This window comes from Polyergus mexicanus, unplaced genomic scaffold, assembly GCF_030449975.1.
Source record: "Polyergus mexicanus isolate NDT 795.1 unplaced genomic scaffold, iyPolMexi1.0 SCAF_11, whole genome shotgun sequence".
Classification (NCBI taxonomy): Eukaryota; Metazoa; Arthropoda; class Insecta; order Hymenoptera; family Formicidae; genus Polyergus; species Polyergus mexicanus.
Window position 1 is genome coordinate 1,177,018 of NW_027223331.1, and position 288,358 is coordinate 1,465,375.

The 288,358-nt window shown below is 34.3% G+C and overlaps 22 protein-coding genes, 4 long non-coding RNA genes and 1 other non-coding gene across 57 annotated transcripts; 16 read left to right on the top strand and 11 right to left on the bottom strand.

The window, feature by feature from the left end:
* Window positions 1-54,431: 54,431 nt before the first annotated feature.
* LOC138937746 (ras-related and estrogen-regulated growth inhibitor) lies at window positions 54,432-96,189 on the bottom strand. 3 transcript variants are annotated; one of them, XM_070304302.1, is made up of 7 exons: window positions 96,033-96,189; window positions 95,679-95,829; window positions 91,572-91,792; window positions 85,054-85,110; window positions 80,311-80,387; window positions 63,974-64,155; window positions 54,432-57,096 (listed from the first exon to the last, which is right to left on the bottom strand). In XM_070304302.1, the coding sequence occupies exons 3-7, from the start codon at window positions 91,630-91,632 to the stop codon at window positions 56,838-56,840; spliced, it is 636 nt and encodes a 211-aa protein (XP_070160403.1). In that variant the 5' UTR covers window positions 91,633-91,792; window positions 95,679-95,829; window positions 96,033-96,189; the 3' UTR covers window positions 54,432-56,837. The 3 variants fall into 3 exon arrangements, 2 of the variants coding, with proteins under 2 accessions (XP_070160403.1, XP_070160401.1); XR_011447568.1 differs by having other exon boundaries at window positions 54,433-54,637; window positions 56,243-57,096; window positions 95,679-96,189; XM_070304300.1 differs by having other exon boundaries at window positions 95,679-96,189.
* A 1,045-nt stretch (window positions 96,190-97,234) lies between these two features.
* Spag1 (Spag1 axonemal dynein assembly factor) lies at window positions 97,235-102,748 on the top strand. The gene is made up of 10 exons (XM_070304140.1): window positions 97,235-97,503; window positions 98,482-98,758; window positions 99,343-99,550; window positions 99,703-99,864; window positions 100,230-100,357; window positions 100,564-100,667; window positions 100,796-101,723; window positions 101,833-101,956; window positions 102,335-102,505; window positions 102,662-102,748. Exons 1-10 carry the CDS (start codon window positions 97,346-97,348, stop codon window positions 102,739-102,741), a joined length of 2,340 nt encoding a protein of 779 aa, XP_070160241.1. The 5' UTR covers window positions 97,235-97,345; the 3' UTR covers window positions 102,742-102,748.
* A 2,307-nt stretch (window positions 102,749-105,055) lies between these two features.
* Trnaa-cgc (transfer RNA alanine (anticodon CGC)) lies at window positions 105,056-105,127 on the bottom strand. Its single transcript has one exon. It is a non-coding gene; the product is annotated as a tRNA-Ala (tRNA).
* Window positions 105,128-105,594: 467 nt separating this feature from the next.
* Window positions 105,595-116,320, top strand: Med (Smad/Smad4 homolog Medea). 5 transcript variants are annotated; one of them, XM_070303999.1, is made up of 13 exons: window positions 105,595-105,967; window positions 106,064-106,116; window positions 106,341-106,543; window positions 106,868-107,016; window positions 107,215-107,494; window positions 107,793-108,062; window positions 108,554-108,691; window positions 109,264-109,458; window positions 109,639-109,812; window positions 109,898-110,152; window positions 110,226-110,507; window positions 110,638-110,768; window positions 111,128-116,320. In XM_070303999.1, exons 3-13 carry the CDS (start codon window positions 106,477-106,479, stop codon window positions 111,206-111,208), a joined length of 2,022 nt encoding a protein of 673 aa, XP_070160100.1. In that variant the 5' UTR covers window positions 105,595-105,967; window positions 106,064-106,116; window positions 106,341-106,476; the 3' UTR covers window positions 111,209-116,320. The 5 variants fall into 5 exon arrangements, with proteins under 5 accessions (XP_070160100.1, XP_070160098.1, XP_070160101.1 ...); XM_070303997.1 differs by lacking the exon at window positions 106,064-106,116; XM_070304000.1 differs by lacking the exon at window positions 106,064-106,116 and having other exon boundaries at window positions 109,267-109,458.
* Window positions 116,321-116,535: 215 nt separating this feature from the next.
* Mrps26 (mitochondrial ribosomal protein S26) lies at window positions 116,536-118,036 on the top strand. 2 transcript variants are annotated; one of them, XM_070303987.1, is made up of 3 exons: window positions 116,536-116,678; window positions 116,973-117,242; window positions 117,416-118,036. In XM_070303987.1, exons 2-3 carry the CDS (start codon window positions 116,998-117,000, stop codon window positions 117,855-117,857), a joined length of 687 nt encoding a protein of 228 aa, XP_070160088.1. In that variant the 5' UTR covers window positions 116,536-116,678; window positions 116,973-116,997; the 3' UTR covers window positions 117,858-118,036. The 2 variants fall into 2 exon arrangements, with proteins under 2 accessions (XP_070160088.1, XP_070160087.1); XM_070303986.1 differs by having other exon boundaries at window positions 116,990-117,242.
* A 517-nt stretch (window positions 118,037-118,553) lies between these two features.
* Window positions 118,554-132,656, top strand: LOC138937702 (A-type potassium channel modulatory protein KCNIP2). Of its 3 annotated transcripts, XM_070304221.1 has the most exons (6): window positions 118,554-118,711; window positions 118,996-119,201; window positions 129,291-129,515; window positions 129,966-130,036; window positions 130,193-130,411; window positions 130,777-132,656. In XM_070304221.1, the coding sequence occupies exons 2-6, from the start codon at window positions 119,039-119,041 to the stop codon at window positions 130,885-130,887; spliced, it is 789 nt and encodes a 262-aa protein (XP_070160322.1). In that variant the 5' UTR covers window positions 118,554-118,711; window positions 118,996-119,038; the 3' UTR covers window positions 130,888-132,656. The 3 variants fall into 3 exon arrangements, with proteins under 3 accessions (XP_070160322.1, XP_070160323.1, XP_070160324.1); XM_070304222.1 differs by lacking the exons at window positions 118,554-118,711; window positions 118,996-119,201 and adding an exon at window positions 125,752-126,266; XM_070304223.1 differs by lacking the exons at window positions 118,554-118,711; window positions 118,996-119,201 and adding an exon at window positions 126,524-126,744.
* Window positions 120,198-123,814, bottom strand: LOC138937527 (uncharacterized). 3 transcript variants are annotated; one of them, XM_070303888.1, is made up of 4 exons: window positions 123,564-123,814; window positions 122,544-122,777; window positions 121,179-122,322; window positions 120,198-120,802 (listed from the first exon to the last, which is right to left on the bottom strand). In XM_070303888.1, the coding sequence occupies exons 1-4, from the start codon at window positions 123,648-123,650 to the stop codon at window positions 120,297-120,299; spliced, it is 1,971 nt and encodes a 656-aa protein (XP_070159989.1). In that variant the 5' UTR covers window positions 123,651-123,814; the 3' UTR covers window positions 120,198-120,296. The 3 variants fall into 3 exon arrangements, with proteins under 3 accessions (XP_070159989.1, XP_070159991.1, XP_070159990.1); XM_070303890.1 differs by having other exon boundaries at window positions 121,179-122,340; window positions 123,564-123,688; XM_070303889.1 differs by lacking the exon at window positions 123,564-123,814 and adding an exon at window positions 123,412-123,483 and having other exon boundaries at window positions 121,179-122,340.
* A 946-nt stretch (window positions 132,657-133,602) lies between the features above and the next one.
* LOC138937701 (DNA-directed RNA polymerase III subunit RPC1-like) lies at window positions 133,603-140,305 on the top strand. Of its 2 annotated transcripts, XM_070304220.1 has the most exons (22): window positions 133,603-133,860; window positions 133,967-134,024; window positions 134,180-134,315; window positions 134,397-134,546; window positions 134,628-134,975; window positions 135,065-135,391; window positions 135,470-135,607; window positions 135,689-135,886; window positions 135,968-136,204; window positions 136,272-136,341; window positions 136,414-136,602; window positions 136,677-136,926; window positions 137,003-137,232; window positions 137,316-137,666; window positions 137,743-137,911; window positions 138,005-138,344; window positions 138,434-138,621; window positions 138,740-138,887; window positions 139,161-139,313; window positions 139,393-139,593; window positions 139,750-139,883; window positions 140,000-140,305. In XM_070304220.1, exons 2-22 carry the CDS (start codon window positions 133,981-133,983, stop codon window positions 140,121-140,123), a joined length of 4,125 nt encoding a protein of 1,374 aa, XP_070160321.1. In that variant the 5' UTR covers window positions 133,603-133,860; window positions 133,967-133,980; the 3' UTR covers window positions 140,124-140,305. The 2 variants fall into 2 exon arrangements, with proteins under 2 accessions (XP_070160321.1, XP_070160320.1); XM_070304219.1 differs by having other exon boundaries at window positions 136,272-136,602.
* Window positions 140,306-141,100: 795 nt separating this feature from the next.
* Window positions 141,101-150,649, bottom strand: Rpii215 (RNA polymerase II subunit RpII215). Its single transcript, XM_070303820.1, has 7 exons — window positions 150,476-150,649; window positions 149,439-149,708; window positions 145,608-149,138; window positions 145,089-145,477; window positions 144,859-144,977; window positions 144,404-144,595; window positions 141,101-143,967 (listed from the first exon to the last, which is right to left on the bottom strand). The coding sequence occupies exons 1-7, from the start codon at window positions 150,551-150,553 to the stop codon at window positions 142,826-142,828; spliced, it is 5,721 nt and encodes a 1,906-aa protein (XP_070159921.1). The 5' UTR covers window positions 150,554-150,649; the 3' UTR covers window positions 141,101-142,825.
* A 497-nt stretch (window positions 150,650-151,146) lies between these two features.
* Window positions 151,147-155,545, top strand: LOC138937962 (palmitoyltransferase ZDHHC16A). Of its 5 annotated transcripts, none has more exons than XR_011447612.1 (7): window positions 151,152-151,547; window positions 151,783-151,930; window positions 152,188-152,497; window positions 152,649-152,839; window positions 152,918-153,228; window positions 153,592-154,215; window positions 154,288-155,542. XR_011447612.1 is itself a non-coding variant. In XM_070304688.1 (6 exons), exons 1-6 carry the CDS (start codon window positions 151,501-151,503, stop codon window positions 153,680-153,682), a joined length of 1,065 nt encoding a protein of 354 aa, XP_070160789.1. In that variant the 5' UTR covers window positions 151,147-151,500; the 3' UTR covers window positions 153,683-155,545. The 5 variants fall into 5 exon arrangements, 3 of the variants coding, with proteins under 3 accessions (XP_070160789.1, XP_070160788.1, XP_070160790.1); XR_011447613.1 differs by having other exon boundaries at window positions 153,592-154,468; window positions 155,175-155,534; XM_070304688.1 differs by having other exon boundaries at window positions 151,147-151,547; window positions 152,649-152,806; window positions 153,592-155,545.
* On the bottom strand, window positions 153,326-155,341 carry LOC138937965 (serine protease snake). Of its 2 annotated transcripts, XM_070304693.1 has the most exons (3): window positions 155,014-155,341; window positions 154,685-154,922; window positions 153,326-154,485 (listed from the first exon to the last, which is right to left on the bottom strand). In XM_070304693.1, exons 2-3 carry the CDS (start codon window positions 154,854-154,856, stop codon window positions 154,154-154,156), a joined length of 504 nt encoding a protein of 167 aa, XP_070160794.1. In that variant the 5' UTR covers window positions 154,857-154,922; window positions 155,014-155,341; the 3' UTR covers window positions 153,326-154,153. The 2 variants fall into 2 exon arrangements, with proteins under 2 accessions (XP_070160794.1, XP_070160793.1); XM_070304692.1 differs by having other exon boundaries at window positions 154,685-155,034.
* Window positions 155,530-164,169, bottom strand: LOC138937961 (uncharacterized). 3 transcript variants are annotated; one of them, XM_070304685.1, is made up of 13 exons: window positions 163,994-164,169; window positions 163,319-163,483; window positions 162,883-163,147; window positions 160,006-160,219; window positions 159,441-159,683; window positions 159,210-159,341; window positions 158,889-159,085; window positions 158,684-158,807; window positions 158,354-158,460; window positions 157,352-157,527; window positions 156,719-157,170; window positions 155,913-156,650; window positions 155,530-155,707 (listed from the first exon to the last, which is right to left on the bottom strand). In XM_070304685.1, coding segments are annotated over exons 1-13 (2,943 nt in total). In that variant the 5' UTR covers window positions 163,995-164,169; the 3' UTR covers window positions 155,530-155,578. The 3 variants fall into 3 exon arrangements, with proteins under 3 accessions (XP_070160786.1, XP_070160787.1, XP_070160785.1); XM_070304686.1 differs by having other exon boundaries at window positions 163,319-163,550; XM_070304684.1 differs by having other exon boundaries at window positions 164,081-164,131.
* LOC138937964 (uncharacterized) lies at window positions 160,547-162,807 on the top strand. The gene is made up of 8 exons (XM_070304690.1): window positions 160,547-160,659; window positions 160,739-160,837; window positions 160,974-161,217; window positions 161,324-161,519; window positions 161,656-161,789; window positions 161,893-162,078; window positions 162,214-162,383; window positions 162,537-162,807. Exons 2-8 carry the CDS (start codon window positions 160,824-160,826, stop codon window positions 162,661-162,663), a joined length of 1,071 nt encoding a protein of 356 aa, XP_070160791.1. The 5' UTR covers window positions 160,547-160,659; window positions 160,739-160,823; the 3' UTR covers window positions 162,664-162,807.
* Window positions 164,170-164,398: 229 nt separating the features above from the next.
* Window positions 164,399-172,845, top strand: LOC138937831 (uncharacterized). The gene is made up of 13 exons (XM_070304470.1): window positions 164,399-164,451; window positions 165,724-166,124; window positions 166,370-166,440; window positions 166,684-166,912; window positions 167,035-167,160; window positions 167,260-167,568; window positions 167,683-167,865; window positions 168,097-168,538; window positions 168,909-170,828; window positions 170,980-171,859; window positions 172,011-172,137; window positions 172,225-172,367; window positions 172,636-172,845. Exons 1-13 carry the CDS (start codon window positions 164,399-164,401, stop codon window positions 172,843-172,845), a joined length of 5,094 nt encoding a protein of 1,697 aa, XP_070160571.1.
* A 432-nt stretch (window positions 172,846-173,277) lies between these two features.
* Window positions 173,278-176,166, top strand: Tfb4 (transcription factor B4). 3 transcript variants are annotated; one of them, XM_070304089.1, is made up of 6 exons: window positions 173,278-173,434; window positions 173,522-174,018; window positions 174,094-174,216; window positions 174,289-174,424; window positions 174,597-174,633; window positions 175,901-176,166. In XM_070304089.1, the coding sequence occupies exons 1-6, from the start codon at window positions 173,425-173,427 to the stop codon at window positions 175,989-175,991; spliced, it is 894 nt and encodes a 297-aa protein (XP_070160190.1). In that variant the 5' UTR covers window positions 173,278-173,424; the 3' UTR covers window positions 175,992-176,166. The 3 variants fall into 3 exon arrangements, with proteins under 3 accessions (XP_070160190.1, XP_070160192.1, XP_070160191.1); XM_070304091.1 differs by having other exon boundaries at window positions 173,279-173,452; window positions 175,901-176,165; XM_070304090.1 differs by having other exon boundaries at window positions 173,279-173,434; window positions 175,593-175,982.
* Window positions 176,167-176,460: 294 nt separating this feature from the next.
* On the top strand, window positions 176,461-180,376 carry Ing3 (inhibitor of growth family, member 3). Of its 2 annotated transcripts, none has more exons than XM_070304087.1 (6): window positions 176,461-176,838; window positions 177,523-177,594; window positions 177,684-178,043; window positions 178,292-178,715; window positions 179,029-179,224; window positions 179,297-180,375. In XM_070304087.1, the coding sequence occupies exons 1-6, from the start codon at window positions 176,811-176,813 to the stop codon at window positions 179,411-179,413; spliced, it is 1,197 nt and encodes a 398-aa protein (XP_070160188.1). In that variant the 5' UTR covers window positions 176,461-176,810; the 3' UTR covers window positions 179,414-180,375. The 2 variants fall into 2 exon arrangements, with proteins under 2 accessions (XP_070160188.1, XP_070160189.1); XM_070304088.1 differs by lacking the exon at window positions 176,461-176,838 and adding an exon at window positions 176,883-177,063 and having other exon boundaries at window positions 179,297-180,376.
* A 2,181-nt stretch (window positions 180,377-182,557) lies between these two features.
* Window positions 182,558-184,746, top strand: LOC138937958 (sideroflexin-2-like). The gene is made up of 6 exons (XM_070304677.1): window positions 182,558-182,765; window positions 182,948-183,118; window positions 183,206-183,407; window positions 183,697-183,995; window positions 184,258-184,305; window positions 184,494-184,746. Exons 1-6 carry the CDS (start codon window positions 182,581-182,583, stop codon window positions 184,603-184,605), a joined length of 1,017 nt encoding a protein of 338 aa, XP_070160778.1. The 5' UTR covers window positions 182,558-182,580; the 3' UTR covers window positions 184,606-184,746.
* Window positions 184,747-185,006: 260 nt separating this feature from the next.
* On the bottom strand, window positions 185,007-190,211 carry LOC138937959 (sideroflexin-2-like). 5 transcript variants are annotated; one of them, XM_070304678.1, is made up of 11 exons: window positions 190,107-190,211; window positions 189,716-190,016; window positions 189,532-189,604; window positions 187,584-187,774; window positions 187,100-187,270; window positions 186,597-186,795; window positions 186,236-186,361; window positions 186,058-186,124; window positions 185,826-185,925; window positions 185,656-185,703; window positions 185,007-185,579 (listed from the first exon to the last, which is right to left on the bottom strand). In XM_070304678.1, exons 4-11 carry the CDS (start codon window positions 187,736-187,738, stop codon window positions 185,465-185,467), a joined length of 981 nt encoding a protein of 326 aa, XP_070160779.1. In that variant the 5' UTR covers window positions 187,739-187,774; window positions 189,532-189,604; window positions 189,716-190,016; window positions 190,107-190,211; the 3' UTR covers window positions 185,007-185,464. The 5 variants fall into 5 exon arrangements, with proteins under 5 accessions (XP_070160779.1, XP_070160783.1, XP_070160781.1 ...); XM_070304682.1 differs by having other exon boundaries at window positions 189,399-189,604; XM_070304680.1 differs by lacking the exon at window positions 190,107-190,211 and having other exon boundaries at window positions 189,716-190,028.
* LOC138937957 (PWWP domain-containing protein 2B) lies at window positions 188,934-203,100 on the top strand. Its single transcript, XM_070304676.1, has 8 exons — window positions 188,934-189,054; window positions 189,267-190,727; window positions 196,067-196,388; window positions 196,720-196,957; window positions 197,340-198,030; window positions 198,248-198,803; window positions 199,001-199,135; window positions 199,329-203,100. Exons 2-8 carry the CDS (start codon window positions 190,567-190,569, stop codon window positions 199,473-199,475), a joined length of 2,250 nt encoding a protein of 749 aa, XP_070160777.1. The 5' UTR covers window positions 188,934-189,054; window positions 189,267-190,566; the 3' UTR covers window positions 199,476-203,100.
* Window positions 192,345-194,314, bottom strand: LOC138937960 (uncharacterized). The gene is made up of 4 exons (XR_011447611.1): window positions 194,174-194,314; window positions 193,704-193,842; window positions 192,807-192,987; window positions 192,345-192,647 (listed from the first exon to the last, which is right to left on the bottom strand). It is a non-coding gene; the product is annotated as an uncharacterized lncRNA (long non-coding RNA).
* A 418-nt stretch (window positions 203,101-203,518) lies between the features above and the next one.
* Window positions 203,519-211,340, top strand: LOC138937700 (uncharacterized). Of its 2 annotated transcripts, XM_070304217.1 has the most exons (7): window positions 203,519-203,632; window positions 205,357-205,460; window positions 205,924-206,096; window positions 206,638-206,855; window positions 207,201-207,275; window positions 207,498-207,732; window positions 208,535-211,340. In XM_070304217.1, the coding sequence occupies exons 3-7, from the start codon at window positions 205,937-205,939 to the stop codon at window positions 208,648-208,650; spliced, it is 804 nt and encodes a 267-aa protein (XP_070160318.1). In that variant the 5' UTR covers window positions 203,519-203,632; window positions 205,357-205,460; window positions 205,924-205,936; the 3' UTR covers window positions 208,651-211,340. The 2 variants fall into 2 exon arrangements, with proteins under 2 accessions (XP_070160318.1, XP_070160319.1); XM_070304218.1 differs by lacking the exon at window positions 205,357-205,460.
* A 3,212-nt stretch (window positions 211,341-214,552) lies between these two features.
* Window positions 214,553-216,047, top strand: LOC138937781 (uncharacterized). The gene is made up of 3 exons (XR_011447571.1): window positions 214,553-215,296; window positions 215,660-215,734; window positions 215,993-216,047. It is a non-coding gene; the product is annotated as an uncharacterized lncRNA (long non-coding RNA).
* A 3,162-nt stretch (window positions 216,048-219,209) lies between these two features.
* LOC138937491 (neuropeptides capa receptor) lies at window positions 219,210-240,078 on the bottom strand. Its single transcript, XM_070303819.1, has 6 exons — window positions 239,414-240,078; window positions 228,985-229,075; window positions 227,914-228,113; window positions 224,406-224,648; window positions 220,226-220,568; window positions 219,210-219,937 (listed from the first exon to the last, which is right to left on the bottom strand). Exons 1-6 carry the CDS (start codon window positions 239,685-239,687, stop codon window positions 219,691-219,693), a joined length of 1,398 nt encoding a protein of 465 aa, XP_070159920.1. The 5' UTR covers window positions 239,688-240,078; the 3' UTR covers window positions 219,210-219,690.
* An 8,362-nt stretch (window positions 240,079-248,440) lies between these two features.
* On the top strand, window positions 248,441-249,930 carry LOC138937943 (uncharacterized). Its single transcript, XR_011447605.1, has 3 exons — window positions 248,441-249,291; window positions 249,516-249,598; window positions 249,878-249,930. It is a non-coding gene; the product is annotated as an uncharacterized lncRNA (long non-coding RNA).
* A 6,725-nt stretch (window positions 249,931-256,655) lies between these two features.
* Window positions 256,656-263,348, bottom strand: LOC138937508 (neuropeptides capa receptor). The gene is made up of 6 exons (XM_070303857.1): window positions 262,751-263,348; window positions 258,785-258,875; window positions 258,507-258,706; window positions 257,906-258,154; window positions 257,361-257,685; window positions 256,656-257,111 (listed from the first exon to the last, which is right to left on the bottom strand). The coding sequence occupies exons 1-6, from the start codon at window positions 263,034-263,036 to the stop codon at window positions 256,862-256,864; spliced, it is 1,401 nt and encodes a 466-aa protein (XP_070159958.1). The 5' UTR covers window positions 263,037-263,348; the 3' UTR covers window positions 256,656-256,861.
* Window positions 263,349-267,317: 3,969 nt separating this feature from the next.
* LOC138937940 (tubulin beta-1 chain) lies at window positions 267,318-275,693 on the bottom strand. Its single transcript, XM_070304655.1, has 2 exons — window positions 275,490-275,693; window positions 267,318-268,949 (listed from the first exon to the last, which is right to left on the bottom strand). The coding sequence occupies exons 1-2, from the start codon at window positions 275,544-275,546 to the stop codon at window positions 267,663-267,665; spliced, it is 1,344 nt and encodes a 447-aa protein (XP_070160756.1). The 5' UTR covers window positions 275,547-275,693; the 3' UTR covers window positions 267,318-267,662.
* A 56-nt stretch (window positions 275,694-275,749) lies between these two features.
* On the top strand, window positions 275,750-284,844 carry LOC138937942 (uncharacterized). Of its 4 annotated transcripts, none has more exons than XR_011447603.1 (4): window positions 275,750-276,088; window positions 282,033-282,183; window positions 282,675-282,994; window positions 283,437-284,844. It is a non-coding gene; the product is annotated as an uncharacterized lncRNA (long non-coding RNA). The 4 variants fall into 4 exon arrangements; XR_011447604.1 differs by having other exon boundaries at window positions 275,750-275,974; XR_011447602.1 differs by lacking the exon at window positions 275,750-276,088 and adding an exon at window positions 280,188-281,719.
* Window positions 284,845-288,358: the final 3,514 nt, after the last annotated feature.

Below are 288,358 nucleotides of genomic sequence, written 5' to 3' on the forward strand. Positions count from 1 at the left end.
CAGAAAGTTTATTCGGTGCCAATCAACTCAAGAGAACAACTGACAATGAGAGATTAAATTTTTGCGATTTTCTCTAAAATGGAGCAAAAACGAGCAAACCTCTAAAGGACTTCTCGTCTTAATTTCTCGGTCCCCTACGCGCTCCCAAATTTTTGCCATTTAAATTGGGAACACTCTGTATATATATGTACGGAATTATACAATCTTTAATTTCCGTAATTTTTGAAATATCGGGCTAAATTTTTAAAAAATAAATAAAGCAAGTTTCTAATTTTCATAATTTTCTTTTAATATAATATACCATATGTATGTTACATTAATACGTATAAATATGACATAATATAAATTTCGATATACTGAGAGATAAATCGAAATAAAGCGAGCATTTATTTTTCGCAGATCGTTCCGTATTTATTTAATTCCCAACCTTATTAAATTCGCGCCCGCGCTCGCGTGAACTGGGACGAGGGTAGATTTACGGTCTCGATCAATTAAAGATTAAAGGAACGAGAAGCGTACCGGGAGGAGAATTTTATGGCGCACGAAAGCAGAAATGCAATTTCGAAGTGCGAGCAAGTGTCGGCGCCGCGCGGTTTACGGTTCATTAAATTATATTTCCTGTCGCGCGTGCACCACCGATATTTATTGTCTCTCGAAAAGGCCAACGGGAGTTTCACGCGCCATTTTCACCGTTCATCTCATAAGTCTAATTTTCATTCTACAATTTAAAACAACGGGAGCGCAATTTCGTCATAAAGAAAGAGAGATTATACATATACATTCGATACGGAATTATATATTTAACGGCGAAAGTATAGAGCGGAGGATTATAAATTGCAACCTTCCTACAAACGGGAAAAAGGAAAAGGATATTATTTCTCGCACATTGTGCCCATTGAGATACATACGGACTTCTCTCCTTCCGGCTCCGAGAGGCTCGACTTTCGGAAGCAAGCGGCGATTTAATCAAGCGGAAGTGATCGATGATCGCCAAATCGATTGAAGGGAAAAGCGGCGCTACTCGAGTTTCGAATTTTTTACATCCTATGGTGCTGTAATCCAAGCAACAAAAAAAAAAAACAGTCGCGAATTTAAGAAGCCCACGGAGATCGATGGTCCTCAACTTTCTAATCGGAATATCGCTGTGCATGTACAATATGTACAGCATATACATTATGATAACCGTTGTAATATTGTTCATAAATTCAAGCGATTAAAATCGCATCTCATCGTAAGAACGTCGCTTTTCATTGAAATGCCAAGACACTCGCTATTTCAATAGCGAGTGGCTCCGGGTCAGCCTTATCGCCGCGCGTTCCGGCATTCAACGTGTGCGGGTAATTGTTAATTGCGCAACGCGTCATCTATCATCGGCTAATGATACAATCCGGTGGCGCACGGTGAATCGATATTACATTTCGGATGGCCTAATCGCTAATAAGGATTTATGGGTATCGTGCGCGCCGTTGGCAGAATGTGAAAGTCTCTCGAGTGCCCTGCCGTAACGAGGGTGTACTGTATGCATCTCTCTTTCTCCTACTCTTTCTTTTTCCTCTCTCTCCTTCATGAAGTAACGGCCCGCCGATGCAATTATTAATGAATCCGCAACGTTGCGATACTCGCGCTATGTGTGACCTTTCTTCTTCCTCTGCGGAATCCACATTCAAAATAAGACGCTCGATTATGCTCGTCTCTCGCAATCGCTATCCGATATATCCTAATGGAAATCGCGCAAAAGCACGCGGCTTTTCCTAGTCACGAAATTGCCGAGTACGCTGGAATTTAGTATAATTCTATCTGCAGATGTATATCGGATGTCGTAAGGATGATCGTCAAAAATAAAAAAAAAAATGACATTGGTTCCTTTAAGCGAGCAGACATTCGATGCCACGAAGAACCGTTAGAAAGTATCGATATCTAAGAGATATCGTTAGATATCGTCGCGATTCTTCCGCTAGACTAGACGTGGGACGTGAAAGAAGAGAGGCAATGTAACTTGACGCTTATCCAGATCTACATACATTTACACATCAATTTACAAGTTTCTCATTTGTGAGAATTTTCGATTTTAGAAATCTTCGAATTACTATTGCGACGACGATATTAAAATGCATCGATACGCTCGTACGGAAGTTTCCCGCTTGCGTGACGCAATAGTCACGTCATTATTCTAACCACCAGCTGCTTCCCTGACCCAGAATACGACGGCGAATAATCGACTTTCGTCTACCGATGAAATTCCAACCGCAGGACTCGGGATTAACCGCTAATCCTCTCTTCCGGTTCGTCATTACCGTGAAAGTGCGAATTTACGGCTGAGCCGAGATGTCAGTTGCTTTAAAACAAATCGTGATATATGTATATTGTACACAATACCTTGGAGACTTCTCTTCTCATTAATCTGTATATATTTATAATTTCCTACAATGTGCTCTAAAGTTTTTCCCCTTAGCAAATAAACAACAAGCGAGGAAAATAAACTATCTCTCTTTCCTTCACACATAAATTATATTAAATTTTTTTTTAAATATAAAAAAAATACAAAATTATGGTCTCCCACCTTTTTCTCTCTCACGAGAGAGATAAATAATTGAGCCATTTCAAAAGGAATATATTCAAATCTAAAGATTGACACATAATTAAATCGATACTTTTTTAATCGAAAAAATTATAATCGAAGATGTATGAAAAATCCAAGTTAAATGTCACCACATGTTCAAAATTTTAAAAAATGTATAATTTCCCACAATGCTCAAAAGTTTCTTCTCTTAGCAAATAAACAACACAAGCGAGGAAAATAAATTATCTCTCTTTCCTTTACATATAAATTATATTAAATTAAAAAAGTATAAAACCGTGGCCCCCCATTTTTTTTCTCTCCCGAGAGAGATAAATAATTGAGCCATTTCAAAAGGAATATATTCAAATCTAAAGATTGACACATAATTAAATCGATAAAGATTTCAGCATACTTTTTTAATCAAAAAAGTTATTCGCTCAAAGATTATATAAAAAATAAATAAATTAAATGTCACCGCATTTTTTTCATCGAAATCTTAAAAAAATCTAGCCTGCGTCGAACGACTGGTTCTTTAGATATCTATCATCGTGATCCAGCGATGGATAAGTCGCGATTCGAAGCGTTTAAGAGCGATCCGATCGGCGGCGGCGCCTGCGACGCGGGGTCTCACCGGATAATTCCTAATTCCTTAGCGCTATAAGGCGCTCCTCAATTAACGTCACGGCGCTAACTTTCACCGCGAGGCAAAGCCGCTTCGGTTACGCCCCATTACCTTATTGCTCGCTTTGCACGCGTGCCTGGCTGCGTCAGTCCGTGAAAAGGCGCCCCCCGGCGCCACGCCGCTCGCTTTATACGCGTGCATGCGTGCGATACACGCTTGGCCGATCGGCCCGACCGGGCAGGACGTAGGCGGAAGCGGATGCGATAGGGCCGAAGGTGAAAAGGCGTACGAAAATGTACGAGCGGAGGAAAAGATCGAGCAGCGAGAGCGGAGGAGTAGTTACGTTCGCGAATGGTTACTCTGGTCAAACAGCTGTGCTTATAATCCGTCCCGTTTCCGTTATCATTTCGTTGAAAATTTATTGTATTTTTTTTATCAAGATATTTTTTTAATCAATATATTTTGCATTGTAAAAATACTAAAATGGTCAAAAACTGGACAGAAGAGACTACACATATATTTTTTCTTCGTCATATATATATTGTATTTTCATATATATTATTATATTATATTATTAATCCATATTGATGATTATTATTACTTTGTAAAAACGTCATATATTTATCTCTTAATTTATTGTATAACACTCTCTCTCTCTCTATTGGTGCTATTATAATACATATTAGATATCGTACTTTATCTTTTAAAAGAGATTTATTATATAAAATTAATAGACATCTCGAATCAATTCGATTCAATTAAAAAGGATAATGTTTATTTTAATGACACGATTGAAAGCAAAATAAAATAAAAAGAGCTATTAAATCAGGATCTCGCGGATACACGATGATAATAATTTTTGTAACGATCCGCTGTTAGAAAGATTGCGCGCTAATGGTAGCTGTTGCGCCGAGTAAAGGCGTGTCCCATTAGACGTCCGTGAGGTAATACGAAGCCTCCGGTTCCTCGATTAGCAGGTCATCTTACACGGTTAATCTTTCGGTATAGTCGAAGCGCATCGCACCACTTTCACCCGCGATTCCTCTTTCCGATCCTGTCTTTCCGCGACGCTCGTGGCACGAGCCACTTCGCGAAACGCGCGCTTGCTATGCGAAATTTACAGGAAAATGTGAAATTTAAATTCGCGAGAAATATTTAAAGAAAGAATTAAATTTTTCATTTTGTATTAAATTCGACAATTTAATCGAAATTAATTAAACTTAGGGAATTCAGAGTGTTAAAAATATTTATATAAAGATTTCTCACAAGTTTCTTTAACATATCTACGACCATACATTGAGTATTTTTGTAACGCGCAATATTATTCGAATCCGATAAAAAATTCTTAATTGTACAATACTTTAAGACGTGTGTGTGTGTGCTGTCCTTATCTCATTTCTCGTATCTAAACCTTATATTTTCGAAATATTATTCCTACATCGCAGCATTACATTGTTATCTGTTGCAAGAGAAACCGTATAGCGAGTCTACATGCCGCTAGATTGCTCTTCAGCCGGTATTTCTTTCCGACAAGATTGGTTAATACTAACTTGTTGTTGCTCCGATTCTCGTGTTATACCGGCTTGGGAATCTTGATGAAGTTCAAAGGTCGATGGTGCGATGAGGAAAAAGTACCGCATCATTGCGTTCGACGATTGATCGATCACGCGAGATCATTGACGCATTTAAAGAAACAACTGAGCCGTTCTCCAGGCTGTCTATCCATCGTTTTTAGTCGACGACGCTTTTCACAGGTCAATTACAATACATCGCAAAAATTCTTTCTCGCATGCGCATCGAATCGGACGAGCTTTGCGAGTTGGCGGTCGAGATATATATACAGGGTGAGGTATTTACATTGAGACACCTAAATATCTAAAAAATTAAGCAAGATAAAAAGAAATGTTTCAGACAAAAGTTGTTCGGTTCTAAGGGGGTTGTAAGACGGTGCCATTAGTTTTACCTTGAGTGGAGGCGCTTCGGAGATTTCAATGTCAATCTTGTTTTCTTTCAATGGAAACACCCCAATCTTTTTTACAAAAATCGATTCCATGCAATATTCTGTATAAAAAGTTATAGGGGTATGATGGTAAAAAGTTTAATAATTTACGAGATATTTTATACTTTATTTTATTACTTTACTTCGACATAATTCTACATAAACTATGAAATATCTCATAAAATTATTTATTTTGCAATAATGTTACCTTAATATTTTAAGCTCAAAAAATGAGAGACATCAATTGGTGTAAAGAAAATAAAACAAGATTGACGTTGAAATCTCCGAAGCGCCTCCACCCAAGATCAAACTAATGGCACCATCTTACGACCCCCTTAGAATCGAACAACTTTCGTCTGAAACATTTCTTTCTATCTTACTTTATTTTTTAGATATTTAAGTGTGTCGATATAAATGCCTCACCCTGTATATAATAAAACTTATCTTCAAACCAGGGTTGAATAAGTTTTTTTTTAACTAAGTAAGTTTAAAGTTAATGGCCCAAAAATTAACTAAGTTTAAAAGTTACTTAAATAAAAATTAACTCAGTTAAAGTTAAGTTAAAAAATTATTAATTTATAAAAAAGTTAATTATGCAAAACTATATGTTTTTTATTAATTAATTTTTTAATTGTATATTAAACTTTTTAAATTTACGTAATATAATAAAAAGGTAGTTTTTATAAGAGAAATTTTATAACGCGTTTAAAATTGTAAGTTAAGTTAAAAAATTAACTTTAAAATTTTTAACTAATTATTACCCAACCCCGCTTCAAACTCGGATCTTCCTTTAATCGCGATAGTCGCGCGCACGAGAGTGGCGTTTAAAAGTAATTAAAGGCAACGATCGAAGCAGCTTTTCAATCGATGCCTCTAATTAAATGCCGCGACGAAAAAGTTTGATATCGATTCGCGATTAAGGTGAAATCAATGAGCGGAGAACACCGTTAAACTTTTTAACGATCTGATTTTTCAAGAGCTTAAATTGTGAGATTACCAACATATTGCGTGCGTCTCGTTTTTCTCGAAAACTATCCTCGATTACTAATAAATTAGAATTACTTTTATTCGCGTGGAAAAAGATCAGACGCGTGTAATTGCAATAATTCCAAACAACATTATCTCCACAGGGGTCGAGAATTTCCATGAGGCCCTTGACGGGAACGGCTCTACAAATTTACATACAAAATAAACTAATCAAAATGACGAGAATACGCGCGGGAACGTTAATAAAGTCTGCGAATTTGCGGGGGCGTCGCGCGTCACGTGTTGCCGATGTATCACTGTAATTGGAGATGTACATAATATCTATCTGGTGTGTCCGAATTAGGAAAACAATTAACGCTGCGGGCGACAAGGAGCGAGGACGAAGAAGGAAGGAGAAAGATAGATAGATAGAGAGAGAGAGAGAGAGAGAGAGAGAAAGAGAGAGAGAGAGCGATAGAGAACAACTCCTCGATGATGTTCCGGCGAGTTGCCCGCTGGGACTGCATCAATCTTGTTCCGGACCATTCAATTGATACTATCTCGCGCGAGATTCGCAGCAATAAACAATGACACGTTGCCGCAACGAAGGCGCGAGAGCGCCGGCATCGGCTGTCCCTTTTTGGTCCAGCTCTTGCACTCCGTCTCCCGCCGGTTTTGCCCCGGGACCTTTTTTTTCAGATTAACGCGGGAGGCGCCCGCGTGATTTATCCTCTTGCATTTTTCTTTATCGGGATAAGCGCGCGCGCTCTCTCTCTCTCTCTCTCTCTTTCTCTTCTCCTTCATTTTTCGCGAGGAACGAAGGACAGAGCGTCACAAAGATCATTATGACTCGAACAATCGAGAGATAACTAAAATAATTTTCTAAACTATGCTATTGCAATAAATTTAAAAATCAAATCTTACTTTAGTAATCAATTTTTTTTTTTTAATTAATACATAAAATAATCGTATAAAAAAATATATAAAAGTGATAAAATGAATCTTCTTTCGTGAAAAAGGCTTTTACGCTAAAGGAGCAAATCGAACAAGTTTAGAAAATGTATATACGTATATAAAAAAGTATCGAATTATATATCAAATATCAAACTATGCTATTGCGATAAATTTAAAAATCAAATCTTATTTTCGTAATCAAATTTTTTTTTTTTTTTTTTTTATTAGTACACAAAGTAATCGTATAAAAAAATATATAAGTGTACGAATCTTCTTTCGCGAAAGAAAACCTTTTACGCCAAAGGAAAAAAAAAGGAAAAAAAAACCAAGTTTAGAAAATGTATATATGTATTATATATAAAAAAATCGAGATATATTATATAGAGTTATATAATATAAAAATAATTCGGGATATCTGTAGCGAGAGAGAAGAGACGTTCGCCTGTCGACTTTCTCGTCGAAAGACGAGTAGGTAAAATGTAGGTTATACGTAAAACGCGCGACGCGAGGGTTGCCTAAGATGAGAGGGGCCCGTGTAGAGTGTCGTCTCACTCTCTCTCTCCCTTCCTCCCATCATCCTCTTCCTCTTCGCGGGTATGGAAAACGGCCTATGGTAAGGTCAGCCGTAGAGACACGCGGTGGATGATTTCACCTCGGCCATATTTATTATCCTAATCTCGATACGGTGCGCACGTTTGTGGCCTACATTCACCGCAAATTGCCCGACCGCCCCCGTTTTTCTTCGCATGCAGATCGAGCGAGCGCGATCTTCGGACCGGCATCTTCGCGTATGTATCTTCTCCCATAACCACACGACTGTAGAGTGTGTCTTCCCTTCGCCCTCTCTCTCCCCCCCCCCTTCCCTCCTGCTCCCCCTTTCTTCCGCTTCCCGAGCCGAATACGATACCGCAGTTGGCGGTCTAATAACAATAATAAGTACGCTAACGTGGCGGCGCATCGGCGCGTGATGGTATGTAACCCGGTCGGGTTACTTGGACGAGGGGAATGCGATGACGTTTAAAAAACTGCATCCCGAGAACGAGCAATTTGCTTAACCTTCGATCTCGAGGCGCGAGAGAAACCGTTCTGGTTCGTAATAAAGTATCGAGCGATGTGGAATTTTCGCGAGCTTCGTAACGATTTTACGACGGTCGGAGAAAATAGGAATACGCGTCAAGCTAAAAAAGTGTCTCGCGCGAGAATTCGTGCTTCGTGATCTCTCGTCGCTCTCGTACAACGGGATTTTCGATTATTCGCCGAAACCTACGCGCGCGAGTGTCTCAATGTTCCTCGAGACATTGGTAGATCTCCGGCGGCGGGGACGATCGGAACGGATATCGTTTAAAGAGTGACCGCGAGCTCGGGGCGGACTAATTAACGGACCGTAACTAACGGCCGAGCCACCGATTAACGACACGATTTTCACCCACGTGTATCGCGATATCGCGGGCGTAATTACGTCCGCGCGCCCGCGACATTAGCGTACAATGCTTCCATTGTTATCAGGGCTCGAAGAACGATCGCCTACCGTAACGTCTTTCCGCATTTTTCGCAAGCCAATGGACGGCCATTCTCGCAGAATTCATAGCCGCTGGTCTATCTCGATTATTTTTCCCGTATGTCGTGAAAAAAACTACTAACTTACTCCTCCATTTGCTCATTCTCGTCTTGTATCTCGGTTGAATTTACTAGTGTAACGCGAATAGTTACAATATATCAACGCCTGTTGAATATATGATACCAATTAAGAATTTAATCTTGGTACGAAATATATAAGGTTTTTTAAAATTTCATTTTTAACAATTAATTAATAAAGTAATTATACATATATACTTATATGGCCTAAAATAAATTCTTTTTCTAAGAACATGTTAAAAAGATGCATATAATGTATAATATATTATATAGCATGGATAATATGAAATGAAAAATTCTGTACATGAATATAATAATTATAAATATCTAAAAATCCATAAAAAAAGACAAGCAAAAAGTTCGAATTTTTAATAACATCTATAAAAGAAGGCTTTTGAGAAATAATAACAATCGTTACTAATCACTTTTAAAGTTTATGCTTAAATTTATGCTTATTTGAATTAATAAATCTATGATATGTAATAATAAATAAAATTAAATATAAAAATTAAATATAAAATTAAAAATAAATATAATAAAGAAAATTTATCCAAATATATGTAATGAAACATATTGTGTGTGATAAGAGATTATTCCATCTCCATATATACCTATCGAGACATCGAGACTTGTATGAGATTTAATTAAACAAAATCAAAGTATTACATTATCACCCCACAAAAAAAAAAAAAAAAAAAAAAGAAAAAACACGTGATATCCTAAAGTACAATGATGCGTGCGTATCAATCCCATTAGCTCTCTTATCGCTCCGTCCCTTTTACTTTCGCGAGGAACGAACGAGTGAACGATTCGAAAACCGCAAGCGAAGGTCGCTGAGTTATTAAAACCAGTTCCCTCCACCCCTCTTGACGGCGCGTCGCGGCGAGAAGTCATGACCGGGGTTGGCCCCCCGGGTCGGGCATCGCATCAACCCTCCTCGCGCGACGAGTTTTACAGCTCGCGGACCGAAATGGAAATGCCACTTTTGAGCCGCCGATTATCCACCAACGTCGCCGTCGCTCTGATCTACGACGAGCGCAACGACGCTGCTTTCGCCGAGAATATATATCCGAGCATCTCGGGATTTCGGAGAAGCGGCGACGGTTCGGCCTGGTCTTTTACAGCCGTCGCGCAAATTAAACCACCGCCCTCAAAGACTCGCCGAGGAGGACGATGTACGCGGTCTCTTGGATCTCGCTCGCGCCTCGCTTTTTGTAATGCAATAAGAATTCCCCTCCCCCTCCCATCCCACGACTCCTGCGGATCCTGAATCCTGCTTTCAAGGATATACCGGGCGAGCGTAAATTCTCTATATGCGCGCGAAAGGATAAAAAGTACCGTGCGTAATCCGATTGCTATAAATTCAATTTCGTACTTGTATTCTCATGCTCTTACTTTCGAGATTTTTATGAGACGCGAGAAGCTGCGCTTCTAATAAAATCCACTTAAATATTCGATATATACTTTAAGGGGGTATATACATTATTTAAGGGGCCGTTTCAATCTTCGAAAAATGAGTACATTTTATAAATTTTTTTGCAGCACAACGATTTCATAAATATATATATGTATATTTTTTACAATATTAATACAATATTATTAAGCACTTAAACAAAAATTTTCAGCTTAATTTTTTTTTTTTTTTTTTAATTATACGAATATTTGCAGAGCTCCTCCAATTTTAGATGGCTGCACGGTATACATAAAAACGTTCGTTTATTATATCCGACATAAAAAATACAAGTTTTTTTTATTAAACATATTAACAACTACTCGGTTAGCGTTTTTTCAAAATTTAAAAAAAATAAAAAATGACGGCGTGTTGAAGAAGGTTCCTTTTTTTAAATCCATCTTGTCTTTGTTTATAATAAAAAAAAAGAAAAATGGGAAATCAGATTTAAAAAAGGCTTCGTTAACAGATGCGGTATCTTATTAAAAACTCGCATGCAAAATTTCAAGTCAATCCGTCAAACGTAGCCCGAGTTTTCATGCACATCGTGCATGAAAATATAAGTCTGCAAATATTCGCATAATTTAAAAAAAAATAAAAAAATAAAAATAAAAATAAAAATAAAAAAAATTAAGCTAAGAATTTTTATTCAAGTACTTAACAATATTGTATTAATATTATAAAAAAATAAAAACTTTTGTCAAGTCGTTGTGCTGCAAAAAATCTAGAAAATATACTAATTTGTCGAGAGTTCAAACGAATATGCTTGGTTGAGATAAAAAAAAGGAGCGACGCGAAAAATTATCATATTAACTCGAAGACACAGAGATTTGACTCGAAACTTTTCTTTCCGCAGCAAATGCGAATAGCGTTACGAAGCGCGCGCGATAAGAGATATCTTAGTATATGCAGGAAGAGAGGCTGCGAGAGGAAACGGCCGGTGTACCGGGACATAATAATAAAGAAATGACGGCGGTGAGTTGCGAGACAGCATAAGTGATATGGTAATGAGATAGTACCTAAACGAGCTAAGCACACCGCAGCCCGAACTCGCTGCCGCGGCCGTAAGCGGGAAAAGCTACGGTGCTCCCGTAATAATATGGCTTATAAAATGCAGGGGAATCGAAGTATCAGTGAAAGCTGATCGATCGATCGATCGTTCGAGGGGGAGGTACGTACGATACAATAATCGGTGATCCATTTGAGCCATTGTTTCCGATGTCCGTACCCGCGTGTAATGGCGGAAGTGAAAAATCCGCCTCTGAAAGTGCGCTCGATCGAGAGCTCGCGCCGGAGGATTATCGAAAGAGGCTGGTTGATATCCCGCTGCGCTAATTTTTCGAAGCGAGCGACGCGGACTCGTACAATGGCCGATGTCGAGGAAACGCGGCAACTGTTCCGATCGAACAATCCTCGACGTTTCTACTTAAACAGTCCTATTCGCGAAAGGATCGAGAATCGACATTTTACTCACCAGTCGCGAAACAGGTTCTCGATGACTGCTTTTACCTGCTGTAGATTCTGAAACGTAAATGAGAAAAATATTTATAACTACAGTTGCTTTTTAGAATCGGAAACAAATTGAAAAATATTTTTTTTTTTTTTTTTTTTTCAAATTTCAGTCGCGATTTTTTATATCAAATTAAGTTAACTATCTAATCCATCTCGATACAGACTCCGCACAAAGAGATAAACAAATGTAGCGTCAATCATATTTGACATATCGATTCATAAAGTATGGACAATATTTTTAATTGTCAATCGGCCTAATAAGATAATTACGATTCGTAACGTAATTGTCGGCCGGTCCTGCGACCAAGCCAACTCGAGTGAATTTTCAAGTCCCTTTGACAGCCGCTAAACTGATCTTGACAGTAAGCCGTAAACTACATACAATGTTGGATTCTCTGGCACGCCCGTTGCTAAATCCATTCGTCACGGACGTGTTAAACGACAACAAGGCCGATAGCCCCGAGAGGCTCGTCCTTTCGGCCGAACAGCTGTAAAATTGATATTGAAATAGGCACAAATATGTCCCGCCAGTTCCGATTGCCATATATCATGACATATCGCGATATGGAAAGCTCAAGAGAGATCGTATCTCGCATTTAACGCTTAAATGTCACCGTATGATTTCCGACCTGTGATAATATTGCTCTTAACAAACACCGTTGTGTGTGCTCGATAAACAAAGTTAGTTTTCGAAATTTAAATTTCCACGGATATATAAATCCACTGATAATGAGCCATCAAACTTTACACCATTCCCTGTCTTATTTATAACATTAGTTACAAATTACTAGAGTTATACAAGACTCAAGACAAGACAATATTTGTAAAAATATTGTATTGGTATTGAAAAATTTCGGGAACTTATATCTTGTATTGGTCTTGAGTGAATTTTCGTAGCAAATATCTCATTTTGTCTCGATTTTATTAACAAGTTTTATCTAATATTGAACAATTGTATAAAATAATATTTGACATAATCTTTATATAAAATATATAATAATTTAAGATAATTATTACTATTTATGTCATTCGTTTATTTCTCAAAACATATATATATATATATATATATATATATAGCTAAATAATTGTGAAATATTTTTTACTGTTTATTTTGTATATTGTAATAATTATCTCTAAATTTGTTAATAAATATTTTTATTTTTTAAATAATATTTTTTTAAATTTGTATAATATAGTGATCTTTTCTCATCTAATTTACACACACATATAAATATATATATTTGAGCTTTTTTAAAAACAATAATCTTGATAATTTTGACAATATTATCGTCTTGATTATTAATTAAAAATCTTGTCTTGATTTTATCACGAATATCGAGACAAGACAATATCAAAATTAATATTGATATTTCGTGCAACCCTACAAATTGCTCTTATCGAACGGTCGATAACTTGTTTAAGAAAGATTTTATTAAATTTCTTATGAAAAAGATCTGATATCTTACTGGTTATCTTTACTCGCAAAAAAAAAAAAAAAAAAAAAAAAACGGATAAAAATTGAATATATCGGATTAAGAATCCCCGAGGTAAGAAGAGGAACGGCGGCCGGATATTCGGAAAATCCGGAGTAAATCAACGCATACGTAACGTAACGTAGACACGAGCATTTCGTGCGAGGCCGAGATCCTGATTAATGCGATTCGTGACGCGTCCGCGCACCGTAAACTCGATCCTGATTAATACTGTTTACAGCCCCGCGCGATACCGAGGGCCATTAATCAGGATCGAGTGACGACCTCTCTTAAGCTACTCCCCGTCTTCCTCTGCCAGAGAGTGCCACATTCGCATTAACGTTTGTAATCTCGTGACTTGTACTTGCACAACTTTTTCGATCTATTTTTCGTTGAATGCTAGACAAGCTGTCTCTTTGTCGGACATTTAATTTTCGAATAAATCCAAATGTAAAGTTAATTCCATTGATTAATTTATAGACTTGCAAAGATCGATTCTCGCGTATTTATCACACGTTAAGATCTACATATAAGTTATTATCAAAATCTCTTAGAAATTCATCTTGGCTTGAAAAAAATTGATAAATAAATTTTGCATTTAGTATCAAATCTTGCAAATCGGATTTGTCTCGACATAATATTTTCAAACGTAAGATTTGATGCGGATTCATCGCGTTTGATGTCAACAGTCAGAACGACGTTTGCAATTACGAAGTACGAAACCTGAATTTCAACGAATGTTTATTTCGGCTCTCGTTTAGTGCAACGGTGTCAATGCACCTGGACGGCTTGGACGCGGCGAGTCGCGGAGTGCAGTTCGCGGAGCGCAGACGCGATCTCGAAGGCCATTAATCAGGATCGAGCACGACGACCTCTCCCCGAGCTACTCCCGATGCCGGTATACATCGGTATTGACCTTGGATCTATGGCGTGAGCGCGACACCCAAGTACGGAGAGAACGACCGTAGTACCTGAGCCATTTCCCGCTTGCACCTGCTCGCGGAGCGGCCGGGTGACAAACGAGGATATCGCGTCGGCGGAAAAGCGATAAATAAATCGCCTCCTCCTTCACCCCGGACACCTCGCGGTATCAATCTCGTTCGATCGACGCGATCTTTTCCGAGAGAAACCGCGTAATTATTTACGCGAATAAATTATTATCCTGCGCACGTCGTACTACTGTGTGTGTGTTGTATGATCTAGATTTTTTTCAAGCATACATCAGCCTTTATTTATAAAAGTGTAGCGCGTTAAGAGAATATCGAGAGATTAGTGACTAGTGATGGATATCGAGATGCTTAGAATTTGTTCTAAGAGATTTTATAATTTTTAATTTTTAATTAATAATTAAAACAAATTTTAAATTAACAATTTTTTCTTAAAAAATTTGAATCAGTTCTCGAATATTATTCGAATATATACAATGTTGAAAGTTTTGATCGGTTTTGAAAATTTTTCACGAAAGGTCGAATGTTTTAATAAATTTTAGAGAAAGAGAAGAGAGAGAGAGAGAGAAAGTAGAAAAGTATCGGGGGATATTATAAATAAATATGACATATTAATATTAAATTTTGCTTAAACAAGAATTATTTATTAATTATATAAAAACAAAATTTTTATCGATCGATTTAAGAGATCGAAATGATGGATCATTCAAGACTCTCTTTCAAAATCTATAAAGACTTTCAAGATTGTATAACTTTGAAACAGAGAGCAATGACTTAATTGATTGAAAATTTGCAAGAGACTTAATTAAATGCCCATTACTAATAGGAACTCTCTAGAAATATACCTATATATATATATATTTTTTTTTTTTACATATATCGATTCTTTGCAATATTCTGCATAAAAAATTATAGGTGTATGATGGCCAGAAGTTTAATAGTTTACGAGATATTTTGTACTTTATTTTATTACTTTACTTCGACACAATTTTACATAAACTATGAAATATCTCATAAAATTATTTATTTTGCAATAATGTTACCTTAATATTTTAAGCTCAAAAAATGAGAGACATCAATTGGTGTAAAGAAAATAAAACAAGATTGACGTTGAAATCTCCGAAGTGCCTCCACCCAAGGTCAAATTAATGGCACCATCTTACGACCCCCTTAGAACCGAACAACTTTTGTCTGAAACATTTCTTTCTGTCTTGCTTTATTTTTTAGATATTTAGGTGCCTCGATATAAATGCCCCACCCTCTATAATTCTTCTTTTAAATCTCGATTTCTCGAGTCTGAAAAAAAAAAAAAAAAAAATATATATATATATATGACGGCGATAATATCGAACATTTCAACATTATAGTATAATAGTTAACGAACGCTACGTTAGGTTACAGAACGAGAGTTGAAATCGAGATGTGAAACTGAAATTCTTCCGCCGTGTCCAATCATCTCCGAGCCGTCACTCGCGGATCTATGTGAGTTGCTGTATTTTTCGCACGCGAGCGAAAGTGCAATCGGACGAAAGAATCGACCGATTGCTGCGATTGCAACGATAGGTTGACGGTCGACTTTCGGTGCTTTATTATCGCTTGGAAATGCGGCGTTACAAATTACATACGTTGTTCGCGCGAGCGATCGATCCTCGGATCCGCCGATCGCCACGAGCGTTTCGCTTGTGCGCTTCTGATTTTCGTGGATTGAAATGTAAATTAGATCTCGCGCTCGAGAGATTAGTCATACGCGAGACAGTATCATAAATTGAATCGAAGCTGTATTTGTGAAGTCACATCGGGATTTAAATATACGGATTAAATATACGAAATACGAAAATGTGATACGTGTAACACGTAGGTTTCGATAAACTTGAGAATTTCTTTTTAAAGATAATTTTTTCTTTCCCTTAAACAGATATAATTTATAGAAAATATTTTACAAAATATAATTTGATACAAACAATTACAGTCTGTAATTGACAAAAATGACATTAATAATCCTACAACAAGTAACATCAATATTAATAACACAATTACAATTTAAGTGATCTAAATAATTTAAGTAATTTTCCGAATGCTATACAATGCGCGAATGCGCACGAAATGCACTTTCTGCATAAGCGCGATTTAAATATAGTCGTCACTCAGAAATCGAGCGACGGTTCTTTTCCCCGAGGAGGAAGAGCGAGTGGGGAGGGGGAGGGAGGAGAGAGGTCTCTCCTGAAGTGCATCTAACGGAGGAGAGCAGCGCGGATCACGCGAGGCTCGAGCTAAGTCGAGAGCGAAATTAATAGCCCACTTGTCATAACAGCCAAACGATAGGAGCGAGCAGCGTGGCAGCCCGAGAGAGAACCGGACTTCGCGGTGATCTTAACGGCGGATATAACGTCCAGCCGCGAGCAATTCGCCGTGACGAATTTCCTACGTCAGCTCTCGGCTCTCAAGAAGGCTCCCTCGGTCCGAATAACGTATGCAAATCACGCGCAACGTGGCGTCGCGTCGCGTCACCCGAGAAGCCGGGGGTCTTTTTTTTTTTTTTTTTTTCTTCGTCGGATGTTTGTCCGTCATTGGGAAAAGAATTTCGGTTCTAAATTAGTCGCCGAATGCGCGACTTACAGGATGTTCGATACGCGAAATTTTCAGTCGCGAGAAGCAAGAATGACGAGAGTATATCTTAATTGAAGAGATGGGCAATTTTATAATATTTCTTTCCTTTTTTTCGCAACATCTCCATCAGTCTCGGCATACTTTCCGTTATTGATTCTACGTTATTCATCGCGACTTGAGCGCATTTAGCGACCCTATTACCTCTTTTACGCAAAGTAGCGGTAGCGAGACAAAAGTGGAAAGCGAGCCGGATTTTAAGAACCACCGCGACGGGAGAGGTGCCGGTCCCGGGTATTTTTCAGGATAAAGGCGGCGCGAAATTGTCGATAAAACGTCGTCGTAAAATACGTAATTCATCGCTGACGTAACGCGGTCGATTCCTCGGATAGGATTAAATAAAAAGGCTCTTTCAGAGACGAGTTGCTTCGCGATCGATACGTCGATTACGAGATCATTTCTCGGCCAGTAATACATCTCGTGGATAATCGTTTCGTTTGACAATCCCAGCTGTAAAGGGAACGATTTTCTAACCGCGGAAATCTACACACCACGTCTTACGTTCAATATTCATCGTTACTTAACATCGCGGAACACCGCGAATTGACGCGCGACATGTGGTAGACAGGTACCCAAAGGATTAACGCGATACCTACATACACAGGACTCGACGAGCGCCACGGGGTCCCACGGAAAATCACTTCTCCCGCCAGGAGGTTCAAACGCACAGCAACGAATATCCCGGGGCATCCCGGATACTCGGCGCTCGTAAAAATACCGGCGACGCCGTCGCACACGTGGTTCCGGGTGATATCAACAATACGCCCCCGATAAATAACGTACCGGGGCGGCTTTAAGTTGAAAGCGCGCCCGGTATATATACGACGCGTAAATATGAACGCATTCTTCGAGGCGCGCGCGATTTCAATTTCACCTTGGGTGGACACGTCCCCGTTATACGTTTCGCATCTTACGGGTCTTCGTTAAAGATAAGACCCGGACTGGCTGGCTTCTTGGCGCGGGTGAAAGTTATTAAAAACTGGGTGGCGTGAAACGACGTACGTCGCGTCGCTCGTCTAACGTCATCGTCGGATGAAAATTTCGCGACGCGACGTTTCTCTACTACTGACACGACATCGGAGCGCACTCTCGTCTTGCCTCGCGGCTGACATCTCGAAACGCACTCGCATCCCGATCGCGCTTGCATCATTCCGATATCGCATTTGCGGCAATCGATAGACGAGGGAAACTTTCTCGAGACCTCGATACGCGCTCGTATAAGACACGGGGAATGAGCGTCCGCGAGTCGAACGCGCAAAAGTGATATAAAAAATAATGAATTAAGAATCATTTATAAATAAAAATATAAAATTCTCAAGTTTTTAAATCATCGAAATTGCTCTCTCAATGTATAGACGACGGTTTAACTATATTTTAAATATTTTCGTAGAAGAGAGTGAAGATAAATTATCTCTTTATAATATTTCTACTCTGTACATTATGTTGTATTAATGATAATTTTTTATAAAACGTTTTGTAGGGACTGACATTTCAATAGTAACGATAGAATCTGAATAAATAATTAAAATTATTATAAAAAGTGACGAGGGTTGAGATGGCGCGACGAGACTGACGGAAGTACGGAAGTTTCATTGCCATTGAAACTAGCGAATATCGGCTCTTAATCTGATTTACACACTTACATATCTTTATTTTTATCTTTTAAATCCATACGATCGAAAGCTGCCATATAAGAGCGTCGATGATCGATGACTCTCGCGACTGACAGCGAGGTCTCCGGTTCTGTTACGTCAACGGTTAAAAATACACCTTACCCGTCATCATGAAATATGACGTTTTATTGACATTGCGTGAACAGGAGTTTAAATTAATTAAATTGACGAGAGTTAAATTGAATTGCTCATGTATATATAATGTAATTTAAATTAATAGTAGCTAAATAAAAATGTTATTTTACCGTGCGATTTCTCTCTCTCTCTCTCTCTCTCCCTCTTTTTGAAATATAATTTTTTAATTTATAAATAACTTTATTTTATATAATTTATACATAAATTTGCGCAAAAAAAATAAATACATTTATAATAAACTGATTTATTCGAATATTTTCTTCAGTCATTCTTTTACGTCAAACAGAGCGAATAATTAATTATAATAATTTTGTGACAAAGTGACGTGTTTTATCTGATTGCCGGATGCTGTGAAAAAGATTACGATGAACTCGGGTTTACTTTTTTGACACGATGCTCTTATTAGCTTCGTCTCGTGGATTCGAGCCGAACACAAGCGTCGCGACAGCGATCGGCCATGGCGCCACCTTATCGTAATCGACTTTCGACTTCCTGGTACAGTGATCGCGTAAGGACGAATCCGACATTCCTAGAACGTCCTGTAGGTAGATTCTTTTTCGCCGAGTATGCACATGAATAACGCCGTGTGTCCGGACTGATATCGCCATCGGCTTGCGCCGCCGTCATGTCAGTTAGAGATTGCGTAATTGGCACGTACGAGAGAGGAGTAGTGAAAAAATAAAAATAAAAAAGGGGGCAAGATTTCCCAACGATAATCTTTATTTAGTTCTCGATATTTCAAGAAAAAATTGACTTCCTGATAATTTTAATTTTCGAGAGAGGGATTTTGTTCCACAGAGATATTTACAAAGTTAAATGTTTCTCGGTAAAAAAGAAGCTGAGGAAAAACCATGATTTTCACAAATGGTCGTGCGCGTTCGCATGAACGAAAAGAGTATAGCTCTCTAATTTAAGATTACCGCCGACCAAGTACTCTCCCCGGCCGACACTTGCCTAATGTCTATAGTCATTTTCCATTCCAGCGTTTCTCTGTGGGAATAAAATTTAATTCTCCTTCTCTCTCTCTCTCTCTCTCTCTCGGTCTTAATTGACTCAACCTGGACACCTGAACGGATAAAGTTCCTCCTTTCGCAGATCCGTGATTGCGTTTTCGTAGATTAGACTTCGGCTTGAGCCTGAAATTGAGCCGCGCAAAAGGGAACCGGCCGGGATTCAAAACCACCTAGGAATCTCGCCTTTTCAATTATTTGGCCGCGCGCAAATTGTGCAACGCCTAATTACGTTTCGCGATGCCGTAGGTTAGGCGCAATTATCTTAGCGTCGGGACGTGCGGTGGCCGGATGAAAGGATTACGTGTTTCATTATTACGGACAACGGCGTGTGCATATATGCGCGCCTTCGTGGGAAGAAAAGCGCTCGCTCGAATCTTATTACGTGCAGTGAAAAAACGTGCCGGTTACAATGAAAACGTCGATTTATCGCGGATCTTTTTTAATCCTTCGCTTTCTCACAATCTCCTCTCCCCCTCTCCCTCTCGACTGTCATCTCACAAAAGTACAATAAATATACCCAAATATGATTTTTCGCGTAAAAATTTCGGCAATCCTACATCTTAATTATTTATAAACTCCGAGATAAGCGCTAATTAGCAATTCAGGCATGTCAATAATATCGTAATATTATTATCGCGCTACATCGATAAAGCCCTCGTATCGCTTCTCATGGAAACGGGCTTAAGGATTGGCCGAACGACGACGGATGCAATTTAAAGGCAATTACCTCGCCATGCGAGTTCGGCCGAGTTTACGTATCGTGGAATCGTCGACTCGTAATTTACATATTTGGCAAGCGCTAATTAAGGATACGAGATTGGCGAGTGAGCCCGCGCTTTTGAGACGTTCAGTCGCCGACTTTAGAAGACATAGCGCGACGCGATGTCACGACGGGATCGACGAAGGTGGGGAAGAGCGACACGATGATCCGCTGGTTTGCGGGCACGTGCATCATTCGCGGTAGATTTACACGGACTTGCATTATCGCGGAGGTGGCCAAGTTAAATTATGTAAATGCATTTTATTCGCGTTTTACACCGCCAATGACACGCGCGGCGCGTTTTCACTTGGAAAGTCAAACGATTTCCGCGCATAATCGACGCGAAAATAAACGCTCGCCGTCTAATGTTCATTCCCAATTTAGAAATTGGGACATCGCGTCCCACTTCCTCTCGCCGGGCCGCGTGTGATCCTCACGTCGAAAGGAAAGACAATGCGCAGTCGCGCTCTCGTCATATTTAACGTCAAACGTGTCCGGCCGATTCGCGGTTTAACGATCCAGGTGTTCGCCTCCTACGCGCGCGTAACGTTAAATGCATCTACTTAGGAATTCAATTTCACCGAGTGTCGCGTGGAATATTTCATCGGCGAGCGGATGCGCGACAGTTTATCGGGTTTTATCGCGTCGCTCTATTACTCTCCCACGAAACCTGTCCGAGTCGCGGCGGTTAATTAATTGTTCGCGACTGAGGCTCGTACGTCTCGCGTGAGGCGCGTAGGAGGAAGATCGGCGGAATTCCAACGTGCACGTTAATCATCCTATTCATCGATCCCGATGGGATCGATGGGACGACCGGGCGCCCCTTGCGCGCGTGTATACATGCATACGGGTATGTATGTAGTTTCCGCAAAGTCCCACCGCGACCTCTCGACTTTCCAATGAGGCTTGGCAGCGCGCAACAAAATCGTCGCAACTGCAATGTTGCGCGAACGTTAATCAGACGTGGCGAAACGTAGCGTTACTCCAAGTTACATCGACGTATGACCCACAATTTTAGATTTATACATTTACAATTCGTAGACTCTGATTTATTTTCTTGATTCACGACTTATTTGCAAATCTTCATTTATAAGATATGGTCGACGACAAAAATCAGATATCTACGTGTGATGTCTACATTATTATACTCTTTCCCGTACATTATATAATTACATGAGGAAAATATTATTTTATATATTTATTTCTCGTACGTAATTTTTATAGAGAAGCAAAGAGAGAGAGAGAGAGAGATGATTAATTCACGCTTTCCGACCGAGATTAAGAGAAAATGGCGCGGCGTTTCGAATGTTTAATGATCCTACGGTCCTCCAGATTCGAAGCGCGGAAGTAATCGCGCCGATGAAGCCGATTCGCGTGCGGCGAGTTCGTATCTGCCTTTCGCTACGTCCCGTTCCTTTCGCTGTTTCGGATATGCGATTCGCCTCTTAATCGATTCCTTCCGGCACGCGACGCGCTCTTCTCGGAGAAGTCGAATCGGATCGATTTCACGGTCTTTTCCGGGCAATGCGCGTAACATCGGCTTCAATTTTTGTTATTCTCTCGCCTTTAGTAACGAGATGACATTGCCGACATTTCTCCGATTGATTATTATAAAAGAGAATTTACTTTTCGTCCCTGTATCTGTTTATCAAAATATTAAGAATTTTTTGTTATTATATATATTGCGTACGTTTACGCGAGGGAATTGCAGAAAAATTAGGCTTTCTCACCACGATTAATTTTCTCTAAAGTTACCGGCGCCGCAGGATTAAAGCCGGAGGTAAGGTTGACGAGACACCGAGCGGCCGGAAAAAATGCGTAGCGCCGGATTCTTCCCCTCCCCCCCCCTCCCCCGCTCCCCACCCCACTCCTTATCATCCGACGAAGATCGTCGGTCCTAGATCGAGGCCACGTGGCCGTGCGGCCGGTTAAGTGTCATTTCGTTTCGCGACAATTAAATGCAATTGCCGAGGTCGTAGCAGCGCGAACGAAGCGCGCCGAGCATGCCTGGCTCGGACGAGCGAACAAAGAGGTCCTGCGGCTATTTTTAGCGGCTCTCTCTCGTCGTATCCGCGTGCGCCGATTCGTGAGCGTCTCGCGTGTGTCGTCCCTTAACCCGGGCTCGTTGCGGATGCGGGGCCCGGACGCTGCGTCGTCCATCGACGAGACGGGAGAATGCATCGGCCGGGGCTTTTATTCTCGCGAGAATTTTTTTATTCACGCATAACGTAACGGAAGGAGAGATCTTGAATCGGTACGAGTGTTAAATATAAAAATTTCATTTTTTTCGTTGGATGTTTTTTTTTTGTTTTTTTTTTTTTTTTTATGAATGCGCGCATATATTTATAAATAATATAAGTGCAATATATTGTTATTAATATTAATGAAAAATTTTTTTAAAATTAATACAAGATTTCTCTCCTTTTCATTAATAAGAAGATATACAATATATGCATTATAGTGTATTATATTAATTTATTAATTATTTAATATTAATAATTATGTTAAAATACTTAATATTCTCGAGAGTAACAAAATTATATATATAATTTATAATATATATATAATAATTAATAGTATTAATTGTGACACAATACTCGAGAATAGAAACGAGAATGTCCATCGTCGCGGAAATATCTCGAAGATGGATTACGCGATGTTACATACGGCGGGCCGATCATTTTATATCACGACGTCGGCGATTACTTCCGGGTTCTACCGCATGCCATGCCTCCAGATGCACGATGATTAGCGGTAGATTGGCGCTAAACCGCGAGCACGAACGTAGGTATACGTCGCGCTGAATGCCAAATGAGGGAGAATTCGTTTTTCCAGCAACCGACAACAGGAAATTTATACCATCGATCATGCACGATTCCCTCTCTTACCCCTCCCCGTACCCCACTCTCTCTCTCTCTCTTTTATGATCCTGCCTCGTCTTCTCTTCACGAGGTTACGCCAGGCGCGCACCTTTGTACCCTTATGGAAAAATGGCGGCTTTTAGCGGACTTGCGTAAAAGTGATTGCAAAATGCGCGGATTTTATTCCTTCGTCTTTTACACAACAATGCGATCCTATCCGATCCGCGAGAGAGTCACACGAGAATCACCGTGTGCCCGTTCGCACACACATTTTCAGGACCAAGTACGGCCGAGATGCTCCCCTCCTGACGAAGAGCCGGGGCTTCGTTATTCCCATTTTTTTGCTCGTTACAAAGCGATATAGCTCGGCAACGTTCGCGTATAATGAGCATTCGGTAGCGCGCGGTGAGGGCTCGCTTACTGCGAGCGTATGCGTGTAGGTAGATAATTCACGGTCTGCCTTTAGGAAGGAGCTTTTGCACCGGGGCGTTCACACACGCGGCCACCTTTGTGGGTCACACGCAGACGTAGTGAAAGCCGAGATTTGACACTGGTCTGACCACTTCTTCGCACCCTCGCGCGTATAACTCACGACGGACGCCGCCGCGCGCGTTCCTCGGAAGCGTCCGCTCGTTACTCATCGCGCCGCAAAAGAGAAAAAAGAAGAAAGCAAAGGGATAGGAAAAAAAAAAGAAGTTGAAATTTCTTCTCGCCGCTTCCAAGAAAAATGCCGCGAGACGCACGTCGCGATTATTTTTGTACCCTCGACGAGTTGCCGTATCTCGACAAGACGTGCCGCTCGGAGTTTGTGATAAAGGTTGAGCTATAGCTATAGAATATTGTGCATGAAGAATTAAGAATTATTTTTAGCTCTCCATTTTCAATACTTCTTGATAGTTTAAACGAGTAAAAAGAAACCAAGAGAATAATTTCTGTTATTTATTAGTATTTATCAATAATAATTTATAATTTTTTATCTGTGTACAAAATTTTGTTTTTTCTGTCACAATTGCGGATGGAAGAGTTGAAAAAGCCTTAGATTGGAAAAAATCCGTATTAAAATAATTATTGATATGTTTCATCTTTTTCAATTACATCATATAAAAGGTATATTGTTTCATACGAGTGGTTCATACGATATGTTTCCTTGTCTTACACGTAAAAAGCGAAGTTCGACAACCCATGGATGGAGAAATTCTCCGTCTCTCCGTTTTGTTCTTATCCTACTATAGGTAGGCGGATAAGTTAGTGCGAGGCCGATCCGGAAAGAGATGGCGGTATCTCTCTGGGTTAGCTCGGGACAGCTAAACCACGTTGAAATATATAAATCGCGATCTCAAAATTGAAAGGTAGGGATATCGATAAGCTCCGAATCGAAAGGTCCATTTGGCCACCCACGTGACATCTCCCTCAATTTTCGGTCAGCTCGTTTCGTAAGAAATGAATAATCTTTTTCGAATCTTTGAATCGTCGAACAATTAAACGAACGATTCGAGAAGGAAATAATTATTTTCGTCATTAATTTATTCCACGATGTATACGCTATCTTTTCGTCGGACATATCGTACTTTCTCTCTCAACATTTTCCATTAACATATACGTGATTGACGATTCCAAAACTTTTGACGACTCGCTAAAAAGGAAACGAGAGAGGCCGGTGAAATCGACATTAAAATCGACGGTGTTTGTATTTCTCATCAAACTGAAAAGATTTGACCGCCACTCGTGTCTCGTGCTTCCTACATAATTGATGATCAAATACATTTGGAGAATATCGATATTGTTAGGTACGAATGGATGGTCTCGGTTGCCGAAAGGACGGCGCGAAATTTCCTTTCGCGTCAAATAAAAGCCAGAGAGGAAGGAGACGCGCGCTTTCCTTCGTTTACGGACGATGCCTCCTCGAATCCGACAAGATTAACGGCCCTTCCCTTCCTCCCCGGATACCTCGTGGGACTTTCGGAAGAAAGTCTTTCGCCGTCGTGACAATTTATGAGTAGCGGCGACTTTTCCGATCGCGCGCGATATCCGCCAAGGCGCTTGTTAATCCGCGTCAAAAAAATACTCTGCGCGACAAATATAATTCCATCGTAGAAATTTATTTTTTCAAACAAGAAAGAATTGTGTAGCTTCGATTTTTATACAAATTAAGCCCTTTAATAGACTTACGTCACGCTTAATAAAGTTTCAAAATGACCGATAACGTTAAGATCGATTTTATAGCAAAACTGATTAATCCACGATGAAAAATAATCTTTTATGTTTCCATAGGAAAGGTACACTACAACTCTCTCGTAAGAAGGGACACATGTGCAAAAGAGAGAGAGAGAGAGAGAGAGAGAGAGAGAAAGAGTTGTTGGTTACAGGTGGTACGACGAACAATGCTCACGACGCGGTCGCCACAATGGAGATCATAATCAAGCCCTCGACGTGTAATGACTTATGGGCGCTCTCGCTCGTCCGCGTATAGCGAACAATAGATCGACGACGACGGTGAGGTTTATGGCGGGAAACCGTCCTGGACCGCCGATCTGTCTCTCACGTTCGTGGGACCGAGACACGCGATTAAAGTGCCACCTGCGGAAAATCGCGCCGTTTACGATCGAGAGCTACCGTTGAAAAATTTATCACGCCACAATTTTAACATTATATACACTCGAACATATCTATTTTCAATAAACAACTATTATAATATTAATAATATTAATAAATTATATTATTTATAAATGAATAAATTATATTATTATATTATTTTTATATTATATCGATATTAAAATCAAGATAGAGATAAAAGTCGAAAGACCAACGAGATCTCACCTCGAGATACCGTTTATCGAATTTCATTTTCACATCGTGTCAACGGAATAAATTCCGTTACATAGCTTCTCACCGATTATAGACCTTTAATACTTTTTAACGTGACAGCGCACGGTTTAATTTCCACCAATGTTACTCGCCCGCAAACTTACCGTCTTTGCGCGCGTCGACATCGCTGGAGATTTTAACGACGCGTTACGAGCGCGAGTAAACATAACTCTTGAACTTTCTTTTCTCTTCCGCCGTGTATAAAATACGAAATTAACGTATAGACTTTTCGGCCGGCGATCTATAACTCGAGGTCACGATAGGTGTGACGAATGCTTCGATTAAAATTGAACGGGGATGCAATTTTCTTTTTTCTTTCTCCCCCCCTTTTCCCAGAAGGACGACGACGCATCATCGCTCGCGTGATGTCGCGTTCTCCTTTTTACCGGCTACGGAATACACGCACGCACGTATTTCCACGTTCGCTGTTTCGTGCAGGGCCGTACGGCTCGTCGTGATGAAATATAACGGTGTGTGTCTCGGTCTCGCATTTACCGAACCGCGGCCGTATAGAAGAAGCCACACCGCGCGTATACGTTTGATTGGATCATTCGAAACCGAGCGGCCGCGCCGGCCGAAATCGTTTCCCTCGCCTCGACCGAGGGAGATGATGCGAACCTGCAATTTAAACTGCATTTTCGCGTGAGCCGTTATAATTGGGGACCGGCGCTCCGAGGTCATGGTGCGATCGAGATTCATGCCAAATCGATCGCCCGCGATCGACCAAACGCACTCCACGGTCACCCATCGCAGCGCATCGCGACGGCGGGTGTGCGAGGTCGAAGGGCGGCGCTGGCCCCATTCCGATTCTCGTATCCTTCGGCCTTTCTTCGATTACCATACCGTTGCAGACAATTCGACCGGCTCCGGACGTTCCTTCGCGAGTGAAAAAGGATCGAAAGCGCAGAACGGAATGAATAAAAAATTAACGCGGTAAAATATATTTCGAGACGCGGAGAATATATCGAGGACGTATGTGTCATATGTCAAAAACATTGACAAAGGCATGAAAATTTCGTAGACTCTGTTCCACTACATATCTCTTCTAAATATCTGTGCAAAACCTGAGCACAATCCTCTTAACGGCTTGAAAATTATTTAAGTTTAAAATTAGTATTAATACTTATGGAAAATCGCATATTGTAGTACTTATTGACAAGTGCGACAAGAAAAAAACATTGTCATAAAATAAAAATTTTGACATATATTAAGAAAAATGTAATAAATATTTGTGCAAAATCTGATTTAGATCTCTCTCTCTCTCTCTCTCTCTTTCTGCAAATTATTCATTTTTTTTCTGTTTCTCGCAATTAATTTCAGGGGATATTCACGATCAAAAGCTTTTGTCATAAATTAGGAAAAATATTAATTACAACTATTTTCATTTACAAGGAGGCGTTAAAAACCATATTATTTTGCGATACTTTAATTCTTTTTATAATCCGGATTTATTTATTTGATTTTCCAAACAATATAAAATATATGTATATCTTTTGAAATTTTGACAGCAGAATCGATGATTCTTAAGAATTTTTTTTTTTTTTTTTTTTTTTTAGGAATATTAAGAAATAATCTTTTTGACATTTACGTTCTTTAAACATTATTTTTACTGTAAAACATACGTGAAACGTTAAAAATATAGAGTAGAGTGGGCGAATTTATCGATCCATAATCGAATGGATTTAATAAATCGAGATAACTGATTATTGGATTCATATATCCTTAGAATCTTAGACTCCTAGATTCTCGTGCTCTCAGGTTCTTAGACGCGTGTCTTCTGGAACATTTAAATCCCTCGCGTATCAGATATCGCGTCAGGTCCTTAGGGCTTGGAACACTTGGAGAATACAGAGGAAATTGCATTCGTAATACAATTACAATTCACGTTTATTGAACGGTACGTCCATTTACGCGATCGACGATTAACGGCGTTTAAATTGAATTCGTCTGCGAATGTGAAAAAGGATCCCGACTACCTCGACGAGGATTAGCTCGACTCGAAATTGACGTTTCCGGCCGCGCCTATTTCTACCGACTTATTGCATTTTAGCGGTACCGTGAAAGTAATTCCGTTCGCCTATCAATGGTGTGTACAAATTATTTTTGTACATAACATTTTCTATTAGATGATATCGTCCCCGTATAATTTCCATTACATATTTAAAAATTAAAATTCACGATAAAGAGACCTAGCGTGAGAAACGTATATAATTGAAACGTATAAGTCTTTTGTTTCAAAAGAAATATCTGTATTTCAACTTCCTATAACTTAATCGCTGATTTTCTGTCTATAGGAATGTCCATACGAATGCCTTCATCTAAATTGTGTAAAAGTGATACACTAAAACGATAATAAAAAAGGAGGAAAAGAAAGATGGAGACAAGTAGCGAAAAGAATCAGCTGTCGCGCTGAAATTCAAGTTTACCTTATTAGCTTATTACTTCCTCAATTAAGTTAAGCACATTAGATTGGATAAAACGCGCGAAATGAGAAACGCATGAAAGCAGATAATGTTATAAGACTTTGCGGGAGACTGGTTTTGTGCAATTCTTGTCCTGTCGGTAGCCACGTATTGACACGACACGTTCGATCAACGTGTCTTGAAAATTGGAAAATTGATCCTCGTCCGTGGCGTTTTCCTTCCCGCACAAGTGAATAGAACGCGGATCTCCGCGATTTCTATCTTAATTTCATCGCTTACGAAACGCTGGGAAGCAAAGATTTTCCCAAGTAATTATAGTTTCATTCCTTTTCCCAAGAGAATGCATTTTTAAATCGTTCAATCTCTTTAGCACGCTACATTTATCATAGATTATAATATAATTGTCACATCTCCTGATTTTATATCGTGTTTTCTGTCATTATATATCATTGAATTATTACGTTCTTACTTGTTGTTATACAGGGTGTTAAAAAAAAGAACCATTCAATATTTATATGGTAGATAGGACACATCATATTGAGTAAAAATCTGCCATATAAATATTGAATGATTTTTTTTTCGAACATCCTGTATACTCCAATGACTTTGTTGCTAAATCGTAAACGATTTCATCCTCGCTCGTACACGTCCACGCGGATGATTACCTTCTTAAATTATTATAATCTCGCGTTCTTACACCCTTGAGAGCGTCTCGCTCGTTCGCGAGTATATTGTATTTCGCGGTTACGGCGAAGGACCATTACGAATTGCTCAGCGAAGTCGCGATGTTATTCCGACAAATTACAGAGAGGATACTTCTACGAATCGACGCGAGGGACCTTCGGATTCGAGAGGACGCTTTAAACGCGGTCCTGTCACCGCAAAATTCAATATTTGCGATAGGGCACAGCGCGACTTTGCATTCGTGGCGCCAAAGAGTTCGCCGTCACCGCATCGTCGGCACGATTTCCGCGATATTCCGGAATCACGTGTTCTTGAAACTAGGCGTTATCAAGGGCCAACGGCAATTTCCCCCCCAAGTCAATTCTGCGATCTTCGCGATCATTCATTTGGCACGTAAAATGTTACGAATTATATCAAATGATTATATATATATTAATCGTTCGAAATTTCTTACAATCTTTACAATCAAATATTATTTTGCAAAATTTAATTCGTTTCTCATTTAATTGTAAAATTCGTCATTCTTAATAATTAATTTTTTAATGTTACTCCGGAAGCCACTCGAGTAATCAAGAATTAAATAAAATAAATAATAATGATTAATCTTTTTGAATAGACTTTTTTTAATCATACGCTCTATTTCAACTGTAGTTAGTTTCCAACGCATTTCTTCTCCGTGTGCTCATGGAAGATTATATTTTCTGACTGTGCAATTTGTGTTCCCCTTCGCACTGATTCAATATTTGCGTACTTCGGGTTTGCCGTCGGCAGGATCGACTTGTCGTCCATCAGCAACCGAGCGACCTTGGACCAAGTTTTCATCGCGAAGCCGAGAAACACACGCGCGAGAAGCGGCGAGGACACCGAACTCGATTCATCAGTCACTATTCACATATTTGTTTCGCTAATTGAAGTGCTGTGTACCGTGATTTATATTATACTTCGTACCCTCGTTTCAATGTAATATATTAATCGACCAGAAATCATTAAATACGAAATTTGAACAAAAATTGATTTTAGCAAAAGACAAACAGTAGCAATTTGTAAGAAAGACAACCTCATTACGTAATTACATGAGAAACTCCCCATTACGTAACTCTAAGTGAGAGTAAGAGAGGTATTAAGTAAATATTAGACTGCAAATTTATCAAAAACAAGAGGAACATATATTTATTATATTATCGTAATCAATTATATTTATCTGGATGAATGGACATGAGATTGATCATGAGACCGATATACGAGAAAATTTTCACGAGCAGCGAGAAAGAGGCGTTGAAAAATGTCGGGGTATATCCTGGCGTTTTATTTCGTATATAACACCCCGGCCGAGCATGATGCGAGGATTCGTTTCGTCGACCTTATAATTCCACGGGATATAATACTCGAGCGGTAGGATAATCATGAACATTAAAGGAGAATCCTCATCGGAGAGGGGGAGGGAAGGGAGAACTCACGATGCGATCTCTTCGCGTTCAATGCACGCCGCGCTTAAATATTATTTTCGATGATCAAAAGCCGCCTCTCGCGCGACCGATAAAAATATCCTCCCGAGAGATAAGCTTCGATACGTACTGTATATAAATATATATCTGACAAAATGTACGGCATGTGCGATGAGAGATTAGAGGTCGCAAGAGTATCTTAATCTAAAATTTATTTATAAACACAAAGGATTCACAGTTCTTTTTTTTTTTCAAAAATTAAACATTTATATGTTTGAAGGGAATTTGGTAATGCGATAGTGTCTAAAAATTACTATTAAAATAAAATGTTGAAATTATAAGAATTTAATATATTTAGATTTATAAAAATTAAATCTTAAAAAACTGATTCTTTCATATCGACATTCGTAATCGTATTCAATTTGCCTAAGGTATTTCAAAGTGCGTGCAATCGCGGAATATAACGGTATCGCTCGCAAATAGTAACCGGTATCGGATTCGTGAATAATATACAATATTACTTTGCAAAATAAAATACAATCTTTGCGTATGGAGAACTTCACGTACGCGAGTTGCTGCCTATCTAACGCAGAAACTCACGTTTCTCACGGCACGATAGGATCTTTACAATTAGTCTCGCGCTGCAAATGTCAGCAGGTACTGACAACAGCTTCACGATCCGCGAGGACTTATTTCAAATTATCTTGCAAGGAGAGCAAGACGCCTTAAAGACATCAGGTAGGATACAATACGGCGTAAGGATATAATTAAATTCATACATATCCAGGAATCGTTACCTCGGGCCTAATACGAGGATATTTATAACGCGATACGGTGTAATTACGTCATTTCTCTTATTAAGAAACGTAATAATTAATGAAATAAAAATATAACAAACTTGATATATAATTATTTAAAAATATAAACAATTAAAATGATCTCTTAAATAAATGGGGAAAAAAATAATTTACATTTTTTTTTTTTTTTTACGACTGATGCAAATCTGAAGAGTCAATCTAATTTTTCATAAAAAACAATGAACAGTATGTTCAGATTATATTAATGTAATAAAATATAAAGAAAAAAATATATTCATATAATTACATTTATATATATATATATATATATTTTTTTTTTTCAGACTCGAGAAATCGAGATTTAAAAGAAGAATTATAGGGGGTGGGGCATTTATATCGAGACACCTAAATATCTAAAAAATAAAGCAAGACAGAAAGAAATGTTTCAGACAAAAGTTGTTCGGTTCTAAGGGGGTCGTAAGATGGTCCCATTAGTTTGACCTTGGGTGGAGGCGCTTCGGAGATTTTAACGTCAATCTTGTTTTATTTTCTTTACACCAATTGATGTCTCTCATTTTTTGAGCTTAAAATATTAAGGTAACATTATTGCAAAATAAATAATTTTATGAGATATTTCATAGTTTATGTAAAATTGTGTCGAAGTAAAGTAATAAAATAAAGTACAAAATATCTCGTAAACTATTAAACTTCTGGCCATCATACATCTATAATTTTTTATGCAGAATATTGCAAAGAATCGATTTATGTAAAAAAATTGGAGTGTTTCCGTTTAAAAAAACAAGATTGACATTGAAATCTCCGAAGCGCCTCCAAGCCCAAGGTCAAACTAATGGCACCATCTTACGACCCCCTTAAAATCAAACAACTTTTGTCTGAAACATTTCTTTCTATCTTGCTTTATTTTTTAGATATTTAAGTGTCTCGATATAAAAATGTCCCATCCTGTATATATAATAATAGAAGCCATTCGAAGGGACGCTTTTATATAAGCGTGACCATCCAGAAAAAAAGCGATCCCTAAGATTAATACGATGTTTGTAATGACTGTTTAAGGAGCGCGACGATTCGGAGGCAAAGGTGTATTCTTTGTGCGAGAAGAAGGGGTCGGTCTCTGTCGAGAACGCGCTCGCGCGACGAAACTTTGTGGATCGCATGAATGGACGCCGGGATTAGCCCCGTGACATTATAATGAAGATGAGAAGCAAGACTAATGGCGGCAAAGTGAGCCGACGTCGAGCATTAATCAATGTCCCTTACGTGGCACGCTCTGCCGGTCAACAAAGAACGTTTAACGTCGATACCGTGGAAAAACCTTCAGTAACGTCACTCGCATGCGCGATCACAAGAGGATCCTTGATTGCCTGAAACAATCCGCATCCGTCGATATCGCCGCGACATTAGGCTCTCTTGTACCTTTCTCAATTATTTCGTCTTTCAGATTGCTTAGACTTTTCTCAAATTCTTGCGTCAAGAGAGCTATAAGCAAATTTTCCCAAACAATTTTTTCACGTGTTTTTTTTTTTTTTTTACTTTTCACGTAAATAAAAAATATTGAGATTGTATACACGTGTGTGTTCTTTAATGTACTCGGAAGCATGTTAGACCACCCAAAAGTTTTTACGAAGAAGCAGGCCACGGGATTGGACGCGACGACGCCGTCCGCGGCTGCAATTGCAGTAGCCGATGATCGATCGGTTCAGCCGCATCATTACGAGGGAACAACGTGCCAATCAGGGTTAACGGGCAACGCGCATAATTATCAATGATACTTTCTCGAACAGAAGCCACAACGAGAATAAATGATCGACCCGAAGTCTGCAGCGATATCAAACAACAAGTTCTCTGACAAAGTTGTTTTTGTTTTTCTAGTAAATATATACTCTATATACTACGATCTATTCTTTTCATAATAAATTCTCGTAATAAATAAATTTTATGTAATTAACATAAGGCAATAATAATTTTGAAATTAATTTGGATCTAAATTTATTAATTTATTAATTTATCAATTTATTAACTTATTAATTTATTTTGTTTCTTCTCTTTTTTTTTCTTTTGTTTTAGCATCACTTTGTATTCATACATTTATATGTGAAAGAAATTTTTTTCCCATGTCTAATAAATAAATAAATGAATTTATCTTTTAATTTTCTAAATATTCGTAAAATGATTCTACCGAATCATTCTGGGATTGTGCAGGTTTTATTGGTGCTCCTACGGTATCGAGAAAATATATTCCTCTTCAAAGTCCTTTCCGCGTACTAATAAAAGCTAACGGTAAGTTCACGAAGGGCCAGGATCAAGCTTTCACCGTGCTCGGAAAAATCAGGCCGGATTACGAAGGAGCATAACATAAGCCGTGTACCGGCTAGACCGCGGCAGACAATTTTACAATGAATTCATCCGCGACCCACACCCGCCAGGCCCGGTGCAAAGTCACCGCAATAAACTTTACGACACTTAATAACAATCTCTACAGTAGATAGCCTGACCGAGAACGTAGGGCGAGAGAGTGAGCGACGCGTATCTTTATCACAGCACCACCTTCGAGTCGTCATAACTGTGCGTCTCCTCATCGTCACCGTCGTCGTCGTTGTTCCTTATTAAAATCGATGACTGGAAAGAAAATAGCGCCCACGTCCCTCCCATCAAACGTACTTAAAGCCTCTGTACAAGCCTCTGCGCGCGATTTACGATTAGATCTCTAATCTGCAAAGGAGTAATTTACACCACGTACAGTATGTCGTTTATAGCGACAATTAGTCGACCATTTTCTTTTACATTTTTCATATAATTGTATACAAATGTAATTTTTATTTCTCGCGAATCGCTTTTAAATTTAAATATCCTTCCTACTGATAGATAATAATATATTTTTTATTTAACAGATTTAACGTAAATTATTATAATTTTTATTTTTACATTAAGATATTATAATGAAACATGTAGCGTTAAATCAAGAATTTCATTTGTGCATTTTACGCGTAATTTTAGGGAAGAGTGTGCATAATCCTTTACGGTGCGGCCAACGCGGAAGTCGTGTGGTGGAAGGTTGAACCCAACATTTTCTACATCCTATTACAGAAAGCAAGGATCCTCGTGACAGCGCGCGAAAGCGAGAGTGGCCAGTAGGCAAAGCGTATGAAAAGGAGCGTATACACGTGATACGGGGCCCAATTAAAACCCGCGGCAGCAAATCATCGCCCGCATCCGCGCCACGATCGAGAAACCAGCGAGAGAAAGAGAGAGAGAGAGAGAGAGAGAGAGAGAGAGGAGGCGGCTGTTCCGAGGAAAGAAAAGAAGAAGGGATCCCATGCCATATGCGCCATAATTCATCTTCGCGAAACTTTCCACGATCGCGCGTCAGAATCCAATTATACGTGAAATTAATTGCGCCGTCCCGTCGAAAAATGCGGATTTTCAATTAACTTCCGATCGAGCGATCGGCTAACGAAGAACATTTGACGCGCGTGAGAGTCTTTTTTTTTTCTTTTTTTTTTTTTCCACGTGCCCCGTGACGTAAGACCCGAATTCGTATACGAACGAAGGAGGAAAGAGGAAACAAAGGAGTGGAGAGAAAGAACGAGAGATTGTCTCTCTGGCAGTAGTAAAGCCCGGTTCGTTATCGGACATCGGGCCTGGGTGCACCGTCCTCATCACGCCTTGGCCCTCACCCTCGGTCCTCCCGCACGTAGCCATCCCGCCGACTCTCTGCAGCTCCGGTCCATCGCGATCTCGCTCGCTCTCGCTCGCGAGAGTATCGATGCTCGGCCTCAAGTTATGCAACTATGTAGATCGCGATAGAACCAGCTCTTTCATGGCTCCGGGATGGCACCGGTGCACTTGGGATAACGTCTTCTTCTCTCTCTCTCTCTCTCCCGCGACTCGACACCTTCCACTCGTATTTCACTATTAATTAAAGTGCAAAGCGTCGATTGGTGGGAACGAACTGGCTTTAAATTGATACGCGTCTTACTATTTGAATCTCAGATGTTTCCAAAGCGAAATCCAAGTTTATAAAATATTTAAAATAAAAAAGCAAGATAGAAAAAAATGATTTAAGAAAAAATCTAATTTCGTATCAATAAATTACGGATGTATTATTTCTGACGGATAAAATAATTTTTCATAAATAACAAAGGATGTGGTCGCTCAAATTTGAGAACTTTTAACAGCGATTCACTGTCGCTGAATTTAGCGTGATCGTTTAATGCACCGACGAGTCTACGCGAGGCGTCGAAGGAGCCTTAAACCGTACGCGAAAACGTGGTTCGGTATCGAAAATATACGCAAAACTCTAATTGGCATTCTCCGCAGGCTCGTTGCAGGCGATGTACGGCGACCGACGCCGCGATCTTTTTCCAGCGCCGTATTTCAACGCTAAATTAAATCGAACGATAAAAGCGAGCGAGGGAGCGAGCGTGCGCCAGTCAGATTCATTACCGATACAACCGCGTGGGAACTATGTGCGTAACGAACCTCGAAACGCACGAGTCTTCTCCGATAAATAAAGCCCGAGACTCGCATACGATAGAGAAATATAAATCTGTAACCTGGTCTCAAAAGATCTTGAATTCTACCTACAAGATTTACGAAAACTTTTTAAAATATTATCTCTCCATTTTTGGTCCGCACAAAGTTGTATGACAATCTGTCTATTTTTAAAGATCACAAATGTATGTAAAAGAGAATTGATAAGATGTGAGATTACGATGTTCTTTTACCTCTTTAAAATGGATTTCTCTTTAACGGAAATATCGAGGCTATTTTGCAATCGCGTGATAGTTCACGTAACTTAGAGAATGGATTACGCGAACAATACGCGGAAAAGAGATAGAGATTACACGAGACATCGCGACAATCTGTTGAAATCATACTTAATAAGATACTTGATAACACTGTCTGATAATCCAGGATAACGCCGTCGTGGAGCCCGGGCTCGATTCTTGTCTCGCGAACGATTTAATATATGCAAATTGCTACGGTTCGAGATATTACTGGGATTAGATCAGCGAAATGCAGATTAGGATAATATCATGGAGGCGTGTAAATCGATCTTCCAGAATCTCAAATATTCACCCTATAGGTTGTCCAAAAATCAACGACCACAAATTCTCGTCTTCGAAGAACCTTCAAATCACGCTTGACGATAGCAAGTTTTAATTTCATGCACTTTTATATATTTCTTATTTTTAATAAATTACTTAATAATAATCGTGTCTAATTAGCCTATTTATTCTTCCATCTTTCTTTTTTTATGCAAGCCTCAAATCCTCCGATTATTAGATTTCAAAATCATTTTATAAAAATGTTTGAAAATGCAAAACGTAGTAACGTCTATTTTAAAGATGAAATATCTTTCTCTACAGTTATCATTCTTCACTGTATAATTTAACTATCTGGATCCCTTTGTCATAGCAATTATAAAAATTCTTAAACATAGATAAGAATCTAACGCCTCATCGCGAAAACAAATTCTCATTTCTTCCAGAATGATTATTCCATATATCTTCCATCTACTCGCATATCTGCTCATTTATATCGACTCCTAAATTCCAGAATTGTGTGAACGAATTCTTAAAAAGATTATGTAATCGTATTTGTCGAAAATGAAATCTTTTTTTTGGGGAATTTATTACAAAAAAAAAAAAAAAATAATTAAAATAAAAAATTGTCCTTTAACAAAATAAACTATAAAATTATAAAAAAACATTTTTTTTTAGTTGAGAGCATGTATTAAAAATGCTGCAAATGGCTGATCAAAACGAATTTTTAAATAAGTTTTGCAGCGATAACTCAAATACAGAAGCTCAAATTGACTTGAAAGAAAATGAGTACAATAATATAATTTCATGTCAGACTGAACCTTTAAAAAGTCTGTGCAAACTTAAGTTTTTGAGAAAAAAAAATCAAACAGATCTGTTTTCGAAAAACGATTTTTCTTTTTAAATCGCCATTTTAATCACATGTTTGATCTTTTTTCTCAAAAACTAAAGTTTGCACACGCTTTTTAGTTCATTCCGAAATTATATATATTTTGAACATGCTCAATTTTTTTCAAGTTGATTTGAGAGCTTCTTTATTTGAGTTACCAGTGCAAAACTTATTTAAAAATCCTTTTCGATCAGCCATCTGATCGAAAAGAGTTTTTAAATATGTTTTGCGCCATTTTTAATGCATATTCTAAGCAACAACAAAAAAAAAAAAATTTTATGGTTCATGATCCTAATAAACATTTTGTTAAAGAACAATTCTCGATTTTAATTCATTTTTTTGCAATAAATGCTAAAAAAAAAAAGACTTCATTTTCGATAAATACAATTGTCTGGTCCCTTCAATCTCTCTAAAATCCTTATTAATCGATAAGAAAAATTTAATAAAACCCATTACGGCGATCAAGCGCTTTCCCGTCTTCTTCTTTTCCGTGCAACTATTTCGCGCGCGACATTTCCCGGTGCATCCTGAATGCAGTCTGGATGGCGTAGGTTCCTGCATTACAGGGATTACGTGCTCGCCCGTCGTACCTGTCCCAGCCTCTCTCTCTCTCTTTCTCTCTCCATCCTCCTCCCTCATTCGAGCGAGCGAGCGCGACGTCTTTCCTCTCCTCTCCTCTCCGCTCCTCTCCGCTCGTCGGGCTCGCCTCGCGCGTTCTGCCTAAGGCATGTCTTCAATGGCGAACATGCTGTTAAATATAGCCGGGGCATTCATAAATCAGGCGAATACCGCCGATGTTAAAGGGGCGGTCGCCTCGCGTGGGCAGGCGAATGCGCACGAGAAACGTTAAAGCAGACAACCAAGCTGAGAGAAAAAGAAAGAGAGAGAGAGAGAGAGAGATAGTATGACTAAATTCTTCCGGTCCCGCAGTCCCTTTCTACCCCTCTCGACCCTTCATATCACTGCAATAGAGCCTCTTTCTTCGGAGCCCCTTTGCCGGAGGCGATCATTTACGTATCCGCTAATTGCTACCGTGCGACATTTTTCTGTCATTGAGAATGCTCGTGTCCGGTATTGTCGTTCGTCGAAATGGATTTTATCTCGAGATATAAAACAAAAGGGGTCATTCAAAGTCGTAAAAACGCCGTTGAAAGCTACTCTGCAATTGATAATTCCTTTTTAAAAATAAAACGTTTTACAAAGTAATGTAGAGGAGATAAATGGATCAGCAATAAAAATGTATTTAATGTTATGTAGATAAATTAATTTTTTTTTTTTTTTTTTTTTTTTTTCTCGATTGGTTAATTACGTATATCTTTACTCTCACTATCGAGGCCTTGTGAGGAAAGAGAAAAGTGCTCGAATATTGCGTAACGCACAAAGTGTCTCGAGTGATGTCATTCACAGACATGGCATAAAAAAAAAAAAAAAAAAAGGAAAACGCCGTATAAAGATCGACGATGTTCCGAGGTAAGCGCCAGCATCTCTCGGATTTTAAAGAATAATCGTCTTTAAGAAGCCGACTAAAAGGCAAATAGAGGCACGGGGGCAGAATGAATGAGAGGATGGCCCACTTCCTGACAGCGCCTTGTATGAGCATCTATTACAATGCCGGCAGCGAGGGATCCTATGGCATCCTCGCGGCGGCTGCGAGAATCGAAGGCAAAACCGGTCGCGCGAGCGCCTCTTCTTTCGTCTACTTCCTGCTTTTTAAAGTCGGAGTGAAAGTGAATGCACCGCGAAAAGAAAAATTCCTACCGCGCGCGCAGTTATTAATAAATCGGTATCAACTCGCAAATCTAGAAAACGCCCGATGATCCGGCCGAGAGATCTGCTTCGCGGATTCGTGATACGAGATTGTAGCGATGTGTCAGTGACCGATATACGAAACAGATGATTATAACAAAATACAGCGAGAGCAATGGAAAAGAATGATATGAATGAAACAATTATATATAATACAAGATGTGCATTCGATTATAAAGAAAGATTTTCATATTATAAATTTAAAGATTATAAATATTGTTGGTAAAATTGTATAAAATACATCTCCGATTTTATCGCCACTTAAATATGTTGTAGGGGAGGTTCTTCTGAGTAATTTCCCGGAAGAAATAAATGGGGGACGGCATTGGTTTAAAAGATATGATAAATTGAATAATTATCATAGAGAGTATAATTTGTTATTTTTTCATTGAAAAAACTATTTATGACATTTACGCGGGCTCCGCCCCTCCCCCGCCCACGCATTCAATAAATAATATTTTTCAAGACAAGACTCGCAAATTCGTGCAGTTACATGTTGAAAGCTGTTAACGAACTGCGAGAAATAAATGAAACATATTATTGACAAAATATCCATGACCATGGTACCTATCCCGTAATGTAAACGAACACTTTTTCCACGTCTGCTCTACAACAAATATATGTAACGTACACAAACTTTACTTTTTCTAATATTACTTTATAATATCTGAGAAAAACTGTGAAATTTTAATTTCTTATATCTCCTAAATGTTGTCCCCCACTTATTTCTTACAAGAAATTATTCAAAAGAACCCTCCTTATAATATATTTAAGGGGCGATAAAATTGGAGATGTGTTACCTTTTCCGCAGTTTTACTAAAAATATTTATAATCTTTAAATTTATAAAATAAAAATTTTTCTTTATAACAAAATACATATTTTATATACAGGGTGTCCTCAATTTAAATGGCAAAATTTTAGGAGCGTGTAGGGGACCGAAAAGCTAAGACAGAAAGTCCTTTAGAGGTTTGCTCGTTTTTGCTCCATTTTGGAGAAAATCACAAAAGAAGGAACAGCACAAGTTTTCGTTCTGTTACTTATTTATTTACATTTTATTTATGTCATCATCTATTTAATGCAGATATTGTTCAAAATGTTGCCCTCTCGCAGCGATGCAAGCGTTACATCTAGCACTGACCTCATTAATTGCAGCTAGACATTGTTCTAGTGATATTTCGTGCACCGCATCTATGATTCGGTCTCTTAATTGCTCTCTTGAATTGATTGGCACCGTAAAGGATAACATCGAGTGTTTACATATGTAAGGAACCTTGAAGCAGAAAGTTTATTCGGTGCCAATCAACTCAAGAGACCAACTGACAACGAGAGATTGAATTTTTGCGATTTTCTCTAAAATGGAGCAAAAGCGAGCAAACCTCTAAAGGACTTTTTGTCTTAGTTTTTCGGTCCCTTACGCGCTCTTGAAGTTTTGCCATTTAAATTGGGGACATCCTGTATATGTACAATTGTTTCATATGCAGTTTTACCATATATTTTTTATTTGTCTATCAGAAAATATTTCTTTTATAGACGATTAAAATTGAAGATTAAAAAGTTAAATGAAAATAAGCATCAACGGAGAGAGTGACACCCCAAATGTATATATAACATAATTCTATAGTATAATAAAAAATAAATTTAATTTTTATATGCTTGACTTTTTTGCGGAGTCAAAAATGATGATATTTTCCAGCAAGAAATTATTTTCGGAAGATTCACTAGCGTAACCGCGCTTGATATAGAACGATATTATAATCGTCGCGGATCAGCCAAATTTATCCAGTTATTTGTTTAAACGCAACGAACGTCAGCGCCCAAGAGTCATCGGTCTACAATAAGACGAAATCCTATTTCGAGCATATGATCACCGAAAATATCGCGAGTAAGCTAAAATGAGACGCAAAATAATATTATCCTTCCGCTAAAGAAAGTATCGGTTCTATTACTATATTCATAAAGGTATAAATAAAGATCTTAGAATGCAAAAATTAAAATTTAAAATAATGTATAATAATTCAAGGATGTAACATATTTTTGTATAAACGTTAAAATTTTCAAAAATTAATATAAAATTAATGTACAAAGATTGTAAAATTTAAAAATGTTGCCGCCGAACTGCGACGATATTAACAAAAATTCTTTGCGATTGCTGAAGCTATCGTACGAAGCTATACAACCGATGAATTACTCTAAGATGCTGGATGGGATAGAAACGATTGCAAAGATAACGATCGCGATAATTATCGTCACATAAATCTGTCAACACTACGTTTCTGACTCGACGGAGACTGTTTCGGGGAAGAATGGGGAAGAATGATAATTTTCGATTCAACCTACTGTCATCGATATATTTGTTTCAACTCTTAATGCCTTCATAATTGCACAACATTTGTACATTTTTATATATAGCTTTGCGTAATAAGAAATATTTTTTTCAAATCGTTAAACGATATAATTAATACGGATAAAATAGGATTTCTAGAGATCAAATCCCATCATGATATTATTGTTGTAAGCTACTAAAACCGCGAAGATTACTTGTACCAGACAATCCTTGTAAGGGACAAGTCATCCTTCACGATTTTAATTAACTCCGTTAGTCGGCGAGGGTCTCGCGTACGCAAATGCAATGGTCGGTTGTTTTACCGTTAGAGAACTGATAGGGAAAAAAGATGCGGTCTCTCTTTCTCCCTCGCGCTCGTATCCGAGGGCAGGGTGAATCCTGACAAAAATCGGCAGGGAAAAGAGGGGGCTTTAGCCAGTAAGAATCCGGCATTATCGGGGAGTCACGTATCAACGTCTCGGTGTCTTTGGAAGATTTTCCCTCCTACATTAAAAAAAAAAAAAAAAAAAAAAAAAAAAAAAAAAAGTTTATATGTCATACATATCTCTTCCAATTGTTTCAAAGTATAATAATTGCAAGAATGAAACGACAATAATCTGTGGATTTAATTATTCCTAGAGAGTGCGTTTCTCTTGCAAGCAAATTATACGCTTGTCGGGAATTCGCGCTGCGCTTCCATATTAGAGGGATAAAAAGTAGGCCGTATGATATAACGTTAATTATAGGTAACGACGTAGAGAGAACTTTAGCCGTGTTGATGATGATGATGGTGGTGACGTTCGAAGCGGGCGTCGATGATAATGGCGAGCGAGCGAGCAGCGCATCGTTCCGGATTGTCGGACGTGTAACATGAGTGGGTCGCCGCGTATCTCGATAATGTGTTTCTGGGTCACACTCACTCTGTGTTCGTGTATATATTGTATATAATACCGGCGTGTGTCTATCATCACTTTACGTGACGCGATAGTCGATAGCGTTAAGCCCTTCCGTGCGAGACGCGTCAACAAATTTTTTATTTTTATAAATATATGTCTTGCTACTCTTGTTACATAAGCCGCTTTGACAATTACGGAGATAATCGATTTTTTTTTCTCGACACACATATATATATATATATATATATATATATATATTATATACATGTCAGAGAGACGGTAGTTAATTTGAAACAATCAGCGATAATTTAAATATAAAGTAAATTTCCCGTAAAAAAAAAAAAAAAGAATTAAGAACAGATATTTCCAACGGAATTACATGCATTAAATTTACTTTAAACGAGCTCTATTAATAATAAATTCGTGATTAGTGTACGGATGATGAAAAGTGGATTGCACGCAATAATATTTAACGAAAAGAGCATTGGGGTAAGCGACACAAAGTTTCATTAACCGCTCCGAGAACTGGTTTATATCCGAAGAGGATCGGCGCTCCGTGTGTGGCGGGTTCGGCAAGAAAACCTGTATTATGAGGTTCCGCCGCGTAATCGAATCGTTATATATAATTCCGGGAAATAAAATTCGCGCAATTAGATCGACCAGGAATACGGGGATCTAAGGGAAATTAACTCGTGGAGGGAAGCGATAGTGTTTCGCCGGAACAATGGCTGACCACACGCGTCCTCGATCACTCGCGTTGAATTTTATTTTTTTCCCCGTCGACTCGATTCATTTCGTAGATCTGTTCGACATGTCTAGATTGATCTATTTAAACTGTCACGAGCACCGTTATAATCGAGTTGGAGAACGACTCTTGTCCTTTTCCTCCGTATTACATCATACTCCGGCCTATCTGGCGATGTAGTAAACGTGTCATCGTTTAGCAGAGGTAATTACCTAACGGAATGATCTGGCCATTGTAAAGGTCTTCTATGAAGAAGCGAACGTTTCTATCGAAAATTCTTATTCAAGTCCCCGCCGAGAGGGGGTTTTATTTTCACCCGAGATTATCTTTTAGATTAAAACCGAATCACATTGAGTAATATATGATTTCGTATACAAAAGAGAGAGAGAGAGAGAGAGAGAGAGAGAGAGAGAGAGAGAGAGAAAATTATTAATAATAAAAAAAAATTAATTTCTAATTTATTCCTTAATAATTTCTTAATTAAAAAAAAATAATAATTAAATGCAACATATGTATATTTAATTATATAACGAATTTTTGCTACCGATATCTCTTGGAGTTGAATTTTTATCCTCGATTCGGAAGAATGGAACAATGACTATTTAATGGATCCGATAAGGATAAACGATGCTGTACTCGCCCAGGCGAGTACAACTTGCCGCGCTTATAAGGACAATACATCTCTATTTTATCCGGCGGATATAATGGATAGTCCGCTCTCCCGAGTATATACCTACAACCGCGGTAACAATATAATCGCGATGCCTTGGCGATCTCATAAAGCGGCGCGCTTGCACCAAACGCACTGCTTTTGCAAGAACGATCGCTCTCTCTCTCTCTTTCTTTCTCTCTCAAGCGCGCAAAACAATATGCGGAAATGGTATTAAACGCGTGCGCGGCCGCGGGGTAGAAACCGCCACCGAGTGTTCGCATACGAGACAATAAGATCGACATCGGCGAAAGGGCGGCGCCGAAAACCTTTTTGCGTGTCCGCTCATGCGAGCCGTTTCATTTCCAGTCTCTCCCTCGCATTATACGCGTCCGAACATGCGTTATTAATATCATTCGCCTTTTATTTCTCTCCACGCCGCTCCTTCCGCAATTTTCTTTACACAAATATATTTTTATTAATCTTATTTTTTTCACGAACATTCAATTTAATTTTAGTTTGAATCTTAATTTCATTTGACGTTTAAATAAATATCTCACTTTTAAATTTTGAAAAATAGATTTCTTTTAGAATACATATAATTGTGGTATTTTTTCTATTATGATAAAATAAACAAAAATTGAAACTTATAGAAAGGGAAAAGTAGAATTTTAATTGATTTAATTTCAGTTTGAATCTTAATTTCATTTGACGTTTCAATAAATCTCTCACTTTTAAATTTTGAAAAATAGATCTGTTTTAAAATATACATAATTCTGGTATTTTTTCTATTATGATAAAATAAACAAAAATTAAAACTTATAGAAATGAAAAAATAGAATTTCAATTAATTTTATTTTAGTTTAAATCTTAATTTTATTTGACGTTTAGATAAATCTCTCACTTTTAAATTTTCAAGAAGAAATCTCTTTTAAAACATATATAATTCTGATATATTTTTTTCTGTTATGATAAAATATGCAAAAATAAAACTTATGGGAATGGAAAAATAGAATTTCAATTAATTTTATTTTAGTTTAAATCTTAATTTCATTTGACGTTTAGATAAATCTCTCACTTTTAAATTTTGAGGAAGACATCTCTTTTAAAACGCACATAATTCTGATATTTTTTCCATTATGATAAAATATGCAAAAATTAAAACTTATGGAAATGGAAAAATAGAATTTTAAACTATATGAATTAGATTATTTCAAATAAAATTTCTATCTCGGTACGAGAATTTTGTTATTTTAAAAATAATACGATAAAAATATCCTCATTACTATTATTACATTGTAAAAGATCCCAGTATATAGAAAACACATTTCCAAGATATATCACAAGACAATCAGCGCGATTAATCTTTCGAAAGGAAAATGTTTCCGGCGTATTCAACAGTGTGTCTGTTGCGTAACCAGGCATTTATCAATCGGGTCGAGAGGAGGAAGAATATCTTCGTCGAGAGAGCTTTGACTGTTCGCATTCTTAGACATCTCACGACCTGGCACCAGATCGAAAGAGGAAGCTTCTCTCTCGATCCGAGCCTCAAAACTGTATGATTGAGCGCGTCTATATCGCTTGTACGGTGCTTGAGACGCATCCCCGAGACTCCCGCCGTTACTATACCGTTCGTCCGAGACTATAATAAAAGCAATAACGCGTCGGTTACAATGGAAACGGTACCGTCATGTTTCTTCATCATTCCAACATCGTTCTTCTTAGGCGTGCACGCGATGCGCCATACAAGTTCATTTCTAGTTTACACGTGGGCGATATTTCCTGTCGCGCCTAAAAACACCCACCGTTCTTTTTTTTCACTAATAAATCAATTTCGATTCTATATCCACGAGAGGCGCGATTGAGAAGAAAGAAAAAAAAAAGATACGAGGAAATAAGGAAATATAATATTAGCGACGCATAATAAAATAGGAGTCACATATAGCAGCGTATCCGGCGAAATTTACATCCGTGTTTCTTGCGCATTCGCGAGCGTTTCTCCTTTTAGATAAGAAGATAATGCCGCGTTCGCGTAAAAATCTCGATATTATTAATTCATTGATACCTTGTTACATCGAGTCGGGATTTGTCATAAATACATAAGTAAGAGATCTGTTGCTTTAGAAAAGCAGGTCGCGCGAAAGGTAGAATTAAACGAACAACTTTTTCGCTAACGTTCCAATTAATGGCTTTAATCCCGAGCTATCGCGATAAGGGAATCATGTTTCTCGATTATCACAGCCCGAGTATCCTCTGCTGGATGCGTGAATCTTGCGATTAAACGATAGGACATTTCGGCTCAAGATCTATGAAATTCAAGTGTGAAAAAATAAAGAGCGAGAGAAAAATAAAATGTCAAAGAATTTAATTAATCTAATTACAAAATTTTTTTATCGGTTTATAAGAATACACACGCACATTGAAAACATTAAATTATTAAATATTTTAAATTTTTGGATATTATTATAAAAGCAAAGATTTTTTGAAATTATTGTACATTTGAATTAATATATGTATATTTGTTAATTATTAAATAACTCTGCTCTCTCTCTCTCTCTCTCTCTCTCTCTCTCTCTCTCTATTACTCGCATATCCTTAGATGTTTACGACGACTTTTACTTCATTTAAAATTAGACTGTCTCATATATCCGCCACTTAATCTTGTCCCAATTCCGAATCAGAGCACGAACAAACAGTTGGAACAGCGGCGTTTAACATAAAATATAATAGCCTGGCAAAATCAGACGTAGAAAAACCGCGCTCGCGCCGGTCTCTCTAATGATTCGAATTTATATCGCTCGTAATAAATACGGTCGGCCATAAACGCGCGCCTAATTACGACGGCGGCGACGACGATCGCTCGATCTCGCCTTCTCGCGTTTTGCCACGCGAGCGATTTGCATATTTCGCTGCGATTATTAATTCCACGGTGCCCCGGGGATACGGGAGTATTCCGAGTAATTTCCACTTTCGACGCAAACGCTTGTCAATATCGCAGCGTCTGTTTGACGTGGCGCGTTTGAATATAAAAATGTGTATCACATGGCGTCGTAAATTCGCCGTTTCCACTCGACGGCAAATTGGTGAATTGGGTTGAACGCTAGTTTTCCAAGCGATTAAACCGTTACGTCGGTAACGTTCGTTGGCTGCTTGCCCCCCCCCTCCCCCCCTCGCAAAGCGGCCTTCGTTGTAACTATATCGCGATAATTGATACGTTGAAATAGCTGGCGCCATTCGGTATTTCATTGGGTAAGTTCTCGTTTCGCTGCGCAATTATTTTACGACCAATATGGAGAAAAAGATACAGTGAATCTGTGTATTAAAATGTACAAGAGTTTTAAGTGTTTCGTGAATTTAAATTCATTAAACAGAAATCGTCCCCTCGAAATTCCTTAAAAAAAAATCTACGGTTGATATATAAATAGATTGTTAAAACATTTTACATTATGTAAATCTTGTATCAATTTTTATGAATCTATTAAATATTTAATTTTAATTTTCTCTCAAACAAAAGATATAAAAAGAAATTTTATCTTTAAAATAAAAAATAAAAAAAATTAACCATTCTCTCTTTTAATATTATATATCAGATAACGCAGAGGCGAAATGGATCACATGTTTAATTTAGCGACAGTAATTAGTTTGAATGAGAGTATAGTATTTTACACGATAAATCTGTTATCGGAGGAGTAAATCTGCAAATATCGCTTCGCCGGTTATCTGAAGAACCGTAATTTCGCAATACTCCTTTATCGCGCTTGAAAACGGTGCTCGGTATTCGACGGTGGCCGCTACTTATCGACTCCATTGTTCTTCGTAGAAAGTCCCGCGGTAGTAAGATAATCGCTACTAATTATCGCTGGCCCAGAAGCACGATCGCGATAATGGCGAGTTTTCCGTCAACGGACTCCGCGCGCTAAAAGATCCGCGTCTACTCCGAACTCGCCCACAAATGTATCGAATAAAGTATTATCATATTAATCTGCAACATTCTTCGACGAGTTCCAAGTCGATTTTATCGGAAACCATCACATTTTTTTCATTCCTTATCTTAGATTACTCCAGTGTGTGAAATTCTTCAATCTTTAAATTATTATATCCAGAGACGCGATTACATAGCCGTGATTATATCTCTCAGCCCAATTCCGTTTCGATATTATTATACCTTTCGTTCTCGATTCTTAATATTCCCTCGAGATACTCGCAAATCGAGCTCGTTCTCGTACAAATGTAGATCGATCGGCAGGAAGGCTGCGTATGCAAGCGCACGAGAACGTTTAAGACAATGAGCAGTTGGTCGCGGAGTTAGGTGAAAGCACGCCGATCATCTTCGATGAGGAATCTTAACGTACTCCCTCAGCCATGAACGAACAATGAGGCGGCCAATTACCCGACAATCAGACCCATCGTTTCATCTTTCAGATCGTTCTCTCTGCGGCAGGCATCTGATAAAGTCGCCGCCGCCACGCGCGATCGAACGGCGCGAGTCGCGCTGAACTTTGGCGAGCGAGCGAGCGAGTTTGCGGATAAACGGCGAGGTGGAGTTTAGGTGAAAGCATACGAAGCGTCGGCGGGAAGCATCGAGGAGATGTTAACGTAATCTCCGAGCCGTAAACAAACAAACCACCCAATTACCGAGTGTAATATGACGATGTACGCGGAACGCGGACGCAGCTTCCTATAGGCGAGCGTTGATCCGACGTTTAGAATTTCGAAATGGCAGCTGCGGGAATTTAAATTCTCAGGAGAAACTAGATGCCTCGAGAGATCATCGGACCGTTACATCTCTACATTATTATCTCTACGTTATTACATTCTCGAGATGTACGACATGTCCGGATCGTTGTATTGAATTCTTTAATCTTTCACAACAACTATGTTATATTCTAACAACGTTGGGGAGAGAGAAAGAGAGAGAGAAAAATATTCGAATATAATTAATATCCTTCGCTCACTTTCTCACTTCTTAACGCGAATTCTATTTCTATTCCTTGTAAATGAATTATTTCTCTGAATTATATATTATGTCGATCTAATCCGCCGAAGAAAGCGAAATGATGAAAATGTACAGTGGAAAATGTACTTTTCTTAAATTAAATTAATGAAAATTTCACTGATCGAAGTATCGATATAAAATTTTTATATACATATATATATATATATATATAAAACATATTTTAAAATATCATTGATTAAGAAACAGTGAAACTACACCACTAATCGATTCTTTCAATGAAACTTCACTGATTTGCAATATTATATTTATAACTGAAAATTAAGTAGGAAAACTGACAGATAAGAGCCAGGGCGCGTGTATTGGTGTGCGAATTTATTATTGTTAAATTTAATTAAGAAATGTTATGCATTAAAAATGTACATTTCGGACAATTTTCTAATTCACGGCTATATAAATACTTATATAAAGATTACATTGGAATTTAAAAATTTGACATATACAATATTTGTTGTTGCAGTCAAATTTCAAATTAAAATTAATAATCAGAAATTTTCATTTTAATTTTCATTTAAAATTGAATTAAAAATTGAAATTAAAATTGAAAAAAAAAAAGATATGAAGATGAAGAATAATAAATTAACATCCGTGCCTTATCTCTTATCTACCGATCTTCCCACTTAATTATTAGTACTCTAAGTCTATCGCTGTTATTATTGAACTTACAACTGAGGCTATCGGTGACGATTCGTTGCTTTGCAGTGATAATATACCGATTGCATTTAAGAGGGTACGTTATACTTACACGACGTGACATTAATTACTTATCGTGCAGCATCACACCGCGACGAGAAATTCCGGAGCGGCGGGATTAAGCGACGCGCGTTTATTGCGACATATGACTGAGAATACCTATCGCGCGTTTATCGCGATTCGCCTGCCTCTCCGACACGATGTGGTAACGTCGCGCATTAATTAGAGATATTCGTACTTCTCTTTCATTTCCGTTGGTTGATTTAACGCAACGTTTATCTCGCGCTGCTACCGTTTTATTAGCACTTTCTGCTCGCCCTCTTATCTCGGATTAGTCGAACGTTTCGCGAGAATATCACATCGTTGCCGCGCGTCTCGTGTCTGGCGAAGCGATATTTGCTAAGGAGAATATCTATTTAAATAGAGAATATTAATGACTTTATATATTTGCCGGAGAAATTAGCGGAATAATAAGATGGCGAACGTAGAAATTTTATAATGAAATTAAAATCCTTGAGATTTTGGAAACCGTACATTCTTTTTCCGTGTATAAAATACTCGAGAAAATCTCTTAAGCATAAGTTATAGATTTTGGTTGTAAGAAAGATTTATTACATGGACAATCTGTTCTGTTACCATCAGTTTCCCCGATGTTTATATATAATCGTCATTTAATATATCGCTATCGCGTACATTTAAAACGTTTTAAAGCTCCACGAGACACGCCATATCCCACGCAACGAGCGTATCTCTCGGCGCGAAGATTAACCCTTCGAGATGGATCGTCGAATCCCGACAGAGCGCAAATCTACCTCGTGGCTTCTCGCGCTTGCCCTTCTCGGTAATCCCTTCCGAGGGATAATCTACGAAGGACCGTACATGCCTAGACCGGCCCCGATGAAGAAGGCCCGGGGGAGAACGGTGAGCTATGCGCGCGATATTAAATTTCAAACTCTCGCCCGAGGCCAGACACTTCGCAGGCTGGTTCCTTCTCGCCTTCGTCCGAAGACGGAGGTGCAAGGTGCAACGCCGAGTCGACCTTACGACCTTGGCAGTCACGACGCGAGCGAGCGAGCGAGCGTAGTCGGCGAGTATAGCGTACGCTGACGCGTATCGTGTATGATACGCGCACGCGTGCACATACACGTGTACACACGTCGGCCACAAGGAATACCGTTTCCTGCAATCTCGCACGCCACAATGCGGGGCATCCGGTAATCCAAGTCCTTATCGCGGAATAGAATCTTTCCTAATATCTGACACCCGTACGCTTCGGACGAAAAGCTGCTACTTGGGATTTACTTCCAAATTCACGAAATTCACGAAATTGATGAGAAAAAAATTTCGATGAAGTTCACGCTCTTTTCGTGAACGCGATTCTTGCGCAATATTTTTGCATGGAAATTTAATCGCGAATTTTTAATCGAAGAATATATCCCTACAATATCTCTCGTACATGGAGTCTAGGAGAGATACCTTTTATAAAGACGAACTTACGTAAAGGGTTGTTAAGACTTACGTAAGGACGATATTTATCGTCAGGGAGATGCGTGGTCATCTAATTCTCGCGTTACATACGTTTTCACAATTACTCACGCTAGATTGATAGGATAGATATAATTCAAGTATGTAATCTGATGTAAGTCTCCAATTCCGTGGCTAATAGAAACGTGCTCCCAAGACCGACGTATCCATACATTTTAACCTCGATATCTTTCGGCGAAAGCAACATTATCTTCCTCCGAGATTCACCGGTATCACCGGCCCGGCGAAACAAGAGCCGGATGTATGCGCAACATCCATAGAACGGATTTATTGCCAACGACACGAGCGAGGCGAGGGCCCTCGCCTCGCGTCGCGTCGCGCGAGTAGGGAGCCTAAGCATCGTTTTCACCGAGCGGCGAATCGGATAACACCGATGGAAATCGTCGCTTTCGCCTTTTGCCGATAGTGAGCCGGGGAGCCGGGGAGCCGGGCTGCTGTCTCTCCTGTTTCTCTTTCGCGTCGCCCCCGCCTGGCCCCCTTTCTCACCGTGCGTTCCTCCCGATCAGCTCCACGTTATCGTACCCTGTCGAAAGTCGGTCTGCGGGATCGGCAGGTGGTCATTGTCGGCCTCGCGGGCGAGAGCATGCTCGGATGAATCTGAATTTCTAATTGTCGCCAATGGCGCCATTAATTAAGTGGGGGCCGAAACGAAAGCGAGCAAGCGAGCGAGCGAGCGAGCCGGCCTTGATTAAGACGATGAAAAGTCGCGCTCGCTCACGACCCGCCAATTTTTCACGCGCGAGAACCGGCAGTTCTCCCCTGGTGCGACGCGAGATAAGCCCGGGATATCGTTATCGGCGATATCGCGAGCCACGCCGGATTAAATTGCGCTCGTTAGCGAGTAACGCCACCCGCGCTTAAGTCTAGGTTGCTATACACGCGCGCGCGACAATTTAATCGGAAATTAATTTAATACTTAGCTAATATTCTGTATCTTACTAATTAATATTAACATTCTATTATTAGTTTCTACAAACTAAGTTGCGAGAGAGCGAAAGAATTTCGAGTAGAATTTTTAAATAAATATATATAATTAATTTTTATTTTCAATTAATTTTCATGTGTGTAAAAGATTTTAGTACAAACTCATTTTTCGATTTAAAAAATGTCAAAGTAAATTGTACAACTAAATTAAAAGCGAGGTGAAAGTTTTAAAAAAGTTTCAAACTGTGATTATCGGGACATTTTTCTAAAAATGGGTGATTATAAATTTCGTTTCTTGGTTAAATTCCCAATAAAAAATAAGTTATAAAAATTTTTTACAACATCCAAAGGGAGAGAAAGATAAATGGCAATTTAATATAATAAAAAGTTCTAATTTCTCGAATGCAACAGAGAATCGAATTTATTCCGGCTTATTCGCAGAGAGAATCTCATATAATAGAGCTTAGGAGGTTTCGATTACCCAGATGAAATACGCAAATTGGAATTATCCGGCCTCGGGGGGGTGGGGGGCGGGGGGGGCGAACCAATATAGTCCTCGAGCGACATAGACCCCCACGCATCGCAACGTCGTCGTGGCGATAAATCGACGACATCGGGGCATCGTTTTACCTGTACAGTCGGATCGTTTGTCTTCGGGGAAGACGCCAGCGAGGGAGGGCGGGGTTGTTCGGGGTAGGATCGGGTGTAGAGGAGATTCACGGAGGTAATACGAGAGCCTACGGGGAATTCTCTAGCGCTTAGAGACTCAAACGACTCGCGACGAACGTCGCGCGCTCGGAAATCTTAAACCCGATCAGATTTTCAACCTTATACTTGCTATCACCTCGTAATGTCACGTCGGAATACGCGAATAAGTTTCGCGTAATTTTTTCGCCCATCATACACGAGCGGTTCAAAGATCGATGTAGATTCTTACAATTAGTTCAGATATCGAGATATGAAATGAAATTGTTTTCCTGATTGTTTCCTGATATAAAAACATATACGGGATATAAAAATTTGTTTTACAGGGTGTCTATTCAAATCCTGTAAAAAATTTCCCTGAAAATTCCCTGATCTTTCAGATATTTTTATTCAAAATTTCAAGTAAAAAGAATATTTTAAATATTTTTTAATGCTATTTCCTAAAATAAATTTTTTTATTGCATGCGTTTTCTAATCTTTTTTTCATCTATACGAAGAAAAAACGCAAAGCCACTTAAGTTTCAAGTATTAGATTTACAAATATTACTGAAAATAAACTTGAATAGCTTTCGTTAAGATAGAATTTTTTAACTTGAATATAACATTTTTATTTTGTATCATGAAAAATTAAAATTAAGAATATGTATTGCATATTTAATATTTTGTTAAGACATGGGAATATATAAACAGAGATGGATATATATTTATAATATATCTTAAACACATAATTCACAACGTGGCTTATTGCCGGATTGTCTATTGCTTACAATACAAGAACACAAAATTATTAAAGAGAGAATTTTTTAAAAAATTCCCCGAGTCCCAACAAAATTCCATGAGAATTCCTTGATTTTTCCAGATATAACAAAATTCCCTGAGAATTCAGATTTTCCATATTTTTCCAGAAAGTAGATACCCTATTCTAGTATGCTTTTTCTTTTTATCTTTTCTCTCATATTAAAAAAAAAATCGTTTATGGAATTCGTTAAATATTTTTAAAGAATTAAATCCTCTCTCTCTTTCTCTCTCTCTCTCAAAATGCGCGCGATTAGTATATGTTATGTCTTGTTATTATGCTTATATATGTATATATTAGCATTGCTCCTATAGTAATCTGATATCAAAATCTTGGTGAAATTTCTATCGTCGAAAATTTAAGTCTCGCGTATCTTGCGAGACATTCGATCCCTTATTCCCGTTGGATCGCTCCTCCTCACCGCTGCCCTTTCCTTTTGCATTTTTCCGTCGAGGTGCGAGCGATCGTGCCGTCATCACGAGGGAATGCATACATCGTGGACCTGGGGGAGTCGTATTTTATTTCTGTATCGCGGCCCGAGAGAGATGGACGAACACGAGACCTGCACTTGAAACCTTGGCCCGAATCGCTAGTTATTCGGTCGACGGCAAATTTACTTAACGAAGCTCGCTAAATTCGTTCTCGCGATTCGCGATATTATCCCGGTCGATTTTTCATCAAATCAACGACCGTGACTGAGACGTTCCCGGAGACTCGCGGTTGGCGCATATAAAACAATAGTAACGAACTATTTTCAGATCTACAGTCAACATTCAAATTGCAAATACTACTTATATAAAAATTTTAAAAATGTAAAATTATTTTGTAGAATTATTTTGATTTATATATACACGCACACACATATATATATAAACAATAAATGTATAATTATTTATCAAAATAATTCTATTTCTCGAAAATGATGAAACGACTTACCCTCGATGACCATCGACGATTCACGAAGACGGGAAAGAGACGGTGGAACAGTGGGATTCGACGAGGAGACTTACTGTGTGATGAGGTGACTTGTGACGAGGTGCTTTATGACGAGGTGACTTACGACGAGGTTTAACAAAAGACGCTCCTTTATTATTATCTTCTCTCGATAACAAGTGACTAGCACTTCGAATACAGCGATCGACATCTGCCTGGAATCGAATTACGCACTCACACATTAGATGCTAATTTCAAGTGGAATGTATCGTGAAAAAGGTAGATACGCCCTCTTTTTCCTCTTTCGAGGAAGCCAACTTTGAAAACCCATTTTACGATTTTTTTTTCACGCACTGAAAGCTGACGCGCTAAAAAGGGATAGCACAGTTCACTGCTCATTAGCTTATCCGTTTTTTAAGTGTAAAATAGAAGTTTCTCTTCGTCGAAACTCTCACGTCGTTAAGCGTGTCAGCTGTTGGCAAAAAACATCGTGTAATAGGTCGAAAGGCACTGAAAGTATTTATGAATTACGTGAATCTCAAAAGTCCATCGTAAGTCTCTATGCTTGTCGTAGAAAAAAAAAAGAAGATTTATAAAATATCGCGACTGTAGAGCTTAGCAAAAAGGCGAACGACCAACATTTTCTACGATATAGAGTTGACGAGATCCGCGATGATCGATCTGTCAGTGACAAACATGACAGTCATTCAAACGATCGTCAATATTTTTTTAATCCATTAAAAGTCATTATTTTTTTTTATACCAAAAAATAAGATATAGATTGCGATAAAACAAGAAATTGGAAAAAAACTTTTAATTCTGCGTAATTCAATTAAATACGCTATTGGCCATTAAAATTGCAACACTATACATATTTATATTTATATTTATAATGTTTCAATTTTATATATTGTATTATGGCCAGCAATACATATTTTGTATACTATAATCTTTCGTCGATTTTTTTTTTTTTTTTTTTTTAAATTCTCGATTGCTAATAAATCCAATGACAAATGACTTTAATGGGCATTCAACATTCTAGCATCCGTACTCATTATTTTTCTTCTCATATGCAAATCTTAACGATTACTCAAGTCTGCGAGACTTCTCGCAGAGTATGATAAGCGAACATGCGCGCTATTTACACTTAGGCTACTTTCTTTAGGAACATTAAAAGTCATCGAATCAATCACGCCTGGCGATAAAGATATTAAAGTCGCTCTCAACGAGCCGCTTGCGAACATCTTTGAGAAATAATTAAGGCGATAGGCAGATAATCGAATCGAATCGTGATCTCTTCCACTTAGTGGAAATATCGAAATTTGAAAGACTCATGGGTTTCTTTTCGGGGGCATCGAAAGAAAAAATGTGCACCCTAAACAGTATAAAATATTTTACTCGCATACGCGTGAATGAGAGAAAGAAAGAAACAATAAATTAATTTTAAAATTGTGATTAACGGCAAAATAACCGATTGCAAAAATATGGAAGCGCAAAAATTGCCAATCAAAACAATGTGTGTCAGACATTTTTTAAAAAGTTTAGGAGATTTATAAATATTTATAACAAAAAGAAATAAATACACGAAAGTTCTATTTTATACTGTTTAGAGTTAATAACGTAATAACTTAGATACCGAGTGATGTGCAAGTATTATCCCCAATTATAAAATTTGCACTCCCGGCAATGATTTTGAGACAATTTGTAACCGAAAAATCATCTTCAGTAAATCATCTTAAGAATTATACGCCGTTCAGGAACAACTTGCCAGTCACTTGTAATCACTGCAAAACGCTATAGCATTATTTTAAAAAAAGTACCTTTATGCACACATCAAGCACGAATAATTTCTGAGTCCCGCGTTGATTCGCTTCTCTCTCGCGAGAGTCTGTAAACATCACGAAAAAGCAGAATCACACTCGTGAGCATCGCGTGAACGTCCTCTTCATGCTAAAGAATGATGTCGCCCTCCAGTAAATGGAATCTTCTCGGAACCTAGATCTTCCGGCTGTCATGTATCGAAGAGCCTTAGATATTTCTATTAAATTCATACGCTTCAGACTTCCAAGGCATCTCCTATATTGGATCCTACGCGTCGATTCCGCGCCAGAAAATCAGTCTTACATCCTCGGAGCTTTAGACCCCGAATGCTTGAGGACCTCGGGAGTTTGATTGCACTAGTGAATGCATTTTTTCATCAAAACGCTTCGTAAAAAATCACTCTCTTGTCAAAAAAAAGCTTTCAAAATTGATTTTCCGCTTTCCTTCAGAATTCAGAAAAGCACGAAGGGAGATTCTTCGTCGTTGCCGAGGACCTCGTCAGCGATTGGAGTAGACGTTGCTGCTGAGGACGACGATGTCGGTTCTTCTGCCCGGCTCGTCTCGTCCTCCGAGGAGGAGGGCGCATAGAAGGCGTCATATGCTCAACGATGGCCTCTTCTTACGGTCCTTGGTGGTGTTCTTGCCGAAGATCGTCCCGAGGACCCTCGAGACCGAGTGTACTCCGAGTTTCCGGCGAATCGGCAACGCTCGCAGGAGCTGGACCGATCTCGCTTCCCGCAGGAGAGCTTGAAAGGCCAATGCCGCCCCCGCGGGACTCTCCGCGGCGCTTACCTCGTAGAACTGACATCCATGTGCCAAGGATAACTGTTGGCCTTCATCCACGCACACTTCTCTGCAACATAAATATTCATCGATCCCCCTTTAAAATTTTCTACGATAAATGAATAATGTTATATTTACAATATTTAAAAGGAAGCCGAAATGTCAAGATAAATTTAGAAACTCTAGGATATAAATATTTCAATGTGCAAAAATATATAAATATATAAAAATATATAAATACATAAATATTGAATTTTAAAATATATTTCGCAGATTAAAAATCTCTATATATTTAAAACCATGTACACTATGCGAAATTAAAAAAATTTGGATATTTTATATATAATCTTGTAGCTTCGAAATAGTAGAAGTTTTGACATTTGTGACATATCGTATATATTCTCTCCTCTGTAACAGAGAGTGGATATTCGCAACACACTTGTCAGTTGTGTGAGGATACCTATTTCGCGCGATTTACGGGAGTGGTTTATGTCGCGGAACACTCGAATCATGTGTTGAAACATCGATCGGAAACGGCGGAAACGCAGACCGGATGCCGCGGACGTTCGCAGATTTATATCGCGGCGAACATTGCGCTTCTGCAAAGTCAATGGAATCGTTCAAGGCTCGAATTAAATCTTCGCAAAGCGGCAGAAACGTACTGGATCGACGACGGATGCTACGAGTTTGGCAAACACCAGACACTGCTTGGAGAGAGGTGATTGAACGGCGACATAAAGACCGGACGTTTACGAGAGGAAGCGGAGTCATTGGAATTTCGCCAGGATGAGATCGCCTCACGCCGCAGGATATTTATGATGTTAGGGTTAATAAGCGCCCTGTTAAAACTCTGGTATATATTTCTGTATATTTATAATTGCGCGCTAAATCATGTTTATTATAATATACACGATATTTTTTTCGTTGTTCCAAAATTGAGATCGAGCATATTTACATAATCTACAAAAGTACTAAATATTCGATAATTTTATTCACAGAATAGTTTAAATATAATTTAAATAATGTTAAAATACTTTTATTCACAGAAGATGAATTTTTAAGTATGTTCTAAAAGTTTATAACGAGTACAATTTTTAAACTATCTAATAATTTTATTCCGTGAATAAAATTTTAAGACATATTTTTAAAACCTTTAAAATTTATCTTCGAATATTTAAGAATTAATATCCCGACCACAGGATGCATTTTAATCGGCCGAAAGGCGCGGATGAAAAATTCGTGAATCTCTAAATGCGAGGGAAGGAAGAGAGGGAAGAAAGGAAGGGATTCTCCTGTGCGTTTCCAGCGTGAAGAACGCGCCTCTGCGTGAGGGAGAAATACTTCGATATTTATGGAGACAATTAAATTCGCAGAAACACATTATGATCCTCACGAGAAGGGCGTCGTGGGGAGGCATAAAGGGCACGTGGGAGGGCGCCTGATTAGACGCGATCGTGCATAAACCCGATATGCTATAATCACGGCCGTTAATCTGTTCCCTTTTATTTTATACGAGTAACGATCCGGCGTTACTTTACGAGTGGTTGGCGTTAGTTTCCGTTCATTCCCGCGTTCTTCCTTAATTCGTGAAAGACAAGCGAGATATTTACGACGTGCCCCGCGTCGAGATGTGCTCAACTGTGAATTATAGATCGTAAAAATAACACAGATATGTAGTAAAGAACAATAAAAATTTACAGAAAGAAGAAAGTTATGTGACCAAAGTTCCAAATAGTTATATAAATAAAAAAAAATTTTAAGATGCAAGATTTTAGTAATATAAATTTTTTGATTCTCATTTTGTGATAAAAGCTTCAAGAAAAAATTTAAAATATAAAAAAAATTCAAAATCGTAAGAATTAAAAGTTCTGATGAGAAATGGGGGAAAAAAAAAACATTTTAAAACAGAAGTATCTCTCCCCGAACCAGTCTATCAGCCTCGCTTGCGAGAGATTGTCGGTAATGATATTTCGAGATTTGCGTTATCGATACGTAATATTCGCGACCGAAGGACGGCTCTCGGGATGTATCTAAAGCGGCGAAAACTCGTTCTCGGGAGAGCGGTTTCACCAGCCCTGCAGCGGACTTTGCTCTAATCTTTATGAACTCCATTAAAACGACGAGCGTGGCTACCGGATAGAGGCACGATGGTTCCCTCGTCGCGACTATCGATCTTCCGAGTTCGATTTTCATACGCCTTTAAAAATCATTATTTAAGATTTCTCGTAAATTTTCTTAACATTTTTTACTATTTATTTAAAAAATAATCTGTTAGCACTTTTTGCAAGAATCCTATGCTTTAAACGTCACGTTCAAATTTTAAAATTTTGATAACTTGAATATCTTAAAATTTTATAATTTGTGAAAAAATTTTCTAATTTAATCATATATCTCTCTATCTCGTTCACTATCACAATTAAATTTATTTTTATCAAATTTTGAAAGTCTCACGTGCAGAATGATGTCACCACCCGGTGCGATTAATTTAAAGCTGATCATTTTCCTTGCATGCGACACGTAAACGAAGCCGCGTTGTAATTTATGACTCATCTTATAAAGAAAGAGAGAGAATGAGAGGGAGATATATATATATATATATATCTCGAATAATTCCGGTTTAATTAAATTTCTCAGCGATAATCGTGACAGTTACGAAGAGCGTGTATCTTTTGCATGCCATCAAAATGCCAGTTACGTAAATCGAATCGCTCTTTTCCCGCCAGCAATGTAGCCTCTGCTGTCGCCGATCGACGGCCAATCGCTTACAACATCGGCGTATTTGTGACATTTTATTTGTGTGACATTTTTGTTGTTCGCTCGTGGCTATCGAGACATCTCGCCATCTTTTCCCTTTGTTAGTTCGCCACGAAATTCCCAGCGATTCCACGACATTTTATATACTTTGATCACGCTTTTATGCGCCCCGTAAAACTTGCTCGACCTCTGCCTCGTAATCCTCGTTGTCTAAAGGTTGACTCCAAGTTAAAAAGCTGAAATGTCGAGAGTATACCCGTCAAATTCTATTGTATCTATCTCCATCTATCCGCCTATTTTTCTGCCCACGCGATATTTAGCATTTTAGAAAAAAGAGGGAGAGAGAGATGTAATTCTAAGATTACTATTAGATTCTAGAGCAACCAATCTATTTTGTAATTTGCGATATTACAATCTTCGTAATAACAATATGTCGAGCTTACTTTAACTTGAGAATTAATACCTTTTTTAGAAATGTGGAATAGATAAACATTAACAACAATACGCTCAGAGTATAAACAAACAAAAGTGCATTAAAAATGTATATTTCGGATCGTTTTTTCTTTTTGGTTTATTCTCGTTTAAATTTAAATTTAAAAATTTAGATTTAATTAAAAAATTAATTATTCTTGTCGCATTAGCCTTTTCATATCCTTTATGGTTTTATGGCTTATTTTTGTGACGTATTTTCTCTATAATAGAGAACTTGTCAAGAATTCAAAAAAATTGATCGATTGGAAAACCTAAATTTGAATTTCATTTCAAAGTTTGAATTGAATTGAAAAATCAACTAAACCTTGTTGCGTAATTACAGTTTTTCTTCTCTGTCTTAAATTAATTTTTAAAATTAATTAAGAAGAATTCTTCTTAAGTTCTTAAATTAATTTAGAAAATTTGAAGTATAGAGATGGTGCGTCTTTGAATTCCTTCGTGGATATACTCCCGACACCTTCCTTCGAGACATCCTGTTCAATAGTATCGTGTGTAATTGTAATGTTGTCGTCGTTACTAGATCATCGATGAGATTTCTCCCGGTATGCAAAACCCCTATAAAAGAGGCGAGAAGGTAGCTCGTAAGGCGAGAAAAGGAGCGTACCTTCGTTAACGACAATCCGCATTCCTGCGAGAATCGCGCGGAAAATTCCTCTTGGTTCGATGGTAGAAAAGAATACCGAATGAATCTGTTTATTTATTCCGCGAATAGAACGAGGGACACGCGATCTTCGCGATGTAATGAATGATAAAAATGATTAATTGGTAGAAAATAATAAATCAAGATAAAAATTATTTTTATTCGATTAAATGTATAAAAAAAAAAAAAAAAAAAAAAAAAAATTATATCAACAAATTATAATAGTTTATTTTTTAATAATATAAAATATAATATATATTTTATGCTAATAGAAGAGATTTTTTTCGTTAGAAAAAAAATTTAAATTAAAAGATTTAAATAAAATCAAACGTGAGATATTATATTTTAACGTCTGCTTGAAAGAAAGAAAGAAAGAAAGAAAAAAAAAAATCGGCCCTGAAATAATCGGTGCGATAAATTGACGAGATGCATCTACGAAAATTCGAAATTTATCTATTAAACGCGCATTCCGCTGTCCTATTAATGTATACTTATCCTCGGCGGACACACGAGAAGCTGCGCCAATCCGACAAGGTTAATGAGCCGTCGCCGCCAATCTTTATTCATGTTACAAATAAAAACGCGCGCGTACTAGTATTTCCTAGCTTTCTCTCGCCTGAATCACGCAACGCAATGATGCACTTTGAGCGACTTGTTGCATAAAATGCGACAAGATGTATCGATGCCTGAGAAATTTGCACGCAAGCCACACCTGTTTATATCCGCGCGTCTTTCAAGCGGCTATCTATACATTTTCCTCGTCAATCAATACATTTCGTTTTATATATCGGGACGAAAAATTATGTTCCGCCAAACGCGCAAGAAGGTATAAATTCCTTTATAAATACCGCTCGCGTCTTTCATTTTATCACAGATTGTAAGACTATTTCGGTAAATTATATAAAGTGATCGATAAAGAGATCAATATAATACCCTCCTTATAACTTTCTCCCTTATAAATTTTACATTAGATAATGTATACATTTGGAAATACTAAAATTTCCATATATTCGAATTAACTTATTTATGTTAACTTATACTTTTTAACTCAACATCTTGCGAAATTTACATAAGTCCAAGAAACACGATATAAAATCGAGATGAAGCTTACGTAACAACTTGATATACTCGCTATCCTCTTTATTCTCTTTAATCGGCGAACGTCTATTAGTATGTGTGACACCCATTTATCTATCTACATATTTATATGTCAAACCGCCGGATTCTCGACGCCGACGTGTGAAACCCGACACGTGACGTGCGCTCGCGGACCGCAGATGCCACCGATTCGAGACACACCCGGTAGTGGTCGAGCTGTTCGACGTTCATCTAGAAAAAAACCGTTCGCGCGATATTTCGCCTCGCCAGATCTGTTTACCTGTCCAAGTCGCCTGACCGACTTGGATGAGTCGCTCGCCGAAGTTGACGTACCAGTCGGCCGATTAACTTACTCCGTCATCCAACCACGTTCGGTTCATCGAACCTCGTTTTTGCAAAAACAAGTGACGCGTTAACAAAAAACTTGCACGCGTCGCGAAAAAGGCCAATCTCGAACAAGAGAACGCGATGTAAAAAAAATTCCGAAGTGACCAAAGTTCTCCGAAGTTCTCCCCGGACGAGTTTCGACAGTATCAAGAGTTCGCAAAGATGCAAAAGAAAAAAAAAGAAAGAGAGAGAGAGAGAGAAAAGACGCAATGGATAATATCAGATCGATAGCTTATAAGAAAATCGAAATATTCAGATTCCTCTCTCTGATTGCACAGAGAGAGGGGGGGGGGGGCAACAAAACTGCTAACCTAATAAAGTGTCCGTCTGGAATAACGCGAATCGCGTGGCGCACGCGAAATCTCACCTCGTCTAGGAAACGAACGAATGCTTGCGAAGATCCTGTTAACTCGCAGATGGAAAGTGAACCGCGGGGATTAATAGGCCGGATACACATATATACATATATATGTATATATTATATACGCGTGGCAAATCTCGCGCGTGAGCCATCGGCAGGGTAAGCGCGACTGTGAAATAAAAAAAAAAAAAAAAAAAAAAAAAAAAACACGGACCGAGCGAATAATCGACGATTCGCCGAGGGCGATACACGAAGTCGGCGATCGGAGATCGCGCGACGCGAAATGATATTGTAATTCTTGCGCCATTTATATAAAGCGGCCCTCATACGATCCGTATCGGGACGTCGAATGTGCTCCGCGGTAAGATTGAATCTCTATTACGAGAACGAGATTCGGCACCGTATTGATCACGTATAATTAAATAATGAGCCTTGGGAGATGGAAAATTTTTATTCTTATGATAGATTTCTAGAAAATCAATATTTTTTACGCAAGTTTCTAATATTCGATATTTCTTTTTTCCATTAAGTTCGATATTAAAATTGCGGAAATTATAATATACACGACTCTCTTAATGCATTAAACTTAAGAAGAAAAATTATCGTTGATCGACAGAATATTTCAGATACTGGATAAAAGGATACCGCGTCGTGTGAAGACCCCTTAAGACGCCAATCGGCCAAGTGTGCCAGACTTGCGAGGCCGCGGGTAAAAATGGGCCGCGTATAAGCACGACATTATTTACGAATAAAAGCCTCCTCTTTATCTCTTTTTAATTTTATTGCCACGGAAAATTTATTCCGTAATATTCATCGCGTCATGTAATCTATTATTCAGCAACAGAGATATTAAAATATATTTACAAATATACATATAATAGAATTTTATATATTCTATTTATTTCTATCAAAAAATTAGAACCTATATTAAAAGTGATTAATTAATTGCAATACAATCAAAATAATCATCAGAAAACTGTAATACGATAAACGAGACGCAAGAGAAAATAAAAAAAAAAAAAAAAAATTTTTTCACGCTGATAAAGTAATGAAGAATTATTGCCGTATGGATTTATCAATAATTATCGTCTTTCATGCCCGTTTATTTGCTCGTATATCAGGTACCGAAGATCATCATCGGACGTTATACGTAAGGTACACGCCCCCTCTTACGAAACCGTTAATCATATTTATAACAATGTGATTTATGCTCACCGAGCATGGTCCAGATCTCTCTTGTTGCCGAGGAGGAGGGCAGTGAAGTAGGATGGCAGACGTAGATCCGCGAGTTGCTTGAGGAGTCCGCGAGCTTCCTGAAAGCTGCGTTTACATGTCACGCTGTAGACAACGACGAAGGCCTCGCCCCATCGTATGTGCGAGTAGAGACAGCCGTTCTCCTGAAACAATCGATGGAACACGACGAACGATTACTATGACAGTCAAGAATCGAGAATCGGATTTAATTTGACATATCACCATTCGAATCTCGAAGATATAATTAGCACGTTTACATGTAAGACATTCTATCCTCCCATATAGATGGTATCGATAAATAGAAATCGATCTTAGATTCGAAATTCTTTCGCGCTCTAAAGTAAGATCGAAAGTTTATAGAAGATACGTTATTAAAGATCTTAAAAATAATAATAAATTTTTGTAGAATTTTATCTGTTCAAAACTTTTGCATCTCAAAATATCGTATTTTTAGCTCTCGAAGAGAGAGAGAGAGAGAGAGAGAGAGAGAGAGAGAGAGAGAGAGAGAGAGAGAGAGAGAGAGAGTCAAAGAGTAGCATTTATTTCAGGCTACATTTATTTACGTACGCGAATAAAACTGTTTTTAATGACTATGAGAAAAAAATGTGCCGGTGACGAGCAGGCTGAAAATTCGCCGCGCGTTGATTCCTCAACTTGCGCCCGTAAATCTCAGCCATCACTTAAACTGCCGCACATCCGGCGAGAGAAAGAGACTGAATTTTATAGACCGAGAATAAACATATACCTCAAGGGGGGTAAGGGATTCGCGTGTTTTTCGGGCGTTACTTACGGTTAAATCTGTCGAATTAACATTGCGTGTAACGTGCTCGTAAATAAACGCCACAAGAATTCCGACAACGGCCAATACGCACCTTGCAACGCAATGTTGTAACGTCTTAAGAATTGTTGAATATCCCGCCGTAAAAAGAGGGCATCGAAGTTGATTGCATCGTATCAAAAGTTACGTGATTATCTGTATAAAAATACTGTTGATATTTAACGAGCGTGAATCATGATTTATGCAGCCTGGAATTTATGAATCTCATTTAAGTGTTAAAATTACGCCAACGTTTAAGTTTTGTGATACGCGATGTATCGTATACAGTGTTAAAAAAAAAAAGACCATTCAATATTTATATGGTACACTGAGATTGTTAACTTGATTAAATTCGTTCAACTAATTACCATTTTGTTAATTGAAATATTTAAGTATTTAAATCAAATATATCAATTTAAAAAATAGTAATTAGTTGAACGGATTTAATAAAGTTAATATTTTTTTTTCCCAATATAGATAGGATATCGCACTGAAAAAAAAAATCTTAATAAACATAGGTCGAAAACTCAAGAGTTTTTGACATATAAATTGAGATGCAATTTTTGTATATTAGCATCATGATTGACCTACTGGCTTTTACGTGTCGCATGCGACGTGAGAAGAAGATAATCTGCCTAAATCTTTATCTCGATATTTACAGAATGTGTTCGATATATCCTCCTTCCATTTCCATATAACACGCTTGGCATCTTCTTACAGAATCGCGAACTCTCTCAAAAATTCCGCTCTGTCGTATTATTTGACAAGCACGCTGGATTCGGTCACGTAATTCTTCTGTCATTTATCGATACAATATCCTTTTCAAATATCCCCGTAAATAAAAAATATGATCACTGCGTAATCACCAAATCGCACAAAGATCCGCAATCGCCGGTTGATGACAACTGACTGATTGCCGGTGAAATCTTCTGTTATGAAAATACGTATGGAAATTGAATGAGGACATTCAAAACGCGGTTTATAAACACTGAGGTAAACATCGCACGTACGACACGTACAAGCCAGTAAGTCAATCATGATATTAACGTAAAAAAAATATTTATATCTCAGAGACAGTGGAGCTTTCGGCCTATGTTTACTAAAGTTTTTTTTTTACTCAACATGGTGTATTCTATCTACCATATAAATATTGAATGTTTTTTTTTTTAACATTCTTTATATAATTATTTAGATTTTTGAAATAAGAAAATTACCTTTGTATATTTATCATATTTTATAAAAATTTGTCTACGAAATCTTTTTATTTTTCGAAAAATAAATATAATTCTTTTAATAAATATTTGTTCAAAAAATAATTAAAACACTTCAGTACGTAATAATTACTATTTGAAATCTTAATTATCATGTATGCTCTCTGTGCTTTGCATTCGAATATACTTGCATATTATAAATTACTTGTTGTACATTATAACTCCGCTGTTGCACGACAGTGTGGAGTCATTAAATTAATTTTCATACAAATACTACGATAAATGTACTCTAAGTACTTCATAACACGAACGTTTGTGTGAAAGGACTCGTGCCTGCTTCGACTTTATTACTTCGAATTTTCTACGCGAGCAAATTGAAATTTAGCCCGTGTATCTTTTTTAAAAACTGTCATCTGAGTATTATAAACGAGTACGAAATCTGTCGCGTAACCTCGATCGGGTAGACGTCATCGACGTAAAACATCGGCAGGCGTGCGTCTGTCGCGTCGTGTGAGACATGGCTCGAACTTCGCTCATAAATATTTATTAACCGATTGTATTCGAAGCAATTGAACGCGATGCCGGAATTGCGTTCACGCATGTCACATGAGTGCATCTCAGCGGCGGGTTGCACAACGCCGCCGACATGATCCGTCCAGTTATGAAATAATGCAGAACGTCTCTTGATTAAATAACGCTTTAATACACTTCGCGTCGTGAAAATACGTCGCAATTATTCATTAACATCATGCTGTCGCGGTTAAATATGATAAATAAGCGAGCTCATATATGTAACAATCCAATTTACATTTAATTTCGCTTATAAATAGACTTTCGTATTCAATTTATAATTTTAATTGATAAGTCTTTAAAATACCTCTTATAAATAAAATTAGAGTAAATGTATATATATGCAGGGTTGGGAAGTAACGCGTTACTTGTAACGCCGTTACCGTTACAGTTACTTTTTTTCAGTAACTGTAACGGTAATGGCGTTACAAATTTTATTCGTAACGGAAAAAGTAACTTCGTTACATTTTTCGGTAACGAGTAACGAATTTAACAGTTACTTTTATCGTTACTTTTTTCAAATTTTTTAATTTATTTAAGATATTATTCTTGCTATTGTGCGTGATAAAATTTTTATCTTAACCGTAAAGCCGTAAGCAAATCGACCAATTAGCATTCTTATTATGTTGTAAAAATGCTTGAATGTGATTGATCAACTTATGGCTCTTGCAGACCAGTGCGATGACGCGACGCGCGATATCCAATGAGAGCTTTATCTTTTCGGAAAAGCAGAGCTCTCATTTACTACTAGTTCTAAGTACCTTGCAACGAAAATTAGAAAATCTCAATAAATCTGACCTTATAGATTGCCATTCAGTTGAAGCTATTCAGCAAGGTTTAAATAAAAGGTAACTTATTAATTTGATTAATACATATGTTATTTAATTTTAAATAAGGATTTAATTGAAAAATATTATTTTATTTTAAACTATTGATTCAAAAGTATTAATTTCAATAAAACAAACAATGTCGCTTAATTTACTATATTTGATTTTAGATTTCGTACAATATTTGAAACAGAAGAGTTAATAATAGCAGCATGTTTACATCCAAAATTTAAGTTAAACTGGTTAACCGGAGAAAAAAGAAAACGTGCTGAAAATTACTTGGAGGATTTATTGGGAATCCGATCAACTGAAAATTCTTCAAAAGCTGGAAAATCTCGCGATCGCGATGATTTTTTCATTTTTGAGCAAAAAACGGTGCGAAATGAATCTGAACAAGAAGAATTGCAACGGTTTTTAAAATCAAATAATTGTAATATAGAAATGTTAAACGACTATCCAAAACTTAAAAAACTTTTTATTAAATATAATACAGCTCTACCAAGCAGTGCATCTGTAGGAAGAATGTTTAGCATCGGTGGCTCTGTATTAACACCACAAAGAGGGCATTTAAATGATGATACTATGGAGCAACAAATTTTATTAAAAATTAATAAAGAATTTCGATAAAATTTAATCATTTATTTTGTAATAAACCTTGAATGAAATCTTGCTTACAATTTTTTAAAAGATTTTCTTATGCAAAATAATTTATTAGTTTGTATTGTAAAAAAGTAACGGAAATTGTAACGACTCGTTACTTTTTAGTAACTGTAACGGTAACGAGTTACTTTTTAAAATTGGTAACGAGTAACGGTAACGAGTTACTTTTTAGAAAAAATAATGGTAACGGTAACGAGTTACTTTTATAAAGTAACTTTCCCAACCCTGTATATATGTGTGTGATAAATTTCAATATACTATATGAATTGAATTAAAGACATATATAAACGATACAAATTACAATAAAATTTATTGAAATGTTTCGATAAATTATATCTACCATTTATAAATATAACTTTAAGCTCTAGGTGATAAAAAAATATGCAAAATTCAATATTAATTAAATTAACTCTATAATAAAATTGAAATTAAAGTTTCATATTTTGTAAAACATTTTGCAAAAATTGTTGAGAGTTATATAAGGCACAAATAGATAGATAAAAATACATACACTCATAGACTGTATATTTCGACTGGCGGTCTTTTAAACGACGCGACAGTTAACAGGACACCCGATAGGAACGATCGTCCTGTCCATTCGGAATCGATTCAAGTGGGCGAGAACCGCGCGCTTTAACACCTACGCGATCCCGCCGGATAAGCAACGATCGCTCCGTCGACCAAGTTATGTTCCTTCGTGTTCGTGGCGCGGATAACGATCCCAAAGGCTATTATATTCGCCTTACGAATAGCGCCAATATTATCGGCTAATAATGCTCCCCGATTAGAAGACCGCATATTCTGCATAAACGGCATTCCGAGATCAGTGGATCCCTAGGTATCGGAAACCTTGAATTCCAGCATAATGATTCACGCTTATGGTTGGTGGAAAAAATATCTGCGAAGAATATCCCGTGCCTCATTTAATCTTTAATCGTGCGAGACACGCTGTCAAATTTTTATATAAATATAAGAAAGAATATATAAAATAAAGACGTGATATAATTTGACTAATTATTACGTAGGGATATTCAATGATTTGAGCTCCAGCTCAAGTTAAGAGAATAAATGTATTAGAAAAAATTCATTATAAAATTTGATTTATTGGATAAAAAAATTAATGAATTAAATTCAATATTGATTAAGGTTATAAAATATAAAATGATAATTGAAGATAATAATGTAATTTTAAAGTAATATTCTAGAATTTTATTATCTCCTAAACAAAAATCTTTGCTTGATATAAAAGAATTAATTATATTGAGAGGGAAAAGGCTGGATTCAATTATCTTATTTGTAATATTTTTGTTAAAAAAAAAAATAAATAAATAAAATAAAAAAACCAGCATTATGATTTTTAAATTCGGTTTCATGTAGAATAATTTCAAATTATTAACGCAATTCTGATTAAACATTAAATGAAGTTCGATTTTTGTTTAATTTCATTTTTATCTCTCTTAACATGTTATTCATATATATATATTTTTTTTTTAAATTCTCGCATATATTTCCGAGTAATTTCTCCGCTTTTCTTACAGCACGTAACCGTTCCAAAACGGTAAGAATCGAGGTAGAACTCGAGGTGTAGGATCTTTTCTTCGCGCGACAATGCATGTTTCCACGAAAGCGACACCAACTAATCCGACGCCGCGGGATGTCGCGTTATTGCCCGGCCATTGACAATGAGTTACAGTGTTATTACTTGTAGTTTTACAAGGATAGAGTTCCTACCGGGTTCGCCCCTTGGCAAAGATAGAGGTAGAAGGAGAGAGAGAGAGAGAGAGAGAGAGAGAGAGCTAGCAGGAATTTATGATCGATGAAACGAGCGACGACCACCCCGAGTTGAGAAGAGTGAAAAGTAACGATATTGTAATAAACTGAATTATTGCTCTAACATTTTGAAATTGCGCACTATGAACGGGGACGTACGTGGGACAGATTATATGTGGACAAGTTGAAAGCGAGTATTTAATTATGGTATTTAGTTGTATTTTTCTTACAGATGCAAATAATCATTAATTCTGTTGTTTAAATCAACTTTTATTCGTCTCATAAACGTTTCGCGCAATAAATACTACTACTTTAAGTATCGCTCATCTCATTTCTCCTTTTATTTTCCGATACGGTAACTGTTATTCTCTCGAAGAAACAAGGAAAGCTATATACACGTATATATAGCCATCGTAGTCACTTCGAAAGATACCCGGGATACATATGTATTGACGTTTACGCGGTTCTTGTTTGCACACATGTGTACCATGGAGGAATTAAGATAAGCCGACAATGGAATTTCAATGTCGATCCGAAACTTCGTCATCGAGCTCGAAACCGAGTATCGTTTGTTGGCATAACGCGGGTGTAATAACGGCTCGTAGAATCATTTCTAGAAATTTCTGACAATCATAAAAATGACGCAAATTAATTGAAGTCAAGAAAGATAAAAATTATTAAATTAAGACGTATATACACATTCCAGAGAAGAGAATTCGATATTCTTAATTCCTTTTAATTAAGCTTGATACTTTTGAGATCAACAATATTAATTTTAATTAAAGATCAAGGCTCAATTAAATAAAAACATTTTACATACATTTTACATTTTGAAAAGTAATCTTCTCTTCACATTAATTTTCTAAAAAAAAAAAAAAAAAAATATTCTAAAAAAAATGTTCTAAAAAAAAATATCACCGGAATCAAGATTGAAATTACTCGATATTGACGAAATATATACGATTATTTGCAAGTATCTAAAATACGATTCGATTTTCATAAAAAATTGGAATAAAGTAAAGATAAGAGAGATTGAAGGTGTAGCACTTGCGGCGATATTAAGACAAGAATGCCGATCAACATCCGGTCCCAAATAGCGTCGTTACATTCGCGATCCCTTCGAGCCTCATCCTTCTCCTCCTCCTAACCCCATCCCTTCATTCCCCGGGGGCGAAGAGGGCACGCGTTTAATTATCAAATTATCTATCGGCCCTCCCACGAAAAGCAATCGCAATTACGGGCCGGTTACGAGGCCAGAGGGACCAGCCAGCTCCAGCGGATTCGTTCTGTTTCTTCCTTTCTCCCTCCCTTCGCTCCCACCCTCTCTCACTCGGAGATTTATTTCGTACATGCACGCGGATGAAGAACAATGCGAGAATTGGGGAAGTGTGTCACCAGGCTGCTGGCACTCTTCATATTCGCGAGACGGAACACACCTGGGCACCACGCGGCGCTCAGCATCCCGGAGCGGAGCGGATTGGTCTCTTCGAAAGACGAGGCGGTATGATTGATACTTTATTGCGGTTCCGCGCAACATCGAACCGTAAAGCCATATGTAGATTGTAAGAAATGAGACACGCGAAAATGACAATAAAACAAAACAAGATAAGCGAATGAGACAGAAGGAGAGAGAGAGAGAGAGAGAGAACGGAGGGTGGAAGGAAGAAGAAAAAAATTAATCTACCAAAAGTGGAACGTCCGCGCCGATCGGTACGAGGTGAAGTACGATTGATACTTTATTGCGGTCCGAGACATTGACCCATATATCGAAATTATAGACTGAATAATCGTATGTAGATTATAAAAATGCGATGTACGACCGGTTGCAATGACTAACGTCAGTTGGCGAGCACGGTCGTGGTTAATCAACTTTCCCTTCTCTATCGAGATATCGAAATGAAATTAATTGATCGGGTGGAAAAGAATACAAGGAGGGAAATATAAAACACACATATAGGTATTTTGAATCTTTTCTCTTATCATGAAATGTTACGAAAACAGTATCTGTGTAAAGCTGTCCTTTATTTATTTCTTCCGTGTGAACGGAATATCATTTCGTGTACATAATAAAAAATTAATATACGCGATAGCGACATCATTGATAACACAATTGGCAATTTTAATCGTTTAAAAAAATTTTATATATATTTAATTATTTATTATAAAGCAAATAATTGTTCAGAATCAATTATCATGCAATATTAGTTTATATTTATTGTCTCGGTTAAATTTTAATAACCGTATCAGAGATACAAATACAATTGTTCCATCTCGATTGCTAGCTTAGGCATTATTGGAAGACGGTTTACGAGACAAGGAAATAGTGAGACGATCAGCTGACGCGAGAATATTTTCGGAGCCGCGCGCTTTAGTAATGATATAAATCGATCTTATAAATAAATGGTTTCCGTGGAGCCTTATCTCGCCGGCCGGAGATTTACGTGACGAGGAACAATGCACGATGGAAGTATTAATCGTGGCGGTCGACGAGGTCGAAAGCCAACCGAGTTGAGAGCCAGTCAGCAGCCACCTACCCATTTGTTGCTCGACTTCCTACCTACGTGGCCGATTCCGCTGTAGAGCGCCTACCTGAACTCCCGTGCCCTTGTTAAGCCGGGTTATTATTATACCCGCGTAGGGAGAGAGAGAACACCTACCGCGATTCTCGTGATCGATATTCCAACTCCAAGAGAGTCTCTCTCGGAAGCCAAGCGGAAATTTGATGAAACCCGACTCGGGCTGAGAGCGATCAGCTCGGCATGCCGATTATGCAGGAAAGTGCGATTATTATTGCAACTCCGAAGTTTGATATCAAAGAACCTACAATATGTCTGACAGTCCTCAAATGTTAGAACGTTCGCGATCAGAAGAGTAACTCGAATAACTTTAATCATTAAATCGATATCTCTGAGTTTTTAGAATTTAATGGATAAAATATTTTGACTATTTTGAAGATTTTTAAAGTTCCGGATTGTTGAGAGATGACTGAAATATTTTTTGAGACCTTCAGGGTTATCAATGCGTGCTACACGAATTAGAATCAAAATTTAATCTCGCCGATTAAAATTGAAATAAATCATCTCATCAAGTGTCGCGTATCGTCCTTCGCGGATGTAAATAGGACTTAAGAGTGCATTCACGCCACTTATCTTGGCGGCCGTGTCAGTGGAGGCCTTACCAGATACCATAGAAGGCAACTAGAATCTAGTAAATAAAATTATCGTCTGCCTGACGGAGACACGCCGAAATGCATGTACAGTTACGCGAAATCCATAGCAATTAAGAAAAACGATCGACATATCAATCTTAAAAATAATTATCTTAAAAATAAATCGCGAGATATCTCATCATATTTCTCGATGGAATATATTTTAATATAATTAATAAAAAATAAATTATACATATATATATATTTTTGATTCAGAGTTCATTTTGTTTAAAATAACTGGATAGACGGTCTGAGATTAATTAAGTTCAGATCCACGGAGACACGACATTAGCAGGCAATGATGGCAAGAAACGTTTCAGGCATCCGGGGAAGGATTTATAGCTACTTCTCGCTGGTCTTGCGAACGCGAATTAAGGCGCGTGCCGCTGTCACTGTGGCCGATGCCTGTGACAGTCCGGCCGGCGACTGTCTTCGTTAGTAATTGACATCGCGATCCGCGTGCCGGCTCGTCAGAGACGCGCGCACACGTACACATATCGGAATCGGCTGTAAGAGGCTGCAAAAAGAACCGCGTCGATTTCCTTCCCGACTTGTCGTACGGACGCGTGCCTAAGGCGCCATTTTGCACGTCGCTAATTGCTATCGGCGATACCACACGTCGCTCGCTTTCCAAGAAAAACCTTACGAGAGAGGTAACGACCAGATGTCAGAATGAGCGTCGCCGAATTCTTTCCGCGTGATATCTTGTTGAGCCGGATGCTCCGCGAATTCCATTCATATTGCGAATGAGAATAAAAATATAAATTGGTAAAAAGGCATAATTCGTTAAATCGATCGCGATATTTGACAATAATTAAGATTGTAAGACAAAGAAGGAAAAGAACATAGAGGAAGAGATACGCGAAATAAATTTGACAAGTAAGTAACTGAAGGTATCTATGAATCATCAATCTTTTTTGACACATAATTTTTTTTCTTATTTTAACATTAATTTGTTCCTTCCGTAGCTGTTCGCATTAGCGGTCGCGCGTCCGAAACCTTTTCGCCACAATTTCTTCTTCGTCCGATATTCTTATTGCGTGCTTAACGAGGTGGATCGGGACGACTGTCCATCGCATTAGAACGGTATTCGTCATTAACATGACGCGTAAGACGGTCAAAGGTACGCGCGCTAAACTGGCACGAGCGGCTGCAAGCACGTAAACTTCTTGCGTGAACGTAAGAGCGTTCGTAGACGTCGGTATCGAGGGGCCAGAGAAAGATATTTGGTAATTAAAGGGAAAAAACGTTACGTCAACTTTTCCGTAAAACATATTTCATCCTTAAAATATTATGATGGCATTTATTCGCGTTGTAAAAAAAAATATATTATTTTAGAAAATAATGTAAATTTTCCAGTTAATACTCCTAAATATTTCATTCATAAATTGGCGAACAATTAGCGAATTAATTTAAATGCCGCGTCTACGATCAAATTTGAAATTTCGTGTTAATATGCAATCAATGAAATTATTTAAAAAATTGTATAATTGCATCACATATATAGCATATATTTACGATAAAATACATAAATATCATGAAATATATTTTATATAATCAATCTTTAATTATCAAATATTACTTATTTTATCTCGTATCATTTGATAAAGTTTAACCTATGATAATAATTTATATACATAAGCGAAAAACGATAATTTAATTATTCCCGCGAAAATAAATCTTAAAGTATCAAGGAAAGAGCATACATGATAAATCATATACACAATAAATAAAAATTGGGACACAGATCCGAACACTTCCTTGTTAGCGAATGCAGATTGCATGGCCAGCCTTGCATGGCGCTTATCTGCAAGGACATTTGTACGGTCGGTCGATTTTCAGGCATATCTTAACGGCGAGCGGAGGATCGGTATCCGCTGTAACACGAGGGCGTACGTGCGGGGTGTCCAACGAAAAAATTGCAAGGCGGACGTTGACCACGTGCGCTCAATAGGTTCGTGCACTTTAAAGTGCCGGTAGATCGCACCCGGTATCGTTGCGCATTCGTGCGGTCCGTTGGGTCCGCGCGTATCGGAATATCAGGGATGCACGTTACGTAATGTCGGAAACGGATAATTCCGTAGATTAGAGCGCGTTTAAATGCGGCTCTTATGCGCCCTTTAAACCGCGGCATCCTCGTAACACATCCGGTGCAGCGCGGATTAATTATCGTCGAGATGAGAAGCTTCGTTATAAAAAGAAGAAACATTTCGTGCGCTAAATTGAAACTTAAAGTTTACGGGAAAAATAAATCAAACTCATTTTTATGTATAAATTATATCAAAATTTTTGACATTTTTTATATAGGAAAAAAAAAATTGAATTACATCTAACATTTATCTCTTATCAATTATATTGTAATGAAATAATTGTATTAAGAAATTTCGTAATTCGGTAAAATGATTTTTGGATACGTATTTTAACTTATGTATTCTGTAAGAAAGATGGTTTTAATCTGATAACGAGATGCTTGTAGGAATGAAGCAGCGATGTCTCGATAATATCCAATATCATAGTGCGGTCGAAATATAAGACACGCCTATGAATTTACGCCGATTCTCTTTGCAGCATTAAATACGTTCGGTGGATGTGTAATATCGCGATTAGATATCGATAAAAGTGAGAGAAATGCTGCGATAATTGGAAAGATTACGCCGTGAACATTCAATGCGTTTATGCATTTTAGTAGCGTGGCCGAGGCCTTAGCTTAGCGACGAATTATCGATTATTTGTTCGAATATCCATTGCACGACTTTTAGATAGTTCAAATACCTCGATGTCTAGGCTTGTCTTTCTCTTTTTCGAGATACCTGAAAATTTAATTCCTCGGTAATTTAAAAGCGCACCTTTAGCAACTTAAGCGCTCGGAAACATAAAAATCTGAGGCTAAAAAAAATCTTGAAAATTTAGAGAGAAACGCGGATGTTTTTAAAATTTTTTTAATTCGGAAGTTTTTCATAGCTTAAGAATGTAATAATATCAAAGCTTCAAAATTTAAAAATAACAGAATTTTTAAACTTGAAATATAAATATTTGGAAATTGAAACTTATATAAAATACACACACACAAGTGAAAAAATAATTTCTTCACTTGTGTGTGTGTATTTTATATAAAGTTTCAATTTCCAAATATTTATGTTTCAAGTTTAAAAACTTCGTTATTTTTATCGTACATAAAAAAAAAAAATTGCAATCGTTAATAGCTTTCGAATTTACTGAGATTAGATGTGACCGATAACCGAGGCAATCTGGTAACAAAAATGTCGAGATGAAAACGATATATTGCTCGTAAATGTTGTACTCATGAGTCGGAAGTTTTTGGTAGTTTAAGAATGTAATAATTTCACAGCTTCAAAATTTAAAAATAACAGAATTTTTAAACTTGAAATATAAATATTTGCAAATTGAAACTTATATAAAATACACACACACAAGTGAAAAAATAATTTCTTCACTTGTGTGTGTGTATTTTATATAAAGTTTCAATTTCCAAATATTTATGTTTCAAGTTTAAAAACTTCGTTATTTTTATCGTATATAAAAAAAAAAAATTGCAATCGTTAATAGCTTTCGAATTTACTGAGATTAGATGTGACCGATAACCGAGGCAATCTGGTAACAAAAATGTCGAGATGAAAACGATATATTGCTCGTAAATGTTGTACTCATGATAAACAGCGTGTTGTCGAGGATTGATTATTCCTCGGCGTATGCCGAGCCGTTTCGTGGAGATTTACCGACAGTAAAGGGGATCGACCTAAAAAATCTCGTTCACAATGGAGCCTCACATATCGGACGTGATATATTGGTACAGAAGAATTAGATAAGAATGTCCGTTGACAGCGTATTTAACGATCCGCTTCTTCTACACGGAATCATGTCGACTTCCTGGACCACTGCCACACTGATCCACATCGATATCAATCTTCCTAGATCCTACTCGCCAACACGGCGACATTCCCACCATAATTTTCTTGATAGATTAATATAATTCAAAATACTCATATTCATTTATAGTAATAAAAAATTCCAAAAAATTCAAGTTCGTAAATATAAAAGTATATTGCCAGGTATTTGTTTGAGCGTTTAAAATATAATTTTATGCGCGTACAAATCACCAACATTGCGCTTCCTGTTATAGATTACCTATTTTATCCGTATGGTAACGGTGCATGCGTTCTTACACGTTCTATATACAAGAGTCCTTAAATGGACAAGCATTGTTTGCTAGCGAATGGTGTTAGTGTGTAGTTAATGGTGCAACGCGATGTCGCGAACGGAGATAGTTCAAATATTAATAATTATATAAGTTATTGCAAACACATGTGTAAAAATTAAATGTAGAAAGATGTCGAATCTAGAAATCAATATTTAAAAAAAATGTTTTTAATATTTTCATTTGATACTCTCGAAAAATAATAAATTATAAGATCTTATAAAATGAGTTTTTAATTTCTTAAATATAAATATGTAAAACGTAAATGAAAAAATTGAAAGATCTAAAAATCGAAAAGTTCAATTTAATAATATAAAAATTTAACACAATTTAGAAATAAAGAGGATTTAATGAAGGACCAAATGAATCGTAGAATTCGAAGATTCGCATCTAGCGTGCCATCCTGCGAATCGCGGCCTTTTAAGCGACAGGTGCAAACATTTGGGGAGCAGCGCAAAAAAGGAAGCCGGTAATTGTGAGTCCTGGGTAGAAAAACCAGTTTGCTAAAAACAACCCGGGCCTGATCGAGTTTCGTTGCGAGGCTACCGAACAACCAACGGGTGTCGGTGTAATAACGTGCGTGTAAGCAGCTCGTGTGAAAAGCGCGGCTTTTGAAAATTCGCTTTAAAATATCTTTTAAAATCTCCATCCCATCAAGATTATATGACTGTCCAGAAAAAGAAACTCTTAAGTTTAAAACAATTTGATTTTCATTGAGAAATAAAACAATCATTCTACGGTGTAAATTACGTGTTATAAAAAAAAAAAAAAAAGAGATAGATTTTATACACACACATATATTATTTATACGTTTCTCTGATATAATATTATAATAAAATATAAATTAACGAATAATAAAATTATAACGTAATAACAAAATTATACGTAATAATAAAATTATTGAAAATCTGCTCTTTAGTACGATGTATATTTGCGTTTAACGTAATAAACGCATACGACCTACCTACCACGTTGAAAAGGTGTTATAAGAGAGAATCGCGATACTTGAACTTATGCAGGAAATACTTTTTATGAATGAAGTTTCTTACTACTTATCGAGGAGGGACGAATACAGTTAAATGTCAAAACCGGAGCCGAAGCGGGATTCGCGAAAACAAAAAGATTGCTATTTATTCTCCCGCTGCGTAATATATTCGTACTATTATCAAATTACAAGGTGGATAACCGTTTTAAGAATGCACTTTATCTTTTTGCACAATCCGAGCTATGGAAACTTAAAACCTAAAGAATCTTAAATTTTTCAAAATTAAGATCTAGCAAATTAGAATTTTTATATTTTCTGAATAATTAAAAAAAAAAAAATTGCAACTTTAAATTTTCAAAGTTTCAAAATGTGAAAAAGATAGATTAAGATTTTAAAAGTTCGAGTGGCCATGCGAGAGTTTTGAAATTTAGAAATTCTAGAGTTTAAAAAATTTGTGGCTTTAAAGTTTTAAGACATACACAGAGCTTTAAATTTGTAGAACTTGGATAGAGAATTTTTCAAAGATCAAAAGACAAGATCAATTTATCATTGCGCAAGTTTTCACTGTGTACATCCGAGTTTAGTAACGATTCCTCGAAAGAGGAGAACAATACCTCATCCTATATGCTATAAGGCGACCTTGCTGGAATTTCAACGAGCATTATAACCGCGACAGGTGAAGCCACGTTCTGTTCGTGCAGTTGCGGTCGTAGTTGCCTAGATTCGAATTTAAAAACGATCGTTATTCAATTCAAATATACTAACGGGTCATCTCGCAGGATTTCCGCCTTGACTCAACGTTCGTTACCGTATTCTAGAGAAATAGGATTAGGAAAGGTCAAGTCAGGTAAATCTCAAACCGATCATCCGCGGAAGAAGATTCTAAGTTAAATGTCATTTTTATCGGACAAAATATATATGAAGAAATACGTGTCCCCAAAGTTTATAGTATATATTAAAAAGTATAAGATATTACATATGTTGTATAAATATGGCATAAAAAAATACCAACAGATATTTCAATATGAGATACATCACATATTTAAATATTTTATATATATTATACAAATTGACAAAAAAAAAAAAAAAAAAAAAAAAAAAAAAAAAAAAAGTTACTATCGCTTATTATCATTAAATTTAGTAATGTTTATAAATCGACGATTTAATCTAAATAAATTTAATAAATCAAATTTAAAAATATTTAATAAATTATATTTATTTAGATTAAATCGTCGATTTTTGCTGGTTATAAAAAGATATGTTAAGGATACAAAGTTGATTTACGATAATATCAGAATATCGCCTTCGCAATTCACGAGTCACTCGTTATTTCGCGAACGTATGATGGACGTGAAGCCTTCAAGGGCTGCGAAGCCCTACGGGGGCCCCTCCGTTGAAAGAAGATATATTTAGACCGGGCCTTTGAAAAATCCTACTTCGGAACCTGCGTCGCGAGGATTCGTCTCGAGAGAGCACGCAGGATCTCTTTTGCAGATCGCAAAAATAAAATGATTCGTGAAAGGATACAGATTTGCACAGGATACCGTTGCACCGATGCATTATTTATTGCCCTCGCCACGAGATCGCACGCAAAGGAACATAATTTAGCTAAGTGTATCAATCTGTCAAATCAACTTGCTATTGTCCGTGAAAATGTGACGGAAAAATGAAAATCTTTATAATCACAAATACTGCAAGATTATTTTACAATAAATTCTTTAGCAAGAAACTATAATAATATTTTATATACCTTTAGGTTAATTTTTATGCGAGTGAGAAAAATTTCAAAAGTCTAAAAAATAATTTCTTTAAAAATTATTCCTCACATTATATTATATAAAAAAAAAAATTTTAATATTTATATGATTTTATTATCTGATGGAATGTTTTATTCTTTAATAAAATATGTAAAATCATATAATAGATATTTTTCAAAGAAATTATTTTATTGTGAATATTTAATATATTGTATTTATTAAGATTTCACTTGGCTCGCTAGACGTAAATGATAAATTGATCATTATAGAAACTTACCTCGCACCTGGATGTATCAAGTATTTCGACTTCCGTCGTAACATTGTCGATAGTAACACTGTGTCGGTAGAGGAAATCTGCAACAAATAACAATTTCGAACATGATATTCTCTTTAATCAAATTATTATCGTTGAAAGCAACGAGGCTCGCGAAATAAGTCGAAAACATCGACAATCTCTCTCTTAATCTGGAAAAGTTTGAGCGACATTTTCCCAAGAATAGAAAACGCGGTTAATGCGCGAAAGTGCCGCAGCAGTTAGTACAACGACAATTCTAATTAGTTACAGCTGACAAATCGCTATGTCATTACTATCATTGACAACGACATGCGGCTTTTGCGATCAAAAAAATTCGTGCTTTGAGAATGTCAATTGTCACGCGATTTTCGATTGTTTTACGTTCGACTTATTTACATATATAATTTGGTATATTTGTGTATCTCTTTCTTTTATTTTAAATGCTTAGATGATTTGAACCAGATAATTTTTACATATTTTTTTCTAGAACTTTATTCTTTACATATTTAGATTTCTAGAGAGAGAGAGAGAGAGAGAGAGAGAGAGAGAGAGAGATTTTTCGCAATGTATTTGTCGCATCTTTCTAAAATTTTTCGATTCTTATCTGAGGCCTTTGATAGGACGAGCGAAGAAGGGGAAAGCTCGTATTCCTCGGAGCTGATTAGAACGCTCGAGGAGCACGTGCACCAAAAGGAAGAAGAAGAAGAAGAAAAGGAAGGAGAGAAGACGCGGAAGCACGTTGAACACAGTAGCCCTAACAGGGTAAACGTAATAAATAAACGATAAATAAACTCATAAACACCTCGTAGTGTTGGCAGCGAAGAGCTGGAGAAGCGCAGAAACAAGCAAATAAGGATGCTCGTTATATTAGCGATCGTTACGCTCGAGAAAGTTTTATTGCCGGACAACGTTGACGGAAAAACGATTTGACCAAGCTTTGCGACGAAAAATTCATTGCATCCTTCCGTGAAAGAAACATCGACGCGTGCGAAAAAAAAGAAAGACTTGCAAAATCGTGAGATATAATTTGAACTTTGAGTATGAAACGCGCAGAGATTTCTTTCTACGCCTGTAAAAAGAAATCGGACGATCTAATCTACGAAATGAAATTTAACGAATGGATATTTTGATAATAAAGCCTAGATGCAAGAATCTAGAAATCTAATCTAAATACAAGACAAATTTGCATATCGGATGACATAGAAAGTTATATCTTTGATGAAAAATCATTGATAAGAGTGCAAAATTTAATTTCTAAAAAATTAAAAGCGCAAAAAGGATTACGAAAACTGATTTAAAAAAAAAAAAAAAGGAAAGATTGTGACACACTTTTGTCGAATATGTAACTGGAGATATAACTGTCGTCGATCGCGCGGATTTGACTTTTACTAGAGATCCATCTCCGCTACGTGATCTATCATCGATCTATCGGGATGCACGATGCAATCTTCTCCGCGCGCGGACAAAACGTTCCCATCCGTATGCGCGAGTGGATCGACAATGCAACGAGATTCGCTTTCTAAAATCATTGCCTAGAATTATTCCACGCAACAAGAGATTTGCATTGTTAATCGAGATCGAAATAATAACAAGCGTGCGCGCGCGCGCGCGCGCCGCATCGTGGCGAGAGATGAAAAGGACCGATTATTTCAGAGTCCCGTAAAACGACGATGGTTTGCGCTCGTACAAATGCCTTGTAATCGAAATTGCCGAGGAAGATCATCCTCGATCTTTCTTCGAGAGATCAAATTTAAGTCGTGCGATGGAAGCCAGTAATAAGTGGTACTTCGAAAGTACTCGTCTCATCGTCGAACGTTTGAATTTATAGGTCTTTGATTTTTCCGCCTACATACATATTTAGATATCTTTAAATTGTCTTTTGTTACAATTCAAAATTTTTATTTTCAAAATTTCTTGTTTCACGCAGTTGTGCGTAGAGATATAAAAAAGACAGTCTTTTTCTAATAGAAAGAAAAAAAAAAACAATTGAAAAATGTGGTTTTTTTTTCATTATTTTTTTAAACATAATATTATTTTTCTTTATATTTTCTTATCAATATAATAAAACTAAAGTTTATATATTTTTTATTTATTTATTTTTTTATTTTTTTATTTTTTTTTTTTTTTCAAAAGTAATTTTGATGGATTAATGAGACTTTTGCGGCAAATTTTCAATTAGATGCATAACAAAAATTTGTATTAATTAAAAATAGTAATTACATAACTATACAGCAAATTGGAATGCGAGCTATATTTAAAATAATAATGGCTAATTCAAATCTATCATCTAAAAAGTGAAAAATAATGAAAAATCAACTTGTAATAATCAAATTATAAAAATATTAAATATCTGGAAAGAAAGAAAACAAAATTTTGAAAAAAGACAAGGCTTGTTCTTTTTTCATAAAAAAAAAAAAACTATTTTTTACAAAAAAAAATTGGTTTTTTTTTCTATTTACATCTCTAGTTGTAGATTGTTCTCAAATTTGCAGGAACAAACTTATTTTATAATTAATTAAGATATATCGATATTTTATTTTATCATTGAAATTCTAATCCGTTAGAAATTGAAAATATTTTTCTATGTATTAATATATCCACACACACACGCGCGATTGAAATGATAAAAATAGGCCAATTTTTATTAAACGGTAGAGAATTTTTTTCCATAGCCATGTCCGTCACATCACCTAACGCGGTCTAGCCAAAGGAAATCAATGGCCCCGCTTTCACCGTTTGAGGGCGTTTTCTTCGGAAAAGTAAGTCTCCAACGACCGGGAACGAAAGTGTACGCGATAATCCGCGCACGAGTCGCACGAAGTGTCGACGCATTTTCGATTCGTTTCACACGAGATGCGCCGAGAGAGAAACAAAATATGCCACTGCACGAGGAGACCGTATACCGTGTATACATACAGTCTCAAATCCAGAGACAATTTCTTCAAAATTTTTTAAGTTACAAAAATTCGTGGATTCGTTGCTTTTTTCTTCTTTTCGAATCTTTCAGAATTTTGAAATTTAAACATTGCAAACGTGTTACAAAAATTTTCCTAAAATTTCACGCCAATTCTGTAAAGTTTATTTCAAGAAATTTAAGAAAGATATATAAAAAGAGATTTTTTTTTCATCTATTATGATTAAGGCACTTGTTTCAATGGCCTCGTTCATGGCCCCTGACACTTTACGAGCTTTTATTTTACACGAAGCAGTTTGTATAATATTTTCAGATGCTGTCATGTCTGCGTCGTAGTTTTTTTACTCGTCATCATTCTTATCATTTTTTATCAATTCTCGATTAACGGCGATCGGATCGTGGCGCTCACAGCGTCATCTTTGAGGATCGATTGAGCGATTATCTCCCTTCTTTATGTTCAACAATGATTATCCATCATTTTCCCAGGAAATTAATTAATACCGATGTTAGGAGAGAGCACTCGCGCCGGCATTCATCCACTTTCGTTCGGCATTATCGATCGCGGTTGAATCGATCAAGATCAAGATTGATTCTGACTGCCAGTTATACACAAGAGATATTCGATAAATCGATGATTGCGCTATTGTATCGGGAAGCTTTCGGTATATTACGTTAACGTAGCTGTGAGGAAAGTAAAGAGAAACTTCCCGTGCAAACTGACTTATACATTTCAATTCGAAAAGTTTCGTAATTTTTCAAATTACTCGAAATTCCATATGTTTATTCTAATTTAATTCAGATTATCAAAGAATATCAATAATTAAATTTTATTTAAAAGCGAGAGATGTATAAAACTCAATATAAAACTCAAATATTCGTACAAAATATTAAAAATCTAAAAATTCAATTCGACCATTTTTACTTCGAACAATTTTAATTTTATAATATTTTCTAATCAAATAAATTCATATCATTTTACGTGATTGTATTTGCTTGGAGTATTCCTCGAATATCTACGACTAAAAGCACGATAAAATGACGTGGTACTCGAATAACAGACATCGGGGATGCAGAATCGGCGCAGCCTTAGGTGTTACAAAAAATACGAGTGGCCGATGGTTCAGGGTTAAAGGGACAATACTTCACGGTGAATTTTTCCAGGCGGCTCGGATATCCGCGAAACTCGCCGTAGCTTATACGTCCGCGGGCGTGCACGGCAATTATTACGGCGAAGTAGCTTGCATGAGTTATGGGAGAGATCTGCATTCTGCGGACCCTCCCCATAGGCTCTATTTCATATCGAGTGTTTAAATCTCCGCCCTCCATGGTTCCAGCGTTGTTTGTTGCATCTCTCTCTCTCTCTCTCTTTCCTTCTAAACCCCGCTGTTGTCCTCTACCCTCCCTCACCCCTTTATAGAGCTCATGTATTTCTGTGACCGCTAGAATGCCCTCGGGAACGATTGCGAGGCGCCATGATTAAGATTTTTCACGGATACCCTTGAATTACCGGTTTTAAGTACGAGAATATTTCACGGCGGATTTTTCCATTGCCATGCGCTGGAGCACGCGAGGAGAACTGATCAAGATTTAGATTCGCGTTTTGTACTCTGGAGTGAGGATTTCGCGCGCGAAATCGGTGCCGCCCCTTGAGAGATAAGCCGATAGTACAAGCGAGAAAGGAACTTGGATAGATCATTTGTTCTGAATAGCGATGCCTCGAAATTAGCAACAAATGGATGTAATTACTCACGCTTAATATTGGCAATTATTCTAAAAAGGGAAGAAAAAGAAAAGAGATAATAAACACTTACCACTGGTCGAGCTGTATTCGCCGATGTATCGTCTCGTCAAATACCGCACAACCACGGCTGCAACAAAGAAAAGAGAAACAAGATGAAAATTAGCTTCTTAAAGCGAGAGGGTTTTTTTTTTTTTTTCAATTTTGATTCCCTTATAGAGAAAGATATCTCAAAAATTTGCGAAAGTTAAACATGTACAAATATTTCTCAAAAAATATAAAATTTTATTAAAAATGAACTCTTTCACCGATCCTCACGAAATTCAATATTAATCATCCTCGAATAATACTTTATTCGTGTAAAAAAATTTAACACGATATTTCAAAATTTGCGAAAGTTAAAGCGTGTACAAGCATTTCTCAAAAAATTCAAAATTTTATTTAAGAAATGAATCTTTTCATCGACTTTCACTAAATTCAATACCAACCATCCTTTAAAGATATTCTATTCGTTGTAAAAAATTTCTCATTATCATAGCTCGATATCTCAAAAATTGCGGAAATTGCACAATGTACATTCCGTATATATTGTACATACATACATATGGGCATTTTAAAAAAATATTATTTTTCAACGTTTTGAAACATTCCAAACATATTAGCATAGAAAATAGAAAAAACATTTTGTCACGAAAAGAAATCATAATATTTTTGCTTCCTCATAGAGGAAGTAAAAATATTATGATTAGTTTGAGAAAGGAATCTTTATGAATAATCGAGTAGCGAGCCCGGGAACGTACATCGAATCGTAATTATGAGTAATGACATTAAAGGGGGTATATTTATTTTTAGACTCGTCTCTGACAAACGCATCTTCGCGCGCAGGTGTTGAAACGCTATTAACTCATCTTCAACATCGGTTAATATAAAGAAACTATAAATATATTGAAACGGGTTCTCTCGAAGACTGCCGATAAACTTCTTGCTTCATAAATTTTGTTGCACGCGAAACATGGTCTAGGATTCAGCATGTCGACGATGTTTCTCGCATCGTTGCCGTCATCGTCGTCGTCGTCGTCGTCGTCGTCGTCGTTCGATTCTCGCAAGACTTATCGAGTACATATATTCGTGCCGTTCCGTATTGGTAGATACACCGTTTATAAATCTGTCGTCGAGTTTAGCTCGACGACGACGACGACAACGACGACGATCGAGAGAGAGAAAGAGAGAGAGAGGGAGGGAGAGAGAGGAGATATCACGAAGAGAGGAGAGGAAAGGTAGAGACACGAGAGCAGAAACGGAATGTAGAACTTCATTCGTGAACTATTTGCTGAGATGAGAGATAGACTACGTATGTTCGAAATATTTCCGCGCAGCTGAACGATATTTCAGCGCTCTTCAACACGCGAACGCGAAGAGTCAAAATGAAATTTGATCCATCCGAAGAAATATTCTTATTTTTAATTCATTAAAAACATTGCATATATATCACATGCTTTATTAAGAGGGGAAAAAAAAAAATCTATATATTTCAAAGATTAAATATAATATTTTAACAGCATAGAAAAAGTTTTATTAAATTCTTGAAAACAATTTCACGCGCTTCTTTTATCGTACCTTGCGCGTAAAGAACGAGTTGTCATTGCAGGCAAAGATTAACTCGCACGCTATCGTAATTAGCTGTATTTTTAATTAATTACGTAGTTAGAAATACGAATCCTCTGACGGATTGAATTTTCAACGGTCCGTGCGAAGACATCGTGAATCATTAGTACCACGCAGAAAGATCCACGTAATCGAGCGTACCACGCCGAAGACCCATTCTCCCTTAAAGACGACTGTCATGAAATCGAGGCGACGTCACGCGTAATCCTATACACGCCGCGCGAACCGGAATAATTGATGTGGACACGAGAATGTTGCTCGTAATGCCTAATGGTCCCAACAGTGATCTGTGCCAAGCGTCCGAAGTCTAATGAAAGCTCGTTCCCCGTCTCACCAAAGCCCAAACGCGAGAGAAACCCGACACTCGTGCCAGATACAGGACGTTTATAAAGTTCTTATCTTCGTGAGGCTCTGGGACGAGTGTGACAATATATCGGGGACCCATCGTATTTATAAAGAATAAGAATAATGAAGGGTTCGCGCGCAGAGCGTAAGATATCAATGCTGATGGAGGGGCCCCGGAGCCGCCCCTCCTCTCACGCATTCGATAAATAATATTTTTCAAGAGAGGACTCACACAAATTCGTGTAGTTACACGTTGAAAGCTGTTAACGAACTGCGAGAAATAAGAGGTAAAACACATTATTGACAAAATATCCATGATCGTGTACCTATCTCGTAAATGTAAACAAACTCACTTTTTCCACGTCCGCTCTACAACAAATATAACGTATACAAACTTGGCTTTTTACGATTTCACTAATATTACTTTATAATACTCGAGAAAAGCGTTAAAACAGTTAAACTTTAATTTGTTATTTGATATTTCGTAAACCAATGCCGTGCCCCATTTTTTTTCTTACGGGAAATTACTCAGAACAACACCTTCCCTCCAATATTTAAAAAGCGATAAAATTGGAGGTGTGTTACCTTTTATGTAGTTTTATCCCCAGAAGAATCGAAAAAGTCATAAAAATTCCGATAAATACATATCAATGAATCTTCGAAGGAGAAAGGAATTCTTCGATCGATTACGTAAGTAGTCACGTATAAAACGAGGAAGGAAAAAGACGCGCGAAGGGGAGAATGAGCAGGAAGAAGAAGAGAATGAAAAAGAAGAACAAGAAGAAGGAAGCCGATTAAGTCACCTGCCGAGAATTGTGTGTAATGTGGAAGATTCAACGGTACGAGCAAAACGCAATCATTCGCGGTGCCATTCGCCGACGTGCGATGGTTGCCAACGCGGGTTTCTATAGATAGATCGTTGCAGGATAAGCGGCTTGGTGAACGTAAGAAAATAGTAATTACGACCACGATCGTTGTGGATAAGAAGGGGGATAAAGAGGAAGAGAAAGAGAGAGAGAGAGAGAGAGAAAATAGAAGATAAAAAAAAGGTCAGGATGCAATCAACCAATCAACCGCATCCTCTTGTCTCGTAGAAATTTCCTTTCTATTTCAAAGATAACACTATCTTTTATTGAGATAACTTTTATAATCACCTACATCTTAATTTATCAAAATTATCAAGTAATTAGATTTTATATCTCGTATTACCATGAAATTTCTATCTTTTCAATCGTTACAGAAACAATTATTTTAAGCAGTTTCAATTTTTTGTTACAGAAAATATATTTTTTATTTATTATAAGAAAAAGAAATAATTATTAGCAAAAAAAAATATTTGTTTCGAAACAAAGAGAGAACGGACATATAATTAAAAAAAAAAAATAAAATAAAAAAAATAAAAAAAAAGTATTTTGACTTTAATGTAGAAAATTTTTTTATACCTTACTAAATTTTATATCTCTCTAAAATTATAACATTGAAACGTTAAAATGGTAATAAAAGTCTCGGATTGATCGTACAGAGAAGGAACCCGTTATAAAGTGCAGCTTCTACGAGATACTATTTTCTTTTTTTCGTCTGTCCGCTTTTCTTGTGACACGGCAAGTCGTTCAGACGAAATGAATTTATGAACGCGTCTCGGCTGTTGGTAGCGGGCCTCCAATTGTCTCCTCAATAAGCGTTAACGCAGATAAATGGCTATGGATAACAATCTCGCGTTTCTCGCAAGAGACCACGATCCTTTTTACGATTCTTTACCATTAGTTATTTTTAAGGCGCGAAGAATCTCGGACTCCTTGTGTTAAAAATATTTCAAGTTCGCTCGAAAGAGTACGTAATTTAAATACCACACATATTTCTGTAACAATTCAATTACTCGGTTAGATCGAGTTTTAGTATCGTAAAAAGTAAAATTCAAATTTTTCAAATATTTCTCCGGACAAGCTTCTCCTCCGCTTCTTAAGTCAACCTCAAATTACTTCGCATACACCACCTTCTATCTCGACGGATCACCGGGTATACATGAGACAATGGCGCGATAACGAAGGGAGTACGTTACCGCGTAAACTCGGAATCCAGGATCGAACACCGCGAGTAACAGGACGGATGTATCGTATGTCGAGATCTCGCGCAACCTGCTGCTGCAACCGTGCGGGATTTTTCGTCGCGCGACGCAACCCCTCTCCCCCATTCACGCGGGACGATATCCGATAACGCGCGTTCACGGAGGTCCTTATTATACCCAGCGGGGTCCCACGAAGGACTTTTAAGGATTCCCTCCCGCCGAGATAGCTCCTCCCCCCTCCGCCACCCTCGCATCCACCGTGTGAGAATGCGCCGTCTTCGTCGCAAAAAGTGGGACATTTTGTCGCGTGTTTTGAAACGATCACGTTCCATCAGCCTGGCGATACAACGTACGGATACAGAAACAAATTGCGTTTGAATATACAATATTAACAAATTATGTACTAATTTAAAGGGATGATTATAATATTACGAGGATACAATAGTAGACAACATTAACCACTAGAGATGTAAATAGAAAAGAAAAACAAAATGTTTTTTTCCCCCATGAAAAAGGGGGATTTTTTTTTTTTTATATATATATATATATATAAGAAAGAACAAGCCTCGTTTTTTTTCAAAATTTTGGTTCTTTATTCAGATATTTAATATTTTTATATTTTTTGATTATTGCAAATTGATTCTTCGTTATTTTTAACTTTTTAGATTTTAGATGATAGATTTGAGTTAACCATTATTATTTTTAATGTAGCACGCATACCAAAATTGGCTATATAGTTATGTAATTATTATTTTTAATTAATAAAAATTTTTGTTATGCATCTATAATTGAAGATTATCAAAATCGAGTTTGATGTAATTTCCCATAAAAATCTCACATTAAAATTACTTAAAATCAATTTTTTTTTATCATATTAACAAAAAAATGTAATGAAAAATAATATTGTATTTAAAAAAAATTAGTTTTTTTTTGTTTTCAATGAGAGAGAAAGAAAACATTCTTTTCAACAATTTTTTTTCTGTTTTTAAATTAGAAATACGTCGTTTTTTTGTGTCTATTGATTACACATTCGAAGATGTGAAAATGACTGAAGAATTTCAGAATCTAGGGAACATTATTGAATCTCTAGCAACACAATCTTAAAAAGATATAATCAAGATTATCAAAAAGATCCAACTGTCTGAGAATGCACAACAATGGGAGAATGCAACATCGAGGAACAATTACAATTGAAAGATGCAAAATTGTAAAGAGGAGAAACCGAAAGAGGAGAAAATTAGAGATGAGAGAGAGAGAGAGAGAGAATAAAATAAAATGGAGAATGCGCTTCTTCTTTATTAAGGTGACCGGTCCTAGCTGTTATTAATAGGATTTATATTCGAGGTCGGCGAACCGTCTTATCGCCGTTCGTTTGCTCGCTTTGTACGCGTCGCGCGACTGTCGGGTTAACTAATGCAACGTATTATTCCGCGGACTATGCGTATCCATCTTAACGGCACTTTCATTCAATGCGTTGCGTCGGTGCGCTATTAGACAACGCGCAGAAATTACACGCTGTACGGCGACGCGATATTAGTATCGTCCACGATAATGAACGTCCTTCCGACGTGATTCAATATTTCACGACGTTGCGCCATAATCGACCTGCGCCGCTCTTTCTTTTCTCTCGCCGGACGAATTATTTATTATTCGTCAGCGAGAGCGCGAATTAATATTGATTTCCAGGCGAAAACATATTCCCGCAGAAAATCAATATCGCTTTCATAAACTTATATTTTACGATCCGTTTTAATTCCGCACGAAATAAACGCGCTAAACTTTTCCTTATTTTCAAATCATAATAATATACCATATACAATATATATATATATATATATATATATCCCAATTTCAATTTCAATTTTGATTTCAATTTCAATCTTAATTTTGGTATTAATTTTGGTTTAATGATAATTTTGATGTCAATATCAAGTTTTAAATTTTAATTTTAATGATATAATTGTAACTTTAATTATAATTTCAATTTTGAATTTCGAGTGCTGATTTTTGAATTTTAAGATTGTTAAGTTTTAAAATTTTAAGAATTTTAATCGTAAGAGTTTTATCAATTTATTGTGAAAACACAATAGAAACACACAACACGACGCAAGACACAAACACATAAAGACGGAATAACAAATGTAAAAATTGGAAGTCATCCAAAGCCGTAAGGCGCGGATTAATAATAATAAAAAAAAAAATAATAATAAAAAAGATACAGCGAAACAAGATATATAATCTTAAAGGTAATATTTATTTAGATCTCTTTTTTAGTTTAAAAATTTTTTTTTATTATTTATTTATTATCATTATTTTTTCATTATTATCATTTATTTATTTATATCTTAACTAAATAAGTTTTCTTACATAAGATTAATTTGGTTAATGCAATCATAATTTTATTATTAAAAGTCGAAAAATAGGGGAAACACTAATGGTTTAAAATCGATAAAAATAAATGAGGGATTACTTTTTTTAACAGAAACGAAATGAGATAAAAATGTAGGGAGATTCACCTGACTTGCCGACTCTGGGGCCGCCGAGGACGACCACCTTGATCCTGTTTACGTTTGTCATCAGCTGCGTGGATTAAGTGTCATTCGAAGTGGCATCACACATGGTCTCCGCGGCGGATGCACCAGTTACATCACTTTGCGCTTTATCCCGCCGCACTTACATTCAAGTCCTCGTCAGGACACTTATTCAATCGCACTCTCGCGACAATTTCGATGACTTGCTGCGGAAATAATTATTATATCGATCGGTCAATCATCAGCTTGAGTCATCACTGTTCGATACCGCGATAATTATAGTAGTTACGGGAATCATCAATCGTTAATTATTTTCCCTGAACGCTCCATTAAATTCCATCCTTAATAAAACGACCGATATATGACTGTTTCTTGTATTTAATTGTCGCCTCGATCAATTATCGACTCGGACGTTGATTAATTCCTCGAAGATGAAATTATTGAAAATATCTTGAACGCGGTGTCAACTTGGAATCTTCTGTTAACGATGTTGGCGATAAACAAAAGAAGTTATAAGAAATATAAGTGGAGAAGATTATCAGTCTTTGCTCGATAAGTAAAGATGTTTAAGGCTACTCTCGTTCTTCGCTTGGACTAGCTATTGTATTTAATTGCAATTAATTATCAATTAATCATTCGAAGAAATCGTCGACGGTTAGATACGGAACTATTAATGGCAACGGTAATTGGAACCTTCCCCGTTAATCCCCGACTAGGAAGAAATCGTGGCGGTTGATGAATAGACAGCCAATGCTCTCGTGTCGTTTTCTAACTGATGAACGAACGTAACTGCGATTACGCGAATCCGCCTGGCACGTTCGAGCGCGATTCTTCCTCGCACGTGATCTTTAATGACGCTATAAAACGCTCATTGAGTAACGCAATCCCTTTTCCGATCGTGTGCGACGTTGATTCTTGCGAAACACTCCGTCATTCAAGTCGAGGACTCGCGGCTTCGATTCGAGTTTGATCGAGACAGAAACAGCAGCCGATTGTCGCAATCGCCCACCTCACGTGTCCCTCTCGTCTAGAGATCGCAACCTGCCTCCTCGAGTCTCGAAGACTGTTTATTAACGACCAACGATCGTCGCTATCTTATCACGATTCCCTGCTATTTTGAAGATGACGAGCCCCACGTGACGCGGTTCATTTCTCTCTCTTTCCTTTTCCACGAACGAGACTCTCGGCGAACTTTACTTACAGAAAATCTTTGTGCTCGATTCTGTTTTTCGACTATTTAACGATAACATCTGGTCGATTATACTTGAGCTCTTTCGCGCAGTATTACCAAAACGCTAACACCGCTACTCGACGGTATTTATTTTTACAAGCGGGAGCCGAGGATTTCAGCTGATTTGCAACTGTCAAGTTTCTCTCAGCGAGTGACAATATATTTCACTGCTTTAAACATTAATCGAGCGCATCGGTCGTAAGTTCATTACAAGAGGATTTAAAGCGTGCGCTTCTTTTCTCCTCGGTTTTTATCTTCCTAAATTCCATCGTTTTCTTATTCCGCTGCTCCGCTTATTCCGGACGTCGAACATCTGACAGCACGCGCTCGCGACTCGGAATTACGGATCTGGGTTCCCCCTCGTTCGCACCTCGAAAGCGCGAGAAAACGCTTTCGAACGTGCCCGCTGCTCGTCCCGACGCTACGCTGCGAATAACAACACAAGCAGCGATTCGAGAAATGCCGTCTCTCCGTTTCCATTTATAACGGGTCGTCGGCCTTCCTCCGCGTCTTCTAGCTTGGCGCCGCCGACACGTCGGCGATTACGAAAAAAAGTCAGGCACGACACGCACACGCGACCGAATCTCGCACGCGTGTTCTCGCTCGCTCGCGCGCGATGACGACCGCGAGAAAAGTAGGATGCGCATTCATCCCCCGCGGCGACGTGCGGACTTTAGTTTTTTTTTTTTTTTTCGTATTTTCGTTTTTACGGAGACGTTGCGGGCTAATTTTAACGCTTCGAGACGGTGAGTTTAATTAAAGAAAAGATCGAATCATCTCAGGGCGCGAGTATCGCTTGTCACGGCAACATTCATCGGAGTATTTATTTTAATAAATATTTCTATAATTAATAAATATATTATAATTATTATTATTTATTATAATTAATAAATTTATAATTAAATAATTATAAATTTTCTCTTCGCTGATATATGTATTATATCTGATGATTAAGAAAATTTGCGCAAATAATGCTCTTCTAATCTTGTAATTGCAATATTTTTCATTGATAACGTCACACATGTTTGATTAAAGTTGAGAGTTTCAGCAGAAATTAATGTGACAACGAGCAAATAACAGTAACGGGAAAGTAATTGAGAGAAAAGCAATTAATATAGCGGGGAAATGATTAACGTAATGAGAAGAAACGTTTAACATAATGAAGGAGGCCTGAAAATTAACGGAGAAATAATTAATACACGGGACGATTAAAAAAAAAAAAAAACCGCGAAAAATACTTAAATCTCTCTTCGTCGGAAATCTTGTCGTTTACTTCTCATTCTCTCGCCTCTCTGCTACGCTTTAAATAATATCCTAGATTAGATAACGTTGTCCGTATTAAATCTCGTTATCTTTCAAGGCGCACCACGACGTTGTTATTCACGTGAGATTTGTGTAAAGCGGTCTTATCGCGAAACTCTGTCACTATGTTGAACAACAAAGCGCGATCTTAAAATTGTGACACGTGTCGAATAGAATTAAATTAAATATAAATCGGGTAAACCGTAAAATTAAATAATAAATTCACACTTAAATTCATTATATATGTGACTTATGAGAAATTATAAGATTTCATATTAAGCAATCGAAATCAAAAATTAAGGGAGTAAATAAGACACAAAAAAATCTTGCGCATTTTTTTCTTTTCGCCATTCAGAAATCCGGTAAATGTAAGCATAATTCGCCGAAACGTGATTATAACACGTTTCAACGATATCAATATTTATTGCGATAGCGTAATCGTGAAAAAATCGCGATTCAGCGTTTTCATAAAAACAACAAATATAAAGTTATTAATGACTGCATTAAGAATGCTCGATTGCAAAATAAATATCAAATACACATTTCACCGTATAAAATTCTACTCTATTTTGAATATTCATGGGGAAAGAAGTTCTTTTTATATAAAATTATCTCGTTTCGCATTTCATTCTTGCAATAAATTAAATCAGATTGAGTCATTTTAAATCGAATCGAATAACGTCAAATAAAATGAAATTACATTCATCGAACGAAATGACATTTTCTAAGAGAATAAAATTCCACGTCATATGGTATATTCACAGTCAATTATTTTGCTATCATTGTATTTAAATTTCGGCATATATATATATATATATATATATATATATATATATCGCGGATGTTTCTACTCGTCAACTGTGAAATTGTGGAAATTGTCGCGTTACTCGGGATAGAAGAGCGCAATCGGAAACCGCGTATCAGTTTCCTCATGTAGCCACTCGACGACGTCTAAATATTAGATGACACGCAGATGTACCTGTTGTTTGTTCAACGAAATTGATTTTCTCCGTCGAATACAATCGCGGTGCGTCATTTTCAACGATTCCCCATCAATTAATTCAGAGATCCTACCGATATCGATCAGCGATAATCAAATGTCTATGAATGTGTCTATATTACAGCGAATATTAATAATCTAAACAAAGACGGAGGATGAATTAAAAGTGCGGTGAGAATTAATCAACGTTGGAAGAATCGATCGATAATTGCGTTATCCGTACCGAAATCTCTATCTAGCATTTATATGCATGCGATTTTGATTAACGTGTCCGGAGCTTTAGCATAAATTAATTCTGTCGATTAGGAACAATCGTAAAAATTGCATTAACCGCATCGAGGAAGGCCGACACAACTCTTGGATCGAATAATTCATTTTTACTTGTCGTTTTATTCGCCGAGACACTTCACCGCACGCCGATACATTAGATCAATTAAATCGCGCACGCATTAATAAAGGAATTAACATTCGTAATTGATTTCAAAGAGCGCGATTGACAATCTTTAATCCTCAATTATGGCGAACTGAAATCTCTCGGCGAATATTTTAAAATAATTACCTGATGTATCAACGATTATCGACACTTGCACAATTATGATCGAAATCTGACAGTCGTAGTTTGATAAACAAAAATCTATTACAACTCGTCGATCGTCGATTCAGCTGCCATAGCACATGAGAACGAAGTAAATGTTTGAAAATTTGAAGCACTGAAATCCGAGTACTCTCTTAAACGCTCTCTCTCTCTCTCTCTCTCTCTCTTTCGAGCACTACTTTAACAATTTCAGGATCACATCTCGATGTTCCGACACTCGACACCTTCACAACTTGTCGATCCAAGTTCGCACTCTACGGCTCGACGACGAGCACACAAATGGAAGATAAGTAGAATTGCGAAATCCCATATACACACCACAGGTAAGGTATTTTCAGAGAAATCACACGAGACGTTGACGTTTTCACGGTGAATTTCGTACCGCGCGGAGCGTGTGTACTCGACTCGCGCGCGAAAGACGGAGAAATAGATAGAGGGAGAGAGAGTAAAATAAGCGACCGCTTACCACTCTCACCGAGCGCTCGTCGGCGAATGCGCGGCGCTCGCGGCCGCCTCGTCTAATATGCGCTTGGCTGCGCTCGCTCTGGACCGGCAGCAGCGGCGGCGGCGGCGACGACGACGACGACGACGAGAAGGACGAGGATGACGATGACGACGACAACGACAACGACAACGACGACGACTGCACGCTTCTTTCGCGCGCCGCGTACTGTTGCGCGTTGCGACTCGCTACAAGCCGACTGCCGTGTTAACAGGTAAGCGTGCACGAGCGCGTGTTCACGTGAGAAAAAAGGAGAGAGGCTCTCTGACGGGAAAGAGAAAGATGCATATATTACACTCTCGCGTATGGTCTGCGAGATGCGACGAAGGTGGAAGCGCGAATTTATTTCCCTCGAATATATATTACGTTTATAAAAACGTCCAATTATTCGCAATACGGCTTCCCTTCGCGGAAATATAGAGCGAACAGGATATATATAATTTTTGAGACAAGACAATTATAGTTTTAATTCTAATTCTCTCTCTCTCTCTCTCTTTATTTTCTTTAAGAAAGTGTGTTATATTCAGGGAGTACGAGTAATTTGAATTCTGTTTCTTTGTTCGAAATAAATAATATTCTTATTTTACGAAGTAAAAGATTGACTAGTAATAAATAAAGTAGTCAAATTAATAAATTTGTATGCCTTCGGAGAGGAAAAACGGTATCATTGAAAAAAACTTATATTTATTTATTGAAAATAAATAAATTTATTAATTCTAAATAAATAAATTTATTAATTTTAAATAAATAAATAAATAAATCTTTCAATGATACATTATATTCCGTTCTTCCTCTCTATAAAAATTTAATGAACGAAATATATTTCAGGTATCATGGATCGTTTCGAAGGAAAGTGTTACGAATATGACTGTGTGTGTGTAGAAAATCAACAAACTCGCGTATCCGTGGCAACCTGACGAATCAAAGGCCGCAGATCCAGCAGAGACAACCGTAGGAATAGTAATTGAACGCGATTGGCATCCGTCTTCAGAGATGCAACAAATCCGGTTCGATTGCTACTCAACTATCAACTGTTGTCTCCGCCGAACGCATAGAGCGACCGAGGTAAACTATACACACGGATTTGCCGTGTAATCATCGGCTCGGCTCGTTCCCCGCATTCGTTATCATGGGCAACGAGGAGGTAGATATAATTAGCGTGGCGCAGAAATCCGAGAAGAAGACTCTGTTGGAGAAGTACAACGTACCGGTCGAGAATCTCTCGTACGAATTCATATCGCGATGCACCGATGGAAGAACACTGGAGCGAATTGTTCTCATATTGCGGTGAGTCTTTCGAAATACGTATTGTCAGATGACATAATCCATCGTTTTATAAAACGTCCAGGCATTTTATACAGTGCGGCCACGTTCTTAAATCGTGGCCGAAAATGAAATATTTTACTATCTGTCTAAGAATTTTTGTCTTTTTTATATAGAACGCTGCCTTTTTATAAAACGTTTTTACCGATCTTATTTTATGTTACATTTGATAAAATAGTCATAATAAATGTTTTTTTCTTTTTTTTAAATTTTTCTCACGTTTATATTTCTTTTTATTATTTGTTTTCAAATATTATTTTCAAGAATTTTATTTACGTTACTTTTCTAAAATCTTAATTGTAATAAATACAAGTATTCAGAAATAATAAATAAAACGAGTGTTCGTACAAGTTTAGAAATACACATAATTATCTATTAATATTATAATATAATTACCTATAAATAAATGTTCCATAAACGGCCCTTCTACAATGACAGTTCATAAAATGACGGAAATGAAGCAGCCGAAATTTAAAACAATGTACAAATCTCGTTGCTTGTTAGCTTTTATATATATATATAAAAAAAAAAAAAACTAAAATTCTTAGCCAGATATATTACATTTTCAATCATGATTTAAGAATGTGGCCGCACTTTATAAAATACCTAGACGTTTTATAAAACGACAGATTATGTAATCTGGCTACGATATATACAATACTAATACTAATAATAATATCCCGATATGAAAATTTCTTTTACATCCATTACTCAGATTCAAAACATCGATCTCTCGAAATTGATGTCGAAATATTATTTCCTTTATCTTGAAACTTGCTATTTTGCAGTATCTGTCGGTTAATCCTCGGTATACATTATGATAGTTACAGCGTATATATTGATAATTTTTTATCTTTACGAGATCTGCGATCTTCCTTAAAACGCCATTATTTTCCCCGGCACGCGTTTATTAATCTCCATGTGCGCGCGGTTCGATATTAGTTCTGGCGAAGAAGGAGTATATCCAGATTTGACAAAGCACGCGGAGAAACGTCTCATTAGCATTAAACCGACAAGCGTTATTTTGAGGAAAGCGGAGCCAGTTTTGAGGCGAAATATGTTGAATGCGGACGAACGGCGGGAAATCGACGACGACATCAGCAATTGGACATGCGAGATGCAATCTCGCGAGAAGGACTTGAACAAAGGAAAAACCGTCCTTGTCAACGATCCCTCCGCACAGCCAGACATTCGAGAGATTAAAATTGATATTGCCAAAGTATGTTATCATTGTATATTATAATATGTATATCTTACTGGCATATTCTCTCTCTCTCTCTCTCTCTCTCTCTCTCTCTCTCTCTCTCTCTCTCTCTCTCTCTCTCTCTCTATGAAATCGTAAATATATATTTTATTATATAATAATTTATATATTTATATTTATAATATAATTTATTAAATAATATTATTAAATAATTTATATTTTATTTCTAATTAATTAATTAATTTATTTATTCTTAACATATTAGTCAAATCTCAAATGTTTATTAATTGATACAAAATTAAATGTAAATATCTAAATAATTTATGGAAAATTGTAAGTAAATATTTTATTATAATTTATTAAATAATATTATTAAATAATTTATATTTTATTTCTAATGAATGAATGAATGAATTTATTTATTCTTAATATGTTGGTGAAATCTCAATTGTTTATTAATTTGTACAAAATTAAATGTAAATATCTAAATAATTTATGGAAAATTGTAAATAAATAATATAATTATTTGGATAAGTTATTAGATAATATAAATCGAAATTTATATAATTCATGCGTCTACGCGTTTACGGAATAAAAAGACGAGGAGCAACGAGAAAAAGCGCGATAAGCCCAAACGAATATCCTCGTGTGATTATGCGGCTTGGGATAAATACGACATCGACACGGAAATAAACAGGATAGACTTGCAGGACGAGCAGCGACAGATCGAAATGAAGAGAATCCAAGAACGGCAAAAAGAGCTGAATAAAATGAATAAAATGGCACATAAAGCGACTATCGATAAACGTGAGTTTGCAATTTTTGTTAAATCACGACGATTATTAAAAGAATTTCGTTTCCCCGATTAAACTTGATAGAATTAAATCCCTTTATCAATTTTGATAGAATAAAATTCCTTCCGCTGGATCTTGTATTAAATCTTTTAATCTTATCGATAGTTTCATTAACCGGCACGGAAATAAACGTAATGGCGGAGCAAGAGAGAGAAAAGGGAAACGAAGCCTTCAGAGCAGCTGATTACGAGGAAGCCCTTCGGCATTACAACGCCAGCATTGAAATAGAATCGAATCTAAATGCTTACAACAATCGTGCTATGACATGTAAGTCAATACATTTCGCTAAATTAATAATTACTTATAAATTAATAATTACAGAATAACACGATAAAAGGACATCGCCCATATATTTCCCTTGTATTTTTCAAATATTTTTGAATAAAAAAAAAACTATATAATATTTCCCAAATTAAATATTTCCTAAACTATATAATCTTTCCTAAATTAAATATTTCCTAAACTATATAATATTTTCTAAATTATAAGATAATAAAAAAATAAAATTAAAAGAAAATAGTATTTTATATAATACGAGAAATAGGATATTTCTCGTAGTCTTAATAGTCCTTTAAAATATTTACCTAGCTCTGTATTATATAATAAGATGATTGAATTTATATTGCATTCAGTTATAAAGTTGCAACGTTACGAGAAGGCGCTTAACGACTGCAACACGGTGCTTACCATGGATTACAAAAATGTCAAAGCGCTACTTCGTCGAGCATTATCCTTGGAGCATCTCGGGAAGGCGTGCGAGGTATAAAAATTACACGCATAAACGTTGGTATTAATTTATAATTCGTAATATTTAATGTCGAGAAATACAAATTTTACGGCATAATAAATACAAGGTTCTCCGAAGAGCTAAAGAGAAACTTTAATCGAAATTTGCATTCGTATTCGTTTACAATTAATGCGTTTCGTAATTTTATATAAATAGCTGATATATAATTTCATATACAGGCTCTGGCAGATTACGAAGCTGTTTTAAAATTGGAGCCAACTAACAAAACGGCGATATCTGGCGTGAAGAAGCTGAGAAAACCATGCGAATCGAAGAAAATAAGGTAGGGATTTAATTTTTTTTACATCCAACACAGCGGTTGCGCCGAGCGAATTTAGAATAATAACTCTCGACTTGAAAGTCGAGAGATATTATATTACTGTCGTTAATTTTTCTACTACATTTCCGCAGGATGAACATCGAAGAAGAAAATATCAGCGGCGATGAAGACAAGGCCAAGCGAGGAATGAAGTCGAAGAGAAATGTGGAAACGAACGGCATCAAGTGTCCGAAACAGCGTGTTAACAACGATATATGTTATTGCGACAGAGCGCCAGGCTCGTCGCAAAGTGTTGCGACGAAGCCGCACTTAAAAACGAGTTACTGCGTGGAAACCGAGAGTAACAAAGCTGCAACGGCGGATGCTGCGGCAAATAAAAGCAGCGGCAAAACAACACGCGACTCTTGGCGCGGCAATAAATTATCACCTGTTGCAAAGGATTTCGGCGGTAGAAATAAAAGGACGAAATCGCATCTTGACGCTATCAAGAGTGACGATATGTTTACGATTTCACGCCAGTCATTTCCCGGACAACGTGGCGTACAAGGTAGATTGGAAAAGTCCATTTTTTCGTGCGTGACGTCACCTCGGAAAATGAAACCCTCTACTGTTATCATCGAAGAACTTCCGAGCGACGAAGGAAGTGAGGTACCGAGGAAAATTGACGATACGAAGGCGGAAACGGAGAGGAAAACGAGCCCGATGGAAGGGAAAAATATATCGACAAAGAAATTGTGTCTGAGTAAAAACAAAGGATTAATCTCTCTTGGAAAAGAGAACAGAATTAAGACGAGTTTAATGCCGAATAAAATTCAGATGGTTAACGAATATGAGAAACCGAGAAAAAGTTTCGATTCTAGCGTAACGAGAATAGAAATGAAGAGAAAAACGAAGCCAAAAGAAGAGAAAGATGCGCCAATAAAGAAATCAGATTTAGATAAAAATAAAAGAATATTATCTTCTGAAAACGAAGGCAGGACTAAAACGAGTGTAACGTCGAATAAAATTACGTCTAATGAGTATCGAAAAGAAAGCGAAAAATTGGAAATGGAACTTCAGGTATAATTTAAAATCTCAGAAATTATTGTATAATTGAAAAGGGATGCGAAATAAATATATATATAAATAATTTTTTTATATAATTTATATACTTTATATAATTCTTTAGAAATTGGAAAATATCGAATCACCTTACGAATTTTTACGTCTGTGGCAATCTCTGAAGGACAACGCTAATTTGAAATTACACGCAAAACTTTTGAAGTGTGTAGCGCACGAAGACATGAATAAAAGTAAGTTTCACAAAGTGATATTAATTAATTAATATTAATCATAGATATTAAATATAGATATATATAATTAATTAATATAAATTATATACATAATAATTAATATTAATTAATTAATATTATATATATTAGAGATATTATAATTAAATATTTTATAAATATTATAATCAAATATTATTTGCTTTTAAAATTTAAGGATTTGCTATTTTTTTTTTTTTTTATCTCTATTAATAGTCGTTCTAATTTATTCATTATAATATCCATATGAATATCTTGGCACGTTATTTAATTTGTTAAAAATAGGATGCCAAGATTTTATCTAGATTTTATTAAACTGTTACAGTAACTATTTAATATATCATAAAAATATTCAATCCGCAGTCATAGGCAATAAATTGGATGCAACGATGCTCAGTCTCATGTTGCGTTGCTGTGAGCAACAATTCTGCACCCCGGAAGACACAGAGCTACTCACGCATCTACTGTATTCTTTAAGTCGATTAAATAGATTTTCCATCATTTGCATGTTTATGGATTCTAGGGATAAAGAAGGTAACGTGGAGATAACAAAGATAGCATATGTATATATAGTCTCTATTTTAAACCATGCATGAAATAAAATGTATATTTTTGCAAAAAAAATCCTCTAACTTATACAAAATCTATTTAATTCATAAATCTAAATATAGATCTATATTTATTTTACAGCTCTGGAAAATATATTACGTTTTCTGGAAAAAGATGATTCATCCAAAGCCTCACAATTACGTCAGATTTATGTTACTTGAAGACGACGTTAGTATAATCAAACAAATAAGAATATATAAGAATATATATGTATAAGAATCTTGAATAAGTTATTTTTTAAAATTATTTAAAAAAATATTCTTTTATATATTAATTTTAATATTATATATTAACTTTAAAAGCAATTTTTCAAAATAACGAAAAATACAAATTTAATATATGTATACGTATTAGTTAAGAAAATATGTATAACACTCTTACCATCATCATGTCAGCCAAATATCATAGATGAGAAGCAATCTCCTGCCTTCGTTGTAACGATATTATCCGTGTCCTTGATACAGCGACGATGATATTTCTACGATGAATATATTTGAATTTTTTGAATAGACACCGATCCACTTGAACGCGATCGATATCAATCGCGAATGTACTCGACGTTACGCGGATTTAATTAACACTGAAACCATCGCCCGTTTATTTATCCGGCACTCCCGGCACACAAAATTCGATACTCGGAACGGAGAAAATTTAAAGAAAATTAAAAAAAATGTCATGACGGAATATGTCAATATCTCAAGCGAGGCCGCTTTGTATGATCCGCCTCGACGAATCCGTCATGCGTCTCGGTCATCCATCCACCCTCCGATGCTCCATCTGTCAACGCTCCTCGACCCTACGGATGCCACGTGACACTCGCGACGCTCCTCGGACGAGCAAACGAACGAAGCTTCGCGGATTCGAAAATGGAGCCCGGCATCGAAATGCGAAGCGACGAACACCATCGGACAACGAAAATCGAAAATCGCTATCGCGCGAATCGATTAATGCTACGAGATGATAGTCCGTCATTAGATACGACATTCCCGACATTCGTTCGTACGCGAAATTTGTCCGGTGAAGGAGACGCGAATTTGACCAGTAACGGAAATTTGAAAAGTGTCATGGCGGAAATATCTCAACCGACACTACCGTATATCCCCCTCGACGAATCCATCGTAACGATCCATCCCTCGATGCTCCCTCGACGCTCCTCGATGCCGCGGATGCTGGACGATACCTGTGACGTCGCGCATGCGCGCGAAAATCGGCCGAGATAGATAAATTGGCGGGAGCGCGGTTTCACTGGGGCTCGTTGAAAATTCAAAAAGTGTCATGGCGGAATAACTCAATATCTCAAGCGGCAACTGCCAGTTGGGTAGATCGTCGCGATGCTCCATCCCTCGAGCCCGTAATTCCCGTCGATGCTCCTCGATAGACATCCCGTCGCGGATGCTGGATGTCATCCGCATCCGATGACGACGAGATACGCGCACGACTTGCCCGACATTCCCGAAGTTGAGTCCCGGCCACGGAACGGGACGTAACGAGCAACCGCCACTGCGAAGATTGAGAATCTCGCGCATCGCGATCGCGATTAATATTACGCCCGGAGACGATCGTCCGTCACTAAATTCGACACTCCCGACACTCTCGTCCGTCCGCGATATTCCATCCGCACCGGGTAAAAGATCGCGCAAACACGGAGTAATCGAGATCGATCGCGACGCCGGGGATGCTCGATGTGAACTGATCGAAAATTAACAAATCCAAGGTCACGTGATGCATTCGGACGCATTTTATTGGTGCGTTCACCTGATTGCGTCATATTACGCTATCGCGCGTTTTCCGAAGGACACAGAAAAATTCTTCTAGACGGAAATATGATCGGAGATATTAATATATCGTCGAAATAAAATAAAAATAATAATAATAAGATCCCTCCCTTGCTCATATATCAGCAAGATAATGCACCGTCTATGTGTCTTTTATGGTTGTGTAATATAATTTATTAATATTATTTACGTATATATAATTCGCGCGAGTTTGAATTATTCAATTTTTTTTTTTTTTCTTACTTTTGATAATTCGCCATGTAAATCTTGCCAAAGTAACAATGCGAAATTTGATTATATTTATATGATTTGTATAGAAAAAATTATAATTAAATTATAATTTGCAATTCATATAAGTATTTGGAATCACAGGTTTCAAATGCGAATCGACTAGAGAGAGAAGACTAGAAAAAGAAAGAAAGAGAGAGAGAGAGAGAGAGAAGACACATTCATACGATACATGGAATCTAAAACTTTTTTAATCAAAAGAGAAATTTAAATATAATTAATATCTCAAATTATGTATTAGAGTTGATATATAATATTAGATTGGAAGGGGAAAGTAATGTCGTATCTTTTCAATAGATGATTTTAGTGTGTTTTATTAGAAGCAAAAAAAAATAAAATAAAATAAAAGTAAAAAAGTTTGAACGACGCGTTACTTTCCCTCCAATCATAATAAAAGCCAAAAAGAGAGATTTGGAGGAGCTGGGATTTGAACCCAGGACTTTCAGCATGCGAAGCAGACACTCTACCACTGAGTTACACCCCCATTTGTAAGATGCATGCTTAAACAGAAAGACATTCGACAGATCGTATTTTTAAAATAATTTTCTTATGATTATATAAGATTAAGATGACAAATTATACAATAAAACGATGCCTAATAAACGATTATATATAATAGAGCAATAAGTTAGAAGTATATAATCTCGCTCTAAAATTATTCTAGCAATTCTCCCTATATTTTTATTTTAGTTCATTTATAATTTTAACTGCAGAAAAAATTAAATTATAATATCAATTTCTTTTTTTGCCGAATGCTATTTATAATTCAAATCTTAATTACAGCGGTATTAAATTAAGTTTGAAAATTCTATAATGAACCAATCAGGACGAAGAAATCTTTAATCCCACTGTCCTGATTGGTCAATTTAACGCTGCTTTATCTACGGGTAGAATTTCCGAACGCATCCTTTATCATCCTGGCTGGGTTGGCCACATTGCTCGCAGCGATATTATCCGCGCCCCGCGGATATGTATTATTGATGCGTTAACCTATGCGAGACGGTAGAAGGAATCGTCGCGAATTCCGCAACGTGATACCGATCTACCGCGCGTTTCGCATCCGCGAACGTGGTGCACGTGGTGCGATCGTTCCTCCGCTCGTAACCGAGCACGTTGCAAAACCGCCGGATCCGACGACGCTTGGCGAACGCTAGCGTCTCCTCGCGCTCAACTGTCATCGTGCGTCACCCGCCGCCGTGGGAGGCTGTCTCGCGCTCTGTTGACGAAGTCACCGATGTCCGACGATCATCCGCATACATGGTTCCCGCGAACGTCGTGAACGTTATTTTCCCTCCTTCTGTCGCGTGGACGCTTCTACTGGAACGTAAGTCCCATCGCATTATTCTTGCTGCTTTTTTCGTAGTTTATTGTCACGAACCGACGAGCATCAATGATGATTAATGGAATTATATGATTGAAGTGTCTACTGATGCTAGGTGAACAAAGGAATGCTTGCCGCTGCCACACTTGATTGTTGGTATTTTAATCTTCAATGATTATTAAATAATTATTGAAGATAACATGATAAGGCGAATAAAACATTGAAATCAGTCAAAGTATAACTGTTGCGATGTTGGATTTTTTGTTTCATTCATGCTATACAAAATGGAATAATTGCTTTTACGCAGTTATGGGGTTGCGATATAGATTAGATTAGAAAGTTACGCGTGACAAAAAATAAATAGATCTGCTTACAGCAAAAGCGGACTGTGATACATGGATGAAATACTATCACTAGATGATAGAGTGTGAAAGATTGGACTGTGTCAAGTCCAAAGGAAAGGCTACTGATTTGTGGAAAGAACGGCAGTATCCACCACGGCTTTTACAGAGATGGTTGGATTGGCGGGCGGGGGAGGTCATTTGTATCCCTCGCCCCCTATGCAACCTAATCCAGAGCGTAAGTATCTCAGTAATATATTTGTTACATACACACATATATATATATATATATTTTTTTTTTTGCATATATTTCTTTCTATTCGTTATTATTATTTATTATATTTGATAAATTATTATCTGTATTCATCTATCTAAATACTTAGTTTGACAAATTTTAGTGATTTTGATTCTTTAAATTCTTTAATAGTTTTATTATACTGTTCAGAAAGAAAAGAGTTTTAAAATGGAACCATTATACTTCAAATCATTAAAGAAAAATAGTATTTCAGTATTATTGATTTTAATTAATATATGTGTTATATATATGTAATTTGAAATACAGTAAGAGAAATGACTGGGATTGCACCCAGTGCACCAACCAGCGCTGACGCTTGCTTGAGCATTGTGCATTCGTTGATGTGTCATCGTCAAGGTGGTGAAAGTGAAGGCTTCAGCAAACGTGCGATTGAATCACTAGTGAAGAAACTCAAAGTAAATCTCATATATACATATTGCTAATACATTGTAATGTATGCAAAATTAAAAAAAAGAAAAGAAAATAAAACAATACTTTTATGCAGTAAAAATTAAGCTCATGTACTGTTTGTAATTTTTAATAATTTTATTATTTGAAATTGTGACGTGATTAATGTACAATAAAGTTTGATTAATATAAAATTTAATCAACAGGAGAAGCGCGACGAGTTGGACAGTTTGATCACTGCAATAACGACTAATGGAGCACATCCCAGCAAATGCGTTACCATCCAGAGAACTCTCGATGGCAGATTGCAAGTGGCAGGACGCAAGGGTTTCCCGCACGTGATCTATGCTCGCATTTGGAGATGGCCGGATTTGCACAAGAACGAACTGAAACACGTAAAATACTGCCAGTTCGCTTTTGATTTGAAGTGCGATTCCGTATGTGTGAATCCCTATCATTATGAACGAGTGGTATCGCCCGGCATAGGTATGTGCGATAACTCGCATATAATAATTTATTTTCATGTCTAGCATTCATATCCCTCACACATGCGCATCTACTTTTTGCTTCTTCCCTGCAATATTATTTTTTTACTTTTGCTTTGATTATTATCATTCAGTTTTGCTTATTTCAAATAGTTCTTGATTATAATTATCCAAAGAGATAAAAGTAAATCATGTATCCTAAGGTTCGTTAATGAATACAGAGAATGCTATAGAGCAAATTATTGATTATTGTGGTCTTCTTGATGTCTTGATGGAATGGGTTGGTTTCCCCCGCACAGACCCGTTCTTTACAGACCTGTCCGGACTGACTCTGCAATCCGGTGTGGGTGTGGGACCTGGTGGCAGATTGGTCAAGGATGAGTACACGGTCGGCGGTGGAGGTACCGCCGCCGCAGCGGCCGCGGCCGCTGTTGGATCCGCGATGGACGTGGACGGCGAAATGAATCAGACGATTCAGCACCATCCGCCGGCTCCTCAGTCGACTGCTTCGAACAACGCTCAACAGGCCCAGCAAGGGTTTATACCAGGCATACCAACTCCCAATCCAAGTAAGTTGAATGTTAGATTATCTTCTTTTCATCTCTTCTGAAGCTTTTATTAAAATTTCGATCAATTGGCTTTACACAGCGTAAATTTGTCTGCAATTAATGTCTAATCACAATAGATGGTAGTACACTTTAATGAATCAATGTAATATTGACACATGTGGATATACCTCTTTATTTTAAAGGGAATATTAATAAATCTCTTTTATTAATCTAATGAAAGGGAAATTTGATATGTAATGATTCTATTATAGGAAAATTTATGAAAATATCTCCAATTGTGTTCAAACATACATGCTACGAATTTGGCGCTCTCGATATGCGATTGTTAATTATTAAATTAATTGCTAACGAGTCGACTGCTTTCGTTACCGCTATCGAATGTAGATTGTAGCAGGCAAGAATTCGCTTCGCAACCTTCTTCCTTTTGTTGCGTAATTCGATTTTTGTTTTTGGCTTCATTGTTTTCTTTTCCTTTTGATTGTTCGGCACAGCAAGTACTGAGGGTATGTTTAGTGCCGGTGGGAGTGGCAATAATGGTAATCCCCACGCTAAACTGGACGACAATAATTGCCCCAGGCAAACCTGGATTCCCACATCTCATCATTCGGCAGGCCGTAACATGCATCATCGTACGTATTTTATTGTACACAGTCTTATTATTCAAAAAGCTTTTAATTACATGTTGCTGATTAGCCTTTGCTAGTGTGTTGCCAGTATGCATTATTTGTGATTCTTAGATTTATGGATCAGAGTTTCTGAAATTAATTATAGAAGTATTTACATTGCGAATGCAAAAGTAAACTTTGAATTTAAACATTCTGAAGCAAATGCAAGGGTTATCTAAAATGGTATTTTAGCCATTACTCAAAATGAAGAAAAATAAAAACATCAATGTCACATGCATAATAATAATAATTAATATTTTGATTATTTTATATTTGTAAATATATTATGTATATATACATGATATATTCAAAATGATAATGAAATTATGATTTATAAAAAAATTAAGATTTGTGAGATCGGAATACTCTCATTAATATCCTAGAATCTAAAAATCAAGTTATTAGAATATCATCTTCTTGGGAAATACCAGTTCGCATGCGAACGGATAATTTGAAAACAGTTACAGCGAAGGCCACGTTTGCGTCTTTTAAATATTTTATGTTGCCTGCATCGTGTATGAATTTTAATTTTGCAGCAGTAGTACATCCAATGAGTCACACTGTAGGTAGCCAACAACAATCTCTGAACGCCGCGTCCAGCGGAACGTCCGGTGCGCAGATCCTGAGTCCCGCGCAGGAACAGTCAACTGCCGATACGTTCTACGGCACCAACACACCCCCGCAGGACATCACTCAACCTTCTACTGTTGATGCGCTAGCAGTCTCTTTAGGTATATAAAACGTGTGTGGCGCACTCATCAATTAGACCAACACAGAGAATCACTATATCCTTTTAAACACAGATTCTACAAGGATATCAAATTTGAATTTTTCTAATTTTTTTTAGTATAAAATATTTTTAACATCTTTCCGCATTATATTGGATTTCATTTGTTTCTTTACTTAAATAGGTGAAGGACAAAGCTCACCCGTATCGCCTGTACATCTTCATCATCCGAATGGATTTCCCGTAGGCACAGCACCATACAATTCCGGGGCGCCGCAATGGACCGGCGCCAATACTCTCACGTATACTCAAAGTATGCAGCCGCCAGACCCTCGACATCTTCATACGGCGTCATACTGTAAGTTTATTACGTTAAGGAGAGTTTCTTGCTTTGCAGTTAAATAATATAACTTTCAAGAATCAAATCTAATATTTGAATATAGGGGGAGGCCATGGGAATGACGTTAGTGGAAATATCGGAGGATTGCTTTCCACGCAACCAGCGCCGGAATATTGGTGCTCCGTGGGTTACTTCGAATTGGACATTCAAGTCGGAGAGACGTTTAAAGTCAGCAGCGGTTGTCCCACAGTCACCGTAGATGGCTACGTGGATCCGAGCGGTGGAAACAGATTTTGCTTAGGTGCCTTGAGCAACGTGCATAGGACGGAACAAAGCGAGAGAGCGCGTCTTCACATAGGTAATTATCATTCTTATAGTAATAATAATTTTAGACAAATATTGAAAAAATTTTTAATTAAAATAAATTTTAGGAAAAGGCGTTGTACTGGATTTAAGAGGTGAAGGCGACGTTTGGTTGAGATGTCAAAGCGAGCACAGTGTCTTTGTACAATCTTATTATCTGGACAGAGAGGCTGGTCGGGCACCTGGTGACGCAGTACATAAAATTTATCCGTCGGCATATATTAAAGTTTTCGATCTGAGACAGTGTCACAAACAAATGCGAGGTCAAGCCGCCACAGCTCAGGCTGCCGCAGCGGCGCAAGCCGCAGCCGTCGCGGGTCATCTCACTCATGGAGGGCCTATCGCTAAAAGTAATGGCTAATCTAGAGAATCTAAAAACGCGAGCATTTATTAATAACGCAATTTTAATAACGTATAGTTAATTACATTTTTACAATATAATGTGTACAATATAATAAATAAAATACAATTATTACTCAGGTATCAGTGCGGCTGCGGGAATTGGAGTCGATGATTTACGAAGGCTTTGTATCCTACGTTTGAGTTTTGTTAAGGGATGGGGTCCAGACTATCCGCGACAAAGTATAAAAGAAACACCGTGCTGGATCGAGGTTTGTTTTATAATTTTATTTCATCTATTTTTATAAATGAATGATAAAAAGATGAAAATCTTAATAAAATTTAATAAGACCATTAGAAACCAGCAGTATAGGAGAGAATGTCTTTTTTAATTAGATTTAAGCTTTTATCTTTTGTATCTCTTTATTTCGCAATTAGATAATTGCGAAATAAAGAGATACAATAGATAAAAGCTTAAATCTACAAAGAATTTATAATTAATTTCTTTCTAGTTTTACAAGTATTGAATATATTATTTTTATTGATTTTTTCCTCATCAAACTTTTTTACATATTCATTATTATATACATATTTTCGTATTAATATTTTTCATTTATCTCATATTTCCTAGGTGCATTTACATCGAGCGCTTCAATTGCTGGACGAGGTGTTGCACACGATGCCAATTGATGGGCCACGAGCGATCGAATAATTCCATCAATTCGAATTATGAAAAATGAAAAAAGTACCATAATGTTTGAATGAAGTGTGCAAATGTAACAAACATTTTCTGAATGATCATTCGAGTAATTTCAGCTTAGAAACGCGAGTGAATAAACTGGACGAACCAAATTCATCAGATGGGAATGATCAAATAATTGAGACGTGAAATTCGGCCATAGAAAGCTCGAAGAGAGCTTGCGGAAGTTATTTATATATTTAACAACTCGTGATATATAATAATCTGTGTAGGACAGGGGTTCCCAAACTTTCTAGCATTTGTGTTGCAGATGGTCCATAGATGGAATCTGTGTTTTCTGAAAATTATGTATATATTTTATATATTTGTATATTTTATTGTAGAATGTACAAAGTAATCACAACTGTTCTCATTTTTATTAATTAGTTTCTTATTTGCTAATAACTTTTGTTAAACAGTTAAAGAGGGAGGGAAAAAGATCAATATAAATCATATTGCAGGTGTTGGTGCATATAAATGATTTATTTTATATATTTAATTTTATGTATGCAAAAATTTAATTTTATATGTGTCAAATTAGGGATTTTTTAAATTACAATAAAAAATTAAAATTTTATTTTAAATTTTATCTAGGTTTATAATAATACATTAATATTTGTGATTTGAATACATCAAATTTTTATTTCTGAAGTGAGAAGTTACATCTTTTATTGCATATATGCATTGCATTTAAAAATATAAGTTTTGAATCTGTTTTATCAAGGATTAATATATGTAAGTATATGAATCCTATAATAATACAATTCAATAATTTATAACATATTCCACTCTGATAGAATTTCAAAAATTGATTTAGTTTGTGTATGGTGGAAAAAATTTTAATTATGGTAGATTTTTTAAAAGTTTGATAATATCTTTGAATAATTCTATGGTGTCATTTAACAAATTATACTAAAAACCTTGTTCCTCTGAAAACATCTTTATTCTCTATTTCTTTTCCTTCTAGCTTTGAAAGTTCTTCAGGTTTGAGAACCCCTGCTGTAGAATAAAACATGTGCCACGGCCTTGCACTATCACCAACGTACAAAAGCGAAAGAAACGTTATTTTTATTTACGAGATGTAATTTTTTACGGAAAGAAGCGACATGATACGTTTCACCGACAAAGGAACAGAATAAAATAAATTGACGGTCTTCTATTTTGCTAGACACGCGAAATAAGGAAATTCCTCCGGCGATACGCAGTCCGCTAGGCTCAGTGATACAAGTTTTGGAACCGTTATATAGTCACGATCCTGTTCTTTGAGATTAGCTTTATAAGATAAGTGAAAACCATTGTCTACACACTTATTATTACTTATTGCAAATGTTAAGCTCAATATTTATATCGGATAAAAAGTCTTACGTTTCTGGATTCTTGGATTAAGATAAGAAAGTGTTTTAACATTTTTACATTTAAAGAGAAAAGAATGAATATTTTTTTCTTTGATGATTTCGAATTTTAATGAAACTTAATGAATTAAAATCTGAGAATCCCGATATAGAAGTCCAAGGATCTAGGAATCCAGAAATCTTGGACTCCAGGGATTTCAGAATCCAGCAATCTTGAAATCTGAGGATCTAAAGATCTAAAGATGTAAGAATCCTAGATATAAGAATTATCTTTATGCACATGTATACAGTAGGAAGATTTTCTCTAAATACACAGTAATACATTTCTGCCAAGTAGCAAATATAGATAATTTATAAGAATTATTCACACACAGTCATAATACTTCATAATGATAAACTTTTTGTATTTAAATTCAAATAGAGGAAATATTATGATATCATTTTTTTGATTTGTGAGAATATAGATTTAGAACACATATTTATCACAATTTATAGATATAATTATATAGCGTTGGCAGAAATTGGTACAGTGATGTTAAAATTATTTGTTTATTATGAATGAATATAATTTTATTTATTATCTGTTTTACAATTTATGACCAAAAACTATTTTACATAGAGATTTTGAAGTTTTAATAAGCATTCTTGTTCTTTCTTATTTCTTTGTTTCGTCAAATAAAATCTTTTAATTTCTTGGTTATTATTAATTACAATATCATTATATTATTATTATTATTATTATTATTATTATTATTATTATTATAATTATTATTATTATTATTACTGCGGTTGTTGGAGAAGAAAGATTGAGAACTATTCGGGAAAATGACATATATTGTGGAATATTAAAATGGATACTTATATATATATGTATGTATGTGTATGTGTGTGTGTATATATATATATATATATATCCAGAAATTAAAATTTAAAAGAATCTGTAAATGAGAAAAAAATTGAAAGTTTTATGATGCAAAGATGGGATTATAATAGAGAAAATCTGTATTTCTTCTATATATATTACATTGATAAAAAATCAGAAGTAAATTGAATTTAATTTAAACGAATAGATTCAGTTGTGTATCTTTTTTAATCAATCGCAGGATGTTATTACTATTACAATGTAGTACTTGTTGAATAATTATACCTACTGTTTACCAGCTATTTTACTAAAAAAAAAATATATATATATATATATAGTCGTATAAAATATTCTTATAATATACATTTAATAATAGGATACAGAGAAATTGATTTAAGAAAATAGAGAAAGAAAGGAAGAGAATTGACCAAATTGGATAGTGTGCATGTACAAGGTATCTTAAAACTATCAGAGACGATATCCTTGTTTTACCTTGTACATATATATTCAGTATGTGTATTTTATTTTAATTGATTATGTATGCGAAAAAAGGAAGGATAGAGAAAGATGTTTAATGAAACTTGTTTATAATACAATAGTATTTGCTGCTTCTTTGTTGTAATTCAGCCTTTGTGTTGCGAATGGATGAATTTTTCACAACTTGGGAAGAATTATTTGAGATAAAGAGACGAAGATTAAACGTTACCGTTTAAGTTAAGTTTGAAGGAATCTGCACTCTGATGAAAATTGTTCCATGACTACCATATTATTTTTCAATAATTGATTTTTTAATGGTTTTGAAGATTCGTTAAAAAATCTATGATTAAAAGAAAATAATTCGCTAATCGTGGGACATATCTTGTGCACTAATATGTATAATGCCTTCCTTTGATCGACCAATGAAATGTACATACAGCTCAAGTATATTGTCGACAAGAGATTCTTGCTTACAGCCAAGCTAGAAACACATGTGCCATCATTTTCATGCATATAAGAACAGATATAAAACTTAGGACTTTTTACAAGACTATTTTTAATTCGAGCGACTAAACACGTGGATTCAAGAACTTAAACTACCGCTAATCTAAGAATCTAGATTTCAATCACAATATAATATTTCGAGGTATTCATAGGTCTAAGAAGCCAAAAAGTTCAGAGTTCGACGATTGTAAGAATATAAAAATCTATGAACGAGGCACCGAGATTCTAGAATATATGTTTCCGAGAGAGAATCTAGGAATCTACGATTGCAAAACAATTTTAGATTCCTAGATTCTATGAACTTTTAAATTCCGTGGTTCTAACATAAATAGTAATCCAATTTCTAATGATAATCCGATCACCTTGTAATGCTTAGATACGACCTGATAAAGCATAGAACGAAATTAAAGTGCTTAAACAAGCGATTTGAAACAAGCCACATTTCTTTAACATACACATTAAATCATGTCAGCCTATGTGATGCAAATGATAGGAATTTTCTAAATTAATGATTGAAGGGCTCATTGACATACTCAGTACTTTAACTTAGACTAATAATTTACTTATCATTTAGTAATTATTTAATAATTGAAATATTCACATTGATAATGACATTTAAATATAAATAATAAGTCGATTTATATAGTATTTTTAGATCTTCAATAGCCACCCTCTTATATATGAAAGACTGCCAACTTGTAATACAAATTTTGTGGATTTTTCTATTGAATGAATGTAATCTCTTTTTAAATATAAGATTTTACAAAACGAGATGTTAAAATATAAATAGAAATTATTTTTGTGCTCTCTCTAAATATAACTTTCCCATATTTTCCATGGAAAAATTTTTTTATCATCTGAACAAAGTTTAGCATCGTACTGCCTAGAGCCCTTCAATATCAAAGTCATGGAGACGAAAATTATAAAACATATTAATTACTTTCAATGATATCTTCATTAACCATTATTACAAAATAGATCTTTTCTCCCCTTACGTTTCTCCGAGAGACAAATAACATAAACTGTTTGCGTCTAAGCCAAAGATATCCCGACGATATAATGTTATAAAACGTTAAAAATATATGTAACACATATGAGTATAGAGAACACATAGAAGATTTCAATACGGGTGTTCCGAAAGAAACATACAGAGAATGTGGTACATCAACAAAAATTCTTATGCAAATAATTAATGAAATAATTAAAAACATTAAAAAGTGCTTTTTCGGCCAATTAGAGTCTCTGTGAATTTTTCGGAATACTCGGATATGAGATATGATTATCCTTACGTAACTATTTTTGTTAATTACGATATGCAAGTAAAATTATATTACATCGCAATTCCATTCGGTTTATAATGGATCTTAATTAACAGTACAATTAAGTTTGATCCACGAATGGCGTATAATAAAGAGAGAAAAAGAACAAGATTGTATAAATACAAATTAATACCTGTGATTATCGTCGATGCAGATATATTTTAAGTGATTTCGACGGCGTTTAGGCATATTTGTAAAAAATCATAACAAAAAAAAAGAAAAAAATACAATAACGGTATAATAATCATGTACGGCGATAATACTTTTAGAACGATTGTTGAGATAAGATTTATCCGTGTTTATGTTTTGAATGCATATTGTCGTATTGCGTGGTGATGAGGATAATTAAATATGCATTATTAATATTATAATTAGGATAATTAATATATAGCGCGAGCACTATTTTATTGTTTCGAAGGGAAAATAAAAAGAGAGAAAAATGCAAGAGAGAGAGAAAGAAAGAGCTTGAGTGTGAATGTGTTTTGCGGAAATTTCTTTTTCTTATTGTATATTATAGATATGTCGCATTATACACGATCATTTTCAATAAACATATATCTATAAATTATAATTATTTCTTCCCATCGCGCGCGAACATTTCTGCTATATTCAAATTTTCTCTCTCCGTCGAAGAAATTTCTTTTATATTTAATTATATATTTAATTATATTTAATATTTAATTATATATTTAATCATATATTTGTCAAAAAATATTTATACGATTATCAAAATTACAGAGCGCGATTCTCAAACATTTCAACACAGTATCTCAAATGCGCCCGCCGTAGACACTCGGCAAATCAGAGCGCAGAAAGATATTATAACCTCAATTATCAAAGAGAGAGAAATTATAGAAGAATAATATAGCCAAAAGAGAAACACGACGGAACGAGGAGAGATTTATTTTAATTTTCGATGACATATTATGGTAACTTATTATTTAATTGTTATTGTCACAGTATTATTATGTCAAGTTCTTTTATAAAACATTGTTTGAATTTTTCCCATATTTTCATTTGAACATGTCTATAAAAAGCGCTTATTGCAATATTAAATTTCAGTGTTAAATTTCATTTTATTTAAAGAAATTTTTAGATATTTATTAATAGAATAGTGATAGTGTGAAAATAAGTATGATAATTAATCTAACATGGTTTACGTATATAAGAAAATAATGTACTGTCATACAGATAATAACAGGTGATATGGTAATAATTTTCAGAAATAAATTTTTTGCAGCGCCAAACATGAGGCATACTATGAGGATAATGAATGTCAACAACCTGACAATAGGTATTACAGGATTCTGTGAGATCTTTGTCCCAAATTCTGTCTATACACAATGTGTACGTTGGAAAAGAAAGCCAATTTGGATGCCTACAGCAAAATCCAAAGTATTTCGAATACCAAAGAAGCCTGTCATACCCACAGAAGAGCATCTGGAGATTCAGCGTTTATATAATAATTACAGAACATATATAACATCGCTTAGGTATTTATACATATGTACACATATATATATATATATATACATAATGTGGCTCAATAATTCTGAGATTATTTCTCTTATTATATTTTTGGATCTTTGGCTAATAAAACATTTAGAAGTCTGAATGTAGATCTTGTTTTAGTATTAGTTTTAAATTAACAGGTAATATATTTCAGAGGATATTTGGTACAAGTTGCAAAGGAGAACACGGTGCAATGTGACCAGGCTGTTATCGAGCAAGCTGAAAAGGAAGATTTCCAGGCATGTAGCGCGATAAATGACGAATGGAATACAGAGGTGGCAAAAATACGAGAAGTTAGATTGGCGAATATGAGAGAGAAACGCAAGGAGTCTATTCTGCAGAAATTGCTGCAGCAAGAGAAGCGGGAGGAGGAACGGAGGAATTATGTCGACGAACACATTAGAAAGGTTAAGGAGGAATCTCTTACATTCATTACCGCAGAGAACGTGGATGCGGCGATCGAAGAGTGCTTGACGAATATCGTCGATTATAATCGCGCGTTAGATTTGGAGGGAAACTGGTATGATAGGGAGTATCCTCCAAAGAGTGTTCCATCTTTTGAAGAAACGCAGAAACCGGCAGTCATCGAGAATTGAGTATAGATTTAGAAAAAAAGACAACACTTTGGTAGACTTATACTTGTTTTCCCAAACATCTTAAACTTTTGCAAAAATATAATTAATTATGATAATCATAATACAAATATAATTAATTATGATAATTATAATAAAAACGAGCTATTGTTATTGTAACAAGTATTGAAATAAATATATCCCGCGCTCTTGTTCCTTACTCTTTGCATAATATTTAATATTCTCAGAAAATTAGACGACCAATCAATATATATTTTGGGATTAATATATTATTTTTTGATTGATATATACAATATATCTATTTTATTCTGTATCTATACAGAATACAATTAAAAAATTGTGAACAAGTTTTATTGTAGAAACTTACCTACAAAATAATACACAGATTATATAATTCTCATTATTTGTACAAAATAATTTTTACTGAGTCGACAGTATTTAATTAAGATACGGGGTAATTAATCAAGCTTTCTTACAGTAGAAAAGCAGAGAAAAGCATTTGAAACCCGTCGTATAATTAGTGCCATGTGTTATGGAGTACCTCATTAAAAGCGTGCGGCTCCAATGCAACCCGGTTGTATATGCATATCTCGGCATGTATATATACAGGCGACTGCCTGCTGCTGTATTTACCTGCTTCCTTTTAACGCATTTTAAGCGCAGTCTTTCGCGAACGGCGCGCCGACACGTACCACTAATTTCACCTTCTCAATTCTTGAGGCAAAAGGAAACTCTTGTATTTTCAGAGACGCATAAAATCCGTTTGAATTTTGACAAAACGTGTTACAGTAAAAAAAAAGCGCAGTATATATAAACAGCCGCTCATTCGAAAAATCCAAAGTGCTTCGCGTCTTACGGTAAATGAATGAATTAAAACGAAATTTTATGAAAATTTATACTGTAAAGCATCGTACAAATATTTTGTATTGTATTTAAAAAAGAGTCTATAAGGATTCATATCGTAAAATTATGAATTCCTAGAATTTTTTATATCTGTTTGATTCAAAAATTTTTCAATTTTATTTCTATTTATTTTTTTAATATTTCCATATAAATTAAATAATTAAAGTTTTAAAAGACGAATTTTTTTGGATTAAGTTGTTATCTATTTGATAATAAAATATAATTATTTTTCTAAAAGATCAGTAGATTTCGACTATTAGAAAAACGACATATTAGCGAAAATGTACAGTGTACACGTGACACGAGGAAGATCTTCGGAGCGAAAAAAACATTCGGGCGATATGGATAGCGAAATCAGAGGGTACGGAAGCCGGAGAAAGGAATCGATTTCTATGAAACTGAAAAATTACATCCGTTCACAGTTTCAGTCTGACGCCATATCGGGTGAGTCGGAAAAAGTTTAGCATCAGATATTAATATCATGCCTTTATCAATTTTTTAACATCGGATTCGCAATAAATTTTTAAGACTTGATTTTTATCAGCAGTTGATTTGCTCATATATTTTATAATTATTGAATCTATAAATGTATGTAAATTATAGACGCACGCTCGGTAGATCTTTTTATGCATGAACTTTATTTGTTTATTATATATTAATATACAATATATTTTGCAGTTTCACTGCATATTCTAATTAAAGGTGTATATAAGAATCTTTTATTATTTGTTTATTAATTATTTTTATCTATATAATTTTTTTTCTTTTTTCCCTAATTTATTTGTCTTGTTATTTTTTTATATAATATATAGAATGTAATATATATATTCTATATATAATATAAAAATCCTAATTCTTTCTAACACGAAAAAAATTTAAATACTTTTTATATCGCGAGATATCGCACTTTTGCGTAAATGATATTTCAAGTATTTAATTAATTAATATAAGTATCTTATTAATCTATATATATATATATATATCCGATCTACGGAACACATTGGCTCCCCGCCCCTTTTTTACTTTTATGATATTGTATCCTGAAGCATTTATATTTATTCAAAATAAAGTAACCAATGATTCGAAGCTGGAAAAATGTACGTTCAAAAATAGATCTGGTTATCTATCACCCAAATGATTTCAGCTTTAACTTTTCTGTTTGCTATTGATCTCTCTTCGATTATCGTTCTCGTTCCAGTTTCAAGTCGGGAAAATAATTGCGCATGTCACTCACTGGAAGTAATGCGAAAACGCGGAAGAGCGCTTAATGAGCGATTAATGGATCTTATGCCAATAGGAATCTCGCAAAATAATTATTTAAGTGTCATTGTGCGGTTCGCGAAGATGAGAAGAGACTTTGGTTGTCCCAATTCCAAATCGGAATAATAACGATCCAGAGATCCTTCCATAACTTGAGAGAATTTTAATCATTCTAGAGAAACAGTCGTTTATCGTCATTCTATGACGAGAACGTTATTCGTTCCAATCACAAAATCTAGTTATTGTTCTGTTTACTGTCATAAATGTGTTGAGCGATTTCTAAGTCTTCCTCGACGCGCTGGAAATGTCATTGCAGAAGAGCGAATCCGAAATTGGGATAGTCATGTCGTCGCCGATGGATGACGACTCATATTGATTCATCCACACGTCATTGATGGGAGCCTCGGGAACGTCGCCAACGATCTCCTTCAGGATGTCGTTACCAGGAATAATGGTTGTGTGCATTGTCGTCGTCATATCATGTTGCACGAACGAATCGCTGGATATATTTGTCATTCGCATACCCTGCGATGCATCATTGTATAACATCCAATAGGGCGAAAAAGAGTGTTGCCGCTGCTCGGCGGTATATCTTCGTTCAACCGAACATCGGCCGTTATTCGTCAATGTAGATCGCTGCGAGACGATCGGGGCCATGTAGCAGTAAACACAGGATGTCTGACTCAACTTGGAGTAATCTACTTGCTTGGACATGTGGTAGTTCAGAATGTTCTCTAGATTGTTGTTGGTCTCGGTGGTCCATTTCGGCCAGTAAGGCTCTATTCCTGATTGATGAAATATCGCTTAATTAAAACGCCAAGAAGAGAATCAAAAAATATAATCTGTTTTTCGATAAATTATTATTTATGAAAGTGATCGATAAAAAAAAAATTTACGTGGAAGTGCGTATTTTTTTAATATTCTCTTTTTAACACACATGGTTGAAAATTTTATACACACACACATATATATATATATATATATATATATATATATATATATATATATATATATATATACATATATATATGATTTCTCATATACTTATGTAAAAATTTTTTAATTTTATTTTTTTTATATGTATTTTTTATATTATTTTTCTCTTTATGTTTATATTATTTATTTATAACAGTGAGAAAAATTAATAGAACAAACGCGCACCATTCGCTGGTCTCTGCATATTCGCCGCATCAGTTCCGTGATTAATACCATTTTCCATCCCTGTCACAAAATTGTTTTGCTGCTGGTTCATTCTCTCGTTTAATGTATTGTTCGTCTCCTGAGTAAATCGAGGATAATGGTATTGATATTGCTGATCGTTCGTGTAAGTATTTTGCTGTGCATTGTTTTGTCCAAAAGTATCCATGTTGCGGAAATAACCTGTCCCCATCTCATCATTGTGTTTGCCGAAATTTTGCAGATAATAAATATCGTTGGGATCGTTAACTATCATGTCCGTACCAGTCATATAGTTTGATGCGTCCTGCGCGTCAACGTTGAAGAAGTTTTGGCTGCCGTTATAGGCGGTATTAGGCTGATACTGATAAGTTAAATTATTGTCCGCATTTGCGGTAGTCACGGCGGGATCTGTGTTGTTGTAGTAGATTGCGTGATATACTTTGGAAGACTGAAGATCGCTTTCAGGCATCTCCATGACGCTGGTGATCGTCCAATTCTGGTAGGGATTCGGCCGATTGTCCATGTCGCCGGAAAATCTGCACTGATCATCGCCTGTCATTGCATCTGCTGGAACCTGCTGAGACATCAGATTTGCCTCGTTAAGCATAAACTCGCCTCTGGTGTTTTTCAGCAAGCTATAGTATTCATTGGCGTTGCTTTCAAGCTGATTTTCATTCTCGTTGTTCTCCGATTCGGCGGTTAGGGTATCAGAATTATCCAACAGGTTGCTGGCCCAGAAGATTGAGCTGGCGATTTCGCCCAAATTGGCACCGACTGGCGCTTGTAGCATTCTCTTCAACAGGAACGAACCTTGCGAGCCGCTTTCGGGCTCCTTTATCATTTCATAGCTCGATCTGCCGTTTGATGAGATCGCCAAAGGATCCATGTGACTGATTAAATTCGCTTTGGGATAACTCGATTCATCGAGAGGGACTGTTTGCAGATTGGGCGGCATTGGTGTGGTCTGCAGGTTCACGATACTCAGATCTTGCACTTGGTTGTTGTTATTGTTGTCACACGTTTGAAACTCCCGTTGAATTCTCTTGAGTAGGAATTGCTTGAACTCCTCATAATGCGGGATCTTGGTATCATCATCCTTACTCACAATCTCCTCCTCGGCGCCGATCTGCAAAAATGGGAAGCACTTTGTGCGAAGTCAATCATCGCCCCTCGATTGCTACGTCGCGAAAGCGTATGGTAACGCAATATATTTGTTAACTCTTTTATAAAAGTCAAGGCAAAGAGAACAAGAATATGATCTATATGATGGACATTATATTGACACATCATGATCGATTATAATCAAATGTATGATCAAATTACAAATGGAAATTTATAGCAGCTCACCCACTGATAAGGCTGCTGTTGTTGAGGCTGCTGTTGCTGTTGTTGACAATAATAGTCATCATCGGTCATCATATAGTCTGGACTATGCAACGGCGTCGATGTTATTCCAAGTCTGAAATCTTTCGACTTCCTCGTCTTTCTCTTACGGCTCTTTCTCAATTCCTGCAGTAATCGGCCGAACTCCGCCTCATTTCCGTTTTTGGCGGCTTGCAGGACTTTGATCAACGCTTTCTTCTGCAGTAAAAATCTTGATAAAATACCGAAAAATACCAAATGGAAATAAAATAAATTTTTTTACGTAGAAAAATCCTTGGAAAGTATAAACTTCGAGAAATATTTTGTACGTACTGGCATGTTCTTGACACAATTATGCATAATAAAAGAATAAAATTTCTCAGAGGATCGAAAATTAAAAATATTGTTCGTCGAAATTGAAAATCTGATAACTAATATTTTGGGAATGTGAAAGAGGCTTGCAAATGTATCATTAAATTTGGTTAGAATTTCGCATAGCTTCTTACATCGTGAAGATATACAGAGGGGAAGAAATTTGTTCAATCATTTGCCAGATACGAGCAGCCTTTTTATATCGATTATTCATATCTACTTGGAGCAAGTAGATAGAAACGAACAATAGCATTCAAACAGTTATGGATCGAATATCCGTTAATCGCGATTAGCGCAATCTCTCTCGATGACATAGACGATTCTGACATTGCGTCGACAACTTGAAGAGCAATTAAGATCTTGGTTAGAATTTCCGTAATATTCCAAATTACATCAACATAATTAGACTGAGATTTGGCTAATCTTCGATTACCGCATTTCAGCTTCGTTAAAAATGTCAAACTCTTTGAATTACAATCACCATGGTCGGAGCACGATCGACGAAATTTGGATTAATCCTGTTCCGCTTCCGGAGCATGCGGAAGATGACAGACGATAGAGTTAAAACGAACAAGGAACAGGAATAGGGCAGACCGGGACGGTATTATCACCGTGATGACGATGGTAGCTCACCTTGACGTTACCCGGTATATGATACCTCAGGGCCAGGGCCTGCAGCTCCTTGTAGGACAATTGCGTGATATCACAGCCGACATTCATGATGCTGCTATGTATGGCGGAATTTCGTCTGCTTCGTCGCTCACCCGAATGGATTTCGAATTCGAGCCGACTGACTTTTAGCGCGAAACACCCTAAAGTGTCATTCCCAGAGTGTGATCGCGACTTTATTAAATTGGCACGATCCGGACCAATCGGTGAAGCTATTGATCGATTGGTTTATGAAATCAAAATATTATTGATCGACAATTTGGTGAATTTGCTTCGATTATCGGGGGAGAAACAACGCACCAATCCCAACTGTGAAAATACCTCTAGAATTGTAATTTAGAAAAGGTAATAGATCAAGTATAAAGGTATAAAGCTGACTTCGAGTAGTGATTGTCATGTTTGATTAAATTTTGTGCCGCTTCTCTCTCTCTCTCTCTCTGTCACCACCGTTTGTGAAACTTGTATCGATGCACGCCATAATCATATGATATGATGGTGATAATGTGCTACTTAATTTTCTTTATCAATTTAAAGCTTTTTCGTAGTAAAGTGCAAAATTTATAATGATTATGTGGTGATTAAACGTAGAAGAAAGAAGTCAATTTAAACTCGATCATTTTGGCTGGAGAGTTTTGTTGTGATTATTCCATTTCCATAAAATCTGATTAATTTGTGTTGTGCAAGGTTGTGGAAGTGAGAGATAGATTAAAACAGGAAAGAATGATAAATATTAAATATAATAATATTTGCAACATATCTCGACAAATTGCGTCGCAAGTAAACTCGAGTTCCCGCACGTGCTACTTTTGCATATCGACTCGTACGTCGCGTTTGTTTACATGGAAAAACTCGCGAACTTCGCGAGCCGAGTGCTCGTAAAAAATTTACACGAGTTTGAGATTGAAATGTATATACACTGTGTAACAGAAATTTACGGTAGGTTGAGAAACGAAAAAAGATAGACGTAATAAGAGTGATTACTACAAATGGATTGATTGACCGATGCAAGAATAATATTCAAAAAATGAGGAAAATTCAAATATTTATGCAAATATATAAATACATTTACATCAGAGATTTATTTCTAATCGAGATATATCGAAATTTTTTAATGTTTTAATTATACGAATTCCAGGTGATATTGATGTTTTATGCTCTGATATGTGACGTAAAGACGAGAATGTTGTGAATTAATAACTCTACCTGCTATTTTTGCAGAAATCCGATGCAGATTGATCCGTTTTACTTCATCGCGTTATCTTCTTAGAGAATTGATGTACTAAATGTTTGGTAAGAGAAATATCGCATTGCTTAGATTTTGATAAATTTCGAAAAAATATAGAACTTATTTTTTTTTTTGCAAAAATTATTAATTTAATAGCTGAACTAAATTTAATAACTACAGTTTAAGAGAAATAGAAAGGAAGTCTTTGTTATTATTTTCCCATGTTTACGCATATTAAAGTTGTGCTTGATAACTTAACTTGATATATATTGCCTTTTTTGACAATTATATCGTTTATTAATGGGCAAATATTTATTTTTAGATTGAGACAGCTAACGATTAAAATGTCAGCTGAGTTGACGTTTCATGACAAATTATTTCAATAATATTATTGGACGCGTCAATGAGCCCGAAATTTCAATAAAACAACAACGCCATTGTATTCCGCAGTTCTACTTTGTGAGATACAATTTTTACTGCTTCTCGAAAGCTTTTAACGTTTCGGGGCTTTCGTAACTTTTAAAAAGGCTTTCAAGAGTTTCAAGACTTTTATTTTTAAGGCTTTCAAAAGACTTTCATAGTTGTTAACTGCTTAGAATCTCTTTCTCCGCAACATGAATTTTAATTTCAATAGTAGTTTTCATTTTTTGTTTGTCAAGCACGTCTACCTTTTCTTATTAAATTCTCATTGAAAATCAGGAATTCAAAAATTTTAGAATAATTTATTTGTATCTAATTAGCAATTAGAGTTAGAAAAAAAGTGAAAATAGACTAAAATTTTTCAACTTTCTATAATTGGTGGGAAGGAATTAATTAATATCTCGCTAAATCAAAGCTTTTTCTAGATTTATTTCTTGTCCTCTCAATATCTAACTTGTTAGCTAGATGTACTAAATTTCTCTTATTGGGAGAAGTTGAAAAATTTACAACTTTTATCCGAGATAAATTTTTTCAGATTTTTTGAAATGTTTTAGGAGAGAATTCCGGTTTTTTGATAATAACATTTGAAATAATTCGAAACTTTTTGTTCCAAGTGACTCGAAGTTTTCATTGAACCGTCACCATTGTAAGCTGTCGAAGATTGTCGCACTTGCGCGCTGAGAAAACGACATGCGACACGCTTTCCCCAAGAACCCCCCGATACTTCAATGTGACATCGGCGCGTCCACAGCAACCAGTAATAGCAGCAGCAGCAGCAACAGCAGTCAACGGTGTATCTTTTGCGCAGCATCCGCAACTGCGTTGTGATTCATTCTCGGCTCTACTTGCGTGAACGGAGCTTCTCGTCGGGAAGGGTGTCTCGGAATGCGTCGCGCAGATCAGTGGTGGTGAAATCGAATCCCGATAATCTCGTCCCGCCGCCAATATATCAAGGGCAGGCCAAGCAGGAAGTGTCGTGCGGGCTTGCTGGCCGATGAAGGCGCGTAAGAGCCGCGACAAAAGTAAGTCCGGAAAGCGAGAACGACTGTAAACAAAAAAAGAGAGAAAAGGCTGCTGCCCGAGATCGAGCTCTTCCTTCTTCTTAATTGCTCGTCCCGTATTTGTGTGTGGCCGTTCGATATATTCAACGTTTATACAAGGTTTGCACAGCCATTGATACTTGGACCAGTCGATCGACTACTCAACGGAGAGCGTCGTTGACAAGTGGAGCGACAGCCAGGGGTGATAACTACCGAATGCAGCACCAAGGTGCGATGATCAGTGATGGGTCCTCTCTTCTCTTTTTACCCCTCTCCCCCTTTCGCCCTATGGACACGGGTTGCCTGATCTGTTTACCTGTTTGTCTGTCTGTCTTGTCCGTATATACATAGTAATCCCGTGTGTTCTGTGAATGGTAATTTTTGCGTAGGTCTGAATCCAACCCTTGTCGCACCAGGACTGTTAATGTGTCAAAGGTCATATCTTTCGACTTGATGAAAGGTCATATCTTACGAGTCTTTGGATGCCTTCTCGGGTGATATGCTTAGATACCACACTTTCTCTAATCTTTCAGATCTTGTTGCTATCGATTTTAGGGCTTTTTGACGTTTAAATATTCTTGGCTTTCGAAATTGTCCGCTTCTCTTTTATCTCCTTCGGCTAATCAGTGTATCCATCTCTACAACAATATCGTATTTTCAGATTCTGAAATCAAAATCTCTGAACTTTTGACACTTCAATTTTTTTAGATTCCTTACAGCAAATATTTTAAATAATTCTTCAATCTATAAATTTTCATAGTTTCTCGAGATTTTTAGATCTTCAAGTTTTCTAATTGCTTTACTTAGCTATCTTCGCTATCTATATATTTATATTATTTGTTGAAACTGTAAAATTTTTCTATATTCAAAAATTTTAGTCTTCCTTCTTTAAAATATTATAGGATCTAGGATTTTTAGATTGTTAGATTCTTTAAATTTTTCAATTTTTATCTCTTAAAAAAGATCTAGAGAGAGAGAGAGAGAGAGCGCTAATCTCTCTCCCCTTCTCTACACTTTTAGATTCTTAAATTCTCTTGCACTTTGCATTATTTTGCAAGTTTAAAATGATTAGTATATATAGTAATATAATATACAATATATAATAGTACATATAGTATTGTATTAAATATATAGCAAAATATATATATAATATCAAGAAATTAGAAAAAAAATAAAATTATTAAATATTATAAAGTATTATAAATTAAAATTACTAAATATTAAAAATTATTATAATTAAAATATATTATAATTTTATATTCTTTTTATCTAACTTTTTGCTTGTTATATAAATAATAGTAACACATATAAAATGTTAGTGAGCATCTTGTTTTTATAGATAGAAAATCTTATTTATAGATAGAAAATCTGTGCTTTAGAAGAATTTATCTCGGCAGCAAAATTTTTTCGCGTATCTTTGCGAATATTCGCGCAGCTTTCGTAAAAAGAAGGGATGGTCAGGAAGCACGGGGTAGGAGCTGCAACGTTACCATAGCAACCCCGGATACCCGGGAGCAGAGCTAAGGGTCGTAGCATGCGTAAAGGATGATCGAAACGTCGCGATCCTTTAGAAAGAGAAAGTGATTCTTGACATATGATCATTAATCATTAGGCGATATAAATTTGCAATGCAAGTTTCCACCTATATCCCTGGATCATTCTTAAATCTTTCGATTTTTTAGATTACTGGATAGATTAGCTTGTTTTTATAGTTTTTAATTTTTGAAATGTAGATTTTAGAAATTCTTATCTCTTGAATTTGTAGATCTCTCAAAATTTGAATCTTCAGACCTTTTTACATTTTTAGATTTCTTCGTTTTTGTATCTTCATATAATTTTCTATTCTTAGATATTTTTAAAATTTTTCTACCATATATTATCGTAGAGTATCATGCTTAAAAGTTATATAGTTTTATATCATAATTTTATCACAGTTTTCTTCCAGAATTATAATAAGCTCTTTGATATATAGTGAGCTTTTATTATTGTTTAATTAGTCAGTAGTATAGCGTTGAACATACATAGTATTAGTTAATTAGTTCGTTGATTAACATTATTGCGATGAGAATTTTTACGAAAATCAAGAGTAAAGTGTTTTTTCATAGTTTGCATTTGCAAAATTGTTATATATAAATTGTTTATTACTTTTATAAAATATTATTTCTCTTTAACAATTGTATGTCAAATACGCACATATATTAAAATTAAAATTAAAGGCATACCCTTGTACTGCAAGAAGCATTTCTGATTAAATTTTATGGAATAAAATATTCACCCAACATCGTAAAATAGTATCTATGGATTCTTTTCATTCTCAGAACTTGAAGACTGTAATCTTGCAATCTTATTCGAGCTCTCTCACAATTTTTTCTCAAACTTCTTCAACGACTCGCACTGCAGAGACACAAGGTCGTCCGTCAAAAATAATTTTACGAATTAAAAATATCAAGTTATTTATGAAATTATATAAAATTAATTAAAATATTAATAATACAATGCGAAATTATTTTATATTTTTCAATTTTCCTAAATCTGGATGATATAAAATGTCAAAACTCTTAATATGCCTTTTTAACAAACTATATAATTTACAGATTCTTTTAATTAAAAAAAAAAACGAACGACCTCGTGTAATGCGAACTACTTCCGTGATTTTTCTTTACCCCTGTTGTCTCTCGCTTCTCACGACTTCTCTCCGTCTGCAAGTCTGTGCACTGTGTAGGTCCCCTAGAGTAGAGCTATCCTTTTTCAGAAATGTTAGAATCACGGTTTCTTGAAAAAAATAAAAAAATAAAAATAGACCCCCTCTATATCTTTCTCACTCAAGTAGAAAAGAAGAAATAGATGGAATCGCCCTCCCTCGTCACGAGTGCGACGAGTGGTTGTTGGAGCCCTTCGATCAAAGGGTACCTTCTCCCTGCGCGCTTTGACAAGAGGGAGGGCGCAAGAGGGAGCATCTCGAAGACGCGGCGCAGTCTTAGGAGTGAAAGATTTGCGAACTTGCAGAAGGAGAACTTGAAGGACTCGGGGACGTTTTAGGGAGCTCCGGGAGTGCCGTAGCCCTTGGCGGCCGACACAGACCGGAGGAGCTCGCCACACTCGCGGCCACAACTAGGTTCTCGCGGAAGGAGATCCAGCTGATCTACCGGGGCTTCAAACAGGAATGCCCGAGCGGCCTAGTCGACGAAGATGCTTTCAAGCAAATCTTTTCGCAGTTTTTTCCGCAGGGAGGTAATGAAGGGATGATGATGATGACGATGATGACGATGGTTGCCAATGCCAATCGCTAACACTGATAAATACAAATTTATTTTTTTTGTTACGTTCGCAAATTTTGAATTATAAAGAAAATATATTGATTTTATTACAGTGAAATGCAAAATAGAATTTTGACAGTTTATAGCCTTTCGAAAAAAATATTGAAATACCGCTTTTCCCTTAAATTCAACAATTTACATGAATGTTTTTTGAAATAATTGAATTTTCCATGATGGCTAAATTTTAAAAAGAAAACTATACATATAGTAAATATTTGTTTATATGAATTTTTAATTTTCTGGTCTCTCGTAAATTTTTGAACTTTATAAAATGAATAATTCTATGCTGAGAAAAAATCATATATATACTTTTTTTTATATATTATTATTATTATCACTCTTTTCTGATTATCGTATGTTTTAGATGCAAGTCAGTATGCTCACTATGTTTTCAACACCATGAAGAGAAAACCATCGGGCAAGATAAGTTTCGAGGTAAGCGATATCGCAGGGAGAGGGACAAACGTTTTAGAGAAACTCGAATGTGTTTCCAACCCTTTCAAACCTTTTAAACTCTTACCAAATGGGTATATACTATCCCAGTTATTCGGAAAACACAGTTTGGAACTAAATTTTAAACTTTTTGAATAGGAATTCCTCACTATATTGTCGAAGGTATCGAGAGGATCGGTGGAAGAGAAGCTACAGTGGGTGTTCGGGCTGTACGATCTGGACGGGGATGGTCTGATAAGTAAAGAGGAGATGCTGGACGTCGTGGGATCCATTTACGAGATGCTGGGTCGTTACACGCAGCCGCAGATCCTCGAGCCGCACGTGGCCGCTCGTGAACACGTCGATCGCATTTTCCATGTAAGTATTAGCATGACATCCCTGTGTATAATGAGCAAAAAATATCTGAATTAAAAATAATAAAAAATGTGAATAAAATATCCAAATGTCAAACAGGAATTTTTATCAACACAGAATTTTTTTTTTAAATCTCTGACAATTCAAATTATACAATTTATTATTTATTCGGAGAATAAATGTCAATTTTTTAAAAATATCTAATTGTTATATATAATAATTTATTAATTTTTAAATTTTATAAGTTTTAATCATAGATCAATACTTATTGTTAGTATAATTTCTTAATGGTAACTTACGATACTAATTACTTATATTATTAATTATTAATTATTAGTTATATTAATAATGTTTTACGCATATTTTAGTTGATGGACGCAAATAAGGACGGCGTAGTGACCATCGAAGAGCTAGTGCAGTGGTGTTCCAAGGACGAGCAACTATTGCGAAGTCTCGATACTCTGGACACCGTATTATGAGATCTTAAATTATTATTGAAAATTCCAGTATCGGATTATCAATCATGCTTTGAGCAATGATTAGGCACGCAAAGTGCCGTGAATCTTTTCATCAATTTACCCGTCTCTCTTTACGCGAATAATACGCTATGCAAATTATCAATGATCATAAATGATTGCGCAAAGGAAAAACGATAAATATCGATTGAGGGCGTTTAAAGAATTTTATGAAAGAGAAAATGAAAATCCAACTAAACTTCTTTGCGGATCGTAAATTTATAATTTACAGGCATAATGTAAAACGCAATAATTCAAGGTGTCGTTTGTTGTAAGAGAAAATCAAACGCGATCAGAATCGGAATATTATTGTTCGAGACATCTCTTTAAGAAAAGATGCTGGAGAACCCTTTTGCACGTGTCTTTTGTAAATATGTATGTATCCGGTTTACACACATCTACCTGGTCTTTCATATACAAAACTTCTAGTTACGTCACTCAACGATAGATCTGAAAGAATCGAAATTTAAGTCGCCTTCGAAATTTTTTGAAGCTTCATAGCTTTGAAAATTTGGAAAAAAGAAGTTACATATGAAAATATTAAATTTATACATATATTATATTCACATATATTATTACAAAATTGTTAAATATTATTAATTAATTATGATACAAAGAGTAAATCGTTCGAAATACCTAGTTTTTCGCAGAAAAATAACTGAAATGAGATCAAATGGATATGAATTTGATCTGTCAAAAAAAAGATTTATAATTTATGAAAAATCGATTCTTAAACTTTTTGCATTTTTCATTCAATTTTTTAGAATATATTCTTAGATATTTTTGTTAATTTACTTTTTTATAAGATTATTCACAAAGTATTGTGAAATGTCTCACAGCCTCTGAATCTTCAATAGTATAATATATACATTAATCAATTGATCTTTTGGGCGTAAATCTGCCCTAGCTCTTTAAGATTTCCAAATTAATCTTTCAATCTTAATATATTAATTCTTGTCAATGCCGAATTTGAATTTTTTAGGCATCGATTACGAAACGATACTCTTTTCGGACCAAGTTAACGAAACCAATTTTATCCTGTTATCACCTGGTCAATGCCTCATGTGATTTATCCTGTACCTTATTATTATACATAATAGTATATTCTAATATTAATATAAAATTATTATTAGACTTAAGATGATACTCATTGTCTGCCATGCGTGATGTTAGTAACAACAATTTTTTTCAGATTATTTATCTTAATATTTAAAGATTGTTTACTTTGCATTTTTTTGAAGTTTTAAATTCTTCGATTATTGTAATCTTTTTGCATTGGATTTTTATACGCGATTCAACTATATGCAAAACTTTTAATTTCTAGAATGCTTAAAATTCCCAATTATTTAATTCTTTGATTTGCAAATTTTTTTTCGAGTTTTAAAGAAGAAGATTTTTCTATACAATCCTCTTTATTGTACGATCTTCGTGGCAGATAAGACGTATCGATACCCTTATTATTACATTATTATTATACACTCGTTCTTAAATTATTGTTATTTAAAACTCGATCTCTCTATATACAGAAATGAGCTATATCGACTTCGTTAAAAATATTTCGCGAAATTTATTCTCGTTCGCATATATCGCGAGTTTTTCAGCGTTTATGAACGCAAAATACATCCTTCGCGTATACTGAGATTAGCGTATAGTATGTACATACATATATACATATAATCTTTGTTGAGATGCATGTATATTTACACATGCATATCTGTAAAAATAAATCTATCTTTGTACCTCGAACATCACTATATATACTTCTTGTTTATTGAATTCTTAAAAATATAAAATATATAAGAGAATATGTATCATCGCGATTAAGTTATATATATATATATATATCTTCGATTTTCAAATGGCAGCAGCTAATCAAAAACGACTTATTCGTTGATCTATTTTTCCTTAGGACGCGTTTCATTTAACGCCTGCAACGCTCGCGGTATCATTTCAACCTTTTCAGCCGGTTGTGAACTACGGATTCTATTTTTTCGTATTACGGCTACGATACAAGAAAAAAAAAAATAATATTATGATTGCAATATTCATGATTAGTGAAATTGTAAGTTTATAGCTAAAAAACAATTTTTTGGAAAAAAGAGTCAAAATAGAAGCTGCGATCGAGAAGATGCTAGAAATGCTGCGAAGCGTGTGACGAATCAGAACAGAAAGAGTAAAAGTTTTTTCATTCTGTTTGGTTAATGAAATGTTTCGAAGCATCTTGAACGTCTTCTTGACCGCAGCTAAAAATTTTGCTTCAATCTTCAAAGCGAAAATAATGAAACGTCGTCTATTGAGAGTAGAGTTGCCAAAATGTGATGCGCAGAGCGCTCTGCGCATCACATGACGCGGTTCACGTTCGCGTTCACGCTTCACGCTTGTGTGCGTTAGGCCGATATTACATTTGTCGTACAACAAACTTTTTAAGCGCATTGATTAGCTAATTTCTAGAGACTCGAGAAAGTTTCTATTTTGCAGCCAATCAATATGCTTAAAAAGTTTGTCGTACGACAAATTTTTCAAGCGCATTGATTAGCTAATTTCTAGAGACTCCAGAAAATTTCTATTTTGCAGCCAATCAATATGCTTAAAAAGTTTGTCGTACGACAAATGTGATAACGGCTTTATCCCCTCTACTGCCGAGTCGGTATCACCGACTCGGTGAGCGGTGAGCCGGGATCCGGAATCCGGAACCTGTTTCTGGCGCTTCTTCCACTTCCACTATTTACTCAGCTGTTCTGGTCATCTGATCCGCTGAAGAAGAAAGAAGCAGGAAAATATTCTAGAACACGTGCGTATGTATGTACGCCAGAGTTTATCAAAACGTGTTTTCTTGCTGGAAATTTAGAAGATATAAGTATTCTATAGCTGGAAAACATCATTAAAGGGAAAATCAAGAGCACAATCGGTTTTTTTTACCGCAAAAAGTAAAAACAGGTGAAAAGACATTATAAAAATTTAATAAAATAATTATGACTGTTTTGATTTACACATTTTTATAGCAATTGTTATAAATATATATGTTGTTTATGTACATATATAGAAAGAAGCATAAACATGGTGAAGGAACAGTTCCGGGAGACGAATGTCGCCAGCAAAATGTAAGTAAATTCATTTATTTTGACGCTTTTATTTTTATTTTAAGGGATAGAATAATGTTCTTACTGTTACAAGTCTCAGACAATTATATTACTTACCTTTTTATGTATATAATCTGTAACATGTGCTTTCTACTTTTACATTTTTTTTTATCCAGCTCCCATATATCTTTTGAAGCAGACAATATGTATAATATGCTTATGCAATCCAGTGTGCCAGTTATCACTAAAAACTTATACAATGAGGATGTCGAACGTACCCCAGTTATATATGGAATGCTTGATAGGCGCATGGTATTCAAAAATTATAATATCTGCTTTTATCTGCTTTAAGAAAAACAAAAAGTCTATAAGATTTGTTGCTTTTGTTCATAGGGAATAAGCGGTAATAGTGGTGAATGTTCTACGTGTAGTAAAACAGTGCACGATTGTGTAGGACACTTTGGTCATATGGATCTGGAATTACCAGTTTTTCATGTTGGCCACTTCAAATCTATCATTCAGATTTTACAAATGATTTGCAAGGTGATACTTTATTATGTAGCTATTTGATAAGATTTACCACACAATTGTTTCTCATATTGACCAATTATATTATATTTATAGAATTGTGCTCATGTTCTATTAACACAAGAAGAAAGGAAATTTTATTTGCATAAGATACAAAATCCACATATGGGATATTTAATGCGCAAGGCATTGCGTAAGCAAATCTGGGAGAAAGCAAAGAAGAATATAGTTTGTCCAAATTGTAAAGAACACAATGGTCCTGTCAAAAAAACAGGTTTTCTCAAGATTGTATATGAAAAGTATAAGAACTTGAAGAAAACGGATCCTCTTATTCAAGAGAAATTAACTGAGTTAGGCAAGGCAATGAAGGATGACGCAGAGCTTAAAAATATAGTAGAGCAAAATTATAGAACTGTATTTGATCTATATCTATATCCAAATGTGGTATGAATTTAAACTTTTTCAATTTTTTAATATCTTTTATATATATAATTTACACAAAAACTTAATCTAAGGTTAAAACTTAATTTAAGGTTCGAGAACTTTTCAACAGAATTCCAGTAGGTGATGTTTACCTATTATTAATGGATCCTAAGTGTGCTGTACCAGCAGATTTAATATTAACAAGGATTCCTGTGCCACCTGTTTGTATTAGACCTACTGTTTTATCTGATCTAAAGGCTGGTACAAACGAAGATTATCTAACAATGAAATTATCAGAAATATCTCTTATTAATGGTGTTATTCGTAAACAAAACAATGTTAATATCAATATGTATATGGAACATTGGGATTATCTTCAATTGCATTGTGGTCTGTATATTAATAGTGAAATGTCTGGTATACCTGCTCACATGCAAGTAAGTTTCTTAGCATATATTATCCAAAGATCTACAGCTATCTTTTTTTCAATAATATATACATTAATGCTCTTTTAGCCCAAAAAATTTGGTAGAGGATTGGTACAGAGATTGAAAGGAAAACAAGGTCGCTTCCGAGGTAATTTGTCTGGTAAACGCGTTGATTTTTCTTCTCGGACAGTAATTTCACCCGATCCGAATCTTAGAATAGATCAAGTAAGCATTGTAACTCACAAATGTAATTGAATAGTGATATAATATGGTATGAGATATCTACAATGTCGAATCTTTCTAAAGGTTGGTGTACCTAAGCAAGTTGCGATGACTTTAACATATCCTGAAAAAGTTAATCCCTCAAACATTGAATTAATGCGCGAATTAGTTAGAAATGGTCCAAATGTACATCCTGGAGCGAATTATGTACAATATAGCAATTCGCAAGATAGAGTATACCTTCAGTATGGCAATCGGAAAAAAGCTGCCCAAGATTTAAAGGTAATATATTAATATGATTTACAGTTCTTTTGTCTCTTCAGATTTATGTACATTTTTTTCATTGTGCTAATTATATTATAGAATGGTGACATTGTCGAAAGGCATCTCAAAGATGATGATTTGGTGTTGTTTAATCGACAGCCGTCCTTACATAAATTAAGTATAATGGCGCATAAAACCAAAGTATTGAATCATCGAACATTTAGATTTAATGAATGTTGCTGTGCACCTTACAACGCGGATTTTGATGGTGACGAGATGAATCTTCACCTACCACAGACCGAGGAAGCAAAAGCGGAAGCGCTAGTTTTATTAGCGGTAAATTATGTTTCTCAATTCATTAATTATAGTGTCGAGTTATATTCTAAAGTATATTTGCTTACAGAATAAATCCAATCTAGTTACACCACGCAATGGTGATTTACTCATAGCAGCTACACAGGATTTTATCACAGGTGGATATCTTTTGACTCGAAAAGATATGTTTTTTCAAAAAGACCAGGTTAAGTTGGCTCTTTGCTTCTTAGCCGGTTCGGACGCATCTCTGAGTGTAATCCTTCCTACACCTGCAATTCTGAAACCAGTTAAGTTGTGGACTGGCAAACAAATATTCAGTCTGATTATTCGACCAAGCGCGAAATCTCCTGTTAAAGCAAATCTAAAGGCAAAGGGCAAGACTTATACTACCGGCGAAGAATTTTGTATTAATGATTCTTGTAAGTTGCAACAGTAGTAATCCTATCGTAATTGTTTATTAAATATTTATTTAACGATCGGATTAAATCCACAGATGTTATTATTCGCAATTCCGAGCTCTTAGCAGGAGCAATGGATGTATGTACATTGGGCTCTGGATCGAAACAAAATATATTTTATATTCTGTTGCGTGACTGGGGTGAAGATGTTGCAACTGCGGTAATGTGGCGCTTAACTAGATTAACGAACCACTTTAATTTTGACAGAGGAATTTCTATTGGTCTCGGTGATCTTTTAGCGAATGAGGGCCTTCTTCGAGCCAGAGAAGCGATATTAAATACTCAGTAAGAATAATTTAAAATCAAATAACTTGATAGACGCTGCTTTAAATAAATAACTAATTCTGTTGTTTATTTAAAGCTACTCCAAATGCAGCGAATACATTCAACTAATGGAACAAGGTCAACTCGTTTGTCAACCTGGATGTTCGGAAGAAGAAACACTGGAAACGAAAATATTAAACGAACTTTCGGTGATTCGTGATAATGTTGGTAAAGCATGTTTGAAGGAACTGCATCCTACCAATATTCCTCTAATTATGGCACTCTGTGGGAGCAAGGGTAGTTACATCAACGTTTCTCAAATGATTGGTACGTTTAAATAAAAATTATATATATATATGAATTATCATGACATCTAACAGTATTGTATGTATATTGTATGTATATTACAGCCTGTGTAGGACAACAGGCTATTAATGGACATAGAGTGCCGAATGGATTCGAAAATCGTGCATTGCCTCACGTTTTACCACAGTTGAGGACACCCGATGTTAAAGGTTTTGTGAGAAATTCATTTTACTCTGGATTGGGATCGAAGGAATTTTTTTTTCACGCGATGGGCGGTCGGGAAGGTTTAACGGATACTGCTGTCAAAACTGCGGATACCGGATACATGCAGAGACGATTAATCAAGAGTTTAGAAGATCTGTGCATTCACTACGATAAGACAGTACGTAATTCAATGCGCGACATCATACAGATACGCTATGGTGGTGACGAAATGGATCCTACATACATGGAAGGTTTGTAAATTTAGCTACGTATTTTGTATAAATTTTGTAACAGGATTATAAGCATGTATGTTTTCTATATTTACAGGTAAAGATTGTGCGGTGGATTACAAGAGAGTATATGATCATGTGAGAGCAAAATCGCCTTATGAGAACGAAAAGTCTTTAGATGCTGATGGCGTGAGGAAGTGCACAAAGCACATGCTATCTGCTGAAGAATACAACTGTTTCAGTAAGGAATTCAAAGAGAAATTGACGTAAGTGCGATGATGAGTATATGATATAGATCGCGCAAATTTGGAACATCGCAGATTTGACAAATTAAACGTTACGGATCTTCTTTTTCGCAGTGAATTTATGGAAACGGTGGCACTGAAGATAGAGCGTTATCGAGAGAACATGAACTCGGAATTGTCGGTGATTTTGCAACTCGAACGTCTTACCGTTTCGCAATTGGTAGAATTTATTCACACGTGCAAGGAAAAGTACATGAGAGCCGTGATAGAACCGGGCACGGCCGTGGGCGCACTTGCTGCGCAAAGTATCGGCGAGCCGGGAACTCAGATGACTCTTAAAACATTCCATTTTGCCGGTGTAGCATCTATGAATATCACGCAGGGTGTTCCACGTATTAAGGAGATTATCAATGCGAGTCCGAAGATCAGTACTCCTATTATAATAGCAACATTGGTAAATGTGTTATTTCGAGCGTATACAAGTTTGTTCTATACAAAATATATATTTTAATCTTAATCTAATTTTAATCTCTTCTTTCGTAGGAGGATGGTACAGATCTTGAAGGTGCCGAGCGTGTAAAGGCAAGAATTCAAAAAACTACTCTGAAAGATATAACTGAATACATTGACCAAGTATATACGCGTACGGATTCTTTTCTTATGATACAATTAAACATGGACAAAATAAAATTATTGAAATTGGAAGTGAATGTTAATTCTATATGTAATATGTAAGTATTTGAAGACTTAATAAAATTAAAATAGTGTAGTCTTTAGATGCAAAAAATAATCTTCCATATTAATATCGGGTGATGACCGAGTGATGAGAGAAATAATTTATAATTTTAGACTCTGCACGTCAAAATTGAAACTAACTCCAAAAAACGTGCGCGCGGTAGGCGATTCAATTATTGTTATTCATCCAACTAAGCAAAAGGAGAATTCCAGTTTTCCGTTTCGTCGACTGATGGAGGCGCTTCCGAAAGTTGTAGTGAAGGTAAAAAAAGTAATTTGTGTGATGTGCGATTTATAATAAAATGCAGTGATATAATCTTCACTATATCTCACTATAAAATTGTATGATACATATGAAAAATATTTAAAATCTATTAGATTATATTATATAACATTAGATTATATAAAAATATATTTAGATTAATATAAGTCGCGTCAAATATACGCTGATGCTTATACAACACAATACTTAGATATTTCTAGGAGCCTTTCTATATTTTACATATTTAAAATGTTTATATTTATTGTGCACTAGGGCATGCCATCAGTTTCTAGAGTGGTTGTGCATAATGACACGTCTGATGGGAAAACAAGATGGAAATTGTTAGTCGAAGGGGATAATTTTAGAGAAGTTATGGCAACACGTGGGGTCGTCGGCAAAAACACGACGTCGAATAATACGATAGAAGTAAGAAAAGCCAGATTTTAGAAAAATTAATATCAAATAAAAAAATATATATATATATATTTATATGACTTTGTTTTAGGTCTTCAAAACACTCGGAATAGACGCAGCAAGAACAACTATCATGACGGAAATCAAATCGGTAATGGAAAATCATGGAATCAGTATTGATCGTCGACATTTAATGCTTTTGGCAGATTTAATGACGAGTAGAGGAGAAGTGCTTGGTATTACGAGACAAGGTTTAGACAAAATGAAAGAATCAGTTCTAAACTTGGCATCGGTAAAATTTTTCACTTTTCATTATATTTGTACGGTTTTTTTGATATAATAATTTTTAAATTCAGTCTTTTTATTACCTTTTTTTGATTCTATAATGTAAATAGAATATCAAGGAAATTTGTGGAAATATCTATTGCAAACGAGTTGTCTGTTACAGTTTGAGAAAACGTCGGATCATCTATTTGATTCAGCATATTATGGACAGAAAGATGTTATATGTGGCGTATCGGAATCAATAATAATGGGTATTCCAATTCCAGTGGGCACAGGAATGTTCAAGTTACTTCACAAATATCCTTTTCACATTATATTCATAATATATGCAAAGAATTAATTAATTTTTTTCTAACAGATATATTACACTTGTACATTTAATATATACATTATTTTCCTTAATGATTAAACACAGCAGACAAATATGAACCACACAAGAGAGAACTTCTATTTGATGATCCACAATTTCACAAGCAATTCCGTTCTGAAAAACGATTTATGCGATCACGACCGCGTCCAGTATTACAGACGTCGTAATAATATGTACATAAAATGTGTTTTATAAAAACGAAATCATTTACTGCAGCTAAAAAACAAATTCTTTTGCTTTATGATCAATATATCATTAATTTTTATGACATTGATATATAAGATAAAGATATATTTTTTTGCAATGGAATATTAATATTAAGTTTAATTAATATTAATATTATATTTAATTCATATATGTATATTAATATTAATATTTTTGCGATGGAATATTAATATTAATATCATGTTTAATTCATATATGTATATTTATTTCACTTATGTAATTTATAAAAGTATATACTTTTTGAGCCATGTATTTCTTCATAATGTAAATAAATATATATAAACAGATATAAAAAGATTTTATATGCACAGGATATACACCATTAAAAAATAACATGATACCAAAAAAATTGCTCTATTTCTACTTAAAGCGTAAAAGATACACTGAATATGATAAATGGGAATGTAAATGAAAATACATTTTAATGTGAGACAAAAATTTCTACTTCTGTTAATATAATGTAAAATATAAGAGGTATCTATTATTTCTATTTTTCAATTATATCAATTAGCAAATTCGAAATATCGTAACTGAAAATTGTCAGATTTAAGAGCAGAATGACAATGGATTGTACACGCGATCCCATTGTCAATTCCGTTATAGCTGCGAGAGGATAGCTGAAATTTTAATCGTTTCGAACGAGATATGGAATCGACATTTTTCAACGTATTCTCGTTGGGTAATGTCTAAAAGATATATATTTTAAAATTTGTGGTGTTTATTAAATATTTTGAATGTTTCAATTTTAGAAAATACCGATTTTTTCATAAAATCTGTAGATGCAGAGTACTCGTGACAATCTATGATTTTTTCAGGAGAATAGCAGAATAAATTTGTAAACTGAAAACAATGAGCACCAGAAGAATCCCGTACAGTCCTAATGAGATATAATATACATATTTTTTTATTAATACATTGTTAAAATTTTACACACACAATGTCCCCTTTTCTACATATAAAAATTGTAGCGATCTATCAATGAGTACAATTAGAGAATAACATTATAGAGAATATTAATAAAGAAAAAAAATTTGTGCAGGTGCATTTATACAATTTTATTAGCATAGAAATTAATAATTATTATCGTATATTTTTTATTAATTAACTTATCGCATATAATAATATTACAAATATATACATACAATCCATACAAATATTTATCGTTTATAATTCTTCTCTAAGTATATATTTTTTTATATCTAACTACTAAATTTGTGACAAATATCTTTGATTTCTAATTAGAATTATTTGGTTCTTCTTTTCTCGCAAAATATCTTGTAATTGTCTTTTTTTCAACGCATTTTTTTATGGGAAGTGTAGGACTCACTGCATAGAGGTGCGAGGGCCGCAAGATTTACAACATATGCAACTTTCGCGTTGAGCAGGCTGCCGCAAAGTAAATCAGTAGCTTGTTCATTCAAAATACAAAGTTTCCCGAGCGTCTTAATCAACATCTGTCAATATCGGCCAATGTACCATAATATATTGATGTTACAAAGTTTTTATTTTAAAAGCGAATCATTAATGTAAAATTTTGTAAAAATTACATAAAAAATATATAAATATAAAATGAGATATTACTATGAAGTATTTTGTAAGAAAGAAGAAAAAATCTGAAAAAAACTGAGTGATGTTTTTAAATACAAATAAAAAATATTTTTTGTCGCAAAGTTGAGAAAATAAAAAAAGATATCTTCCATATGTATACATTTAAAGAGGATCGATTAAATATTTATACAGATTGTATACATTTGTGATATTATTATATGCGACAAGGTAATTAATACAAATTATTTAATAATTATTAATTTTTTAAATTATAATCTGCTAATCTAATAAAGATGCTAGGATATTGTCAAGTCACAATAATTATATTAATTTTTTGTGCTTTACATATCTTTGGATTTATTTACTGGGAACGTATTAAAATTAAAAAATTAAACGGATATTCTGCAATCACAACCATCATCAGTTTTATCAATTATTACATGATGAAACAAAAATATTAATGTGCATAATACAATAATAGAAATTGTAAGAATATATTTTTAATTGACAGATATTTGCTTTGCGCGCTTTTTTAACAAAATTATGAATCTTGATATCTATTGGACATATTGATATCAAGAACACAGATACACTTAGATATCAAAAACAATATATGAAATTGAATGTACAATATCACGCAGCTTGCTTATCATAATAGTTGATACATTGTATTTCTACCAAAATATGCATAATAGCAAACTCACATATAAATAATATCTTTGATTTCTTATATTATATTTTTTGCATCAATATAGCCTCCATTCATTATCTCGTTGATTTAACAGTTACTGGTTTACAAAATTCTCTGGTCCCTTAAAAGCGTTTACTTGTACATAACACACACACGGATTATTAATAATTATTATTAATAATTCTACAACACTAAAAAAGACTAAAGTTCTTAACACATAAGTCAGATTTTTTGATATTTTAATTTTTCTAATAAGAGTAGCGCAATTATACATAACTTGCGCACATATAATAATCAACAAGTAAAAAATTATCGGCTATATATCTTTTTACCAATAGATATTTTTCTTCTTTAATTATTTTGTTTTTATAATTAACGATTAATGCAATAATAGAATAATTAGCATTATTCATCTGTTTCATAAGCGGGCGATGCCGGTGAGTATGTGGGACTCGTAGGAGAGTATCCCGGTACCGGTGGCGAATATGTCGGACTTGTCGGTGAATAACTTGGGCTTGTGGGCGTGTAAGTGGGACTGGTAGGTGAATACTTGGTGCTTGACGGTGAATATTGCGGACTCGTGGGTGAATACGTCGGGCTGCTGGGTGAATAGTTTGGACTACTGGGCGAATACCGGGTGCTACCGGACGCGGTGTGTTGCGGTGAGCTCGGCGAATACGACGGACTCGTGGGCGAATATGTCGGACTGGTCGGTGAGTATGTGGGGCTCGCTGGCGTGTATTGCGGCGACGTACCGGCGAACGATGGTGAGGTAGGCGAGTAACTCGGGCTTGTTGGTGAATATTTGGGACTGCTGGGGGAGTAGCTTGGACTCGCGGGCGAGTATTGCGGCGAGCTCGGTGAATAACTAGGTGAGGTGGGTGAGTACGAAGGCGAGGCAGGTGTGTAATTGGGTGAGCTAGGTGAATAACTCGGCGAAGTCGGCGAGTAACTCGGACTCGTGGGCGAGTAACTTGGACTTGTAGGCGAATAACTTGGACTTGTCGGCGAATAACTTGGACTCGTAGGCGAATAGCTCGGACTTGTGGGCGAATAACTTGGCGAGGTTGGTGAATAGCTTGGCGATGTGGGTGAATAGCTCGGGCTCGTTGGTGAATAGCTTGGCGATGTAGGTGAATAGCTTGGGCTTGTCGGTGAATAACTTGGTGAAGTAGGCGAGTAACTTGGGCTCGTTGGCGAGTAACTTGGCGATGTCGGTGAATAGCTCGGACTCGTCGGTGAATAACTTGGTGACGTCGGCGAATAGTTCGGACTGGTCGGCGAATACGTCGGGCTCGTGGGCGAATAGTTCGGGCTCGACGGTGTCATACTGGGAGATGTAGGCAGATATGCTGGCGACGTGGGAGAGTAACTGGGCGAGGCTGCGCCCGCTGGTGACATCGGGAATGGACTCATGCTCGGTCCCGGACTACCAGGACTTCCTGGTTGCGGTGAATAAGCGGAATACGCGGGCGACAATCCCGACGCATCCGATGCGCCCGACGGCGAGAAGCACGCACCTCCTGGCGTCATGCTACTACTCAAAGCTATAAAAAAGAAAAAAATATAATATTATTCATATATACATATTTCATAAAAGTTGTAATGTCAATAAATCCTTATCTTTCATATATATGTATATTTGAAAAATACATAATTTCGATTGTATCGCCTAGAATTTTAATTTCTCGCTTTCTAATTGTCTTTTGTATTGAGACTTTTGATTGTTTGTAAATGAAACTGACACTAACAATAAGCATTGAGTTTTCATAAAAATAAAGATGCGATATATCATACAAATAAGTAAATAAAGATATTTATTTATCTTTATTTTTATCCGGTAATCCTAGTGCGCATATTTATTTTCCTTCTTATCTTATTTTACAGTTATTTAAAATTTATCTGTATTTCTTTTTCTAATATCTTTCTATATCGAGATATGTCTTTATGTAAATTGGAGAAATTTTTGTCGTCGAGACTTACCCGGAGACATGCTTGATGCGCCGTAACCAGGAGTAGCTCCCATCCAAGGAGTCATTTGAGGACTCATACTATTGGATATACCAGTTACGCTGCCGAAGAACATTCCCGCTGTTCCCATACCTGCGCCAACCGCCATAGGAATTTCGATGCCAGATTTGCATTTCTCAGCATCGAGTAATAAATCGAAACATCCTAATAAAACACATAAAACCGCGATAAATATCAAAATATCGTATGTTATATATATGGAACATGTAATAAATAATTATTAACACAGGCATTATCTTGAATTTATAAATACAAATAAAAACATAATACGATATTTTTTTATGTCCTAATATTTTCTTTTTTGTATCATTGGAAAGCATATCATTCGAACTCTATCACATTTTTCGCATGCAAGAAGGACTAGTGATTATAGATTAACGATAAAAATTGCACTCGTTTGTTATTACCTGTTCCAATGCGTGGAAGTTGTCCCATTATAATGTTTTCGGATACTCCTCGCATTGGATCTACTTCCGCGTGAGATGCAGCGTCCAGTAACACGTCAACCGTTTCTTCGAAAGAGCATCTGAGAAGCAATTACATAATTATTTTCTTATTAATCTGCCATCTATATATTGAAGGGAAAATATCTTAAAAATTTTTCAAGGTTTTCGAAATACGAATTGTATTTATTGACCTCATGAGAGCGCCGGTATCCTGTCTATTGATTCCGTGACGTGTTATCGCCATAAGATGACCCTTTGCCGTCATGACGTCGCAAAGTAAAGCAAGATGTCGATAGTTAACATAAAGACCATAGAACTGCAATACTGCATTCATCTCTTTTTCTACCGACTTTCGGACGGCCTCGATACCTAGAACTTGGAATATCTCGCAGATATCGTTACTGAATGTTCGTACCGGATCTACGTCTCTTTCGCTCAATACTTTCATCAAACTTGTTCCATCGGTTTCCAAGAGCCATTCCGCAATAGCCTTAAATTCGCCCGTTTCCGTGATAACGATGCGTTTTTTAGAGTCCGTTTGTGGTAAATGCATATAAACCTTGCCAATAGCTTCAATACCCTGGAATATTAAATATTGTGATAAAAATGCTCCATGCTAAGTAATTAATTAAATGACGATTAACTAAAAATGCTAAATAAATAATATATAATATAATATTTATCGTATCATTAGTCTGATTACACCGTACCTGTAGAGTCATGTCGCTAAGCATGTTGGCCTCAATGCATCGTAGGAACATATCGTCTTCCATCTTGTCTACAGTCTCTTCCTCCGTATCCTGGAACTTGTTGTCGTCACTGTTCATTATTCGAATCCGCAGCACCAGCTTCTCGGCATTGTCATCGTTGAAAATGCAGTTCAGATCGTCGCCGAAGCCGGCATTGATTTTCTCCGCAATCTGTTCCATGGTCAGCTTCTTATCGGTCATTCGCTTCCTATCCAGCTCGATACGTAGCAACCACGGCGATATTTTGGTAGGATCGAAGTCGGGCATCTCGTAGTATACATTGACGAATTCTTGATCCTCTGCAATTACCGTGTTTTGCGGGTCCGGATCATAATATATCGCCGTGTTGGCCGTCACCTTCTTCAGTGTCGTGTGTTCTAATCGACAGAGCACGTTCTTCGCCTTCTCGGCGTCTCGCGCAGCCGCGCCCGTTAAGAATACCGTGAGCGATGGCGCTTTCGGTTTCTTGCTGATGTTGATAATCTCTTTCAACCTCGGTACACCAAGGGTGACGTTCTTTGATGATACACCAGCGAAGTGGAAAGTATTCAGGGTCATCTGAGTAGCGGGTTCGCCGAGAGACTGCGCCGCTAACGCACCCACCATTTCGCCCGGCGATACTTGAGCCTGTTGGAATCTAGTTTCGATTTCTCCGATTAACCATTCAAAGGCTTCGCTGGACAGCCTGAATTCCTCAGAAACGCATTTCGTACATAGAGTTGATCTCACCAAGCATTGAAATAATAATGTCGCGTTCTCGTTTGCCTGTTTGCTAAGTCTGTCATCCCCTGCAACGATGATACATTTATCCAGAAGATCTTTTACGCCTTGAATCACTCTCATAGGACTAAGATCGCTCGGCGCTCGCTTGTTGATGTGGAATATCTTCTGCACGTTCCAAATCATCCTCTGTAGATTGCAAGGCAACACAACCTTGGATTCGCCACTTGGGAAGATCTCCCGTAGCACAGCGCGATCTTTGTTCAACTGCTCCCACTCTCTTTCCAGCTCGGAGATCACCTCGCCGGAACCCATCATCTCTCGTACAATATCCTCATTGAATATGCGTCGTAGATATCGCTCGTTGGTCGGATCAAATTTAAATTTCTTCTCAAAAGCTTTATTGCTCATTTTGATAGTAGGCAGATTTTGGAATTCGACAGTCTCGCCGCACAGACCGTCCTCTCCGTAACGTAGCTGGATCAATTGACCAACCGAATTGCGCACGGTACCGTCGTAATGCACCATTACCGACTCCATAGCCTTTATCAAACGACGCTGAATATAACCGGTCTCGGCCGTTTTCACGGCGGTATCGATAAGACCCTCACGACCACCCATAGCGTGGAAGTAAAACTCCGACGGCGTGAGACCGGCGAGGTACGAGTTCTCGACAAAGCCACGGGACTCGGGTCCGTAGTCATCTTTGATGAAATGCGGAAGCGTTCGCTTGCGGAAACCGAAAGGTATTCGTTTACCCTCAACGTTCTGTTGACCCACACAAGCAATTACCTGAGAAATGTTGATGTTGGAACCCTTCGAGCCAGATACTACCATAGCTTTCAAATTGTTATATTCCGTCAGAGATTTCTTGGCGGAACCTCCGGTCTTGTCTCGAGCGTCGTTTAAAATTCTGTTCACCTGATTTTCGAAAGTCTGACGCAACGTGTTGCCGGGTGTGGGTTCCAATTCCATGTTGTGCGCCTTTTGAATTACCTCTATTACATCTTCTTTGGCCTTCTTGATCGCCTTTTGAATTTCCAAGTATGTCTGCGGATCGGCGATGGTGTCGCCGATACCGATCGAATGACCCTCCAGCAGCAACCAGTTATTGATGACGGTCTGAATATTGCCGTAGAAGCGTCCGCATACGTCGTGGCCGAGCTCGAGCATACAGATGTGAAGCAAAGAGCCGGCGGATGTGCCCAAGGTTTTTTTACAGAGGATACCCATTACCAGTTCCCCGTGCTCCACCATTACCTTTGTATCACCTGGTGAGATCCACTTGTATGGACCATCGTCTTCTTCGTCGGGATGTGTGCTATGCGTTCGTATCATGTTCACATTTCCCGGAATAATGAGAGAAAACAATTGTTTGCCGGTCCACAGTGGTTTCGGTTTCAGGATACACGGTTGCGGCATCTTGCCGTCCCAGCTGGGTAGGAACATGAGCAGATTCATCATCTGTTCCTTCTCGATGAATACGTCGCGCTTCGTCATCTTTCTTACAGCTGTCAGAGTATCCTGTACGATACCCATGACTGGCTTGTTTGCCTGCGGTGTAATGATTTGCCGCGGCGTTATATGAATGTTTTCAACTTCCGCACGAGTCTCCATCGATTGTGGCGCATGCAAATTCATTTCGTCTCCGTCGAAATCGGCATTGTAGGGAGACGTACAACTCAAATTCATACGGAACGTACTCCACGGTAACACTTTCACGCGATGACCCATCATTGACATTTTATGTAAAGTCGGCTGACGATTGAAGATGACAAGATCACCGTCGTGAATGTGTCGTTCCACCCGATAGCCGCATTGCAGATGTAGATCCGAAGATTTGGGATGAAAACGCAAATCGATCCTTTCACCATTGTCGCGAACTATATATTTCGCGCCAGGATATTGCGAATTGCCGCGCCTAACTAACACTTGCATCTTATCGATGTTGAATGGCGTCACGATCTCGGGGAACGTCAAGTTCTGTGCTATGCTGCGCGGCACGCCAACTTGATCGATGCGTAAGTTGGGATCAGGCGTGATAACAGTACGAGCGGAGAAGTCTACGCGCTTGCCCATCAAGTTTCCTCGAATTCTACCCTCTTTTCCTTTCAGACGGGCTTTGATCGCTTTGAGCGGTTTGCCCGACTTTTGCATTGCTCGGGGCATGCCAGGCATATCGTTGTCAACGAGTGTCGCCACGTGAAATTGTAACATCTTTATGTTCTCAAGGATCACATGTGCCGCTGCGCCTGACTGTTCGTTTCGCAGCAGCTCGTTGTTCGATTTGATGATGTCCGCCAGTTTGTGCGTCAGATCGTCCTGATTTTTGGCGGAACCGTACATAATAACTGCAGGTCTGACAGACAATGGCGGCACCGGTAATACCGTAACTATCATCCAATCTGGTCGAGCAAATTTCGGGTCCATGCCCAGAATAAAGGATTCTTCATCCTTAATATGTTTCAGAATTTCCCACGCTCTCTCAGCCGAGAGTACTATCTTTTTCTCTTGCGAATCTTCGTTTACATGCTTCCACTCCGCGGTGACGTCTAAACCGGATCGTCTGAGATTAGGTTGATATCTGCCGCAACCACCGTGACCAGGTTTTCTATCTGCCTGCGGCTGACTTTCCGTGTTCTCTTTGTTAATGTCCATTTCGTCTCCGCCTTCACAGATACTCTTGCTTTTGCATAAATCATAAACAAATGCAAGTCGCTTCCGTGGCTGTCCCTTTGTCTTCATGACAATTTCTTTGATCTTTGGATTATGCTGCAAATCGAGAGAAAAATAGCATTGATAAAAAAATAGAGATTTTTTCTTTTTTTTATCATTTAAAGTTCATTGCTCAAGTCATGGCAATTTTTTCATCAATTTTTTTGTGTGAAATGTTAAATATCATTTATTACTATATAAAATATGTAATAAAAAACAACGATTATAAAGAATTATGGATCATGTTATAGTATAAAGGAAATAAAACAATTAAGTAAAATTAAAATAAAATATTTCTAGATTTTATAAAATAAACATATTACTTATATAAAGATATCCTATATCGTAATCACTTACTGGGCTGACGAGCAGTTTGGAACAATAGAAACACACGCATCTCAGTATCTTTATAGTCTTTGTAATAAATCCTACATGAAATACTGGTTTAGCAAGATCTATATGACCAAAATGGCCAGGGCACTCTGTCATATTGCCTGCGCATGTCTGACATCTAGAATTTCTGTCAATGACCCCTTGCCTGGGATCCATGAGACCACCTAGTTTAGGGCGGCCACCTTCCATAGTTTCTGGAAATCGTATGCCACCATCTGTGACTGACATACGACGCTGTACAACACAAAAACAATCTTTTAATGATATTTTACTAAATTTAAATTTGACCTAAATACACAATATGAGTTGACTTTTATCTTTAATAGCTATATAAGAGGTATTTAAATATTGATAAACATTTATTAAAAAGTAATTTCATCTTAACAATTTTAACATACATTTTCCATATAATTTAAATAAATAATAAAATTAACATTCTTTCCTTTCTTTCATATATATATTCTTTTATTTTATTATAATGACAAATTACGTATAAATTGCTTTGTCAAACTAAATCACCTCAAAAAGATACTTATATTACAAATTACACATTTACATGACAACAGAGCATCGAATAATTTGAAAAAGTTGTACATAAAAGATATAAGTATCTTAAAAATTTTAATTGATAATTTATCGCAAGGCTATCAATAGAATAAATGTAACAATAAGATATTGCATGAACTTATTTTCAATATTTACAATATGCTTCTCTTGCCCTAATATTTCTCCAAAAACATTACAATTTCTTTACTATGTCTTTTAATAATATATTTTCAATTTTACTTTAATATTCTAAAAACAATACGTAATATACAGATACATTAATATTAGTTTCGTTTTTATGCTTTGATCTTGCAAAAACAGTGATAATTATGCATGTAATACACTCGCATTGCATAAAGTTACATGGAAGGGGGATTCCGAGTGTCGCGAGAAATACGTCCTTCATAAAAATTCACATTTCCACGAGTGTCACGAGACGCGTACAATTCACTTACTATTTCATCCGGTGAAAGGATGCCAAATTGTACGCGTTTTACTGTCCGCAAAGGCGCCTTGGAATCGGACGTAGCCATTCTGCACAATAATTTGCAACAGCTTCTCCGGACGCGTTCTGCGTCGCGACTCCTCAACAACGTTTCTTGCCGTTGGAGAGAACGTCATCGGTCATCCCTCTCTATCTCTCGGTCATGAACTAAGCAACTCTTGATTGGTCATCGCTCGACGAATGCGTTAGGCTAATATTACATTCATACGACAAAATATTTCTCGGAGTAGCGATTGGCTGTCGAATAGAGAATTTCTAGAATCTTTATCGAGATTCTAAAAATTTTCTATTAATAAAAGATTAAATAATTAATAAAATGTAATTACTAAAAATATAATTAATAAAAATATAATTAACAAAATATAATTAATAAAAGATTAAATAAAAAGATTAAGTAATTGTTCCATATTCCATAGGTTTCTTTGTGAATACATCAATAAATATTTCTGACAGCTGTTATATTTCAAAAATACCGCATAAAATATGACGGAACAATCTTAAAGGTGCGTTCGAAAATCCTATCCTGCATAGAAATCTTTGCTCCTTTTGCCCTGATTGGTTAATTAAAAGCTACTTTACCCTACGGGTAGGATTTTCGAAAGCTCCCTACTCTCTCTTTTCTGTTTTATATGTTCAGCTTTTGATAGAAATATATAAACAATAATTTTAAGTTTATAAGAAAAAAAATTTGTGCTTATACGATAACTATTATCATATTTTTAGTTATATATACATATTGTATTAAATTATTTTTTGGGAGACAAATATGGCGGTCGTACTATCGAGGTTATTGACAAATCCTTGATGTGATTACAACGGTTATCAATCGGCACCTTATCAAATGTATGCAAGGTGCGTAAGGCTCGGGCAATTAGTATGACGAGGAACGATCGTGTGTGTCAACGTTCGTGAAATATAATTTTAATATGTTAAAATTATGAGTATATTTGAGTGGAGTCGAGGGGAGAAGCGAAAATGGCAAAGATACAATGGTCCTTGGCGAAGGCGCCAAATATTCTTAAGTAAATCAATAAATTTGTACATTTATTTTTTATTGAAAATCTTGTATCTATATTTATCACTTATAAAAATGATTTTTTTTTTTTTTTGATCCATCTAATTCAATTTTTAATTTTTTATTTTTATAATTTTTTAAGAATTGTATTAAAAATTATTTTTAATTTTAGTTGTTGCTTTTCCATATAATTTTATATGGACCTCTTAATAAATATGATCTGATTTAATTTTTATCTGTAGAATCAGTTTGAAGCAAAAATGGTGGCAGTTGCAAATTGTCTTCAAATCTTTATTCTACAATGATTTTTTAAACTGGAGTTATGCTTGTGATATACTTATGGAACCTATGTTCTGGTTTGTTGAGAACTTCACTGCCTGTTTGGGTCCGGTAAGATTTTAATTAGTATTTATTCTTATACTTTATATATTATAAAATATCAATATATTGTATACTTAAAAATTATATATTTAGAATTTATAACAATATATTTTTTGCATATAAAGTTTAATATATTATAATATTGTAATATCACACAAAGTTTACCACTTTATATGAATGAACCACAGAATGCCTCACTGATTAATTAAATTTAATACAAACCTCATTATATCCACAATGTATTTACTAAGCATTGCAGCTTACAGGTATTTGTGGTAATGGTAAGCTTGTTAACTGCCAGTATCGTATATATTGCATACTATTTGGGTTTACCCTGGTGGTGGGATCGAAGTCCTTTGGTGACGATAATTCTGCTATTGGTTGGAAACTGGTTGCTGGTTAATGTCTGCTTCCATTATTACATGGGTGTGGCTGTGCCGGTGGGTTATCCGCCTCAGGGCGGCCTTATTCCAGAGGCTGTGAGTATTTGCAAAAAATGTATCAAGCCAAAGCCACCCAGAACACACCACTGTTCTGTCTGTAACAAATGCATTCTCAAGATGGATCATCATTGTCGTATCCTTATATATTTTATAAATCAATTTGAATATTACGATTATGTATTTCTTATTGATTAATTATTCTTCATAGATCAATTATTATCATTGAGAATTTATCCAGGCATTTTGTAGCATCTTGCAATAGACCTTTCTTAATCAGCATGCAGCATGGCTAAACAATTGCGTCGGCCATTATAATCATCGACACTTTTTTTTGTACATGGTTTACACTGTGATTGGTATTATGTTTATTATGATATTTGGGGTGCGACTCGCGTACGAGGAATTTTTCCCTGAGCAGGAACCGGAATTGGACGGCCATCCGGTGCGTCTCAATAATTTAGAAATAATTCCTGTGGTATGTTAACTGATTGATGAACATATGCTTTATCTATGATTTTTGAAAAGTATTAAACGTTACACTTAATTAATGCAGACGGAATCGCTGGACCATTTAAGCAAGGAGGAACTGGCAGAAATAGCGAGACAAGCAGCAGAAACCGAGGCCAGGGAATGGCAACGAAGACTGATAATTTTCGCGGGTCTGATCTGCATCGCTACGTTCACAGCGTTGGGTGCCTTGGCCTGGTGGCACGCGGGTCTAATCACTCGGGGGGAAACGAGCATCGAAGCGCGTATCAACAGCACGGAATCGCAAAAATATCGGGCCCAGGGCAAGTTCTATCAAAATCCGTACGACTTTGGGCCAAGGGAGAACTGGAAATTGTTCTTGGGAATAAAAAACAGGTTTCAAAGTTTTACTAAAATATATATTGAAATGTTAAATGTTTGTGAGAATCTTTCATTAAAATACAATTGATATTTAGAGAGCTATATAAATCATCAAGAAAGCTAATTAAACGAGAACAAAATAAGTATATTTATAAAATAATTTTATTTCTATATCATAACAGTAAATTATATATAAAATAGAATCTTTGTAAAGGAAATTGGAAATTAGTTTTGTTACAAATTTTGTGTGTGTGTGTGTGTTTAGCATACAAGTATTTTTCATCAAATATATCGAATGTTATTTTCATGTTATTATTTTTACTGTCAAACATGGCGAATATTATTCTCAAAATGTATTTCGTTTATGTGTTGTTGCAGAAGCTGGTGGCATGTTCTGTTTCCATCAAACCATGGCCCATATGGTGATGGGCTCACATGGCGAACTATTCATGATAGCAAGATTTCTTAATTTCTGAGATTCAGAAAGTCAATGTCATTAATCTCGCATTTTACAATTCATACCTTCTCGTGACTTTTCCGTTCTTATATACATTCCAATATTCTAGTCCAAACTGCAAACTGTTTTATTGCACTATCATAATTAATACAATTATAACATATATACAATTAGCTTTTCACAACCGTCGATAATTTTCTCTTGACAGGTAATAATTGGAACATAAGCAGCATGTAAAATGACTACATGTGACTTCTCTGAAATTTTAAAATTATTTTTATATATGATGAATGGATATATTATATCATAAAATGACGAGAAGTGGAAAAAAATTGTAAATGTTATAAATTCCTTAGTTCTAGATTAATTTGGCTGACTAGTCAATTTTAATTCATTAATTGAGACTTGATTTTTGAACAAGTACAATTTAATAAACAATGTTTTTTTATATCTTTCGCGTAAAAGTCTAATAGATCACAATTATTACGGCCAAACAATATTCTCAATATAGGATATATAATGGGATACTCTAGTGTAAACACCAGGTGCGTCGATGATCGCGCAACCCTGACCGAAACTGATGATACCGATCACTTGAAAGAAGCACAAATTTTTAGGATGGATAACTTGCAAAGGACCTCCGGAATCGCCCTGGCAGGAATCCTTGGTCCAACCGCCATGAGGACCACCCGCACAAACCATGCTCGGTGTGACGCCATATGGAACCTCTTTGGAACTGTTGTGCCGTATCGTGCATGCTAAATTGTCTACCAAATCCAACTGAGCCTTCTGCAATTGGTCAGTCTGCTCTCCAGCTGAAAGCACATCACTAAACTTTGTCACTACATTGGTATCCCACTTTTCTTATTAGAATTTTCAAATCATAGAAATAAAGTTCCTGATAGAAAGTCTTAAATCTTTAAATTCTCGAATTCCGTATGATACTTTTTCTTTAAAAACGTTATGATCTTGAAACTTTGTGTCTTTCAATCTTGAAAGAACTAAATTACCTACCGAATTTGGTAACACCCCAGCCGCTGATCCAGACGTTCATAGGCGCGGTATCGTACTGTATATAAAGACACGCGGGTCGTATCGATGTGCTAAACGTAACAGCATTCATGAGTTGCACCAGAGCTATGTCCGCATACATCGCGGGTGGGTTGTAATCCGGATGTCGTATCATGGTCTTAATGGCAATTGTGACACCGGGTTGCTGGTCTGTCAATCTCTGTGATTGACATAATCTCACCTTCCACAAAACGTTATATTTTGTCGATTAATAATCGTTGATTATGAATTGCAATTCAATTTAATCGAATTTGCTTTTGAAAAGGCAGTACCTATGTTTATGACTCGTAACGTTCGTGCGGCAAAATAAGAGTAAGAAAAGAAAGAACATCAAGGAAAAGAAAATTCTTAGTGAAATGTTTGTCAAGAATAAGCGTCAAGCGGACGTTATTCGTTTTCTTCAGTATGTAATTGATCTATTGGTAATCTTCAGTTCTGACGCAATCGGCCGAAGCGGATAAATCAGTCAATTCCGCAAAAATTAGCGAGATAAAGAGGTACAAAACAACAGGAAAAAGATAAACTAATCCGGTATTACCCATCAATATGCAGAAATGACGTACTTGTGAAGCAGAAAGCGAAAGTTTCGATATATAAATAATGCCGAAGAAATAGAAATAAAGCTGGAAATAAAAGAAAAAAAAATTGAAATTAATTTATGGTTGAATAACAAATGAAAAAAATTAAATTAATAATAATGAAATTATAGAAAAGATACATGTTAGCAAATTAATTTCTCTCTTGGTAAATAACTTCACAATAAACAGAAATATACTTTACTATGTGTATTAAAATGTTTTATTATATTATATTCACATATTTATATATTAAGATACTTTAATTGATATTCGCGTGGTGTTGCAAGAATATTTTGGCTTGATGGATTCCTGTCTCATAAGCTCCGTGTGTTGTCGAGTAGAAATCATCGTGCGTGGCTTCGCCGGCAAACAGTATGACTGGTAAATTCTGTCATATTAGCAAAATAAATTTCTTAATAAATTATAGACAATAGACTTCGGTTTTTAAAATTTGACTGCATAATATTGCGTTGTTTTAATAGCAGTAAAGCTTTAAAAAATTTATTGCGTGAAATTTTCTTAGAATGATGGAAGCATAAAATTTCAAATTTAAGATTAAAAAAGTTGTGCATTTTGGAACTGCCTTATCTTACCTTCTTTGTATTATTGTGCAATACTGTCGCCCAAACCGGTTCGGCTAACGTCTTAGGCGAAACGTCGTTGTCCTCACAGTTCTTCGTAATATGACTATAGCCGCCCCTCATGTACTTATTCCCGTACCATTTTGTTCTGACACATTTCCTCACCGGTGAAATATCGTGATACCGTAAATAATGCATCAACAGATTTATGCAATCCTGTGCGATTGTCCACTCCGATAAATCCTCGACGATACGCGCTCCTCGCCCACCGACCCATACTACAAGAGTGGCCGGATGATTCGGCAGGACATCGAATCCCGTGATGCCTTTGGTCCATTCTGGCAAGGACCGGTGATCGTCTCTATGCCAGAGTAATTGGAAACCTTTCACGTCGGTTTGCCACCAGGGTTCGCCAAAGTCCAAAAAGATTTTGTTAATCGTTCCGAAACCGAGATCCTCGATAGCTACGCTCAGACGATTTGGTAATAGCGGCTGAAACATATTTCGGTAATTTTCTTTCAAATAGCCGAGTGAACAGGTAACTATAACGGCGTCGGCGATAATCTGCGTCCCTTTGGAAGTCGTCACGATGACCAGAGAATCCTTCCGAGACTCGACAGAATCCCGCCAGCTAATGGTCTCCACGGGAGTGGCTAATCGCACCTTTTCCTCACTTAGATTCTCGATGAGAAGTTTCGTTAAAGAGCTGTAGCCGGACTTGAAGAGCAAATGTTCCGGTCCACCAACATACTACATGAAAATAATTCTTAGAGTACTTATATATATTATTAACACATATTGATTATAACTAAGTTTACCTTAAACTTGCCCCATAGACTCGCTGATAAATCGTCCAACGAATGGCAGCAGTTATCCACCAGGAGAAATCGTACGTTCCAATCGAATATCTCTTCCATCTTCTTCCGCGTCAGAGAATCGTTTTTTTCGCATAAATATTCTTCGAACCTACATCTCATGATTGAACCGATGGTCTCATATTTCTTTAAAGGCCATCGAGATTCACAAATATCATCAGAGACGGTTCGTAAAAGATCGTCAATCTCGTGAATCAGGTTCTCGTTCATTATTCTTCCGTCGTCGCGCAAGAAGATTCCTTCGCCGTCTGTGCCTTGAATGTTTGACAGTAAATTATTATCGAGACAATATTGCGCCAATTTGCTCTTGTCACCGTGCAAGAATTGCGCCCCGCAATCTATCCAATCGTTATTCCATGGAACAGAATGAATTCTTCCTCCAACTACATCTTGGGCTGTAAAATAATATGACAGAATAATTTGGAAAATTGTATTTGTTTTATTTTCATTTTTTGATATATATCCAGAATTATTTCTCCTTTTTTAAACTCGTATATTTTTACTTATTTAATAATTGTATGTCTCTAGAAGTGAATTAAATGCTATTAAAATTTTAACACAAATGTGCAGATGTACCTTCGAGAAGAAGATAATCCGTAAATTTTGCATCCTCTAGAGTTTTTGCCACTGCCAATCCTGCAATCCCAGCACCTACTATCACGACTCTCGTTCTCTCTGTTTTTCTCGCGTCCACTTCTATTTGCACCGCTTCATTGAAGTTGTTAACTAGTTGGTCTAAATCATTGCGCGTTCTACGTCATCCGAAGCAGTTCATCAAATCTCAGGTGAACCACCGTTTAGTCTTTTTTTCTATGATTTTAATTCTCTAATTTATATATACAAATATATATAAATACAAATACCATTCTATTATATATATAATTAATATAAGTATATTATCCATATTTGAAATATTCTTAGTGCTGTATATAATAATATAAAAACGCAAATAATAATAAATTAAATAATAATAAACGTGGATAATAAATAATTATAAAAAATATTCCTATACAATGACAGGATATCCTTTTTCCCCTCAAATTTTTTTAATTTTATCACAATTTACAATATCAAAATTTTGTATATTATCATATACAAATGTTTATACTTTGTAAATAAATGTGCTGGTTTTTGTATTATTATAAATATTCGTCTATTGCGAACATCATTAATTATACATTTATAGTTCTCCACAATCCATTCGTTAGGAGAATGTAGTAGTAGAGGATGCAGTTAGAGATGTAAATTTAACCGCCTAAGAAAAAGCATGCAATAAATATAAAAATAATTATGTAAAATTGAAACTAAAGCAACAAATTCAAGATAACGTTCGTTCCATTAAATTTAAAAATAAAGTACATGTAATTAAAATATTGACAAGTAACATAACATAATGCAATATAAAATCTTTAAACATTGATAGTGAAAATCAAACTTTACTGAACAGAGCAATTCCTTTTATACTCAATCTTATCAAAATGGAAAAATTCAGTCAAATTAGCGAAAAAATGTGAAAAAAGCTCCAACAACAAGAGAGACAAAAGAAAAACCACACTTTAGTAATTAATATTATTTTACCTTTCATAAGCAATTAATCGATGTGCTTCGCGGAAACCAGTTCCCACCGCACCATGCACAGTAGAATAATAATGATCATGTGTAGCTTCTCCAGCGAAAAGGATTACCTAATATGATAATTATATTGTTTTGTCAATGCCAATAAAGTTTCTCTTATTATTAGTTACATAAGACAGAAATACATCATAGGATAAGCTAATAATAAGAATAAAAGAACTCGAGTGTGTTATATTGAGTGTTATGATATTAAAATAAAAACTTAACAGAAGATGAAAGAATTGAATAATCTCAAATATTAATAATTAAAAATGTTTGCTTTTATGTACATACAGGTTTATTTCCATCCATCATAATTGGCTCGGCCAAATCTTTCGGTCTTACATCCATTTGTTCGGAAATCGTGCTTTGAAACATATATGAACCATGAAAATGCTCATCACTGTACCATTTGGATCTAAAGTTAAAAAGAGATATTAATATGCATCTGAGTAATATTTTTCTTCCAAATTTTCCCTAATTAGTTTTGAGAAATTACCTCAATATTTTTGTTGGCTTTACAACATCATATTTTCCGAGTGATCTTTTTAACAATAAATACAATCCATCGAACACGTCAACGTCCGATAAAGTTTCCATGTATCTCGCATTTTTTCCGACGATCCAAGCGCATAAAATATTCGGCTGGTGAACTACAGTAAGAAACGAAAACACGTCGCAAAGCCATTCGCTATTCTAAAACAAATATTTGACGAGATTAATGCATTAATGCAATAATAGTAAAAATATATTGAAAACTATTTTTATCGATAAATAAATGTTCGTCAAACTTATTAGATATGATTATATTTAAACTTACTTGACCACAAGTTTCCAGGAATTCCTTTTTGTCTTCTTTTGGCCAAATAATATCGAAGCTGGCCATATCCTCTGGCCACCATCTATATGGAAATTCAAGGAAAACCTTATTTGCTGTTCCGATATTTAATCCCTGTGATGAGGAATGACGTTAATCAATACGCTAACATTCGTCTTAGGACATATCCAATTTTATTTTACATTATCTTTGTTAATGACATTTTTATTTTACCATTATCGCGCGTTGTTTTTTCTGTGGTAGAGGAGGCACGAACATGGTAGAATGTTTCTCCTTCAAAACACCCAGAGATCCAGTGAATATAACATGCGATGCAAAATATTCGCATCCGTCTCTGGTGGTCACTGTAACATCCTCGCCAGAACTATAGTTGATAGTTGTCACAACTTTTTCGAATTCTATCTTCTCCATGACTGGCAAGTATTCGTCTGGTTGGAATCTATCTGGAATCTTTTTCTGGAATAAAATAATTAATATATTTAATGAAATAATTAATGAAAAATATGGATCTCGATAAAGATTTATTTAAATATTAATTTCATTCTTAACTACCATAAAATTTTAAGCTTTATTTATTGTTTGTAATTCTCAATTTCTTTGTTTATTTTATTCTTGAATTAATCCTATTTTTTTGTGTAAGTCAATTTTAAAAATTAATATTTTATTTCCAGCAAAATACATTTTTTATTTCATTAAAACTTTGTTTTTTTTTTTAGAAAATATTTTTTAAGAAAATGGAACGCGTTATTAAAAACTTTATTTTTATATATGTTATTACCAATAATACATCAAAGAGCGTTTTGTAACCACGGTCTTTCCAATTCAACACAGAATTGCCTTTGCATTGCCAGTATTCTGTCAAACGTTTCGCGGAAACATCGAACCATGTGTCGCTACATTCTATAGAATTTTCCATCTTTTCCATCCAAGATAAATATTCGGCAGCTCGAGCAGGACTTGCAAAAGGCTTTTCGTTAAAAATCTTATAATATCTGTAACGAATAATAATTATATTATCATTATTAATATTGATGTATATTGATATTCGATTTGTCCATAATAGAAATATTTCATTCTAGATATTAAATATTTTTTTTTTTAGATTTATTTATCTTATCTACTTGTTTTTTTTTTTTTTTTTTTTTTTTTTTTTTTTTTTTGTTATATCTTAACTAACAAAAATTATTTGAACAATGAAATTTGTTAAAATATTATAAGCAACTTTTGTTAGATAAACGTAGAAAATTTATCCTGTTTTTTTGCGATTTAAATCATGGGCGGGTAGACATTAAGCGTGATTCATCATCAACCTTGTCTTGTACTAAGTTGTGGTGGGGAGGCATTCACCAGCATTCAGCATTTACTATCACCAACAACATATGGCAATCATCTTGTCACATGAAGGAAACGTAATTTATTCCTTCAACTACAAGTGATATATTTTTGATATTTTTAAATATTTTAATCATGCAAATATAATGTATTTACATGGTCTTTACAATCTATTGCAGAACAAATCATAGTAAAAATGAAACAAAATGCTTTTAATTTTTCATAACAAACTCTTATTAATGAAATTCAGTAAGACCTAACAAAATGTTTGCAAAAAGGTAACAACAAACTCTCTCGATATTTTAGTATTAATATTATTTTAATTTTTTCCTTATTATCTCAAGAGAAAAGATATTATATTCCAATAATTTTACATATTATGAATTATAATCACTAAGGAATATATAATTTCAGAAAAATAGATCCAGAACTAGAAAAGCTAAGAAACGAAGTACAGGGACCACCAAATTTAGATACAATCATTTTGAACATTCAAAAAGTATCATCGCGCATTCACGCTGCATACTTATTCGAGCATATTGGTAAGTCTACACTGCAGCAACTATGCTTGCTGTTGAGCTCCACAGCAACAGGGAAAATCTACGATAGCTGGCAAGAATTTGCAGCACACATGGGCTTAACAATGGAGCAGATACGTGTAAGATTATCAGAAATCTGACAATTGTAATAAGTATGCATAAATACATATATGTCAAATTATGTATATATTACTATAATAATTGTGATATCATTTTATTGTTCAGTGTATAGATTACGATTTCAAAGGTCTTCAGGATCCAACATATTATGTACTTCTGACTTATGTGCAATCTCCGGAAGCAACAATGGACAAAATTTTTAATGCTTTGCAAAAGATGCAACGGCTTGATATAATAAATCAAATTAAGGATTATGTGTACAATCTAGTCGATGTTCTGTCACAATGTTCCATGAGTGAAGGTGAAGTAGACAATAGCGACAATCTTGTATTCTGGCATTAAGAAATGAATTATAAGCCTAGTCAAATTTGGATACGAACTAAAAAATATATAATAATTATATTCCACTATATTAATTATTTGTTGTGTATATTTAGAATCTGAAATAATTCAACCTGGATATCTACCAAAAGCACCATTAGTTCTGAGTCCTATTTTAATAACAAGAGAATGCGAAACCGGAATAAAAGAAAATGCATTAAGATGTACACCACGAGATATTCAGCAGAAGGTTGTTCCACTTGTAATTGCCGAAAATTTAGTAACAAAGCAAGCTTTTAAATTCAAATATTTGTCATTATACAAAATGCAATTATAATTTCTTTTTATTTCAGCATACTAAACAGAGCTATGGCTGCATAGTTATGCTAACTTTTGCGGATGATGGTTTATCAACTGCGGAGTGTATTACAAAGATATTTAGATCCAAGCAACCCCGAATCGGCGTGCTTATATTGCAAGAGCAAGAGAAAGGCGTTTACAGTCGAGCTGAGGAATTTATAGATGATTGCTTTAAACAGGTAATTTAATTTAATTTTAATTAAAGTAAAGTCTTATATATAAAATTAAAATTAAAAAATAAAGTTTTTTTAACCAAATTTATAAAGTATTAATTGTACCAATTAATATTACATCATAAATTTATCTATTTTAAGGTCGATTATATTATACCAATACTAACAAGAGGGTACATTGAGAGAATAAATAATCTTGCAAAAACATACGAACAGATATATAATAATTTGGATGAAAAATACTTGAAATACATATATTCCTTATTGAGATACGAATACGTAAAAAATCAATGTTGCAATAATCGCGTGAGGTGGGTATATAAGATATTGATAATAAACTAGTGAATAATAAATTTTTAATATAGATAAATTTTTGGTAGAATATCATTTCTATTCGTTTGGCATTAATATGAAAGAAGTAAGACGAACAAATGCCTTTGTTGATTTTTTGTTTCTTTTATCAGATGTATCGTTCCCGATAAGGATGTTTATACGGTCGTCCGAGCAAATCTACATCCCACGTTGCAAGCGTGGTTTCGCGAAAGTGATATCGATGCTTTTGTTAACAATATTCTCTTCCATAAATTTTGATATGAAAATCGACGAAAGTGCTTAGAATGTAATAAAAATTTTATAAGTGGCTTTTAATGATTCATACTTTTGTAAAACACTTCATATAGCTTATTATGGTAATATTGATATTTTTATATTAACAAAAAATAAAAGAACATTGTGTTTACCTCTTAAATGATTTTTTAATTAATCCATATTGCAATCAATTATTTAATTTTGACCAATATAATTACTCACTCTTTTATGAAATAATTCCCAAAAGATCCTGTTTCCTCTTTGAGTTTTTCCTGTGCATTATTTATAATATCAAAAAAAATCATCATAGCCTCACTGCTTTCATCCTTAGGTATTATTTCACCATTGCTGGCAGTAAAATTATGTTTGGTGGGATCAAATAGATTGGAAAATGAGTCCAACAAATTATGCTTGAAGGCCAACTCAAATACTATATTTCCGACTTCACCATGGACCCATTGAGCTCCGAGGTCCACCACATTTTCACCTGGAAAAATGAAATAGTATTTAAATTCAAAATTTTTGTAAGTGTATCCAAATTTTTAAAAATGCAAATAAAAAATTATTTTGCTTAAAAAATAGAGGTTACTTAAGAATATAATTATAGAAAGCCAAATTTTTCTTCTGATGAATTACAAATAAAAAAGAGATTATTTACCAAAGTTCACAGTATGTATTCTGCCACCAATTCTATTGTTAGCTTCCAGTATAACAAAATCATCCATTCCTTGCTGTAATAACTTGGAGGCAGCTGCAATACCAGATGCACCTGCTCCAACAATTATAGTCTTTGTTTTCTTCGACATTTTGCAGCCTCCTTGCACTAAATCTTTATAAGATTAATCTTGCACTGAATAGTTTTGCTGCAGTGATAAAGGCGTCTCTATATGCTGTCAGATGAATGATTGAAACATGAATGAGTTTAAATTGCCAAGCACAAGCCGATAACACACTAGATTGCTAAACCAATGGCTATAAGAGAGATTATGATGTTATCTCAACATTAACAAAGCACATTAGCATTGCAATCTTCTTAAATGATTTTTATAGATCAAAATTTGCGAATATGATCTCTCAAGCATAATATAAAAAAAAATGTCATATAAATAAAATTTGAATGTATAGATTCCATATACCATATACGTTTACTTCTTTTTTAATTCCGATAATTATTTTGAGTAATTTTACTATTATTTGGTTATATAAATTTAATCAATTTTATTTTAGCAAGAAATATATTATCGCAATTTTTTATTCAACATTTTATGTTCAAACTTTTAAAGCTTTTTCTGCTGAAATACGATCGTAAAATATGATATTACGAGAAACGTACTTGCTAATTTTTGGTAGGATGATAAATGCTGGCGGACACACGTAAACAAAGCACAACAAAAAATAAATTATTTAAAAAAACAATCACTTATGGAAAACATCATTGCAAATTTAACGACTTTCGTTTTTCATAGAGTGTAAGGAACTGCTATACTAATACTATACGTGTTTACGTGCATAGAGTGTAAACGGCTGAATTGAACTGTCACGAACTTTATAAATACATGTAATGCCTAATATGATTGTATTGTCGTGGACTGCATTCGAAAATCTACTTGTCAGGTGGAGTAGCATTTGATTAACCAATAAGAACAAACAGAATCCTAACTCCCTTTGTTACGATTGGTCAATCAAACGCTACTTTATTCTAACGAGAAGATTTTCGAACGCAACTCGGTATTCTTCAATGAGTATCCCACCAAAAGTCACCCAGAAGTTAGTCATATCGCAGGGCCGAAAGTGAGAAAATGGGAAAATGGATGTCGCCCGCGATATTTTAAGCCGAAAAAACTTGTATAATATGTAAAATATTTATATTAAATCATGCATCATTGTATTCATTTCAAATAGCGCTACAACTTTTATTGTCAAAATATGTCAAAATATTACACATTATCGTTATAAAAAAATTATAATATGCATATTTCTACATTCGTTAACACAGATGATAGCTTTTGTAAGTAAAACAAATATGCTCACAATAGAGTTCAGTTTGAATCATATTTCATTTGATATTTTGTTATGGATCTATTATCTCTTTTAACTTAAAAGATAAAAGGGGGTAGCCAATTTTTGTGGGACATCCTGCATATTTCCTACTTTATATTTTAAAATTATAAACTTCTAAATGAAAAATTATATTCTATAATTGTATGCTCGTAGATTGAAAACAGTTTTCTTTATTTTTAACTACAAAATTTAATATAAAAAGAGTATATATATATATATATATATATATATATATATATATATATATTTTTTTTTCAAATAATTTATTGTTATAATAGAATTATGTATGTGTGTCGTGTAATTATATAATTATGTGTAATTGTAATATATATTTATTACATTTTAATTAATTTTGTTTGGCTAATGCAAATAACACTAACATATATTATAAACAAAATAGGACTAAAAAATTTTATCTACATTCAGACATAGCCTGTCATCGTCTCATTTACATCTTTTATAATTATTTATAACATATTTTAAATTTACAAGTATTAATTACAAATTTAATCTTCAAAAACATATTTTATCAGTGAAAATCATATATATACACAATTCAGATCTCTGCCTCCAAAAATGTCCAAAACTTCGTTAAAGACTTCTAGTTCACGAATGTTGCTTCATCGCAATAATAAGTAAATGTTCTTTCTATGTCGTAGAGAAACATAATTAAATAATAATAATATCGAATTCTTTATAAAAAAAGTATATTAAATAAAAATTGACACAATTGTAGCACAATTAAAATAGTTACATAGAGTTTTTAATAATAGAAATATTGTAATTCTTTTTTTCTCGCGATTAGAAAAGAACATATATTTCATCTTTTTATTTTATTATAGTTTATGTAATTTATATTAATGTTACTAATATATAGAGCAAATTAGGTTTTTTTACTTTAAATTTCTGTTATCCCTATTTACAAAAGTGTTATTTGGATAGTCATTAATTTGTCTATATTCAATATCAAAATATTTACTGAATATAATTAATTTTTTATAGATGGTCAAAGAAAGATTCAAAATTGAAACCATTTGGATTTTGCTGTTCCCTGGATCGCTTCGATCCTGTTTCGAGATACGATCAACAAAGACCACCCTATAAATCTTCATTAATGGCAATAACTTCTGTGCACGAATGTCCAGTATCTAAGATGCAAATGAAATTTTTCACACCTTGTTTTACCCGAGAAAAGAAGAAGCTAAAGGCGTCGGAAGCTGGAGATCAGCAACGATCGAAAAACGGAAAATTGAATTACCTTCGTTTGTTGGGTAGAAAGGATTGTTCTATAAAATGGTATCTAGAAGATGAAATTGCATTGGCGAAGGATATATTTTGGATGGAAAAGCAAAGAATTTATAACGAGGCGAGCGACAAGGCCATGAGCATTGTCGAAAAGAAACGTGAGTCTTTACTATATCAATTATTCAAATAAAAATATCATAAAATAATGAAGTAATTACACTTTTGTTGATATTGTAGAGGATAATAAAAATATACTAATTTTTCTAAATCTCATTTTATATAAGAATCCTTGTAAATAAGTAAATTTACTTTAATAAAGTTTGATTATTATTTGTAATTGTATACATAATTTCTTGTATGTATGTATATTATTAATAAATAGAATATTATTTAATTATTATAGTTAAAAATGAAATGAAAACATTGTTGAATCGGAAGTATCCACGATGGTATCAAGACTTTTCCCTGGATCAAGTATGATGTAAAAATGAGTAATTAATTTTAAATAAAGAGATTTGTTTTAAAGAAAAATATAATTTAACTCTTGAATCAATATAATATTAACAATTAAAAAGTTACGATAAATGATGGACTCTCATTACATAAGATATTGTCTTAATATTTAAGAAATTTTCAATTAAAATTAAATTATAACTGTGAAAGTGTGTCATATATATTTCGGGAAATTTTCACATAAAATCATATAAAAATTTATAGATAAAGAATTTAAAAAACTTGGAAAATGTGATGCGTACCGATTATGAAGAGACAAAAACAGATGGCACACGAAAGACATTGATAGCTATTGGCATTATTTCAACATTTTTCAAATTAAAGCCGAATATTATAAATGAATTGCATAAATCATGCAATTTGAACAGTGTCGATTTTTTGCGAAAAATTTATAAACTCTTGACAAGAAGTGATTTCTATAAGGAGGAATATAGTATATTTCTCGTTCTATTTTATTTATAGATATAGATAACAAAAATAAAAATTCTTTAACAGAATTTATATAATAATTACAAAATTATTTACATAATAATTACAAAATTATTAAATTTGCAGAAAAATTTTATGACTGTAACGAGAGAATAATATTGTCAGCTATTGCATTTTTAACATTGCCAGAAACAGTAAACGAATTGCATAAGAGGTTGCCAGCAATAATTATGTCAAGTTTGCCACCAAAACGTAAGTTTCTTTAATTATCTCATAGCGTTATCTCTCTAAGCAATATTTAATTAAAATGTACGAAACAAAATAAAAATACAGCTATAATTTTTGTTTTAGCAAAACCACCAATACCTTTGACAAGACAGAAAAGCAGCTGTCCTTATAAGGAGGAATTATTCAAGTGTCTTGATTGGGCCGGTTATCGAAATGCTTTGCAGAAATGGCAGAAACAATACAAACTATTTCGAACTATTCCAACAGTTCCAAAAATAATTTTATTATTCAAGCAACACAATCAATTTTATATTAATGATAAAACATTGTCTGAGATTAGAAAGCAAAAGAAAGATATTTATATTAACTATCTTGAAAAAACCAGCACAAAGGATTTGCAAAAGAGTTCCTCTAGTAAATATGATGCAAAAGGTAAATATATTTGAATCAAATACAAAATGGTAATCCTGGGTATACATACTTGGTCTATCTTGATACAGAATATCATAAATAAGTATATTTATTGAAATTTTGATTTATAAACAGATATAGTGAACATTGATGAAGAAATAATATATGGAGCTAAAGATTTCCCAACACAGGAAAATTTCAAAGCAGAAAAATCAACAACTTCCAGTAGTTATCGAATGCTAGACGATGACAAGAAATTTGATTTTACAATCAGCAGACTTACTGAAAAACCAGGAACCATGGAATACAAAATTTGTGGTATAAACTTTTGCAATTATGTTTTTTTTTAGCATTGTGTATTAAACTATTAACTTTAATTGGAAATAGAAAATCTGATAAAAAATTACATATTTGTACATATTTTTTAAATATATATATTAAAAATATTATATTAAATATTACAAATTATATACTAAAAGAAAAACATTAATCTTTTTTAATTAGTTTATTTTAATTTAATTTTTTTTACAACAAATTAAAATATTTTAGATGCACCAAAACCACCAAGAACAAATCAAAAATCCTGGCTGGGCGAAAAAAGTGCTCACTACATAATAGCCGGTGCAACCTCGCAGGACGAGAATCTACCGAATTGTCCTTATGAGATCACCGGTATGACTAATGTGACACCCAGCAATAGCGACGAAAAGTTCTTTGCAATGCTGAAACTTGATGATAGACCTAAAAAGATCTATCCCAGTGGCAGAGAAAATTTGTCAAGAAAGTGGCAAGACTGGCTGAGAAATGTTGATGAGAATTTCGAGCAGATGGAGGAAGAAGCTGATGAATTGATAAAGAGTATGCAAACAACCATAAAATTGGCATTTCCTGAACCCGTTTGCGATAGCTGTTGTTCGTGTCGACAGACTCGAAAGACCGACGAGAAATTACAACAAAGCAAGGCGCCAATCGACAATAGTGAGAAAAACAAGTGAGTGATAATGTCTAATAACATTACTGCATCTGATTTTAAAAAAATAGCTCTATAAATTATAGTTGATAGTAATTTTAACAATTAATCGTAAAATTTTTGAGATCGTGGATTTTTATTTATTAAATTTTGATATTTTTATTGATTCCAATGTCTATTTATGAGTATTCAAATTCTTTAATTCCTCGGTCTCCAAATTTTGGCACATTTTTGAGTTCAAATATTCTTTAATTTTAAATAATCCTCGTGTGTCTTTTTATATGAAATAATCACATTGTTCTAAGATTTAAAATTTTGAAAGAAAAACTAAAACACTATAATAAATTCAATGATGTAATGGTTTAAAATACAAGGATATTATTAACGATAGGAACGCCGTAGGATTCATGACAATGCATTCTCCTGAGCCGACAACAGGATCACCAATCAACTTGATTGCTTCGCAGAATGAGATCAAGACAAATATCATTATCAATGGCATTACCAAAGAGAACGGCCAAACTCGATATTATATATCAGGTGTTCAGAGAGACAACATACATATACCATCGCGAATACTTGATTCTCCAGCATCTCCGTTGGTCAAGAACGTTCCACCTTGTACGTGCGCTATTCAGCAAATGATCAATAAAGACGTAAGTCCTTCCATAAGTGAAGATGACATTCCTTGGACAAAGGACGAAGGAATGTGCATCGGGAAAAAGTACAGACCAAATGAGTCAGGTGCGTATTCCTGTAAAACATATCCTGACGATCAATCTTGCAGACGTAATCCTTTCATGAAAGAAGTAATAAGGATGGAGAGAAACAAAAAGGAAAAAGAAAAAAGAGAAAGAGAGAAAGAAAAGGCAGAACCTATCGAAGAAATCAAGAAAGAAATTCAAACTTCAACGAAGAAAATAATTGAGAAAAAAAAGGATAAATTTATTCCCAATTCTGATTATCCTGCTTATGATGATTATTGGAACATATTACGTACTGCCCCATCGAAAATAATAGAAACAGATTATGAGAAAACCCTGAAACTGACTACTCCAGTATTTCCTACAATCTCTTCATCATTAAATATGCAGAAAAAACAAGAAAACATCTCTTTCTCACAAGAATTGAAGAAAGTTGAAAAGAATATTTTAAACAAGGAAAATAATGAAAAAATATCTGAAATCTCTTTAAAATTATCAAAAAGAATTAAAAAAGAAAAAAGCAAAGATAAAGAAAAACTGGAAGATATGGAAAAGAAAAAAAGAAAAGAATGGATACCTTCGAAGAACATAATAGTTAACAAAAAAGGCACAAATTTATCAAGTAAAATTTTTAAGTCAATATACGGAACAAAAAAGAACCAACGAACGAAGTTATCTTTATCATCATTTCGCAGACCAGTTAAACAATCTGACAGAGTTAACAAACTAACCAAATATAGCTCCACAAAGAAAGACAGGGAAACTGTAATGGATGAAGATAAGCTCAACAATCGCAAGCGAGAAATGGCGAAAATAAAGAATATGTTCAAATCTTTTGCTATTTTAGATGACATTCAACCGGCTATTCTTCCTAAAGAATTACTAGCAATTAGTCAACGTGATCCAGAAAAAATAATTGTCGATTCTCCTGTCAATGAAGAAGAGAGCCGTGCTATTAGTAAGGCACCTTGTGGTTGGAGAACAAAGTCGGAGCAGGAACTTCCAGCAAAAAAAACTCTGACCTATCTCTACGAACCAGATTATCCTTTGGAAACAGTAGCGGTTCGCCCTGGAGGACGACCGTGTCAGTGTAGGGAAAACAGGAGCAAGAAGAAAATCCTTATGTATAACATGGGTGGTCTAGTAGAGAAGAAAAGAGATGAGAGAAGAGTTAGGAAGACGAAAGTAGAGGAGGAGAATAGAATTATCGATGGTGTTCTTTATTTCACACCACCCATCAGTCCCCGAAGAAGTAATGAATACATCCCGGAATATGATCTTTCCGAATCGCCGTACGATATGTGCATTAATCACGTTACAGACAAAACATTAAAACTAATAGAAAAATATTCTGGTCCCAAAAGTTTGGTAGAGAAGATACAGAAAAAATCAAAACTATGCAGTTGTAACAACGTCAGGGAAGAGAATCATTTTGTAGATCAAAAGAAAGACATTGCAGAAACTCGACGAAAATTGATGGAGTCCAAATTGCCAGAAGAAAGATGGAAGACAGCATTAAAGGATGCAGCATTGATGGATTACTTTACGCAGCGCAAGAATAATATTCCTTGTTGGACATCTTGTAAGAAATTTGCTCAAAGTGCCAGGTTAGAAAAAAAAATCCTGATATCTAATTTGCAATGTCTAATATTAATATATCTATCGAATTTTCAACATTGCTTAAACGCGATCAATAATAATAATATTTATTAGTATTAAAATATTATAAAAATATTATAATATTTAATTATGTTTTAGACCTCGAAAATTGAAAGTTGTGAAGCCTGTATGCGAATGTAAATATGAAAGAAAGATCGTGGAACGAAATGAAGAGAGAACTAAGTGGAAGACACGCCAAGGTAAACTAAAGGCTTTAGAAAAGCAGCCTTTCATGCAGATTGTCGATATTTCGAGACCGATGATAGAAGACACGAAATTCATTATATCAGACGTAAAAACAATGCCGTTGGAAGACGAACATAAAAAAGACATCAAGTATTGTATATCGGATGTGGCAAAAAATATTTCTATGTTACCGCCTCAGCAGGTAATCGATGGTCTGAAAATGTCAACACCGTTCCAAACACCACAACCAAGCAGAGAACATATTCTACGAGCTCATATTCTACATCGACATTGGTCGCCGACGAATATTCCACCGGGTCCATTGCCGAGGAAAGACGCCGCGTTGAAAAAAGAAATGGAGCGCAGAAAAAATGCAAGGGACGAAGTGTTTGAGGATAAGAGTAAACAAGATGCATCTTGTTTACATCCTAATTACCAAGAAATTTCTGATAAAAAGAAATTAATGACGTGCCACGAAACAAATTTAAGTCAAATGGATGTAGAAAAGAAGAGGTCCAAAAAAATAATAGGATTACAATCACCAAGCAAGAAAATTGGCAACAAGATAGAATATCGCAAAGATAAATCTCATCAAAAAATTGCTAGTGAAGTATTTCATAAAAAGGAAAAATATCTCGAAGAAACCACTAATGAGATTGTACAACAAGATGTATTATACAAACAAACAATCGATAAGATAGGCAAGAAGATTGATGATGAAAGGCATCTGATAAGTGATGGTGATGATGAGAAACGTATAGATAGCAAGCTTAATCTTATGGCAATAATAAAAGTATTTCTATCCATCTCCTTTCTTAATCCAATAATTTCGAAAAATATTCATATCTTTATCAATTAATTACCTCATGATTAATTATGATATCAATATCATTTATTGATTTATATATGAATTCATATATCTCGAATTTAAAATGTAACATTAGGCTGAATTGAAGAAAATGGCTGCAGAAGGGTATATATTCGCCAAGTTGCCGAAATGCTATCTAATGCCACAATTTCAAGACTGGATTATGTACAGGCAGTGCGTCACCTTTACGGAAACTGACAAAAGTAATTTGCTCAAAAAATGTCATTTTTAGGACACTTACATTTCTTACTTTTTATTTGATTTATTATTATGATTCTCTATTTTCTCAGAAAATTTGATGCGAGCGACTGTTCGCGCGTGGCACTTACTAGAAACGGCGAGAATGCCAAAGATTGAGAAACCATCACTACATATGACGAAGTGTCAGCTAAAAAAATTGACCTATAATCAAGCTGAAGAAATAAAGGAAAAGGTCAACTATCAATATCAACTATTTTTAATATTTGTGAATTTAAATATAAAAGACGTACATATATTAAACTTCTAACATCCCATATAATTCATATATATTTCAAAGCTTTCATAATATTTTCTGATTTCTCAATTTATGTCTTTTTTCTCTTTTTTTATTTTTGATATAATTGCTAATAGAAATTTTTAATTCTTTTAAATCTAAAATTAGTCATTTATCTGCCAATTTGAAGCAAATATATAATTATATATCGATTTGCGTTCTGCAGATTCAAGAGGCAAGGGCAATTTTCCACAGTAAAGTACGTAAAGCGCGCGTTTCTTACGCCCGTACCATATGGGATACCATGGAATCTGGAAAATTCCCTTCTACGTCGTTTAAGAGAATCTTCTTCACATATATGGCCAGTAAAGAATCAGATGGATACGTTTATAAGCCATGGTTGCCTTCCGAAGTTCAGGATCTTACTTGCTACTAGTAATTTTTATTTAATAAATTTATATATAGATATATTTGTATATAATATTCATTAAATGTAATTAATCACTTTAAATTTTTTAATACATATTTTGTTAATATAAATTTATTCAATATTTGTATATTTTATCAGTTATCTGCTGTTCTTTTTTCAAAATTGACAATTTATTTTTAAATAATAAAATTTTAATCTTTTTTTCTTTTACGAAAATCTTATTAATTTTATCGATAATGATTCCTCTTCTCAAAACTTGATAAATGATCTGTTTTTCATAGTTGAACTAGCTGCATTAGCTTTTATAAAGTTATTCAGCTATAAAGAATAAATCAAATTACATTTTTATCATTAGAGACCATTTCACAAATTCAATAGAAGCTTCAGATTCTAGCCACATTTGTTTTCAGGCGTTCGCAGCAGTTTGTTTAATCTCAACATAACCTCTAATAAATTCGGAAATTTAATACTAATGCAAGAAGAAAAAACTTTCATCGGAATAAACATGATATTTACAAAAATATTTTTTGATTAAAATAAATAAATAATTTAAAATTATAGAAATTATTTAACAATTTCAGCAAAATGACGGCTGGTATATTAACATTTTTATGTAAAACTATTTGTTACTATTTGTAAAATTAAGTTTTAGTTATATATTTATCTATTTAAAAATCTTCAGAAATAGAAACGAGCCTGTTGGTGATCGTATTAGATGTCAATCCTGTACAACGAATAGTGAAACAAGAGACAAAGATATTGTCACAATGTTTGGACTCTATGATTGTCTTTGCCAATGCTCATCTCATGCAGTCGTCTAATAATGAACTGGCAATCATGGCATGCCATGGTCACAGTGCCAAATTTCTCTACCCGTGCGAGAACGCGGCTGAAATAAGACAGATAGATGGCCAGTATGAAAAGTTTACCATGATAGAGCGTACAGTACGTCAACAGTTGCAGCTAGTTATCAACGAGATTTCTATGGATGCTCCATTAAACACAGAAAGTCTCATTTCGGGTGCCCTTAGTATGTCATTATGTTACATTGCTCGATTGGAACGAGAAAAGGTTGCTAGCCAAAAACTATATCCTAGAATATTGGTGATCACTGCCAGCAACGATTCAGCCATACAATACATGAACTATATGAACATATTTTTCACAGCACAGAGAATGGTATTTATTAGATTTCTAATATAATGATTTATGATTATGATATGTAATGAAAAAGATTTGCCTGGATGTTTTCAGAATGTGATTTTGGACGTGTGCAGTCTGGATCAAGAACTGACACTCTTGCAACAGGGCTGTGAAATTACTGGTGGCAATTATCTGCAGGTGCCACAGCTTGCTGGATTGCTGCAATATTTGTTGGTAAATCATGCTTAATTCTATGCAATTATGAATTGAAATAAAAATATATACACTATTTCTTTTATGATTTAGTGGGTTTTCCTGCCAGATCCCAGTGTTAGATCGAAATTAGTTTTGCCGCCACCAGTAAAGGTAAACTATAGAGCAGCATGCTTCTGTCATCAGGACCTTATTGACATTGGATATGTTTGTTCCATATGTTTGTCAAGTAAGTATTACTATACAATTATATCAAATAACCACAAATATTTTAATTTATATATAGCATGATGAAATTAAATTTAAACAATAATGTTGACAATAATATTCAATTTATTTATTAATACTCAATGTATTAACGTAATATAATGTATAAAACAATTGAATTATTATTTTTATAGTTTTCTGCAAATATAGTCCAATATGTACAACTTGTCAGTAAGTATTTTTGTAATATTATAATAGACACTATTATATATAATTGCTATCTATTATATATAATTATCTATTATATAGGGTATCCTACCAAAAGTGGCCACCCTCTTTTATCTTTTAAACTAAAGAAGATAAATCATAACAAATATATATCAAATTAAATGGTTCAAACTGAACTCTATTATGAGCATAATGGTAGCTTTCAAAAGCTATCTATGTTAACGAATGGAGAGGTATGAATAATCTTTTTATAATAATGTGAATATTTCAATATGATAAAAGTTGTAGCACTGTTTGAAATGAGTACAACGATATATGATATAATGTAAATATTTTACATATTGTACGAGTTTTATCGACTTGAAATATCGCGGGCGATGTCTATCTTTTCACTTTCTGCCCTGCGTTATGGCCAACTTCTGACTCGTGCATTAGAGGTTGATATATGTCATGTTGTCATTTAATTATAATATTAAATCCGAAGTTGGCCATATCGCGAGGCTGAACATGAAAAGGTAGATGTTGCGATATTTCAAGTTAATAAAATGTATAATATATAAAATATTTACACTATATCATGCATTGTTGTATTTGTTTCAAACAATGCTACAACTTTTATCATATCGAAATAATCACATTATTATAAAAAAAATTATGCATACCTCTCCGTTAGTTAACACAGATAGCTTTTGAAAGCAACCATTATGCTCACAATAGAGTTCAGTTTGAACCATTTAATTTAATATATATTTATTACGGTCTATCTCTTTTAGTTTAAAAGATAAAAGGGAGTGACCATTTTTGATAGGACATCCTATATGTAATGCTCTGTGATAATAAATACTATATTTATGACATATTACATATAATATATTGATTGCACTATATTAATTATAGTTGCAGTTAAATTTGATATATAATTATGAATTACATTCTAATCTTTCATTTTATTTTTTTTTAAGTACGGTATTCAAGATGCCAGGACCTATGCCAATGAAGATAAAGAAAAAAAAAAAAACTATAGATATCGTTCATTAATATGTTACATACTCCATAATAATTATACTTTATATACATGTAAAAAGAATGTCATAAAATATAAAAAGAGGTTGATATATAATTTATAAATCACAATGATTAATGACTATTACCAAATAGAAATTAATCAACTGTCGAAATAAAAAATATATCGATTGGCATAATTTTGTTGCCTGTTCATCTGATTTGTATATCGACGTCCATTGTTATGTTGTGGCTCGATTATGCGTAGGTGGATGCTGTTGCGGTATGTAACCAATGCGTTCCTGGATTTCGCTCTGAGGAGCCTTGCCCCCCCACGTGGGAGGATTCATAACAGATGACGATTTTTTCTCGGGATCCTTTTTGGCTTCGTGTGCTTTTCTTATCTCTTCATATTCTTGCAGGTCATCTAAACGCATCTCTATGCGTGTGGGACTTCGTCGTATCATTATACTGAAAAAAAAGACAAAGAATGACTATACTCTTATGCGGTGAATTTTTTGAAAATTAATTAAAAGATACGAAGATAATTTTATTTCTTTTGATCTTCTCTTTACGATATCTAAAAATACTTAATATATTTAAGAGTTATAAATTATAGCTAACAGCACACGAATATTCTAAAATTAAATGTGTGAACTAATAGTTGACAATTCCCTCTTCTTCAATCAATGAAATTTAATTTAACTAATAATTCCCCCCCCCCCTTTTTTTTTTTTTTTTAGAAATTTATTTTAGGAATTTAATCAAGGATAGAAATATAGAGACGAATCGAGGATATATCTCTCTAATCGGGCACCGGACCCTTTAAGTTACATTCCTGTCTCACGTGTAATATGGCGAGATAGATGACAATGCTCCGAATAATCAGAAATCGAGCTGTATTATTCTAATCGAGATCGTTCTTCGACAACTCCGTTGTTATACCAGTCATACATTTTCGAAAACCCCTCGGATAGAGCCGCAGCCTATAGGCTTGAAAAGCGTTAAAAGCGCCTCGAAAAAAATGCGGAGGCGGAGGGGCTGGACAGACACACGCGAGCACGCTTTCGATCGGGCAGCTCTTTACCCAAAAAATTGACGCGAAATTATACGACTTCCCGGCCACGAGAGGATATTAGTCGATTATACTGATCGTGGACGATCGGCGACGCGGGAAGATGCTCTACCTCGAGGATTACGTCGAAAGTGCGTACGATGAGAGTCTCGCTCGACCCACCAGCGAGATTCTAACCTCGTCTCGTGGAGCTAAAACCGCCTCGATTCGAAATTGCGAACCCACGACGAACGCCATTTTTGTTTATGTCTCGATCCGCGTTTCCTTTTGCAATCCCAACTAGAGCCGTTCGCGAATTGTTATTGTAATATTATGGAAAATTGGGTTTACTACTCGACACGATATCCCATCGAGAGGTTAGGCGCATGTTCGTCGACATAGCCAATTATTGTTATGCAATGAAGATAATTAAAATATTAAAAAATTTTTAAACTCTGCTGGCGAATTTCATGGATATCGTATTTTTAGGATTAAAAATTGATTCTAATAGTTTGTTCCTTTTTTAGGATCATTTAGGATAAATATTAACACCGATGTTTTGCTAATATAATATAAAGATAAATAATAATGAAAAAGAAGAATAATAATGATAAGCATTGTTAATTTTGCAATAAACTTGTTTATTAAATTTGTTAATAAGTGAGAAAGATATTAATATTAAGTCACAATATTTCTAATTCTAAGATTTTTGTTAAACATAAATCATATCAAATATTACGAAATGAAATATAAATAGCTAATTCAAAAGTAATTATGTTTAAGTTTAAACTTACAAAAGGCTAATTTCTCTTTAATGTTTATCATATGTGTTTCAGTGATCGAACATCTTCCACAAGAATTGAGGGATCGATTTACAGAGATGAGAGAAATGGATCTAGGTGTACAAAGTATATATTCTTTGATATAATAAATATAGCAGTGATAAGAGTAGCAGTAATAATATATCAATGATAACAAATCTATTTGATATTTTCAGATTCTATGGATAGCCTGGAGAAGAAAGTGAAGACATTGTTTTGCAATGCTAAGAAGATGAAGCCTAGCGAAAAAGAGGCGGAATACGAGGCTATTAGAAGAGAATACTACAAGACTCTGGAGGATGCCGATGAAAAGGTGCATTTAGCTAATCAGATGTATGACTTGGTAGACAGGTATCTGAGGAGGCTCGATCAGGAGCTGCATAAGTTTAAGATGGAACTGGAAGCGGACAATAAGGGCATTACCGAAATCTTGGAGAAGAGATCTTTGGAACTGGACCAGCCTGCCACAAATAGTAGCCAAAAAGAAAATCGTTACAGTTTTACACCAAGCAGAACGCGGGATAATCATAGTCATTGTAAGTTTCTAATGTCAATTTTTCTTTCATGTCAACTGCTCTCCACTTTTAAAGATAAATAAAGATAGTATATTATGTTAAATTCACGAAAACATTAATACTTCTTGCAGGCAAATTTTCAAGATGAAATATTGAATTGTCTGTAAAATTCATCGATTAGAGCAAATCTGTTATATCAAAAAATAAAGTATAATTGCTAACAATATTCCTAGACAAAAATAATCACCAAGTTTTATTTTAAATTTCAGCTCGATCAGAAAAGCGGCGAGACTCTAACGCGTCTTCCACGTCTGTCGAAAAAAGACTGGCGATTGAGAAATTGCCGGCGACGACGAGTCTGCCAGAGTCGCGGCCAGCGTCAGCGAATTCCGGGCCTATTATCGCAACGAGCAATGTCGCGCCGACGCCAGCAACTATCGCTAATTCCGTGGGATCAGTATGCTACAATCTCGGTCATATCGGGGCAGGTGGTAATGCCATCGCGGCGGCTGCCTCCCAAGCGATCGCAGCCACACAGTCGATGCAGCAAGGCAGACGCTCTGCCAGTTTGAAAGCAAGCTACGAGGCCATTAATACTGGCGGCGTACATGCAGCAGAATTCAGCAGAGAGTTAGCCGGCGCAGCGCAAACTGCTATCGCAGCCATCCAGGAGACTACAAAGAAGCATAAAAAGTAAATAAAAGGAAATTTTTTATGAAAATTTTAATTATTTAGATTCATTATATTTTGAATGTCTCTGGTGGAAATTAATGAAATGGATGTCTTATGTTACAAAAATGTACGTTTAGGATATTTTATATATTTTAGTGGATTTTTGAGAGAGATCTGATATTTCTTCTAAGATATTTTAAATTAAAATTAATCAATTGAATACTTTACATTATAAATCTTAAATTAACAATACTTTATATATAATTTCGTTTGTCTTCATAAAGAATTTTTTTACATGACTTCTTAAAAAACACGTTGCAATCTCGAATTATAGGAAAGTAACTGCCACTGTGCCGAGTTCAAGCGTAATCGCAGCCACGGTTCAGCAGCCTGTATCGCCACCCGTAGTAACAACTATGCAAGTAGTGGATCCGGACAATCCGGAATGGACGTGCGATCCCAACGAGCCGCGATATTGCATATGTAATCAAGTGTCGTATGGCGATATGGTCGCCTGCGATAATTCAGACGTAAGTTTTGTCGATATTTTCGAAATACGTTAGAGCGGATAAACTTTGTAACGACATTAATTATGTTATTAGTGCCCCTTCGAGTGGTTTCATTACGCTTGCGTGGGCATTAGCGCGCCACCCAAGGGTAAATGGTACTGCCCCCAGTGCACGTCTTCGATGAAGAGACGCGGTGGGCGGAAGAACTGATTAGATAAGAAGAAAAAAAAGTGGAGAAACGTTGATCATGTCGAGAAAGCATCGCTGCTCTACCTCTGTTAGACACTGTCCATCTTGTATCAACTTAGGAAGTCGTTATTAGAAGTTCTTATTAGGTATGAATTTTTCAATATGTTGTTCCAAGTTCGCGTCATCTTTCGACTTTTGGACTTACTCTTCTTTGTGATCGATCGAATATACACGAAACGACAAAGTTATAGATATATATCGAAGTATATATGTCTAATGAAGATATTTTGATTTGAAAAGTTTTTTAAATATCTTGTTGTGTGTTTCCACTTCCTGCTGTTTACTTCGGAGCAATAAAAGAAGCGGGACGGACGAATACAAGGTGATTTTGAAAATATGAGAATCATTAAAGATACTGTATTTTTTCAACGAGTTTGAAATTTATTGTTCTTTGTCGAGAATTTAAATTCTAGAGGCACTTAGTTATCGAATATAGCGAAAGTTTTCCGGTAAATTAAATTGTAAATAAATAAATAAGTCCATTTCTTAAGTAATTGTAAATGGAATTTAATTTAATAAAAACTTTATTTGATATTCAAATGTTGGGATATTTAACATGTTGAAAATGAAGAATTTACTTTTTCGATGAAGGGGAGAAATGAATGAATTTTGAATTTATTCGTTTAAAAATATTTCTCGCAATTTTCTCTTTCAAAGCCACTCTATATAAGCAAGTTCTACGAACATTAATTGAAATAAATACATAAAAGCAGAATTGTAACGAATCGATGTATGAATAAAATGAACCATGCGAAAACGAAAGTTGCTGCCAAAGTGAATGTGATGATATTTGTTCTAATTAATTAGTTGTCACTTTTGTATTTTCAAGTATATTTCAAAATCATTTTAATCATAATCTCTCCTTATTTATCCTTCCATTACAAACTCAGTAAACACAATCAACACACGTTTTAAATTTTATTTCATGCATGAAAATTCAAGATTCGCTTACTAATTATGATTTTCTTGAACAAGATACTACAACAAATTGACATTTAAATAAAATGAATTATGTAGAATAATCAAGATAAAAAATTACATTTACTTTTATTAATTGACCGCGCTCTTCGTGTTAGCATAAATACAATTCGTATTTATCTCATTTTTATCTTTATTTTAATTTCTTTTTTCTCGTAATAAAAGTTGTCTAGATGCAATAAATATACGTTCCAAATTTTTCGACGAAAATATATTCACTCTCGGTCAGAGGTTTCTCTTCAAATCCAGTCGAAACAATTCCAATTGTTTTAGTCTGATAAATTGACTTATCGTAATATTTATTGTAAATGTAATGCCACGACATAATAAAAAATATATAAATGCAGTAATATATTGTTGTGGAAATTATAAATTTCATAGTTTGCCAAATTGTCTTGTTGCGGCAAATTACAAAAAATATGAATAGGAAGATTTGGAATTGGCAGAGTACAAGTACATACCCTAAATATGTCTCCAACATTTTATGTTATCGTTAACAATAGATACTGAGCCCCACGCAAGTTATTGCAATCTATGACTTGAACTTTAATTATTGGGAGAATTCTGGAGTACAAGTCAACTGCTTCGCTTCAACGTTTCCCGACGATTGACGAACTTTTCACCGACAGAAAATTAATAACGGAACAGTCATTCTGTTTATTTACATTACCCTTGTGGGATACCCGGATGTAAAATTCGAATATATCGAAACCGTTCTATATACATATCTTGAAGGATATTCCGATTTCGAAGATAGCGCTATAAAACGATATGATGTATAAATAAAATGAACCATGTGGTGACAAGTGTCGTTATCAAAATGAAGACTTCTCTCGATTAATTTATTAGATGCAATCAACATCCACTCCAAATTTCATCTCGTATACAAAAATATGAATTCAAGATTTACTCACCTTGATGGATTAGAGATTCTCTCTTCTCTTGGAACGTTTCTAGTTTTATTTACTGAGAATCTAACTATCTCAATCTTTAAGATCGATTTCATATCAGATCTGTCATGTAAATATATATGAATAAATAAGATAAATCAGTTGAACTATCATTAGAATAGTTTGGTACATTAAAATGTTGACGCTATGCAACAACAACCAAAGGAGTAGGATGGACATTATGCGCGCGAGTTATTATTGACGTCTGCCATTTAAACTTACAAGAGAAATCTAAAGAACTAACTGTTTGATATCAAATAATATTTATGTAACTTTATTATGACAATTTCAAAAGTCTTGGAGGACACGATCCGTCTCGCGTTAATATTTTCTGGAAAGACTGAAGAAGACTGCCATGACAAGAAATATTTTGGACAACACTTGAAAATGATTGTTTATCGAACGTCCGTATTTATGTTTATGTGTACCTTTAGAATAATGAACAATAATAATGAAAATCGAATGTGCACGACAAAGTAAGCGCCTGTAGCAGCTACATACAAATTTTAGGATGTTATTAATTATAATTCTAGGTTGTTATTAATTCTAAGATTATAATTTGATAAACCGAATTGCTTATAAATAATTGCCCATAAAAGCTTTTTGTAGAATTTTAAAACGTTCATACACACATTTGTTCATCTAATTATGTTTACGTTTTAAGAAGAGCGAGCGCAAAATTTAAAAAGTCAGTTATATAACTATAAAAATTAACGTATATTATATTATATATATAGTTTTGTCGGTATATTTTTTTATATTTTATAATGATATAAAGTTATAAAGATACCACGAGTTATCGAAGCAACAAAAATTCTGCGGGCATATTCACAATGTTGCCAATAAAAAAAAATTCAGTCATGATTTCATGACATACTGTCAAATACTGTTGTGACAGTCAAAAACGTACTATTTACGCTATATAAATCAAGTAAACCTTAATACATTTCTTATGAGGCAAAAAATGTCGGAAATTTTATCAAAATTATGTGACACATTTTTTAATCTCTTTTCATCTTGTTCTGTCTAAAACACAAATTCAGTTTCAAAACAAAGTAATTTTCTTAAAAATTTATTTATAATCTTCTGCAAAATTTTCTGCATTTATTGTGTAGCTGTTATTATACATGTATTGTAGTAGCTTATAGTACTTAGAATTTTGTTGAAATGGGAGAGACTCTATCAGTTGTGCAACAAATAATGAAGAGAAAGGACAGCGATCTTAGAAATGAATCTGAAGATAGAATTGACATCGACAAACCACTTTGGAGTCAAGATACATATTTTGGAAGATGGATACATTACGCTTTCATCACCGATTGTCGCACGGTGCTCGTACCGACAAGCAAATTGTGGGAGGCGAAGAAGCTCTGCGAGGATTATAAGTAAGTTGCATTTTTATGTTTTGAATTAATTTTACGCAAAATAAGTTTATTATAGGATTATTATATAAAAATAACATCTGTTTAAGAGATAAAATATAATACTTGCTAATTATTATTTATTAAATAAACAGTGTATTATTTTAATTAATAGTAATTGTATTTAATTAATAATTAATATTTAGAATTGGCAAGGAGCCAGAAGGTCTGCAAAGAAAGGACATAATCTATGCGAAAAAGCTCAGGGACAGCGCCTTCCATCCCGATAACGGCGAATTTATGCATGTGATAGGCAGAATGTCCTTCCAGCTACCAAGTTCCGTCATTCTCACCGCTGCTATGTTAACTTTCTACAGGTTGACTTTTTTATAAATAATAAATAATCTCCGCATATAAATCCCTTTTTCGATTCAGTCTATTTATCATGCGCGCACTTTGATCAGATCCGCTAGCGGCGTGATAGTGTGCCAATTGGTTAATCAAGGTTTCAATGCGTTTGTCAATTACACCAATCGAAATGCGATGATTGATGAACCGCAAGATACCGATGTAAACAAACAAGCCTTTGTGCTCGCGACTGCGGCAAGTTGCGCGGCCGCTTTGGGATTCAGAAAGCTGTTCTCTGGCAGAGGAACTCTTTTTGCAGTTAATATGAACATTCTAAACTGTTTTTGTCCCGTATTCTATCTAAATAAAAAAAAACACAAAAAACATGTTAAAAGAAATGTTTTACCAAAATAGCGACTATTAATATAAATCTAGAAATATAAAAATTTGCATATTTTTATAACTGTTACTCCTTCAAAATTAAAATTAAGAACTCCTTAAATTTGTTGTATTTAGATATTTAGAGAATTCTTATGGGGATATTAATCATAATCAAGAAATGCATAAAATTAATGATTATTAATTTAAAAAATTGTCTTCATTGTAGAGATTCGTTCCGTTCTGTGCGGTGGCTGTTGGCAACATGGTGAATCTTCCTATTATGAGGCAACGAGAAATCACGCGGGGTATCCCTATAATCATCAAGAACGAAGACGAAGCGTGCATCATGAAGTCGCAGGTGGCTGCCGTCAAGGCTATATCCGAGTGCGTCCTCACCAGGATAATAATGGCCGCACCGGGAATGTTGATGATCCCAATGATCACGCAGCGAATGCAACCATACTGTTTCTATCAGCTTCGTCCGTGGATCGCTTTCCCCGTCGAAATCGGCTTATGCACGCTCAGGTAAGTTTTATTACAGTGCATATTTGCGTTGCGTCGCGCAAATATGATGGTGTCGCTAAAATATATTGCGCGACATCGATTTGTATGCAACTGTGTTGAACCTTGTGCAAACTAATACGCAATAGTATTGATACTGTGCAACCTGTTACATCATGCAATTCTTTGAGTTGCAATATCGATAATAAAAGTAAAACAAACAATATTTAAAATAAGACATATTAGGAAGATGTTAATATAAGAATATTTTCTTCTTCATTTGCAGTTTATTGGTCATGATCCCTTCAGCACTTGCTATCTACCCGCAAAAAAAGTAAATAGGCTTAAATTAATTTTCAATATTTCTGTATAGAAGAATTAATTTTAAATAAGAAATTTATATAATTTGTATAATTATATTTATATTAGAATGATTCAATATATGTGAAATAATACAAATATATATATTATTTGCTGCACGAATAAAGAATTAAATATTACATGTTTTTTTTTTGGCACAAGCTCGATGAAGCCAGAACTGTTAAAGATATATCCAGAGGAATACGAAATATTTCGAGAGAAAATGGGCCAGCGCAAGTATCCGGATTATCTTTATTATAACAAAGGATTGTAATTAATAAATAAAAGTAAAACTCATAAATTTTCTCTTTTATATATTATTAGATTTTTTTCAGAAAATGGAATTTTTTCAATAAAAGCATTGGAATGGATAAAACTTGGTAAGAACAAAATGATTGTTCTTTAATTATTTAACAACGTTTATTAACATAAATTATCTCTTTATATTATTGTATTTTTTATTAATCACATATGTAGCAAAGGTTTTTGTTGTATCATTAGATATGGCAGCATATTTATCTTTGACAGACGTTAAAAAATGCGAGGTAAATAATAATATTAACAATAATATTAAATAATATCCCAGTGTTTAAGATTATTCTGCACACAAAAAGTAACGTTTATAATATTTAAAATATATATAGAATTTTTAAATTAACGCTAATGCCTGAGGAAGACCATTGGGTGTTTATTAAAACAAAATTATTGTTAATAAGGTTTGTAATTATTTGACATGCGAGTATATTTCGATAAAGCACTAAACCTGTATTGTCAACGTTTCATCTTTCGCTATTTATCGTTTCTATTACATTGCGATTCTCGACTTTTTATTGTATGGTATTTCAGCATGTCGATGGATATTACATTTTGTGTCTAAATCCTAATTTCTAATATTGCTATTCATATTTCAGTGCGGAGCGTTGCATTCAAAATGCAATGTTTCAAATCACGTGAAAGAATTGACGAAAGGATTGACCCTAATTGTAATAATAATTCTATTAATTATGAATACGCGTTTCGTTTCTGATCCAGCAGAAAGATTTGCCACGAGTGCGTCAATTGAAACAACGACATTTACAAAGGATGGAATAACGCTTATTTAGGGGACACAACTTTAAGAATCTTTCATATTATTATAATCCCTTGTTAAAATACAAATACCTCGGTATGTCACCGTCTTCGCAATTTTTCTTCAGCAATTCATAGTTTTCTGGCTCCCAGCGCTGCAGAGTAGTCGTTTTGATAGAACTGTGAAACGAAACATAGAATAAGATGAAAAAATAGAAGAGAGGAATAGAGATGTAGGACATGTAGAAATATTTACCAATTTTGTGGGAATAACGCACATGCCGTTGGCACCATAAATGTTAGCCTAAGAGATACAGATGAAATTCAATGATTAATGTGATAATGTGATTAGTGTAATAATTTAATAATAACATGGTAATGATATAATTGTAAGAAATTAAGATTAAATAAGAACAAAGTACTCACGATATTCCACACATCATAATTTGTATAGGCGCGTGTAGAGGTTTAATTCTTTGCATCCATGCATATTTTTCTAATCTTTCCATGATGGGTGGCAGGATGACTGTGGAAATTAATTATTATTTTAATTAGTTGGATGTATTATTTTAATAGTGCTGGAAATCTATTTGTAGAGTATTTTAATATTCAATTTGTATATTCAGATATTATTGAATTATATTTATTTGATACATACGCATGCCGGGAGCGCACATGATGATTCTCGAAATAACGACTTGACTAATACCTTTTATAGCCGCAAGCTGAAATTATTTATTAATGCGTTTATTGCAAAATTCTAATATACTTAAAGTATGAAGTATAAAGCATATTGATTTTCATAATTAAATAGAGACAGACTCAAGATCTTTCACCTTCGATTTCGTAAGTTTTCTGCCGTTCTCGTCAATGAGATCCACACCGTTTGTGATTTCGTTCTGTCTCATTAGAGGGATATTAGCGCAATTAGCGGCTGCTACTGCTGCGAATGGAACATACCTCTGAAAATTTGTATACCTCTTGTATCTGATTCAAAGCAATCTGGGACGAGTTTTGGAAAGTTTTGTTATAATTATTATACAGGGCATCTTCAAAAAAAAAAACTTCCAATTGCATCAACTTTTCAATTTTTTAGTGAATTAAAATCGTGCCAAAAAAGGATTATTTGTCATTTATATAAAATCTAAAATCTATTTTATATAATTTTTAAATTGCCTTTGCGCGCGCAAAACTTACAGCCATCAAAGGACTCGCACGCTTCTCCCAATATGATTTACATCCTATCGCGGTTATCATCGCCGCGGCAGTGGCACTGATGTAAGCTGCACCTAGTTGGTTGGTGGTTATAGGACTGTTAGCATTTCTATTGGTGTAATTGACGAGAGCGTTAAAAGATTGGTTGACCCACTGCCAAAAAACCACCGCTTGCGTTGTTCTAGAAATTAAATCAAAATCTTGTGTCCAAAAAAAAATATAACAATTTATTGCAGATGCAAAAGATTCTTAAAACAAGAAGTGAAATATTATTTAATTTAATAAACAAAATAAAATATTATTCATTAACATTAATAACAATTTAAAAATAGATAATTAATATTCTTTTCTTTTTACAGATATTGGAAAATTCTCGATTTCATCAATATATTGATATTAAGAAGAATATTAAGAAGAGATTAAAAAGAAAAAATTTCAATATTTATTATAACAAGAGAAGAATCATAAAGTATTCTGTGTAAAACCTATAAAACTGGAGCATGGCGCCGGTGATGGCCATTCCACCTGGCACTTGAAAAGACATTCTGCCAAAGACATTTTGCAATTCGCCAGTGTCAGGATGAAAGGCTGACTCGTACAGCTTCTTCGCATAGATGATTTGCTCTCTGGTCGTATCAGCTGGCTCCTTGCCAAGCCTAAAAGGTATACATAATAATTTCCAAATGATTAGAAAATATGAAGCATCGAGTAAAAACAGCAAACTCCGCTATATTGCCAAACATTATTTTTTAATAACATTATTTTTTTTGATAACAAATTTTAATTGAATAAAATTTTAAACTTAAATTATCAATTAGTTTGAAAATTCATAATAAATGTATTAAATATTCCAGAAATATAGAGATATTAAATCCTACTGTTAGATATTTTCTCGATTGATCAATAAATATGGATTCTACGAAAATAATTTTTGATTTGAAATTAATATACATATTTTTTTGCCATCACCTGTACTGTTCGCACAACTTTTTAGCAGCTAGTAACTCTGATTCAGATACGATGCAAGTACGGAAATCGGTCATCCACGCAAAGTATTTCCATCTTCCCACGAAATTGTTGAGATCCCACAGAGGTTTGTCCAGATCCAGTCTCTCGTTCGTCATCGTGGACGATCAAGATTAGATTTTTTCGGCACAGATCTAATCGAGAAAAATTCGTAAGTGGAAGAAAAAATCATTGCTATGATCTTTGAAAATCAATTTTAAAAATTGGAAAATTTACAGTACATTTTAAAATTATTCTTTTAATTATAATGTTTAATATCCTTTTTTAATATTTACCCGATATTTACTTTTATTTATTTATTTGGTTTGTATGTATGCGCGAATGTTCCAAAAAATGCGGGAGTAATATTTCGGGAAGAGATATACGTATTTGATATACAGATATACAATCAAATGATGGACGCGTTCGTACGCTTTAATGTACGTACCTCCATAATGTTATAAGAAGTCTGACAAAAGTAAGGATATATTTTAGTGCGCGAGTTTTGCGCATAAAAATAGTGCACGGCGTTTATCGAGCATTTTTAACATATACGAAAGAATTTTTGCTCATTGTTACTAAGATATAATACGCGATATTTTCCACGAGTAGAATGAACGATAATAGTTTGAAGCAAAAGAAACCGGTGTATGTAGCTAAATGCAAATTTTCTTTAACTAACTTTGTAAAATTATTTTAATGTACAAAATTAGCTTTTTACATATTACTTATTGTAATTTTTAAATGGACTTGAAGCCATATTTATTCGTTTTTTTTTTCCTTTAATTTCTTCATATGTCAACACTCACACACAATTTTAAAGTTACTAAATATATAACATCTACCCTCTAATATTTAATCTAGAAATATTTGAATTTGTCTTTGAAGTGTACAGACACAGAGAGAAAGAGATTTATTTCATATTATTTCCCCAATTTATTTTTACATATAAAACATATTTTTAAATTATTTTATTAGAGAGAAAAAAAATATTTTTTTGGCAGCACAGAATTAAAGTAGGTGTTCTGATGTATTACATTAAATTAAAAAGAAAATCAGATTTTTTTATCGGTTCTTTTAGAAACTACAGATGCAAACGCGAAACCTCGAAAGCTTGCATTTGCGCGAATACGCGTTTAATTATCAGTTGCAGCAAGATACGAGCTCTGATTTTTAGATAACTGCAATGAGATTGGAATGATAACGATTCCTCGAACGTAATTTGAAAGAAAGCTTTTGCAGATTAAAACATCTACTGTAGAAAGGCAGAAATAATGATTGAAATTCTGATCGTACGGAAATATAATGAGCAACCATGTCACGCGCGAAATAAGATAAAGGCGCATTCCTCGAAAGTCAGAATGACGTGAGATCATTCGCAACGTGTACAAGTCGAGATTGACGCATGATTGTATCACATGTGTCAAAGGATCCGGTACGCTTTTCAATCATTAATTTTTTTAATTAAAATGGGTTGAAATTTCATTAATTCAATTAATCAAAATGAAAAGCAATATGAGAACTCATAACAATTGATTAAATAAAATTGGTTCCCTTCACACTTTTATTGCCATTAGATAATTTAATGTAATTAAAGCAGCTTTAACTTGATTGCATGCTAATATGTAAATTTATTATTTTCTCCAGGGGTTACTTTCTTCAAAAAAGATTTTCTCATCGACGTCAGTGTGAACAATCCTTCATTATTTCCAGCTATTAACAAAAACGTATGAACATAGCTTAATGGACGTGGACGAACCATACGCTGAGAGTACGCACTTTTCACGGGACATACACGCGTTGTGTCAACATTCCTCTCTCACATCACTTTGTATCTTTCAACCGATATCGACCCCGTCTCGGAGAAGTCGCGGTCGCGAAGGGCGACCCAGTTCTTTCGATGAACATGTACCTTCGTCGTTGTGCCGGCAACCGCAGTATAGGGGGTTCAACCGATCGCTCTTTACATTAAATCCTCCATCCAGCTACAACATAGACATAGAGAAGAATTTCTCGGTGCAAGAGATCCGTCTTCTCGTCGCACTTGCGTCGCTTATGCAACGCTTTATTAAAACATAAATCCGTCACTTGCTTACCGTGAGACGCGCGCCGCTTCTGGAGTCGCGCTCGGCTGTTCTCGGCCGTTTCATTCTTCGATGTCGACGACTGCCGAACCGAAGGAAGAGCAGAAGTCGCAACGAGAAGGCTCCTTGCTACGCTACTGTCACCGACGAGGTACCTCTCAATGGGCTGATCGCGCTACACCACCTTCACATCGTTGCAACATTGTTGACAACAGTGTCAACTGTCAACGCGATTCAACCTTATGTCATCATCCGTATACTGATACACGTACAATGTTATATTTTAATTGGCGCAAATTTTCTCTCTGGAAATCTGGAATTAGTCGGTATCATTATCTATGACCTATACACGATGAAAGTGAGGATCCCAGATACTTCTTCGGGGACTCTCGCATATACAGACCTGGTGCGACGATCCGCCTCCAGTGCGCGCAAGCGCACCGGGGATGATGGAACGGCCAGCTGTGCTGCCAGGCCGTATACTTCTCTATCTCTCAATGCTCTTACTTCCTCCAATTCCCCACCCGTCCCCCTGACCCTAAAGCCTTACCGCCCGCCTCATGTGGTTTCCACACATAACCGTTGCCATCGTGTTTCTCACGTCATCCGGCTTTGGCTAACTAGGAACGGGCGAGCGAGCGAAAGAAAGAGAGAGAGAGAGAGAGAGAAACGAGGGGCGGTGCGTCGCGACGCAGAGCGACGCGCGAGAGACGACGATACGAGACGAGCCGATCGCTCCTCTCGGTCGGCTCGGTCGTAGCGGAGCGGACAGGAGCGGAGCGAAGAGCGCAAAGCCCACACCATACCGCACACCACCAGCTTGCTCGCACGCTCGCTCGCAATAACTCTAAATTCGAGGCAAGATGGCGGCCGCAGCGACGGAGGCCCCATCCGCGCACCTCGCGCTCGCCACGGGCGAAAAGATCCTCGTGACCGTCGAATCCGCGCTGTCCGACATCCTCGTGGTATCCTTCGTCCACGGCGCCAAGTGCTTCCAAGGTGCCCTCCTCGACTCCGCCAAGAGGTAAGATTAAAGGAGAGAAAGAACGATGAAGGAAAGAACTCGTGTACCCATGATCAATCTCTTTTTACTATTTCCTTTTGTCCATTAAGAATAATTGTTCTATTGTCAATGTAATGCTCAACTTGTTGAGCACTTCGTCAGTGTCGAAAAATTCCTCGAACAGAGAAGGGCCCTTGCGCGATTTCCGTCGCTGAAATCCAAGGTTTCCGATGGCTCGAAGAAAGACTAGTTGGAGATTAGATGATTCATCCATCTGATGATCCTCAGGATCAGGTTTTTGCAAAAAAGTGATGATAGATTCTCGTTAAATCAATGTTAATGAGGAATATTGGATCGTTGGTTCCTGGACGATTTTTATTCTTAAACCCGACGATAATACGTGTCTTAGAAACTTGATTGTGTCCAATGGTACTTTGATCGCTATTTAGACGAATGGTATGATGGAATGTTCAATGATAAAGCTGATGATTAGGTCTAAGGTTTGTTGAGTTTTTCAGGTAGTGAAATGTTAAAATATGAATGGCAAAAGTCTAATTTCTGGACAGCTTTTGTTTCTTTCAAAGTCTCTTTCGATCGCCAATATCATATTCCAAAGTCACGATTGTTCGAAGCGGATATTAATGACTAGGCTCTTTCGCGTTTTCTTGTTCATTATCTTGTTTGTGTAAGTTGTTATTTTCTTCGATTTCAAATAAACATCTCTGTATTTTAAAACACGTGATGTTAAAGATATAAAATTTTCAAAGCTAGATATTGATGTATGCTGTTTCATTGATAGTTGTAATTCAGAAGAAACTGCTTGTTATTTTCGAAAAACAAATTTTATGTTATTTTTGGAATGGTTAGGTCTCTCTCGATTTTGATACGGCCATTCTCGACATCTTAGAATGTACAAGAAGTCAAGGATTTAAAACTTTGAATTTTAAATATTCAGAGAGACTCGAGGATCCCCATGGAATTCCATTCATAATCCCTTTTATAGATTGCATTATTGTATAATTTTTCGTTCATAATTATTGAATTTAAGAATATCTGAGGCTTTGAAGATTCTAGAACTACTATATATCAAGATTCAAGGGGCATAATGGATGATAAAGGATCTATCGAAATAAAAAATTCATATATAAGTTATTTGCTTTAATATTATATAATTTTATATAATTTAAAATTTTTGGCTCTTTCTTAATTATCGCGAGAGATTCAAGGGGATGTTATATTTTAAAAACTTAAAAATTTGGAACAATCAATCTTTCAAATCTCTATAACACGCTAGAGCTTCAAAAGGAATTGTTACATAATCGGTCTAAAATTAGGCGGTCACAAAAATACCGTCGACTCTCTCGTATATAATTTTTGACTCTCAGAATTCAAGGATCCTGAACTTTCGAGCCTAATCTATTTCATGTAGAATAATGAATGACGTAAGCAAAACAATTATATATATATATTTTTTTTAACAAAGTGACAATTTTTTGAGAATTTTTCTAAATAGCATGTACCATCGTAATATTTTGGGATAATGAAGAAATATGATATAAAAAAGTGTTGATTACTTTTAGTTGAAGAGATCTTTTAAAAAATGACTTTATATAAGTCATTTTCTTTATATCAGCCTTTTTATTGGTTTATTCATGCTTTTGCAAAATTTTTTAAATATTATGAATGTAAAATTTGGATAGTAAGGTTCAAGCTTCGCGAGATTCAGGATATATAGGATGACATTGAGAGTCGAGATATTCAATTACTAGAATCCGAGGATTAAGTTGCCGCAGAGAAGGCGACGCGACGTCATCCGGCGGCCGTCGCTTCCACGATAGTGTCAGCAACTTATGCAAACTTGGCACGAAATACATCATACTTCCTCTGAGATGTAAATAGGTCCCGAGTGTGCCGAAAGGTCTGATAATTTCGATAAGTTATCTGTAAAATTTTTAATAAAAAGTCTCAGCCTCTTCTCTTCGCTTGGCGCCAGTCAACGGTGACGAATTTGTATGAATTTCCTCGAACTTTACTTTACGTGGCTCGTCTATCGCGAACATAAGGTGCTACATTTTTCACCCATTTTTCTCCTCCACTTACGTGTATGCGTATATTTACATATACACGGTGTCTCGCAAGTCGCACACTTCTCTCGCGATTCTTTCCGGTCAATCTGATGGCGAAATTTTCTTCGGCGATAATTGGATGGATTATAATTATATCGCGATTTCTTGCACGCGATATCGCACATGTTGCACATCAAATTACTTTCGTTTTTAATCTGAAATAAAGTTTATTTGAAATTAATAAACGACGTTAAACTGGTAATGTATGTAAATTATGTATAATGTGTGTGTGAATTTCTTTATTTAATAGAATTTACATGGAGGCAAGGTGGACTTCGATTACTTGAGAAATATTGATAGAATAAAAAACAAGGAAAGTTTGTGTCACCCAGTACACATTAAAAAAACTAAGTTGTGGTGACTCATGGTCTCGCATAGTGAACGCTATCTCGGTGTTATAACCATCGGCGTTGTATTATTGGTAATTTCTCATTGAGTAGTCATTTCGATTATTGAGAAATCAACTGAGTACTTGTTGCACTAAGTTGAGCAGCATTTAACGTGAGTTAATTCGAAAAGTTTTGAAAGACTAGTTCTCTACGTATAGCCGAGACGGTGCACATAATATGAAGTTTTATGAACTGTCCTCGATCAGGTATTATAAACCAAGTTTATCAAATAATTAATTAATTGAATTTTATTATCAAAGTTTGCTGCTAAATCATCAAAGTATTTATATATTTGAGTATAATTATTATTAATTATCCGTGAATTATATTTTATTATTATAAATTGGATTAATTGAATATCTCAAATTTAAACGTGTCTCCAAGTGGTAATTTTGTTCGTGCAATCGCTAGTTTTATTCGTCTCTTCGTGCAGTTGTCTTTTTTCTCAGCGTATACAATACATTGCAGCCGGGGATATGTACCCCACGAGTCCAGAGCTGGGCTTCTCGCTACGACTGAACAGCTGTTGCCTGTTTTTTTACCCCCGCGCTCTAGGTTTTCTTAGGCAAGCCGGCCGACTAATGGCAGTCTCGTGTCGCAATTGCACGACTAAGACTGGCCCTAAACAGAGAGAGACAAAGGGATAGTTTAAGATCCGATCAGTAATATATCTGAATTTGGAATTTGAGTTATAATTATTGAAGAGACTCCAGTAGCTATCTGGATTGCGTTGTTTATTGTTTCTTTATGACCATTACCATGTAACAATGACGTGTACCATGTAACAATGTCATTTTGGTTTCTATCAATAATATTTGGCATGACAATATCAGATTGTGTTTTTTATTTATTATGTAATTGATCTACTTTTGCATTATAATGTATGCTGTCAAATTTTACGGAACGAGTTATCAAAAAAATAAGTAATACAAATGGCAAGACTCTTACTTACGGCCCTGAATATTAGTCGGGGCCACCGACCAGCCAGGCCTGGCTTGTGTCACGTTGTGCACGACGGTATGGTGCGGCAGAGGCTCCCATATCTTTTTCCGCTACATATTCCATAATTCTTCTTATTTTATCATAGAAAAAAATCATTAATATCGGAATCAACTTTTTAAAAGAATTTTGTAAAAGTAATTAGCATAATGAAATATTTACATTTATCAACATAATAAAATTATTTTTTGAGCAAAAGAAAAAATTAATTTTGCCTTCTCTTTTTTCCAAGGAGAATATTAGTAGCAGAATTAATTTCTGAAAAGTTTTAATAATCACAAACAGCATTTATACCAATTATAGATATATGTGTATAAGAAATTATATATATATATATATATTAATTTATTTTAATAAGATTTCTTTCTCTGTCAAAATTTCCAACAGATTATTCTAATAGAATTCTTATTGAACGCTCTATGATATTTACGTTTGGGAAAGATTGACTTCAAATCGATAACTTAATTAGTGGGTGACAGTCCAAGGGCATGAATTTATTAGGTTGCGGAACGGAATTTATTGATCCTTCCGACGTCGAGCCAAAACACGTCCCAGCTGTGCAGCTGACGTACAATCCAAGGTTGAGAACCCCCAATATAGTGGTCTCGTGTTCGTCAGGAACAAAGGGAATATCGTCGACGTCTCTGAGAACGCCACCATTTGCGGGTCGAAACTGCGAATGTGTGCGTGGACACAAAGCAGAGAAATAGCCACGTATACCACATCGTAGTCCACGTTAACCGCCTGCTTTATTAACTTAAGAAATGAGCCAGTTGTTACAGTTGTTTTTAACGAGATAATTGACGTCAGAAAAATAAATTATAACTAAATTTCGCCAAGTTGAAGATTGACAACATTCAATGTTTTACTAGATAAAAGCTCCCGGCTGTTTAAGAGTCTCTTTAAATTTATTTAAATTAATTTATTTGAAGTTGAAATCTATGTTAAAGTCTATGTACGATTAAAGTAAAATGAGTAGAAAAAAGAATTGAGGTGATTCTGGAATTTTCATAAATTTGTGACTGCGCAAATTTATTACAAATTGGACAAGCGAAGAAACTATTCGTATTTATCAGTTTCATCATAATCATTTTCACGTCCGAATCGAATTTGCTGATTCTCGATATTTTCTCCTAGCAATTTTTCTTCCCTCGCTCGAGCTGACTCGGAATTTCGAGGATCTGTCTCGTATCGAAATCCAGAAAATATTAATGGATATACCGTCAGAGGCTGTCGCTCATTGTACGCTCCTCTCGAATCAATACCATGACATGGCCGTGCTGTCGGTGCACGAGAAGCCGACGAAGCATACTTGAAAGCGTTGCCCAATCTTTTGCCTAGCCATTCTCATTTTGCGACAGTTTCCATTTGAAGGTTTCTAACTCGATGGACTTGAGAAAATTAATCTTAAAGTCGAGAAAACATTTAGGAAGCATTGAAAAATCAATCTTAAAATTGAGAAAATAAATCATTTGTTACTTTTAACGATAGATATTTACATATACTAATTTACAAAATTTTTTTGAGTGAAAAACAGAAGTAAAGAGCCAAAGAAATCACTAAAGCAGATTTTGAACGAAAGAAATAAAAAATAGCATTATATTTCTTATAATGGGAAATTAAACAAACAATTATTTTTAATTTTTTTGTCGCTTTATTTGTTTCAAGTAAATCTATCATCGATGATTCATTTGCAATTTAATCTCTAAAATCAAGTGTTGTAATTTCAACAAATTCTTAAGAAGGAGGGTATATTCATTACTCTCGTCGTTTGATGTTTTCAGATATTATTTAAATTTTGGGGATGTGATAAACTTACGCATTACAAATTATTATGTTTTTGCAGAGGCCTTCCCTGCGGTGTTCAACCCCCAGAACCAGTACCGGACCCCGATGGCGACAAGCTAGCGACGATCGCCGCGCGCTTCAGCTACTTTCAGGAACGGAAAAACGCGTCATCCGCGTCGTCGACTGCTGTTGTCACCAAGGTTGACCTTCGCAGGAGCATCAATCCGCCCGCCAGATACAAGAACGTGAGACCTACGGTGAGATTGAGGCCTCGTCAGGTACTCTGTAGCAAATGCCGATCAATATGTAACGAAAACAGCGAGAATGTCGACGTGAGCAGGAAGCGAAAGCATGAAGAAGCGCAACGACAATCGCAGCAGGTATTACGAATGTTGCCTGAGATAATATGTATATAATGTATAATGTAAAAAAATCTTAAGAAAGGGAAACTTTGAAAATTTAAACTTATTTTTTTTTTTAAACTTGAAACTCTCAAAATTTTTGGTATCGTTAAATGCGATAACGTAGATCAGTGAATCTGGGATCTTCTGATAAGATTCTTAGATTTTGATAAACGATCGATTCTTTTCTGTTAACGTTAAACCTATCAATCTTATCGAAGTTTCAACGAAATTGCTACATGTTAGATTTCCGATTTAAATCAACTTCTATAATGCACGAAAGTAAAGAACGTTTTTGCGATTCCATCAGCTGGTTCCGGGCTCGACGAGAAGAAGTGATCGACGTTGCGGTCAACAACCACAGAAGACACAGCGAACGCTGTTATCGGAATGTCATACGGAAAATTCGACCTCCAATCAAGCGACGACGAAGACGACAACCTCGAGTGGTGATTCGTCGAAGCTGGGCGCGTCGTTGATTCCGAAATTGTCCAGATTGCAACCTAATGAGATCAGTAACGCAATGCAAAGCTCTGGTCAATTATCTGGTATTTTATTTTTCATACATACATATTTGTTAGGTTTTCGATGAAAAAAATTATTGATGTTAGCATACTAATGTTGGAAAGTTTAAGAGTACAGCTCAAATAAAGTTGTAAATATAAGTGATTGAGATTTTAATCCGTTTTTCGAGTCAGTATTGTGTGGAAAATTAATAAATGCGAGGCATTTTAATCAATTTCTCTTCTTTAATAAATAATTTGCACTCTTGCGATTTATTTAATTTTCCAGATTTAGTAACGTTGATCAATAGTATGTTAAACATGTTATGTGATCTACATATTAAACATATATGGTACATATTAAACGTATATGGAAAACTAAAAACTTATCAAGAAAAGATCTAATAAGCTTGGATGATTGTTTCAGACAAGGTGAAGGTTGCAGCGAGCGCGCAATCTACGCATTGGCCTGTTAGCAACGAGGAGGAGGCGTCTTTAAGGAATGTATTAACGTCATCGCAGGAGCGAGTGGAGTCGTCCGCCGACTGTGACAACAATCCTTCGATGGCCTATTGCGCTACGCCGAGAAGGCTAAGTAGTTCGTCGGTGGAAAGCGCGAAAGTTCCTGAGGAAGAGGAAAAGAAAACCTTTGCGGCCGCGGATTCGACGATGAGATTGAAAACTGGCAGAGTACCGAGGAAGAAACGCTCGGTGGGTTCAATGGAGGACCTCTGGGACGAATCGGTGTTTGAGGATCCTACGAGGACTGCCAGAACCACGCCGGTGATCAAGATCTCTTTTGGCGCGCAGGGCGAGGGAACTGTGCTTAAAATACCCGCGAAACCTCAAGATCCTGATGCGTACGAACAGGAGACCGATGACACTGACGATATTCAACAAGAGAGAGATCCCTTGGAATTACCCACATCCTTCGGCAATGATTACGAGGGCGAGGAGGATGGGCAAGAGCAAGTGGATCCTCAGAAACAGGGTGGTGTGGTAAAGGACGCCAGCGCGAAGGCAGCGAAACGGGCTTTAAAGAAAGCGAAGAAGGAAGCTAGGAGGAAGATGTTGGGCGGAGTGTCACCAGCGAGATCGCCTTGCAATGGATCGCCGAGGTAAGAGCGCGACGTCGAATGACGTCGAATATGAAAATTACATAAATCCAAGGACTCATAACTTATACAATTACATAAATAAAATATCTATAAAAATACATTATGATTATATTATTATAACTAACTTTTAAAATAATTGTTAGTTGTATATATGTGTATGTGTTAAAGATTTTTGACGAGGATAAGTGAAATAATAATGTTATGTCAATTTATTTAGATACAACTCCACATACGATCCACTTTTATACCACCGTCGGAAGCACAAGGTGAAGCATAAAAAGAAGCACAAGGAGGGCCGGAAGCACAAGAATCAGTCACAACAAGAACAACCGGAGTCTGAACAACCTTGTCCGGATTCCGCGGAACAGAAACAAGAGCAGGAACAGGAGCAACAACAACAGCAGCATCAGCAAAACTGGAACGTTTTGCCAGGCAGTGGTGAATCCTACCGAGCTATCAAGGAGCAGTGCCTGAAGCAAAAACTGTCGATATCCTTGAAAAGACTCAACACAAACGCGTACGCACGCTGCGATTATCCAGTGAGCAATGCATCCTCCGGCTGCAAGAGCTCTGGCGGTAGTAGCGACGAGTTGAGCGAGCACGAGCCAGAAGTAGAGACTGCACCAGACTTTCCGCCGCATCAATCGCATCCTTTGGTCATGCGCTTGGCCGCTACACCTGTGGCACACTGCCTCACGGCCAATGGCAGGCGAATGGACGTGGGCGACGTTGTCTGGGGCAAAATTCATGGTTTTCCTTGGTGGCCCGGCAAGGTATGTACAAAATATTTTAAAAGAGCATTCTCTTTCATTACTAAATCTTTAATTCGACACGTTAAATATCACGCAAAAATATGCTGAAATTTTGGAAAAATCATTATTTTTTTTATGAGTTTTTTTTTTAAATTAATCTTGAGAATTTATTCTATAGTTTTATCATAATAATTATCATCGTATCTTGTAACATACAGGTCCTAAGTATCACAGTGTCCTGCAAGGAAGACGGTACCTCGTCGGGTCCTCAAGCTCACGTGGCTTGGTACGGATCGTCAACGAGTTCGCTAATGTCTTGCGATCAACTGAGCCCCTTCCTGGAAACCTTTAAAGTATGTTCCTTTAAATATGTATACATAATAAAAATATAAATAAATAAAATATAATATAAAAATAAATTAAATTAATTTAAGCAATAAAGGCACACGAAAAAGTTAAATTTTGAAGTTAATTTTATGATAGCAGTAAAATATATGCTGACTTTTGAGAATTGTCGATAATAGTTGTGAATCTGATTTTGTTTAGACGCGGTATAACAAGAAGAAACGCGGCCCGTACAAGGAAGCGATACGGCAGGCCCAGAACGAGGCTCGGAGTCAGGTCACGCCTAACTCGACCAGCAGCGTGTTGAATGTCTGTGGCTCGCCCCGCGAGGTCAACGTTCTTTCCTAAGGGAAGTTCTCTGGTAACCATTCCTTACTGCCGAGCATCCGTCGGCGTGATAATTAAAGCGCTCGCGGCAAGAAAGTACCGACTGAGAACACAATCAGAAAATAATTTACATCTCCGAACTTTTGTTTAACATTTTTTATCGACTTACACTGTTGTTTTCGTCAAATTTTACGTATTAGTTGTAAAGATTTTTATGAAATATTGAGGGTTTAATTTGTAGAACTTATGTGATAAATTTAAACACTTGCATTAAAGTCTTTAGAACTTTTAATTGCGATTCTCGGGTTTGGAATCCGCGATTGTTTTGAACTTACGAAGCTTTGAAAGTCTTTTGATTATAGATCTTTGACAAGATTTTTATAATCGATTTTATCGTACATTTCCTTATTGTAATAATTATTACTATTGATGACGATAATGACCGAAGTCCGATGAGATAACGCTTTGACGTCACATGTACGAGTTAACGCTGACTTCCCATGAGCGCTTGCATTAACGACGGATCGGAATTGTCGTGTAACATATAAAATTTTGTACATACCCTTTAACGCTAATGAAATAGTTATTGATCGATGTTCTGTCAGCTATTTGTTTCGCAATAAATCGCTTGGAGCTAGTCGCATCGGTGGACCCGATTAACTATCGTCGATTAATTTGATTTTATATTTCATAAATCATAATTTTAATTATACTGCTAAAAAATAAATATTTTTTAAATTGTTTGTTGACATGGTTGTAATATCTTTTAATTTCTTTGGCTTTTGAATTTTTAAGAGTTTATTCTTATATTCGTAAATCTTGAAATTTCGAATACAATAAACCGTAGATTTTATCTCGTAGAATTGTAATACTTTAGTATTTTAATGATATATTTAAATGATCTTGTCACTGGATATTGATGAAGCATAATGTGTTTTTTACGAGACTTTTGCAGTGCTTGTGATAAGATTATATTTAAATATAAATTTTCATTTACCTTCGACAAAAATGGCCAATGTTTGTGCGATGGACTAGCTCCCGGCGAATCAAGTAGCGAACATTTACTGCCATCGTCACTGGCTTTTCTGTCCTCGACTTACCAAGCGGACGATAGCGTAAAAGTCTTGCTATCTAGATATCTCTAGATTAATTATAAGTATTCACTGTGAAGTTCGTAATTTCCTTCGTTGATTTTTTAATCTCTCAAATGTTTCGGCCGACGTGATTCGCTATACTATCCAAAAAATTAATTATTAAATTATTACTAAAAATTTTGCAATTATCTGAGAAACCATTATCTCAGGCTGCACATTATTATATGCAGTATATTTTTCAGATTTAATATATATACATAAAGAATAAAAAAAAGTACTTATATATATATTTTAATTTTTATCTATATAGTGCCCTTTGGGGTTTTTATGAGAAAGGGATGCGACTCGTGTTTGAGAGATAAATATGAATTATTGATAATAGTTATTAATTATTTCCGGTGGCCACCATAGTAATTCGATTCGCAGATGGACAGGAAACGCTGTGTATGTTTGGGATTGTATTTAAATGTAAATTTTTATTCCTCTTTGAGACACAAAGACAGCCAATGTTTACGCTTCGTGCCAACACTGCCGTGTAATTAAACAATCGATCGTTTGATCTTCGAGCAACGATAATTGTAAAGCAACTTTGTACAACAGCCATAGATAAATTTTGATTCCTAAAACCATTAATTAACAACAGAAGCAGAATTTTTTAAAAGAAACTTATGCGGTAATAAGGAATTTTAAATTTATATATTTAAACTAGAAATTAAAAAAATTAAAGTGTGAATTTTTTTATCTAACAGATTTTTATGATTTAAAAAAACTGGGAAACAGAATTCTAAAAATTACATTTGCAAATTATTAAAATGATAAAAATTTGCTAATCTTTAACTCAGCAATATTAATTGAAAAGAAAGAAATGCAATCTATTAATATTTATCATTGTAACCCAAAAAAGTTCCAAAATTACATTGAGTATTCGCGAATTATTCTATTTCTTTTTCTCTAGTTTAGAGAAAAAAAAATAATAATAGATCGGACATTTGTTTGAATTCTAAGGAAGATATTGTAAAACCGCAGAAAGTACTTAAGAAATCCTGATTATTGTTACATCGATGTTGTGCCACTGCCTCGACGCGATTTTCTTCCATTAAAATATTAATTTGTCCAATTAACAAATTATTAACGATTAATTTTTTTTAATATGTTGGAAATATACATACCCTATAGAAAAAAGACCTTGCGTTTTTGAGAAATCTGATTTAAAACTAATTTTATTAATAATTAAAAAATTAGCAAACATTGCAAATTCTCTAATTCTTTTATAATAATTTTTTAATTTTACTAGATTTTCGTGAGATTTAGCAAAAAGTTATTCGATTCGAAATGAGTTTTGCAAGTGCATTTTGCGAAAAGATAAATGTGTAAAGAGTCCTACGAAATCGGTTGCGACATACTTTTAATTATTAGTTTGATAATTAAACATGGGTGATTATTCCCGATACGTCGATTATAAACCGGTGCGATAAAAAAAAATGTATGTATGAGAAAAAAACGGAATGAGAGAGAAAAAAGAGAGAAAGAAAGAGAGAGGTTGAAAAGAGTGAAAACTACGGTGTTTTAAGTAACTGTGATTTTTTTGCAAAATGTTTTATATATATATTATATATATATGTACGTTATATACATAAATATGAATTAATTTCTACACATAATATAAACGATGTTTTGATGTCGCTGTGTTTATACGGATTAGGCTAACATATCGTTAACGAAAATGATTACTATTATGATCATTATTATTATCATTATTATTATTAATGATGATTTTATTATGATTATTATTCCTTATTATTGTTGCGGAGCTCGAGTATTGCTGATTGCTTGCTGTAAGTATATGGAGATAAATCCTATCCATCGATTATTAGTGCATTTTTATCGCCTTATTAAAGAAATTGAAGTGTAAATAATATCAATTTTTGTTACAAAAAAAAGTTTTGTGCATTTTTTTTCTTCAGATTTGTTTATTAGAAAATTTTGTTATTCGTACTTATGAGGGGGTCGCCGTTTTAATTTGCACTGGCAGCTTTGGTTATTTAATATTTCTTTCTACTGTCTAATAAGTATTTACATGAGGCAAGAAAAATATTCGTACGCCATTGCTTCGGCACAAAATGCATTTTCTTTAAACATAAATTTTTATTTATAAACATATATATATATATATTGCTTTAAAATATATATAACTTAGTATTATCGGTAAATATATATGATTTTTAACGTTTTAATGCCAATAAAAATTTTTTAATTTAAATCTTTTGAGATTTTATACTTTATGTGTAACGAAAAAATATTTTAGGTATTTTATTTTTTATTTTATAATATTTTATATTCGAAATCTGTTGAGAGAGAAATTTATTTATTTATTATTTATTGAGAAATATTTAAATAACTATCTGGAAATAAATAATACTTGGCGAATCAATCTTGCTGTACGAATATTATTTTTGCGCATTGTAATTAGCGCGTTGATTTAAGTGTATTGCTAAATATTATAATTTATGAAATAATATCGCAATTAATTTGGCGAAATTTCCAGGTGAACGAATCTTTTGAATAAATCGGCATATCTACCTCAAGTTTGTTTATTTTTTTCACTCACCTCTATACGGAATAGTCCATTTAGATTTAACGTAATTAACGTTTTCGCACAAAGATCCGAGTTTAACAAGTTTATTCGCGAAACCATACGGATGATCTACGATAACGTATCTATTAATTAATTAGTTGAATTGATGATTAGATAATGTCCGTTCAGAAAAAAAAAAACTACTGTGTTTTTGTCATGTTTAGAAAAAAAATACATAGATATTCTTGATTTCCGAGACACCCTATATACCCACCCAAATTGACGAGTTCGTTTAGAGGGGATGCTTCCCCGCGGATGCGAATGCGCGCGCACACGTATCGCTGATAAGAGACGGCTTCCTTTGATTTTCCGGCATAGGACCGGCGTGCCGGCCTCGGGATCCTCTCGCGTTCGCCGCACCCTTGTGTTGTGTTGGCGTCGCGACGCACGCATTCGTTTTCGCGTCGCGGAAACGAAGATGTACCACCGGCAGGTGCACGAGCTTTCAGGTAATTCGCCGATAAATTCAAAGGCATACGTCAACATTGATCGAGAGAGCTTTGCTTTATCTCTTGCCAAAATACAGCTATAAGTATTTCAATGGCTATACGTAGAGTAATTACAGTGTTTACGCATCGAAATTAAATGGCTCGACTATCGATTATTTAAATTTCGAGGTGTAAATAATTTTTAAAAATTAATTTTGGCTTGCTAAGCTTTAGCTTGAGTTTTGATTATATATATATATGTATATTAGTCAGCCACATGTTGTTTCAGTCATTGAAGATTTCTCGGAAGAATTTAAGATCAACGTCTTTTTAATGAAAATTTAATACGATTCCTGATTAATTACAAATTTGTCTTTTGAAAAGCACAAGTAAATAAATAATAAATTGTCAGTATTGAGTTGGTTCCACAAGGGCACTTGATTTTATCAAAAATATGGTTGTATGTACTTGATTTATTTTAACTAAAAGTTTGATCGAAAAGATAAATGGTTTTTTCATATAATTCATATTATAATTAACGAGTTTATCTATATAAAAATTGAAAGAATGATATTTAATATCGGAATTTAATTATGACAATTATACATATCTTTAAATTTTGGTTTCATAGGTGAGTTTATTCAAAATTTTATTAAGATTTTTGTAAAGAGAGGAACAATGTGAATAATCAGAAACATGTTGCATACATATCGCTGATTATGTTACAGTACTTTCCAATTTATATAGATAATTATGTTCATCATTATATATTTACTTTATTTAATCTCTATTAATTTATGTACACTATATGCAGCACGTGTGCTCTAGCCACCTTGTATAACGGAGTCTCGTGCAATCGATCGAATGAGCACGACGTGGCGCAATCCTGGAAAAGTACTCATTTCTTCGAATCACCCTATACACAAAAGATTGTTTTAAAATTTCGAAGAAATTAATTTTGTTAAATTTGGTGCTAATTTTCGAATTTTCTTTACTTCAAGAAAACGTATCACAATTTCACACATTTTCCCTTACCTTTATTAATGCTACATAAAGAATGAGTACTTTAGAATTTTTTTTCTAATCAGTAATTAAAATTTAATATTGTACCCTTTTAATATTCAAGTGTAATCATTCGTATATTTTATAAAATCATGTGATTATATAACAGACAATGTTTAATGGTTTAATAATTTCCCGATATCTAAAAGAGAATATATATTGATGAATAACGGAGATTTTACGATTGATACTTATTCGAACATCGAAATCTCAAAATGGAAGAATGTAAAATTTTTTACACTTTTGGTTAAAAATTTGAAGTTTACGCGAATCGGTTAGATTCTTTTTTCTTCTTCTTTCTAAATCAGGCTTTTTCACATAAGTCAAGTAAAGAGATATGGGTCATGGAGATGCTCATCGAATAAAGGAAAAAAAAAAAAAAAAAAAATGCCACTTTGCTCTTTGAGGACCCCGTTACTCTCGTCTTTTCTACCACCTTCCCTTTCTTACCCACCCCCTTCGCGCGCAAGCTCTGTTCATTCACTGACAGCTGCAGCTGCGCGAGTTTCCGTACAGGAGAGTAGGTGCACACCCTTCCGCAACTGCAGTTGGCAGTATGCTGCTCTTCGGGTTGCAAATCCGACGTTAGTTGACACAAATCTGACAACGATTCTAATTCCTCCAAGTTTTATATATTGGTGACGTGATCTGATACAGCTCGTTCATTATCGTTATCTCATTAGTTTTTGATGGATATAAGAGCGAGCTTTCCTTCCCGATAAAAATTCCAGAGTGATACCTTATCGTCATGGACAGCGACGATTGAGGGATTGAAAGCGAAAGTGGCGTAAGTCGGCATATCTACCGGTTTGCACTTACGTGTCCTTAAATTATAAAATTGTTATAAGTTACAGCATTATTATATTTTTTCTGTCATTGTGAATAACATCTTGTCATTATGAACACTATGGAAATTAATTTTTCCAATCTTGATGCTCTATAATTGTTTCCCTATTGGTCATAATGCTATTCCAACAGTGCTTCTATTAAAGTTACAAGATTGGTCCCAAAGTTTTCTTTTAATTAAATTTATAAGTTTTTTATTAGGATTTTTTTGCGAACTGATATATATATATATATATATATATATATATATATAATATTATACATTAATATTAGATAATAATTATGTTATATCTTTCATTATATATATGCTGTAGTCCCGGATGAATTATAGGACACGTATATCGTCAATGGATATATATAGTATATAACGTTATATTTTTCATTGTATAAGTTATATAATTTAGTTTCAGATAAATTATGATACACGTATCGTCCGAGAACGCGCATAGGTATGATCGGATGAAGCGTAAAGGTACAGCTTTTCTCACGAATCTGTTTAAATCGAGAAAGCTGACAATAGGAATGAAGATTAACGAGGACGAAGAGATGGAACGCGCGCCCAGGGTGGAAACTCCTGGTAAGATATTATTTCTTCTTTATTCTCTTATTAAAAAAAAAAAAAAAAAGATGTCTAAAAATTCTTGATAACATTCTACGAAAATCCGGGAAGTTCCTTGAATTTTTTAATCATTTATTAATTAATTTCATTAATTTAGAAAATAATACGGAATTATTAATGTGAGAATAGCACAGTATATCGGATGCTATTAAATGACAATACTTATTCCATTAATTGTAAGTTGAAAGATAATAATTGATGCCGACAATTACTTTAAATCTCGATAGCTTTATTTTATGCTAAATATTTCTAAATTTAATTAAATTAAAATAAATAGATATTTAATTAAAGTATAATAAATATAAATTGAGTATAATAAATTATATCTAATAATAAAATTTAATATTGTTTCTTCCATATATTTAATTAAGAAAATAAAATTTCAGTTAATAGATTACATATATAAAAAGATTAAGATTTATAAGTTATATCTCATAATGGTTTATAATAAAAAGCATAAAGCGCATAACCGAGATAATAAAAGCGATATTGCTTGCAGCAATTATTACCAATGCTTGTCGTCGGAGCGGCTCGGAGAACGACAACACGATGTCGCGAATTCCATCGACCTTGAGTGTGACAGCGGTGGATGTTGTCGTCTCCTGTCAGCCGTCACCCTCGCACTCAATTCTGACCCTGACACCCGGTAGAACGCGTAACATCGATCAGGACATGGAGGCGCTCAGACTGAGTCGTCAGGACAATCCTTTTCTACAGGTTTGACCTGATTATTATTACATTATCTTATCAGATTTTTCCGATCTTTTAATCTCGGAAAGTTTTCGATCTCGAACAATTCTCGAATATTTTAAGAAGCGGCGGGTATCTTTTTATTTTTTCAATTCAGATTTTTTTAACTTTAAAATTTAATGTTGCAAAAAAAAGAGTTAATTTTTAGCTTAATAAAATTAATTCTTATTATAAAAAAATTAACAAAGTATTATAATAAAACACACACACACACATATACACAGTAAACTCTTCTATTTCTTGAATGTCTATACATTTTACTTTGCAATGTACATATCGACTCACTTGTGCAAATTTCCTCTAATTATGCAGGTACTAGCAAGTCGAGAGAGCCTTGTGGAATCGATTGAGGAATCCGAGTCTGACGATGCGATTCTGATGTCGCAGGTAAGATACTAAATTCAAATTTTTAGGAGATACAACAGGATTTTAAAAATTTATTTCTAGACAGAATGAAATAACACATCTTTATTTTTCCTCCACTTTTCTATCATCAAATAATATCCTAAACAATTTTATATGCTTTAAAAATTTTCATTGAGAGTGAAATAGAGTTGATTACAATCTTCATCAAATTTATCTTAAAACAACAACCGCATATGCTTTCAGGAATTGGGTGACGCGGATCCTCTCACACTCGCGCAGGTACACGAGCACTTGGTACGCAGTCCACCTCCGGCTTCGTGGCCCAATTCCACAGCCTTTCAATTTCCCCATCAGGATCAGAATACTACTCCATTCAAGAACGACGCGATATCACAAGCTAAAAGTCCATTAAAAACACCCTCTCATCGTAATAACGAGCACGAGCTCTCCAGGAGCGAGCCATTGACCGATATCAGAGGTGAGGATCTCAACAAAAGGACGCTTAGCGCATGCAACACAATATCTTTTCTTTAGAAATTAAAAAGTTAACTGGGAACCAATTAACTAAGAATTGGAACACACCTACGGATATTATACCAACTAGAATGTATTTGTTTCCTTTGAGTCAATAATGGTTATGAATTATTCAAGAAGATATGCATATAAGGAGTATATATGTATATATGTAAGTGTGTATGTGTGAGAGAATGAAATTGTTTAATTGAATCGACGAGGAACTAGCCGCGTGTCTAGGTGAAATTACGCCAACGCGCGATATACCGTGGATATGGAAATATAGATCAGAGCTTCGGTAAATCGATCCATTCACGACAGACATTTACATCCAACCTTGGCATTGCACTTATGGACACGCGCGATATCTCTTTCTCCTTCTCGCGAATATACATTGCTTCTCCATTTCCATTTTTAACCCGAATAAATTAAGGTTTCTTAGTAGGCGGTCGGAAATATTGCAATAGCTCTCTATTTTATCAATACCATCGAATCAATAAAATAATTTCAAGAATATATGATAACCTATGTATGATTATATTTAACAAGCTTATTTATAAATATGATCGTAATAATAATTACATAATTGCATATAATTTAATTTTAATTACATTATAATTTATAAATATATTTATATATAATTACACACACACACACACACACACACAAATTTTTTTCATAATAAAATATGTAAATATATATAGAAAATTGTCAAATATATGACATTTTTTTTAAAATTTAGAATACTTGAAATTTTTTTATTCCAGATCGGCATTCTCATCCTTTCTCGTTACTACATCCGACGCCGATTCGTTCCTTATCGGAAGTTCGACGACTCCATCGATCGGCGGATGATAGCGTGCAACTCATGTCGAATGAATAAATTTCGCTATTGGATCATGATTTAAGTGGTTTCTCGCCAGAGTCGATATCTAGAAGGATATCGACTCTCAATTTTGCCGACTGTTTTTCGAGAGCAGCGGTTGCTGAGTCGAAGAAAATTTCGTATGTGAAAACGAAATTTATGATTGATTCTAGACAAGGTTTGTGCTAATTAAGAAGATTGCTGAACAAGAAATACGAAGAATCATCAAGATTTCATATTTAATCAGATTGGGGCTACGATAAATTTGAGATCGATAAGATAGAATTACAAAGCGAGTAATAATGCTTTGGAATAAGATTTTTAATTGCAATTAATAATACCGTTCAAATATATGAAACTTGGAACTTCAATAGTTAAATGTATTTATTTTTTCATCAACTATAAAATTATTTCTCATGGAATGGAATATATTAATAATTTCAATTTTTAATTGATTTAAATAATCTTGATTAATCAGATTGTGTGTATCGAAATCTGTGTATGTGTGGGCGTTATAAATAATTCACAATTACGATCATATATTTTATCAATAGGGCCTATTTCTATAATCATTTTATAATCAATCAAAATACAACATCAATACATTTTTTCACTATTTTTTATTTAATGGTTAAATAATACGTCTTTTATTTCATTTATTTATTTGCGGATAATGTACGAATAAATAATGTGAATTATTAAATGCGCGCGAATAACCAGGAAATATTCACACTTTAACTTTTTAAAGATACGTCAAATCGAAGAGTTCAAGCATTCAAAGAGATGTTGTGGCACGGATCTTACGTAAGGTAGCTTGCAAAAGATTTTAAGAATAGCACTATTACATATATAATTATTATTGAACTAACAAAAAATATTATCTCTGCTAAATCGTCAGCTGAGAATTAGATGAATATTTAATATATCTATTGGGTTTTCAAGCTTTAAATTTATGGATAATTCGGAATTTGCAATTATATCTTTAGACTCTGTCGCAAAGAGCAATATATCGTTATGTAACAATCGTTAAAGCGATGCATAATTATTAAATTACTATCTATTACGAGCCGTGATAGTATCGAAATCTGTTGTTAATATGATGGTTATTGTTGACGCACATGTCTGTAATTATTCGTGCAATTTAAATGTCTATTTTGTGTAGCTATTTTTAAAATATTTCAAAAACATTTACTTGTGTGTGTGAATCTTTTCTACATTACTGAATATATTAATTAATGGTTCTTGATTGTTGTTAAGCTAGCACAAATATTTTTCTCGATCAATTATACACGTAAAAGTTTCTTTTTTTATAATATATTGCGAGAATATTATATAGATACAGAATGCACAAACATTTCTCCGCTATTAAAACTCACTTTTAAAGATGACTCAAGATAATAATCGCACGTAAAAATTAATAACCAATCGAAAAATAATTTTAACGCTGACGATGCGCCAAATGTACAGGCCTCAATTAAACAATTCCTCAAATTAGATAAATAGACAGATAGTAATAAGATCTTTTTTATGAGACAAAGCAGTGGATAGATTTATGTATAACGATTTACTTCCGATATTGAAAGTAACATTTCTTTTAACGATAAAAACCGTCGTCAATGAATTCTCAACGAATCAGAAGTATTCTTGTTTGTTCTTTTCTTTTTAGGATAACGATTTTTGTAGACACTATAAACAAAATCTCTCTCTCTCTCTCTCTCTCTCTCTCTCTCTCTCTATCTCTCTCTTATTCTCTCTTTGATGTGTTCTTTCCAAATATAGCAAAAAAAATTTATTACGAAGCTACATAAAATAATATTTGGAATTCTTTTTTGTGAAAGATAAATAAAATTATTAAATTGCTGCATTTGAAACGTCAATTAGCTTTGGCAACATCTCGCAGGCATTAAATGTTAAATTAATTGACATATTAATTAACACGACTACATCTATATTTTTATATTAAATATAAAATTTTATTGAAATTATTTATGTTATTTACAAAGTCGTTATAAAAAAGAATGGGATTTAACTTCCGATTTGCATTAAACTCCTAAAAAGTTTTGCACATTAAATTTATTTTTAATTTCTCACGTTATCACACTTACAATTAGTTGTAGAACCCATTAGTTTCTCTTATACATTTGTCGAAAAATATTTGATACCATTTTTGGATATGTTTAAATGATAGTATAGTAATGGGTGGCCAACCGAACGCAGTAGAATTATATTTATCAGGAGTATAACAATATTGAAACATTATTATTAAAATTCATACATATTCATATACTCATCCATGTATAAAAGTTATATAAATAAATAATAAATTAATCGTTAGGACAACTTCGAACTCATTAATATAAATTGTATTACGAAGATTAAAAAAGGTAAAGGGGGAACGATTTTTCTCTGTCCAAAAGCATCTTATATACGTTTCACTTCGGTTGCGGTCACCCGCCGATGAAAATAATCGGCGAAATTTTAGCAGGGTTTATACGAACTTTGGAAAAACAGTGTAATGGAGTACCTATAGAAAATTACTATATACCATATTAGAGTCCAATTGACTTGGCCATTGAGAGAATTGAGATTAATTATATTATACTTGTACTTAGAAATCTTATAAACGTTAGAGAGTTTGAGAAAGCGTTCGATGACGCAAAAACAAGATGTAAACTCACCAAAAAAAAAAAAAAAAAAAAAGAAAGAAAGACAGTAGAGAGACCTATTTAATCTAGCCGAGTGTAATATATACATTTCACACACGTGAAATGTTCGCGGTATCGAAGATGTAAACGCATTTGGAGCAACAGCGAACTATGTTTCGAAATTTCTAGAATCTATTCTGAATATATCCTAAGGTGGACTTGTTAAGTAAATTAAGTGGACCATAGATACGACTTTATGTTTTTAAAGTAGCTTACAAATTACAAGCTCACTTCGTCTCTCTCTTCTTTTGAACGAATGTTTAAAGTAACGAGGACATTACCAAATATCTCCTGGTAGTACTAAGGATTCTCGATATCTATAAATGGTATAAATTACACTATCCGAGAATCATGATTTATCATCGGAAAGTTGATGATATCAATGGTGCAGAAAACCAGCGATCCATGATACGAAGAGTCCGTGGTAAATAGGATCGAGATTAAGTCTTAATAAGAATAGAATGGTCATTAGCGGACACTTTTAATAGCCAAATGCCGCAAGATAGATATCTTGCCACGATGTAATGGCCTATAAAAGCATATACTCATCGAAGGCAATGAATCATACTTAATAGTGAACGAGGCGAATATCTTTTTATCGAGACTTTGTAAAATTTCGAGGCTGTCTGCGTGTATCGAAAAATCTTATCACTCATTGCAGGCTGCAAATTTCAAGATAAAGAAAAAGAGGAGTATTCTCAGGCGGATAGTTTAATTTAAAACACCCTATATATAAATCGTATATGAGGATCGCGCAATTACGAGATTCTCCATGTAAGATCTCATAACAAATTGGATAGTACTATCGCCGCATTATTTTGTGATAATTAATTGAAGGGATCATTATTGATCGCAACATTGACTATTATCATCCATTAACTCTTTTCATTTGTCTTCGCAATTATTAATAATATGCGGATTTGTGTGCAAGCACCAACAGCGAGATAGAGAATAGAAAACAACGACATGATAAACAACATAATAGCGAACTTTATTTAAGAAGTAAAACATGAAAAAAAAAATAAAACAAAGACTGTAACGTATTTGTCCGAAATTATATGTACAACAGAACAAATATATGTAATCATAATAATTATTTATTATTTAATTCTTATTTGTTTTTTAGAAATTTATATACATTTAAACTTTATATACATATATATATATATAATTTCGCTGTTCGTTTTTGCAAACATAAATCAGTATCGTGGTTATTAATGATATTAACATACTTAAGCGAGTGTATGTATTGTATTTTATTGTATTAAAGAGACTAGAGAGTGTCCAACACACACAAATATATACATATAGACACTTGCATAATACGCGTTTTGCGGTCGCGCAAAATCTGCGCCGCGATCTCTAGATGTGTTTGTTGTTTTCGAATAAAAATGAAATATATTTGTGTTACTGTAAACATAACACCGTATTGTGCAAATCTTATATTGCGTTTCCTATTTTTCCTTACCTCAATCTAATATATCTCGATAAGATAATTGTCAAAGTTTTACAGTTTTTAGTAAAATAAAAGATATAGCAAATATTTGCGTTAATTCGATCATACGTTGAGTTTGAATAGCGGTAAAAATGATAGAAGATCCATAATTTTATAATTTCCTAGTTTTTCTAGTCCTCTAATTTTCACAAGAAAACAAAACTTTGATATTTTACATTTTACTATACTATTTGAAAATAATTTTAAATTGTTATCATTAATTTAATTAAAAATTATACGATGTGTGTTTGATGTCATTTTAATCGCAAAAATCTCATTAATTCCATTAAAATTATTCTCAAACCGAATAAAATACAAGTAAGAATTTTTCTTAAAATAACAATCGAAGTGACAGAAATCTAAATTATTGTAAATAAATTATTGTTTTGTTGCGATCCTTACAAACAATAATTATTTTTCTATCAATATTTAAAATTAAGATATTTTTTCCCATGCTTTATCGTACGACTTTTTGATTATTTACATATAATTTGGATTGAGAACGCGCAATTAAACAATAGAATCGCAGGATCGAGTAATTTAACATAAAGATAAGCTCCGTAATATATTAATTGATTATTAAATAATTGATCTATAATTTAAAATATTTGTATAATTTAATATTACGCTTGTATACATCATATAGTACGCAAAATATTCGGCCTTGGCGGCGTAAACATTAACGCGCTATTGTTACGACTTAAATGTAATAGTGAGAGACGCTCTGTCAAATTCCTTTTCTAAATGTCGCGATCGCGACAAGTATCGGGAAATAATTTGATATAATTAATAATTAATTCTCTCTCTTTCTTTTACTCTCTAGGCAACAATTATTTAAAAATACTTAAAATTAAATATATTTTGTCCAATGTTTTTTCGTTCGACTTTTCGACGATTTAAATAAGATTCGGATTGAGAACATGCAATAAAATAGTCTAATCGCAGATCCGAATAATTAATATAATGATAAGCTCCGTGATATATTAATTGTTTAATAAATAATTGATTTATAATTTAAAATATCTATATAATTTAATATTTCGTATATATAGTTTATAGTACATAAAATATTTCGGCAGTGAATTAGGATAATACCTAACATGGTAGTTGGCCTTGGCGGCGTAAACATTGGCGCGCGTAAACATTGTTTATGTATCACGGCCTTGTTATGTTATTTATATAAAGACACTTGAATAGAACTGTAGTGGGGTGAGACCCTCAAATTCTTTTCTTACGTTTTATCATTCGCGCGGCGATACTCGAGCGATACAGTAGCGGTGCGTGGTCGGTGCCGTCATCGTGCCGCGGACGGCTTTCGCGTCTTCCGCGTCGCGTATCAATACAGCATTGCCACGAGTCGCACAATGGCTCATATGTGGCACGCGCATTTGTGCGTTGAACGCACATTAGTGCGTCGTCGTTGCCGTCATCGTGCCGCACGAGCAACGATGCGTCGCGTTATCGCGTTTCCGCGTTTTCGCGTCGTCGCGTCTTCGCGTTGGACTTTTATCTCGTTTTCATGATTGTCATCGAGAATCATACTTCGTTGCCGACTAAATGGGATGTCTCTCAGCATTGCAATTTTTAATATATTAATACCTATTAATATAATTAATTTTATATTAATATCAGTTAATATTAATACTATATTAATATTATATATTATATAAATATTTATGTATTAATAAATTTAATATATTAATGCAGGCGCAATGTTAAAACGCCTCAGTGTCGCGGCTGAGGTGAATGCCGGCCGCGTAGCAACGTATGTTCGTGCATAGTATAGATGCATGTTCGCGCGGTTAATCTTGAACTTCGGTTCGAGAATCGGCTGTTGAGGGCACGTTCTGCTCCGACGAACGGTTCGGCCCGAATCGGTTAGAGTTCGGTCGATTGTTTTGGAATCGTCGTTCATGGGTCCCTTCTCTTGTACCGTCTAACAGCACATTGTAGAAATACTAACATGTTTGGCATTTGAGGAGTCGGCTGTACTAATTAGGTTCGATTTTCGCTCGCTAGAGAAGTTGATCTCCCGCTTTCGAAGTGATCTAAATTGTTAGCACGTAGAAGGTGGGTATCTTCATTCTCGACCCGTCTATCAGCCTTACGATAAACCCGGCTCAGTCTGTACGATAGAGACTTGGTGGTTCGTATGAAATCGTTCCTAACGATGTTCTAGTCGGCCCTCGATGGGAGCAGGCGCGGGTCAAGAGTCGAGCGAACCCCATTCGCGATGATTCCATCAATCGATTTCGTCTTCTTCCGCTTCCGCTTAACCTTTGTTCGAAGTAATCGGTGAATTCCCGACTCGTCGACTCGAAGTGTGATTCTCACGTGAAGCGGGGTTCGATCGTACCGAAATTCGAAAGTGCGGGGATGCCGTTTAAAATATCGCGCGTGTGATGAACCCGAGAAGAGGAGGAGGCCTAGGAGAGGCATCTGGCACCGGTGGAGCAACCCTGTGGTAAGTAAATTGTAGTGTTATTTGTATATTAATTATTGATTGCATACGTGCATTTTAAATTGAGCAATTAATTGCGTAATTCGATTTTTTATTTATATGGTTCAAATAAGAGAAAATTAGAGAAAAAGATTTCTATATAAAAGCTATAATCTTTTAAAAGTTTTTACTTTTAGATAATAGCTTTTATATGGAATTATTAGAGTTATTAGTAATGTTCTCCTTTTGTTCAAAATTTATAAAATTATTTTATTAATTTGCTTATTATATGCATCAAATATAAAATTTAATGTGTACAATAAATTTTTTGAAATAATAATTATTTTGAGCGTTCCTAAAATTAGGTTTTCTGTTTGTATGTTACAGATCAACCTAACGACACATTCTGAGAGGAGGAGGAGGCCTAGGAGAGGCATCCTGCACCGGCGGAGCAACCCTAGGGTGAGTATTTATTATTTGTATATTAGTTGTTAAAAATATTTGAATGAATTAAACAAGAGAAAATTAAAAAAAAGACTTTTATATAAATTCTATAAAAGTTTCTACGTGAAAGAAAATCTTTTTATAATTTTTAAAATTGTTTCATTTTTATAAAGAGCTTGTTAGTATTGTATGCATCGGATATAAATTATTCTGCATAAAATATTAATTATATTTTGGACGCTACTATAATTTAGATTTTGTATTTGTATGTTACAGACAACGTAGCCTCAAGACCAACAACTCCGCTGTTGCGCATCAGTGTGCCGGTGAGTGATGAATTTTATTTTATTTTGAGGTAACGGATTCGTAGATATTGTAGATGCAAACGTAGATTATATATTGTAAATAGATCCGTTACTTCAAAATGGATGGGCTAGAATAAATTTAATCAAATAACTTTCAATAGATTTTTTAATACGCATTGAAACATATTACGGATATAATTTAAAGTACAATATAAATTAAAGCAAAAATTTAAGTAAGATATAAAATATTTTTTTAACTGATAAATTTTATTTAATTTATTTAATGAAGAAGGCGTTAGTAATCTTATTAATAAAACGAAATAGCAATAATTTATTCTTATATTACGCATCGATGAATGATGAAATTTTATTTTATTTAAATATTATTTTATTTTATTTTAATAGATTCGTAGATGTGTTGCAGATGTAGATATAAATTGTAGATAGATCCGTTGCCTTAAAATTGATGAGCTGGAATAGATTCAGCAAATTCTGTCATCATATTTCACTCTAAAATTTTTATTAGATGAGAGATTTCTCTGCAATGCGTTTATAATATAAAGAATGACTAATTACATATCAACTATATCATTATATTACATCATATTATGTTTTTACGATGACGTCATTTATTGAAATTTTTTTTTTTTTTTTTATAAACGGTTTTATAGTACAGATATTATCTACAAATTAACGGACAAATTACTGTAGAACAATTACTGTAGAAAGAAAAATGTCTTATTTATTATAATAGAGCTCTTTGATTTTACATTGACAAATTATTAAATATATGTATTCGTGTTTAAACGGGGTTGATTCAGTGACATAGTGACATGCGGGAATCGCGAGGTAGTTTTCAATCGCATAACAAAATTTTCAATCAATCATATTTATCAATCGCGGATAAGTAGAGAACCAAGTAACACGAGAATCCACTCTGCTGCTGTTGCACGTGTACAGGAATGTGTGAACATCCGTCGACAGTCCCGATAATCGATACACCTCGGCGACAATTTATTTCCTTCGAGGCAGATGGGGGGAAAAAAGGGAATGTATTGAAAATCTCCGATTATACGATAAAATCACCGATAGCCACGCGAAAGAACTGGAATAGATAGGGGTTGCGAATCCCTATGATCTTATATCTTTTCTGTCTCTCTCTCTCTCTCTCTCTCTCTCTCTCTCTCTTTTTCTCGCTCGCGCATTAAAATTCTTTATGCACCTCTCATTTTATATCTGGAGTACGAAAAGTAATTCCTTTTACTCGCGTTCCCTCAAGATTACCTAAAGGATCGTGCAAGTAATTTTTTATGCAAATATATTATAAAACCGCTTTTCTCTTCGATACATTTGTCTCACGCAGCTGTATATATACAGACACACACACACATACAAACACACACACACACACACACACACACACACACAGAGAGAGAGAGAGAGAGTCACGTATACATATTTACACATTTTTCTTTTTCTTAATACAAGCATAACGAGTTCTCTCTCTCTCTCTCTCTCTCTCTCTCTCTCTCTCTCTCTCTCTCTTTCTTTCTATTCGAAAATCAAGACAAGCTTGTAAGCTTCTTTTGAAAGTTGCATTGCAATCGCGAGACTTAAACTTTGTTTTGATCCACAAAAGCTTTTTTCAATTCAAGAGGTGGTTTGCTTGCAACGTTACATATGCTTATAAAACGCGCTATTGATCGAATTCCCAAAGATCCTATCTATTTCGTTGGCAGAATATACCGAAAGGATGTACGTATGATACATCCATCTCGTATATTTATCTCCCTTCACGATTGAAAATTTAGGATTTCTCAAAGAAGTTTACGTTCCTCTTGCTCTCTTTGCTTTCTGCATTTCATTTATCGCGCGTTTGTTCTTCAGATGTTCATGCGATTCTTTCGAATTCTTAAAGGGAATTGTTCCCCGTCGACAGATTAATATTTTATCTCGCTCTTGTAAATCCGTTTTTCGTGCATAATTATAATTTTTTTCACTTTTTCGCGTCCAAAAATTGTGAAAATGTCGACATATTAGCGAAATAGAATTTTATAATACGATTATCGATAAAAAAATTATTCGCACAGTATTTTTATTCATAAAAATTGTTTATTATTTACAATAGAAATAAAATAATTTAGATATTAGATAATTTAAAACTATATAATTTAAACTAGATAATTAAAAATAATTAGATAATTTAAAATAGATTATTCACAATAGAAATCAAATAGATATCGTATGTGTGTGTATGGTTTAAAGTTATAATAGTCCTTAGAGATATTGCGAATAAAAATAATGTAGAAAAATGATTGAGATTGAAAAAGCCCAATAATATGCCATTTTATAATATAATACTTTTCACATATTGATGCTGCCAAATTATAATCAGAAGATTAAAAGCTACGTAATCATTCATAAATTATTCTTACGGTCAATTTGAAGCGCATCAATTATTGCTTAAGATCGCAAACGTTTGCCAATACGTCCTTCATTTTCGTCTCTTATTTTTCTTTGGTCTTTTGCACTTATTGTTAGAACAAACATTTGTTTATATATTGTGTATATTTTATCATCTATTCTATTGTCTATTATCTAGTCGAATATTCTAGATCTCATCTTGTAACTCGATTCCGCCATTCGTATATTTTTCTTATAAGTTTATCTGTCAAGTGTGCATATTAAATTAATTCCGCGCCACAAAGTTTAATTACCTCTGCGATATTTTTATTCGGTTGCACAATATTGTGCAATATATATATATATATATATATAGGGTGGGGCATTTATATTGAGACGCCTAAATATCTAAAAAATAAAGCAAGATAGAAAGAAATGTTTCAGACAAAAGTTGTTCGGTTAGTTTGACCTTGGGTGTAGGCGCTTCGGAGATTTCAATGTCAATCTTGTTTTTTTAAATGGAAACATTCCAATTTTTTTACATAAATCGATTCCTTGCAATATTCTGCATATAAAATTATAGAGGTATGATGGCCAAAAGTTTAATAGTTTACGAGATATTTTATACTTTATTTTATTACTTTACCTCGACATAATTTTACATAAACTATGAAATATCTCATAAAATTGTTTATTTTGCAATAATGTTACCTTAATACTTTAATCTCAAAAAATGAGATACATCAATTGGTGTAAAGCAAATAAAACAAGATTGAAATCTCCGAAGCGCCTCCACCTAAGATCAAACTAATGGCACCATCTTACGACCCCCTTAGAACCGAACAACTTTTGTCTTAAACATTTCTATCTTGATTTTTTTTTTTAGATATTTAGGTGTCTCAATATCAATGCCTCACCCTGTATATATTCTCGTATTATAATAAGTAAATATAACTGTTATCAATCTCCCCGCGGCACTCATATTATTTTCCACTCAGACACTTGACAACTTTACTTCGGCAAACATACTTTTATTTACTTTCATTACTTTCCATAAAATCCCGGATATGTTTTTGTGAGGGGAAAACGCGTTACCTTCTCCCCCGATAATCGTCCTTTTGGGATAATGCACGTTTTCCGTTAATCTGCACATCAACCTTCGTTATATATGCAGGAGCGACACGGTAGTTTTTTATCCAGTCCGCGGAATGTTCTTTACGATACTTGCACCGTAATATTTCTTCCTTTCTTAAAATAAGCCGAGAATCAGATACACGTTTCATTTGCCGCGGTTATTTTCGCGATGCCATCATTTGTTTTCTCGTTCGACAAATACTTGATTCTCGAATTTATGACGAACGAGGATGTCCTCGTGTCCTGTACCCGCGCGTCAGGGCTAAGGATGTCTCCGCAGGATCTCTCCGTGCTGCAGTAACTCATCTCGTCGTCCTCGTCGTCGTAACGTAATCTCGTCGACGAACGAAGCATCTCGTTCGCGTGCGCCATGTTGCATCTGAAAGTAAGCAAAAATCGCGATTATTTTAATTTTACTGGATTAATTATGAGATTACGTAACGTTATCATGACGTTCAAAAAGACGAGGCGAAAAGCGTTGGTAGAATCGTGTTTAAAAATGATAAAAGTGCGACAAACACAATAGTTTTAGATTAACAATTTAATTTAATGCAAATCGAACCATTTTTCTAAAAAATTTCGAGAAAAATAGGAAAGAATTTTGCTCGACACGTAAGCACTCGATAACGATAGGATTAACGCGGTAAATTACTGCACGTATGCTTACTTAATGCTACGTTGGTAATATACGCTTCTTATACGGACCACCTGAGATCCCCTTCTGGATCCGCAACCGCATACCGTGCTATCTCTCATACTGCTGAGATCGTCCCTCGTGATGGTGGGGCTTGTTGGCGTGCAACAAAGCGTTTTCTTGAACGCCATCCTATACTTGACGCTCATCACGTTATACAGGATCGGGTTCGCGGTTGTGCTGAAGTAATACAAGCAACCGCCCAGCGGATATAACCACTCGTTAATGACTTCGAAGGCCGATACCTGATATACGTACAATAATCGCTGAGCGTGGAAGGGTGCCCAGCAGATAAAAAATGTTACCACGACCGCACCTGTGGAATGAAGCTATCGATATCTTTCATGTTTCATTATCAATGCAAGGATGAGAGAGAATTCTCCATATGAATGCGTCGTGTGGAGAATTATCAAAAATAATATATAGAAGCTACGATTTTGTACTGATTCCCACACATTGACCTTCTTTCTAACTCATAAACTTAATCACGCTTTAATAAAAATTTAAATCAAATGTTTACTCAAGTGAATTTTTTCTTTTAATCGAACGAAATTAATGAGAGAATAAGAGCGCTTCTTTTCCAAGCGATTTAATTCGCTAAAATTATTCATCAGAGGAATTTTTAATGAATCTGCGTATGAAAATATACACATTGAGACTGTAAAAACATATCGTCTATGATACAAATGCATCGCTTTTTACTTTGCTCGGTGATACTCGTCAATTTATATTGTTTCTGTAGTTTAAAAGTATCGATATATTCAGGGAAACGGAAAGAATTTAATTTTTCATCGCCGTCTCTTCAATATTCAAAATTGTCCGGACTAAAAAGTAAGTAGGGTCAGATAATATTTAGAATTGTATGGGTTCAGTGTTTCACGCAGGATTCAGAACATATATATATATATATATATACATACATAATGAGCAAACTTATATAAAAAAATTACAACTGCAATATCGAGAAAGAAATCAATAGGCAAAACGGTGAAAAAAAAAATATATATATATATATATATACAAATATGTGTGTGTATATGTATGTATATTATATATATGTGTTATGTGTTTTTGTAAGACATGTCAGAAAGAACTTTGCCTATAATACGTATTTTGGACTATATCCACGCAACTGAATCATATCTTAAATTGTAGAGTTTCAGTAAAAGATTAAAAATATATTTTATATAGACACCCTTTGTTCATTTTAAGAATGTATTGATGTAAGTCTAATAATATATTGATTTGAGATATATATTGATATCTCGTTATTCATGCAAAATGCATCACAAATTATTGAATTCATTTTTTTCTTTGTGACATCTCTTAAACGACGTTTAAGAAATTTCCAAATATTTGTTCAATTCCTTATTTGTATTTATTTATAATTAAAGGCTTACTATTCATAAAGAAAAAAAGATTATAAATTAGAGTTTTTCACGAATATATCGAGCACTATATTAAGATAGATTTTATTTCCTTCTACGACATAAATGATAAACTCCTCCCCTTGTTAGCCTCGAATAAATTTAATTAAAGAAATTTTATTGCGCTTGTGTTTGTATGTGTGTGCCAAAACAATATTCGTAGTCGGTTGCTGCGTTCGCGTTATTTTATATTTTGGATGTCAAACATCTCGATGACAAGTCGTCATTGACAATATTCGAGTATCTTTTTAGCACATCAGTGACATTATTTGTCAATAACTCATGCGAAATCAGTAAAAGGATCATGTAAAAATAATTTCTAACGAGTATTTAAAATTATTTTATTATTAATCTTTTTCCATTATTCGCTAAAAATTGATACATGAATTATGCGGTCTAAAATAAGTCAAGTTCTAAATCGTACTTTTGCTATCGTACGACAAGCTGTCTCGCGCTTCCCCATAATTTATTACGTATCGTCGAGCTTAAATACCTCACAGACGATATTATGTCGTGATGAATCGGTGAATTTATGTCGATACATAAAACTTCATAACTTTTAATTGAATCATGTTATCTCATCGGCTAAAGATATGCAGACTCGAAGCAGTTCGATGATTAATCGATATGAAATGCCGTAAACGGCATTCTTTTATTTTTATGGAAATCTTTAGCAAACATCATAGTTTTTATAAATGCGACAGATAGAAAGATGACATAGAGATATAGAGGATCGAAAATCATAGCTTGTATATGCGATATGCGGGTGATTCCTCATACAAATGTAAATCGAAAATGTTAAGTGTCATTTTTTTTTTATACAAGGTATTTTTTGGCAGAAAATTGATATTAAATATAATAATATATATAGGTCTATCGAATACGCGGAAATAGTTTATATAATTAAAAATAAACGAAATTGTCTTCAATTATAATATAACATCGTAGGAATTTGTAACAGTGAAGATTTGAAACACGTTATTATAAATTCACGTTTCTTTAATTTGCCGAGTAACAAATTGTATGCGACAAAATGAGCAACATTTTCAGCAATTTGTAATATAATGAAACAAATGCTTTTTTAATACCTATTACATTACTTCGACCTATATATGTACCAAGCCGTATAACATTATTCACAAATATGAATAGTAATAATTGTGTGTATTTTGATTCCACATTTTCGATTTGCATTTGTATGAGAAATTATTATGATTTCCAATACATTCTGCATAATTGCGATTCTCGGGGAAAAAAGTGATGCTTGTGCAAAATTTGAAAACATTTTCTTCTTGGAAATAATAAAATTAAAAAATAATTTCGTTTGATTCATTTCTAATTCATTAATTTCGATTAATGTTTAAAAGATAAATTTTTTTTTGTATTAAGCAAAACAAAATAATGCGATTTAATTTATTACTGATGTCATTACTGGTATCAAACGCAAGTAAAAATTATCTTTTTAAATGCATTCAATGAGAAATTGAAGACACTTGAAATCTCTTTTTGTATACGATCAGCAATGTTTTATCTTTTTATAAAAAAAACTTTATAAAAAGGTAGAATTTTTCTTTGAATACGCTACAAAGAATATGTATATTGAACGTGTTGCATTGCATATATTTAATATCGTTTTTTTTCCGGAATAAATAAAACGAAAGCTATTCGTGTTATGCAAGCAATTAAATACTTTATAGTAATCGTGGACAAATGTTTCATTGATGATTACCTACAAATATCCATTTTAAATTATATCAGCTATATGCGACAAAAGACAAACAAACATAAGAATGATTTTCGTGCAAAGAAAGAAAACGATATTAGAATTCTCGACTCAAAGTTAACAAGCAGTTGAACTGTTGACAGATACTTACTATTGTAAGACTGACTTGAGATCAAATTAATTTTGCTAACAACGCAAATTATTGGATATATTGTTTATCATCTAAAGTTATATATAGACGACCAAACTTCAACATCTTTCATTATGGGACGCTTGTGCGAAAATGAATATCACGCAGTTACCTCCTGAAACTTTGTCATCCCCATAATAACTGGTCTCACCTAATGAAAGTCGTGTATTCGCAATATAACTCCTTGTAATGTATACAATTTTGTATACAATTATGTATTTAAAATGGTATCGGAAAAGGATAGAAAATTAGAATTTGTAAAAGTTTGAAATTTTTTCCAAAACCGAAACAAATTACAACAGTAATCTCTTATCGAATGGAAATATCTTTTGTAAGAAACAATTATTAAATATGACACTTTTCTCTTTATATACGTATATATCAGTAATTATAAATTATAACTTTAAGAAGATATATTTTTACGTCAGCAAAAAAATTGTAGAAATGTGCATGCCATACTATATTTTAAAAAGCAATGTTATTTTAAAAATAATTCATGATTCCCTTGTATGGGGTTTAATTGGCTCTTCAACTCCGTTCTCCGTAATGAATGATATCTCCGTAGTAAATGAATCGATAACGATGCAAAATTTTATTAAGTACAGTTTATAAAATACAAGGATACGAAAGCATCACGCGTGGGGGTCGCGGGAGTATAAAAGAAAATGCGATTAAAATAAAATATGATGCAATGCAATAAATTCTATGAGATATGTTGCAGCTTACGTAAGTGTATGTGTGTACATTTCCCTATACGTAGTGCGCGTTTGTATGCGTGTGTGCGTATGTGATCCGAAAAAGACGGAAATTTACTCAGCATTCGGATGATGGCTTTTCGTGATTGAGCCTGCCTCGTTTCTCCGTGAACAGAGCCCTCGATGCTATGCCCGAGGCCGTTGCTTTGTATTCGGAAACCCATTCTCACATAGAGCACCGCTATCGACAGCATCGGTACGAGAAAGAATATGAGACAGCTGAGCTCGTAAAGCGGGAACTTGGGCATGTTAGGCAGCAACATGGCACACATCGCCGATTCCTCGGAATAGCGACCGGATCCTGCAAACAAATGCGAGAAACATTCTTGTTTCTTAACACGCAGCATCAGATTGTTTTATTTCCCCGTACTTTTTCTACTAAAAGTAAATTATAACAATTTTTGATTAATATAATTTGTGAATATTTATTAATCAATCATATACAAATTTTTATAATTTTTTTATTCAATTTTTTATAATTTGAAATTTTGAATTTTTTTATTCAACAAAAGATGACAAAAATTTTTTATATTATCCATGAGTGAGAGAATATTTATCGCCGTTAAGTTTGAAAAAAATATTTATTAATATTTTCTTGTTATACCGATGAGGATATTTCTTTCATAAAGTTTATGTTTCAATTACACGAATGATCAAGATTAAGTAATTATTTATATATAAATAGCCATATTTTTTATTGAAATAGTCCTTGCTTATCGAATTTTAGTGTTGATTTTATTAATTTAATATCCTCATATATAAATTCTCTCATAAATGGAGAATTTTATTAGCATTAATCTCTATATTACAGTTATCGGATTAAAAAACTTAAATCCTATCAATACAGAAACGTTTAGGAACATGTTCCAACTAATCAATTTGCAATTGAACATATTCGTTTCACATCCGTGCAATTGCATGAAACGTATTTACATACATTTTAAATGGGGTTCACGAAATATACCATTTAAAGCAATAATTCATACTTTTCACAATCACATGGATAATACGAGAATAATGCGATAAACACAAAAGTTGTTTTTGTGATTAAATATTCATAAACAATTATATTTATGTATATATATATATCCGGCTTAAATCTTAATTTTAATTTAATTTAATTATATTTTTAGATAAACTCATATTATATATATATATATATATATATATATATATATATATATATATATATATAACAAAATTTGTAAATACATAATTTATAAATACATAAATGGATCGTAAGATGAAAGTGACAAGAGACGTATTTCAGGCGCATCGAGATTATCAGACGCATTAAAATTATGAATCGCTATAATTTAAGGCGATATATTTCAGCAAATTAGTGAAATTCGCGATGAATATTAAATCCTGTGCAGAGGCATATAATATCTGTTGCGTATTGTGCAGGAGAAGAAAGAAAAAGATATTAGTTTCTCTTCTCTTATTTTCTTTAACAGTACGCAGTATTAAATTCGCGATCGCAAAATCATTACAAAGCTTAGGACGAAGATTGATACGTTTGTTTGTTAAAACGAATTAAACACGGTAAATACACATTTGCGAGATTTATTGCTTCCGTGGAATTTTTTGCGGGGCGTTAAATGGTATTTCTCAGTGTCAGATTTATTTATTCCCCGCGGTCGGATGCAAATTTCTCGCGCGAGCCGATGCAATTGATCGATTATCGCGAATAACCCGTTATCATCCGTGATAACAAACGACGCGGAAGACATCTTTCTATGCGATGTAATTACAGCACACTTACAATTAGTATTGTCGTCATATGCGACGTCAGTTTCTTCTTGAATTTTCAAACGACACTTGATATTATTATGTTGCTGCATATGATACATCTGTGAGAGAACTCTTATTTTACAAAACATAAATATCTATCATATTCTCCTTTAACATCTATTATCTCTCTGGAGGGCGATGTAATCGAATGCTAAATGGAAAATAAACGAAATTTGTTGTAGCACAATTTTTAATCTAATTATTGCTGTAGCGTAACTTTTTGATCTAATTTCTATATAAGAAATTTAGTTTCCTTATCTTACAATTAATTCTGATAACAATTACAAGAAATAGATATATAAAAAAAATTAAATTAAATTAAACTTTAATTATAATTAAATGGATTAGATGTAAAATAATAGAAGAATTTTCACATCTATTCAAAGAAATAAAACTTTAAATATTTAGCCTTTTTTCTTTCAAAGAAAATCAATTTTTTATCTAATTTCTTATCTTAATCTTAGCCAGTATCGGATTTTATCATATATTTTGCTTTTTATTACGAAACTGTGTAAAATAACTTTAATAATTATACGCTACAATGTGTATGGAGGTTAATGAAACTGCTTTGATTTGAATTTTAATTATCAAAAATGGAAGATTATTTAATGAGTGTAACTTTAATATATCATCTGAATGAATAAAATGTATAGAAAAAATACAAAAAAAAAAAAGGTTGCGAAAAGAGAAACTAATAATTTTAAATTTACAACATATACAGAATATAAATTTTTGGATTTAAAAATCAGAATTTTATGAAGCTTTATTTTTTTTTATTCTATCTATTCTATCTCTTGTCAAGTTCTATATTATTTATTTATTTTATAATTCTTAGATTCACATACTTTTGAAGTATATTTTTCTTATAAATTTTTTTAGGAGAACAACTCTTTTGCTGTTTGATGTTTTTTTATATTAGTAGCACTTATTGTGCATAAAAAAAAATAAAATCATTGATTAATTATCCTCTTTCCTGTATCCACGATTATTAAAATCGGAAAACCAATAAAAAATAAGTTGTTTAATTGGACGAGCGTGCACTTCAAACAAATTTATTAGCCGATAGCGCGCAAGTGTACTCACGATGAGCAAATAGGCCGACTATAATTACATGTAAATAGGAAACGCATCGCGTTCATGTATTTACACACACACACACTTCTCTTTTTCGAATAATCTCTGTACGTTTAATATATATATATATATATATATATATATATATATATATATATATATATATCGACTATCAGTTTATATATCTTTAAAAAATAATAGAAATGGCAAATTTATCTTTCACCGAAATTATGTATTAGCTTTATTCACTTTCTTTTTCTTTTTATATTTTTAATTATTTTGTAATGTACAAAATGAGAAAGCTCGATTATTATCAGAATTTTGAAGAGATTGGCCTTAATTGAATATTTGAGAAATAATCTTATATATATAATAATTGATATAAGAACCCTAGATTACATTGTTCTCGTCAAAAATAATGGAGAAATACCATGAAATACCACGTTATATTATCGAAATGTTTTTGTATTTTTTCTTATAAAAATAAGAATTTCAGAGAATAATCTTCCTAAGAGATTATCGACTCGGTTAATTATCATGCTATATGTAAAAGCTATTACGAATCCTTTAGACACTTGTGTCGTACATCTGCACTATCGACGACAGTATTTATATCATTCTCTGTGAAAAATCTAAAATTTATATTTTTGATCACGAGCACTCTATTGAACAAGTAGATTACACAAAAGACCACTCACTTGGCGGATACTCGATGTAATTGACGGTGGTGTAAACGGCGAAGGGCAGGGCAAAGATAAGAGCTAATAACCAGGCGCCTACGATGAATCGCACAGGTCGTTTAAGTCCGCTCATCGCATACAAATGCAAGGGGTGGCATATCGCCAAGTATCGTTCCAATGAAAACACCACTATCGTTAACACTGATACGTAAGATGACCTTGAAAAAGCGCACAAATAATTTTACATAAATGCAAGTACAATTTTACAGTCGCTAAATAATTATACAAAGAGTACTCATAAAACTAGTCAGAGACTCTTAAAAAAAACAATTATTAATATGCTCTCTCTCTCTCTCTCTCCATATTATATATATATATATATATATATATATATATATATATAGAGAGAGAGAGAGAGAGAGAGAGATATTTTATATATAATTATAATTTTCTATAATACATATATTCTTTTATTCTCACTCGCTTAAATTTGCAAATTTTCTGCAATCTTTTACAATTAAAAAATATGTTTTCCGAAATTTTAAAACATAAATTATACAAAGTATTTATATAGATTTTATTATTGTATGTAGTTTTTTAAATTAAAATATACACATTTGTAACATAAAGGAAACGTGAGGAGTTTTATAAAAGAGAGAAGATATTTGTACTTTCTATATATACATAATTATTGCAAGATCCGTACTCCTCTTACACAGACGTTTAGAATTGTTTAGAAATGAAAGGATTTCCCACAAACTACTATTATTTGCTTTGAGACTGTGTCTCAAACTGTGACTTTATGTAGTATGTATGCCACGGTTATATTTTAGCATTATACATTTCAATGGAATATAGATCTCTAAGTCGTAAAACTTATTTTCGCTATTGTTACTCACAATCAATGTTTATTGACGTTATTTTTTTAAAATTCATTTTTTCCCGAGAATATGTATTGTAATAAAAATATAAATTACCAGTTGCGTTAGAAATTATACTTAAAAATTTTTTAAAAATCGATATTCTAAATCTGCTTCTTTGTTTTCATGATTAATTTTATTTAATAATATTTTCATTGTCTTAACTTACATTTCTGAGACATATGCTCGAATTTTGCATAAACCTACTCCGAGTGTCCATGGATATTGTTGCCAAAATACACTCAACTCATTGGGTAGCCCTGGAAACAAAGAAAATATAAATTTTTTCGTATATTAGTTATATTTTTATCAACTAATTCTCGATATAATTATATCATCAATGTACACGACAGATTAATATATCATATATGTAATGAGATGCAATAATTTTCCTTTTATTGTTGGCAAAGAATAAATCATCATATTAAATACACGAAGAAACTGGTAATGTTAATAAACTAAAGTAATAATTACATTTAATATGTACAATATTATCTGGCACTCTCTATTAACTTTAGATCTTATTCACCTTGCGCATCAATGTGTCTCTCGATGGTTCCGATATAATGCTTACAAAACCCAAAGGTATAAAACGCGCTTATGAATCATGCAAGGCATATAGCACGTGAAGGCGTTTTGTTTAGAACTTTACTTCTGTATCGAGTAGCCTTAAATCGCTACCTAGTATTGTAAAATTTCAAAAAAGTTTGAAAGCCTCAGCTGTCAACAACCGGAGCTTAATATCGTGCTATGCTACTAAAGCTTGAGTCAAGTTTTAATACACCCTATACATAAAGCCGATACATCATTTTCTTTATTCAGGATACCACAAAAAGCTTCTAGTTTTCAGTATACACCGATGCTTCTAATGTATCATTACATAAAGTAAACTATACAAATAAGTATATCGTCAATAGATTTTTAAATTATTCTAGAATATCTGAAACTTTAAAAATTTAACATTTGCAATTTTCAGTACTAAACTATAATTGCTTTTCTTTTTTAATAAGAAATTAATTTCAAATCTTTTTTGTTTTATTTCTGTAATATTTACTTTTTCAACCAAAAATTCGCGGAAATATATTGGATCGAACGGAAAGTTCGTGCCGTTTTTTGCTGCCAAATGAAGACCGAAAAATGGCACGAACTTTCCGTTCAATCCAATATACATATATCATAGTTTGCGTTAGAAATTTTATCGTTATTAAAGTACAAAAAAAAGAATAATGCACAAATAAAAAAGAAATGATGAAGCCCAATAAATATTGTTTGTTCTAGATCGAGTACGTTTTGATTTTATCAGGATTGATTGATTTGTTCACAATCACTTCGGATACTTGCCCGACCAATCGGATGCCGAATACGTTACAAAATCACTGTAAATCGTAATTAATCGAAATTGTGACATAATAGCTGCGCGGAAGCCGTTTATTTCGCCCGACTTCAAAGATCATGAAACTCATTAACTCACTATTGATATCGAGTACGTGACGAATCGTCAAATTACTCGACAGAGCGTGTCCCTGCATACACACTGGCTTTCATTATAGGCACGCTAATAATCCCTTATTAATCCATAATGGGACATGGAAAGATTTGATTTTTGAAAAGCTTGAAGTTTAAATTTGGTCGCTCAATCATATGAATGATTCGTCGTATAAACATAAATGTAATCACCGAATTTGATAATATAAATAACTCGTTGTTTGGCAGCCGTTTTACATTCTCTTTTGCATCGTCTCATATTGCTCTTGCGAAATATTATAAAAGAGAAGACGGAAACTGTGGATACGTTAATTATGCGATGCTCGCGCGTTTCACTAACAAGATAAATAACTTCCTCTCTCTCTCTCTTTCTCGTCTTTTAATTAAATTTTTAATTGATTTCTTCAAATCTAAATATTCTCTCATTATATGAAATATTACGTTCAGAGAAATTCTTCATTTCGTCACATAATCGAAGTTTTTTCTTTCGAGGAAGTAGCTTGTTAGGTACGAAACGTCTCAAGGTTTTTTCTTATATTTTTTTGGCAATCTGATATATACGAAAGGAACGATGAAATATTATACAATATATAGAGCGTGTAACAGATTTGACGAATATTTTTATATCTATTAATATGAGAGTACAAAATTTTGTGTTTAAAAAAATGGTTTTTTTATTTTTTGAATAATTTATAAATAAGTGACAAACTATTTTTCGGACACAAAGTATACAATTTTTACGAATTAAACGTTAGCAAAAAAATACAAGGAAATATATTATTTTGTCGAGGAAAACGAGAGTGAGTAATCTAAGACGTCCTGTATATCAGGAACACGGGAGCTTTATCGAGCATAACGTTGAAAGAGCGTTATTATCAAGATACTCGATACATGTACGTATTCATACAAGCTCCTTGCGTTTAGATGAGTAGTGGTGCTTTTCTACAACGTTATTTTTTATTTGCCATTTTTGCCCATTGCGGTATTCGCAGTTTTCAAAGCGGATTAAGCACGATCCGATTCTTAATCTTAAAGTTTGCCATAGCAAACTTATCTCAGGAAATCCATTCTAACTACAATCTCCAGAGTCATTAAAAAAGTTTCATTATCTTAAGTTAGCCTATTGAGCACGTCGCGAGAAATATAAAATATATATCATGCACAGCGCTCAATATAAATTCCAACTATTTTATTGTAGTGTTTATTTTTTTTTACGTTTATAAGAAGGAAAAATTTTAAAGAGAGAAATATAGAATTTTATATATCAGTCTAAAAAATGATTAATTTATAATTACAATTGAGCAAAGGTAGGGTATTATTAATATTGATTTGTGCTATTATTACACATATTTTACGATATAAGATTATTAAAATAATTTTTTTGCGGCGATTTTTCACTTCATTCGCCATCAAATGATGCGGTAACGCCAAGTATACAAAAAGCAACCATTGATTATGTTCATGGCTTATCGTCGAGATATTACAAAGTCATTTATTTGGAATTCTTATGTTAAAAGTGTTCCGAAATTAAAATGTCTCTAGAAATGGAATTGTAATAAAAAATCTAACAGCATTATTATCGCATAATTTTGATGTAAGCTTTCGATCGCAATAATTCTCGAGCTTTTGACATCTATTCCATGAAGAGTAATAATTCTTTTTATTTTAAATTTTATTTCTAGTTTCACACACACGTACAAAGCATGATACGTAAAACGATTTTGTCCCTCAAGGCGCATTTATATTGCTCGTATACAAGATTTGTTAGAATGTGAGATAGAAATGCAATGAACAAAATATTTGCCCCGTGAAATTGTAAATATTTCATAAATCATTTAAAATATTTGTTATAAAATATTTGTAAAGAGAATTATAAATTAACGTTTTGTTTATTGTCAAAATAAATGCGTCAATTTTAGTTATTAATAAAGGAAGATTCGTGCAAATCAAGGTTCAAACGTGATTATAATAAACGTAATTGATAATAAAAAATTCAATATTAGATGCGTTTATATGAAAAAATATTATTACCTACACTAGATACATTTAGGGAAAAATACATAGATCTTTATATAATGTTAAAAAATATGTTACAGCTTGAGAAGCTTTATAATTTTATAACAATTGATAAATAATTCTTCTTTATTAACCTAAAATGAGAAAAAAGGCTCCGTATGGGCTTACAACTTTCCGCACGAAATGAGAGCCATCCCCGGGTGCTTTTGATGCGAAACGAGATCTATAAAATTGTATGGTTTCACCATGGATTTGCAACCTTTGCGTGTAATGAAATCCACTCTATATCGCCCGGTGTTTTCGGTGCAAAAAAAAAACGAGGTCTATAATTGCAGTGGTTTCACATTACATTTCGCCCGAGATCAAATAATTCTCTATCGTTCGGTGCTTTCAAATTAAAGAAAAATAGTGAAAAAGAGGTTGGCTTTTAAGCATCAGACGGTGTGAAATAAATTTCAATTTGCGCGAAAAGTTGAAAAAAATTGAATTGCTTGAAATTCGGTCGATATTCCTTTGGAATCATTGGAAAAGACTATGTCGTCTAGTGGTGACTTTTCTCCTATACTCTCCGGTATTTCATACATATATATTACGATGATGATTTGACAAAGACAAGGTAGCTCGATTTTACGTGTAACGAGAGAGATTGGCCTCCATTTCATAAATTATCTAGATTGTTAGGATCGAAAATAAGATACTGTTACTTTTCATCGCGTCTATCTCCCGTTGATATTTCATATTATTTATTTATTTTTATTTTATATTTTTATTAAAAACGCACGCCAGATATATAAATAATATATATAAGATAAATTGTTTAATTCGATCACCTTAATTGATTCGTTAATTAAGGTCATATGAAAAAATGTTTTAAACAAAAATCGCGTGGTATTAAGGGAAATATATATAATCACTCAAGAAAATGTTTTACTCTGATGTAGATAAATTTCTAAGTTACAACAAAAATTTATCACTATATTTTGTAGCTGCCAGAACATTGTTTGTAACAGATAGAATTTATGGCAGCGAATTCTATTAATACCTTCTGACAAATTTAGTTTCTATTGCTAAGTATTAATCTGCATTGGATAAATGTGTAATTTCCATATTACAGTTAGAAGGATCTTTGTGAGAAATGATTTTTCTGTGTGTACTAGTCAAACTTTATAACAACTATGATTAGTCTTAACATATAAGCGTCACACACACACAGAAAGATTTTCTTTTTATATTTTACTAACAGTTTAGAGATACAAATTCTGTCTTTGTTATCTAGATTGATTAAGTGTAAATCGTATGCGATATCACAGTGTGATTGTGCATTTTGCTAATCATTTATCTATATCAGTTAATTTTTTGCACCTAGAAAAATGTTGCTGTAATTGCAAGACCATTTTTTAAGAGATAATCTAGTTTTTTATTATCTTGTTTCTTTATCGAGACATGATCATCTTTAATTTTTAAATAAAACACAAAACATTTCATTTTTTTTTTTAAATTCGAAAGAATAACGAACGTTAAATGAAAAATTATTAGAGTATATAATGAAAAATCAAATGTTGCTAAGATCTTTTTAAAGTAATATTTAATGCAAATAATACTTGCGTATGAAATGTCCATTGCGTTTAATGCAATTGCGTAATCGGTTAATAAATGAGAGTGACACATGTCGAAATGTTTTTGCAATTAGCAGTTTACACGCTGTAATAATACATTTTCGTATATCTTTAACTGTCGTTGATATGGCTAGCGATAAATTCATTTTTTAAATTCCTCTCCCCAAAAAAAGAAAAATAATCATGAAGCATTAAGAGAATGAGTCGACCACAAAATTTGTCCACCACATACACCACAATCCATCGATTAGGGAATTGTCTCTGTAATACATAACGTGCTTGTGCATAATTCGCAGAACAATTGTGATGTTGGTCCCACACAATGTTGGGTTTGATAAAATAGATTCTCTAATAAAAGTAGTAGTATATTTTTTAGACAAAAAAATTTGAAATATTTATGTCCTATCAATGATTGATCAATAAAATACAATTGGATTATGTTAATATCAATTGCCATACTAGATATTTAAATTTCATGATCGCTGAAAATCAATCCAATAAAGCTAGTGTGAATTTTTTTGCTAATCATTAATGCATATTTTTTAAGTTTATTTCTCTGGAATTTGTAAATATATTTTTGTTAGTAATTAAAACAAATCTAAAATAGAAATTTATCACAACATCAGTCAAAGGCATGCGAAAATATAGGTATCATTACAGCATGTAATGCTGAAACATTTCAATGTGTATCTCTTTCATTCCTTAATCGATTACATACATATTTACATTGAACGCAATAGATAATATTTTACAGTAATAGTAAGAATAATTTTTGATTTTTAATTTCATATCATACTCTTTTAATCAATGCTCTTTCGATTTTTCGGAATGAAGTATTGTGTTTCTTTCAAAAAATTTAAAATAATTTTCATATCTCGATAAAAAAAAGATAGTAAAAACTAGATTATTACGCTGCAAGTTCTTCTTAATACGCGATTTTTATTTAAAACATACGACGAACAGTTACGAATAATTTAAAATGTAGTCACTTGTTAGGTAACTCATCCTGTATATTTAAATTCTCTTTTTTTTTTACGTTTCTGTTCGTTGCATACAAATTTAGATACCTTTTTTTATGTATTTGGCATGTATTTTTTACCTTTTACAATATCTTTTTGGGTGAAAATGTGGTTGTATTAGTCGCATATTTAAAAAATTCATAAAATACGAAGCCGAATGGCATATCAAGTAGGACAATCGTGGGATATGTCGGTTGCGTTAGAGTTGAATACGAGTAATATTTGAAACTTCGAATGGTTGTTGTTTACCGAGAGAGAACACTTGACACGAGAAGGATAGAGAAAAAAACGAAGGACGTAATAAAATTCAAGATCGATATTGGCTGCGTGCCGCGTGACTTTAATTACGATATATATCGGATTATTTATATATATATTTCTTATTTGCGATTTTTTATCGTATTTTATTGTTGACAGTTATGTCGTAATAATAATGAGGAAAAAATATTGATGTCGATTATATGATAAAAAAAATATTTTAATATATGCAGATTTTGAGAAAATGGGTGAGTTGTGAATGTTAAAAATAATATTATTTTGACTGTATTAGAATATTCATTATAAGCGTGTGCATGAGAATATTCATTGTAAACGATGAGCTTATAATATCTGCATCTTCTTTAATCTTCATCAAAATCTCAGTTAATCAATCTTATAAAACAGACAGGTCAAACTTTCGCTTGTTATTTATCCTTCAAGAATATTACAGTGTCAAAATAAATAAAGTAAATATATATCTATATAAAAAGGAAATTGCTCATTGTGTACGTTTCAGAAAACCGATTCGCGAAAATAAAAATTGATATCACTAATATTTTTGTATGTTTTTACAACATTAATTACTATTGTAAGCCTGACAGATACAGGATTCTGTGAAATCCAGATCCTATTAAATTTTTAAAAGTATTACGGTGTTAGATTTTACGAAGTGAAAATACCGATTAGTATTTATATCGAAAAAGAAATAGAAATAACATAATATATAATATAAAAAAAATCAGACATCTGATGATAAAAAATAATATCATCCAATCATATTTCTAATATATACATATATAGGGTGGGGCATTTATATTGAGACACCTAAATATCTAAAAAATAAAGCAAGATAGAAAGAAATGTTTCCGAAAGTTCTTCGGTTTTAAGGGGGTTATAAGATGGTGCCATTAGTTTGATTTTGGATGGAGACGCTTCGGAGATTTCAATGTTCCTTGTTTTTTTAAAGGGAAATACCCCAATCTTTTTACATAAATCGATTTCTTGCAATATTCTGCATAAAAGGTTATAGGGGGGGTATGATGGCCAAAAGTTTAATAGTTCACGAGATATTTTATACTTTACGCGACAAGCATTTATAACATGTTTTTTTCATATTTTCTGGTGTAGTACGACTCAATGAATGTATTGCCAATAATTCCTTACCAAACGTACACAATAATGTTATTATCAGAAAGTATGAAAAAACGTACAATATAAATACTTGTCGCGTAAAGTGTAAAATATCTCGTAAACTGTTATACGTATACAATAATAACATTATTGTGTACGTTTGGTAAGGAATTATTGGCAATACATTCATTGAGTCGTACTACACCAGAAAATATGAAAAAACATATTATAAATATTCGTCGCGTAAAATATAAAATATCTCGTAAACTATTAAAACTTTTGGCCATCATATGCCTATAACTTTTTATGCAGAATATTGCAAGGAATCGATTTATGTAAAAAAATTTGGTTGTTTCCGTTTAAAAAAACAAAATTGACATTAAAATCTCCAAAGCGCCTCCACTCAAATTCAAACTAATGGCATCATCTTATGACCCCTTTAGAACCGAACAACTTTTGTCTGAAACATTTCTTTCTATCTTGTTTTATTTTTTAGATATTTAGGTGTATAAATATAAATGCCCCATCCTGTATATATGTGCGTATGTATGTATCATTTGTTTCGATATGTAGCAATTGTCTCATAATATTGTGATATTTTGTCAAATATCTTTATAAAGTCGACGGTTGAATCTGTCATTCTTTATTTTAACAAATTTTATTATATCAATTTATTTAATACACAAATATCAGTACACTGATATAACAAAGTCGTTTAACAAATCAGACAAAATGAAAATAAAAAAAAAAAAAAACAAATTTTTTTTCTTTTTTTCCCCAAAGATTGAAAGATAAAGAGATAAAAACAGTATTCTGTCAGCAATGTGTGTGTGCCTATGTTCATATATTCTCATTTATCTCGGAGGTCAGAAAAATCGTAGGGTAAGAATAATATCCTTTTGCTATATATACGTATTTATTAGAAGACGAAACAATCTAAGCAATATCTGGATTGTTCGTCGTTAATCAGGCGTGTAATTCTGACAGATTGAGTATTTAAGACGGCTCGAATCGCAGCCTTGGGGGATATAAAAGCGAAACGGATACACTTTACCGAAAATTGTGTTTGCGACTTATTTATCGTGAAAAGAGACCGGTGACTCTGATGCCGGCGTCTGATATCGTCTGCTAAAAGTGTCGTGTAAATTTTCTCTTTCATACACACGTAATGCTCTTTGATTAATTACGAGAGATTTTCGCCGTAAGAGAGATAATAAAAAAATACAATTGTCGTCGATCCTCTGGTAGTAAATTTCTATGAATCGCGATGTTGGAATATAAGTAAATAGCTTATTAATTTAAAGAAAATGCATTGAATTCAAAAATTATATATACATACGTTTGATATAAAAAACTTATAACAAAGTAAAGGAAATGTAATAAAAAACCGAACGGATTGCCTGCCTCTGACAATAAACTTAAAAAGAACATCATCGAATTTTCTACAACGAATGATCATATTTAATTTAAAAAAAATTTTCGTTTCCAATGCTGTGAAGATACAAATCTGCTCATTTAATTTTTACACTGATTTGCAACATTATACACGACAAAATTATTAATCCTTGGCACATAGTTCTTCAGTCATATGATTAACAAGTGATGAATAGGACGCAGCGCTGCATATATCTTCATTATCATCTACATGGAATTCATTATGATTATTATCGCTTGCGCGACGAGACAATGTAATAGTTAGGTTACAGTAATTTTGTTTTACACGGCCTGACATATGTATGTGTCTATTCTTCAGCCGTCCAAGACGTGCTGATCGCGACAATTTCAATAGCTGATCAAATTAATACTTGCTAGCTAAAGCAAGCTCATTACGCATTTAATTAGCTTAATCAAAGCGACGTAAACAAAAGTGAATGAATTTAGAATGGAACGGATTGCACCATAAGGCAAACTTTTTTTACAAAATAAACAATAATTATTATTAATAATTCACGGATGTATACATATACGTGTTTATCTATGTGCTTTATTGAAAGTTTTAACGGTTGATGCAATTACGCTAATTAAATCGGCGAGTAATTATTTCATTTTAATGGGAAGCTTATGGCTAATTAGTAGAAAATGATAACAGAATATGCTTAATAAAATGTAATAGTAAATTTCGAATTTTACATAGACATAGAAATACATATTTATAATACATATAAAAATATAATACATATAGAAATTCATATTTATAATATATATATATATATATATATATATATATATATATATATATATATATATATTATATTTATATATATTTATAGAAATATATATTTCCTATGTCTATGGAATTTTACCCGAATTTCCGAAACAAACGAATGGTTAGAGCGAGAAAAATACAATAGAAAAGTTGATTGAAAGCTAAGACAGAAATACATATCCATATCGATTTGAAATGCAATATCAATCGCGAATCACGTTTTTGCAAATATTATTTTTGCCATGGGTACGGTCAAGTAAAATGAAATGAGATAAGTTAGCAACGCGAAGTAGAAATTTTCCAACAAGACTAAGCCGCGAAGAGAGAGTAAATCTTTAAGAAAAAAACTTCTTTTGTTATTAATTGAAACATAAGTTGAAACACTATAATCTTATAAAACATAAAATTATTTGAATAATTCAATTTGTATCATAAAAGTATAAAGAAAAAAAAACGAATAAATTTTTATTGTATGATAAAAAAAATTTGTCGAATATATGATGTCTTAATATTCTTTTATCTCTTATATTATTTTTAATCTTTGATATCTGGATTTTTTTTAATCCAATAATAATTTATAAGTAGTTTAGTATATTATACGTTTATTTGTATATCTTTTTAAATTAAAGATTAAACAATAAAATTATTTTTTTTCTGCAGTATGCGCGATTATAGGGGAAAGATTTTTATTTTATATTTTATAAGAGAATAAAAAAATGCACTGTAAAATCTCTAAGAGAGACAAACTACGTGTTTATTAGGGGTTTGAAAAATTTAATACAATTAGAGAGGAAGGGAGAGAGAGGGAGAGGGAGAGAGAGAGAGATTAGATACAAAACAAAGCTGATAATCCTGTATAGGACTCACCGAGAATCAAGAGAAGCAGGTCGGATATTGCTAGATTGAACAGATAGTAATTAGTGGCATTTTGCATGACGGGATTTCGTTTGATGACGATGCAGGTGACCACATTGCCGAATATTCCGGTGACGAAGATCATGATGTAGACGAGAGTGATCGGCAAGACGAGTTTCAGCGGCAGATGTTTCGGGCCCCAGATCAATCTTATGTACTCGGACTCGCTGAAATTCAGCTCCGTGATATTGTCGATAATCGAGAGATTTTGGCCCGAAAATTCCATACTTTGTGCTTTTCCCCGTCAATAGTTTCGTCGATCGCTATATCGATCAAATTATCCATTCATTATATCTCGCGATCCCGCGGAATTATCCTGGTAACTCGTGTTCCCTCATTCCTTAACAATCATTATTTTCCATTAGATAAGATTCTCATCTCGAGTGGCGTGCACAGAAACTTAACACGTTCCTCGGTTTCCGATACGTCGATTCGAATATCGCGCGAGCGTTGAATCACCACGGAGCAATTCATAGTTTTCCCTCTTCAAAAAATAATTTTCGCCGAAAACTGATTTTAATCCCGCGAACGTTTTATAAGAATTTTATTTGGGGCGAACATGTTTATTTTATCGAAGGAAGTAGCCACGAGATACGCGCGATGAAAAGTGCTCCACTCAACAGACCGTGGACAAGTGACGCCCTCGGGGTGCTCCGGTGTTCGCTGTCGGATCACGCGCCCATCCACTACGCATCCAACCCTTAACTTCAACCCTCTGGAAAGAGAGAGAGAGAGACAGCACGCTGCGCCACTCGTCCAACAGGAACCTGCTAATCGTCGATGCAAAATATTCCAAATATTCGATATATATTGTTTTAAACGACGCGGCGATACTTTAATAATACTGTAATAATCCTAGTTGGATATAATTTTGGACGATTTATTTTAATCAAATGATTAATTAAATTTATTATTTAATGATAAATGTTAAGAATTTTACCCGCGATGCTTCATTATTGGCGATACACTTGAGAAGTAAAATCTACACGAAAAAAAGCAATAAATCGAGATCGATTATACTAAAATCTAAATTATAAATTTTTTAATCCTTTAAAATCGAGATTTTCTCAAATTTAAAGTTTCGAAAAAAAAAAGATTGTTTCGTATTTTCCCAGCTTATTTTTTTTATTGAGAGATTCTTTTCAATCTCCTTATTTTATCTGTTTGAATAACGAATAACGGGTCGCTTGACACATCCGATAGACAGTTTGATCTTTTAGTTATACGTATGTTCGAGTCAACAAAAGTGTGAAAACTTTAAACTGTATTTATAATTTTTTATACATATCTCAAGTTAAATAGAATGATTGTATCACTCACGCATACAATCGCTGTGTGTAATATAACTTTTCTAAAAGTTTTATCCTTTTCGTGAAACCACATTAAATTCTGTATAATGTATTCAGTAACGTGTTACTGTGATTTCTATTCAAATAAAAATTATTGGAAATACAGATTTTAGAAAAGAAAAATCTTATCCACTAACATAAATTTTTTTTACTCGCATCCATTTAACACGAAATTTACTGAGACAGAATTCCTTCTAAAATTTCTAAAAGATTGATTTCTAAAAGATTAAATGTATTTAATCTTTATATTCTCACAGGACATTAAAAGCGGTCTGATTGTGTCATCTATAGTCGCAGACTACTCATTTCATTTATTATATATAATATCCAAAGTTTAATTTATAACAGTAGCTGAGATGCTGTTACCTTAATAAATTATTATATTTTTTATCTTAGATTAGATTTAATAGCTGATAGTATTCACTTCTTTACAAAGCTTCCACGAAAATGAAGAATTATAATAATCTAATGCAATTTTATGAAACATAAAAATTTTTGCAACTCTTTTAATTAGCAAAAATAAAGTAAAATATATTTAATGTAAACAAATCATATTTGTATTTGATTTTGTGAGGCAAATTTTTGCTTTTCGCTTTGCGTTATTTTATTTTTACAGTTTGTTTGAACCATTTCGCTAGACCTATTATACTTCTCATCTTATAGTTTATTAGTGCGACACATCTCTATTTGCGTATAAAGACTACAGACCACCTTCGTCGTTTTACTCGTTTACTATACTACATACGTGTTGTAATTATACATTACATTTCCTGACGTTTATTATTGAAATGACATTGCAGATATGATCAACATTTTGCCATTTGTATAAGCAAACTGCGTATGATACACATCACATTCCATTAATAAGCGCGTCGTTTGGTGAATTTATATCAGTATGTAAATATATGGTAAAGCTTATTGTTGGACCTTGATACATCTTAGACGTAATCGGAGATCTTTCTATGGTACATTCAATGTGCGCGTTAATTATAAAAATGTAGTAATTAATTATTGTAAGCTACATTTCATAATAAGTACAACTTTCAGACACATAGTATTCTTTGTAAGTACATTTTATAACAAATTAGAATTATATTTATAATATACAAAAGTTATAAAAATTTGTGTGTGTGCGTGGGCCGACTAAGAAACTTAAAATTTCGTATTTTTTATCATTTACGATTAGAAATTATTAATCCAATTTTAGGAATATTATTTTTAAAATGTTGTTTTTAATATTAAATACGTAAAAATTTAATTTAATTTAATTTTTAAAATAATTTGTTTTTGCCATACATATTATAAGTTTATTTTATAATATAATTATAAATATACATATTGAAGTATATTCATAATTTAATAGATGTCTTTCTCTTTTCTCGGTATCTTTTATACTTTACATAAAAATATCTTAACTGTTGAAATAGATGAAACTTTATATTTTGCTAAGAAAATATATATTATGTTTCGCATATAAATAAAAATGCTTTCTTGAGACAAATTACACTAGAAATATTAAAAATGCAAAAGCATCTACTCTAGTTCATAAAAAAAAAAATATTTTAACAGTTAAAGAAAAGATTCGTGTGCACAGTTTACTCATGTTGGATGTAATCGCTAGGATACTATATATTTTATCTTTTTTATTTAATTTTGATATTAATGATATCGTGCTTTACATTGAATATTCAAATATGCCATATATGGTATAAACGGAAGTTTTCCTAAATTACTCGCTAAACTCACGGATAGTATATGCACATTCCAACATAAAGAAAATTAAATAATATAAGTTTTTAAAGTTATTAAACTATGTAAATATCAATCTTGAAATTAATCCCTGCTCGACACGTCATGAATTCATGAAGCATGACTAACTGTGGATGAAAGAGAGAGAGCGAGAAATAAATTTTACAGAAATATTAACTCTCAATATACGACGCCCGAATGTGCCACGAATATTCAACTCGCTAAATATATTTCAACAATACTTTGCATTTCTCTCCCCTCCCTCCTTCGTACTCTCCTCCCACATACATCGCTTAATAAAAAAGATCAGGTTTTTTTTTATAATTATTTGTTACACACATTTTACAGAAATTTTATTCCTGCGTGAGACTGATTAAATACATATATTCATTTAAAGGTCCATTTACGGCGGATAAAACCAGAACGGTAAAAACAAAATAGTTTTGGCGAATTTAATTTTCCCTGCAACAGACATATAAAATTCCATTTACATAAAGTAAAGACACATAAAATTCCATTTTTCTCAATTATTACGCTTTTATCGTTGCTAATAAATGCACTCTACGCCATAATGGTCCGAATATTGGTTTATTATAAAAATATAATTAGAAAAAATATAATTTAAATTATGTAGGACTTTTAATAATTTCATGTCACTTATATTTTAATTTACTTTCTCCGTTTAGCACGAAAAAACAAAAACATAATTTAAGTCATTGTTTTGTTATAGATTTTGATGTAAAGAATTTTTTCATTTTTTATGAATTCATTATCAATAAAAAAGAAAGCTCCATACAATTAAGATCATTTTCGTGCATATATATTATAATATTATTAATCTATTAACTATATATTATATACTATTAAATTTTTCAATGCTATATATAAGTAATTTTATGTCAAGAATTAAAACTCGTTGAAACCCATGCAATTTCAATAAAGTCATCATCTTTATCATCATATATACATATATGAGATTATTTTATTGAGATTGCATGAATTTTTCAGCGAGTTTTAATTCTTGATATAAAATTACTGTCTCTCTCTCTCTCTCTCTCTCTCTCTCTCTCTCTCTCTCTCTCTCTCTCTCTCTCGGTCTACCAGAGTACATTGTGTTGATTTTGTTTATCGACCTATCGCCGCGCGGCTTTTATCCTTTGAAAAGAACAAACGGCCAAGAAAAGTTCTTATTCATTTAGATAACATTCTTCGTGCCCCTCCGGAGAAATTATATCGGTCGTGCATGTAATACAGATTTACATGCACGACCGATTTTTCCATTCATCTTCAAACCGCTCAATGCGTTCAAGAAAATTTCTTCTTTCGAGCTGTTAGCGTACGTTACACAAGAATTTCCACGCGATCACCGATATAATCTAGATCTTATTCGCAGCTTAGTATGTACAATTTTTTTCTAACTTTATTGTAAAAAGATTATAGTTCAGTCTATTTTAAACTAAACATCTAAAGTTCATATTTTTTAGGAGTCTATAAATAAAATAAAAGTAAAAAAGATATTGCATTAATTAAAAAAAGCGTGAACACCAACATTCTTTAATTATAGCTTTAATTTTTGTCATTAGAATACGCAGTGAATTTTAAATAATTTTTTTCTTATATAGTGCTATTATTTCAAAAATATGCCACAAGTAAAATTAATGGAAGGAAACTGTATGACGGCTCTCACCTTTAATCGAGGCGTCAATATCTTAGGTTTATTATGTGAATCCTGTCGCACGTGCTTGGAATATCGGCTTCAATTTGAAAACCAAACATCTTGCATTAAGAACCCATTTCTATTGATTAATAGTAAAGTCGCTTCAATACGAAGGGTATTCTAATTTCATTCCCGTCGGTCAAAAAATGTTAAACTCTATTTGGAAGCTCTTAGCCTGAAAGATACACGAAGATTGGTATTGGATGCGATGGTTTTGTAAAGTGTCAAAGTAGAAGGGCGGTTCTCCATCAATATTTTTCTTGATGCTATTACCAAGCTTTTTGTCAATTGTAAAACGAATCGCGTTCATCCGGCGATGTCTCAAGACGTCTTTTGAAATATAGGACATTCTCTCAGCGCGTAGTGCCATCGCCTCTTCCGGCAGATGCACTTGATAGTAATGGCAAGAGTAATATGTACTTCTCGTGAGAGGCAATTTCGTTGTTTTGGCGTAGGATTCCAGCAGCAGAAATGTTGTGCCGAATAAGTAAAAGTAAAACACGAACTGCGAAAGATCAATATCATGCGATTGCTATGTCGTGACTTATGATGCGATCTTTGATTGGTGAAGCGGATAAATTGCCAATTCTCAGAAAGTAAAATGCGCTATCATAAAAATAAATAAAAAACTTTATATAATACTAATAATTACGCGAAAGATAGCGTTCCGTGATATTTTGCTTTTTCAAAATACCTTGCCCTATAATGTTATTTTCTATAATATTTGCGTGCCTTTTAGCAGATTTATCATTTTTCTTATAGAGTTTAATATCAAGACGAATCTCGTATTTTACGAGCGATTTAAAGAAAGAAAGAAAGGCTGGATTTAACGTAAAAATATTGTTATGTATATATGTATGTAAGATAAAACTCGAATTATAAATGTTTCGTTCTTTCCCCCCTTTTGTTTCTTTTATGATATTAAAATAATACCCAGGCTCGCTTAACTGTACAATTATGTTGAAACTTTATATCAAGCCGATAAGATGGATGATGGATTCTATGCAATATTGTTAATTGTCTATATATATCTTGCAGTTAAACATTAAAATCTTTAAATATGCAAACTAATTTTTTGATTTAACACAAAAGAAGACAAAATTTGAATTGTCGAGAAAAAAATTGATCGCTATATAAACGAAAAATGTTCCTTAAAATGTAATTTTTTTTTTTTTTTCAAAGAGTGGCATCTTAAGCCTGCAGTTACGTTGCACTTCGGGCTTTTTACGTGTATGAATACTACAGTAGTGCGTCATTTCTTTTTTATATTCATGTAACACCAACAACGATCGTTAGAATGTAATGTGTATTCTAATGTGCAAATCGAAAGAGTGTTATACAATATGCACGCAAATGCATTTTGCACATTTTAGTTAATCCCTATATCATGTACTGTTACAAGAGATTTATGCCAGTATTACGGACTATCACGAGAGATTTACGTACTCGTTGATAAATTCTAAAATCACTCTTTATATAACCACAATGCACAATGGAACTTTAATTTTGATAAATTGGCCGAGCAATTTGGCAAATATTCGTTAGATCGATTGTGTAATTATGAAAAATTCTAATTTTTATATCATTCAAGATTATTATTGATCAACGTAACGTATCATCGATTTGCTGAGCATTAAGTTTTATCAGCAATAACTTGTCGCGAGATTAAATTTATAATTCTCTTATAGTTGCTATGTGTGTTTATGTATGCCACAGTGGATGAATACGGATAAAAAGAGAAATCGTTAAGCACACTGGAATATACAATGCAAGCGATTATAACATTTTATTGTCGGACGTTTTCTTTACTTTTTTGCATTGTTCTTACTCTTTTATTGTATTCGCATAGCTAATTAATGCTTACCACGACAACGATAACGAAAAGTCGAATTAACGTTTCTTCATTTTTGTCCTTATTCATGCCATGTAGATAGAAAATTTTACACGAGATAGGATAGAAGGGGTTCTAAGACTAAAGAACGTTTCGCCTGCAAAGAGAAAGCGGGATCGATCAAACAGATCATTTTCAACGGAGGATTCTTTAGTTATAAATCACCTAGTCCTTACCCATTTTAGAGCTTTCGGTCCCTTTAACTGCGCGATCACTATTGGTAGCAAGCATTTTATGATCGTCGCAAGGGGTTGCGCTATAACGAGGACGATCGCTTCTTTCAGACAGGCGAAAAATTGTATGAAAGTCACATTTATCATTTCACCGCGTCGCTCGTGGAAATTACTCGCGTAACATTTTGATACCCTCGACCGACAGAATGTTGTTGGGGATACATTTATTACGAATAACGTAATTTAGGTTACATATTATATGAAGGAAATTTATCGTGTTTGTCTAATTATTGTCGTAATCTGAAATTTGCCATGCAACGCGTTCACCGAAACAAAAAAGAAACAAACTTCTGTCCAAATTATATCTTTCCTTTTTAGTTAAAATATATGCTATCTTTCCTAAATTAAATTTAACTGCTTGTATATTTTATTAAAGGAAAATATAAGAACTATAAAAGAGACGTCAAAATCAATAATCTACAAAAAACAGATTTATTTCTTTATTTATATATTCGGACAATTTTATTTTCAAATCATATAATTTTATGTCTATTTTATTCGTTTTATTCGGTTGTGCCTTATATATTTGCATATCCGAATAACGGCGTTATAGATGCATTATTTATTATTACTAGAATACTATAAGCCCACGCCATTTATTTTGTGTGTATAATTATATGTGTGTGTGTTATATATAAAATATTATAAAATGTTCCATATAGTTTTTATAAATAATAATAGATAAAGATGATTAAAATATCGCGATATCTCTTGCAATATTGGAGCGTAAGAATATTAAGAGTTTCTTTTATATTTCGTGGGACGCTACCCTAAATATTGTACAACTTCTCGTCATCAAAGAATTCTAAATAAAAAACCGGAATTGCAAAAAAATTTACCTTTACAATATTTAAAATTAATTTAAAATATATACTTATATATATATATATATATATAAAGAGCAAGCGAGCAATTTTGATTATATTTAAATATGTAATCTAAATATAAAAATTAATATAGATATATAAAAATTTTTATTAGTTTAGTTAAAAATTATCCCATTTATGTTGTGTTTGATATCATTTTAATCGTAAAAATATTATTAATTTATTAAAATTATTCTCAAACCGATAAAATATAAGTAAGAATCTCTCTTAAAGTAAGAATCAAAGTGATAGAAATAAATTATAAATTATAGTTTATAAAATTATAAATTATCATTTTATTGCGATTTTTACGAATAATAACTATTTTTCTATCGATACTTAGAGTAAAGATATTTTGTTCCATGCTTTATCGTTTGACTTTTTGACGATATAAATATAATCCGGATTAGGAACGCGCAATGAAATAGTCGAATCGCAAGTCCGAGTAATTAACATAACGATAAGCTCCGTGATACATTAATTGTTTAATAAATAATTGATTTATAATTTAAAATACTTATATAATTTAATATTTCGTATATATAGTTTATAGTACATAAAATATTTCGGCAGCAAATTAGGATAATACCTAACATGGTAGTTGGCCTTGGCGGCGTAAACATTGGCGCGTGTAAACATTGTTTATGTATCACGGCCTTGTTATGTTATTTATATAAAGACACTTGAATAGAACTGTAGTGGGGTGAGACCCTCAAATTCTTTTCTTACGTTTTATCATTCGCGCGGCGATACTCGAGCGATACAGTAGCGGTGCGTGGTCGGTGCCGTCATCGTGCCGCGGACGGCTTTCGCGTCTTCCGCGTCGCGTATCAATACAGCATTGCCACGAGTCGCACAATGGCTCATATGTGGCACGCGCATTTGTGCGTTGAACGCACATTAGTGCGTCGTCGTTGCCGTCATCGTGCCGCACGAGCAACGATGCGTCGCGTTGTCGCGTTTCCGCGTTTTCGCGTCGTCGCGTCTTCGCGTTGGACTTTTATCTCGTTTTCACGATTGTCATCGAGAATCATACTTCGTTGCCGACTAAATGGGATGTCTCTCAGCATTGCAATTTTTAATATATTAATATCTATTAATACAATTAATTTTATATTAATATCAGTTAATATTAATACTATATTAATATTATATATTATATAAATATTTATGTATTAATAAATTTAATATATTAATGCAGGCGCAATGTTAAAACGCCTCAGTATCGCGGCTGAGGTGAATGCCGGCCGCGTAGCAACGTATGTTCGTGCATAGTATAGATGCATGTTCGCGCGGTTAATCTTGAACTTCGGTTCGAGAATCGGCTGTTGAGGGCACGTTCTGCTCCGACGAACGGTTCGGCCCGAATCGGTTAGAGTTCGGTCGATCGCTTTGGAATCGTCGTTAATGGGTCCCTTCTCTTGTACCGTCTAACAGCACATTGTAGAAATACTAACATGTTTGGCATTTGAGGAGTCGGCTGTTCTAATTAGGTTCGATTTTTGCTCGCTAGAGAAGTTGATCTCCCGCTTTCGAAATGCTAGATTGTTAGCACGTAGAAGGTGGGTATCTTCATTCTCGACCCGTCTACCAGCCTTACGATAAACCCGGCTCAGTCTGTACGATAGAGACTTGGTGGTTCGTATGAAATCGTTCCTAACGATGTTCTAGTCGGCCCTCGATGGGAGCAGGCGCGGGTCAAGAGTCGAGCGAACCCCATTCGCGATGATTCCATCGATCGATTTCGTCTTCTTCCGCTTCCGCTTAACCTTTGCTCGAAGTAATCGGTGAAATCCCGACTTGTCGACTCGAAGTGTGATTCTCACGTGAAGCGGGGTTCGATCGTACCGAAATTCGAAAGTGCGGGAGTGTCGTTCAAAGTATCGCGCGTATAAGTGCGGAAGTAATCTTTTAATAAAAGTGCGGAAGTGCCGTTTAGTTTAAAATATCGCGCGTGTGAATCAATCTGATTGTGAGAGGAGGAGGCCTAGGAGAGGCATCGGGCACCGATTGAACAACCCTGTCGTAAGTAATTTTTTATTTATATATTAATTATTTATTAATTGCGTACGTGCAATTTACATTAAGCAATTAATCGTATAATAGTAATTTGATTTTTTATTTGTATGATTTAAAAAAGAAAGAATTAAATGCATTGAATATAAAATTCAATGCGTATAATAAATTTTTTTAAATATTAATTATTTTGAGCACTGTTACAATTTGGATCTTTTATTTGTATGTTACAGATCAACGTAGCGACCCCTCCTGACATTCTGAGAGGAGGAGGAGGCCTAGGAGAGGCATCCTGCACCGGCGGAGCAACCCAAGAGTGAGTATTTATTATTTGTATCTTGGTTGTTAAAAATCGCGTACACGGATTAATTCAATCACATTATTTGAATGAATTAAACGAGAGAAAATTAGAAAGAAAGACTTTTACATAAGTACGATAAATTTTTCCATTATTAGAAGAAAGAGTTTTTTCAAAATTTATGAAATTGTTTCGTATTTATATACAGTTTCTTAGTATTGTATGCATCGGATATAAAATATTAATTATATATTTTGGACGCTGCTATAATTTGAATTTTATATTTGTATGTTACAGACAACGTAGCCTCAAGCCCAACAACTCCGCTGTTGCGCATCAGTGCCGGTGAGTGATAAACTTCATTTTATTTTGAGATAACGGATTCTCGTAGATATTGTAGATATAAATGTAGATTGTAGATTATAAATAGATCCGTTACCTCAAAATGGATGGGCTAGAATAGATTAAATTAAATTTCAAGCTTTATTACAAATGTTATTTGAAGTAGAAATTAAAGCAAAAATTTATCCCAAGAAGAATATAAAATTTTTTTTTTTATTGATAAATTTTACTTAATTTATTTAATAAAGCAGATGCTAATAATTTTATTAATTATATAAAATAGTAATAATTTATTTTTATGTTGCGCCAATTTTATCCTAATTTTTCATAGCCCATTCATCTATATTATCATCTCAATGAAAGATTTGCTTTAATTGATGTAAAGCCAAATTATCGATCTATTAAATTACATAAGACACATAAATGTTATATTAATTTTATTTTATTATAAATTATATATTATTATAAGATTATATATTATTATTTCAATTAATTAATTTTGATTGATAACTTGGCATTAGATTAATTAAAGTAAAGTTCTATTAAAACGACGCATGATAAAGTGTTCCGTTATAATCTCTTACGACTATAAACGAGCATAAAATTATGCTCATGTACCGGCAATAATAATTAGCCGGCAACGGAAGGAATTTTTTTCCTTCATTGACCCTCGATAAAGATCGAAGCTATGTCTCTGACTAGATGTAGTCAGAATGAATATGGCCAGGATCAACGAAAGGTAGATTCAACTGGTCCAACGGAAGCAACATACGGTGCATTCTATCAGAACACGCGGATAGGGCACGCGAATAGGGCACGCGAATAGGGCACGCGAGTAGGACACGCGATTAGGACACGTTCCTCAAAATTTCGATCTCGGATTCTCGCTAGTTTAGCCAGCAAAAGTAAGGTTGTCAGGACTATTAGGGCTATCTTAACTTAATATGAAGATAATCATTTAATTTCTTAAGACTCTTAAGGAATTAAATGTTTACTAGAAATTAAAAATATACTAAGACTATTAAAATATTGGCGAGATAAACTAAAGAATAAAATCTAAATTTATTTTTAGACAAATTTTAAAAATTAAATTGGAATTATTATTTAAAGATAATAAGATAAAATTTATTTTTAAGAAAACTAGAGTAAAAATTAATTATAAAAAAATTGTAGAGAAATAAAAATTAAAAATTATGAATTTTTCTACAATTTAAATTAGAAATTAAATTTTAATCATTAACAGCATTAATTAATTCTTTCACGTTTATATGATTGCCCGGTAATAGATATACATGTCAGATTTTTGCAAAATGTCATATGAAAAATCGAAATCTTTCTTGCAATATTGGTTGAAGCATGAAAGTTAAGAATAAAAATTAAAAGTTTCTTTTATATCTTGTGAGGTGCTACCCGAAAAAAAAATCTACTCTCTCCAATACTAGAATATATCTTTATACAATATAAGAAAGATTGTGATTTCTGGAACGCAATAGTCCATTCTATTATAATTATTATATTTTTTTATGGTTTTAATCTTGTTCTTTCAAATTCGAAGAAGTTATAATCATTAACAGCGTTAATTTTTTTCACATACACACACATATTTATAAAATTATTTAGATATTAAATAGTTACCCGTTTTCTTAGAATCAATTTAATTTAATATCAAATTATACACACATACTTAATATTCGGATGCGCGGCTTAGTCATGACAGCCTTTTATTGATATGAAGTAATGCACAGCGCAAATGTCGAGATAATCAATCAGCATCGCTAAAAAAAGCAACACAACTTGCGAGTATCGATTTAACATGGTTTTTTGAAAAATGGATGGATTTATTATGCAGATTAATTTATAATAGATCTGTTTTAGAAATATATTTTTATATCGGAATTTCTTTAATAATATCTTCGTAAGGATATTATTTTTTTAAATTGTCTTATGACTACAGTGAAATTTTGTTGTTAAAGGAAATTTTTATAATGTTTCAACACTTTTATATAAACATGTATTAAATTTTCACGACGATGTCATTCTGGAATTAATCAGACTGGAGTAATGTAAAAATCTAAGAAAGAACGACAGAAGTATAATGAGAGCGTATTTCTAAATAAGATGTTACATGGTACATCTAGAAATTTTTTATTTCTTTGTATTTTTTATAGCGAATTTTTGTGGCAACTTGTCTCTCTTCCCGCGACGAGTATCTTTTTCTGCATTTGCATCCAGACATCCGTTGTACTCTGTGATATTTCCTATATTATCGCAGAAATATCTAATGCAATTACGTGTACTAATATTTGCGCAATTGCAAGCAATGTTATTATACTTGTGCGGAGCTATTATATCGCGCAAAGATAAATGATTATCTATTCTTTCATATTTACATTTGCATTATACATCATCCATGAGATGAGGAATTGCCAAAAACGAATTAGATATATTCGATAACGATGAGATGTTTTGAAACATAGTAATCCAAGAAATAATGCTATCTTGCAGGCGCAATAAAAAGCTAATGAATCATTTTTTTTTTTTATTATAACCAAAGAATTAAAAAATAATAAAAATACTTTGAAATATAAAAAAATGTTCTTTATAAAAAAATAGTTATTTAAAATTCTTTTTTCTAATAAACTTCGGTACCCACGTTAATTATTAAAAAAATTGATAACAGCTTTGTATGGCCTATAAACTAGTATGAAAAAATAGATTGTAAAATTTTCTAAGAAAAATATAAGGAGGAAATTTAATTTCGTAGAAGAGATAGCATTTCACGAGATTCAAAGTATATATTATTCGAGACAGTTCAAGAAATTGTTATCTGTAAAGGATTGTTTTTATTCTTCTAATTTTATATTTTTCAGCAAGAAAATATAATTATTCTTTTGTAGCATGGGTTATCTTAGATTTCTTGCACGGCTTGAAGCTGTTTGTCATTCTTACTTTGACAATTTCTTATCTTAACTTACCGCAGAATTTTCTCGCAAATTATTACTATCACTTTGCGGATGATTATAGTGATTGATACGAATATTCTTCCAGACGAATCATAGTTCTTGCAGACTTCTTGCATTAAACATTATTTATAAATTTTTAACATTATTTAGTTTCAGAAACATTTTGTTTTTGATGATGATATTAAATAAATTCGAAAAAATATTTAAACCAGTGTTTAAATTATACATGTTATGTACTTTTGCGTTTCTGTATTTCCGGCGAAATAAATTTCCATCTTATACTTATTTCCAGTCTTATACCCTTACATCTCTCGTTGTTATTTCGCTTGCCGTGGAATTCCTAGTTTTCATAATTGCTCTTGGAGAATTGTTAAGTTAAAGAATATCTCTTCTTCGCATGTTCATTACTTTAAAGAAATCTTATTGCTATGGTCTCTCGACTTGCAGTTGGTGTCCTGAGTAAATCGAGTAAAAACAAGAATAGTAGCGAATTTCTTTCGCGTAATTGCATAAATTACAAGTTAAAAGAATTAATTATTTTTCGTCTTTATATAAAGAGAGAATAACATTCAGTAAATTTTCGCGTATGCAATTTTGCTTGTGTCTTCAGGATTTTCGAGACCAAAATGTGTAGATGAGAGAACAAATTGAACTGTCGCAAGTAAGTAAAATCTTTTTAAAGTCTACTGAGAGAACCGTTTCTTATAACGCTAGAGATTTACGTGACAATCCAATTTGACAAACTCTCATGTTACATTTTGTGTAAATATCTGATAACAGGATAAAAGACACTTTGATACATTTACTAGAATAAATATGCGAATTCTACAAATGTACATTTAAAAAACACCCCATTTTCTCATTTTTAAACATTTTTCAATTTTCATAGTATACACTTTAAGATTTCTACTAGAATAGATATGTGAATGTTCTGCGAAAATGTAAAAAAAGAAAAAAAGTGATTTCTTAAATGTTTTCTAATTCTTTTATTGTACATTTTGAGATTTCTGCTAGAATAAATATGCAAATGTCTTACATTAAAATGCCGTTTTATATTTTCAAACATTAACATTTAATTCTTACATTTTCCAAGTTTTGAAGCATTTAAGTTAATTCGCAACGCGAATTGTAAATTTAAGTTCCAGTGGAACACAAGTAGATAGAAATTCGGTTGAAATTTTACGAATATATGTAGTTTGTCAATAACTTTTATTGAAATTTTAGTTAAGAATCAGACGTAACTTCATCGAACATTTAGCGAACATTATAATGCTTTTTTAGTCCATGTCCATACTATTTACCGTTATGTCATTTCTGAAACTTCGCCAACATCTGGCATATTCTACGAGAATTCTCGCGCGTAGAACGTTTATTTATGTCAGACGTAGTGGATGCTGCGAGTGTCACTGCAAAGAATAAAAGTCATCGTCTCAGTGCAATGTTACAGATTCTGTATATAGAAAGATTTCTCGAAGACGACAGAAATTGATAGCAATTGCAGATAATTTATAGCCGAATAATTCCTTTTATGGCTCTCGCGAGAACTACATTTTACAGCTTTGCATTTTCGGAAAATTATTGTTTGAAATGAAAAAATGAATTTTTTAACAAACTTCTTCGGTACGGTCATTTTAGAAATATTTTTTATAGTGCTCCTTGACAAAGTCTTTACAAGACTTCTCGAAATGAATTCGAAGAAGAAACTTTAAGAGAAAAACTTTATAAGGATTTTTTCTTAATCTTAAGTTTTAAATGAAAATATTACAAAATAATTGATTAATATTACGTGAGATAATATGAAATCATAAAATGTGTCTCCTTTGTTTCCCTATAAGAAAAAATTTTTCTCAGATTTTAAAATCGATTTCTTTTAAACTTTCATAAAATTTTAATTTAATTTTTTTCTTCTCTTCATACCTATATAATTATTTAATTATTAATTATTAAATTATTTATTATTTATATTTAATTAATTAAATTAATTCCATTAAGATTCTTTTATCGTACAAAACATTTTGTGATCATCGCGAAAGATTAGTAAAATTTTGAAACTGTAATAATATTTAAATAATAGTCGCTAAATAATGATCACAAAGTACTCTTCAAAATTGAGAATATGAACAAATAATATTTTATTCCGTGGGTTACTTTCCTGCTTCAAGAAAGCTTTTGATATCAGTGCTAAAGATGTCGACAGAGACTCTCCACGAGATTTAATAAAACCATTCTTATTTCATCTTTCAACATTTGCGCAAATGCTGACAAAAGTACATTATGCGGAAAAAGAATTGATCTAAAGAAAAATTCAAGATGAGATAATCACAAAATTATTCCTGATCAGGAGCTTATTGTTTATTCATGTTCTCAAATCTGTATATAATGACTTCGATATTTTTTTTTAATTTGAAAAATATATAAGATTTATCTTAAGATAAAATGCATTTTTATGGATTTCTTGATTAATTTTAAACCGAGATTTTTTTAACAAAAAATATTAAAATATTGAGAGACTGGTTTTGAGTTATAAACGATCAAAAATGCAGTAATTGTTTTTAAATTATCATATTGTCATTAAATAAAACACAAATATCAATAAAACTTCTTTCATTACAACAATTCTCAAACGATCAGTATAGTTTTTTTTGCAACAAAAATATGCGAATGATAAAATTTAATGTTATTTAAAATGTCCCAGTATCCAAATTGCTTTGCTGTAGTCTATAAGTATTATAATAGTCTACTTAGGTTGAACCTAATATAATCAAGTTGTACCGAGTTGTCTGATAATACTAAAATTCAAACTGGAGTAGAAACTCTTTAAGGAACTCTTCTCTGCTTGAATTACCTTTAAGATCTGAATTATTCTTAATATATAGATGACAAGAATGGGCGAATTATATATTGTATATTAATTTATAACGCTTTTCATATTTTAAGTTGCTTTACACAAGCAACTTAAAGCGACCGTCTCACATGCAAAGACACACACATACACACATATACATATTATTTACGCTTTGTCTGTGCGATTTGAAAGCTACAAACGTGTAAATAATTGCGCACTGAATATTGTCTCAGTCCTTGTTAACATCGAGAAGAGAAAAAGAGGACAAAGATATTCATTGCGTATAATACGTATCTTATTTAAAACAAAATAAATACGTAATCACTTTGACATAATGTAGGAAAATTGCCGTATATGTCTCCAAAATTTGGATGATTAAACTAATATATTAAAATTGAAAAAAAAAATAGCAAAAAAGATTTTATATTTACTTATATAGATAATATACTTACAGAAATATTAATTGCACATTATACTCCCGCGCGAGCAAATGATAACATTATTAAAATTTTTATATAATAACATTATATAATAATTTTATATAATAATATAATAACGTTATTAACATTTTATCGATTTTTTTTCCGTCTCTTTGAAGAATAATATTTTATACGTGCAAAAAAAAACTATATGTTACATATGAAAAATTAATTAAATAAAAATAAACCGAAAATATCAATGTTGATAAATTGGACCTTGACACAGAGATGTCTTATTAAACATTTATTTAAACTATTATAAATATAAATTCATCTTTATTAAATGTTGCGTTGATATAAAACATGTAAAAAATTTTATATGAAAATAATCGCTCATCACAGGTAAAAATTATTATCCTCGTGTTAAAATTAAATATTTATATTATACACAACACACAGAGGTTTTGTACATGTAAATTAATAATAAATATCAGAGAGAGGTACATATGATGTGTAAAAGTTTATGCTAGAATAAATAATATAAAATTTAATTGTATTATATTATAATTGATAGTTAGTTATATATATATATATATTTACAATGTTATACAATGTTGTAAAATTCTTTTAACGCTTATAATCAATAGTTCAAAAAAATTATTTACAATGTTATACGCTACATATGTTTTAATGCAACTAATGATGATATAGATCACAGATTGGTTTTAGCTATGGAAATCGTATCTTCCGATCTTTTCGTGGACGTTGTGCTTTCGTTGCTAAGTTGTTGACGAACGAGTAAATGTCCTCGTTCAAAGAGAAACGTCGAGGATGAATCTTTCTTTTGTAACAAGTAAGCGTTTTGAGGAAAGCTGCTTGTATTTTCGCTATTTCTATCCTTGATATTTTCCTGATTGCTCGGGGTAAAACAGAATATCTCTTTAACTTGAGCAATGTTATGCCTGAAGAAAAGATATAAACTTGTTATAATGTAATCTACCCGAAGCATTCGATAAAATATAGATCGAGATTTTATAACACGTTATGTTTTCTACTAGAATATAAAATAAATATTTAATATTAAAATTTATTTGTTATATTACTAATATAGAATATACTTTTGCATGAAAAAAATATCATTAATTACTTCATTTCTAAATATACCAGTTTCAAATTTGTGGTATTAAGAATTTCAAACTTCAAATCCATACCTAATAGAACATATAATACTTCGATCGCGAACTTTATTCATGGAATCACGTCTGGACTGATGAGATCCTTTATCCATTAAGATCTTGTTTGTTGGTCTCTTGCTTCTACAGCATAACGTTTGTTTGAACGCTTGGCGATATCTGATGCTCATTAAATTGTAGAGAATAGGATTGACGGTGGTGCTGAAATAATACAGACATCCACTGAGAATATACAGCCATTCGTTTAAATCCGGATAATAATCGGTATCTTGTGCGTAGATGTAAAGCAGACGTTGGGCGTGGAATGGAGCCCAGCAGAGAAAGAACATGATAACGACCACGCCTGAAATAAACCATATATAAAGAATTTTAAGCTTTAAAGCCTAATTATATAAGGATTTTTAATGTCAAAAAGTAAAAAAGAAGCGGTAAAATATCACTAAAAATACGTTAGTTTTAATTTTCAGTTTATATTTGTAATATTATATTAATTTCTTTGCTAATTCTTTAATTATTATCATAATTTAATTATTAGAAGAAAAGTAAAAATGATAATGTCATACTTAACATTCTGATGACAGATTTTCTGGACTGAGTCTGTCGAGAATCGCCATGAACAAAACCCGGTATTGGACCAAGTGTTTTTTTGGTACTCCTCTTGATTCTTAGTCCCATTCTCGTATATACCACAAGGATTATGAGCATCGGTATCAAAAAGAATACGATAGAACTGAGTTCGTAAAGGGGAAATCTTGGCATATCGGGCAAAAGCATCGCGCAAATCGCCGAATCAGCCGAATAATTTCCAGATTCTGAAAAATATTTAATGATATCATAAAATAAATTTAAAATAAATTTATAAAAATTGTTAATAAATTTATTAAAAAATTTCAAAGTTTAAATATAATCACGCACTTTGAATAGACTCTCAATATAGAATCCATATTATAAAACTTCAAATTTGTTGAGTATATAAGGAAGAAAATTCTAGAAGTAAAAAATTCGACAACGAAAAGTATCTTAATAAATAATTAGAATTAAAGTAAAATAGAAAATGACAGGGATTATTAGAAAGTAATGTGAAATCTATCCGAGTTATTTATCGAACGCTTACTCGCGCGATACTTCGATAATCACGCAAGGAAAAAAATATATCTGCTCAACCTGGTGGATATTCGACGAAATTGACCTTGGTATAAATCGCGAACGGTATGGCCGAAACCATCGCGATCGACCAGGCCGTAAGGATGAAGCGCATTGGTCTTTTGAGACCGCTCATAGAATAGACGCGCAAGGGATGACAGATGGCCAAATATCTCTCCATAGAAAACGCCACGATTGTGAGAACTGACACGTAAGATGACCTGCAAAAAAAGTCGCTGGTATTTAAAAGAACGTGTCACTCGACGAGATTTATAAGGAGTATTAGAGATATTTCTTACATCTCCGACACGTACGCCCGTATCTTGCAAAGCCCCGCGCCCAGAGCCCACGGATATTGTTGCCAGAATATGCTCAGCTCATTGGGAAGACCTGTAGTAATTAATTAATATATTAATAGATTAAGGAAAGAATTTTTCGAGAGTATTATATATATGTTTCTATTTTCGATCAAGAAAAATCGATTTATAATTAATCAAAGAACCCGCAGTAAAGTGTGATTAATTGGGGATATCAATGATTAATTGATGGGGGATCAAGTAAATCCAATTTTTATCTTGCATTTTATGGAAGAAATTTTTTTGTAACATGCAGAAAAGCTTGTATAGAATTGCCCTGTAATTTTACTGACGAAACTCTTGTAAATCTTCTCGCAAAATTTAGAACACAGTATTAGAATTTTCGCTTTTATTTTTTTACGCGTTCTCGATTGCGTTAGTGCAGGTCGATATCCGAGTCTCGCACTTCTCTCCGGATAAAATGCTTCCCGTAAGCTTGCGTAAAACGTAAATTAACTTTCCGAACAGCAGATTTACGACTAACTTAAGCCCGGTTGGATAATTAGCGTGAGAACACATATCTAGCATTACAATATTAACGAGGTTGTGACTTTTTACGCTTTGTACGCGCAAGTTAAAATAACTTCCGCGAATTACATTCACCGCGAAAACAAACGATTGAATATTCGTCACGTATCGTTATGAGTCGAATAAGCTTTATAAGAGCCATTGAAATGTTTGTGTTTTAATTAATGAACACATCGCACAAAATGCATACAACGAAACCGCGCTTTGCGCTTTTCGACGACTGATAAGCACGATCTGATATCTCTACGTCTGTTTGTTAATAGATAATCTGTCTTTTTCTATTTCTTTTCTCTTTTTTTATTATTTCTTTGTTCTATAATTTGTTTACTTCATTTTCGATTGTTTTACAGTTCAAATTTTAATTAAAAAGTTAATTTAAATTATATATAATTATTTTAGTTTGCAAGTTACATATATGTAAATAATTTTAATCGAGGCAGAGGTATTGAAAGAGAGAAGTATGAGAGAAAAAGAGAAAAAATAATGAAAACTTTTGTAAATTCATGTTTTACTAAAAAACATTTACAAGTAATTTTGCTTTACATTAATTGTCTTAATCCGACGTTTTTTTCCTAGCATAAATAATTTCATAAGGAGTAAATTGAAAGCCAAATATGTGTTATATTGTTATTAATAATGCCAGAAGTATTCCTCTTTTTTTTTCTCTTTTTTTCGATTTCTCTCATCACAATATGAGGATTTTATGTCTTTCAATCGTCTTCCAAAGCATAAAAGTTATCCGGTAGTCGTTCGCCATATACCATAGTTGTTCTTTCATAAAGCTCCACAATGGACATCAAAACCCACCAGAGTTCGGTTCTTACCATCAGAAGTTGAACGTGAACGTATCGTTAACGATAAAGCTTTCTCGTCCTGGTTGGAAGCCCTTCGATCGTTTCTATTGTGTCTATCATTTTCTAAAGCATGACGCCGGTTATAAATGTAACAACATGCCCCCTCCCCCCCCTCAAACCGCGAAGCCTTTTATTGTATTGCAAAACGGCCGTTTTACTACCAATTCTATAAACGCACACAATTGTTTTAATTTTTCTTTTTGTCTTGTTTTTCCCTCGTCTATCATGCCATCGATCGACAATTAATTTCTAAGTAATTAAATCATTCGTGAATATTTTGATAATCGATCGATTTCAAAGAGATATCTAAAAATTTTTCTTTATATTATTTCTTCTACAAAGAGTTTTTAAATTTTTTATTTAAATATGAGCAAACTGTAGATTATAGCTTCAATTTATTTGTAGGGATTATCAATCGCGTGCACATACTTGTTTTATTTTATATATTTACTTAAAAATCTTTACACAAGTCTTTATTTAACGTATTAAAAAATCCTATCCGAAATATTATTTAAATGCTGTGTAAATTATTTTATGTATTATATGATCGAAGGATTGACTTTTTTCACATTTCTATACATATATTGAATTGATATTTGAAATAGCGAAGCCTATATATATTTTTGATTTTCACGAAGAATCATTCTCGTATCTAAATCTCGCGTATTTCTCATAGTGACGTAAATACGTCGCTTTTACCTTCAGCAAACAAGTCTACCGTACAGATAACAATCGCAATTGTACACATAAAATGGGATTAATTTCAAGCTTTTATCTACGTGCGTCAATGCTATGAAGACAAGCGAATATCTCGTGTCAAGCAATCATGATAGTGATAATACACAATAGATAATATAAAATAATTAATTTTTTATTTATCCCAGAGAGAAAAAGAGAACAAGAAAGGGGGGAGGAAGAGAGGGAGAGAAAGAGTAATTACCTCTATGTACGCTTTACAATATTTGCGTATTTTTCGACACAAATTACAAATAAACACGAATTATCATAGCACGATTAAAAGATATGAAATATTTAAATACGAAATATATATCGGCAAATAAATATATCTATAAATGCGTTGATGAAAATGATTGTATAATCATATTTCTCATAATGCTTTCGCTGATCATTTTCAGTGTTATTCCATTGATATATAGCTCCATAGAATATTACCCTTTAAAAAATTTTTTTTCAATTGCAATTTTCTATCAGTGTGTCGTCAATATCTCTCTTCGAATTCTACGCAAAAAGCAATACCAAAATAATGCATGAAGAATGCATGCACGCGAGATACGCCAGAGATTCTATGTGATTTGTCGGTATACTAAAGGGATTCGTTTCATACTGCCGTTCCGTCGACTTTAATCCTGAACGAATTTATTCCTTCTGAAATCGACCTCATTCATTATTAAGCCCTTTCCGCACTCCATTCACAGTATCGTTGATAATCTCCGAATTTATATATTTTGAAAATCAATTTTTCTTGCGTATCTATTATTCCGCGTTATTCAAACGAGAACAGTTTAGTTAGATTGTCGTTATCAATCGCTTTAGAAATTATCAAAATCATATCAATAAACGAAATGTCATCGTTAATTAACGAGTCGTTGATTTACCAACCAGAAGCGATTCGGTTGTCGACGCTGCTTTGTATCAATTGACAATTAAACTCTTGCAGCGATATATAGTTCACATATTATATTATACATATATGTGAGAAATTATGTGCATTTTGTGCAAATTAAAGAATGCATATTTGGAACGTAAACGAAATTGTGCCATGGCAAAAATCTCACGCTTAGCCAATGTATTTAAAATATGTACTTTATTTAAATGACAATAGAGATTAAAAAATGCCTTATGTATTTTCTTCGTTTTAACTTAAGAATGTCTCTTTATTAAAGTAGGATTTGCAAATGTCTTTCAATATTATTTTGCTCTACTACTATTCTAAAAATAAGCGCTTTGTATTGTACATTAATTATTAGTGAAGACGTCGGATTTATGATACGCAATGCCATCTATTTCTTTTTGTTATTAAAATATAAAATATCTCCTTTCTATGCAAAAAGAAAATATATAAATCTTTATTTTATTTATTATTTAAATTTAAATAAATAGATTACTTATTATTTATTTATTATTTCAATCTTTATTTATTTATTATATGAGATTTAATTTTATTTGCAATGTATTTAGGATATTAATAATATTTATGTCGTACATAAATTTTCAATAATTTTTATTTATTACTAATTATATATATATATATATATAAATCATTTCAAAATTTTTTGCTAAACCTGATAATATCATTGCTGTGATTGATGCGGTTTAGTTTTATGTTTTTATTAACAGATTAATGAATGTAAAATAAATAAAATGTATCTATAGTGAGAGAAACAATTAATTATTAAAATAAAATAGTTAATTGTTAAAAGAAATAACGATGATGTAATGATGACACCGAAAATAATCGCATCCTGAATGAGCGCGATATTTTTTGCATCGCCTTTTGCTCGCTTACCCAGCACAAGTAGAATGAGGTCAGATATGGCCAGACTGAAAAGATAGTAATTGGTGGCAGTCTGCATAGACGCGTTTCGGACGATGACCGTGCACGTGGCGACATTACCAAAAACGCCAGAGACGAAGATCAACAGGTAGGCGATCGTAAGCGGTATCACCAACCTCTGAGGCAAGTACCTGGGTCCCAGCACCTTATTCAGGTACTCGATCTCAGTTAGATTGTCCAGATCCCAATCCCGCCAGAAATCGAGCGTCTCGTTTTCGTCCTCCCCCAATGTCCCCATGACAAAGGATCCACTCGATGAATATCAGACGTTCGTTCGGTTCATCATGATGACAGCGTAACGATATTTCCTTTCGCGTATGCACATTCTGATATCATGTCTCGAGATATATCGCGCGCGCAAACAAAGAAAACACACCGATTCGCGTTCTTGATAAACCCGCGTCGAGTCAATAAACCTTTTTCTATTGCTGGATTTTAACGGGTCACCCACTTACGACGAGTGAGCTCGAATTTTTTTCTCGTGCTATCTTTCTGGACTGGTGGAAGGAAATCACGAGTGGGACAGTAATTATTCGTACTTAATATTCTCTAGTCGGATTCTAAGATAACATGTGTCGAAAGTAATTCCCATTCTTTGAATGTTTGAACTTCCCAAATAATACGACGTTCTTATTGGTCCTTCGAGGGCAATTTCTCGAAATGGCAAGTTGGATAAAATGCCAGAAGAAAAATAATAAAAATACGGGTCTGTATACGTTTCTTGCTATCCGACCGAAACGAACGTTCCTCGTAAAGATGCTTTCGTTTGTAATAAGAATACAATTAATATCGCGCTCGATTGCCGATTTAAAAATATTACAAAAATATTGTAATTATAATTTAATAAAAGTTATAATTTTTCATTAGATTATAATTAGAATTGTAACTAAAAGTATCTGTAGAGGGATGACGCGCACATTTATTTGCCCTTTAAAAGTTTACACAGCGATTTAATCTTCGATCAAACATCACTACACATAACTGTCAAATCGACGCATATAGTTATAATTTTTGCTTTTTGTTCTTATATTCTCGCGCACTCAAACTCTTGAGCGATCGTAAAATCTGCAATAATCGAAAAGCCCGTAATTGCAATAATCGAATTTTATTCTTTTGATTGCTATAATTTAGGCGTGTTTGAAAAACGTATTGTTTACAGATAGTCTGTCACTCGCAAGACAATATTGTCGACTGCTCGAAAAACATACGAATGTTCGTAATTTCATAAGAAACGTGTATTAAGGGTTATACAAGGTGACTCTCTAACGTGCTATTTTGACCTGCCAGTTGACGCCGTCAAATCGATATACCAAAGATGTCAATCACGTGAAGAAGAAAATGTTAAATCAACAAACCGTCATCCGCGATAGAATGTCGCGTATGAACTGAATTCTCGATCATATCACAAACACATGTTGATTACTCCATCCGTAGATTCTGCTGATAGGAAATCTTTTTTTAATGAAACACCGTTGCCAGATCGCGCGTAATGAAATCTTTTTCTCGAGATTATTAAATGCGAAAGAGAAAACTCACAGAAAATTTTGCATCATTGACAGTAACGTTATCGATATAATCGTCGTTTCGAGAACAAAAATTAAAAAAAAATTAATATAAAAATGATGTGTGTTGAGGAACGTGATCCTGAGAAAAACTTCATCTGCAAAAACACGTGAGCTTTATAAAACAGGCATTATTATTATTATTATTTTTTTTTTATTCGAGAATTATATATAGGAGGATTTTTCTTAAAACATTTCTTTTATCGCTCTATCTCAATATTAACTTTTTAAATCTTTCTGGAAAAATCGTTAACAGGAAAAAAATTCCATAATATTTTCTTCAATAAGATTATTATATATAATATTATTTTACTAAATGATTATTTCAAAATTTTCTTGAAGTTATTTTCGCGAAAGTTTACGAACAATATATACATAATAAGCATCTTAGGGCAAATTTCCATAGGTTCATTCAATTTGCTGTTAAGCATGATAAAGTTTTAATGCGATAATTTAACTTTGCAGGAAGTTACTATTATAAATTTTTTAACATACTTGGCAACTATATATAGATATGCTCTTTTCCGCCCTAATTGTAAAAGATTATCGTTACCGACACGGTTAATAAGTTGCTATATAGATATTTACATATTATATTCTTTTAATTCATAAATCATCTTTTTGATATTGAAAAAATACATTGTCTGATATATGACAATTATTTATTGCATCTTATATTATACATTTCTTTGAAAAATTGTTATAGCGGCAATAGAGAGAGAAAGAAAGAAAGAAAGAGAGAGAGAGAGAGAGAGAGAGAGAGAGAGAGAGAGAGAGAGAGAGACATTGATATAAAGAACTTATTTCAAAATACATCAAAAATTATATATATACGTGCGTGTGTGTTGAAGAAGAGAGTGGTGTCTCTAAAAAAATATAAGCTTATTTCACGCTTGTCATATCAAATTTTCACGATAAATCCTTAACTACCATGATGTACCGCTTGCTGTGACATGCGATATCATGTGCTTTTTCTTCTTTAAAATACATTGTTGAAAAATTGTTCGTTAAACCGCGAAATCGTGATTTTCTGATGAAAAATTCTACTTTTAATTTAAATGAAAAAAATATAATAGGAAATAAAATATTGCTCAATATAAGGTACAATATTATAAAGAAATATAAAGTAAATTGAATTCATATATATATGTACATATAAACTAGATGCAGACAAGTGATTTTTTTTTGCCGCGACGGTGAAAAAATCGTATTAACATGAATAGGCAGTGTACATGTAAATATACGAATGCGCAATATAAGTATGTACGTGCGTGTATATGTACTGCAAAATAACTTGCGTGCAGGCGCAAGTACGCGCTCGATAGTCTATTCCGTTATAATGTATATTGAATTATCATTGTAAATATATACCGAAAAATTTTTTGTTTTCGCATATATTAACATTTTTACGCAATTTTTTTATTTTGTAGCATATTTTTTTTAAAATTGTACAATTTTAATGAGGATATCCAGGTAACACATATTGATTTTATATAAATGTTTCCTAAACATAATTTTTTATACCATCATAAACAATATGAATAAATTTTTGTCTTGACCAAAATATTTTGGAAACCATAATTTAAGAAAGATATTTTTTACGTTTCTACAGAGATAAGAAAAATTTAGTTTTTAAATTTAAAATTAAGAAGCATAATAAAAAGATTGCATATATATATATACATATATAATATAGAAATTGTGTAAAGAAAAACAGAGAAATATGAAAACGGATTAAATTACTTATTCGTAAAGTAAAGGTAAATAAGTTTGAGCGAGATTTAAAAATGATATCATGCGTAGCTAACGAAATATATAACTAAATCTATAAACGCGCGGAAAACGTTCATAATAAACCTAACAATTTTTACGAATATACGAATATGTATCAACCGATGATTTTTACCGGCAGTAAAATGTGAATGGCTAGGTAATTCTATGTAGCTTCTAAACTGATTAGAGATGGCGGTACTTGACGGTTCTCCTTTGTATTTAATAATAATAATAATAATAAAAAAAAAAAAAAATCTATTATAAAAGTATCTACAGATATGGATGATTAAAATTTAAGCAATCAGGACAAAGAAATTTCAGCTCCTTTGTTTTGTAGTGTATTAGAAAAATTTTAGTCTTTAATCTTCAATTACATCAATTTTCGACATGTAGTTTTTTTAGCTTCAATCTATGGACCTTTTTAGATATGAATAATGCTATAGTTTTTGCTGGTATGCTGATAATTGCTGTAATTTCTGCATTAGAAACGGTGTCCAGAGAAGGGTAAACGGAGAAACATACTTCTTTCTGCCGGAAGTATATATTGTGCACCTCAGTCTAGACACATGCGCAAGCATGCTTATAATATCGCGAATACGTCATTTATATGGAAGTGTTGAATAGATAACACCTCTCTAACATCTAAGCTTCCTAAATTATTTCTATACTTTTTTTTTTAATAAAAAAAGATAAATGCGATTATATACTCGCATATATCTATGCTAATTTAGATAGATTTTGACACAAATACATATTTCTATAAAATATAAATTATATTGAATTATGCTAATTATTAAAATAATGCTCTATTATTAAAATAAATATTCAAGACAAGAAAATATTATATATCTCACTTTAATTAAATTTTCAAGTAAATTAATATCATTCCGTAATAATTGCAATATTCATATGTTTATTTAACATGATTATTGTTTAAACAATAAATATCACTTGTAATTTCATATTCTAGTTTTTTTTTACATGTGTCAGATAATTAATTTGTCTAATCAATACTCTCATCTCGTATATTTCATGAATTTTTATTCACATCTATTTATCATAAGTATAAAATTGCGTATTTGACGAATATAAATATATATAAGAAGTCTCCGAAAATACAAAACTTAATAGCATTGAAGTCTAGAGGTCTGTGTAATAATCAAGAAATAGTGCGTGACGACGGATTCATATGATAATAATTTATTCAAATATGGTAGAGCGGTCGCGCTCTCAGCACAATTATACACTGGATAAGGGCGCGCGTATAAATTAATTGAAAACAAACAGAAATACATTCAAAAATAAAAAACTCTTTGAATTGTTGCACTTAGTGCGATAAAGGTAATTGAAAACGCGCGCACTTCGCAAAAATTCGAAATAGAAATCCGTAAAAAAAGATACAAAAGAGAAATAACGAGGTAAGAAGCATGGGGTGAAGGGCTGTGTTGCGTTATCGCTTGATCGATTGAGAAGAAGAGAGATTAGGGAGAGGGCGAGAGAATATCGCTGCGAGATAACGTCATCTTCTCTTAGTTCTCATCGACTTCGGCTTCCTGCTCTTCATCGAACTCGGCGTCCTCGTCCGCGGTAGCCTCCTGGTACTGCTGATACTCAGATACCAAATCATTCATGTTCGATTCGGCTTCGGTGAATTCCATCTCGTCCATGCCCTCGCCAGTGTACCAGTGAAGGAAAGCCTTTCTTCTGAACATAGCGGTAAACTGTTCGGAGATGCGCTTGAACAGTTCCTGAATGGCGGTGGAGTTGCCAATAAATGTGGCAGACATCTTGAGACCGCGTGGTGGGATGTCACAGACAGCAGTCTTAACATTGTTCGGGATCCATTCGACAAAGTATGAGCTGTTCTTGTTCTGGATGTTGAGCATCTGCTCATCAACCTCCTTCATCGACATCCTACCACGGAAAATAGCGGCAACTGTGAGATATCTGCCATGTCTAGGGTCGCATGCGGCCATCATGTTCTTGGCGTCGAACATCTGTTGAGTGAGTTCCGGTACGGAGAGTGCTCTGTACTGTTGGCTACCGCGAGACGTAAGGGGCGCGAAGCCGGGCATGAAGAAATGAAGACGGGGGAAGGGTACCATGTTTACGGCGAGTTTCCTAAGATCAGCGTTCAGCTGACCAGGGAACCTCAGACAGGTCGTAACGCCGGACATCGTGAGGGAGACGAGATGATTCAAATCGCCGTATGTAGGCGTTGACAGTTTCAGAGTGCGGAAACAGATATCGTAAAGGGCCTCGTTATCGATACAGTAGGTTTCGTCGGTATTCTCAACAAGTTGGTGTACGGAAAGAGTGGCGTTGTATGGCTCGACAACAGTGTCAGATACCTTGGGCGACGGCACGACGGAATACGTATTCATGATTCTATCTGGATACTCCTCGCGGATCTTGGAGATAAGCAAGGTACCCATACCGGAGCCAGTACCACCGCCCAAGGAATGCGTAAGCTGGAATCCTTGCAAACAATCGCAACTTTCGGCTTCTTTCCTTACAACGTCGAGAACAGAGTCGACCAATTCAGCGCCTTCGGTGTAATGACCTTTTGCCCAGTTGTTGCCTGCGCCGCTTTGACCGAACACGAAGTTGTCCGGTCTGAAGATCTGGCCGAATGGTCCCGAGCGTACAGAGTCCATGGTGCCAGGTTCCAAATCGACGAGGATGGCACGGGGCACGTATTTGCCACCCGATGCCTCATTGTAGTATACGTTGATTCTTTCCAGTTGAAGATCGGAATCACCGTGATAGGTGCCAGTCGGGTCAATGCCATGCTCGTCGCTGATTATTTCCCAAAACTGCAATACAAAAAAAGTAATTGCTTAGAATAAGAGTAAGAATATTTTTATTAATATAGCATTATGTCATCTCGACATATATTATTATCAATCATATAACATGAATTCTAATACACTAAAAAGATTTCAAAAAATATATCTGCTTCTATGTCAATTCTATTCAATTGCTATTTTAATATCTTAATCTTAAAATATATTCATGTTTTTTTTTTAATTTCATCCATTATATAACAAGTTTAGAAAATTGGAAGAAAATCAATCGCAAGATGTTCGGTTAAGGAAATACGCGCATCGTATATTCCCTCGTTTAGCAAATGTTATCCCTGCCGGAACGAATCATCGCTATTTCAAAAATTAGATACGCGTTCCGACTCTCGCATCATCCGCGCGTATGTGCGCGAGAGAAGGAAGTTTTGCGCACCGCAATGCTTTCTCTCCGCAATTATCCTCGCATCCGTTTCCAGCCTTCCGTTGTATCGAGCCGTGTTAACGGAGCCGGTTCAACGACCTCGAGCCACGCGGTAGAATAGCTCGCGTGTAATTAATCGTAATACGTCCGAGAAGCCTGCATATCGGATTATACATTCTTTCTTTTTTTCTCTTTCAAAGGAAGAGCTCTCGCTTCTCGATCGAATTGCCCGAGCGATAATAGACTAATTAAGGCAGCCAGCCCGGTAACAACCGTGAATGTTTCAAGTTTCGTTTGCATCTATCGGAGCTGGTTGATCGTCGAAGCTCATCGCGATGCGACCATCATTTGCCACGTAATCTCGCGGAAGTCCTTGTTTCGTCAACGGTAATCGCTCATAATCGCTCGCTTTGCTGAAATGTCAATCGCTCGTAAGTGTCTCAATTTATAATAAAGCGTCGCAACAAAGGTTTCATAATTTAAACCGAATATTTATATAGATCCTTATAACAATCATGATTGATATTGTGCTTGTAAGAGGCATCCCTTGAAAAATTCGTGCAAAAAAAATAATCAAACATTTTTTTAAGTGTGGAAGGAGAGATATATTAGTTAATATTAATAAAGAATTGATATTAATCTCAAGTCGAAAACTAAATGTAAAGAGACAATTAAAAATATTTCCATTAGCGAGAAAGAAGACACAATACTGGACGTATCTGATTGTAATTTCGTATTTGCAAACAAAAGGGAAGACTAATTACAAAATCACCGCGTGCGGTCCCCGATGCATCTCTTTCTAGTTCATCCCGGTAACGTGGTTCAAAGACCCCGTGGTATATTTCTGGAAATCAACGTGCGAAAGAGGCACGCGTGTATCTCCAAGTACAAAAGCGTGTAAATAACGGATAGCTAGACTAGTGTAATTATATCGCCTTAACAAGTCAAGTAATATAATGTAATCTAATCGTAGGTCCAAAAATATATAATACATCATCGCGCGACTCTATAACGGAAAGACTATGACAAGGTACTAAAATTATACGTTACTTGAATTATGCGTCTCTTGAATTCTCACAATAGAAATGCTCTTATATGGAAATTGGCCGTTTCTACCAATTTATCAATATCCAATTATAAAACATGCGCGCGCGCGTGCGATAAGATGGAAGAGATTATTTCATTCTCAGTTTGCAATTTTAACTAAGCGTGCACTTTGTAAATCCATCTCACTGTAAAATGAGCTACCTTGCTTAAAACGATACGTATTTTTCGTTAATCATTATCGTGCGTTTAAAAAAGAAAATATAATATCTTTATTTAATTTTTACATATATATATATATATTTCATATGTTCCTTTAATACTTTCTTAAAAAGGATATACAATATATATCTTATATGATAACGATCAAATAAATATTAAATATGTAAATAATCACCGATGAAAAATTTTATCGCTATTATATTGATGAGACTTTCATTCCGTGCCTTTTCCCTTCTTTTTCGCGAGAAGATATCATCGAATAATCTCGAGATCCATATACAACTTGCGTGAAAGTCATCGCAAAAGCACCAAGGTCCGCCTTACCGTTCGATACTACATCCCACGTGAAAACGATGGGTGTATTAAGAGGTGCCCATATATGAGCATCGTCGACGAAAGCTAAAATCGCCCAACCCTATCTCTTCTCCCTCCTCTCTTCTCACCCCTCCCTCCCCCCTCTTAGTCAGTCTGGCTGCAATATATATGTATATACGTGTTAGAGATATATGAGTCACCAATGTCACTGCTATATATAGAAATGATGACCGTAAAAGCACGATACGGTCATGTAATTAACATAAGCGGCGATCGCACGGTTATGCAGCGCGACAATTTGTTTGTCCTCATTTTTAAATCCTCTCCCCCTCCGCCCGCCCGCAGATTTCTCTCAAGTCAGTCCTTGCCGAAATTTATGCATCTGTCTCTTTCCCTTTCTTTTTTCCAGGCGACAGATACCGTCGGTGTTTGCTATCGGAGAGCGAAAAGTCGAAACCGTTATTCTAAATGAATTGTATATGCCGTCTGTTGCACTTAAGCATTGCATAACTATAAAGCAGACACAAATGTAATTGATGCACGGACGGTCCCGAGGGTCCCGTAGACTTTTAACGAATCATCGTTTATGGCTGAAAAGATGTATGATTAGAAAAACTCACTGCTTAAGCTGTGTAAAATATAAAAACAATAAGTTAAGGGGAAAAAAAAAATTAATTAGGCAATCTCGAAATTCAAAAATTATTACATGTGCTAAAAATAAAATGAACTTTCTAGAAAGAAAGAAAAAAAAACAAATTAAGCAGTTTTAAATGTTATTTACGAATTTTGGAAACAGCGATATTTTATTTCTCTCTTTTAAAGATTGGAAAGAAAAACGTCTTTAATGAATTCAAGTGCAATTGAATGCGCTTATAGATTACATATATCGCAAGGCTGATAACAGCCTTCAAATGTGATAAGACATTCTGACTTCTAATAGGAGATGAGAATTGTTATGGCCATTGTTACAAAATGCACGACTGTAACGATACAATTTGTAATTATTAAAGATATTACAATATTAATATTTTTAATAAAATCTTGAATATATGGAGAATAAACGCTATCTCATAAAAATGTATTCGCATAAATATATTTTATTATTTCTAGTAAATGAGAATAATGACTATAATTGTTAATTAAACATCCTGTTTAAATGTAAATTTAGGGGATATCTTTTTTAAATTAATTAAGATAAGTAATTAAAGTGATATCATGAAGCTTCAAAAAATGACCGCACTGTCTAGAAAATAGATCTTGTTCATAAATTCCTGCTGTTAACGAACTTGATCTTGAAATAGCGATATTGCTATAAAAAGTAGTTAAAACTGGTAAAATTAAATTCATTATACTTTACAACCAGTAAAAATCAATATTAATGAAACTCGTGCACATTTACTCCTAAATCAATATATATCGGCGATAAAAAAATAACTTTATAATTCATTAATGCATCCATCCGTGCGTAAATATCGAAATTAAAATATAAAAATCGTCGTCAAATAATAATCATCATAGAATCGCAACAATAAACGAAATTCAGTCTTCTAGTTGTAGACCAAGCGCGATCGATACACCTGGCTATATCCAGAGAGAGAGAGAGAGAGAGGGTCGGCAACGAGCAAAACGGTTGGAAACGGGCCGAGGTGATGCGAAGGAAAATGGCGAGAGGATATCACCTGGCTTCCTTTATTTGGGAACGCGTTGCCGCGCTACGTGAGACTCGATGTCCTTGGACTCGAATTCGATTAATCGTTACACAACGACTTCGTCTAGTAGAATGTATTTGCAGCTTGTATTATATATGTATATAGCTCTTTATGTATACCCTTAAAAAACGTATATTCTATCAATTGAAATATTTTTTAATATCTTTAACACGCACATGAAGCTTTTCTAAACTATCATATGTATATTTTAATCAATGACAGCTTTATTTGTTAACGTATTTTGATGATGAAGTAATTTTTAAAATTATGAAACTTTATATATTTTAATTGCCACATGTTACATACACGATATAATTTCTGGAAAAAAAAAAAAAAATTATCGGAAGATACCGCCTCGTTTTGACATTTATTTTTTATCAGATTAAACTTCTTTAGCGATAATTCAATTATCAATGTCATAAACAATTTTTAGATAAGATAAAAATAAAAAAGTGCATCGCATAGAATTAATTAACAACAGGACAGAGAAATCACGCCCGTTTGGTAAAAAAAAAAAAAAAAAAAAAAAAAAAAAAAAAAAAAAAAAACCTTGTCAATCCTTATTATCATAATAATTACAAGGTTTATTATAACAAATTTGCTGTAAAAAGATAAAACAGTTTTTCATGTTATATTAACATGATGCCAGATTGATTGAGATAGACAGTTCGAGAAACGGGCATTGACTTTGACGTAGCAGCCTTAAAAATTACAAGAGCATGACGACGAACGTTGATCGGTTTCTCCTCGCTCGATCTTTACCAATCTCATGGCTTGTAAATTATTTAAATAGATTATTCGAGTGGGAATAATATATCCTATTATAGGGAAAAAAATTCAAGTTACTCTATAAAAAAATAAAAGCAGAATGCGATTAGTAATTATATACATATAATTAATGTTTTTACATATATATGTGAATTTTTAACATTTTGTTCCAACTAAAACTTCTTGTCGTTAAATATATAATAACGTGAAGAAAAATTTTTTCAAATACAAAAGCGTATATTTTATTAATTAAAATGTTTTGCAATACTTTTAACACGTACACGACCTTTTCTAAAGTATCATATATATATATTTTAATTAATATTGTTTATTAATTTATTTTGACGGATAAAAAAATTTCTTTACAATCTCCACATTATTAAATTAAAAAATTTCTAACAAGCCTTGAAATAATGAAAATATTGCATTTTTATATTTATTTACACAATTATTAATACAAATCTCTTATACTTTTTCAAATATATTTTTCTAATTGTTCATACATGACGATAATAAGGATCGTGCGTGATATATGTCGAGAAATCAATGTAGAATATAGTGGGGGGGGGGGGGGGAGGAGAGAATCGAGCGCGTGCACGTAGAATGGAAATTGAGATATCGGATACGCATGATTAATGAAAAATCGAGCGCCATCGACTCGCGATAACGCGGTCCCCGGTGTCCGTTAACGGCGTCGCATGAAAATTTTGAAACACCGCCATCGTGCGATGAACGCATCGCACGCAGTTGGCGGGATTGTGACGCCGCAGGAATTCCATCTGCTTTAAGGGGACGCGCATACCGACACATCTGACGCGTTCCCACCCTGATCGCTTTTCCCATGCGATAAATCAAATATTTGAGAAAATCTCAACGACATTGATCGTATAATAGCGTCTCGTTCGATTAAAATTACGCGAGATGAGCGTTAATATTTTTTACGCGACAATCGGTATATTCGTAATTTTCTTTCGTTCGGTGTGCATTCATCTTTAGCGCATGCAAGTGTGTGAAGGTGACGCCGGTGACGCGAAGAGACGAAGAGAGAAAAATGTTGAAGGGAGATAGCGAGATACGATGAGCCTCTCGTTATTCACGGTAATATCGAGCGCAAATAAATATGAATCAGAATGCATGACGTGTTCTATTAAATTCCCTTATCACATTTTACAAATAAATACAACGTCGCGTATGATATTAGCAAATTTCATCAAACGTTTGAGAGAATTACGATAGGGACTAAAAGTGGAAAAGGCTATTCGGTCGGAACGAGAAAGAGATGCGCGCGCAGCCGGTCGATATCATCGCGTAAAACCGATGATCTCTCGTCGCTGAGAAAGAGAAAGAGAAAGAGAGAAAGATGCCACACCCAGGTCTCGGATGCCCGGTTTCCGCGAATGACAGATTAATTTCGGCGAATCTCGTCGACTGATCCTTCGTCCGGTTCTCGAATTTTCCATCCCGTATCGTTCACGACATAGTTGGCTCGAGTAGATGGAATATTACAACACACGCGCAGAGGAAAGATGGCCGACAGGAACGCGACGAGAGAAAAGGATAGCGGGGAAAAAAAACCGTTACAGCCTCTGCCTGCCTGCCTACCGGCCGGCCGGCGAGCTCTTGTCGCCATGACAGGTCTTCGACCGCCGTGCGGGCGAGGCTCGGCCGTTGTTATTTCCTCGCATATTATCCCGAGTCCGACGAACCGACGATATGTTCCAGATGCATCCACGTCCCCCCTTCCCCCCACCCTTGGAGACACGAATCGCTACAAGGAACTCTGAAAAGAACTCGGATTCCGCATACGATTATCCCTTTCTTCTCGCGAAGTAGAACGCCCGCGAGGATTATCGCTCCGCGTCGATCTCGCGAGATTTTCGACGATTAGACGGAGAGAAAGGAATCTCGATGAAAAATGGAATCGCGATAGCCAGTGATTCTCGCGATCGAATCAGCTAAGATATACTATCTTGAAACAAAGGAAAAACACGCGCGCGCGCGCGAGGACGCGTCTCGGTTCTATTACTATTAGAGATTCTCATTTTTTTTTCTTTTTTTTTTTCGAATATTTACCTTTGCTCCAATTTGGTTACCGCACTGGCCGGCTTGGATGTGGACGATTTCCCTCATGTTTGCTACGGAATTGATCGACGGTGACCTCTTGATATAGGAGACCCTTTGTGGGTACGTAAAGCGACGGGCGATTACTATCGAACTGACTCGACGATTACAGACTAACGCGTCGCGAGAGCCCAGAGACGAGTGTGCGGAGGTTGCGGTGTCCGTTACAGATTTTCAAGCCTCCCGAACGGCGGGGAGAGGGGTAGGGAGAGAGTGGCGTCGCAGGATGCAGGAGAGGGGGCGAGTGCGTTGCGCGCGTCTGATTGGCGGAGCCGCCTCTGCGTTGCCAACTGCGCGTACAGCGAACACGTCGATTGCTGCCTGCGCGGATCTCGCACGCCGCCGAGACGGCTTCGGCTTCGATTCGATGAATTTTCAAGAGGAACCACTACGACGCCTGACTGCCAGGCTCGACCTAATATCGTCCGGAGCCCTAGGTGAGGATTTTTCTCTTGCGTCCATATATCGACGAGATATTTCTCCGACTACTAACGATGGATGTTTATCTCGATAATGAAATGAATATGGAAGACACAGACGTGGATAAAATTGTATGTACTTTTACACTTTACCTTTCTTTTTATTTAATTGTAATTTTGGGTTATTGATTTCTCGCATTAGTCGCTCTTGGGGTGCTTTCGGGGAGACGCTATTAGCGCTAACAGCGTCGTGTCCTATCTTTGTTACTTATTGAAAGTTGAACAAGGACAGAGCACGCTCATAGCGCTAAAAGTGCGCTCCCCGAACATAGTCTTGGTAAATGCTGGTAGATGGTAGAAAATTTGTTCAGTAATTTGTCTAATGATTGAATAATGAGTTCAGGTCGTTCTAGCGATCTTTACTATGGCTCATCTACACAATAGAGCCTTTCATTAATCATGGTTCTGGAATAAATTTGCCCAAAATCTCCATTTACTTGTATATGCAGTTTCAACATAACAGAATCATCAAATTGACTTTTCAAATGACTTTTAATATGACATTTAAATCGTTCTTTTATATCGTCAGCCACACAGAATGAAAAAGATTTGAATAAATTTATATATTAGAAAATACAATTTCTCAATTAAAAAAAGACAATAATGATAAAAAGTGATAATTAAAAAATTATGAGACGATAGTTTTATCATTACATGTAATTTGCAAGATTTATAATAGTAAAATTTTTACGAAATTTTATCGTATTATCGCTCAAATTTTTGTATAATTTGTATTATGTGCGCTTGCAAATTTACAAAATACTATAATTTATATTTAAATCTTGCATAATTAATAATCTAAGATATCTCAACTCGAAAAATTTCCAAAAAATTGCGACGAGATAATTTATATATAACGTTACAATATTAACATAATACTGTATTTTGACCGTTAATTCTGTAGCCCTTCAGATATCCCAAAAGGGCACCGGTCCTGACTGATATAAATGTGGGTGAAGCTAGGTTTCTCTATCTAGAAAGAGATACAAAAAGGAGGGACTGTTGGATCGATTACGGATGTTAATGCGCGAGGGATCTTCGATACAAGACGTCGATTATTTTGCCTCGGCGCAAGAAAGCAACTGTTCCAGATATGCCGCTGATGTTGATTTCGTTACGAGATTTTCCGGACGAGATACGAGCGCTTGCAGCGCGTATCGATTCACAGGCGTGGCCGCCAAGAATGCAGATGCTCTCCGCAAACAGCCGCCTTGATGGGCGACGCTGATTTTGCCGACTTTTTTTTAAGACAAGCGACATTCGTTAGAGACTATTTCGATTAAAACTTTAATTTTTAGTTATTTCCACACATCTATATCTAAATTTTTTCAAAGGAAACATAAGTACCCCAGTAAACACAAAGCAAAAGTAATATAACATCAATATTATAATTTCCCACTCAACAATGTAACTGCAATGTAACATGCCTTGTACATAACAGCTACATTGTTGAGTGAGAAATTATAACATTAATGTTGCGTTACTGTTACTTTGTGTTTACTGGGACATGATCAAAAACCTACGAGATGTTCAAAACATTTATTAATCTTGTAAATATTGAACAATTCTTTGGTTCTGAAATGATTTCAATACATTTCACGAATATTTTATAGAAAACATAAATTAATAAGAAAATTATATATATGAGAGAGAATGGGAGAATTATATGTGTGTGCAAGTATAAGAATAAGTATATGAATTATTAAATGTATTTATTTTTATATCTCTACATTATTATATTTTTATAACGTTCAATTACATCAATCGTATGGATGAGACATAAGAAATTTACAGTTAAAACGTCTCGAAAGATCTTCGCGAATGCGGAGATGCAGATTCGTTGCAAAGCAGTATTGTATTCATCCACGGTTTCATTCACGCGATATTACATTATCTTAACGGCAATCTCCTGTCTCGTTTCTACGTAAAATCCGTTGGCTTGCCATATGTAACGCCTCCTCAAAAACGTGTCAAGTATAAATCCTGTTAAAAGAAGTTACAGTATGTACATGTGTACGTAAATAACATGAAGACGATAGAATATAGAATTTTGTGATTATAATTATTGATAATTAGGAAAAAAAAGGTTTATAAAAAAAGAGAATATACAAAAATATCTGCCAATTTAAATTAAATTTTGAAAAATTTTCAAGTACTACACACACACACACACACACACTCACTCACTCTCTCTCTCTCTCTCTTTGTAAGATGTGAAATTTTAATTATTTAATTACTATTTGCGTGAATTGTATTTTAAAGTTATTTATTATATTTTATATTGTGTGTGTGTTTGTGTATACATATGTGTGTGTAAATTCATATATGTACAACTTTAATAGTGTAAAAACTTTGGTGCATTATCTAAGCTTTTATATACAAGAGACTTACGTGCATTTAGATGGACATTAATGATTCATTCATTAAAAACGATGAATCAATCCTTTACGTTATTATTCTTAATCATTCTGTTAGATATATTGCAATTAAGCAATCTGCAGTAGAAAATGACAGATGCACAAAGGCAAAATAAGTGTATCGTAAAAATTTCAAATTATCTTTCTTTTTTTTAAATTTTAATTAAAGTATTAAAGTCTGTAATAAAAAATAGAAAATTGCAAAGTATCAAAGCTTTTAATGCAGATAAAAACAAGCCGTTTGGAAATAAGACAGAGTGTCGCTTGTTAAGATAGAGTGTTAAGCAGGACGATGTGGCAGGTGCTTACCTTCAATGGCCTATTCCACCCTTACCCTAGTAGTCGCCTTAGATCTATATAAGTACCCTAATTCTCTTGTAGGAGAAAGTCGATAAGCGACTCACAAATACGTACACGCCCGTCGCAATCTTAAGCCGTGAGCTTAATTAATGAACACTAATAGCGTACTCTGTGTATGAAATTACGACATTATATCTGTATCCATTCGCGTAATCTAATTAGTTACGTCACATTACATCATCTGTTCCTTCAGAAATATTTCGCGCATAAATCGATTCCAAAACAATCTCTCTGTAATATTTACAAGTACGTCGTATATTCATGATATTATTTTATATAATGTAATTATATTTTGTGAGATATTCCATTTAAAATGTTGATTCTAACATAATATGGAACACACACATATACCTATACAGGAATCATACATACATATACAAGAATCTGAAACCATAACGCATCTACATTATACGAAACAAGGAACTGTATGAATTCTATAAATGCGAAATTGAAGACTTGATACATTTTACAATAGTAACACATTTTTTTATATCGACATACAGACTCCTTCGTGCTATCACTTTATAATAACGAGGAATAGAATAGATTACATCATGGGTGGGTCAAACGCCCTTGTACGCAATGTTTAATATTACGTTATTCCTTGCTGTCGCGCACGCACACAATCTCCATACAATACACATACGTATGCGATCGAGCGAGCGAGCGAGAGAGAGAGAGAGAGAGAGAAGGCGCAATCGACAACGACGATGACGGCAGGGTGTAGCCGGTCTCCTGCCTTGATCGTTACCTTGTATGGATCAACCTCGCGCGCAGCTTCGTCAGAGAGGAGAGAATAAAAAAAAAAGAGAAAGATCCCACGCGCGCGCGCGATCATGCGTGGTTTTTTGCGTGATAAACGATACGCGGTTCGCGCATAACGGGGCCGCCGCATTGGTACAGTCGATGATACAGTATATCCGCGGTTATCATAATTATATTATTATGGCTGGCACGATTTCCCCTCTGGCGTGGCGCGATGTAAGCGGTTGCATTCGATGTGTAAGTGCATCGACCATTTCACGATGCTTCCGCGAGTTTTGATACATTCTCTAGTGCGATACTCTGTCGAACGTCGATTAAACGATTTCGGCATACATTGTATAATGGCAAGTATAACGATTGGAAGAAAACAGAAAGAGAGAGATAAATTATATTTAGCAGGTTGTGCTTTGTTATTTTATTATTTTTGTGCACGTGTACAAAAATAATATATCAAATTAAACTATCGTTATAAATTATTTATAATGTTTACTTATTATTATTTATTATAATAAGTATTATATGTATATATTATTATTAATAAATTATACATGTATATAATATAATATAATAATTATATATATATATATATAAAATTATTATATTAATTTACGTATATATATAGTGATTAATATATGAGGGACTGTTGACGTAAATCGAAAAGTTTTTTGTCAATCTTACCGCAGTGAATTGCATAATGCCTGACAAAAGAACAATCCACGTGGAAGCGCTCGGTTTAATGCCCATTGTCCTTCGTTGGCTATGCTATTAAGTAGCGAATTTGTGAATATAAATGTCGGGTGACATCATGTCTAGTTTAGAACCACATATATATCCGAGCATGTTTCCAGCGAGAAAAAAGAGAAATGTAACGTTGGCGTCGTTACATGGCTGTGTCGCGATAATTAAGGATCGATCTGTATCAATCGAGTATTATTTAATGCCACTTTTATATCATGATGTGAGCGCTGATAACAGCTAAAGTGCTCGTAACAACAAATGAAGTACGCGAGAATATACACGACATCATCGCATAAATTTAGCGCTAAATCTGACTTACAAATCAGAATCAAAGCTGACCGCGACTTCCTTAATAAACTCTTATTGATTATCGATAGCTCTATTAATGTGTGTGTATATGTGTGTGTATATATGTATGCATGTATGTATCTATACTCTCCTTTTTTAAGAAATTTTAAAACGGTGATAATAGACTTCCTAAATAAAATAAAATTTTTATTAATATTATAGAGAAAAACACTCGTCAAAAATTTATCGCTTTTAGCGTAGAACGCAAATTATTATTCTGTTGAATTGTTGAGAATGACTTACATAATGTACAATCCATAATAGTTCACAATATGTTATGCAAATATTTTAACAATATATAATAGCGCAAAATTTTTATTTATTACACGTGTAGAAATATTTTCGATTAAAAAATGGTTTATTTACTGCTTTTTACTACATTTTTATCAAATTAACAGATACGTTATATTAATTTACATGAAAGTTCGAAATAGAAATTAGCTAGCGAAATAAAATTACGTTAATGGCACTTCTGATTCAGACGATTCTGATCGATGTGAGTACAATTAAGTCCATTAATACTCATGAAATTTTATTCGCAGGATTATTTTGACAAAACAGATATTTAAATACGTTTGTAATTAAAGACTCTTAGCTTTAATTGAGCTCGATTCGATCAGGATTCGTAAATATACGAAATCTAGATCATGATATACTTTATTAACTATATGCGTCAATCTGAGCTTAATATTCCTATAATCAATCTTCAACTTTCAATGTCAGACTTGATCAATTGCGCGTCGATGTACATATTGTGAATGTCGCTGGATTCCTACCTGGTAACAGGCGAACCTATGACATTTTGTACGCATGTCACACCAAGGGAGGTTCAGCATGAGTCACGGTTATCGACCTCGGGGTGGATGGGCGTTTTTTTGCTCCCCTTAAATGAGTTCCCACCCTCTCGTACGAATTGTGCAGAATTTCCGCGAACTGCGCGCAAAATTCACCTCGATGAAACAAATGATCGCGACTAGGGGTTCGTCATATAAAACTACCTTGATTCGGAAACAGCGAGCATTGAGTCATCGTATACGATCGATATCGTCTATATATATGTATAACATGCCACAGGGTGAGTCGCGTGCGATTCCCATTTCTGAGGACTAGCCAACCAGTCGGTTAATGGCAATTTTGTGTCTGACTTTTATATGTTGCATATATAAAAGTAATTGAGCCGAGAATAAATTTTCGAAAGAAATCTAGAAAATTATATAATCTTGATAATTGATAAGCAAATTAATAGAGAGATGTAGGATGTTAAAATTCATATTTGGATATTAAAATTATGGAAATTATAGAGATGGGGGCACATTGACGTTTATCACATGGTCAAGCTATATTAATAAAAATATATATGTATAGATAAGATATTGTTGTATGTATAGGATTGATGGCTAAAGAGAGGAGCGACCCAGACTAGACTTTGCCTCGCCTGGTACTTTATTGATCCTAAGAAGGTGAACGGCAACAGATACGCTTAAATGCTTCCGCAGGCCAGTTTATTTGTCTCATTACTGACGTAATCGGGAGTGGGTGGTAAGTAAATTGGGTGGTGCCACATTACATTCCAAAATATATTATATCTCTAAAAGATCTTTTTTTAAATAATATCTAACGGATACATATATATTCGATTAATTTCTTATTTATTTATTTATAATCTTTAATTAATCTTTAAGTTGCGAATTTATTTTTATATACATGTAGTTTCTCTTAAATGCGATCCATCGTACATTAGCTTTATATAAAATTAATCAATACAAATATTATATAGTGACATTTTAATGCAAAAATATTAAGTATTATCGCTTGAAATTTCGTAGAAGCGCAAAATTACAGAATACAATAGAACAAACAAGTATACTATAAGAAAACCATTTTTATTACAATGTGAAATATAACAAAATATATAAACTTATAATACACATATTCTCAAAGTCTTTTGATTGGGAAATTAAGTATTGAAAAAAAATAACACAATTTACATTTGACAGAATAGATATTCATTTCTGTTTTCTTCCATACAGAAAAATGAAATAAGTAGAACGGAATTACACATTTTATCCAAGTGCAACATTTGCAAAAAGCATAATCCCCGGTGAAATCGTGCGATTCAGTGTTTCTGGAGACATCCTTGTTCGAGGGAGGGTCTCTTTCATATATCCAGGCCAAAAGTTTTGTGACATGATCACTTTCTTATGGGATCGAGCGATACGGGAGCTCGAAAACAGACGACAACGTCGGCGTGTTTGCCGTAAATGGCTTTCCACTTGCGGAGGTCGCCAACGATATATGCATCGCGACGAAGGAGAACGAAGTTCTCCTCTCTTGGCATTTGATTCTGGAGGTAGGATTACATTCGTTGCCTTGAGAAGAAAGATATTGCATTTGCACCTTCTCGATTTTTAACAGAAGCAAATTAAAAAATTAGAAATTGTCACGCACACAAATCTATTTTGAGAGAAATTAATCACGTTTTTTATACTATATAAAAAAGATAGAAATACGTTTAACTGACACATATATATATATACGAGTGACAATATATAATTATATTTTCAAATATTTTCAATTTATAACACTTATCAATATTTTACTATGCGCAACTGATATATGTTGAAGTTACAGTTTCATTAATATATTGTTGTTTTTTTAACTAATATTTTAATAGTATTAATTGTTCCGTTTTATTTTATATATATTTTTAATTTATAGCGCTCAAAGCTGATATTATGCCGATAATAACTATATGTATTGATATGATGTTCGTATTTTAATTTGATCACTAGGTATTATACAATGCGTCATGTTAGTGCCATCGATGCCATTTAAAGGCAATAAAGGACCTCCCACTTATTGAAGAAGGAATCAAGAGTCAGAAGTTCTATAACATTGGATGGGCCGTACATGGCGATCTCGTTAGTCGCTTTTGTACTGTTACATCGGCAAAATGCGCGGAGCAATACAAGAGAATGATCCATTATGGTATTCGATTATCCAAAGGAAGAGAGAGAAAGAGAGCTAAGAATTAAATCAGAAGTAAAATTAAATCACAAGAACATGATTCTTCAAATGCGTTTATTGATAAATCGTAAAGAATTGTGATTACAGTTTATTGTTAACTATTATTGTATATCGAGTATTTTTTAAAATTATATTTAATGATTAATATTGAATATTATTATAACACTTTAAAATTTATACTTGCGCGATCTCTTAAAAAAAAATATCCTAAAAGCATAATCCCAACATTCTTGAAATCCGCGGAATAGAACTGAATATTTCATCGTTATAAGTCTGCGTGTAATCACTTTCGTTGGTTTCCCCATACGGTTTCCGAGGGAACGAGACAACTCGATATGTTTTAGCGTTATGGGATTCTCGAGATTAAGAACGAGGGGAAAGGAAGGAGGGAGATTCGTAAAACGCATTCGCGCGAATCTTGACGCTTCTTTTAAGTTCTCTTTTCCCGTGTCGTTTCACGAAAGATGAAAAAAAAAAGGAAAGTGAGATAGTGCGCGAGAAAGAAAGAGAGACGGAGGTTTAATTGATCGACACAAGGAATCACTTGCCCATATTTGGCTACACCCGCTGCAATCTACATTCAGCCTTTTTTTTATTGCTCTTTCGATTGGCCGCATCTTCTCTGCTGCATCGGGTGAACGTGTCTCCGACCTATATAATCTCCTGTTTTTTTTGTAAATTTTCATTACATCGATAACGTAACTTTATTAAATGTAACCTTTCTTTTCAAGATTACTGCGATAATCTACATAAATCGTACAGATGAAAATGTAAATCATAATTTGTGAAGAAAATGTATCCGCTTATTTAATCGAATGGATATTGATTTATAAGAAGGAGAGTGATTGAAGTAGAGTTGAGTTAACAAGTAAATTTTTTTATTTTATTAGAAATATAAATTAAAAGATTCACGGTAAAATTTAATTGATAGAGAAATCTCTAGAATATTCGAAAATACGCAATGTGTTCGGATTTGCACGCATATCATATGGGCATATCTAATGCGAAGAATTGAAACGCACGCTACCCACGTCCCGGAGAGCACAATTTTGTAATATCTCAGCGGAAATGTAAACGTCGACATATAAAAAATAAAATCTTGTGTATATAAGTGGAATACGACCGTGGTAATACAGTTATATATCTCTACAATTATATATCCTATAATTGTTCGACTTCCCTTATATTTATGAAATTTGGAAGTATTTCTCTTTAAATCTTTCACACTATAATCCATATTTTTAAATAAAATACAGTAAGATATAAGAGCGAAGCAAGTCTATAAATTCATAAAGTTCATTCCAAACTTCATATATGAATAACTTAAAACAATTATAGCAAATTATATATTTATGTCAATTCAAGTACACACATTTCTATTTATAATAAATCTTTACAAATTATATATTTTTATCATTTAAATGTTAAATCTTTCACTTTCTATTGTGCAATGTTTATTGCTATCCTTGCGAAAACGGCACGCTTTTCAAAATTGTTTTGCTTCTAATCTACTTCTAATCTATTTGCGAAATAGGCCGCAAGCTAGAGAAATTAAGCCTCGGGTTATCTCTCGATCGAAATGGATTGGCATCAAAAGTTCATGAACCACACCTTTGATTTAGATAATGCTGGCGCATTATCTCTGTTTCAGTACTGACTTAGAAACTCCTACGGAGCGCTATTTAGGGTCGTAGATTGCCGTTTGGTCAACCACCGTTTAATCGTCAGACAGAATGAAATAAAAGAACATTGGCCCTCTTTTGTATCTAAAGGCATCTGTATAATAAGTAGCACAAGACCGCTTTCTATCCATATGTGAAGAATTTCTCGGTAAATATCTCGAATGCGACACGCTGAGTATGTCGACAAGAATCTGCCATAGATCGATTGCGATCTCTGATTTTGCATCTGGAGTCGCACATAAAATTTTATTGTATTTTTTGAATTATTTTCGGATTATTATAAGAATGTATTGTTAGCTATTTTCTTGAAACATTCCAAACAGCGTTTCGATTAATTATTTCAAAATTATATACTATTGCATAAAAAATAGCAGACTATTAAAATATATACAATATAATCATTAATAATCAGTTATAAAAACAGAATTAAATTGAAATAAAATAACAAGACATCAGATTCTTTTCATGCGTAAATAATTACATGTTAGAATAATTATATGTATATGAATCATTACACATATATACAAATTAGTAAAAATAATTGAAATATTAAAATGATATGATAATCAATTGATACATACATATTATTTTATAAAAGCAACATGAACAAATATCAAGAAAAAATTCTGATACATTTGCCTCACTGGTGATGTCATCGATATATCTAATATTAAAACAAAGCACGGATACATATCGATAAGAACATATCGATTAACAACGTAACAATATTATTACTATATAAATTATATTACTATTAAAATAAAGATTTATCTCGACTTCTTTCGTTCTTCCATAATTTTAAATGAATAAAAAATGTCATTATCGTATTATAGCGACTCAAAAAGTATATGATTAGACGTATAATTAATATTACATTTTTAGATAGAAATCGACTAATTTTATTCATTGTCATTTCAAATATATATAATTGTATTTGTGCTGCTCGATCGATCAACACAACGACTGCCTCTAATTCAATTTGACATTCCCCCATACTCATTTAGGGACATTTAATTTAATCCTTAACAAGCTCCTTTAAAAAACTTTTTAATATAATAGTCAAGATACGATAATCGAAGTTTCTTCTCATATTACCCATTATTATTTCAATATTTCGAAGTTTATGGTTTACATTCTATCTGTAACATTTATCGTAATTCGCGCGATATTAATTCTTAAAAGAGAACTGTGATTGGCTCACTGCATCTAGTGTATAGATACTTTGGCTGCGATCGAGAAGATACTAGAGATGCTTCGAAGCATTGCATCAACCAATCAGAGTAAAGAAATCTTTAATCCTTTTGTCCTGATTGGTCAATCAAAAAGACGCTTCGAAGCATTTCTAGCGTCTTCCCAACTGCAGCCTTTGGGAGTTGTATCGAATCGAGCGCTATGATTGGCCGGTTGCATCGAGCCATTTGTATTGTACTTCAATCGCAGTAACGGACGAGTCGCGATGTCGGTAGTTTGGAATTCTCGTGAATTACGATACCTTGGCAATGAGCCTCGCGGGTGAATTCAGGAATATCGAACAAAATATATCGTCAAGTGCGTGTTTGTCATACAGTGCATTCAAAAGTATCACGTATTAATCGCTATCAGGCGATTCCGTAGATCTTCACAATCGCGCGATCGTTTACATCTATCATGTATATCGCGAATAATTTTCCCAGAGGAGAGAAGGGGGGAGGGAGCAGGGGGGGGGGAGAAGAAAAGGTACCATATATATGTTTCAAGAATATTTAATTCTTTTAATATTGAGCAAGATACGATGGGGTCTCAGATGCCTTTTTACGCTATTATTTCAATATGTCGAATATTCGAATTTTCCCTCCATTATTTTGCATACAATTTGCATGACGGAATATTAATTCAGAAAGTGAGCGAGTCGCTGCGATTGGCTCGTCGCGTCGACGTTTCAAAAATTGCAAGGGGATATCGAACTATCCACCTATGATTGACCCGCTGCGACGAGCCGAGCGCTGTGATTGGCCCGCAGCATCGAGGGCACACTCGCTTCGAGAATCGCAAGCAGAGTTCGATACGCGGAGTAACGGAGCGGCTCGCGACGCGGCAGGTCGGATTCGAAAAGTTGCTCCGTGTATTTTTCGCGATTTCGATTCGCCGAAAGTGAGTTTCGCGCGCGAACTATTATCGGAAGCGCCGAGTAATGTGTCGCGCGTTTGTCGTTATGTCAAATATCGCGCTGTCAACCGCGCGCCGGCATCGTAATCGGTTACGATCGGTGGCAGGTTGTACTCATTCGCGATTCGAAAAATCGCAGTTAATTCATATCTCCATGATACATATATATACAAGTAGTGTGGGCGAATTATTGGAACTGCATTTCGCTGGAGTTGTCGCTTCGAGCTCATCGAAAGTGGAATAAGTGTTATTGTTAGCCGATGGCAACGATATTGCACGCGTCGGCCGGATTCTTGGGATCATCGTTGCAGATTTCTGGAAGATGGAGGAAGATGTTAGGGAGGGGGAAAATAGCCGTTTGGAGCAATTCCGAGAATCGTCGGGCATCGATACAGTGGCGTCGCGAACGGTGAGTACTTTCTACTTTTACCGCACTGTCGATAAAATCGTGCCTTTACTTTACCGTTTAATGTGAATTCGAATAAGACATTTTATTTTTAATGATCTGAATCATTATGGAATAATTATCTGCTAAATATATGATGATTTCTCTATATATAAATACTCGGTTTTATTTATCTAAATTTATATATACATATAATAGCGGCATTAAATTTGTATTATTTTCATTTTTGACCAAAAATAATATATAAGATGATGTTTTCAAATTTTACGTTAAATATGCCAAGTATGTCACTTAAACTGAAGATATAATTTTGTATAAGAATTGTAAGAGTTTAAAGATACAAAGAAACAAAAATAAATGTTGCATTCACCAATATTGAATTATTACAAAATATTTAGTATACATATACAATAACATAATAAACTGCTACATCTTTGATAAACAGTACTCTGCG

Bases quoted from the DNA above. Each gene is read 5' to 3' on its own strand.
- LOC138937746 (XM_070304302.1), bottom strand. From the start codon at position 91,632: ATGACAAACGTAAACAGGATCAAGGTGGTCGTCCTCGGCGGCCCCAGA. The intron at 64,156-80,310 runs GTAAGTTTCTAT...CGATTGTTTCAG, and splicing joins TTGATACATCCAGGTGCGAG to GAGAACGGCTGTCTCTACTC. The intron at 57,097-63,973 runs GTGAGCATAAAT...TTTATGTTGCAG, and splicing joins AGAGATCTGGACCATGCTCG to AGAAGTGTGCGTGGATGAAG.
- LOC138937527 (XM_070303890.1), bottom strand. From the start codon at position 123,650: ATGAATGTCGGCTGTGATATCACGCAATTGTCCTACAAGGAGCTGCAG. The intron at 122,341-122,543 runs GTGAGCTGCTAT...CTTCGCACAAAG, and splicing joins AACAGCAGCCTTATCAGTGG to TGCTTCCCATTTTTGCAGAT. The intron at 120,803-121,178 runs GTGCGCGTTTGT...TTCATCAATCAG, and splicing joins TATGCAGAGACCAGCGAATG to GAATAGAGCCTTACTGGCCG.
- Med (XM_070303999.1), top strand. From the start codon at position 106,477: ATGGTTGGATTGGCGGGCGGGGGAGGTCATTTGTATCCCTCGCCCCCT. The intron at 106,544-106,867 runs GTAAGTATCTCA...TTTGAAATACAG, and splicing joins TATGCAACCTAATCCAGAGC to TAAGAGAAATGACTGGGATT. The intron at 110,508-110,637 runs GTAATGGCTAAT...ATTATTACTCAG, and splicing joins TGGAGGGCCTATCGCTAAAA to GTATCAGTGCGGCTGCGGGA.
- LOC138937700 (XM_070304217.1), top strand. From the start codon at position 205,937: ATGATACACGTATCGTCCGAGAACGCGCATAGGTATGATCGGATGAAG. The intron at 206,097-206,637 runs GTAAGATATTAT...TATTGCTTGCAG, and splicing joins GCCCAGGGTGGAAACTCCTG to CAATTATTACCAATGCTTGT. The intron at 206,856-207,200 runs GTTTGACCTGAT...CTAATTATGCAG, and splicing joins AGGACAATCCTTTTCTACAG to GTACTAGCAAGTCGAGAGAG.
- Spag1 (XM_070304140.1), top strand. From the start codon at position 97,346: ATGGGCAACGAGGAGGTAGATATAATTAGCGTGGCGCAGAAATCCGAG. The intron at 101,724-101,832 runs GTATAATTTAAA...ATAATTCTTTAG, and splicing joins AATTGGAAATGGAACTTCAG to AAATTGGAAAATATCGAATC. The intron at 102,506-102,661 runs GTAACGTGGAGA...TTTATTTTACAG, and splicing joins GGATTCTAGGGATAAAGAAG to CTCTGGAAAATATATTACGT.
- LOC138937957 (XM_070304676.1), top strand. From the start codon at position 190,567: ATGGCGGCCGCAGCGACGGAGGCCCCATCCGCGCACCTCGCGCTCGCC. The intron at 190,728-196,066 runs GTAAGATTAAAG...ATGTTTTTGCAG, and splicing joins CTCCTCGACTCCGCCAAGAG to AGGCCTTCCCTGCGGTGTTC. The intron at 196,389-196,719 runs GTATTACGAATG...CGATTCCATCAG, and splicing joins CGCAACGACAATCGCAGCAG to CTGGTTCCGGGCTCGACGAG.
- Ing3 (XM_070304087.1), top strand. From the start codon at position 176,811: ATGCTCTACCTCGAGGATTACGTCGAAA. The intron at 176,839-177,522 runs GTGCGTACGATG...TATGTGTTTCAG, and splicing joins CCTCGAGGATTACGTCGAAA to TGATCGAACATCTTCCACAA. The intron at 178,044-178,291 runs GTAAGTTTCTAA...TTTAAATTTCAG, and splicing joins GCGGGATAATCATAGTCATT to CTCGATCAGAAAAGCGGCGA.
- LOC138937958 (XM_070304677.1), top strand. From the start codon at position 182,581: ATGAAGAGAAAGGACAGCGATCTTAGAAATGAATCTGAAGATAGAATT. The intron at 183,119-183,205 runs GTTGACTTTTTT...CACTTTGATCAG, and splicing joins GCTATGTTAACTTTCTACAG to ATCCGCTAGCGGCGTGATAG. The intron at 184,306-184,493 runs GTAAATAGGCTT...TTTTGGCACAAG, and splicing joins GCTATCTACCCGCAAAAAAA to CTCGATGAAGCCAGAACTGT.
- LOC138937965 (XM_070304693.1), bottom strand. From the start codon at position 154,856: ATGATACGACATCCGGATTACAACCCACCCGCGATGTATGCGGACATA. The intron at 154,486-154,684 runs GTAGGTAATTTA...ATGTGCTTTCAG, and splicing joins CTGGGGTGTTACCAAATTCG to CTGGAGAGCAGACTGACCAA.
- LOC138937959 (XM_070304678.1), bottom strand. From the start codon at position 187,738: ATGACGAACGAGAGACTGGATCTGGACAAACCTCTGTGGGATCTCAAC. The intron at 186,796-187,099 runs GTTTTACACAGA...TTTAATTTCTAG, and splicing joins GCCATGCTCCAGTTTTATAG to AACAACGCAAGCGGTGGTTT. The intron at 186,362-186,596 runs GTAAGTTTTGCG...ACAAATTTTCAG, and splicing joins GTGCGAGTCCTTTGATGGCT to AGGTATGTTCCATTCGCAGC.
- Rpii215 (XM_070303820.1), bottom strand. From the start codon at position 150,553: ATGGCTACGTCCGATTCCAAGGCGCCTTTGCGGACAGTAAAACGCGTA. The intron at 145,478-145,607 runs GTACGGTGTAAT...TTAATATTCCAG, and splicing joins TTAGCGACATGACTCTACAG to GGTATTGAAGCTATTGGCAA. The intron at 144,596-144,858 runs GTAATAACAAAC...GTGTTTTATTAG, and splicing joins ACTTCCACGCATTGGAACAG to GATGTTTCGATTTATTACTC.
- LOC138937964 (XM_070304690.1), top strand. The intron at 161,790-161,892 runs GTTGTTCCACTT...TTTTTATTTCAG, and splicing joins CACGAGATATTCAGCAGAAG to CATACTAAACAGAGCTATGG. The intron at 162,079-162,213 runs GTAATTTAATTT...ATCTATTTTAAG, and splicing joins TAGATGATTGCTTTAAACAG to GTCGATTATATTATACCAAT.
- LOC138937940 (XM_070304655.1), bottom strand. From the start codon at position 275,546: ATGAGGGAAATCGTCCACATCCAAGCCGGCCAGTGCGGTAACCAAATT. The intron at 268,950-275,489 runs GTAAATATTCGA...TTTGTATTGCAG, and splicing joins GTAACCAAATTGGAGCAAAG to TTTTGGGAAATAATCAGCGA.
- LOC138937702 (XM_070304221.1), top strand. From the start codon at position 119,039: ATGTACAGTGTACACGTGACACGAGGAAGATCTTCGGAGCGAAAAAAA. The intron at 119,202-129,290 runs GTGAGTCGGAAA...GCGAACTTGCAG, and splicing joins TCAGTCTGACGCCATATCGG to AAGGAGAACTTGAAGGACTC. The intron at 130,412-130,776 runs GTAAGTATTAGC...CGCATATTTTAG, and splicing joins ACGTCGATCGCATTTTCCAT to TTGATGGACGCAAATAAGGA.
- LOC138937508 (XM_070303857.1), bottom strand. From the start codon at position 263,036: ATGGGGACATTGGGGGAGGACGAAAACGAGACGCTCGATTTCTGGCGG. The intron at 258,155-258,506 runs GTTGAGCAGATA...AATATTTTTCAG, and splicing joins TTTCGTCGAATATCCACCAG to AATCTGGAAATTATTCGGCT. The intron at 257,686-257,905 runs GTATGACATTAT...GGTTTATTTCAG, and splicing joins ATCTGTCATCAGAATGTTAA to GCGTGGTCGTTATCATGTTC.
- LOC138937962 (XM_070304687.1), top strand. From the start codon at position 151,501: ATGGCAAAGATACAATGGTCCTTGGCGAAGGCGCCAAATATTCTTAA. The intron at 151,931-152,187 runs GTAAGATTTTAA...TGCAGCTTACAG, and splicing joins TCACTGCCTGTTTGGGTCCG to GTATTTGTGGTAATGGTAAG. The intron at 152,840-152,917 runs GTATGTTAACTG...TAATTAATGCAG, and splicing joins ATTTAGAAATAATTCCTGTG to ACGGAATCGCTGGACCATTT.
- Mrps26 (XM_070303986.1), top strand. The intron at 117,243-117,415 runs GTATTTATACAT...AATATATTTCAG, and splicing joins ACATATATAACATCGCTTAG to AGGATATTTGGTACAAGTTG.
- LOC138937831 (XM_070304470.1), top strand. From the start codon at position 164,399: ATGAGTATCCCACCAAAAGTCACCCAGAAGTTAGTCATATCGCAGGGC. The intron at 164,452-165,723 runs GTGAGAAAATGG...AATTTTTTATAG, and splicing joins GTCATATCGCAGGGCCGAAA to ATGGTCAAAGAAAGATTCAA. The intron at 172,138-172,224 runs GTAATTTGCTCA...CTATTTTCTCAG, and splicing joins CTTTACGGAAACTGACAAAA to AAAATTTGATGCGAGCGACT.
- Tfb4 (XM_070304089.1), top strand. The intron at 174,425-174,596 runs GTAAGTATTACT...TTATTTTTATAG, and splicing joins TTGTTCCATATGTTTGTCAA to TTTTCTGCAAATATAGTCCA. The intron at 174,634-175,900 runs GTAAGTATTTTT...GATTATGCGTAG, and splicing joins CCAATATGTACAACTTGTCA to GTGGATGCTGTTGCGGTATG.
- LOC138937961 (XM_070304684.1), bottom strand. The intron at 160,220-162,882 runs GTGAGTAATTAT...TATTCGTTACAG, and splicing joins GGGAATTATTTCATAAAAGA to ATATTATAAGATTTTTAACG. The intron at 158,461-158,683 runs GTATGTACATAA...TTATCATATTAG, and splicing joins TGATGGATGGAAATAAACCT to GTAATCCTTTTCGCTGGAGA.
- LOC138937701 (XM_070304219.1), top strand. From the start codon at position 133,981: ATGGTGAAGGAACAGTTCCGGGAGACGAATGTCGCCAGCAAAAT. The intron at 135,887-135,967 runs GTAATATATTAA...ATTATATTATAG, and splicing joins AAGCTGCCCAAGATTTAAAG to AATGGTGACATTGTCGAAAG. The intron at 139,314-139,392 runs GTAAGAAAAGCC...ACTTTGTTTTAG, and splicing joins CGTCGAATAATACGATAGAA to GTCTTCAAAACACTCGGAAT.
- LOC138937491 (XM_070303819.1), bottom strand. From the start codon at position 239,687: ATGGAATTTTCGGGCCAAAATCTCTCGATTATCGACAATATCACGGAG. The intron at 229,076-239,413 runs GTGAGTCCTATA...CTTTGTTTCCAG, and splicing joins CCTGCTTCTCTTGATTCTCG to GGCTACCCAATGAGTTGAGT. The intron at 220,569-224,405 runs GTAAATTTCCGT...TTCATTCCACAG, and splicing joins AGCCATCATCCGAATGCTGA to GTGCGGTCGTGGTAACATTT.